Source organism: Dufourea novaeangliae, unplaced genomic scaffold (genome assembly GCF_001272555.1).
Source record: "Dufourea novaeangliae isolate 0120121106 unplaced genomic scaffold, ASM127255v1 scaffold24, whole genome shotgun sequence".
Taxonomy (NCBI): domain Eukaryota; kingdom Metazoa; phylum Arthropoda; class Insecta; order Hymenoptera; family Halictidae; genus Dufourea; species Dufourea novaeangliae.
Window position 1 is genome coordinate 1,055,579 of NW_015373905.1, and position 288,358 is coordinate 1,343,936.

At 34.6% G+C, this 288,358-nt stretch overlaps 12 protein-coding genes across 14 annotated transcripts in view; 7 read left to right on the forward strand and 5 right to left on the reverse strand.

Annotated features, from left to right (window-relative positions):
* Nucleotides 1–20,705: 20,705 nt before the first annotated feature.
* Nucleotides 20,706–24,181, reverse strand: LOC107193791 (polyubiquitin-C). The gene is made up of 2 exons (XM_015583295.1): nucleotides 24,084–24,181; nucleotides 20,706–22,693 (listed from the first exon to the last, which is right to left on the reverse strand). Exon 2 carries the CDS (start codon nucleotides 22,685–22,687, stop codon nucleotides 20,855–20,857), a length of 1,833 nt encoding a protein of 610 aa, XP_015438781.1. The 5' UTR covers nucleotides 22,688–22,693; nucleotides 24,084–24,181; the 3' UTR covers nucleotides 20,706–20,854.
* A 1,999-nt stretch (nucleotides 24,182–26,180) lies between these two features.
* LOC107193793 (zinc finger RNA-binding protein) lies at nucleotides 26,181–34,412 on the reverse strand. Of its 2 annotated transcripts, none has more exons than XM_015583300.1 (11): nucleotides 34,191–34,412; nucleotides 33,749–33,912; nucleotides 33,255–33,596; nucleotides 32,298–32,753; nucleotides 31,474–32,187; nucleotides 31,087–31,390; nucleotides 30,827–31,014; nucleotides 29,683–29,831; nucleotides 28,377–28,472; nucleotides 28,071–28,191; nucleotides 26,181–27,778 (listed from the first exon to the last, which is right to left on the reverse strand). In XM_015583300.1, the coding sequence occupies exons 1-11, from the start codon at nucleotides 34,238–34,240 to the stop codon at nucleotides 27,495–27,497; spliced, it is 2,868 nt and encodes a 955-aa protein (XP_015438786.1). In that variant the 5' UTR covers nucleotides 34,241–34,412; the 3' UTR covers nucleotides 26,181–27,494. The 2 variants fall into 2 exon arrangements, with proteins under 2 accessions (XP_015438786.1, XP_015438785.1); XM_015583299.1 differs by having other exon boundaries at nucleotides 32,298–32,864.
* LOC107193794 (geranylgeranyl transferase type-1 subunit beta) lies at nucleotides 31,448–36,082 on the forward strand. The gene is made up of 4 exons (XM_015583301.1): nucleotides 31,448–31,459; nucleotides 34,864–35,397; nucleotides 35,504–35,864; nucleotides 35,944–36,082. The coding sequence occupies exons 2-4, from the start codon at nucleotides 34,864–34,866 to the stop codon at nucleotides 36,054–36,056; spliced, it is 1,008 nt and encodes a 335-aa protein (XP_015438787.1). The 5' UTR covers nucleotides 31,448–31,459; the 3' UTR covers nucleotides 36,057–36,082.
* Nucleotides 36,083–46,944: 10,862 nt separating this feature from the next.
* LOC107193767 (tumor necrosis factor alpha-induced protein 8-like protein) lies at nucleotides 46,945–52,617 on the forward strand. Its single transcript, XM_015583272.1, has 3 exons — nucleotides 46,945–47,015; nucleotides 49,924–50,195; nucleotides 51,404–52,617. Exons 1-3 carry the CDS (start codon nucleotides 47,006–47,008, stop codon nucleotides 51,755–51,757), a joined length of 636 nt encoding a protein of 211 aa, XP_015438758.1. The 5' UTR covers nucleotides 46,945–47,005; the 3' UTR covers nucleotides 51,758–52,617.
* A 4,263-nt stretch (nucleotides 52,618–56,880) lies between these two features.
* On the reverse strand, nucleotides 56,881–58,755 carry LOC107193772 (DDB1- and CUL4-associated factor 12). The gene is made up of 6 exons (XM_015583277.1): nucleotides 58,673–58,755; nucleotides 58,121–58,576; nucleotides 57,810–58,040; nucleotides 57,448–57,732; nucleotides 57,203–57,368; nucleotides 56,881–57,119 (listed from the first exon to the last, which is right to left on the reverse strand). Exons 1-6 carry the CDS (start codon nucleotides 58,753–58,755, stop codon nucleotides 56,964–56,966), a joined length of 1,377 nt encoding a protein of 458 aa, XP_015438763.1. The 3' UTR covers nucleotides 56,881–56,963.
* A 1,071-nt stretch (nucleotides 58,756–59,826) lies between these two features.
* Nucleotides 59,827–62,047, forward strand: LOC107193786 (U3 small nucleolar RNA-associated protein 15 homolog). The gene is made up of 5 exons (XM_015583291.1): nucleotides 59,827–59,916; nucleotides 60,092–60,674; nucleotides 60,759–60,979; nucleotides 61,051–61,486; nucleotides 61,811–62,047. The coding sequence occupies exons 1-5, from the start codon at nucleotides 59,827–59,829 to the stop codon at nucleotides 62,044–62,046; spliced, it is 1,566 nt and encodes a 521-aa protein (XP_015438777.1). The 3' UTR covers nucleotide 62,047.
* A 173-nt stretch (nucleotides 62,048–62,220) lies between these two features.
* Nucleotides 62,221–63,649, reverse strand: LOC107193783 (programmed cell death protein 7-like). The gene is made up of 3 exons (XM_015583288.1): nucleotides 62,806–63,649; nucleotides 62,525–62,732; nucleotides 62,221–62,444 (listed from the first exon to the last, which is right to left on the reverse strand). Exons 1-3 carry the CDS (start codon nucleotides 63,647–63,649, stop codon nucleotides 62,321–62,323), a joined length of 1,176 nt encoding a protein of 391 aa, XP_015438774.1. The 3' UTR covers nucleotides 62,221–62,320.
* Nucleotides 63,650–63,825: 176 nt separating this feature from the next.
* LOC107193761 (tubulin-specific chaperone A) lies at nucleotides 63,826–64,619 on the reverse strand. The gene is made up of 2 exons (XM_015583265.1): nucleotides 64,309–64,619; nucleotides 63,826–64,052 (listed from the first exon to the last, which is right to left on the reverse strand). The coding sequence occupies exons 1-2, from the start codon at nucleotides 64,436–64,438 to the stop codon at nucleotides 63,826–63,828; spliced, it is 357 nt and encodes a 118-aa protein (XP_015438751.1). The 5' UTR covers nucleotides 64,439–64,619.
* On the forward strand, nucleotides 64,436–67,484 carry LOC107193760 (protein prenyltransferase alpha subunit repeat-containing protein 1). The gene is made up of 3 exons (XM_015583263.1): nucleotides 64,436–64,513; nucleotides 65,042–65,372; nucleotides 66,219–67,484. The coding sequence occupies exons 2-3, from the start codon at nucleotides 65,296–65,298 to the stop codon at nucleotides 67,420–67,422; spliced, it is 1,281 nt and encodes a 426-aa protein (XP_015438749.1). The 5' UTR covers nucleotides 64,436–64,513; nucleotides 65,042–65,295; the 3' UTR covers nucleotides 67,423–67,484.
* A 1,526-nt stretch (nucleotides 67,485–69,010) lies between these two features.
* On the forward strand, nucleotides 69,011–223,638 carry LOC107193792 (GRAM domain-containing protein 3-like). Of its 2 annotated transcripts, none has more exons than XM_015583296.1 (8): nucleotides 69,011–69,256; nucleotides 79,627–79,882; nucleotides 88,601–88,786; nucleotides 190,318–190,494; nucleotides 210,938–211,094; nucleotides 217,786–218,303; nucleotides 219,735–220,005; nucleotides 222,838–223,638. In XM_015583296.1, exons 1-8 carry the CDS (start codon nucleotides 69,175–69,177, stop codon nucleotides 222,949–222,951), a joined length of 1,761 nt encoding a protein of 586 aa, XP_015438782.1. In that variant the 5' UTR covers nucleotides 69,011–69,174; the 3' UTR covers nucleotides 222,952–223,638. The 2 variants fall into 2 exon arrangements, with proteins under 2 accessions (XP_015438782.1, XP_015438783.1); XM_015583297.1 differs by lacking the exon at nucleotides 69,011–69,256 and adding an exon at nucleotides 75,973–76,004.
* An 18,250-nt stretch (nucleotides 223,639–241,888) lies between these two features.
* Nucleotides 241,889–253,701, forward strand: LOC107193784 (hemocyte protein-glutamine gamma-glutamyltransferase-like). Its single transcript, XM_015583289.1, has 7 exons — nucleotides 241,889–242,363; nucleotides 244,573–244,799; nucleotides 246,640–247,241; nucleotides 248,640–248,737; nucleotides 249,738–250,028; nucleotides 251,012–251,172; nucleotides 253,343–253,701. The coding sequence occupies exons 1-7, from the start codon at nucleotides 241,889–241,891 to the stop codon at nucleotides 253,628–253,630; spliced, it is 2,142 nt and encodes a 713-aa protein (XP_015438775.1). The 3' UTR covers nucleotides 253,631–253,701.
* Nucleotides 253,702–286,834: 33,133 nt separating this feature from the next.
* Nucleotides 286,835–288,358, forward strand: part of LOC107193773 (transmembrane protein 53) — a 7,522-nt gene continuing 5,998 nt past the window's right edge. The window contains exon 1 of the mRNA XM_015583278.1: nucleotides 286,835–287,136. Coding sequence (XP_015438764.1) covers nucleotides 286,922–287,136 — 215 coding nt within the window. The 5' untranslated portion in view covers nucleotides 286,835–286,921. The remainder of the gene's footprint in view (nucleotides 287,137–288,358) is intronic.

Consider the following 288,358-nt stretch of genomic DNA (forward strand, 5'->3'; position numbering starts at 1 on the left):
TAACTATAAACTACCTAATATCTTCATAATGCACTGTTATAATATTGTAAAATGTATATGAATTTACTAACCAGTCCTTTCGAATACTTTAGTAGTTCTACTAGTAATCATATCATAAGTTTATATACAAGACTCTACTACTAATAAATGTCCCGAGATTTATGTAAATATCTCTAGTGGGCGGGCAAAAGAGTATAAATCAGAATTATTAGTTTTGCAGAGAAGCGCGTATAATATGATATTTAATATTTAACATAATATTTAATATTACAAGTGCTTCTCTGCAAAACTAGTAATTCTAATTTATATACTTTTGCCCGCCCATCAGGGACATATGTATAATTTACTGTCTTATTTGGTACAATTTCCCCAGATAGCACATGACCCCTTGAAGATGCTCATTTTAAAGCTATTTTAGATCGAAGGCGCCTTTAATCCGTCTCCAAGGCGTCATAATGCGTCATGTGTTATCTGGGTTACAGTTATAATACACTAAAAACCAAATAATAATAAGACCATAACTGCGAAATGACGAATTTCGGTCTTGTTTGCGCATATTCCTCTCGGTTACCTTAGTTACCATCGTCTTAAACAATTGAGCATAATTATGCCTCGTGTAGCATCATACATCGAGTGACTGTGAAGTACAAACGTGCCAATTCATAGGTATTCATGTCTTGAAAAATACTTCATTATGTCACCCGGCATGTGACAAATTCTATCGTCCCTATTACAGAAAGCAAGAAAGTGGGGGAACCAGGGGTTCGAGAGACCTCTCCTGCTCATTCGAGATGCGCGAAACAGTTACGCTCTTATTTGGCATTTAGTATACAGTTATTCACAAAAATATCCGCTCACCCCATGCGTATAACACACTTTACATATTTCACTAATGTTAACGTCAGAATTAACAATTACCATTTACATTAGTATAAACATTGATCAAGATTCGATTCTATAAAACCCACCCAAGGGGGTGTCTACTATATTTAAAAACGTGTGTCTAACTTTCTACGCTTTTTACACAACGCTAAACATCATTTCAAAACCTAACCTAAAAGTTCCATCGGGTTACATTTTGTGGGCTGCAAAAATTTTTATCAACTCTCATTCTCTTGAACCGAATATTCAGATAACTCGGGTCAGGCGCTCAAAATAAAACCTCAGAGTCACGTTCCACGGATGATTGCTCTCGCAAACGGTCCAATCTGCCGCGCGGAAATTCGCGGAACAATGTGAAACACGAGCACGATACAAAACACAGCAGGGCCGAGCTGTCCTAACGAGCTCCCCGAAGGTCCAAGCGGCTAGTGGTGGGTTAGCGAACAGACTGCTTCAATCATATGTATTTGGTCTGAACGTCTGACGAACAGTTCAACCAGTTCAAACCGAGCCTGATCATGGTGAGGCGTCCGAACTAGGAATGTTCGAATCGAATCATGAGAAAAGACTTGAGGTGTTACGGCTCAAGGTTCAAACCATGAGGGTTAATTTTAACAAGACTAGTTTAAATTCCTCACAAAAACGTTTGAACAGATCTGAACAGTTTGATTGCCCACCACCAGTGATAAGTATGTGAACCAAGTTATTTACGTAAATTACATAAATAACGTAATTATAACATAACCAACGTCATAAAATAAATTCATTTTATCATAATCTAAATAAAGTATTGTAACATAAACAAAATTTTGTACAGAATTATTTAAAGTGAAATTATTTGTGGTTTATAAACATTAAAAATGTTGTAGCTTTATTATGCTTAGAAAATCAAAGATATATTTCTATGAAATCTTCAGATTTCTCTGAGTAGAACTGCACAGACTTTAAGTGATCTGGTGAATGAATATATTATTTCAAAAGAGAGGTATACTTGTCCTTGAACGAAGGATTTTTTTGTTCGTTCCATACTTTTTTTTAATTGACCAAAAACGAGTGATTTTTAGATGAAAATCGCACTTTTTCAGGAAAAAGTCCGCCATTTTGTTCGTAATCAATATTTCGAAAAACTCCACGTTCAAGGACAAGATTGGTTCTTCCATTACATAAATCTTACTGAATTTTTAATTTCAAATGAACCGTTACGAAGTTACTAGTGATCACGGCTGACCACTTTTTGTGAACAGACATCCGGGAGATCGCTCACCCTTCATGTACTAATACATATTTTTAAATAAAAAAATTACCTTATAATCTAGAAACTACAATCTTTGAAACCCAAGCACATTTTTTAAAAAAAGTTTTATAGTTTTTGAGAAAAAAATTCCCAAAGAACACTCTTTTTTCGGCCTCCTGACTGAGCATGACCCCTTAAGGCGTAATTTATATAAAAAATACAAATGCTCATCAATTAAATAAAAGTGAAGTAGTTTTTGTAAGTTAGTCTATCTATCTTATCATTGGCTTAAATAAAATTTAGCTACGTGATCAATTATATTTTGAAAAAGATCTTATCTTAGATAAATTGCAGTAATTTTAAATTTTTCTTGTGGACAACACACAGATCACTGATATTCACATGGCACTTCGAGCAACGATTAGTGACGTGCGGTGAGAACTATTGTAGAACAACATTACGATATAGCACCATTAATAACCACATGGCAGCCAGGAATCATTTTACCACGAGGGATCGTTTCGGACACCTTTCCCCTACCGTGTACGAAATGTTTGGTCGTCCCCCCCTCCACTGAACTCACGGCGTTACGACTTCATTCAAGAAATTGGGAAAAGGAAAAGAGAGTTTGGCCGTTAAATACAATTCGATTATCAGGTTAGAAGCTCAACTCGCGCAGGTTCACGTGCGCAGGAATGGGTTATACGAAAGTGCGACGTGTAGGCAGGCGGGGACCGAGTTTGTAATGAAGTTGGCAAGTACAGATATTGCCCCGACATTCAATACTCGGGGAGTAAAAGACATTCCCAGGCGCGGGGATCGAGACAGGGGTGCCCGCCTTTTCTACGTTTCACCCAACGACCCCTGAATGGGGGAGAAAAATCCATTTAGGTATTTCAAGAACACAGTCGCCAAACTTTATACAAACGCGGCCGAACGGCCGCGAAACGATTGACGCCGTTCAACGAGCGAACCGTGACACAAATCGTCCTACCGGTATACAGAGTGGCCTTTTATTCACCGGTCACGTTAACCCTTTGACGACCACGTCGCCACAGTGGTCTTTTTTCAGGAGAAGATGGCTGCAATTCAATTTTTATGAGGCCGAAACTCGTAACTTCATTGGATTTTTATAAAAATCGTTATTTTCATGTTTTGAGGTTACTAAATTCGAATATTTTGTAAAAATGCAAAATTCACAGTGAAAGACGTAATACCACTGGGATAAATGTTGTTTTTAAATTATATATAATATATTATGCGATGTTCGCTTAAAATAATATAAATAAAATGCCGGATTTAATACGGTAACCTCAATTTCAAAACATTTTTGAAATTAATTATTGTGAAAATATTATTTTCTTCGATTTTCATGAATAATACAGCATTTTTTCGTTTAGCAGATCATGTATGTAGTTTAAATATGTTATTGAAAATGATAATAAACAAAGTAAGAATTATAAATTTTGTTTAAAATAAAAATTTAACATCGAGTTTATTTGAGCTTCTATTATTAATAATTGATTACAAAATATTGTACCCACAAACCAAAAAAATGCGGACCTAAAAGGGTTCGTTTAAAGTGCTTGTAGATAGGTTGGCCTAATTGGCACTTTAAATGTGGATATCTTGAAAAGGTGCAAATATGAGCCAGATTTCTCGATTGGATATCATACCTGACATGTAACTAGTCACTGTGTGCAATTCGGTGTATAACATAACTATTTTCCTTCCGTTACACTAAAATATAACTAAGATTTATGACATGTTCAGAAGGAAAATACAAGAATAAATTCAATGATATTTTGCATTGTTTATACACAAACTTTATGTTTATAACATGCATTTTAATGGTAAAATGGTTTATTATTATTACTAACGTTTTCAAGCCATTAATAAGCACGAAATTTTGTCAACTTTGATGGCCTATATCTCACTAACCGACCCCTATATTTTACAATTTCCAGCGACATTTGTTACACGGATATGTATACATTAAATATATCATACTAACAACAAGCTGCTACTTACTTCAAAAATTGAATTTTGGCCAGCTCTTCGGGAAAAGAACCACTGTGGCGCCGCACAGATTGGTATTTTCCCAATACTGCTAAATTTAATTTTACAAAAAACATTAATACTTTTACACATTTTTTTGTTTATATCAACTCTTAAGGTGTCCAGATTTATAAAAATTAACTGTTATACAGACATAAGAGTACAATAGTACGCCTGTGAAGAATTATAAAATAAATCGCAAATTTTGAGCGCACGTTAATTTTAATTTTCTTTGAACACATACAACATTTATAGATTCGATATATATTCAAAGACACCCGGTAGATGGTTCCGCCGTGAAAATTGACCGACAGCATGTTCCACCGAATTTCGCAAAATTGAGCAATAATCTACCGTTTTACCCGTTGCCGGGGAATTTCGCGATAGTAGAACACAGTAATCATCAACGAAATCGCTCTCTACATGCCACTCTCTTTCATTTCCGGAATGCATCCGCGTGATGCACTTTTAGAAGAAGTTAGAGCGGTCGAAATGATGCGACGAATATGGAGGAAAATCAAGCAGTTGCATACTAAAACGCAATTAGTTGCATAAAAAATCGCTTATTACATTTATAAAATGCAATTGCATGTTCTTATACATACATAGAATCCTTGGTTTCCATCACTTCGCATGTACTATTGATTGTTTAAAATATGTTATGTTGGTATAAAACACGTGATTTTAAAATTTGATATTTCGGCATATAAATTTCTTGGTTTTTACATTTCGTATGTATTATTGATTGTTTAAAATATGTTTTGTTTATATAAGAGACCTGATTTTTAAATGTTATGTTTTTACATATACATAGATTTCTTGGTTCTCACACTCATAAAATGCAGTAAGATCTCGGTTAATTTCACCCTCTTGAGCGTTGTGTTGCTGTAATGCGCGTTATACTCAAATTCCACAAACTTGCAAATATTTAAAAACAGTTCGTAAACTTTTGGATTTATTAAAAAATTTGTCCTCTCTTATTTATTTGCTTGTTTATTTATAGCATCCGCGGAACATTCTGTATTCAACCCTATCAACGTGCTACTCTATTTTAAATACGACAGTGTTTGTAATAACTTTTGTCATATCCAGATTTATTCTTTTGATCAAATACTTCTAGTCAAGGGTTGTACTTAGCAGAATCTTTGCCATAAAAATACAGGACGGTAAATGGATGCAAAAGTGATTACATCGTATGTATTTTTTATCCCTAGTTATCTTCGTTTGTAATTAATGTCTACAGGTTAAAATTAGATCTTCGAATTTAAATACAAAACCGAAAATATAAAGGTAATTGCATCTCCAACTTTATATTCTGCACAATACATTTTCAAGAAAGGAAATAAAATTATTCGTTAATTATTAGGTTTAAAGCTAATAAAGGTCGATACTTTTTCAGACAGAATTCACCACTCTTCGATAATTTGGCATAACAGTTGCTTAATATAAATTTGGCGGGCAACTGGACGTGTACCACGACGGTCGAGCCTGGAATTTACAACTCCAGGCGGATTCGAAAAAGAATCAACGCGGACGGACGCGACAAACTTGAAACGGTATTTCTTGTGAAATGACAGAAACTTGGCACCGTGTTGCTGATTATCTTAATAAAATTAATGAAGAGAAGATATTTTAACTGATACAAGCCTCAAGGAGCCACGTCGATTATTAAATTTATCTCATTCATGTTTATTACTTATTAAGTTTTTGTTTCTGTTGCCTTTTATTGTGTTCATTATAAATATAAAATGAACTAAAATAGTCGGGTTGTAAAGTTGGTTAAAAAGACTCTTGCACACTTCAACGATTCAAAGAAATATTTGTTTCTTTAGATGTTCACATCGTGTGAAATTAAATTTGCAAGAATATCTTCGCTCCGATTGGAAGCGAATACTGATTTGAAGGTGAGTTCATGGAAGTAGCCAGGTAATCAGTCAGGATGAGAGGGGTAAAAATATTAACACATCGACTGCCACAGTGAAAAAGGCAGTACGTAGCCAGACACACTTTAGTCTGTTTTTAAAGTCATAAATCGTTGAAAATGTGTGCGTTTTGTTAATAGAGGCTGTTGGTCGTGTTTCAAATTACACTGCAATATTAAATATTACACAAAAATTTTATAACTCTGGGATGGGAGTGGGGGTGGGGGGTAAAAACCACTTTTTTACGTCCAGGAAAGTGCCCCCCCCCCTGGCGACGCCCATGGGTGAATTATAAATATGAAATAAAATTATAATGACGAGTGAAACATTTTTGTTTTTCAAACACACATTCTATTTCATTATACAGGGTGTCTCAGCTAACTTGTTCACCTCGAATAAAGACTTAACCGTACGCTATGAAAATTTTGAGGCATGAAACTTAAATAGCATCGAGGGGCACATCTTATAAGGTACGTGCTTTTTTCGTGGATAGAAGTATTTCAGAGATTTCAAAGTCACCTTGATTTTTTTTTAATGGAATGATCTATTTTTTTAACCATAGATCGATAGAGTTTTGAGTAAAAATGTGTTGATCATCATACGTCTAACCCTAATAGTTAACAAGATATTAACGAAATAATTTTTAATATGTTCTTATTATCTGGACGCTATAGGTGCTCGAACCGATGCCCCTACACTCCAATACAATGATTTTAATGAAGTGATTATTCTGTAATATCTTGTTAAGGGCATATGAAGGTCAGCATATTTTTACTCCGAATTTGATACTCTATCGATCTATGGTACAAAAAATAGGTCATTCCGTTAAAAAAATAAAGGTGACCTTGAAATTTCTGAAATGCCTCCACCCACAAAAAAGCACGTACTTTATAGGATGTGCCCCTCGATGGTAATTAAGCTCCAGGCCTCAAAAATTTTCATAAAATATACCGTTAAGTCAATATTCGGGGTATCAAGTTAGCTGAGACACCCTGTATTTGAAGAATTATGTGACGAAGTTTGATACTTCGAAAACTAACTGTAAATAATGTATAACTAACGATTCGGTATAAGTCACAATTGAACTACTATTGTCTCACGTACTTAAAATAAAAACAAGAAGGAACATGTTATATATTTAAACTATATCACCAGTTTATTAAAAATACACTCGTTTAATTACTGATACGCTTAGTAAATACGTTATTTTTCAGTGTCCGCGGTTCGTTTCGGAAGTTTCTAAACTATGATTAAAACAGTAATATTTTTGTACCCTATTAACGCTTTTTATTATCGATTACTCAAAAAACTTTTCCTTTTGAATCGATACATAGTTTACATTTAATTATAAAAGAAATTCAAACTACTTTTTAAGAGGACGAACAGAACGGCGATCGGAGCCCCTTGAAGGTCGAAAATTATATCGGGCTGTTTTCCTTTCATTTTCGGTACTAATTTCGGAAAAACGATCATACGGTTACCTAATCGGGTGATTAGAGTGGATAAACGAGCTGTAAGGCGCTTTGTGTAACCAAAGAGTAACCTGGACTGATAAATCATGGAATCAAAAATTTCGACCGTCGCTCTTTCCGCTATTTTGAAGAAAAATGATCAAAGTTATTTCCAGAATACATATACTCGCTTTTCATACTGTGTTTCCTAAAAACAATAATATTTTAAGTAATTCATAATAAAAATATGGTTTATCTTGGCAATAATTACTTTCGTGTCAGTTTGGAAACTTGTCGGAAAAACCATGAATTTTGTTCGATTTGCAAGCACCGAGACTGTCAAAAAGCACCATAGATACCAGTTTTTTTTATTAATATATATGCAATTTGACACGAAGGCATTTGGTACATAATTTAATTTTTGATTTTAAACATTATTGTGGCTTTTTGTATTAACGGTAGGGGAGATCGGATGATACAATATTAGTGCAGTAATATCTCGATGAGTGCGACGTACTCGGGTTCGCTTCGGAGTAGGTATTCATGGCAAGGCGGAAAGGTTTTCAGCCCCTCAGAAATTCGTTTTTTTCCCCGAAGCCGAGCCTCTGCTTAGCTTCCGCTTACTCTGTTTTGATTGATTCCAGAGAGGGAACCCCCAGTGTTAGGAATAACGCCGTTTCTCGTCTCGTATCCATCAAGGAATCAGTGTATTTTTTTTAAATAACAAATACGTACTTTTTCTGTTACTATAAAGAAAATGTTTAAATATTTAATAATTAGAAAGAAAAAAAATTGCCAATTAAAAAATGTGACAACCATCCCCGTTCTTTCCTACGAGTGATTTTTCAATGAGAGTTATTGTATGACCATACCTATGGAACCGAACTTTTTCACGTATTTGATCATGTTGTACACCCGCGAGCAAACTCGGCTTCCATTAGGGGAAAAAGCAAGGTAGGGGTTAGGGCCTCCTACTACTTGGTAAATTTATTTCAAATACTGAAATAAATGTTAAACCGAATGTTAATTTCGCATAAGTTTCAATAACTCCGAGACCAAGTGGTAGGAGGTCTTTCCCTTACATCACTTTTTCCCCTAACGGTAGCCGAGTTTGCTCGTGAGGGTACCTACATATCGTAAGTGGAATCATCTACATTTCAACGAAAATCCACGAACATATTCACATTCTTATTCTCCTACTATTCTATTTTACCGTCGAACTCAACCATTCAAAATCATAATTTCTCACTTCTTCACGCTGATGATTATATTCACGTAACAGAGTGGCGTTTTTAAGAGAAACCAGACCGATAATACCGACAAAAATCCGCTGTTCTCGGTAGTTTCGCGAACAACGGAGACGAAACAAGGGGGGGTGGAAAAGAAAGAGGTATCAGTATCGCGCCGCGTGGTCTTCTTCCCCTCTTCGAAGTAATAAAGCTCGGAGCGTTGTTGACAGAAAAATAAAAGCTGCCAGCTGCGCCAGAGAAATATCACGTATTCTTTCTCAATTATGTATTTATGCAAAAATACGAGGGACGCAAATAGGGGATTCTTGAAATTGCTAGACATGACGTATCCTTTGTTGCCGTGAAATATTCCTCGCCACGAAATTCGAGTACTTTAAAACGAATCTCCTGTATGTGATACTCTTCGATGGTTCTAAATAATGGATCGAGCAATTATCGATACTTATCGACGAGAGGCGCGTAGAATAAACATTTTAGCGGGATTGGTAGCAAGTAAATTCGCGGATGATGGAATCATCGTAAACCTAGCGAGTGAAATTGGATCGATACTGGCTGGATAATACTTTAATCCACGAAAAAAAGAGTTGACTGTTGCAAAAGTGTTTCACTGCCTTAATTAGTTAATAGACTCTAAATCCAATTATAATATACTTCAACTAATATTTATTAAATTATTATCCTTCATCTAGTATGCTATTTTCTTTAGTAATATTCTGAATGTTAGTCTTTTATTTATTTATTTATTGCTTTAAACGAGATGTGGTTTATATCGCAGGTTAGTTTTTTTAGTTAGTTCAGTAGTAACTTTTTAGTAAAAATATTTTTCTTAACGCCATATGCAGGATGTTCACGCAATTACTAGCCAACATTTGCCTCATAAATGGTAAAGTGTATAGAAAAAATGGAAACCAATCATATAGTTTTGTAAAGTTCACAATATTCTTTTAAGTAACAGAAGGGATCATTCATTTTTTTAAAGAAAAGTTATATTTTTTTAGGTAAAATGTACAAAAAAAATTACATTCTCCTACGCGACATTACGTCCTTCTCCTACGCCCCTTTTTCCCCTAATTTAACATTTATTTCAGTATCTGTAGTAAATTTACCAAGTAGTTGGAGGCCCTAACCTCTACATTGCTTTTCCCCTAGTGGAAGCCGAGTTTGCTCGCGGGTGTACCTCCGCAAAATCTTATGAAACTCAACACCCAGTCGTTCCAGAAGAAATGTCGTTTCTTACATTAAGTTCGATTAAAAACGATAATAGGAACTATACCACCTGTTTTTAACCTATTCAGGGACGAATTTGTTAATACCCGAAAGAATATTCTTTTTTTTCTTGGGCTGTATTTAATTGAAATATGTTTATAAATATTAACGACAATCAATTGGTAGAATATTCTTTTTTGTTGAGGAATTTCCTAGTGAAAATTTAATTACAGTTTCGGAATAATGCTTGAATAAAAAAAAACTAAATGTACAAATAGTATAATAAAAATTAAATGTACAAAACAATTCCTTTTTGTGATTGTGTTCCATTTCTCGATCGTTTCTCGGATTTTTCTTTAAGAAGAAAAAACGACCGCACCATTACTTATTCAAAGTAAAAGAAAGAAATATATTATTTATGGTGTAACGTGATATTCGAAGAAATTTCAGGCATAGTGAACCATTATAAAATTTACGAAAGCATTTTATGATCATTTGACTGCGAATATAGATTATGCAAATATAGAATTTTATGTATGAATTAATTTCTTCGTACTGGATCTAAAGAAAAACTTATTTCCCTCCTAAATGTACGTTCTGGTGTAAACGCTGTAAAAACCAGCTATTTTAGGATTTTTCTAAAGATAAATTTTAAACTATAACACTAATAGAATAAACAATCAATCTGGAGTTTAATAATATATGTACATTTTAAGTTATGAAAGAAACTTTTTATGTTATTTTGTTTAATATGTACATGTACATAAAATGAACAATACAAACAATGTAGGTATGTACATAAAATCGCAAGATCTACACCAAAATGTACTCTTCAGGGTTCTAGCACGTTCGAAATAAAACGAAAATCTGAATAAACATTCCGAAACTTTTTACCAATATTGATTAAATTTTAGACGATCGGATAGGTATTCTAAAAATGCATAAAGTTTGCGGTCTAATGATCACCCACTATCCTTTTAATGGAACGATCAGGTGAAAATAGATTATATTTCCATACTTGTGCCAGTGAAGCCAGTGAAGTGAATAAATAGAAGCACAAGAAAAAATATTTGGTCGTCTGGAAAGTCCCTGCGGTTTTCCTTGTACGAGGAAGAACGTGTTTATTGCACGATTCTCGCACACCATAATTAAACATAATCAAAATTCTGTGAAGTTATATCTTATAGTTTATAATTATATCTTACCGGTATATGGATTATTTCAAATACAATCGTAATAGTTTACAAACATTATAAATATACAATCAGTTAAAAATATTAGAAGGTAATTAAATTTGATAGTATTGGTGCAAGTGGTAAAATGAAAGGCCAAGAATGCTTTGGTTCGCGAAGGGTTAAAGTTTCAACTATAAATAAAGTCATACGCTTCCTATTTCAACGCATTTTACACCGCTGTAAATATCACTTAAGTTTCGGTAGCTATAAATACAGTCAACATTTTTGTATGAACTTTTAACCGAAGACATTACGATATATAATAACAACATTTTATACAGCGTATAATGTGTAATTTTACGCGACCAGTATGAAATATGGATGTTTTATAAAAATGATACTTTCGATTACATTCAGTAGTGAACGAAATAATAATAATAGCTGTAGAACACTAATGAATACACTGTTGAAAATTTGAAGTATTACCGATTTCTCCCTAATAGCCATAGTTATCTGAAATGTTTAAAGAACTTCATTCATGAAATAAAAGTTATTCCGATTGAATGGTACCAAATTAATTGACTCGAATATTAGAATCAGATATTTTATTAAAATTGAAAATCAACAATTTATAAGAGCACAGAAAACACGTGTTTAGTTGATTTTTTGTTGAAATAATGCCACGTTCTAAATATAATTGCATGAATTACTCTGAGTTAATTTAGAAGAAATGCAGTTTAACGTAATGAATCGTGTTATTACTAAAACTGTTAATCATATGAAAATTCTAATGAAAACTGACAAACAAAAATTTACCAAATCTAGATTAACTTGCTTAGAAAAAAATCCTGTCATTGATTAAATAATATACTTTCAAGCAGAATACATTATATATCCTAACTAATCACTAGCCACACGTATGTTATCAGATTTATTATTTATCCAGCTATTTTCACTGTTACATGTTACGACACAAAACGAATTAAATACGATGGGTATAAATCGAAGCATAAATTCACGCTGTTTTCATTTACGAATGTGCGTGAACTCGGTTGAAAAACAACAATGTGTTTATTGTCGAGCACAATATTAGTACACGAAATAAACGGAAAGCAAATGCCAAATGTAAAGTGTAAATGTAAACATAAGAAGCGGTTTCGTTTATTTTACAGGTATTAAATTTTACCATGTATAAAATTGCCGTTTCTATAGTTCAAAACGAAAACGCTGTAGTTTTGAAAAAGCAATTATTACTCAATCGAAATATGCAGGACAATTATTTATAAATATAACACCTTTCTCCAAACGAGATCTTAATTGACATATTCCACGTTGATAAAAACCAATGTTTATAGATTATTAAAATTCTTTAATTATCTATTCTTCGTTTGTGAATGTTTTGTTTCGTAAAAGTAGCTCATAAAAAGTCTCTCGAAAGAAATATTTCATGAATGTTGTAAATCACATAAATTTAGAAAAAGTATTCGAAACTGTTCCTTCGATACCATCTCATTCGTAAAACAATCAACAAAAATAGAGAAGCACAGTATTGTTATAACTAGACTGTGGATGTCTTAACATGCATAGAATTCTATACATTAATTTCTTGCGACTGGATATAAAGAAAATCTTGATTTACCCGATTAATGATTCCTGAATAAACTATTTTAATATTCTTTTGATTCAGTTGTAACTTCCGATTGACACGACGATGCCAAATGTATATCATATTTAATTGACAGTCAACGATTCAAGTAGGTATCAGAAATTTCACATGGTACAAACTAATAATCAAATTTCGCAAAAACTGTATACAATATCATACACGTAAACGTCGAGAAACGACTGTTTAAAAGGTCATGCTAAACATTCGTGCGGTTCAAGTTATTAAAAAGTTTCGATTGCAATGTACCAGAAAGCGCAACCTGATACAAGAACGATAACACAGCCGTCGATTAATAGGATTCGATACACGATCCACCAGCTCCGAGCAACAGCGCCGCACATTGCGTCGCATTTATCCACTCGAATCTAAAAGGGTCGAACCCTCGCCTCGACCAGCAAACCATCCTCCGTCGTCCTCTCGAAAATAACACCACCCACAGGGCACCAAACATTCACGATCCTCCAACGCAAACACATCGATATTACCGTCGAATCGAAAAACGAAGCTGCGCGGGAAAGCTCCTCGAAATATGAGAATGATCTTACCCGCCACGAGAGGAAGGAGCAGCATCAATCCGATCAACCGAACACCCATCCTGTTCGTTCCTCGAAAACGCTCGACTTCCTCTTCTTCGATACTTAAATCGATCGTGGTACAGCCTCCCCGTCTCTTCCTCGATCGATCACGAATAATCGTACCGTGAACTATCTTCGCGATATATCTGGTCCCGGCTGTATCGTAGCACCAAAGTGAAAAGTCAACGAAATCCCAAAAACACCCTCGTATTATACACCTCGTTGAATACGAACGGAATCGTCCTTGACGCGAACAATCGGGACGAATCGAAGTTCAAGGAAGAAATATCGTCGAACAGAACGGAACAGAGAACACGTGGAGAGAACCGCGGGACTGACGAACGTGAATCCACGAAGAGGAGGTGAAGGCGAGAGACGGTGTCGAGCACCACGCGGTCTTGTTAACTAAGCTGACTGGCTGGCTGACTGGCTGGCCCTCTCTTTGCGGGGCTGTGTGACACACTGCATGGAGAGCGCGGTACGAGGCCAGTTCGAAGACTGAGTACGAGTCCATATCCCGGAGGCTGACTTCTCTCGGCCCTATCAGGGTACGCCGTACGGTAATGCCCGTCCATTGCCCGCCTCTGGATAACGTTTCCTTCCACCATTAGGCCGACACACACGCGATACACAACGGGGCCGCTAGTGATGGGCACCATCGACTAAAAACTATCGACTAAGTCGATAGTAACCAACGACTACTTTCAGTCGACTAATTTTTTCAATCGTCGACTACTTTAGTTGCTTGAAGCGACTAACTTCAGGCGACTAATACTAGTCGATTTTATTCGATTAAATTTGGTCGTTTCAAGCGACATGATCGAACTATCGAGCTATTGATCGCTATTGACTGGATCTTAATTATTTTCTTCGCGATGCAAACGAATTGCAATCTTTCCATATATTTTTTTTATGCATTACCAAGAACTGTACAAATTATTGCTTATAACCTAATTGATTTTTATAAAATATTTATAGCAGTTAATTTTTTAAGTGCCAATATTAAATAGCTTACAAAAAATCGAATAGTAATTGTTTAAAAAAACTTGTTTATCACTTATATTTTTGAAATTCTATCTATGAACTAATACATTTCCAAAAGGTAAATACACCAATGGTGCTGAAAAGTTGATGACATAACCTATACATAACCTATAAAGCAAAATTTCAGTCGACTAAAAACTATCGACTAAATAGTCGGTAGTATGTTGCGACTAAATAATCATTAGTCGATAGTTTAATTTAGTCGATGGTACCCATCACTAGGGGCCGCTCCGTGAGACACGCCGTGTGGCGGTCCCCGTGGTCTGCTGCTTCGCGGGTGAACCGTTGCAGGATCCTTTATCAAGGATCTTTTTCGAGGACCCTCCTTCCGAGCCGACCTGGGAATAAAACGATAAGATTAGACGGTGGTAGTGGCGCCCCTAGCTGTTGCTGCTACTGCTATGGTTTTTTTTTTTTTTTCGGAAATCGGACGATCCACGGTTGGTGTCCGATTTGTTGAATTATTTCCCAGTTGAGGCGTCGTTTATCTTTTATTCAGTGGCCGATCGATAGACTGCGGATGTTTATGCAGATATCAGTTTTCGTGGAATAATTTATAAAGATTAGAATGCAATAGAAATTTTATAGCGCTATTAAGGCATATATAAACATTATGGTAAACTTTGTAGAAACTTTAATCGTACTGAATTTTCGAACAATCGTGTATACGATAAATGCATAAAATCCGAGGTCTGTGTAGTAATCAAATTATTATTAACGCTTCAAAGTACCACTCATTTGAATTTTCATCAAAAACGAAATTGAAAATACACTTATAGTAGTATGTACGTATCTGTTTTATTATAAGAACATACCTATTGTTGTGTTTTTACTAACATATGACAAGGATTATAATTTTTCTTCTAATTCTTCTCAGCGTACTTTCAATAGTTTTTTCACACAATATAATTTAATGGTGTTAGAATAAATAATAATTCAGGAAACCAACAGTCAACAAAAGAAACACATGTACTTGACAGTAACAATCATACGTAGCTTCTTATTGTATAAATATTCGTCTTACTGTACACTGATTCCTGTCCAGATAGCACATGACGCCTAATGACGCTTTGAAGACGGCTAAAATAGCCGAAAAATGAGCGCCATGTGCTATCTGGATGTACATACAAAAATATAATTAAATTGTGTATCTATCCCAGATAGCACCGTACATCCTAAGGACGTCCGTTTCATCTCCAGTTTACATCCGAATTTCCTACGTCCATTTTGGACATCCCTAGAACGTTTGTAAGTTCGCATGTTCTAGAAACGTCCGTCCCAAAAGTCCTACGGATGTTCTCAAGATTTAAATTTCGGATGTTCTAGAAACGTCCGTCCAAAAAATCCTACGGATGTTCTCAAGACTTAAGTTTTGGATGGTTTCGTTTAGTACTTTTGCCAATGTCATTCCGTGCAAGGTGATGGAACCCCATGAACAAGGTGTCAGTCTTTAAAGAATCAATAAAAAAGTGTAATGACACTAGTGGTTTTGTGCGAAAACCTCAAGAAAGTTGAAAAAAACATGTTTTTTCTTAAACTGTCTCTAACCAACACAGAATCAGAGTTTTGCTGTGAAAATAGAAATAAACACAATGTATTTGGAGATCATAATCCCCAGACCTATATTTTCATTATAATTCCTTATAGGAAATTTAACCTTTTATTTATTAACAGGAACTAACTAGATCTAAATTCTACTAAGTATGGAAATCGCGGGAAAGTTAATCTTTTATTTGTTAAACACAAACCATCCTAACCTAACTCCTGTCACCTTGCATATATAGAGTGAAACCTAACCGCAATTTTAAACATTTGCGAAACGTTTCGTATACGTCTTTTAAGACATTACCATAGCGTTTTTAAAATCTCTTTAAACGTTCCCAAAACGTACAGAGAATGTTACTTTTACACATTCGAGAAACGTTCTGAGAATGTTGTTACAGGACGTCCTTAGGACGTTCCTATTTGTATATAGGACCTTCCTAGGACATTTAAAGATCTTAACGAGGACCTAACGGGGACATATAGACCTTTTCAGGACATCCTCCGAATGTACCGAACATCCGGAGCGTACGTTCTCCAGACGTACATAGGACGTTTATGTGCTATTTGAGCGATAAGTTGCAAAATAATTATTTCTAATACCTTGGATAAGCTGTTAATTTTTAAAAATTATACCTACTTACATTGTCCTGCGTACACAGAAGTGTACACAGAATGTAGTGTCCGAATAAAAGCAGCTTAAAAAAGCTTTAAATTATCTTAACTTTAAATTAGTTCAGAATAAGTTATTTGATTATAAAATAAAATAAAGATAGTCATTCTATTCTTATAACGTCCCTTAATTTGCAAAATGCAATAAAATAAGAATTCTAATAATGTTCAACACTATTTATGTATTATGTATTATTGAAATATAGTATTCTAAGTTTTAGATGTTAATATCTGAAATTGTGAATTTGCATAAACTTTCACAATCTACCCATAAACAATAAAACGCAACTTCCAGTACAATAATACCTAATTAACAACCTCTATTAATAATTCTTTCGGTGACCGTGTTTTTGAAATTCGAGTTACATTTACGTTAATTACAGAGATGATACGATTTAATCAAAAGGTTTAATCTGACCCGCAGAAACGTTAATTGCGTGGGCTTATCATCAACTGAATCACAGAGAAAACCGGCAGTGTTGTTTCTTCTACGCTTATGCCGGCATCAGGGTACAGAATAGCATTATGAGAATATTTTCGAGACACCCATGGAAGAAAGAGATAGGATAAATCAAGCTCTGGTTCAAAGAAGAAGGAAAAACGACGTAGAGTAAACCAACCAATGAATAACCGAATTATTGAATTTATAAACGTTTGAGATTAATACTTGGAAACAGCTTTGAAATTGTAGTTACGTTTATTTTTTTTTGAAATTTTTATAAAAATAATTACTTATTCTCATCGTAATTTTTAAAAAATTATTGATAATGTGCAAAACGTGTAAAAGCCCAGTAAATTACTGCTACATTTCTGAAATATTTTTATATAATAAAAATTGTACTTATTAATGTTTGCTTATGTACACTAAACTAAAAATATGGGATATTAAACGTACAACTATATTCTATTTAGAAACATTTAATAATTTTAAATTTATAATTTACATTTGTTTGCTTAATCGTCATTCGCTAGTATGCAGTCAATTACTGGTTGGTTTACCCTACCAGGTAGAAACTTCAGCTTCAGTTTGTTGTACGCCATTTCTGTGCGATGCGCAAAACAAATCGTGCATAGAATAGGATTAGTTTCTTTATAATTAAAATTTTAGTTACTCAAGCAAACTCACAGAATTGTTCTCCGTTCTAGAACTCGAAACGAGCTTGATTTAATTAGGACACAACAATGATACGAATAGTACAGCACAATCGAATAAAACGATATTTTAATGTGTCATATAATATACATGTATGAAGTTTACGTGACAGGAACGCGTAATTTATTTGATTTCCTATTTATCCAGAATTTCATTACTGTTGAATTATAAGTAATAATTAGACTGCGAATTTTATGCAATTGTCGCAATTGTGAATAAACAAAACGCAATGCAGTAACAATTTTCGTCAAGATCAATTTCACTTTACTTTGAACTCAATAAAACCGATAATAAAAGAAACAAATCTCAAACACATCTTGAGTTCAATAAATAAATTCATAACAATTTGTATTTGCATAATATTCCGCAGTCTACTAATAATTCAGCTGTTATTCCTTTCCAAAGTGGTATAAGTCCACTAATACTTTTTATTTTGGGATATTTAAGATTTTACATTTTATCCTATTTAAAAATATTATTTGGCAATAGTAAGCTTATTTTATACTTTCAAGACTCCAGACATGTTTAATTTTATTATGTGACTATTGTTATAAGTATTATCTGCAAGTAAAATAGAATTTTTGTTAATCGTAAATGGACATATACATCACTTTCAAAAATGATAAATTGTCAAAAATGTGACTAATACCAAACTTAAATTTATATTTCAATTGAAGCAGCCTTTTCTGCATTAGCGTAACTAGTAGGGGCCAGGGTGGGCCTGCGCCCCACCCCCTACCCCCAATGTGGGAGTTCGTTGTATTCGTCTCAACAAACACTATCATAATATGAATAAAAAAATGCAGGGTTACGTTTAAAAAAATTAACTTGACTTTGATATCTCCCCCACTACTACACTTATAGAAAAATTATTTATACCACGTAATGTCCCCCTTTGTACCAAACAACTTTTGTACGAACATTTTTTTGATAACTTTAATTCTTCGTAAGATATCCGCCGTTTCCAATTAAACGAAACACCCTGTATAATACAATATGATACAATATAAAGATTCCTATGATACAAACATTACCGAAAGCATAAATTTCTGTTGTTTAATACCATTACTGTCGAAGAAAGAAGTAGAATTATATGATTCATAATATTCCCTTAAAATAATAAAAGTACAGAGATTTAAGAACATACCTTCCAATATCGCAAAATAAACGGAACTTTACATAACTCCTTAAGCTACTAATAACAGTTGCTGAGTAGGTTGCATGAAAGCCCGCGCATTCCCATGAAATGAACATTGCAAATACGGCAAAATTTAACGGTAATTTTAGTCATTTCAACGGTGATATTAAACTGCCGAACGACGGTGAAACGCTCGGAAATTCGTTCACGTCTCGTCAGCGCGTGAAAATTTTAATCGAATTGTCGCGTGCATGCATCGGACCAGCTAAAGTATAAATAATTGTAGACTGACCGTACGTCGCCAGTGCCACTGGCGATTACACACCACCCCGCATAATTTCATTCAATTTGTATAAAATACAACAGGTAATCTAAGTGGCATGCTCTATTCACATTTAAATTACCATAATTTTTCAATCGAACGTACCACTTAAGAAACGTTGTTGAAACTGCTGACGCTACAAAATAAATTGTATTTATACTTACTTTTATTCACTGCTATGTTAAGCTTTACCAGTGAATCAGTTTTCTTTTTAACAGGGTCCATAAAACGAGAAACATTCGTAACCATTCACGGAACATTCGCGAAGTAAAATTTAAAATGACAAAGTAAATCTTACTTCAGTGAGAAGGCAAATACTTACGAGTTACGAGCACTACAGTGCACATTTACTATCAATTTCTGTATAACCATCAGTATGTAATTTCCTTTGGAAAACTTGTAAAACTATGTAGAATATTTGTAATATGTTAAATTCGTGTAAAATTACTGACTACAAATTATATGTTTATAATTGGGAATTTGGCATTCATAAAAGTATTTTTAAAACAAAGCAAATACATGTTGTGAACTCCTGTCTTCTGTAAAACGATACCTCATGAATAATTGTATTAATACATTGGTAGAATACATTGCTATATGTACGTAAAAATATTTAAACAAAGTCGTATGTTACTAAATTTCTATTATATCTCCATTTAATATATGTATATTAATAGTAATAATCAATATTTTAGAAGTTATTATAGATATTAATTATTATTATTGGTTTAGTTTACTAATGCATTCTTGCTTACCAAATCGTTCAAGTATATCTAATAACACATTTAGTCACAATAATATACTTCCTCAGAAATACGAGAAAAATAATAAAGTACAAAAATGTTTCAAATATTGCACGAGCCAAAGATAATGTCCCTCATAAATACCTCATAATTATGTTCAATGATAAAACTGAAACCTTACAATAGAAAAATTTATATCAACGAAGATTCCGTGATTTCAAAATAGTATTTCACAAATATTAAATGTTTCGTTTTACAAATCGAGAATTAATGTAAAAATTTCTTCATAACCCATTACCTTTAAGCCAGGACTACACACGGGCGTTTTATACGCAGTCTCGCACGCCAAATTTTCTCCGCCGAAATAGAAACCGTATGTTTTAATGCAACTGACTATACGTATGATCAAGCAACAATATTTTACCAAACACTAGACATTTAAAATTGTACCCAAAATATAATTTGCAACAATTAACACGACTTTCCGAATCGTTCACTAGCTAAAAATTGTAACAACAAACTACATAATTAAACTAATATCTCATAATCAATTATATTAATCACAATTAAATTAATACTACTAATCTATACAAAGATTCCAATTACATAATGAACATAAATTAAATAACATGCAAATTATAGAGCAGACATGTAAGTGAATTGTATAGTTTACTTTATTAATGCATCCTTTATTCATCAATGTATATCATTAACATGAATATCACATTATCAGTCACTATTCTGAATAAAAGTAAAAAAATTATTTATTTCTACATATGCTATATAATTTTATGCATTAAAACGAGATCAAAATGCAGGAATTATAAACGTCCACCTCTAAGTCGAAGAACTAAATGAAGAGTTGATTCTTTCTGAATGTTATAATCAGAAAGTGTGCGCCCATCTTCAAGTTGCTTTCCAGCAAAGATCAATCTCTGCTGATCTGGCGGAATTCCTTCTTTGTCCTGAATTTTTGCTTTTACATTCTCAATAGTGTCCGATGCTTCAACTTCCAAAGTAATGGTTTTTCCTGTAAGAGTCTTGACGAAGATTTGCATACCACCTCTCAGTCGAAGTACAAGGTGAAGTGTTGATTCCTTCTGAATGTTGTAATCTGAAAGTGTGCGCCCATCCTCAAGTTGTTTACCAGCGAAGATCAATCTCTGCTGATCTGGGGGGATTCCTTCCTTATCTTGAATTTTGGCTTTGACATTTTCAATAGTGTCAGAGGCTTCGACTTCCAAAGTGATGGTTTTTCCTGTAAGAGTCTTGACGAAGATTTGCATACCACCTCTCAGTCGAAGTACAAGGTGAAGTGTAGATTCCTTTTGAATGTTGTAATCAGAAAGTATACGCCCGTCCTCGAGTTGTTTACCAGCGAAAATCAATCTCTGCTGATCTGGTGGGATTCCTTCCTTATCTTGAATTTTAGCTTTGACATTTTCAATAGTATCTGAAGCTTCAACTTCCAAAGTGATAGTTTTTCCTGTAAGAGTCTTAACGAAAATTTGCATACCACCCCTCAATCGGAGTACAAGGTGAAGAGTAGATTCCTTCTGGATGTTGTAATCAGAAAGTGTACGTCCGTCCTCGAGTTGTTTACCAGCGAAAATCAATCTCTGCTGATCGGGTGGGATTCCTTCCTTATCTTGAATTTTAGCTTTGACATTTTCAATAGTATCTGAAGCTTCAACTTCCAAAGTGATGGTTTTTCCTGTAAGAGTCTTGACGAAAATTTGCATACCACCCCTCAATCGGAGTACAAGGTGAAGAGTAGATTCCTTCTGGATGTTGTAATCAGAAAGTGTACGTCCGTCCTCGAGTTGTTTACCAGCGAAAATCAATCTCTGCTGATCGGGTGGGATTCCTTCCTTATCTTGAATTTTAGCTTTGACATTTTCAATAGTATCTGAAGCTTCAACTTCCAAAGTGATGGTTTTTCCTGTAAGAGTCTTAACGAAGATTTGCATACCACCTCTCAGTCGAAGTACAAGGTGGAGAGTAGATTCCTTCTGAATATTATAATCTGAAAGTGTGCGTCCATCCTCAAGTTGTTTACCAGCGAAGATCAATCTTTGCTGGTCTGGTGGGATTCCTTCCTTATCTTGAATTTTTGCCTTTACATTCTCAATAGTGTCAGAGGCTTCAACTTCCAAAGTGATGGTTTTTCCTGTGAGAGTCTTAACAAAGATTTGCATACCACCTCTCAGTCGGAGTACAAGATGAAGTGTTGATTCCTTCTGAATATTATAATCTGAAAGTGTGCGCCCATCCTCAAGTTGTTTACCAGCGAAGATCAATCTCTGCTGATCTGGTGGGATTCCTTCCTTATCTTGAATTTTTGCCTTTACATTCTCAATAGTGTCGGATGCTTCAACTTCCAAGGTGATCGTTTTTCCTGTGAGAGTCTTAACAAAGATTTGCATACCACCTCTCAGTCGGAGTACAAGGTGAAGTGTTGATTCCTTCTGAATGTTGTAATCTGAAAGTGTGCGCCCATCTTCAAGTTGTTTACCAGCGAAGATTAATCTTTGCTGGTCTGGTGGGATTCCTTCCTTATCTTGAATTTTTGCTTTGACATTTTCAATGGTATCTGATGCCTCAACCTCAAGGGTTATTGTTTTACCAGTCAATGTCTTAACAAAGATCTGCATGTTTGCCTGCAAAAATATTAATTGATGTTAGAAACACATTAAATTTATTGTTAGTGAATCTGAAGATATTAATATATTTGACAATTATTAAAGTTTTGCATTGAATTGAAATCGTAAAAATTTCATAATGGATGCTTCAGAATAATTTGTTAACAAGTTCAGGACAGCAGCAAAATTACAGAAACGTTCGATACTGGCAGCATCTATTTAATGGGGTGGTTAGATATTACCAAAGCATTTACTAACATTTATGCTTATTTTATTAGTTTTCGAAAAGTTTTACCTATTAAATATACGTTTTTTCTTCAGAAAAAATGATAACATAATCTGATGACCCGCTGATGGGTCACGCCGCCTTCTCAAGCTATTTTATTGCAACCTATTTTATAATTTTCTATGAGAAAAGGAAAAACGTTTCTACCTGTCCTTCCAGATTTGATTTGCTACTTCTATTAACATTAGAAACTTCAGTTTTACATTCGTTATTCCGACAAACCACGATTATATTTAGTGTATATAATAATTCTACAAATATGTCAAATTCTACTTGCATGACAAATTTTGTTTAAATTCATGTTGTTTCCGTAAATATGTTAAGTTTCTCTATCCTTATAATGCTAAATTTATTAAAATTTTAGACGAAGAAAAAATACAAAGCATCCTCATGTTGTAAAACAATAGAATATATATTTATACAAAAGTATTAATGTTACAAAAACGTGACCTATATTGCGTTAGTTTATACTGTTATAGTTAAGCATTTTTCTTGTTGCGACCCACCCATACGTCATGTCATTAGATAAGATAGTTTCACGGTGGACGTATCGATGGGTCATATTAGCAAATAAAACATCATCCGTTTTATCCACTAGTGGATCACGCTGTCCTGAACGTGTTAAATCAAAAACTTCTAGTTCAGAACAATCTGAATGTCATTCTGTAATGGCGTCAATTTTGATGAATCAATAACCGCCATTTTATCGTCCATTACTACGCAGCAAAATTTTGCGGAATTATAGGCACAATTGCTTGAAGAATAACTTATTTCCCTTGAAGTAGTGAAACCCTAGTATTATAGTTCTATACACTTTAATTATAATTGGTGACTTTCGAAACCGTTACAAAAATAGATTTCAGAAATAATGACCATGATGGTTGACGCCTTGAAGGCCTAACTAAGTTGTGAAGACAATAAATACCACCTTTTAACCTCTGTTTTTCTACTTTTTAGAGCAAAAGAAAATTAATGCTCTTAAATGCTCTATTTTCAAACAGTATTAGATATCAATCAAGTACAATTCAATTTGAATCCAGTAAAAATCGAATGTTGTAGATCAACATTAACAAATCAGATAATATGCATAGTAACAACATAATTATATATAAAATTTCTTACCTCTTGTAGAAGTGCCTTGTAATGCAACAAATATTTCTATTAAAATTTAACAAAACTCTCGGTCTTCCTCAGAAATCGTTGAAACAGTTCGTACGACTGGACAGAGCCCCCACGAACGTTCTCTTTATGTTGCTAACAGGAAGTTGTACTGATCATGCGCAACGCATCATGAGACATCCGTAAAGATGCTTATTGGATTATATCTTTCTGTCGTCATTGGCTATGTGACGTTGTTGTATCCGATTGGTTTCTGACACAAAGAGTATTCTATTATATTTGTCCTATCCCTCGTTCAACGAACTTCGTTTATATTAATATCGTTTATAAAAATTACTTCTAGTATACTGTGGTTTTAAAAATAATGTCTCTTAGTTGACTAAAAATTTTTTTTCCTTTCTTTTTGGCTTGAACTGTCACATTTTGATGCAGGTAGATGGCGCACAAAAGTCTGAATTATTAAACAAAGGAAAACGATGAATCATTGTTTTTCATAATGATATTCTTTCTAGAAAATTAACCCTGTCTTCTATTTCTATCAAATACAAAAACTTAAAATAGAATGAGTTTTACACAGAAATAACATAAATAGGTTATGTTGAAGGTAATAACATAAGCCTGTACAAAAATGCAAAATGGAGAGAAAATTGATTCCATATACGTAACTATTATAGTAAATCTACTTGTGAAAGTCGGAATACGTAAGACAAAATAGAAGGTTTCAATGATTAATTGTCATGCTACGTTGCATCGTAATACGTATTAGGTTGATGCAACTATTTAGAAACTGATGAAACTCTTTAATGTAAAAAATAAGAAGAAATCGTTATTAAATTATAACCCAAGTAAATCTCTAAATTTAAATAGTCTGAGCCAGTATTAGAATAGTTTAGTTATATACCACCAACACATATTTTAAATATTTTGTGAATAATTTGTTTATTTATAGAATTGTGTTTTTTAAAAATTCAACGCGATATTACTTACCAATTAAAAATAGATATGAGTAATATTCGTTCGTTCTACGTAAATGTATTTTATTCGTTTTCATGTTTCTAAAAAATATCCAAATAACTAGATAAATTACACGACTGTTGGCAGATTAATTTTGTTTATGTGATTATTTCATACGAAATACATGATTATTTGAAAAACATGCTTTTATATATAATAGGCTATTTACATTTTTAGTTTCACTTTTCATCGGTGATATCGAAATAATCGATTTTAGTCAACTGCACAATTGTATAATTTGTTAAAAAAAAAAACAAATGAAAAAATGAAATGAAAACTCGCAGACTTTATGAATGTTTCCTCAAATTCACATTTGAATTTTAATAGAATTTAGATGAAATTCAAATTTTCAGTGTAACGTGAAGCAATTTTGTCACGTGCAAAAACTGGATATTAAACTTGCAAACAAGGTAGAATGGCACGAAAATGTTACATGCAGTCTTCTTTGTATATACATATGAAGAAACATTATGACGAAATCATCACCTTATTTTCAATATATACTGTTCAGTTCTTAATACTGAGCAAATAATATGTAGCATTTGTATTGAAAATTCCTCAAGGCTCTACACACATTTATTTTTTGCAGGTTACAAGGACTAAGTGAAGAAAGTTTGCGAATTTTCTTTGCAAAATACCTGCAAACATACAACGCACTGGGTTACATTAACATTTGGTTGAAATAACAATAAATTAAGAGTACATATGTATGTCATGTAGCTTGAGTATGTACAAATACATTTTCATTAATACTGTAAAACAGGAAACTAAAGGTGGCTAATGCTTTATTTTATGTTGATTTTTAAGCATGTGCCAGTTTAGTTAGCAAGAGAATTAAAATAGTCATACTACGACTACAAAATACAAGATTATGAGAAAATGATGGGATTAAATCAGTATGATCACTTGTATTAAACAGACTAGTTGCACCAAACAGAATCAATACGTCATATAAAATTACGTTCATAACTCAAACATAAATTAAGTCTTGAGTAATTCTGCCATTATCTTCTAATCTGTTTATTAGAAAATTAATATAGTATATCAGTCTCAGTTCTGCTCGGTGCCATCCAAAAATAAAGTAACTTCCTTTGTATGTAAGTGTTCGTTCTTGTAAAAAAATTACTTAGTAACCATAATCATACAGTCTGAGTGCTATTGTGTGTGTGGCCTTTATACTATAGAGGATTTCTCATTAGTCCAATTTGTTGTTTAAAAAAAAAACCTTTAATACAATACTACATACGAAAAGGAATATGGAAGTGAAGAAAATACTTATACTTATCGCATGCATGTTCGATTTATTCAAAGAGGATTTGCATGTGTACAACAGAAGATCCATACACTGTGTCAGAAAGAAATTTATTTCAATACGAACACGTTTTGAAGTGTTCAACTTCCTGCTAGGTTCGTTGTAAACAAAACTGCAGCAAAACATTAGGAATTCTTGACACGTGCACTTAACCCTCATTGGACAGCAAAGCGTCTATTTCAATAATCGACTTGCAACTCTGCTTTTTCTTGGAATCTCTTCTGCGTGAATTAATATACGCGGCGTGAACATACGAGTTAATTTGGTGCAGGAAACATACTGCACTTTATTACGACTACACACACAACATACACACGAATTCTCAATACAAACTAACCTACGCTTAACTTCAAAACTTATAAATGATCATTTTTACCACCCTTTCTAGTAAACTTCATCGTATATTGTGACTTTGAAATATAGCTAAATAAGTAATTCAAACTAATTAACGCATTCATTATTTCCTTTGACAGAATCATCTTAGTGCTGGAACTAGTCGTACCAATTGCCTGTTTGGGAAAGGTCTTAAGTCTTCACAAAGAGTCTTACAGACTAAACATAATTGCAAGTGTTCTTCTTACAAATTCTAAAAACAACAGCATTTACAGCTTGTAGTTAACATTGCAATATTTCGTGACATAAACCTAAAACGAGTGACGTCCGGAAAAATGACGTCTTTATAAGTCGGATGTTCGAAACGTATTTTAAATTTAAAATACTTGCAGAAATGCAATTAATATATCATTTTTCGCCTTTAAATGTTGGACTTAGTACTAGTAGGAAGGTGAAAAATCGATAACGTTACCACACGTATAAGATAAGGTCAAAGTATATAATGATATAATCCGATTTAATTATTCCTTTTCGCCATTAAAATTATAACTGCGAACTAAAACGATGCCACTAGTTGTCCAAAGAAATACCTACACTTGAAATAATCGTCGAAATAGAAATAGTTCAGTAGTTCTGATCGAAACTTTGACCCAATATAGACAGGTTTCATTGAACAAGCAATTGACACGAGGAAAATTTGTTTCTTACACTATATAAGTTATGAGTAAATCGATAAAGCGGATATTTTGGTAGATCTATTTGGAGTCTGTCTCCATTTTGATCTCCTCTGCTTTTTTATCTTTTTTTGAAGCCTCACTGTCCGTTCCTTCTCCGTTACTATTATCGCGTCTTCGTTTCCTAGCAAAACGGCCTTTATACTTGGGTGGAGGGAGCTGTTCCATGCCCAGAACTTTATGAATCTGTCGGAACGCAACTAATCGCAAAGCATGTTGAGCTGACGCAGTTATATCTTCTCTTTGCTGAGCCGTCATATTGCCAATTGCATCGACAGGTTCCTTCTCGCATGGATCAGACAATCCTGTAAGAAAACGTATCACGTATAAGTACCACGATTTATCATAATCCATACATTATTTTTAATACAAAGACTAAGAAATCAGACTGCCAAATCATCTACGCTATATCACGAAGTATTCACAGTGACGCAAAAATCGAAATACTCGATTTTAGAATCAACAATGAAATTCACGATACGCTCAGTCTCGTCATCTGTATCATCATTTTTCTCTTAAAGATTCACTGTGAAAAAGTTGAATCTCGTTTTCTTCATTAATGCAATCCCGTGCTTATAAATAAAGAAAGAAAAGTACCTGGACTTCCTGGAAGTAATATTCCTCCAGCAACACATTCTAAAAGCCTCCTTAAAGCTTCACCTGGACTGAGAGGGCCACCTGCAGTGCTGATCACTTTCTCAGTAAGCAGTTCCAATGCCTAAGAGTAATATCAAATACTTTAATTAAAACTTTATAATACAATTACAAATTTCGAAATAAAAAAGAACAAAATTAATTTAGCGTGAAATAATAATAACATAAGTATTTATACTATATTCAAAACGCAAATGACAATTTGAAATAACAAAAGTAAATATATAAAACAATTTGTTCTGTACTAACCCATGGGTTCAGTGGTCCCCAAGTAGGTACACGGTTACAAAGATCGCGCATTATGCGAATGACCATAACGCAGCTCTGCAGCGAAGTAGCTCTAGCCTGTTAAATATGATGAATACGTTAATATACACAATGTTATATGCACATTGAAATCTCTGAGTCTTCTGGAGATGCGACACCCTAACCTACTTTTAATTTGCTTTGTGTGGGCTTTAGCTATCCTCCCAGCCTCGTGCCTATAACCCCTAAAATATTAGCCCATATCAAAACTATCGGGTGTTTATTATTTCCTGAACAATTAATGCCTAACATAATATTTAAAAAAAAACGTACAACGTATGGAAAAAAATGTACACTCGGTAAAGTGCCAAATAGGATTCTTCAACTTATAATTGGAAAAACACCCGATATACTTATGACACCACTGTGTGTTTGTGCTTGTCTGTCTTGTAACATTCAACAGTGCTTACAAGGCACATTGTGTAGAAAGCATCGAACAAGATACACATTTATAAAGTACAAGAATGCTAATGTTAAGAACTTCTAAGACAGACCTAGAACAGACTCAGTCTAGGCTACAATGCATTAAGATTAAATCCAGAATAATGAATAAGGCTTGTTCATAAGCATCATAAAGCAGTTCAGTGCATTATAAACAAAATAAACAAAACTACATTCTTTGAAAAGAAGTTATGTACTCTGAAATGATTATCCGCAAACAGTTTCCTATTATTCTGGATGTTGATGATTGGAAGTAAAGCAAATGTAAGTTTTCAGTGTGCATCAACGTTTAAATTGCTACAGTTCACGCTTACATAATGCTTAAACTTCTTGTCTGAGACAATCTGAATACACGTTAAATGCTTCTGTTTCTCAATCACATCAAATATATGTACGCATTTTCTGGTTTTAATAAAATTGCCAATAACCAAACATTGCCACTGTTACCCACATAGGGCAATCATGATATATAACAACAATTCGACAAAACTTGCGGTATATCTTCCGTAAAAAAAAAAAGAGAACATCAGTGGACAAATTGTATTGGCAGATGTATAGAGTGTGAACATCAAACGTGATCAAATAAATGTTTCAGACAAAATCATATCAACAAGAAGATGATAATAAAAATAAAATTGTCACAAGGCTGGAAGTTCTAAGACTGCTCTTTTTGGCGGACAGAGAGAGAGAGGACAACTTGCACGCGTTTCGCGTTTTTAGGAGAAAGTAACAGAAAACAATCGTTTAGTGCCAATAAAAATGGCACCGACAATTCGAGATCTTGAACTGAGAGTTGATTGATTCAAACCTGAAACCACTTGGCATGCCTGAGTGCAGCTAAAGCCTCCAAACACTTAGCCTTGGGAAGTACATCTGGCGGATCTGGTTTCGTCACAGTGGGCGCCGCGGGCGTTGCTTGCGGTTGAGCAGCTCCCTGTTGCTGCTGTCCAGCATTATCTGAGATTCCAACAAAGAAAGCACAACACGCTTAGACAACACTTAGAGTGTTTGATCATGCCCAATTTGGGTTTCCCTCTATAATTATATTTCAACTCAAGCAGATTACAACTTGAGGGCCATAGCCTAAAACGTTCTCAATGAAACAAAAATAAACCTAATCGAATGTAGTACACGACAATGGTGAGTTACCCCCATTCATGTACGTCCTTTGTCAGTTAGAGATATATTTGATAAGAACGACCGATGTTTCTTCATCAAGTTGATAACATTACTCAAGATTAAATATGAAAGTAACGTTATCAAGAGAATCGTCGGTTAGAATAAGGAGTCTACTGCGCATTGTAGAACAGTCGTACAACATTCGATGACAGAGGGTTTTTAATAATTTTTAAATTATCAATGCATGATCAAAAAGTCCATAGTTTTAAGATTGCCTCAGCGTTGTTTCCTCATACCAAAAGCGTGTCCACGTTCATTGTTAGCATACTCTTCCTTACTGGAGACTCCAGCTCAGCTTATTCACGATAAAACTTATAAAATGTATCACTACGAGATAACTTAAACTGAAGAAAAACGTCTTAATCGTATCAAGTTTACGCTCTCTCTTTTCCGTTAAAAATTCAATACTTATAATACTTTTATGTACGCTCTTACATTATAGTTTTTCTTTCTTTAGTGTTTCTCGAAATTATTGGTCATAGTCAATCGTGGACACACTAAATTGCAGCTGTGTTGAAAAAGAAAGGAATATTGTATGTTAGAGCGTATATACACTGGCAACCGTTGAAGTCCTTGGCTGCCTCTGCATCTTCCTGGTGTATAAAAAATGTACAAAAAAGCTTTCGGGCCATGAAAAGAACAAACGAAATTCAGAAACCACACGATCGAGAAAACAGTATGAAAATAAAAGTTTTTTTTTTGTAAAATCGTGAAAATAATCATACAGTTATCCTTTTCTTGGCCACTACGAAAATAGAAAACGATCAAATCACCTGCAGCAGCTGCTGGTTTAGGCGTTTCGCGCATTAAAGGACTGGTGAGCGTAACGCTGACAGTCACGCTACCGCCTGAAACTGTTAAAGCAGCTGATTCCGGATGCTTTCCAACGTTATAAGTATCTTCTGGAGCTACGATCTTCAACTGGGCCGGAAGAATTTCAGCAACTTTATTCAGTAACGTCCTATAAGGAAAGAAATTTAGTAATCATACAAGCAAGTGAGTAATGTTGTAATAGTTAATATAACTAACTAACCGTGTTGGTTTCTCTGCGCAGAGAACCACAAGACAAACATGATTATCACCAGACAGCAGGAGTCCTTTCGCCAAATTACCAACACGCATAACACCCCTAAGTATCCTTGAATCCTCTTTTTCCTTTTGGAATGAAAATAGATTGCCATCACTGCCATCTTCTTTCTGGGGAGTTGTACTCTTCTTTTTGTCAGGGTCTTCTTTTACTTTTACCGCATCTGCATTTGGTTGTTGTTGTTGTACAGGTGTGGCGGGTGTTGCTGGTGTAGCATTTGTTGTAGGTGCTGGAGTTGCAGTTTTTTTACCTATAATTAAACAAATATTTTCATTGATTATCTAATAAGAAATCAAAGATAAAAAAACTTGTAAGAAAAATTTAAGTATTTACCAGCTTCTGCTAAAGTGTCAGACACGAATTTCAATGCTTTTTCAGTGTCTGAAACTATTTTCTGAACTGCCAGCAGTTCCTGCTCCTTCGGATAAATATTTGTATGATGAGATAACACATGTTTGTCATCAGAAGAATCTGGCCTCCTCTGAGGGCCAGGGAACATCATCATCGGAGGTGGTCCTGGGAAAGGACGCGGCATTGGCGGAGCCCCTGGACCACGTCCGTAACGTCGATACCATTCATAATATTCGCATTCCTCTTCATATCGTCGACGTTCTTCCCAATACATCATTTCCTCGTCCATCATCGGACCCATTGGTCCCAATTGATTAATTTCTTCCCTACGACGTAAGTATTCGTCTCGCATTTGTTGTCTGCGTAGTTTCTCTTCTAACAACTTTCTCTGTTTCAAGCTTGGTTTCATATCAACAACCAAATCCGGATTAACCTTTTTCTTGTAAGCAAATCTGTGCCGTCTTCCTTTCATATGCATGTCCTTGGCATTAGGATCATTAAATCTACATTCACAAAGTTTGCAGTTAAAACTTATAATTTTTCCATCTTCAGATTTATTCTCTTCTATATATTCTTGGCCAACTGGCTGAATATCTTTCTCATCAACAGCTGTCTCTTCTACAGTTTCTTCTGTTGTAGTTTCTTCTGATTTAATTTCTGCAGTTTGATTTTGATTTACAGTTCCTAAATTTCCAGCTGTAAAAAAGATACACCATTGTGTCATTGTACATATGTTAATATGTTTAAACAATTTATATCACATATTTACACGTGAAGTCATAGATGAACAAAAAAAAAATACTTACAAGCAACGAAATTAATTTTAGGAGTAGCTGTTACTGTTGGCTTTTTAGCACTTCCAGTTTTAACAGCAGCTGCAGGCTTTGGATTCAGAACAGTTGGGTCTGCACTTGGTATTGGTTTTCCAAGTTTAGTGTGTAGCTTGACAACCTTTTGATGTTTGGCTCCTCTGATGTGTGCAGCGTATGCATCATTTCCAGTACATGTGACATCGCAAAGCTCACATCGTAGACTGTTCCCTGCTCCACGTGCTGGTGGTTGCTGTGGTACCTTCAGAGAAGCTTCCTTCTTCTTGTGCTTCTGACCCTCCAGATGCTCACGATATGTCTGAGGTCCAGCACAGCTGATTTTACAGACATCGCAATAGTGAAGTTGTTGAGGTTTGGGGGGCTGCTTGGGTCGCATTGCTTTCATCCCTCCCCCTACAGCACCAAATCCTTTCCGCGCGTAGCCCTGCCAACCTCCAGTCTTCTGGTTAGTCGAATTGCTGTTTGCACTCTGTTGGGCTACATACATAGTCGCAGCGCTATATAGCGCTGCGTCGTAGCCGGAATACGTCGTACTCGCCGTTTCTAAAGGAAATGAAATTGAAACCTCAAACTTTGGAGGAGTCAATTCTTTGTATTCATGGAACCATTCTACTAACTTGTACTTATCGATACAAGTACGTTATACTTTCATTGAAATATTTGTAAGATATAGTATATAATATTCAGAAATTACTATATAATATTGTAGTTATATTAATTTTTTAATTTGTAAACAGTTTCAATTCTGCAGAACTTTCAAACTATATTGTGGTTTAAAACATTAGCAGAATTTTATTTATTATTTATACGTATAAATTTCAGTAGCCAGAGGATCAATTTCATGTTATTAGTGTCTACGTCACGGTTAATAGGACATTTACGCAGGATTTTGAATTTTGGCGAAAAACATTTATAAATACTTCGAACACTTACTATTTGTTGATGTTGATGGTGTAGCAGCAGGAGTAGCTGGTGCTGTATATCCAGAAGAATATGTTGCGCTTTGTGTAGGATTGGATTGCTGATAAGCAGTACTCGATGCTTGGTATGTTTTAGCTTGTCCAGTAGTGGTAGCTTGTCTCGCCGTGCCTGTGTAAGCACTAGTTGTACTATACGCAGGTTTCGCAGCTTGGTAATGTGTCTCTGTAGTGGTATAAGTTGCAGCTGCTGCTGCAGGTTGTTGATAATATGTCTTAGTAGCGTCGTATGTCGCTGCTGGTGCAGCACGTCCGTAACCGTAATCGTATGTCTGAGCCACTGTACCAGGATTAGCAGCTACAACAGAAAAATACACAACAAAAATGTACAAAATCAAACGAGCTTCGCGAACTTTCTCGAGAGTGGTAGGGTTAACATTTCAACTTTGATACTATAGACGAAACCGTCGAAAAATGGAAAATGAAATATATGAAAGAAAAACATTCTACCAGCGTATGTAGTCCCTGTAGCGGCTGCAGCAGCGGCCGCTTGGTAAGTTTCGTAACCTGTAGCCGCGGCGGCAGCGGGTCGTTGCGTGTACGTGGCGGCGGTTGCCGCTGGAGTTACTGCGTATCCCGCTTGACCAGTCTGATAAGCGGCTGCACTGGTCGCTCTAATCGAAAGAATAAATAGATTTTATTACGAACAAGATACAAAAAGAAAAATGGAAACGGGCAAAACGAAAAAGACCTCTATCGGATCCGTGCCCGGGAGAGACGCTCGATGGACGCTCTAACTCTCAGCAAGAAATGGCGGCTAAGCCGGCTGGGCTCTCGCGTGCACCGATTTTAACGAACAGTTATTACTCCCGCCAACGTAGTTACCGACACGATTTTTTCATAAACTTAACACTAGCTACTTAATAATTATGGTATGCAATCGATTTCGTACCCATATTGCGTTCCGCCGTGAGTAAACCCAAAATAATTGTTCTGAGCCATCCTTCCTCGCAGAGAATCCCGGAAAGAAGGACAATGGAGGAAGTTGTAGGGCGTGCCACGAACTCGTTAGAATGGCGGCGCTGCCGCGGCTCCTATTGGTTATTCTGTTGGAGCCGGGCGCAACAATTGCAAGAATGCCGCGCCCTCAGTGGCCGCTTCCACGAGAACCCTGCGTCGTCCTCCGACAAACTACTTCCGCGCAAATCAACGCGCTACCATACTAGCCAGAGAAACTACCGCGAGAAAGTATTCACGAAGCGGACAAGTGTAATACGGTTGATTGGAACTTAACTTACTGCGTGTTTCTCGTTATCTCCGCTTTCCGGGGCAGTATGTAGTTTGCGAAATTTTCGCGGCTGGTGCGTGTTGCGACGAACGTCCGGCGTGCGCAAGGAAGGGCTAGTTTGCCGGCGACGCGTGCGTTTAATGAATTTTTTCGACGCCCCCTAGCAGCAACTACTCCTATCGTTGAAATTGAAGCGCACTCTAGTAGATTTACTACAAATCGTAGTGGAATCCTTTTCAACTTGGACAACAAATTTCAACGTGACAACCTTCTTTAATACGTCGACACATAGTTGAAGTAATATCTTTTTTTTTTTTGTACAACAACATAATACAACATGCCGCCACAATTAGCAATGAAAAAACATGCTAAATATTTTCAAAGCATACTACAAATGATACCCAGTGATTGGGAAAGCTATGATGATTCCAGAATTGCTATAGCGTTTTTTGCTATATCAGGACTAGATGTATTAAATTGCTTAAATTACCTTAGCAAAGAAACAAAATTAGAGGCAATAGACTGGATCTATAGGCAACAACTTGTTGGAATTGGACCACGTTCAGGTTTTCGACCATCTATAATGGTACCAAAGAACATTCCAAATTATCAGTGTGGTCATTTAGCAATGACGTACTTAGCATTAGGTAGCCTTTTAATTCTTGAAGATGATTTAAGCAAAGTGGATAAAAAATCCATTTTAGAAGGCATGCGAGCTTGCCAAAAGCCAGATGGAACTTTTTCAGCTGTTCTAATGGGAGGTGAAAGTGATATGCGATTTCTTTATTGTGCCTGTTGTATATCTGCAATCTTAAATGATTGGTCAGGCATGGACAAAGCAAGAGCTATTGACTATATTTTAAATAGCATTGTAAGTCTTCATTTTTATTTATTTTTATTTTGCTTATAAAGACCATTAACAAAAACTGCTTTGTTTACTTAATTTTATCATAGCGTAATCTCAACAATAATTATAGTCATATGATGGAGCAATTGGACAAGGACCTGGTCTTGAATCACACGGAGGATCTACATTTTGTGCTGTAGCTAGTCTATGTCTCATGAATGAGCTTCATAATGTCTTGACAAATGATCAGTTAAATAGATTGAGAAGATGGTGTCTCATGAGGCAAGATAGTGGTTTTCATGGACGACCTGGAAAGCCGTCTGACACATGTTATAGTTTTTGGGTTGGTGCTACCCTACAATTGCTCGATTTTAACAAATTTCCTGATCCAGAAAAAAATAGAGCGTTTGTTCTTACTACGCAAAATGGAATTATAGGCGGGTTTGCAAAATTTGCTAAATGTCAACCTGATCCGCATCATACATACTTGGGTATATAAGAATTAAAACTGATATAGGAAACATTTTCTAAAATAATAGCAGTATATAATATATATTTTTCATTCCTTAGGTTTATGTGGTTTAAGTCTTGCAGGAGAGACAGGTTTAAGTATAGTAAATGCTGCTCTAAATATCACCGATAGAGCATATAAACATTTATTGAAACTCCATGATGTATGGTAATGTTATTAACATTTACACTAAATACTTTGAACAACTAAATACCATATCAAGCGCACTTAAGGACTGTGGAGTTAATACATGAAGAAAATAAGTAACAGTTTCGCATTTTGTCAATGAATACTGTTTGTATAGTTCTTAAAAGTTCTCTGTGCTGAGAACCATTATTCTAAAAGCGTCAATTAAGAAGAATGATATGATTTCGTGATATATTATCACTGGTTTGTCTCAACCGAGATAGTTATTAAAGATATATAATTTCTGGTACATCCAGAAGTGAAAAGAATAACGTAATTCAGACACAGTTAAGTGTCAATAATGATTCATTATATAGAAATTTTAAAAGTTACAATAAAACTTCAAAAAACATAGTAATGAGTGTTTGTTATTGTTATCCTTTTATTTAATAATGTACATTCAATAAATACCTATAATTTTTATTTAAATTTTTAAGTAGGAAAAAATTCAAAAACCTGATATCTGCTATAAGAAACATAAATTTGCTAACATGGAGTTGTACGATTATGTCAAGTTTTTTCATGTTTGGAGCTATAACGACCTCCATGATGATGAACGATCGCGGACTGTGAGGAAAGAAACTCCTTGACACTATGCGAACTGCGAAGTTGCCTAAGCGCAGCAGCTGGCTCAGACGCCCCACCTCGCGGAACGATGATTCCATGGTAACCGGGGTGGGTTCGCAGCCACAACACACTGAACACTGAACAGACGACGTTCGTTCGTTCGTTCGAAAGGACTACGAGACACTCTGGACTGTGACTATTATAGCCGGTGCAATTGTCATCTTTTTTTTTGCATTCTTGTGAATAGTGTTACTTCCATTCAGTTTGACAGAACATTTGGTTAAAGCTCCGTCATATTTGTGAAATTTGTTACGTATGCAGTGTGAAATATAAACAAAACAATAGAACAATATCTATCTTCCAACCGTCGGAAGAGAGAAACTTCATTGTTAAGTGTTGGGTTCGCGTTCGCGACCCAGAATATCAACAAAGGTTAGTATGCGCCCATAATTTATGTTATTACGATAACGGCAAACTACATTTTACGTTACTAAAAAATAAATTACTTTATGAAAATCAAATGTAAATTAAGATAAGTTTATTGTCACGTAAATACGTAACTGTAGAAAATTCATTTGATACAATATTTATTTTGAAGGATAACTTTTACTGAAAAGTATTAATTAGACTATAGACATAAATAATGTAGATATTTATTATATTTGATTTAGCTTTACGCAACTATTCAGTATAGATTTTCTTCTGGATCTTTTGTAAATATTTCAAATGTAAGTAGTTTCGGTTGTGTGATATGATAACATCGTACTAAAAATACTTTTAATACATGCGGTGAAGAACTAAGCTTAATTATATACACGAAAAGGTATTCAATCAGAAGAAAAGTTAACGACAATTTTATGACGACTGCATTATATCTAGTATCATTTACACATTACTCTTGAGTCTCACAGAGCGGAAAGTGCGTAACCCAGGGAAACTCGAGTTTCGCAAAACCGTATCTGCTTAATTGCGTCATTTACAATTAGTCATGGCCGAACGGATGTGTGTATAACTTAATTTATTACATGTGTCTCTCTGTCACTGTGAAAATGATGGATACCAACAAAGACTGACAGAATAATGTTATAGCGAGCGTATATATTTAGAAATAACGGGTAAAGCCTTTTCCAAGGTATCGCAAATTAATCGATTATCGGTACAGCGTAAAAATTTCTACGGTGCATGATTTTCATCCCCGCGGTCGGCCGAACACGTGAAGAGAAGAAAGAAAGAAAGGAGGAACAGTAATACCAGGGTAAACAGCTTTTTCGTCTCTACGAAGCGTAGTCTACAAATAGAGAACGTTAAGGAGTAACCATGCAATGAATGATGCTCTTGTATAGCCCGCGCTCATCGTCTGTTTCTAATTACTGGCAAATTCACCGCACTCCAGTTTTTCATGAGTCTCTCTTTTCCCGTCTCTGTGAGTTTGTAACTTTATTCACAGTATTTAACGAACCGATCCAAGTTACAACAGCCAATTTACTTTCTTAAATTTACATTAAATTTTAATTGAATAACATTTCCAAGTAATGAAAATTACAGTAAACATGTAATGATATTTGGAGTAATTAGGTTATTCTGATTCAAATAAATTGTTCGCGAGACTCATATGACATCTTGTTGCTGTAACGTGTAAAATACGATTTCCTCATCATGCCTAGCTGATTTGGCCTTGAGTTAACTGTCCTGTTTTAAATCAGTAACAGCAACAAAAAGATACCCCTCCTAGAATACCGCATAGCAATATTCAAAATCTGCATGTATCGATATTATATGTATATATTCATACAATAGTCGCTACAAATGAACTTTTTTAAACCGTTTTAATAAATTATGTATATTATTCAACTATGACATGTGTTCTAAAACTAATAAATATTATTCTGAGCCTTTTCACATAATTTTGAATTATATATCGTATATTTTTAAATTAAAAACATTTTTAAATTGAAAGGTTAGGATTGCGGACACGATTCACAGTGTATGTATATTTTACGGCAGAATGTTGCGAGCGCAGATCAGTATCTAAAAAGGAGGACCATGACAACCATAAACGCGGTTCTCTCAAAAGTCGTATTTAACAGATCAACGTGTGACCCTTGTAGGTAGAAAAAACGTACATGTACTTAATCCGTCTAAATGGTAACTTTGCTCGTGTGACCACGTGCGCGTTGCGGACTGTAATGGTATGTGTGTGTGACCGTATACGTACCTTGAGCTCAACACGTTGATCGGGGGGCAGGTGGTGGGTATATTCTCAGACAAGATGCTCAGTTTAACAAGGAGGTTCGTGCCAGTTGCACAGCTGTCGGTGTGACAGCTGCATCTTTCGAAATAAAAAGAAAAACGTTACGGAAATATAAGGACAGTGGAACAACAAAGAGTCATTATTTGAATCGTCTAAAAAAATTAGGCATAGGTATATTATATTAACACATTGTCTACCGCTTCAATATACAAAGTGATATCTAATTTTTTTACTTCGCACATCATAACCTATTGTATAAACACGTGTCAAGGCATGTATTATACATTATACATATAGAAACTCTATCGCTCACACTGTAATGTGTAATGTATAAAGTTAAACAATATATGCAATATTGAAAAATAAGCTGTATAATTATATTCATGTCACGACAAGAAATTAATAACGAATAATACATCCTTTTCGTCAACGAGTTAATAAATAACGGTAAAACGTTTTTCTCGTATTTGTTGTATAATACGTTGGCTTTATCGTAAAACACAAAATGGGAATTATGTATATAGAAAAATGAATGAACAATTACTTAATTCTACACAGACGAAAGTAGGAAAATTATCACCAAAACTGAAGAGTAGTGAGGGAATCAGTATATTTTAACTTTAACGATAGTAATGGAGCTAAAAACTACAGTATACAGGGGTATTAATTTATCGAAAAGTGTTATTTGTTTGTGTTTACCGTTTCACGCTTAATCGCTTGAGAATAATGCGTTTTTAAATTTGTTCCACCGATGTTATTTACGTAATGTTGATATTTGATTTTAGTTCAATCGATTGGAACAGCAAGTGCATACACGGTGCATATATATTTTTTAAAATATAGGTTTTGCGTATACATATTAAGAAGCGTAGGCGCATGCATATTCCTCGACATGTCGCGATAATATGAAGCAGATGATTAATTATAGAAATGACCAATCCTTTTGTCTGAAGGTGTATACCTACCCGTTTCTGTATTGTACCTTGAATTTTCTAGCTTTTGGAAATAAAGCTATTTCACAAGTTAATCGACAAATTTATTCCGTGTATCAGTCAAAACAACCTGTCAGCTAGAATGATGTCACTAGCGAGGTCAAGAACCGTGAAACGCAATTCAGCTTCAACCAATCGCACGTGTGTGCTCCAGATTGAAATTGTTTAAATATTTAACACACCGTTACTGGAAAGCTATAAATAAAATATTTTTTGTCATTTAAATTCTTTAAAACAAAATTAATTACAGTTCTATTTCAGAGTTTAGTTGCAATCTAACATATTATCTTATCGGTTAAGTGGTCGTTGATCTTGAATTTGCTTTAATTGATAGAGTTCACGTATTATTTAGAAAATTTCATGTTATTTTATCTTATCTTCTCTTGTTAATTTTACAGTTCGAAAAGTATACAATCTTTAGTGAGTATGTGCAGGTCTAAATGATTCACTGGTGATTCATGACATAAGATAAAGAGAACAGTGTTTATTGTTTTTCTACAGAATAATGACTTCTGATATTCAATGTTGAAGCATAAAAAAAAGAACACAAAGACCAATTTATTTCACATAGATAAATCTCAGAATGGAAACTTTTGACCAGTTTTTAAGCTGTTTTAACACAAGACTAAACGCTTATGTTAGATAGAATTCCGATAGCAACGGAAGTATGTATTAAAGTTTAACACCGTTAAATATGTATACATATGTATGTGCACGCGAGTGAATAGTATCGTGTATTCCAGAGTGCGTTGCTCGGTAACGTTATTTAAAATAGAAGAAAGTAGAAGGCTTTAGAAAACATTCCTCATGAGATTCTAAATAATAATTAGAGAGTCATTCGGGTAATTGTAAAAAAAAAAGACAAAGAGTTCGTAGAATGCCTAAGGAAAATGAAACGTTACTCAAGCGTCGAAGTTACTGTGAACAACAATGCTTAATACGGGTACTCGAATGGAAGAGCGACCGTTTAATTGGCGCGTGTAACGACTCGATCGATTGTAGTTAGGAAACAGCTAAGGAAAGAGAGGGAAAGTCCTGCAATCGATCCCCCTCCGTTTTCTCGCAAAACTGTCCGAGGTAGCTTGATACGGTGATACATCAATTAAGACCCGTTTTAAATGGAATTTCATTTCGTTCTTACCAAGAATGGTGCATTAGGAATGCAGTTCTCGTGCTTGCATAAGTGTAACGTATATGAATTAGCTGTATGTAGGTGACCTCTAATTACAACGGTATCGACTGATAAAAGAGAGTATACACGTAACTACTAAGTGAGTCATATTTGACGTATTGGAAGTCACAAGACAAATAATGCGCATCCCACATTGTGGACGCGATAAGAAAAAAATAGATAAAGATAAAAAAAACCGACTGCATGTTTCGGTGACATTACAGTAGATAAGATTTTTATCACGATGAGTTTAAAGAATATCTTACGCTGTCTATGTTATTTCCTCCAATGCTGACTCAGTAACTTTGAACAGTCCGCTTTCGAATCGACTATAGTAGGAAAACGTCTTTCTAATAATGTAACATTTATTTACTTATGTAACATCAACAATTTTTAGTTTCATGTAAATTAACAAAAAATAACATAAAATGAAGGAAAGGATTTTACTATTCAATTTCGATTTATTAACTTATGTATGTTTTTTATATTACAATGAAACTGTGAATGTTTATTTAAATACAGATTTGTATAGACCAGTTTTCAGAAGCTGAAGTCAAAACGGGAATTTCTTGACTCCGTTAATTCTATCAGATACCAGTCTAATTATGGTAATGAAAGGTATTCGTTAAATTTATTTCGTTAATATCACAATTTTTTACTACTATCCGTTTTCTGAATTATTCTGTTACGAACACGACATACTGACTTATTACGGTAATCGGCAACTTTAGTTTAAATGAAAATTAACGGCCTGGTTTTGATGGCGTGCAATTAATTTAAACACGTAGAACGAGTAATTCATTAGTGGGAATAAAAATGTTCTATTTGTCATTTTATTTTCATTAGAGAACATTCATGGAGTTTTTCTTGTTCAAATAAATTTAATCGTGTCCAGTATTTTTTATAATTGCATTACCAGTCCCCAACACAAATAGCACAAAAACGTCATTCGACAATACATCCGGAAAACGTAGGTTCCGGACGTTCGGTACATTCGGAGGATGTCTCGAAAAGCTCCACATGTCCCGACTACGTCCTCGTTAAGATACTAGGAAGGTCTTATTAACAAAGTGGAAAGTTCTGAGAATGTTCACACAGGATCCGAATGTGTAAAAGTAACATTCTCTGTACTTTTTGGGAACATTTAAAGAGTTTTTAAAAACGCTATGATAATATCTTAAAAGGCACATAAGAAACGTTTCCTAAACGTTTAAAATTACGGTTAGATTTCATTCTGTGCAAGGTGATAGAAGTTAGGTTAGGTTGGTTGTGTTTAATAAATAAAACATGAACTTTCCTGCGATTTCCGCACTTAGTAGAAATTAGATCACGTTAGTTTCTGTTAATAAATAAAGGGTTACATTTCCTATAAGGAATTATAATGAAAATATAGGTCTAGGGGTTATGATCTGTAGTGTGTACATTGTGTTTATTTTTATTTTCAAAGCAAAATATTGATTGTGTGTTGAGAGACGGTTAAAGAAAAAAAATCACTGATTCAAAGCAAAATACTGATTCTATGTTGGTTAGAAACAGTTTTAAAAGGCCATTTACCTGCTCAAAGGAAAGAACTGATTTTGTGTTGGTTAGACAGTGTAAGAAAAAAAATATTTTTTCAAATTTACTGAGGCTTCTGCACAAAACCGCTAGTGACGTTACACTTCTCTATTGGTTCTCTAAAGAACATCTTGCTCATGCGAAATTCAAGTCCTACGAACATCCTAGGGATGTCCAAAATGGACATAGGACATTCGGACATAAACTGGACATGAAAGGGACGTCCTTCGGACGTACGGTACCCCGAAGATACGGTATCCCGACAGATGTCGGGTCCCGAATAATATTTTCGAGAACTTTTCCGTCTAACGGCAAAAAATTATACTATACAATACAATGCCATACTGAATCTTCAGGTTCATGATATGAACTATAATGTATAATAATACTAAATAATTTAACGATTCCAAATGGAATCCCACGGTTGGACAGGGTTAATAATACAACCTTCAATACACATTTCTTCGTACGTTATGTTTTTATTAAGTAAAATAAATAAAGTGGCAGTATTAGGGACATTTAATCTATCATACAACATACAGGCATATGTAATATTATTTTAAATTATAATTTAAAAAACATAATTATTGCCAGATAATGTCGAGGAATTATGTTTTAATACATTATAATTTAAAATAATATTATATATGCCTGTATGTTGTATGATAGATTACATGTACCTAATACTGCCACTGAATTTATAACGTCTTCAAATGGACACGGCATAACGAAATAAATAAAATTTTTATTTCATTTGTTATCTCCCGATGTATAGTAGCATTTACTATTTAATATCCATTTCTATAAAACAATATAAAAAGATACAAATCAAATTCCTCTAGTTCAAATTTATACAATTGAACTTAACGGTCACGAACGCATTGACTATTTGATCAGCTCCAAAAATGCTATAACATATTCTAATTCAAAATAACAAGAATGCAATACTAAATTTAATACGTACCGGATAATGGTAATGAAAAAGGAAGGTGCTGCTCATGTTTATGAAATTCGGCCTAAACGAGATCAGTTTTTCTTGATTTAATTAATTAATTGCCAATCAATTTGATTCAGATGTATACCTAAATCTATCTATATTGAGCGACCCTTTAACGGTTTCAAGTGATTTTAAATATCAAACCGTTCAGTCGATTCGGAATACATTACGCGCGCCGTCTCGATAACTCGAATACGCTCGAGTACGTTGGATGCGGTTCGAATAGCACCAAGAGACCGGCATAGATGCTCGAAGTACTCGAAGATTTGCAGTTGTGCCAAACTGTCGGATATTTTGAGACATTTGAGCACGACCGATAGCACTAGTCTTTTAACTGTGTTTTTTAAACCATTTGCTTTATTTATAACATCGAGTCAGACTCGTGGTGACGATTTCAATATAAGATTCAATAAACATGAATATTACTAATCAGTCCTTGACTTCCCAAGTGAATTAAATTTGCTAAATTTAAGTAGTAAAATATTTCATTGGGGAGGTAGCATGCATATTGAACAAGGATGTCAACCATAACATAGATGGTAGATGGAGATGCTGCGGGAAACAATGCAGGAAAACTTGTTCTATATTTGAAAATACCATTTTTGGAAGCTCACACCTACATAACCATATATACCTATATTATTTTAATATTGAAAATATTTAAATACACATTGCTTAATTATTAATAGAAACAACATTGTTTTGTGTTGAAAGTAATTACAATATCAAATGTTCATGGGTCGATACTCACTCCATTCGATACGAGTACTTCTTTTCGATACCTACTAGCTATCACAACCGTACGTATCGATACCAAAAGTACTCGGTATCGAAACAAAAGTATCATCCCTAACTATGATTAGCAGACATTTAGATGTTTTAATTTCCGTAAAACCGCAAGAAATAACGACAGCAGAAATACGGTTCTTACGTACAAAGAAAAAATCATTAGGTTAAAGTGACGCTTGTTTTGAAGTGTCAACGTATGGGGGTAAAGATACACAAAGTATTAGATTTTTAAAAAAATGTAATCACTTTATATATGTTGTCAAATTATTATTAAGTTATTACTCTACTCTCTTATAACAATGCCTATTGAAACTTTTGCACTCGTCTAATACGAGAAGCACAAAAAATTCGCCAAAGTGAAAAAAACAATGTTTTCTGGAACCCAATGTAATCCACGTTCTCGAAATACACACTTAACATATATATGTAGCTACACATGGAGACTAAACAATGTCCCGTCGTGTTTCCATTTGCCCCCTATTATTTCGACAAACGAGAATGAGAGTATCTGGCTCGTCTTGGCGCTCCTTACAATCGATCCAACAGCCGTACGGTTATGCCTCGTCGGTACATACACGATTATACCTAGCGACAACAAACCGCAACGCACATTACGTTCCCATTTCCACTGTATCGGGTTCGACCTCGGCTACTGACACAAATTACACGACCGAGGGAGCATATATGCTTTAACCTATTTAATCCTTTGTCCGACATGAATTTGCGATATTAATTTTATCCGTATCACGATGCTTCGTCTATCTGATTTTGTGCCGAAGAATTAGAGCTTAACGGTGAAACGTTTACGCTGAAGAATGTGTAATTGAGGAGTAGCTTGTCGATTTTTGATAGCGAGTAAGCAGTTACACGTTTAAAATTAAATTCAATTCACATTAACCCTGTGACGCCCAGTTCTTTAAATCGTTATTTCAAAATTAATTAAGTGAAGTTATTTTGAAGGCGAAAATTAAACACACTTACGATATTAAACAAACCTATTTTTTTTTTTTTTTTCATTTTTGTCTTCATTGTTTATTTTTGGAGGAAATACTTGAATTGTTCTCAATTGTAAACTTTAAGATCTACTTCACATCAGTGAAACTGTGAATCTTTTCTGACAAAAGTTAGATATTAACCGGCGACAGAATTTGATGCACTTTTCAAATGAGTGTTGCACCGGTGCAACACTGGGGGGTTAAACGGTTAATTCATCTTCTGCAATTTACAGTCGATCGGTGTATTGCGCGCGTTAACCCCGTATTTTTAGATGTCAGGGTAAACACACCAATGAATAAACATTTAATAAACGATTTTGTAACTATTAAAATAAAATTTTAAATGATAATATTAATAAATATTTGCCACATGAAAATTAGATTTTTTAATATACATACTTTTTATAACGTATAGGTTTTAATTTGAGAAATTGGAAAAATTTAATTGATTAAATTAGAAATAAAAAAAATACAGATTTCACCAGTGGATGAACAATACTAAGCAAATGAATATTTCTAACCAATAATGGCGCGAAAATTGTTTGAATATGAAACAAAGAATTGAAAGTAATCAATATTTAATCATTTGCTTATTTTAATTCACTCGTTTTTGTTCTTTTACTAGTGCTTCCATCCTAGATGAATAAAAGTGTCCGACAAAGGCTAAACATCTCGATTATTATTTACATTTAAATCTGTACAATGCATTTGAATAATTAATTACATTTCCATGCAAGCGAGTACTGTATCGAAATATACCGTTAAAATCAACTGCAAAGCATAGCATTAGAAAAAAAAGAACATAATTAGTCATAACAGGAATAACGTTAAAACTATCTAATAACTATTAAATGTAATACTTCAATAACGTGAATAATATTATTCATAAATTAATTTACAATTCAGATATAATAAAATATCTTTTGAATGTATCAATAGATAATTATCTTTGTTTTCCAAAATTCTAGACTTCGATTATTAGACTTACGTTCATGTAACTTCATATTTTCATTGACTGTTGCCCAAAAATCACACAGATACAGAAATTTGTTTCTTGAAAATTTTATTAATCTTCGTTAAAATTTATTATTCACAAAACTATGATGTCCGAAGTCTGCATATTAGCTGCTAGAAACTAAAATAAAAATTGTTTCGAAAAATATCATATTCACAAAAATTTAATTAAAAAACAAATTAATCTCTATCGTCGACAACGTTTTGGTATAGAGTTGAAAAATATTAAAGAATTCTGTTTTGTTCAGGTGGCGTGGGGCACAGCAGTGATGGAATTGCAGAGCTGGCTGCTCTATCATCTAGTAGCCGTAACCGACTGCAACCAAGGTAAGTTACCTGAATGTTGCTCGCATAACATGTATAGGTAGACATACTTCGATTTATTTCTGTGAACAGCCGCAACACTGAATATATCATTCTAAGTTGTTCACTTAATTTCGACATATTGGTTTATATTTTACACATTACATTAATTCATCATGTTATGCCCTTGGTTATTTTAGTTACTTTTGCCTGAGTTTCAACCGTACGCACAGAACGCTACCGCTTCTTTATTTCATTTAAACTTCCGTTATCGCCTAGAGGGAAACGGCAGTTTACCAATGTTTGATGGTAAGTTTCAATATCACTTGGATTTTATCAGTGAGATAAGTATTGGCATTAATAATCCGAGATAAGCGTTGATCGACAATGAATTAATAACTTTTTTCGTTAGACTTCGTTTTAAGTGAAGATCTATTTGCAAGGGTAAAGTGAAATGGGATGCCTTCGGGAAATTAATTTAAACGAAGACAATATAAGACAACTAAAAACAAGTTGCTATTATTTGGAAACTAGATGCATACCTATATTAGAAATCCAAACCTAGTCGATTTGAATTTGATTATTGTATCGGTAGTATGATCATATAATATTTATATTATGCTTGTCACGTAGTGTTTATTATTAGATATAATTGTAATGTATTATTTGTACATTTATATTGCTGTTATAATTACTACTTCTGTAACTAATTTAAATTCTACTATCTAATCAATTATAGTACCATAATATACATATAATAATGTATTATGTATGGTAATACAATGTAATGTACCAGTGGTGGCCAAACCTTGTCAGGATAGGAGCCATATATCGCCTATCAGAAATACTCGAGAGCCGCATCCTCTATTATTCTATTGGAACAGTATTAAATTGTTAGTTATCTGTGTGTACATCACACTGCATAATAAAGTCAACAAACTTACAAAAATATCATATTACATACGTCCCAGATAGCACCGTACATCCTAAGGACGTCCGTTTCATGTCCAGTTTATATCCGAATGTCCTATGTCCATTTTGGACATCCCTAGGACGTTCGTAAGACTTAAATTTCAGATGTTCTAGAAATGTCCGTTCCAAAAGCCCTACGGATGTTCTCAAGACTTAAATTTTGCATGGTTTAGTATTTTTGCCAGTGTCATTCCGTGCAAGGTGATGGAACCCCATGAACAAGGTGTCAGTCTTTAAAGAATCAATAGAGAAATGTAACGACACTAGTGGTTTTGTGCGAAAACCTCAAGAAAGTTGAAAAAGCATGTTTTTTCTTAAACTGTCTCTAAGCAACACCGAATCATTTACTGTGAAAATAGAAATAAACACAATGTACTTGAAAATCATAATCCCCAGACCTATATTTTCATTATAATTCCTTATAGGAAATTTAACTTTTTATTTATTAATATGAACTAACCAGATCTAGTTTCTACTAAGTACAGAAATCGCAGGAAAGTTAATCTTTCGTTAGTTAAACACAAACCAACCTAACCTAATTCCTGTCACCTTGCACAGAATAAAACCTAACCGCAATTTTAAATATTTGGGAAATGTTTCTTATACGTCTTTAATGTTACTTTTACACATTCGGGAAAAGTTCTGAGAATGTTGACACAGAACGTCCTCAGGACGTTCCACTTTGTAAATAGGATCTTCCTAGGACATTTAAAGATCTTAACCAGGACCTAACGGGGACATATGGACCTTTTCGGGACATCCTCCGAATGTACAGAACGTCCGGAACGTACGTCTATCGAACGTACATAGGACGTTTTTGTGCTATTTGGGGTGTATGTAGTATGTGTCAAGTTTATAAAAAAAATATTCTATAATATAATATATGGGACCTGCAATAAGGGTCTAAAAGAGCCGTGTCTGACACGCGAGCCGCAGTTTGATCACCGTGATAATATACTATTAATGTATTACACTATCTATTACTATTATTATTTTAATTGGTTTAATTCCTGTGATAATTCAATAGAACCGTTATATATATCATAGCACGATTACAGATACAGGCACAACATTTCACTAAACTCTTATGTCCATGTCTGAACCCCAGAGCCAGGGTATATTCGGTCGCACTTACCAAACTATAGAGGAGAACAAATCAATGGTGTAAGAAAGATGTAACTTTGGAACCCTTTGGTAAGAATTCAACGAGAAACCATCACTACCTTCGAACTATTGAATGGACATAAGACAAGTCTGGATAAGTAGAAATGGTGAATATTGCATTAAGATGGCTCACGCAAATTTTTAATTGTTATAAATTTAGTTAAAAACTTAACAGAACATTCTTAATGCGTCAACTTTCGATTGCTACCAAAAGATCGCAAGGTCAACGATAAAATTATTGAAAAAAAAAGCGTCTTTTTAACACGAGCCTTATGGAACTGTAGTTGATACTGAGAAGTTAATCACTTCTTATTTAGTTACAAAAAATGACATTTTCATACAAAATTAGGTGATTATAGATTTTTGTGCGAAGATTATGATCGCACGGAAAAAAAAAAAGTTAACGGTCAAATAAAACTAAAAAGTTAAATCAAAGTATCCAAACTTGTTTCAATGCGTTTGGTAGTATCATACATATCTTCTACGCATCCCTGCTATGAGCGGCAACGTCGTTTATTTTCCTGTGGTTTGTTCAACAAACTTTCAAAATTTTTCTTAAAAAATGGAAAAAAGCAAAATTTTTTTGCAATAAGAAAAAAAAATGTTTTTTTCCCAGTTCTTTTTATGTACATCTTTTTTTTCAGTTTTGTACTTTGAATTAATTTAAAATATTAATCATTCAGATTAAATTGGTAAAATTGATAAAAAGTATAAAGCGCCATATGGACACCAAACGCGTGTGCTACCTTAAGTCTCCTATGTAATGGACTTCACATTGTTTGGCTCGGAACAAAATACGGATTTAATATCGGTTTTACACTATTGTATTAAAAACTAAACAACTTGGAACGAAATAATTTTTACCATCGGAAGAAGTGAAAAGTTGGATACTGGAAACATGTAAAATGGCATTTTTTGTTTTTAAATAGTGGACTTAATACAATCTGGCTCTGGGGTCCAGATACATACATATGTGTCTTTCATTTTCGTCTCTGTCTTTTGACCTAACACAGGAGCCATTATTCGAAACATATGTTATCTTCACCAAACAGCTGCGTACAATCTGACCGACTCTTTTTAGTGATGCAGTCGGCGACTACACTGAACGGCGGATCTTATCCCGCCGGCGGCACCGGAAGTCGTGCCCGTGATTTAGGTCTACGTGCTCAAAAGAAACTTCTGGGCAGAGTTGTATCTACAGGAGCAGGAAGATCGCTTCTGATAGACGATGCGACCACATCGCTGTTAGACAATCTCTACAAGCTCATGGAGAGAGCTGCAAAGACTAATTCTACCTTGGACAAAAAGCAGCCGGAAAAAGTTTTGAAAAACATTGTTAAATTGTCTATTAAGGTATCTATCATGTTGTGTCTCATTGTCAGTACAGATATATCAGAAATGGACTGTTCTTTGGATTGTTATAGGCCGAGTAAAATTAACTGACCAATGCCCAAGTCACAGTTAATTAGAGCAAATATGATTACCTACTATTTTTAACTTTACCCTCTCGCCTAACTCTGACATACAAATATTTCTGGATTGTTTAACAGGGAGTGCAGTAAAAATATTTAATAACGGGGAATAAAGAAATTTTCATTCGATTTCGGTTTCTGTAAACTAGTCCCTAAAATTTATATTTGCATAAACATTCACGGTCTATTAATAACTTCATAATGAAAAATGGTGTTGCATATGTATGAGCGTCATGCTTGGGAATGTTCTAAAAGATACAAGATATAAGAGTCGGATAAGCGAACGATATGAGATTACTCCGTTAGTCTCGAGCAATCCCTTGACTTAAATTTACCTACAGGCTAGAGAAAGAAGGAATTCATTGGCGGTCTGTATAACTGAAATTGGTTAAAGTAATGCTATCCACGGAACCTCTTACACGGCTTCCACTTCCTCTATGCATGGTCTTGTATCTATATTGGTCACGTAATATGTATACACGGCATCCTATCGGAATGTACTGTATCATCGGGATAGCAAAATTTGATATGTGAAAGAAAAGGTACAAGGCAAGATTGAATAATTTTAGATGTTCTCAGTTCTATTTAGTTACTATTATGCATGTAGGTGTATACCTGTTATACCAAAATACAGTTGCAATTTGTTACCTTTGCTTTAGGTACTTAAAAAATTATTAAGACATTTTCAAAGAAATATTTAATTCTGGAAATACTTTAATTTTAAATCTGTAAATTATTATTCGGAATATACACATTTGTATATATTTTTATTGCATTACAATTAAGCTTTGCAACAAGTGTTCATATCCATCAACAAAAATGTATTTATGTATAACTTCATGTATGGATAGAAATGAATAAGTAATTTAAATCATCTAAGATCATTGAATCTGCCGTATCTTACTCTTCCTTTATGTTTTACATCGTTTCAATTATAGAATTTTGTTTAGTTTTCGAATAAATCCTGAGTAGACATTCTATAACATAAGCTCCGCAGCTTATGTCAAACAGCATTGGACTAACCTTCAATCTGATTTATCAAAAACTTGTTTCCCAACTTCACCATTGTCATAAATGTCCTTTTTACAGGTTGGATTGCTACAACGTAATCAGCAGTTACACGCCGCCGACGACGCAAAACTCGCCGAAATAAGAATCGCCCTCCGAGCTGTGGCGATGTCTGTGGTTTCGTTTTACGAGTTAGAATTCAGTTTCGATAAATCTTATTTAATCAAGTCTCTGGAACGCAGCAGAACCGCGATACAAGTGCTCATAAAGCCACATCTAACGGACAAATCTCAAGACCGGTGTGACCAGGTGTTCGACTTTTTAACGCATTCCGACTTTTTGGATTCTGTATTCAGACAGGACTCCGAACACAGACCTATTTTAGGAATGCTAGTTAGTGATATCAATAAGGCCTTAGATGCTGGGCATCTTTGATTTTTTTTTTGTTAACATAACCTTGTTTTGATGATCATGCTGAAACGGAACGGATGAAAAGCCGTAGACTTGCTGCTGTATTATTATGATTGTCGGGAGATAGAAAGAGTATTATTATTCTTTGTTGAATACGATTTAAGGGATGAAATCATGGTTACGGTTACTTATGATTGCCGGTGAAGAAAATAACGATATATTTTCTAAATATACGGGGAAACGGTTCAGACATAACGTTCCTCGTGAAACCGTATCGATTTCCATAGTAGTGCTCACTAATTTATGCAATAATTGTGAAATACTCTATTTATTTTCGGAATGTATTATACGATTAATGTATATTTATTTACGGTACTCGCGTGTTAGGATATAAACTGTCAATCTATACCAAAAAGAAAAATGAGCTTATTTACGCCCTACTGTGGGTTTTGTAGTGATGGCGGTAGAACCGCATCGTTAATCCCCACAGAATGACCGCGTGAAAGAAGCAATTTATCGCTGAGATCACGCCAATAGAAAGACGCGCTCCGAGGAAAATCCTTTATTGAAGGCATTAATCTTCTACTCGTCAAGAGCTATACTCTAACAACATATCGACGAGTGCATTATAGAGCAAGATGGTCACTGTTTTTACCTATATTGCGCCTTGATATACATATATTTTCAACACCCAACATATCTCTAATGTAATTACGGCTATGTCTCAATAACCGAAAACATTTGCAACACATGTACTACAAGTATATCGCGATTTACGCGTGTTTTGTATACATTATACACACTTTACACGTTATATGTGACGATTCTCAATGAAATAAAAAAAGAAAAAGGTTGTATCAATATACCAATAATAAATTATTTGTAAGCAGAATGAGCCTCTTTTCTTACTTTTTCCGTATTTCGTTTTAGCTAAAATTATTAATAAATATATAGACTTCAATAAATGATTTGGTATATTTATTTACATAGATTACTTAGCGACATCACACGCGCGCACACACGCAGAATTACAATGTTATATCAACATAGCTTTGTTCACCGTCCAAATAGCATTGTACGTACGAGATATACATATAATATCTGAAATATCAAATAAAAATACAGAAATCCATTCAGTATTTTCTTTTCACAATTAGTTTAAATCAAATGTTGTATATATTTGTTTAAAATCAATTATAATACCCCGACGGAACGTAACAAGCTATCATTCAATTACTGAGAATTCTACAGTGTGTTCCGTAATGAAACCGACAATTTCAATGTCAAAATCATCAACAAAATATAGAGTAATAAACCATGGGTGGATTCAGCTCTGTTACCGAGATAGAGACCGAAATGCTTATTCGTTCTACATAGTGCGTCGTTAACATAGAAGTCATTAATATTGCCCTCAAAATAATCCGAGTGAGTTCGTATTTGTACTGATTTTTACGAAGAACATCTCACCACCTCATTGTAATCCTTATTATACAGTGACTCATACATTTGTTCATGGAAAACTGTCATATTTGTTTAATTAAATTACATATCAAACCGTAAATTTTTATTTAAAATTCAGAAAAATGTATCATAAAAGAGTGGTAGAGTTGGAGGTAACACGAATAAGTAAATACATAAATAAATAAATAAATAAATAAATAAATAAATAAATAAATAAATAAATAAGGAGCATATAAGAACTTTTTACATTTACTTGTTCTTTTGAAAGTGTAAACGAATCTATGAGTCATTGTAAGTTGCTGTGAATTATTGTAAGTTACTGTTAGCAACATGCTTACTTGCATGTGTTATGTATATAGATAGGTACGAGGTATGGTTATTTGGAACAGTACGTGTAAAAGCAATGTCAGCCTAATATAAAACATACCATTAAGCAAATGTTAAATGTAAATCAGATAACTTAAATATGCATGATCATTTGTGACTTGTATCAATAAATTTTCCATATTTTGAAGACAGAGATAAATCGATCGATGGTTACATAATTTTTTTGTTGCTTATAATAACCTTTCGAACATGTTTGCCAAGTTTATCGGTTTCATGACGGAACACTCTGTATACAACTTTTATACATATGCTAATTGCACTGAATACTTTGTTAACAATCAAAACGGATTGTAAACTTTCAAACTAAAAATCTAAAAAAATATATAAAAAAAAGAAGAAACGTTTTTACATATTTTCCACCAATCTTTAACATGAAAAATATTTTTTGAAATAACATTTGACTACTGATAAAATAAGAACACAAATAGAAAGATTGATACAAACAGACTTAATTATACTTCTGTGATACAAAATACACATAACAAGATACATTTCACAAGAAAAAGGAGAAAATATTAGGAAATATGAGCACAAATAATTTGAAATAGTTCTAAAATCAAATTAATGGTCATAGACTTTCTAATATAAATTAACATATGAAAGAACTTTTCCTGACAGAGTTATGCAGCGATTATAATTGTACAAAATTGTTATATAACTTATATGTACATTTAAGTATAAAAATTATTTATTTATACTTTTCATATTTTATTAGTCGAGATGAAATATATGATGCTTAGATTTTCTTATTTAAATGGTACTAGTATGAAAATTAGGACGTTTTAATATGGATGTTATAATATTGTGTGTATAAAAGACAATTTTACAACAATGAATGAAACCTAATAGTTCATTGTTAAAGTGTATGTATTTTCAAAAAATACCAAAAATGCATCAAATTATTGTGAAACAGAGCTATTGATGTCTTGTAGTACTTTTCCCTTCTGTAGTATTTATATTAAAAGTACATGCGATAGTCTATGTTAAAATGCGTTCAATGTACTCATTCATTATGCAAGGTCACATACAATATTTATACAATCTATCCAGGATTTCGTAGATACAACACACATTTTTTCTTATTATGTAATGTAATGACTTTATGAGCATACGATAACAATTTATAATCCGTTAATGTGTAAGTGGACAGAATATACTTTGTTATCATATATGGATCATATTGTTTACTTATACATATGTATAAGCTATTACATACATATTGTTTCCATGCCAACAATTTGAACCCATTAAAATGTCCTATCCTAAATATTAAAAATGCAATAGCATCATTACTGCATCAACAAAGGAGAATGGTAGAAAGTGGTCAAATTCATGGTTGTTCCGGTACCTAAAATATTGACGAGGCAATATTCCGTATGTTCCAAGTAATTAGAAATGCATAATTATTTACCGAATAATGTCTCATTAATCTTTTGAGTATCGGAACAACCGTATATTTGATCACTTTTTATCATCCTCCTTTAGTGTATTAAGACACTGACAAACAGTACACCAAAAACTCAAGCACAATTAATTTCCTAAACCAAATATAATTTCAGTAATTGCACCTAAAAATAATCGCACACATTCTATGTCATTACTTATCCGTAAAATAATATCTCACTAGTTAAAGATAAATTTGTTAAAATGAATTTTCTTAATTACATCCAACAAATAGATTTATACAATCACAGGTCCTGTATATCATTATTTTTTATCGTAAATGCACACAACTTACATTCACTAATACTTCATCGTCATAAAACTGTATAACATATGGATATTGAGTCCAATCAAATTTGAGCAGCTACAATTTAAAATACCTGCACGTACATACCTTACGTATTTCAAGTACTAATAGTTACAATTAATATACTTAATACGTGAAGTTTGAAGAAAAACATCTTGTTAAGAAAATTAATGTCTGAAAGATAATAAACTGTATATTTTCTCACGTTTTGATTTAACAAAATATTAACAATCGCCACAGAAATTCAAAATACAATGCTTCACAGTTCGAACATTGATGAAAATTCCACGAGTCTGATGTAAGTTTGTGTAACAAATATTCATTGTAAATATATTGTCCTTCTAAGGTTAGTTTTAAAATTTCAACTTTATAGATTGTATCTGATAAAACTTAATGTTCATTGCAGTATTATTCGTTGATCAATTTTCTAAATTTTCAGACAGATGGAGATATACAATACAAAATATCAAGGTGGTTTCAAATATCACACTACATGTAGGTGATATGAAGATTCAAATTATTAATAATTTATGAAATAACTTCCTACAACATCATTCTCATTATAATCCAAAGGAGATCCTCATTCATTAATTTGTTAATTTTTTTACCTATAATAATTAGTACGAGTGCAAAATTTTATGTTACATAATGACAAACATTTTCTTGCCGTTCTTATAATAAATTGGTGATGTTAAATCATGACATTATTTACCCGATACATATCTTAAATACGCGACTAAACTTTTGTTTTCATTCACACTGATACGTAAACATGCTATTGATTGCTTAGTAAAATGAATCTTCGAAATGAAATTTGTGTTTGTAGCTAAATATGTGATTTAAATGATAAAAGTATGACAATTATTTTAACTTCTTTCACGCTACCCATGAGGCAATCGAGGTATATATACCTTGAGGATGAATTTTTCTCTTGTTATTATTTCTTCTACTTCCTTATCTAATCATGAATATAAAAAGGTTTGAATACCATATTAAATTCTCAAAATTGCATTATTACACTCTTAAGATTTTACTATCTGTGTAGCTGTAATATTTCTTCCCCAGATCTGTTTGGAGTATCTCGCTACTGATGGTACAACCCGAGAAATGCTAATTCTATAGAAAAAAAAAAACAAATCGAATCAGTTTTGTTAAGGTTTTTCGTTAAAGGTTTCGTTTTTGAAGGCATTCAACTTGTATATCGGCTGGTTACACGTACCTATAGTCAAACATAATCTTATACACTCAAAGGATTTTATAAGATAGCCAATATTCAATCAATATTTAAACTCAATTCTATTGGAAGCAAAATCACCACTACTACCAAAAGAAAAATAGTGTTCACATTTTCAATTTCTTTTTTATGTCAATAATGTTTTAATTATATAACATCGCATAAAGTAATCTTTTAAACTTTGATTATACCATCAGTTACGGAACAATAATGTACATGAGATAATAAGAAGAGACAATCTCATGCAAATGTATCAAAATGCAGAATGAAGAAAGGATTTTAAGACAATGTTAATAGGCATATATACCTCCCCAGATGAAATCTAGATAATTTAAATATACAACTTACAATCAATTACGTAAAAATCGATGCTGTTCAATATTCAATTAAGATTAACTTTATTGCCACAATCCTGCATAGTTACCATAAAGATTCATGGGAAGAGGACCGCCAGCTGCAAATAGTCGTGTACCTGATCCGTCATAGCAATGAGTATATATAGCAGGTGTGTACCTCACGTTTTGGAATCCATCAATATATTCTTCATCCGGAAACTAATACCATTATGTACGTGAGTATTATGTTTTTACTAAATTAATAACGTTGAATTTAAACTGGTGAAGAAATTAAAACATACTACGTATCCTTTAGATGCTTTGAGTATAACGGTCCTAATAGAATTAATTGAAGACTCCAGATATTTCTGAGCTCTAACATCGTAAAACATCAGCATTCCTAAGCCTGTTCCAATTGTTAAAACAGAGCCTTGGAAACTGGCTGATCGTATTCCACAACCGCTATACCTAAAGGAAATATATAACAATTTAGTAATTTTATGGAACTACTAAAGCAAAATATTTGAGGAAAATATGTATTGCATACCGTGATGGTACTTTTTTAATAATTTGTAGTGTCCTTGGATCTAACAATAAAGTGTGAGACCGACATCCTACTGCATAAACACCATTATCTTGTACTGCAAGGCAAACATTTTCTTGACAAACTGGTAATTTTCTAGATATCTTTTGTCTGAATGTCTCAGCAGACCAGATGTGTATAAAGCTATTCAAAGTAAGTGCAGCAATTTCTTTGTATGTTCTATGAAAAGCAAGAGCTCGCACTCTTTGAGCTGATCTGCATTCCTTGACACACACAGGTTGAATTAACCTAACAGAAGAAGAAACAGATTGATTAATATAATATTTTAGAGTGTAAACTGTTATCTATACATTGGATTGTACAACCTGTGTGTAGGCACATCTGCTTTGTCAGGGGCTTCTGCAAGATCACTGTCGATTCGCCATAAAGCCATTTTAGTATCTCTAGAACCAGAAACTAAAAATTCATCGTCTAGCCAACACATATCAAAAACCCAATCTCTGTGGGCACCTTCTCCCACACAAACTGGGTCTAACGTCGGTAGCCTGTATATCGCAATTTCATTACTATTTCTTGCTCCAGTTGATAAAAGAGTTCTGCAATATATAAAAAGAAAATTATAGGCAGAAAACACTACACAAGGTCAAAATAATATGATTTTTTCTTATCTGAATACCTTGATGGATTAATTTGAACACAATGTATACCGCACTGCTGCTCAGGAACAGCAGCACCTCCTGAATTAATTTGTCGGCCATGCAAGGAGGGTATTTGATCTAATTTCTGTGTTGCTACGTCATAAACCATCAATTTGTTGCATTTTGTACCAAATACTACTTGCCTATCACTTAACCACTGAGAGCAAAAGACCTTATTCATATTATTTAAACTAACTGAATATTCTTTAAATAATTCATGAGTCAATATGTGACGAAATCCATATTCTTGATTTATTTTCCGCACTTCTCTCGTATTTGTTTCCCTAGCACGTACATAGTCCACAAAGTTAAAAGATGTCCTTAAAAACTGTTTTCCTTCATTTATAGATTCTGCTTCATCATCACTTGATTCATAGCAGACAAAGTCTTCTTGTTTATCCAGTTTTCGATTTCTTTCCAAACTTAAAGCTAATCTATAAGAGGAAGTTAAAATAATTGTTTAATACCTTGGAATAAAATTGAAATACATATATATTATATATAGCTATTTTTATTTTTTATTACTTTACCTAGCACGGCGTTCTTCTAAACGATTGCCATTAGCACAGGGAGGATGTCTACCATAGACAGTCATTCTCTGTGTCTCAGCCATTTTTTTAAATTTTATTATTTATAAACTAAAGTTTGTTGTGTACAAAACTTTCGTGGCAATTATTAAAATTAGCCCTTGCCTATGTAATAATTGAAACTATTTTTAAACTATAGTCTCAAAAATATTAAGTTAAATATTCCTGATTATTATGTTCAATTGAATTACTTTCTATAAATGAAACATAAATAAGTGTTTCTGTCATTATAATTAAAATTATCCTTACTCGTTTGACTTCCAAAAGGAATTCAATAATTCAAACATCTTGTTTATGTTCATACAACAATACGATCATTGTAATGACCGACAAATACTTCTTAGAGCATTGAAAAATTATAGTGTACGAATAACACCGTCAATGGAAATCCCAATCTCGTCTGGCGAAATATTTATAAATGTGGTTGGTATGCAGTGAAATAACAAGAAACTCTTCTTGGCAGCAATTCTTCTCTAACTGAAACAAAATCAAGCTGTGAGCTTTTGTAGGAATTAAGAAATAATGAAAATAAAACTTATTCGTCGACAATAATTTCAGGATATATGCGTAATAATTTTTATCTTTGTGATTATTTATAAAATATGACAAACCTTACTAAATAGAGGAACGGCAATTGCCAAATCTATCAAGCTACCTATGTAAGCAAAACTACTTTCGGACGAAATTCCTTGTTCATCAGATACAGAACTTCATAATTACGTAACTCGTATGCACTTACAGAGAATCATATGAATATCAGGGCTTTACATCAAAATTATACAAAGAAATAGAAAAGAAAACCACGAAATTCATAATAAGTAAGGAGACCTTCGACACACCAAGCAACTAACCATCGCCATATTGAAACGAGCAGCAAAACCATATAAAATCTAACAAAGCCCACTGAAACATCCTAAACATGTCGTCTAGTGTCCTTGTGAAATATTTTCTTAGGGTTTCTTTATTTAGTGATAACAAGAAATAAATTGATTCCTGAACAATTACAGAAATCAAAGGGAGCAGCTTCCATCAATTGTCAACGAGAGAAGTTTACCCCCTCTACTAAACTTTAGATTACAGCTGACATTTTTAAAGAAATGGCGTCCTTTAAGAAAATAAATACCAAAGTATTTGCAAGATCAGGAACTGAATTAACCCCGGATAACATATATTGGAAAAAATATACTGTAAGTATGTTTTAACAAACAGAAGAACACAAATTTTTCAACAATCATAGTACATTAATTAGTTTATGATACCCACGTGTATATGACTTAACCTAACGTATAATGTTAAGATAAAAATAAACATATATTTACATATATACATTGTATCATAACATGTATCACATTTACTCAACAGGCTCCTGTCTTAGTTAAGGAATTTGGACCTATTGATTATATAGACTTTTCACCTGTGGAACCACATTATTTTGCTGTCACTTGTTCAGTAAGAGTACAAGTATATAATCCAATTACAAAACTAGTCACAAAAAATCTTAGTAGATTTAAAGAAGCTGCTTATGGTGGCTCTTTCCGCAATGATGGAAAGTTGCTTTGTGCTGGTGGAGAAGAAGCAGTTATTAGACTCTTTGATGTTAATACAAAAAGCCTTCTTCGACTTTTCTCTGGGCACAAAGCTGCTGTACACAGAACATTTTTCACCAATGACAATCTTCATATTGCTTCATTTTCTGATGATAAGACTGCCATTGTTTGGGATATACCCAGTGAAAAGCAAATTATATCCTTTAATGAGCATTCAGACTATATCAGAGCTGGTGCAGTAAGTCCTATTTCCAAAGATATATTATTGTCCGGTGGTTATGACAAACACATATATATGTATGATACACGAACAAACAAACAAATTCTTAATGTAAACCATGAAGCTCCTGTTGAAAGTTTATTATTTTTGCCATCTGGTGGAATATTTTTATCCGCAGGTAAATATACCTTAATTATATCCTATTCATATTACATTAATATATTTCAAATCAGTAAGAAATGTGTTGTACATTTACAAAAAGGTGGAACAGAAATCAAAGTATGGGATGCACTTGCTGGAGGAAGACTACTTGCAAAGATTATGCAACACCATAAAACTGTGACTTGTCTAAAACTGGCTTCGAATGGCCATAGGATTTTGTCTGGCTCGTTAGACAGACACGTAAAAATTTATGATTCTGGAACATATAAAACTGTTCATTCTTTGGACTATCCAAATTCAGTTCTCAGTATAGGAATTAGTGTAAGAAATTATTTATATTTTATATTATTTTAAATAGAACTTCTAAACATAATGAAATTTTGTAATTCCAGTCTAATGATGAAACCATAGTAGCTGGCATGGTTGATGGTTTAATATCTGTTCGGAGAAGAGAAGAAGATGTGAAAAATGAAAAACCACAACGTAAAAAAGTATCATATAGACATTCTGGTAAAAATTTGCATACACCACATGTAGACATGATCGTAAATGAGGATATGAAAGAAATTATGTCAAAGCATGATACTTATTTAAGAAAGTTTCAATATTCTAAAGCTTTGGACTGTGTGATGATGAGTTATGTTGTAAACAAAGCACCGCACGTTACGGTTGCGCTTATGCAAGAATTGATCAGAAGGCAGGGTTTAAAACAATCTTTTGCTGGTAGAAACGGCAAATCACTTGTAAATATTATTAAATTCTTAAATAAACATATAGGAAGTGTTCGATTTGGAAGAGTATTATTACATGCTGCTAATGTTCTGATGGGTATGTATTACATTTTTTAATTTTTTTTTTCAAATATTAATACGTTCGATACCATTGTATTGTTTCGAAAATGTTCATCAGAGACCACATTGGGTTTCCATCATTCTACTCAGTGGATTGTTCCTACAATCTTAATTGAGTATTAAATAGACATGAAATAAAGATAATGAATGCATAAAATATAGGCGAATATTACAAAATACATTCTGCTTTTATTTAATAAAGTATGCTGATTTGGAAATCGAAGCGTCACACATGTGACGCTAGTACCGATCATGTTTAATTTGTGCATATAACCTAATGATAAGCGTTATAATTTAACAGATGTTTATGAAGATCGTTTGGACGAACTCGGAGCAGAACCACGAAAAATGTTTACTCTTTTAGCGGCCAAATTGGAAGAGGAAGAAAATTTAATATTAGCTTTATCAGAATTGCAAGGAAAGTTGCACATGATATTGTCTGCTGCAGAAACCGCAGTTCCTGCACCAGTAAAAGACACTCAAATATTGGAACCTTCAAGTGCTGCTCAAAAGAATCTAATTTTGAGTATAGCATGAATGTAAGGCATTATATTATCGCATCGTGTATCATAAAAAAATTTTGTACATACTGTTCATATATATTGTAATAAAACTAAAATATCATACGTCATGTTTTCACTTATCAGACATTCTAAATCATAAAATACTTAACATAATGTACAATAGACCAGAGATTTTTTTTTAATTTTCTTAAATTACATTACATATCATTTACGTTTATACAATATAAACTATTAAGGCGTGTATCAAAGTTTACTTATTCCTCTAAATTATAGTTTATTGGCTTATTTCATGAAATTTCCTTTTTGAGATACTTTTGCCAGGCAGCAGAAGATGGTTTATCAGGCATTACCCACCCAACTGGAATTGCAGATGCATCACGATCTGTACTTATGTGTTTGTCCCAAGCAGTTCTAAAAATATAATAATTTTGCTATTGAGAAATTACATTCTTATACTACTTAATACCATTTATTTATGACAACATACTTACCTCGTAGTAATAAAATTAGTTAAATCTGTGTCATATTGATCACACATTAATATCTTTTTTCCGAATAGTACATTCTCCCACTCATCAAACAGATTCTTCTTTTGTTTTTCAATTCTTTCCTCATTATCAGTCTTTAACATTAATTTTAAACCCTGTTCTTCTATGGAATATTCTCTATCAAGTGTTGACCATTGTTCTGTTAACTTTGCTAGAAATAGGAAACATTTTCAATATTAATTGAATTTCTAAAATATTTATTAGAAATATAATTACAATAGTACCTATGATATTATTAAATGCTTCATCTGCTGCTGATGATAAATGTTCTCCTCTTGCCCTGGCAATATTAGCCTTAACACTCCTCAAATTTTTTAAGTCTTGTAACAGTCCAAGGTATTTCCTTACATCACTTCGTTTCATTCTGACATCAGATAAAATCATGTCTGCATCTTTACGTAAATTTTCCTCTTGTTTTTCTTTCTCTATTACAGCTTGTTCTTTTCTAATCCACGAATCAATCTGTGCATGCAATCTTGCTCTCCTTTCCATTTTCACTGTCTTTTCATGTTTCCATTTTGCCTTTTTAATTTTTTCTCTTAATCTCTTTTTTTTACGTCTCTCTAAGTCCTTCTTCAACTGACTTACAAAATTTTGATCTCTAATGGGTTCTAACAATTTCATAATTTCACTTTTTGCTGTTTCACAAATGTTCACTTTTTCTTGCCATTCGTCTTCAGATAAATTTTGTTCATCTTTTAGCTCTGCACAAATTATTTTTAATTTTTCGTTTAATTTGTTTGCCGATGTTATGGCATCTTTGGTAGTTGCAATTTTTGACTTTCGTTTAATTTTTCTCTGGTCATTTATATTTTTGGACTGATCTATGTCTTCAAGAAAATGATTGATGTCTTGTTCATCAGCCTGTCTTTTTTCTTTTGTAATTATGGTGATAGTATTTTTGCTATCATCATCAGAAGTTGCACTGATCGGATACATATAATTCGGATGTAAATTCATATTGTAATTGGCATTATAAATAGACTGATTTATTGGATGATACATATTGTAACTTTGATTCCTATAGTTTTGCTTGGAACCCTCTACAAAACTTTGATTATTAGACATAATCGTTTGAAATTGACACTTAATTTAGTAATATATAAAATGTCTTAATACTATCACTTCCTTTACACGTTAAATGATTACTTTAAGTTGTTATATATTTAGGTGTATGTTAGATGAAAATATAGTTCTTTCATAACTTTTGGCGGTTTCTGAATAGAATTAGTAGGCATCACTTTCTAACACATTTCCATGATCCCTCCATCTTTAGGAAGTTGAGTTTCAGCCTCTTGCAATACTTTTTCCGCTTCAATGTAATCTTCGATCTCTTTCAAATCTTGTTCTGTTTCTAAAATTTTTTTCAATTCTTCGAACGCTTTTACAAGTCGTCGTTGACAATCTGGTACCATCATTAGGGACTCTTGAAGAACCTCTTCTTGCTTCTTTATGTCATAACCATCCTTGTCTGTAAAATAATCATAAATCATATAAATATTGCATTCCCTGAAATTTCAAGAATTCTGAAATAATTGTAGCATTGCATGCGTTATAAGCGTGTCTACAAACGTTACAACAAGTTATGTATCAAATCAAACAAAGAATTTGATGGTTTAAGACGAAAAATGTACGAAAGCGTAGTAACAGATAACACAGCTATTGAAAGGATCAAATTTTGAACAAATAAAACATGCTTCCGGCAGCATATTTTGAAATATTCTCACCCTGTTCTTTTAATTTTTGTATCCTTTCACGTTGCTGTGCTGCTTCCTTCTCATATGTGACTTTTTCTTTCGCGAGTCGTTTCACTACTCCAGTTTTAATTTTTAGAGTTCTTATGCGGGGATCAGACATTGTTTTAATGTAAATAGTTTACCTCGTCCGTCGAAAATGAAGTGTTCACCGATTAAAGAAGGTTTTCCTTATAAGGTAAGATGAGTAATGAATTTGAGGGGAACTCAGTGACGTATAGGTTATACCGACTTATAGCCAGACTTGACTCTATATATTAAGTAATGCCCTTATGGCACGACACTTATCCAAGCTATCAATCGTTTCGATCGATCATTTGCTTATTTGTAATGCTTTCCCAAATTTAAAATGAAATAATAATTTTACATTAAAACAGCAATAAAATATACATTAGATAAGGCGTACAAACAATTTTAATTTTTGTTATAATAAATACTATTCGATAGTATATATGTATAATACAAAGCTTAAAAATTTATGTAGTATGAAAGAAATTTTTAATTTATAATTTTAATGAGTGTAACTGTAGAATTTCAAATTAAAATGTTTCTGATTCCAACAAATTTATTCCCAATATTAGTAGCATGAATCATTGTTATATATTAGTAAATAGACAAATACATGAAAGGTATTAATGATTATGACTACGAAGAAATTATGTCTAGACTGTTTCCGTTCGTATTAATAGTTCACTTTTATTTACAGATCCGTTAAATACGAATCCTGCTTTTTATCAACATCTTCACCGTCAATAATTTCGCGCCATCTGATTTCGAACGTTCGAGACTTGCAGGAAACTTCAAACGGTATCGCAGTATATCCCCCCACACTTCCGCAGAAAAACGCTACATCGTGTCTGCATTGAAAGGTGCAGCAAGAGAGAAACAGAAGGGTTAATCGTGTATTGGTTTATACTTGATTTCCCGAGACATGTAACGAACAATAGTGGCAAGATTACAATGCAAGACGATATTTTCCCGGCAGCAGAGAAAATCCTTTCCGACATCGAAAATGTGGTGAAGAAGAATCCGTCACTGTGAGTGTTTTCTTAGATACATTACGAGGGCGGAGTCTTTAAAAATATCTGTGAAATGTGCCACTAAGTTCTTCGATTAGGTGCATCGGCAGTACCTATTACATTCACGATTAAACATAACCGTTACTGTGTTCACGATTTCCATTCCAACATATTCATAACACTGTCACTTATACGTTTTAATCGGATACGCGTACCTACGACGCTTGGCAAAAGGTTTGGATAGTAAATACAGTATCAGTAATGTTGGTATCTGATATCTGCAATAGGAAACTGGCGCCATCACGATTATTAAATGTTATAATCACAATGGGTGTATGTGTTTTTTTGTATGTGCATATTCACGTGAAGTATAATTTATAGCCAGTACACTGTACTGTTAATTATGTACAATGTACAATAACACATTAAATTATAATTACATGCATTAAAAATATGCAAACAATAGCGATGTTTTTCACATCACGGAATTATTGTTATTTTCATATCTTTCTAAATATATAAGGTCCTTATGTTGTTATATAATAATTCATGTATACAGATATATATTTCACACATTTTTAATATACTCTGTATTATTTATTTTATTTTTTAAAGATTGTTACTTTTGATGAAACAAGGGGGTATTATAATTTATATACACTACATTATATTATCTGAACGACATACATATATATTTTATAATTCGTCGTTCCAAGCATATCAATGTTTATAATATCTCTCAAATATCAACTTACAATTGTGAATATGTTATTTTAAAAAAAAACTATTATTTATTATTGGTTCGATTTTTTGTATTAATTTAGGAGAAAAATGGAAAGAAACATTCTTCGTGTATAATTTCAGGAAAGCCTTCGAAATAGTCCCCGCGGAAGATAATGAAAATAAATCACCAGTATTTCATCAGGAGGACTGTCTTGGATTGGCGTCATGGTGCGTGCAACCGCTTTGTTCCTACGCTTATCGTCGACTTTTTGAACTTCGACAGAATAAACACAGGCGAGAGGAGCCTAGCACAATAGCAAAATGGTTACTAGGTGCTCTGCTGTTAAATCCGGATGTCACCACTTTTTGGAATATGCGACGCGAGTTAGTGAGAAATCACAAATTAGAGGTGTCAGAGGAATTCGCGTTTTCACAGTTGGTGCTTTACCATAAGCCGAAATGTTTCGAGGCGTTCGCCTACCGACGGTGGTTGCTGTCGTACGTGCTCAACGCGAAGGACAGCCGGTACGATTTCAATTCGGCGGAATCGCCGCTCTGCACGGAATTAAACCTGGTGACCACATGTGCGGACAGGTACGCCAACAACTACGACGCGTGGAGTCACCGGCGACACGTGATGACGCTACGCGAGTCGCGTGGATTCGTTTATCCAACGTTCGAGAACGAGTGGAAGAACACGCTTGCTTGGTGTCAACGACACATATCGGATTACAGCGGGCTGTCCTATCGACAATTCTTATTGCAGAAGTACATGTTTGAGTTCAAAGAACTGCCGAGGGAGTCGTTGATAAAGTGTTTGCCGGCGGTCGCGGAGCAATGCAGGGAGGAACTGTTCGGTTACATTAAATCGAACGTCAGTGATACGCATAAATTACAGAGGCTGTTTAATGCCGCCGGGACGGAATACAAGGTGACTTCCTCGAGTGCGGAACAACAAACGTACTTCCGTACAATGTCCTACTGGACGGAAGAATGTCGCGCGAACGAGAGCGCCATTTGCATGTATAACGATTACGAGGCTCTCTGGTGTCATCGTAGGTTCCTGGCCTGTATTCTAGTGCGTTTCATCGCGACGTATATAAAACATTCCTGCCGTAGGGACGAGCACGCCGAGAAATCGGTTGAGGCGACAACAAATGTTCAAAACAAATTAGCCGCGAACGAAGACGACGTGACGTTGTGCCATGATTTCCTTGTGGAGGCGTTTCGCTCGCGTACCGAGAAGCTCGCGGAGCTCGCGACGAAACGTGACCAACACGAAAAGATGCTTGTCGAGAGATTCTTCAAATTTCTTCGAAGTATCGGATTCGAGATCAGGTGTTGATCCCGCGTTAGCTGTTGAAATTGTACTTTTAAAAAAGATGCGCGCGCATTCAGCTGTTAATCCGACTTGTATCGGCAGAATAACTCTTACTCTGTATTCCACGCAGATGTTATTCCTAGATACGTATACTACACACATGAATTGTATCTCAATAGTGCTCTCTCGTCCAAACCGTTCGGCGCGGCGTAACCTTCTCTGCGTATTAAACACTACACAATAGCGCGGGTTTTATTAAATAAGATCTAACTATACGTACGACGATTGTAGAATGAAATGGAAACGAGTATTGATACTTATTTTTGAAATGTTTATCGTGTATTGTTTGAAGAGTGTTTGAACGCGATGTCGCGTAAATGACCGTTGGGATACATACGTTGATTGGTTACGCGTTTGATTTACAAAACGCGGATCCGATCTTTACGAGAACCTAGTACAATTGCGTGATACAAAGGAAAAAGTGTCTTTTGAGGCTATAGGGAAGTATTACTACGAGGACAAACGTGTATAGCCGGACATTGATAAAATATGAAAGAAGAAGAAAAAAGAAATGTTAGTTTTGTAATCATGCGTTTTTAGTCACCTTAGCACTTGCGGAGTCTGTTCGAAGCGGACTGTATTACATTGGCCAAGCCAATCCGTTTTGACGCAATCACGTACACACGACATTGGCCACGTTGTTCCCACTTTGGCGTGACAATCTGACCAAAAATAAACCTTTAGACTTTTGACTGGACTGTCCTCAGTCTACCGGGAACGGTCGTTAAAGCGCGTGCGATCGCACGATTTCTCATACACGGACTCCTACTAACTTCCGGTTTCATTGTTACATGTTAATAAAGTTCAGTGAATCCTGTCATCAAATTTTTTTGTTTGCATAACATTTCTGATGCTGCATGTGTGTTTATGTTATACATCGGAACAGGACACTAATCCGGAGATACATAGTACATACGTCTGTGTGGTTGTGATGTGTCTTGACCTTAATCGTTCTCAGTACCTTTAAAATCCCGGATTCAACATCGACGACGACATATATTTTCCAAATAGTACGATGACGAACGTAGCACTTTCACTCGGACGTTCGACGCCAGCCGAAGAAAACATCTCGGTATCATCTTCTAGAACTTGAATTCCCGATATTACCTATCAAACCGTATCGTGACCATTGACCGAGAAATCTTGAAAACATATATGTATGACGGCGTATGCACCGCGATAGGTTACTAATTTAACAGCAAACACTGTTCTCGATTCAGTCCAGATGTTCCCCGGTGAAAGTAACGTCATCCCGTGCCGCCGGTAGGTCCGTTGTTGATTCGCGTGCAATGATTCGAATCGGTCGACAACTGAATCTTATTCACCTACTGATATAGTTTTTTTTTTGGGAGGAGGACAACCGTGTAAATACATACATTGTATGTATAGTATGTTGTTTCACGCGAAGCAGTGAGTAGCTCGAGAGACTTGCGGAGGGGGGGTGCAAGGGCATCGATGCAAACACAATATTGCTAACGGATTACACTTAATATATTGTTAAAACCTCGCACGTGACTATTCCCTATTATTTTCATTGGCCGATTGGTTCGATTGTGCCACGAGGAAAGACGAGGCGGTCGATAGGCATCCTCAGAAATTCCACCGGTACGACACGACCGACGAGGTTGGCATTGACGAAGTGTGCAGTGGCGGGTCGGACGAGGCTGTCTTTGTTGGTTCCGTAGCCGGAAACTGAAAGTGTCGGAAGTTGGGTTAATGGCGTCCGAAATTGAATCCACCGTTGAAGATAACGAAGATTCGTCGACACCTGGTGTGATGCAGCTGTTTCGAAAAAAGGGTAAGAATAATGTTTTCAGCCTGTGTAACCGTTGCATTGTGTATTTGTATCATTGCGTACCTATCAGTTTCTTCGTGAATTTGAAGAAATTATGCGTGTGGAACTGAAAGTTAACATTGCGTTATTTTTAAAAACTGGAATGTGCATAGTTTAAACGATAGAAAGTAAATAGTCTGATAACTATCGAAAGATAAATAGTTATTATTTGATGCATGTAGATCGTGTAATTACTTATAACTAATGATGCAAGTATACTTTATTCGGAAACTTAAATGCACAACGAATATTTAAATTTGTTTGATTAAGCGAATGTAATTATTTTTTATATTTTGATGTATTATGAATTTTGTATTTTTAAGCATTATTGATAGATACACTGTTAACTATTCGAAGTATCTTGGAATGGTAAACATGTATATTGTCAGGAAGCCACTGTGGTGACTTCATACAGCAGGGTTTCGTGAGCAACATGCTTGTTATATGTATAGCATAGAAACAGCGCGAGAAAGGCGATTTTAGTTTTAACTACAGTTACAGCAGTTTCTCTGTTGCTTTGTATAATATTTGATTTTAGTAGTTTTAATTGCGAACGTAGTGTTTGTCTTTACATTGCCTCGCAAAGCAGGGCAGTATTACTGTTTAAAATTTTTCTTACAATATTCACATGTTCAAGTAAATGAAGACATAAAAATAGAAATTACTTGGAAAATAAATTAGTGTTTATCGAAATGTTAAATACTTTGATCTTGACCTATTTTTTAGAATTTGTTAATTTTTCGATTAAGGGTGTGCAATAATGTCAACAGAATATGAAAATAATTAGTTACAAAATTTGTTAACGGCTGTAATTTGGCGTATTAAAGTAAATATGGTGGAAAGTCTCGATGACCTTGACCAATTTTAACGCAGCCATTTCATGAGCCAGCGTAAGGAATTCAATAGATTAGTAGATTAGAATTGATTAAATTTAAATTTGGATTCTTCAAAAGTTACATGATACTTTCGATGAAATTATTCTGAAAATAAATTATTATTCGAAACGCGATATGTTAGAGAATTAACAGAATCTATTAAATAATTGCTACTTGGATCAATTTTCGAAAGTCTTCAAAATTTTGTTGAAACTATTATAAGAAACGTATAAGGCAACTTTTTGCATAAAATACGTTCAAGTAACAAATAAATCATTAGGACCTTGACCTAGCTCCCAAGCAGCAATTTAATTTTCAAGTGTTTTACAATAAACACCCTAATTTTAGTGAAATAGAAACTTAAGGGAAGGTATTATTAGACGAGCAACAAATTCGCCTTAGAACTGAACGTGCTCAAACAAAGACAGATTAATGGGGTCTTGACCCAGTTTTCCAAGTAGGCAGTTTAAATTTTAATCATCCCCGAGAAACATTGTGACTTTAGTGAATTGGGGTAAAAAGGGAAGACACTGAAAAATAACGGGAATCTGAAACATTAAAGCAAAAATCAGATACGAGGGTAGAAAATTCTTGAACCCTGACCTATTGCCCAATTAGTTACGTATAGATTCACTCTCCCCTCTTATCCTTTATTCATACTCTTGCTGGGTAGCCGTGCATATATGCGTGAGTGTGTGTCTGAGAGAGAAAGAGCGAGTTCAAAGTGACATGCGCTATTTAGCATCTCCGGATATATGTGAATTTTGTATACATAATAATCCAACGTGTAGAAGCACGTCGCGTTTCGTGAAACTGGTGAAAATCCGTTAAGATGATTGACTCATCGTTGGTGATACCTAACCCGGGGACTTATTTACGTAGCGTACGCAACGAAATGTCTGTTTACATTTGCGTAGGTACATAAAACGGTAAAAGTTATTCAAAGGTGTTTTGTGAAATTTCTTTCGAGGCTATAAACAGAAACCTAGGATTTTCAGCGATGAAGACGTATGTCGTATGTGTATATGTGTCATGATTAAACGTCAATATGGACGGACATAATGTATTATGAACATTTTTAAAATAATTTTTTAGAAATAAAGATTTTTCGAATTCCTATAATTCTCTCGAAATAACAGTGTTCAAATTGTATCATTTTACCTGTATTTCTCGTAATGTGCAACATATTTTTTTAAGTAACGGTTACAACGTACATATGCGTCAGCGACAAAAAATTCGTGCTACTGCGGGCATTTTTTGTCTTTTAAGTCTTACGAACATCCTAGGGATGTCCAAAGTGAACGTAGGATATTCGGATATAAACTGGACATGAAACGGACGTCCGTTGGATGTACGTTGGATGTTAATATGTTTATCATTAATGGGCAGCGGATGTTTATGCATTTATAGCGTCGGTTGACTTGTAAAACGTAGCAAAATAAAGATTCCAGTAAAATTAAATATTATTAAAACTTATAATATAGGAAAGAAATTTCTGTGGAATTTTGTTTCTCCTACATATATATATATATATTACTGTCAACAATTGTAAAGTTGCATAAACATCCACCGTCTTGTCACTTATTGAAAATACTCAATTAAAATCTGATCGTCGGCTTATTAATTCAGTTATTGCAGATCCTTGAAACTATATGCTATTACGGTAAACATCCAACATAATCGTCGTATTATACGGACATACTTACCAGAAGATTCCGGTTTATCCAGTTCAGAAGACTACAGCCTCACAGAGCAAAATAATTTATGTCGATGTGGTTGTTGGAAACAGATGTAACTATGGTATCGTTCCTTATAATGAGTAACGAGTACACAGTTATATTTACCAATCATTGTATTCGTCGCATTATCGCGTTACCCTTTCAAGAATTGCTCAGACGCATTATTGCTCGACGATCACAATTGTTTGTATGTATACTTATGTCGCGTCGTGCGTGTCCGCACTATCCGCACATACTTATCACGAGCAGAGAATACTATGCAGTTACTGCTGATCTTGGATGGATTTTAACATCACGGTGATTGATAACTCTGAGACTTGTACCGTATAAAGAGAAACTACTTTTTCTTGGCTCATGCACTTAGGCTCGTTTGTAGTAAAATATAAATTTATGCGTGAAGCGGCGCGAAAACAGGATTAGATAGATTTTATTTGAAAAAGAACAGGGAAAAAGGAGGATAAGTAATTACCGAAGTAAAGGTAAAAAATACATTTGAAATTTAATCAATTATTCTTAAAAAATAGACACAAACAAGAAATTTGATAATTTAATTATTTAATTTAATTAATATAATAAATTCATTTTAATTAATACATTTGACATTTCAAAATAAATGTTCAAACAAATTTCCATTCGATAGGTAAATATACGTGGTGCCTCGTAAATAGTTTTCAATACTTAAGGGGTGGTAGTGAAGCTCAAAAATGGAATCAAAATAGCCTGTAATATTATGTTAGGTAATATGGCATTGAAGTTTTAAAATATTTTTATCTCTTATTAATGAGTAGGGACAGAACAGAAACGTCCGAATATACAGGATGTCTACTCTCAGGTAACTTGATCATCTTGAATAATGGCTTAATGATACACTTTATGAAAATTTTGACGCATGGAACTTAAATGGCATCAGGGGGCACATCTTATAAGGTGTTTTTTTTGTGGGTGGAGGCATTTCAGAGATTTCAAGGTAACCTTGATTTTTTTTAAATAGAATGACCTATCTTTTGTACCATAGATCTAAACCTAATAGTTAACGAGATATTTACAAAATAATCACTGTAATGAAATCGCTGTATTGAAGTTGGGGGACATCAGTTCGAGCACCAACTTCCAGATAGTAAGTACGTATTAACAATAATTATTTATGTAGAGGTCAAGAAAATTGACAGTTTGTTTAAATATTCATGGATCCCACATCTTTTGACTGCTAAATTACATAAAATTTTCAACATGAGTAACTGCGTAGATTACGATCGAACAGAAGCAAGTATACACTATATGTAAGCACTGCATAGGGGAAAGTAGGGTAAAACAGGGAACCGATATATTTTTTCGGTTAACAAAGAATCAGAGGTGCAAAGAAATAATTGTCAATAACACTGCAAGTTTTAAGTTGACCTTAGACTATCGGAAAATGAGACCCTTCGTTTAAAACAAGTATTTGACTAATAAGGGAAATAAGGTACCCAAAAATGAGGTTCCCATTTCGAAGGATGTAAAATTTAATATAATTACGAAGTCTTTATTTCTTACAATTAAATACTAATTAGTACACTTATTTTAACTTATTCTAACAACAAAAATTATATATAGGTATATCAATAAATATATGTAGACACTCGAAGGGGTCATAAATTAGACCAGTGGTGGGCAACTCGGCGCCCGCCAAATTCACTGGCGGGCAACGGCGTGGAGTGTGTGGGCATATGGCAGTGCTGGGTGAAATGTGTGAGTTATCTATCATTTACTTCACACACAAATGTGTCGTGAATCACGACTCGTGATGTGTCCTCTGCCTCGTAACCCTCCACAGGAGTCCGACATCTATCGTCGTATGTCCCAAAGAATGAAAATTTCGACGACAAACGTATGAAACTATTATATATGAAGCTTTAAACATCGTACGGAAGATCTACAAGTTACAGAAGACGGAATTATTTCTATTGTTATAAGTCTGAATAACATTTAAGCCATGTTTTACTGAATTTATGCACATATTGTTATAAATATATTGTAAACTCGTATATATAAGTAGTATTTAAGGCAATTGTTGTGAAATTTATTCAAATACTATTATAAATTGTGTATCTTTTTCAGATCTCTTCAATAAAAAACAGTTAAGTGGTACATATGTGTTGTTTAGTAAACCTATCACTACGACTATCTCATATTTTCCATAAATAAATAAATAGTAATTGGTAAACTTAGTTAAAATTGCATTAAAATAAATTTGATGTTCAATTTAATGCGAAATTTGAATTTGAAAAAGCACGGGAAAACTGCAAAATCGGATGGTGGCGGAAATTAGAACTAAATCCAAAACTTCTTGGTATAGTTCCCGAAGTCGCCACCAGACGGCGCCACATGACAGTTTGGGCCTTTTTCCCCACGCTTTTTGTAAAAGTTTTAGAATTAGTTCCAATTTCCACCACCAGGTGGTTACCGTAATTTTGGCAAAATCTCAATTTTTCAAGTCTCCCGCGCTTTTTTAAAAATTTTGAGAATGAATTATTTTGCTATTATTTATTGTTTCTGATCATTTTTTTGGTAAATTGAAATTAGGAATAGGAGTGGAGATAGTGCTGGGGTTAATGAATAATGCATATGTATGATTTGACTGTTTTCTATTGAAAGATCGTAAAAAAACATACAATTCACAATGGTATTTGTATAAAGTTAATAATAATTATCTTAAATACCACTTACATATAATACTACTTGATATAAAGGCACCGTTTTTGCGTGGCTGACACACGATCAGGTTGTTCCTATCTTTTTTGAATAAAAAGAAACGTAAATGATTATTAATCTATACGACTGATACTCTAGTTTAGATTAAAATGTACGGGAAGTGTCAAGAAATCATATATCGTCAAGAACGACAAATACATATATCGTGACGTTTGCTGCCTCGCATTGCGTCCACAGGAGCCCGCGGCTGCCCACCACTTGCCCGTACGGGCAGGTATGCCCGATAGATATACGTATAGGTATACATATAGACGAGCATAAGCTACCACTTTGGGCGAGGGGACCGTAGGATTGAAGGGGAAAATACAGCGGTCGTTAGATATACGTCGGTTAGCTTCGGATGCATTCGGCTCGATTCGGCTCGTTATTAATGGCTGGGGGGGTGTGTGCCGTACTATTATTTAACGCTTTATACTATTTATTAATTTTGTTAAATACATATATCTATACAAACTACAAGACATACGAAATTTTTAACGTATAATAAGTATATTCTTTTCATCTCTCATAGCATACATGTATGTAACGTGATTGTATACCCGAATAGCACCGAAAAGGAACGAAGTTACCCGATTTATAACTAACCACAAACAAAATTACCTTTTAATGTAGAAACTGCAATCTTTGAAACACAAACACATTTTTTGAAAAGGGTCTTATAGTTTTTGAGAAAAAAATTCCCAAAGAACACTCTTTTTTCGGCCTCCTGACTGAGCATGACCCCTTAATCCCAATCGTATCCTCCTTTGGATGCAACGGATTGCCGCACCAGGACCCGGCACGGGAGTAAATATTGCAGCTTTCGGTTGCGCCAATCGTCGCGAGAAACACTGGCTCACGACTTGTTCGCCGAGAAGTTCATTCTGTTTATTGCTTCATCGTGGAACTCCTCGAAAGGTGTTGCCGTTGCCGGAAATAATTCGGAATCAGATGGGATCGGCGAGAGAAGACGACGATGTGTACGTGTCTGAAATATTCAGGGAAATGCGGTACTACCGACAAGGATGCGCGACCCCTTGCCAAAAACGTGGCTGCCCTTGTACTTGGGAGACGGTCAACTTTTAGTCGTTAGGCAGATGTCCATGAGGTCGTTTCTCACACATTAACGGTTTTTATTTATCGCACTTGGAACGGCGAACCAAGAATCGGCGCGTCTGGTCACTTTTTCTGCCCCTCTAATAGATGCGCCGTCCAATGTGTGTTGCGCAAACGGCATCACGCGTTGCTAGTCTGTTTCGTCGAAATCACTTTCAGACTTCCGCTTACGTTTTGGTACTGTATTACTGTATATTGATTCTACGCATCTTTTTCCTGGTATTATGGCATTGCGAATTTATCAAATCCAAGGTAAGCTATTCCGACATACATTAACTCCGCTAGTCTAGCTAGTGGTTTTCAACAAATTAATGATCGTTTGATGCTTTTATTTTTTTAAATAATGAATCGCTTCGGATATGTCATTATTGTGTTTTTAGAGTAATTTGTGAAAAGTAAAGGTGGAATAAGTTCTTTTTCAAGTAAATTTTTATTAGGGGCGGATTGGAACTTAATTTTTAAACTTTCGAAACTCTCGAAACTTGAAGTGCTGATTTTGTTTTGCAAGAGGAATAGACTTTCGTTTTAAGAACAGAAGTCTCAACAAAATTTTTACATATATCTTTATTGACTTTATTTCTTTTCCGAGGGGTTTCGATGTTTTGAGAAACCCGTCTGTAATTTTTATTTTACTCAGTGTTTCTTTAGTTCTATTAGCACATAAGGAACCATTTCGAAGTATCAATCGCAAATTTTAATGAAATTTGGTAAAGAAGTAGCGAGCTAGAAAATATCATTTTCTTTATTGACAGACATTTACATTAAAGGGGTGAACACAGCTCTCTGTTTGGGGAGGAAAGCACATTTGTCAGATACATCTCGAAAACTATTAATGATGGACAAAAACTTTAAATTATAGAATTGCGTAGCTTTGTAACCGTATGGAAATCAAGCATATTTAAACAAAATTTCTGTTTTCGTAATATCTAATACAACTGGTGTTTTACTTGCACCTTTGGAGGCTGTTTTCAACGCTTGTGTATTAAATATCAACCGACAAAAAAATACATCTCCAATATTTTTTCATATACTCATAGAATTTGGATACAATTCTACTGCAATATTAAATATTACGCCAAAATTTTGTAACTCTGGGAAAGGAGGGGGGGGGGGTTAAAGCCATTTTTTCCGTCCAGTGGGTGGGGGCAAGTGCCCCCCCCCCTGGCTATGCTAATTCACTGCATTATTAAAATTACAACCTGAAGGTTCTTTTTCTAATCACACGAAAATTCAAGATCAAAAAGACAATTCACTGTCTCCTTTGAAGGTATTGAATTGGATGGTAGATCGACAATTAATTGATGTTTTCCCGAATGTATATATTGCACACAGATTACTTCTAACTAGTCCTATCTCAAATTGTGAGGCTGAAAGATCATTTTCTGTATCGATGAGAATAAAGAATATATTTAGAGCGACTATGTTAAATGATTGGTTATCATGCTTAACACGTTTAGCAATTGAAGCTGAATTATTAAGATCTATCGACTTTGTACTCATATTTTGAAGATTTTCATGGCAGAAGTTGCATTTAAATCACAGCACGGGCCGTCGTTGATCTGATTACAGTAACATGTCTTTAATGCTCTCACGTAACTGACGAGAAACCGAAGACATACTACACTAAGGCTAAGGTTAACGTGATGCAAGAATGTTTTAAACGAATTAAAACACGGCCACCCAGGAATAGGTTAGAGTCGCGTCTGTCCCAGCATTACCACACCTGTTTCTTAAACGTCAGTTACTGTTCGCTCAACAGAACCAACGTTCGCGCTACATTTCCTCGGTATGACCATCACCTCGAGCAATTTCTTACGTTCTTTGTGTAGTAGCATCGCGGAAGAAAACAATCACGGTTGCTTTCATGTGGGGACGAGGACATCACTCAGGTGATACTAGAATTATTATTATTAATAAGTTTATGTGCAACATTATCATTTACGAAAAGTGATTATTTTAAACGAGCTTTCAAATGGCCGATGCAGTGCTGCCATTTTAAAATTTACACAAAGTATGTACATACATCGTGTTTTTCTTTGTACGAAAATTAAGCAATTTTCGTGTATTTCTTCCATGATTATTTGGTCTATACTTATTCGAAGGAATATTAGGTAAATATTTACAATAAAGCACGTCCGATTTCGATGATATTTTAATATGTTGTAAATGTCATAACCCTGAGCATGGGCGTAGCCAGATTTTCAGTCAGGAGGGGGGGCAAAAATATTAACACATCGACAGCCACAGTAAAAAAAGGCTGTACGTAGCCAGACACACTTTATTTTGTTTTTACAGTCATAAATCGTTGAAAATGTATGCGTTTTGTTAATAGAGGCTGTTGTTCATGTTTCAAATTATACTGCAATATTAAATATTACGCAAACATTTTGTAACTCTGGGAAGGGGGGACAAAATCCAATTTTTTTCTTGTAGGGTGGAGCAAAAGCCACTTTTTTCCGTCCAGGGGGGGGGGGGGAAACGTTTTTGGTAAACGTTGAACTCCATTTCCATGCCAATTGATGTCAACTTACAATAAAAATACTTTGTTCTATCACTAGTAGTCTGTTACCAGACTTGGGCAAATTTCATTTGAAATAAAAACAAGACACAACCAATTGAAATAATTTTTTTTGGAAATTTATTTTCAATACTGTTATTTGAAAATAAAAATATTATCGATTCATTTGAAAGAATAGCAATTTCAAATAATGAATTATTTTGTTTGCAAAATAATATGCAACAAAAAGATTTTATTTTAAAAAATCTTCACAGCAATTTGCTTTAAGCAGAACTCGCTCTTCAAAAAGCTCATCCGTGAGAGATTTTCCGTGGCCTTTTATCTGAAACACGTTTATTTTCAATTTTATATCGAAGTAGACAAAGGGAATTATGTAGTACTTCTCGCAGCCGATTTTGAAAATATCAATATTTTACAAAATGGCGGCTGTTTCAACATAAATTTGTAGTTTTCGACATAAAGTATCAACTTCTTTTGTTACTAAAAAAAGAAAAATTGCACGAATCAAAAATTCACTTCCTCAAGTATAATAGACTTTAGTTTTAAGAATATTACCACAAAGTTTCTTTCAAATTGGTTCAGTAGTCTTTTAAATATTTCTGGTACCAATTTTGAAAAGTGCATTTCGAGTAAAACGCTGTTAAATGTCAGCCATTTTCTTGTGTTGATAGATACATAACTCAATCTTTCAGAAATTATTAAGGAAATAACATATAATAAGATGTATACATCAAATTGTTAATAAACAATAATTCTGCATATGTAAAAACTGTACGTATTTCAAAGGATTTTGGAAAATTTAACAATTTTTTTATTTTACAGCTGTTTGAAATATAATGTCAACGTTTGCTTCACAAAATCACAACTGTCGAACTAACAAACTGATCAAAATGAGCTTTGTAGGTGCTTACAGTGTAGATAAATTATTTCAGTAAAAAAATATATTTTTAACTGAAATCATTTTTATTAGATACTCTTCTGTCTCCACTGTAAGCACCCACAAAGCTCATTTGGATCAATTTGTTAGTTCGACAGTTGTGATTTTGTGAAAAGAACGTTCACATTATGTTTCAAACAGCTATAAAATAAAAAAATTGTTAAATTTTTCAAGACTACAGCATATCAAAGTGTCAATAAAATCCGAAAAGTTACTAAAAAAAGTGTCCGATTTCGTGTGGAATAACCCATATATGTACAATACAAAATAATTTTTAATTCTCCCTCTTATTCAACAGCTCAAAGGTATGTTACCCCTTTAAACTTTAAGAAAATACATTTAAAAAGAATCGATTTCTTTTTATGTTTCACAGTGTAGTGTTTCTCTTTAAAGAAAATTCGATCAATGGTTGGTTTCAGACAGCGAACTGGGCGCGGGTGTACGACGCAGTGGCTCCCTAAGGATACCAAAGTCATCGAACGTGGATCGTAATCGACTGCACGTGTCCTCGTACGATGGAAAATTATCGAGCATCGTGTCGTGGAATCAGGACCGATCCGACGGGACGCCAGTCCGGCCCGCCAGGCACTCCGCACCTGCGATTGACGCACCTGCGCCGGAATACCTTGCCAGGCACCTCCTGCAGCTTGGCTGCCCGGCCGTGTCCATGCCCACGTAAGTCCTTCCGTTACGACGGTCGTCTGTCCGTCGTTTTGTTCCGTCGATCCCAACCCGGATTTATCCGCGGTGACGGGATAAACCAGCTTCCCCATCGAAGTAAAACGCCGTCCGATGGTTTTTCGCTGAAATCCAGGGAATACTGCGCACAACTGTGTATTGGTGGCGAGGCTCTGGCGTTGCGGTTTTCCATGACAGGGAGGTGTGTGTCTGTGTGTTGACTGTTGGTTATATACGAGAGGAATTCGTTGGTCATTCGGTGAATTTGGGGAAACAGTGGTTTTCGTTACCGTGAATAACCCGTTGGATAGTGGATTTTGTTACGATTTTACGTTCTGGACAGCTCTTCTTTTTTTTTTTGCCGTTCCAGCGAACCTTGTTTCCGTGTAGCGGAGTGACATTTGGGCCGAGTTATGCGAAAAGCTATCATTTCTGAATGATCAGAAATGAAGTGAATTTAGTTTGAAGATTTTTATTTTTAACAAAAGTAGCTTTATTTCTATTGGGTATGCTGATAGCTATATTTTATTTCTTGTTCTTGTTTTATAACGATTTTCAATGGCTTACTTAATAGTGAGTAGTAAAATTAATATTATTTTTAATTTTCTATGTAGTTAATTTTAATTTTATTTTTCATTTTCTATGGCTTGGTAGCGTTTCAGTAATTAGGTAATGTAACAGTTGTTCTATGGATTGGTGATTTTTTGCAGAATAAAGATCACAAAATTGTGGGATTCGTACTGTGTTTAACGAATTTTTTTGTCATTTTGAGGATTGGTAGGTTTCTGCATAATCTGGCCCCATTTGAAGGAATGTTTCGGAATGTACTGTTGTTACCAAAGCTGGGGGAAATTTCGAGAGAAATTATTCTGACGTCTGTTTCGAATAGTCGATAGTGTACGGATCAAATGAGATAATATTTTAAATTGGGAAACGAAATTCTGAAGAATAGAATATTTTATTAACCTAAAGTGTGAAATAAGATATTTTAAGTTTGTACTTTTAAAATGTGTATCCAGTTCAACTTCAAAACATAAAATGACATGTAACAAGAGATAAGAAAAACATGTTTATCCATAAATGTATTATAGTAAGATTAATTTGGGCGTTACGAATGGAACGTGACATAAATTAAAACAAATACTTCAAAATAAAGCCGCATTATTTTCAGTGTTGCTCAAATAGAATGCTACTTTAAAAACTAATACAATCAATAAACTATTTTATTTTCATGCTTATACGCAGGATTTAAAATAAAGCAGACGATTTATTATTTAAAATATGTACTTTGCCCAGCTGTGGTTATTACAGAATTACTTCCGAATAGTTTCAACATAGGGCCAGATTAAAATGGAGAAATTACTTCACAGTGTGTTTCGTAAATATACCAAGCCCGTCAAAATTAAAGTATAAGAATCTTTCGTAAAAAATTCTAACACTACCTCTGGCAGAAAGTATTCAATCGAATGTATCCATGTTATCATTGCAGGAAGTATTTACACACATTTTCTAATAAATTAAAACTATTGTATGTTTATTAAAGAAATAGAATAGAGGAGTTGACGTTATTCAGAGGAAATATTAGCGGAATAATAAATTTTCTTGTGTATTTACCAAATATGAAATACTGTAATGTTCATTGAAAAGTGAAGATTGCAAGAGACTGTGTAAGCAGTGCTACAAAATATTAAAACATTTTCAATTTACTAAACCAAAAGGATAACAATAGAATTTATTGAAATCTTTCTTCAATTCCTGAAGATGATTTAACCCTTTCTTTAATCATGTCTTAATCTTATTACTCTGTATTTTGCGAATAAATAAAGATGTTTATTTTTGTATTATTATTTCACCTAAATAACTATCGATAGTTATTTATCATGTTATCATTTACCATAGATGACTATTTTAATCCATGTCTTGTCCTATTACTGGAGACACTTTTTACTTCAGTACGTGAATAATATTTACATCATTTAACCCACTCGATCAAATACTCTTTGCCAGGGTTAGTGGTTTTATTTTATACATAAAATACTATAAAAATAACTTTGTGAAAAGGGTCTGATAAGGTTTTACGTATAGAAATTTTTCTTATAGAATACTGATTTTCAAATGTTTCATAAACAAGCCCTTGGAAGCATTACTTTGAGACATTTAGAGGTTTAGAAAGCATCTTGTAAAACCCCCATTGCATTGATATACATACATATGTACTGGTTATACTGACTATAATTCCATTATATAAGATGGATAATTCCATTTATATAGATCAATATCAACTCATATTGAGATCATATATTCAACACCTCCTGTTGAATTATTAATAAAGCTAAGCATCCAGTATATATCCAGAAGATAAAATTTACGAAATTGTGGTTTATGAAGAATCCTCGATTAGTTTTTCTTCACACAAATTGGACACCATTAACCACGTTATTATGCTTGTCTGAATGGGAATTTTGTATTTACAGTAATCTCGCGCAATACGATACGATTTGGATCGATACAAGGTCCAAAGCGGACCTGACGTTCATGCGTGCAGCAGTATAAATTCAAATAAATAAAATACTTCAAAATATTGTGAAAGATAATTCAATTCAGAATAGTATATGATGTTCAATTTGGATCGCAGCTTTCTCGAATCTAGATTCTATTAAATATTAATAGGACGTATTTTTTCTAATAATTACCAATTTTAAACCATGAATGGACTGCAAACAGAAATTATCCAAGTGTGAAAAAACATTCACGAAAACACCATAAACAACCTGATTGGTACTCCGGACAAACTTTGTTCGATCATCTGGAATAACAGCAATACTATAAATTGTTAGCTACAAATTAATAAACGTAGTGATCACAATAAAATAAGTTTTCTCTGGGATTGGTATATTTATGAAACTCTTTTACACATTAAATTTACTGCCCACGTTTAATTATCATAATAGCATATAAACGGTTACTTTTTTACCATTAACACTTTACTGATGTGTAGCCTATTAATGGACTTTTAAATTTCAGTGCTTATACATAGATGAATTGTAGATCAATACGTAGATTAATCCTTTTATTTTTTTCATACATATTAATAATTAATTAGGCAAGTCGTGTGACTCGACGTTTGCATTTGGCAAATGTTAATTGGTCGCGTGGGCGATTCACGTTTTCAGAAAATTAAATTCTTTATTTTTTATCAGAGGATCATTCCACACAAAGTCGGACACTTTTTAGAATAACATTTCGGATTTTGTTCAAACTTGGATGTCTTGCGGTCTTTAATGATATACAGTATCAGACAAAAGTATTCGTACACCGTTTAAAATGGAACAACTTTTTTAAAATTGGTCCAAATGACTTGAGTTCTTTTGTGAAGTTAGGAACATTAGTTTACTACACGATGTGTCCAAAAAAAAATAAAAAAGTTGCAATTGGTCGGAATCGCGAAGAAACTAGTAAAGGTCGTTTTTTACACCTTTTTAATCTGAGGCTATAATGAAAATTTAATAAATACATATCGTAGAATTATGTTATTTGTATACATGTTGATAATTTCATCAAAACTGGTTAACGTTGCTACGAGATACAAATGATTAAAAATGTTGAAAATCACAGTTTTTCCGGACTTTCGACCTAAAATTAGTAAATCTAACAATTCCTAGATCTTTTAATGCCTGTTGTCTGTCGCTCGTTTCTGAATCAACCGATTTCAATGGAAGTTTCAGTATGCATATAACTAACATAAATCTTCGATATGTACTTATTAAATTTTCATTATAGCCTCAGATTAAAAAGTTGTAAAAAATGATCTTTACTATTTTGTTCACGATTTCGACCAATTGCAATTTTTTCAATTTTTTGTTTAAACATCATATAATAAACTAATGTCTCTAACTTTACAAAAGAACTGTAATCATTTGGACCAATTTTAAAAGAGTTGTTCCGTTTTAAAGGGTGTACGAATACTTTTGTCCGACACTGTATGTATAAACGAATCTCGAAGAACTTATCCAAATTTTTTAAATCGTCGATTTTACAGCTGTTTAAAATATAGTGTCAACCTTTTTTCAATAAACGATAACTACTGAAGTAACAAACTAATTAAAATGAGCTTTGTGAAATGATTAATTTGCTATGTCGAAGCACACTGCCTCGACAGGCCGAGCCATGCGGTACAAATAGTGTTAACGTTAATTACTTTTCATAAGACCATGTTGAAGTGAACGTGTTTTTTTTTTAATTTATCCATTCTTTAAAATAATTTTAAAATAAATGGTTAAAAACTTTTTTTTCAACTAAAACAATTTTTCAAAATTAATAATTTCACCGCTCCAGACGCGATCTCATGAAAAACTGTTCGCAAATATCAATAGGAGATATGAAAGCAGTTGTTGATCTCGATTGGCTCGCATGCAGCTCGTGAAAAGTTCGTGAACAGCTTGCATATGTACATCCGGCGAAGGATCTGTATAGGCGGAACGATATGTAAAACACTGTTCGCAAGGGCTTCGGTGGAGAGGAAATTGTAATTATTATACTTATTACTAAGCTATTAAAACTGGTAGCAGAAATTCTACGGATGAAGGGATTGAAATTTATCTTCTAGTATTTATTAAATATTTCAACTTTTTAGTATGTTCTTGAATCACGTTTTAAGTTGGCTAAACAAATTTTTATGTCCAATTTGAGAAATACAGTTTCATGAAAAATAACCTTAAAGTATTCACTATAAGTTAAGAATTTTAAGATACATATCTTAGAATAATCGACAATGTCTAATCATATTTCGGTTCTTTTGTTTTTTTCAATCAACTCTTTTTGGGGTGCTCCTTCTCGTTAAGTAATTCTGGCTTCAATATAATTATGTTTCGTCTAACTATACCTATAGCATTATTATTAAATTATTTGTTTGTAGGCCCGTTTTGAAGTAGTCCATAACATTTTATTTATAAAAGCTATGTCATGTCTGTCATTGCTACCAAGTAAGCTGCTACTTACTGTTACATCGCAGCAACACGTTTTGTCGCGTAGTAGCATACTAATAATGACACATAGGTATTTCCATTGTTTTCATCCTAGTATTTATCTAATTCTAATTGACCCGGTGACATTAGCTTTCAATGTACATTTCACCACGTTCTGAACTTCGTCATTATCGAATGGATTACAATTGAATTTACAAAGTTTATCTTCCATCTTACTTTGCTCTTCGCTGCTTGCAGCAACTTGAAGCTCTTGGTAAACAATAATTGGGTTGGGAATTCTGATCGATAATTTATGGTCAAACATAGCCCAAATTCTTGATATCATATCTTTCGTAGAATCAATGTATGTTTTGTCGTCTAATTCGTAGTACCTGTCTCAACTACAAATCAATTTTAGCGTCTACATACGTATAGTCTATGAGTCAATATGTATTATATTTTTATTTTCCTACAAAACAAATTCTTTATTTTGAAGCCTTACATTGACAATATTAAATGTATAGGGGCAAACCTTACGGATAATAATAAATACGTGATGTACTGTGAAAAATAGATTGCCATATTGCCGGCTGCACGGCACACTAACCGTGTTTATGAAATTATTTTGTTACAATCCTTTAACTCTGACATTTCTTTGTCTTCTGCAGAGGCTTCAAATATTTATAAAAGGAATTATTTCGCCATTAAAAACCTGAGTTAATGTTTCAGGTAATAAGTATCATTATCATATACATATCAACATTTTTTTATAATTTCAGTAGAAGCATTCGTTTCTGACCTATTAGGTTACCATTGAAGAATCTAAATATTCTAAGGGAGAGTGTACACGAATTTATCAACGTCAGCTGGTTAATAATATTCTTACCGGTTATGTTATTTCCTACGTACCCAAAGCAGCTTATCCAAGTGTACGAATTCACCATACTTCATCCACTCGTGTTTAACGGTACCGAGATGTTAGACATTTAAAAATTCTAAACGAATTCGCTCCGCCAAACGTAACCACGTCCCACGATTTCTTAAAGAAACCAGTTCGTGAGCCCCCTTGGGCGCTTTGTTCGACTAGTTACGCCACTGTCGTCGGTGTACATATATGTATACCGGCAGTCCCCTTAATGAGGAAGTTATTTTTATTTCGTCAGCGGCCCATGGGGCAATTATACGTCCATCGTGTAAACATATAGCGGCGCGAGACTGCGCACGTGTATCGCTCCGTTTCACCCGTCTCTCGTGCGCGGGAAAGAGACGGCCGGATTGGGCTAGTCCGGGGAACACACGCAACATTCGCGGGGCGATCAGCTGACCGGCTGCGCTCCGCGGATCCCTCTATCGGTCGAGTTTCGTACGTGTACCGGGTGCAACGATGCGGCGATGATCCCCTGTGGAACATTTGTATATATGCGTGTTTGTACACGCATCCGTGCACGTATCTCTTCTCCACAGAAGCTCCTATAGCTATAGTGCATACATAGCCAGCGTGTGGTATTCGGTCAATAGCTGCCTGGACTGGCGCAGACGCGACGGAACAGCTGAGTATGCGTTCGCGTACATCCAACGACGGTGGTGCTGAACCATTGGTGTACATCCGCGGAAGTGTCGTCCGTGTCGTCGTCGACTAGCAAGGAGTTTGCACGAGCGCGGACTGCACCATACATTCTACCACGCACCGCATTGCCGTATTTTCGATGCGACCGTGTCATCCGCGGGACATACCGTTGTTGCCCGTCAGCCACGTCCGTGTCCGAGGGACAACCCGAAATCTTGGCCACCAGGCGATATATTTGAATCGCGTTCGGATGAGAGGAATCGGTGCTCCGTGGTAGAAGACGCACGCGAACAAGTCTCTGATAGTGTAATATATCGATCGTTATCCGTTCGACTCGACCGGTGCCGCGAGGTGAAAGAGGATCTTTCGAGATAAGAAACGTACGAGTGCTGACGAACGGGAATTTCATTGATCTTTCGAGCAGCTTCCGGGGAAGAATGATGCTGCGGTTATATTGTACCGAATAAGCTTCCGGGTTGTTGTCTTCGAGAGAAAGTCCCGTAGACTTCTCTGTACTGTGTGTAGAATGAGGAACGGGACGGGGATATAGGAAGTCTAGTTAATAATTGACATTTCCGTTCCGTTGAGAGAAGATCCAATTTTGCGAGTTAGTTTTTGCATGCGACTGTGGTAGCAGTAACGTGGGACAGTGGCGCCCCTCTACTGGACTGCTAGCTACGACAATACTCATCGCAGGTGTGACTTTTTCAAACTCGTTTTTAAGCTGGTCGCGCTTGTTGCATTTTCAACTGTTTAACGATCGTCGGCGGATGTGGAATTCTGAGGTCTTGCAAAGGTTATGCTTCCGTTATATTTTATGTGTTTCTCAGTTATTCAGTGAAACCATCATTCATCTCGCGCATAAGAAAAGAATAGTGCATTTTTATTACACATAATATGTCTTGTAACTGAGGATACAACCTGGACGAGTCTATGTGAAAAAGTAGATCGAGAACGGTGAATAACATTGTTAAATGTTTGGCTTCGATTAAAAAAAAACAAAAATCAAGTTTGATCATTTATTTGTTACGCGTACTTATTTATGGTTGATAAATACAGGAGTATTGTGGCTGGCTATTACTCACTACTCCCACTTATAAAAAACACTGGTCATAATGACGGTTTTGTCTATTGTAAAAAAATAATACCATACCAGTCAAATGCTCAGTTACACACGTTTGCGATTAATTTTCAACACTGATGTAATCGAGTACAAAGTCCCACATATAAAAACGTTATTGCATATTTTTTATTCACTTCTACAAATAGAATAGTACAGCTTCTCAGTTGTCATAAGTTACAGGACACGATGTATGTCGAATCACACCTTCCCGTTATTCTTCAATTGCAGGAAGTAGCGCGTTCTAGAAGCGTGTGATTCTATGTATGCATATGTATAGGTTAGAATATACGTCATCGTCACGATGCGTGTATTCTTTTTGTTTTCTTCAAAGTACACATCAATTCCATGTACGTTTTCGTTTAATTTCTACACATCTCGGTGTACTCGAAAGAACTGTAACATCAATCATTTACAACAGTAGAAAACATAATAGGAAATAGGACCGTACGAAATTAACCGATTACCAGTGTTACGTCATCTGTTGGATATTTTTGGAGATTCCATTGTCGCGTAATACGTAACAGATTCATTATAATTTTTCAAATACATTACGAGAATACGTTTTATATGATATTAAATCGATAACGAGTCTCATAGAAAATTTGTCGTGCTTCGCATTAGCACGTGGATTACGGGCGTTATCGACTTAGCGGATTCATTTTACATTGTATAACGGTCAATGAAATGCAGAAAATCACGTAGAATCATTCGGTGAACACATAACGTCTTCGGTTAACACATCGAACAGAAATCTAATGGTGAATTACCTATTAACCTTCGGAGTACGAACGTTTTTAATGTTCGTAGAGACAGTGGTGCCTGGGTCCGTTTGAAACCCCATGTTTCCCATCTTTTTAAACATACTTTCGAGCGAGATCATTTTTTTTTATGCTACTAAATATAAACAACTTCTAACTTAAATTATATTTACAAATCGATAAGTTAGATATGGCTTTTAAACACTTGGGTTTAAGCGGACCCGGTCACCATACTCCAAGGGTTAAAGATGATTAAGATGTTCAGCGAGTTGGTTTAATATCTCAGATATTTTGGTTTTTCAGACCTCGTGGCGGAGTAGGGCCTGAGCCACCGCACAGTAGCGACAGCGATGAATACTCGTCGACTCAAGGCCATCATCAGCAAGCGAGTCATGGTCATGTTCAAGGCCAAGTGGATGTCTACAACGTGCCCAAAGTCCACGTGTCGGGACCACCTAGCAATGATGAATCCTCTTCCGTCATCAATGGGTAAGTTTTGTGTTTGCCTTTCCATTCCCGGCGATAATCGTTCAGGCACTTTCATTCATAATCGCCGCTATATCGAAGGGACACCATCGTCATAGTGTTCTTGTACAATATGTAATCTGGTATACAGGCACCTCGGAAAGTCGGTTAACGCACTTTTTATAGTGCTTCACTTTCGGAGCAATGAAGAACGTCGTATTGCTATGACACGAGTTTTTCTTGTGCTTCTCTGCACATTTGCTAGATATTCATTAACTCGTTCAGCATTTATTTTAGATTGTATATTTTAGTGATTATTTAGTACCATTAAAGGATATTGAAACGATGTACAATACTGTTAGAAGTTTGAAACATTCAGAAAATGTTTTTTTGTAATTAATTATTGTTATGCAGGTGTATAAGTAAATACAGTGCAGAATATTGATTTATTACTATAATATTTTAAATAATTCTCATAAATTTGTTTTAAATTTTATTACTTTAACATTACCGTCTTTTGAGTTTGAAAAAGATTTAATTGGTTCTTAACAATCATGGTAGTTGAGATGTAAATCTACCGGTTACAATCCCATTTGTTTATTAATATTTTCATATTTCAGTATTGTTATTTTCATGATAATGAGTGATAATCAATTATTCAACGTATCTGAATAACAACTTCAAGTATAAGATCAAATAAGTTGCATATATGTATAACAACACTGAAATTATAAATGTATATAAAGCAAGTAAAGGTTTTACAAATCTTAATGCGAGTAATAATCGCGGAAGCTAATTCCAGCATTCTCGGTTTTCACGCACTGAGAATTACTCTTTATATACCCAAAATTCGAGTCTAAAAGTAGGGGGACACACACCTGTTTTTTAACGGAAATCAGTTTTCCAAGAAAATCTGGTCATGTCATAACACCCCCTGGGCAACTACGTAATCTAGCCGGATGCATTCCAATTCTCGATAGCGTTAAGAGGTCACGAGAGTGTCTTCGTACGTAACACTCGAATCCTATCACAAATTCTCCAACGGTCAATGAGCGACAGGCCATCCGCCTTCGACTCCACTTAAAACACGTTGACGCTAATATGTATGCATATATTTGTCGAACACTGCTACTGAAGAGCGAGTATTCGCTTTCACGTAAAAACCTCCCAATGGAGGGGTGAAAATGACCATCCAAGTTATTTTAGTCTCTTCCATTCCTCCAAACACTATTAATAGCACAAGAAAACGTTTTGGGAAATTTAAAAAGTGAAGAGATTGAGAATATTCTAAAAAATCACATGAAATATTAACAGGCTGTTAAGTATGGTCTATGACACATTGTTTCGAAATCAAATGACGGTGACGAACGTGTCAGTAATAACGAAGAATATGAAAAAAATGTCCAGTGTGAACTGTACAACTAACTAACGTGGTGTATACGTTTAAAAAGAAGGAATGGAAGTTACTCGTAGTGTCCCTCAATGACTTTACCTATTAAATTATGTCGCCATTTTATAGAATCTTTTGGGAAATTAAAGAAAGCAAGAAAATTTACGAAGTTTTGAAAGACGAAACATTCAAAGTAGATTGTACAATAACTGAATAGAAACTTTTTAGAAGTCTTAGAAACTTGCAAAACTTAAAAAGTGGAAAGGTACAAGTTCTTAAGAATGGTCTTACTTCTTCATCGACAATGTTTTTAGATAAAATACGCAATTTATTAGCGTGCATATGAAAATGAAACATTGTGATCGTAACAGTAAGTGTGTTCATTTCGATTTCGGGTCTTAGTTTTCGTCATGTTACAAATATAAAACGTTTCAGCGGACTTGATGTCGAATACTTTGCGGATGTTCGTTGTCAGTGGTCCATTTCGGTGCACGTTCTAGTGCACTTTGCAAATCAGTTCCGTCTACTCTCTGTAATACTGTTCACACTCAATTGATCTTCCATATGCACAGTGGTCATCCATTACTCATAATAGCACACGCACTGGTTGGCTCGAGGAAGTGAAGTCATTACATACATGTTAGGCAGCTAACGTTTATATGTATAGGGTGTCCCGTTTAAATCGATCCCCTCGAATATCTTTAAAACTGTCAATAATACCGAAGAATATTTTAAATAAAGATTCAATAATAGTTTCGAGGTATAATCGTTTAACCCTTATCCGTCCTCGGTGTCAATTTGACACATTTTTCTCCTAAGAAATGATATTATTCTGTCATGTATAGGTGAATTTAGCTGAGGCTCCGTGACTTTTAGACTGCGATTGTAGTGTGGCGGCGAGAGGCGATGATAGCGGTGAGGTGAGCATCGCGGCAAAATCAAACCAACAGAATCCAATGCGAGCGATTATAGTGGAGCGGAGATGAGAGCAGCGAGGATCTGTTGGTTTGTTTTTGCTGCGATGCTGACGTTGCACAGTGGGTCAGATCGAAGAATTAGTTGTTCACAACTGTTTTAATGTTATTTTAATACTTAAGGACAATAATATATAGGTCATTGAATTAGTCTTGACGTCAGCTATAATATTATTAAATAAAAAATATATAGTGACCATAAAAAAATTAAGGTGACCTTATTTTTTATTAAAAAATTTTTTTTTTATTTTTTCATATTGGAATTTGCAGAACAGGAAGAGCTGACTAATCTGTGTTGGAAACATTTTTTTGTCAGTGCATTGTTATGATATGTGAATAATGAATTATAATTGAAAAGTAGCTGTTCAGGCTTTTCAACCAAATAGAGTAATCCATAATGCCTGCAACTCTGTCATTTTTAAGTGGATTATCTTGAAACTTGCACCGAATATTCTCGAGATGTTGTACTTCAAGAAAATGTAGAAAGTGATGAATCGATTTTTGTAAAATTTCTGACTGAGCATGACCCCTTAACCCAGACGCAACACCCCAGTGTTCAAAAATCTTTGAAGGGCAAATTTTAAAAGATTTCTGCATTTCGAGTGGTACGTGCCGGCTCGTACTTAATTTATTACGGTGGCCCTGGGTGGGCCAAGTATGCACGGTGTGAAAACGCCCGGCCAACATTCGGGGAAAATTTCTGGGTTTTCTCAATCACTCTAATAGTTTAATAATTTTTTCCCCGGGAACAGGAGTTGGTCGTAGCAATTCATTACGAACGTAACATAGTACAAAGGATTCAGATACGTAGGTACGCAACAATTCGGGTAAGAATTTCAGAAATTTCTGAGATAATAAAATAAAACCTTTAGAAAGTAAACATTTTGTTGCATTGAATGTTTTTCTTGCTTCGCACTGATAAGATAGTAGATACTGCAAAACGAGCAACGTACACCAATATCCATCAAGTAATTATTTAAGAGTTAAGTGCACGCATACTTGGTATATGTGCAAAATCGATTTTCTCGAGTACGATGCCTTATTTAAATAAATTCTATTCTCCATTTTTGATATATTTGTTCATTGTTTTCCAAATAGGACCATTATCTTTGAATAGTAAAAATTTATACAGCGATACACAATAGCAAAGAAACAATGTTAGATAGTACATGTCCTAAAGCTCATATTTTTTGAAATATTTAACTTTTAACTGTGTCGAGTTTTATTTTGTAAATTAAATTATAGGTAACAATATGGTGTACATGTTGTAAAGCGATTTAGTTTATAAGTTACTGCAGTTGCTTATACAAACTGAAGTTTTCAAAAGAACATTTTTCAAGTAGATGTTAAACAAGAACTTCTTGCTGTTATTAAAAATGTTACCAAATTAAACATAAAAGTTTGATTCAACTTCATAAACATTCAAATTTTATTCCATTTTGAACTCTCCTGTATGTTATAAGAATATAAAATTCAGAATCTGTGTATTCGGTACAATAAGTTTTAGTTAACGTGAAAATGTGTTACAAAATGCAAAAGAATAGAGACATGGAAGCAACAAATTTTCCAATCCCTTGTTCCGTTACTGTTTTCCCATTCCAATAAATTCATTTTTTATTTGGTGAGCAATATTTAAAAACTACTGTTACGAAATTCAAAGCTTAATTCACACCCTTCGATCTTGATATTGACTTTCTTGAACTTTCTCTTCAAGTTATAAATATATTTATCTGTGTCGGATTTTGTTGAGCTTACAGATTAAATAAGTGTAATCAGTTTATCGTGTGTTTTGAATTCATAATCTCCAAATTTAATGAATTTTAAAAGTAAATACATAATAATAATAATATTAATCAATAATGATAATAATAATACAAATCAGCATAATAGATTAAGATACTCGAAGACCAGTTGAAAGTATTTGAAGGATAGTCTCGTGACATAACAATAGCTGTAGAATAGGGGAATAGAAATGAGAACAAAACACAATATCTTATTAACACACCACCATAAAAATAAAAACAAAAACAATAGTCTATAAATTTGTACGTACACGTTGTACGTGTTCCGGACATAATATTTCTCGTTCAATAGCCATAACATGCAATACGATGTTTGAAAATTACGTGGTATCGCAATCGTATTATCAAACTGGTATCGCAAAGAATCGGTGTTATTCCGTTCGAGAATAATAATAGTAATTATTATTATAGCTATAATAGCTATCATTAAATATTATTAATAATAATATTACTATTGTGGTCTTTATTATGCAAACTTTGAAGACTGACAAGAAACAAGAAAATTGAATCGAAAATAAATGATTTAAGTATTTCATTTTTAACTTTATCTGTTTACAAATGTTAGCTTCCAGACAGAGTCTTATTTTTATGATCAGGAAACTGTCGGCAATAATCGTTTACAATTTGAAGAACGTACTCTTTTTGCTCCTCATTGCTCTTTTTAACCACTGCTGTTTTTAAACCACTTAATAGTTCTGTATGTAGAAATTTGTCATCGAACTCTAATCTTTTAAAAAATGCTTTAGTTTTACTGGAACCACAAGTTAGTTTGGCTACAGGCTCGATTGTTAAAAGATTACTGAAAAGAATAAAAGTAATGAAAGTACAAAGTTAAATCTACGAATGTTTAACTGTATTATAAAATCGTGCTTTCGTTTTCTTAACACTTTAAGAAGAACATCTGTTGATGTACCTATTGTACGCTGTTCTTCCTTGTTTAAACCAGCTTAATCTACAAATCATTTCTGAAAAATAATCAAATCTATGAAGTTTACGAAAAATTGTTTATATTTAACAAAAATAGTCCTTTTTGCACCCGCGCGGCCAATAACCCACGGACGGCCCTGACCACATACACTACCGATCAGAATTATGGGTCTGATAACATTGTTCAACAAATTTAAACGTTTTTTCGTTTTTGTAACCTCTAATAAGCGTATCCGATAGACCTATAAGAGCTGAATATGAATCTGCAAACTGTTTATTTCCAGCACGTTCAGTTTTTGAAAAAATAAATTCTACAAAAATTTCAAAGTTTCAACTTTGGAACTGTGTTGTGCTTTTACAGTAATAGTTATACAATTTCTTTTGACATAAAATAATTCTCTGGACTCTTCCGAACAAAATGATATAAATTATTATTATATTACAGACATACAATTAAAGGTCTAGAAGAAAATCTAAGCATAGCACGCGATAGAGCAGACCTTTTTCCGCAGGAAAATGTCTAGGAAAGTTATAAAATCTGTTTTGTTTTAAATAGGGAAACGAAATAGTTCAGCAAAACACGCGGCGTCGACAGTGGTGGCCGTGCGCGTTTAACGCTTCCGTTACGCTGAGCGGCAGGCAAAGCCACCGCCGTCATTGAGTACCACTGTCACCGCCGTGTGTTTTGCTGAACTATTTCGTTTCCCTATTTACAACAAAACAGATTTTGTAACTTTCCTTGACACTTTCCTGAGTAGAAAGGTCTGCTCTATCGTGTGCTATGGTTACATTTTCTCCTACGTCTTTGGTTTTTGAAATAAATTAAAGAATATCAGCAAAAAGTGGTGCGTCTTCGGTAGCCTTTTCATTTTAAACATTATTTAAACATATTTAGATGTCTACAATATAGTAATAATTTATTTTATTTTATTCGGAAGAGTCCAGAGAATTATTTCGTAACAAAAGAAACTGAATAACTATTCCTGTAGAAGCACAACACAGTTCCAAAGTTGAAAATTTGCAATTTCTTTTCAAAATGATTTTTTCAAAAATTGGACGTGCTGGAAAGAAACGGTTTGCAGATTCATATTCAGCTCATAAAGGTCTATCAGAAACGCTTACTGAAAAGTGCAAAAATTTTTAGGTGTCGAACAGTGTAATTGTAGAAGAAGAAAGATATTATTCTACGAAGATTTGATAAAAGTATTGTGGTAAAAGTAATCGAAAATCATTTGTATATGTACGCATTCTGTAACCTTTATTATATCCTAATAGAATAATGAGTTACTGTTCCAGCAATCATGCAGCAGTATGAAGTCTAGTTGATAAATATAGCGTAACACATAGAACAAATTATTTTTACTACAATATAAAATGGTTATCTACTGTATCTTCGAAGGCGTCGGGTCAGTCATAGCTACCGAATACTTCATTTATTGTTAGTGGGACTTCCATTGACGTGTGTACGTCGAACCACAGATAAATTTCGCGTACGTGTTAATCGATCTCTCGTGTATACGAACGCGATAAGAATCACGGTAAAATTTCTTGCGGATGATAAGTGTTTTCACCCGCGAGACGCTTTTTCGTGACAACAGTTACGAATTCGCTTATTGTGCATCCGCACGACGCGCAAGATTTTGTTCACGATCCGCCGTATGTTTAATGTTACGGATATAAATAATTTGTACGATAAGGAAATTGCGAGGTCACGGGCTTCTTTACGTTATGTAATTGTGCAACAAAACACGAGTAGCATACTGTCGGAGTTATCGCGATCCGGACGGGAACCATTTATTTGGAGGTTTCTCCGAGTCAACGGATGATCGTGACAGTGTGGACAATGGGATTACTTTCGTCGTGAAAATTGAAAAGTTATTTATACATTATGGAAATTCTTAGAAAGGTAAGACATTGAGAATAATAATAACACTGAGTGGAAGCTGAAGTATTCTGTCGTTTTTTTATTTTGTCAACTGTCAAAACTTCTTGCCAAAACAATATGGCAGACAGGTATTGAAATAAACCTTACATCAGTTTTGAGCCTAACTATTCTATTGTTTTCTGTAATAGAAATTAGTCCAGTGAATGAATTATTTTCTATATTAACCAGTTTCACAATGTACGATTCAAAAGAGCATTGTTGGCACTGCATATTGTATGAGTATCAGAAAGGAAATAATGTTGTGGAAGCAGCAAAAAATTGTGGTGTATTTGGTGAAACCACAGTAACCTCAACAACCTGACAAAAATGATTCGAAAAATTTCGAAGTGGTGATTTTTCATTAAAAGAAAAACCCAGGTCGGGGAGACCAACACGTATTGATAATGATGTTTCACGCATAATGAAAGAGAACAAACGAACATCAACGTCTATTGATATTGCAAAGAGGCTTGGGACTCACCAAACAACAACATTCGACCACATTAAGCAGCTTGGATTCGTTTCAAAACATCAGAACTTTCCCTTACACCCAATAATGATAATACTAAAAAAAAAAATTGAAAAAGTTGCAATTGGTCGAAATCGCGAAGAAACTAGTAAAGGTCGTTTTTTATAACTTTTTAATCTGAGGCTATAATAAAAATTTAATAAATACATATCGAAGATTTATGGTAGTTATATACATGTTGAAAATTTCATCAAAATCGGTTAACGTTGCTACGAGATACAAATACTTAAAAATGTTGAAAATCACAGTTTTTCCCAACTTTCGACCTACAACCTACAACTACAGTAAATCTAACAATTCTTGCATCTTTTGATGCCTGCCGCTCGTTTCTGGAATAACCGATTTTAATGAAATTTTCAATATGTATATAACTAACATAAATCTTCGATATGTGTTTACTAAATTTTCATTCTAGCCTCAGATTAAAAAGTTGTAAAAAACGACCTTTACTAGTTTCTTCGCGATTCCGACCGATTGCAACTTTTTCAATTTTTTTTACACAACTTTTAGTAAAGTAATGTCCCCAACTTTACAAAAGAACTCAAGTCATTTCGACCAATTTTAAAAAAGTTTCTCGATTTTCTCAAAAAACAAGTCTCAAATGAAAAAATTGTATTCTACATTTTGGACTTGTTTTTTCATGTAGAATTATCCCTTACCCAATTGTACCACCAGTTCCATGACACTTTGTATAAAATTAATGTAGGTGTGGTAAAATTAATTAAAATGGTGTATTAGATTAAAAGGTACGTACAGTGCGAGAATCACTTCAGTCAATCCCTTCGAATAACATATCTTCGAAACCGTTAATGATACCGAAACATGTTTCAGACAAAAGTTGAATGGTTTTCATGGGGAAATAATTTGATGCGAATTGTTTTTTGTAGTTGGACGCGTAGAAGACATATGAAGGTCAAATTTGTTTTTTGTTTTTAACAGAATCATACATGTTTTAATGCAATAGTCATGCTGCTTGTCATTCTCTATGTAAAAATATTCAGCTATTTGTGCTGAACGCGTCTATCAACAAAAGAACTTCCATCCCAAAACCATTCAACTTTGATTTGAAACATTTTTCCGTATTATCAACGGTTTCGTAGATATTCAGGGGTATCGATTTAAATGATTCACCCTATATGTATGCAGATTTGTTTAACGCATTTTGCGTTCCATTGCTTCTTCCAAATTTATCCCAGAAATATATTTCTTCATTTAGCATATACATATGTATATTAAATAACTATTTAAAGGATTAAATAAATTTGTTAGTAACAAAACATTAAACTTGTATGCTTCTTTTTGCATACAAACACCACAGAATAAGAAATTTAAACAGTGATTGAAAGAAATGTGTCATCCTTTACAGAAATCGAGTTTTTTTACATACAAGAGGTCAAAAATGTTTCATTGTGATACTAATACTTAGAATACATTTGTATTAGAATCAATTAAGAAAGAATAGGAATCGATATTAAATTAAATTAAGTTTATACTCGAATATTCTCAGTGAAACTTAGAGATAATAAAGACTATTTTTAACAAAGAAATCATTTGGAGGAGATTCTACAATTAAAACGGTCTTCCAAATAAAAGTTTTAAAAATTCAAAGTGAAACATTTGTCGTTACTTAATTATAATGTAAATATAAACACAAATATTTTGTATTACGAAATACACAATAAAGAAATGAAACATTGATCTCAGGGTATACTTAATCATTTCAAAGTTAATGAAAGCCTTCGATCACTCTTATCATATCTCCTTTATGCAAATTTAAAAATTCCAACTTTTAATACTAATATTATGAACATGAGTTTCCTTGAAAAACAGAAATATTTAGATTGTAACAGAAAAAATTTATATCAAGCTCAATAGAATTGTCGGATGACCAACCTTCTTACTCAATAAGAACTCATAGATAAAGCGACCGAGCAAAATAACCTAGCTGCATCATCCAAACCAATTAGTCATCACAAAGTCCAAAATGCCAAAATCGTTTCAGTCACCCTGTAACCAAGGGCCACGTCCATCCCTTCTCTACCCAGAAAACGATAATTGTATAAGATCTAAGATCTCAAAGAGTATTCTAGGCATTCATATTCTTGTTGTCAGACACGCTACTTGCCAGACGTTCATTGTATTCAGTCACTTGGACACAACCGTTTTGATAAAAACCTCTTGTTAAGTTTATATAAAGTGTTGCTAACATTCCTTCACCTGGAATCCAACAAAATATCACGTGCTAATAAATAACTGACATTTCGTACGTAACAATTTAACAGATTAAAAAAAATGTACGGTTGTCTCTGATAATAATTTGGATCAATACAAATTACATTAATTTCAATAACAAATATTAACTGACATGTCCCTAATATCGAGAACAAGCGTACTTCTGTACATTTTGAGATACTTTGATATTTTAAGATAGCTGGATAGTATTTTCAGAAATTATTATCGATTTCATATATTTTAATAATAGTAGACTGCAATCTGTAGGGGGCGCGGTGTTAATTTTTCACTTCCGTAAAACGGTGCACTTATGATAATGTGTTCGTGCATGCCAGTACTAGTGAATATAGTTAGCTGGTGATGAATTGTGAATTAATTCTATCTAGATACATACGGTAAGTCATGACACGCAGACCACCTAAATATCTCGGTTGGGATTGAAAACAGAGGAAAATATCAAAGAGCAAAGTTAAACGGTTCAAGAGGGCCAAATATGGGAATATAAACAGACCTTTGTTTAACGTTATCTTGAAGGTTCTTTAAAGATCATTGGTGTTTTTTTAAATAGACTTATATATTTTTAACTTCATAGCGTACTGCATGGTGTTGAGACAAATTCTATTACGTAGGATACTATGACCTTGAAATGACCTTGGACTCAGAAATTGAGAGTCAAGTAATGACAACTTTAGAGCGTGCAATTGTTTTGTGTGAATTAAACTAAATGTTCGAAATTGTGACTTTCAGCAGTGATAGATGCACGTAAATGTTCTATTCTATAAGATTTAAAAAAGTTTCCTTTCAATTTATTTTCGATGAAATGGATGCACACAGTCTAATTATTCTTTCGTTACGTTCTCTGGAGTGATTGGTTGCTGGCGGTAAATGAAATTTCGCACTTTAATAATTCCATTAATGTTTCAATTAATAATTCCAGTAATGTTTCCATTAATATTTCCATTAATATTCCGTTAATATTTCCATTGATCGGTCTGAATTTCTGAGTCCAATATAATTCTAACTAGTGTTGTATAAAGCTCGAGTCTTTGAATCTACAAAGCTTAGCCTTAAAGACTGAGTCTTTAAGGCTACAATCATATGAAGCTCGAGGCTCAAGGCTCGAGCTCCAAGGCTCGAGTCGTCGAGGCTCGAGGCTCGAGTTTCAAGGCTTTGAGTAGTCGAGACTCGAGCCTCGAAGCTCGAGGCTTTTATGTTTAACACGTTCACTGCTTAGCGTGTTTCTGCTGGTTTTGTCTTCAGCGCCAAAGAGTGATTGCCCATTAGAATCATATAATAAGATATTACACAATATGATTATATGTATTGTGCAAACTTATCATGCGTAATACATTAATCTTGCTGCCGGTCATCTATGACTCCCACGGCGTAAGAGTATGTTTCCAGTCGATCAGATAATACTATATTTTGAACATTACAGACAAATTTTTAGCAATGTTTCATTTCGTCTACTATTCAATGGTTATTTTGTTTCATTTTTCATTTCCCTTTCTTGGTATCAATCTCTCATGTGTTTGCAGTCATCGCTGTATTTTTTAAAAACTGTATAAAGTATAATATTATAGATTTAGTGTAAATTCCATTATTTAACACTTAAGGGTTCTAGAGGGTTGAACCTTAAAGCTTCAGACTTAATGTGGAATAACACAGTGACGATTGGCAAAAATTAAGTTTTTTATATATATACTTTCAAAGTATAATTTTTCGAAAATATTCTACCAGAATATTAAGTCGAATATCACGTGAATAACGAAAAAAATGTCCCAACTTTGATCAATGAACCGTGAACAAATTGAGAAATTATTTTGTTCGACGCGTAACATCCTATGACTCGTATATCTTGCTCAAGTATACATAGGTATTTTGTAATAAAAGAAAATTTAACGTATTGTCCAAAATATATATTTGATCACCCTATTAATAATAGTTTAATGAGGTTTGGGTGTTGTAGACCTAATTTATAAAAACCACGCTTTTCTGGACGTTTTTAGATTATTCCCCCTTGAATCTTTAAAAGCTTGAGATTCGTGTAATATTAGAGTTAAAAACTGAAAACTTTTAGGTTAAGTTTTAAGGCTTCGAAAACTCAAGGTCTGTACATTACTTCACTACATACAATTTATACGACTCGAGCCTTCAAGCTTAAAGGCTCGAGCGTTAAAGACTCGAGCTTTCACGACTCAAGCTTCGAACCTTGAGGGTTCGAGCCTTTAGGGTTTGAACCGCGACTCGAGCTGTTAAAGCTCAAGACTCGAGGCTCATTTTAACAACACTAATTCTAACGTTATACTACCCTATGTCGGTAATTCTTATCCGCAGACCACTCGTCTCAGGGACGAATCTGAAGTTTTATTTCACTATCGCAATCTTGTGAAGAATTTTAAAGGATTTCCGACAATAAGTGACGTACTGTTTTCAAAATATTAACGAAAAATAACATTCCGTTGATTATTAAAAGTAGTCGTTGTCAGATTATTCATCTCTGAGACAAGTCGTTTGTAGTTAAGGATTAAACTGGTCTGAACATTAGCTAGTACGTTATGCGGTTAGAAATTATATAGGGTGTCTCGCAAATTGTAGTACTATCGAGCAAGGTGTGATACTTAAAAAAAAAAATACATCGATAATGAAGAGCAAAATTTGTTTAATTAAGCCTTCGTTTTCAAGAAAATCGATTTTGAATATATACCAAGTATGCGTGTATTTAACGCTTAAGTAATGATTTGATGGATCTTTGTGTACATTACTCGCTCTGTGGAATCTATGTATACTCCGTTCCACGAGAGAAGATACTTGTTCTGCGCAGCTTCTCCCCATGACCTTCCTTAAAGTGGCGGGATTTTCACGGGCTCTGCTGGGAGTACGTTATAGGGGATGTATACAGTGGTGACAGAACCAATGAATAGATGACAGTAGGCGTCCACTACGCAGAAACTACGAAAAGTGATCGGTAATCAAGTACCTTCTCTCATGGAACGAAGTATACTATTTTATCAATGCGAGGTAAGAAAAACATTCAATAAGAGAAAATGTTTATTTTCTAAAGGTTTTATTTCGCTATCTTAGAAATTGTTGAAATTGTTGTCCATATTGTTGCATACGTATCTGGACCATTTGTACAATTTTTACATTCCAAATTCATCTTTCTGCAAATCAAATTTACCCTTTTGCAAATCAAATTCAACCTTTATCAATTCTCGAAATAAAATGTAGCTTACCAAAATTATGCGCCCTAACAATTAACGATCTACTTAGTTGCCATTGTGATAATATCAATAGGTGATTTATTTTTATTCGTGTAAGAAAATATCGGTTGCGGTTCGGAAAATGAACGGACGAGGCACTGTTTTTGTTAGACAAGGAAAACAGACAATATACATATACTTGTGTGTTGATAAACGAGAACTCGTATCTAAGCATTTCTTTCACGAATAAAAATAAATCACCTAAGTACTTAAATAATCACAGAGGCAAGTACCTAGATCGTTGATTGTGGGCGGATAATTTTGAGAAACTGTGGTTCGAAATTTTAATCTTGAGTGCATATTTTTAAACGGTTTCTTTATTACTTTTTATTTCGGAAATTTCAAAAGGGTAAATTTCATCTGCAGAAGGATGAATTTCATTTGCGAAAGGGTGAGTTTCATTTCCGAAAGGGTGAGTTTGATTTGCAAAAACTTAGAATTCAAAAATTGTACTACACTAGTACGAATCCTTTCTAATGTGTTTGCGGCTCTTACGATTTCCTATGCAAGAGCGATCCTCTTCTTTAAGTATTCAATACTCGTTATGCTTTCAGAATAGACTATTGATTTGATATGACCCCATGAATAAAAGCCGAGAGGCTTCCAGTCAGGTGAAGACTGACTAACGTATGGTTCTATTGCAGCCTATTATAGAGGGTGGTCGGCAGAATCTGTAGCGTTGATAAACATTGTCTTAATATTTGCTGATATTGAATCTCCAATTTGATATAACGGACAGTACTTTTTCAGCAAACGGGTTGAAATTATTCGTAATATTAGGCTTAGAGCTAATTAAGGCCAATCTTTTTTACTCAGAATACAACACTCTGATATTTTGACATAAAAAATATAGCATTCCATTTAAAATAACGAAGTGGACCTCAAAATCTCCGAAACGCCTCCACCTACAAGAAAATTATACAGGGTGTAACAAAAATGTTGCCCGACCCAGAAATGGGGCACTCGGGGGGTGAATTGGAACAAGTTTTTCCTTAGCAACAATGTAATCTGAGGCTTCGTTACCGAGGTATTAACGAAAACACTCGACCAATCAGAGCGCGAGTTTGCCAGCCGAGTTCAGCCAGTACTAATCGCAGCGCGTAGCCACCGCTAGCGCGGGAACTCGATAGATTTTGATAATAAGTATTTGGAATTGGGTTAACTTGGATGCTTGACATTACACGACAGCCAAATGAAAACTGACACAACTGCAATAGAAAGACAATAATGGCAAATCAAAACGGGAACACTTCGTCCATGACACTCTGTAAAATAATTGCAATTTTATTTCTCCTAGACCAATTGTCCGGAAAACCACAGACGAGAATGAATTTGTCTCACACTAATTTGGATAATCGAGGTTCAAAGGAAATTTTGAAAACTCCTCACCACTGATTCAAGATAATCTTCGTAAAGTAATTTAAGTTCCCAAGGGTTTAATCTTTTTTTCGAATTCGGCGAAAAAATCAAATTTGGTCGCTTTAGTTTCGCAGAAATGAAGGAATTCTACCGTATTGCTTCTTTTTCAACGGCACTCAGGCGTACAGCGTTACACGGCGCCGAAACGATTTCCCATTAGTAAATAAGCATTCGAGATTGATCTCATATTTTTAGATCAACTTTTATACATTCAAGGTTGTAGCATCTGGTGATCTAAAAATATGCTGTTCGGAAATTCCTTTTTATCCGACGTATTGATTCTTCCTACAAGCTTTCGATTCATCCCCTGATAAATGTACAGTACCTACCACTCAGAATTATTCGAACGGTACAAGTACTTCCATTTTTCAAGGCAGATAATCCTTTGCTATTATTAGTACAGATTATCCTTTCTTTAAATAATACATTTACGGTATAGAGGGTGTCTCCAAAATCGTGGTGCAACTGGCCGGTTGGTGATTGCACATGCAAAAATAAGTCGAAAAAAAAAAGAATAACATTTCTCCGGTAAATATTTACAATAACGGAGCCACCTTTAATTTTGATGATTTTTTAGTATGTTGTCATGAGTATTGTCGTGATGATATCGCGTCTGTTCAATGCATTTAGTTTCTACTTAGAATCATGGCGAATATACGTATATACGCGTTTCAGGTTAATTTTCAAATTCGATTTTCTCGAAAACGAAACTTCAAATGGAACATATACAGGGTGTCCCAAAAATGTCCTCCGACCCGGAAATGGGGCACTCGGGGGGTGAATTGGAACAACTTTATCCTTAGCAACAATGTAATCTGAGGCTTCGTTACCGAGATATTAACGAAAAACCGCGACCAATCAGAGCGCGAGTTTGCCAGCCGAGTTCCCCCCGCGCTAGTGTTGGCTACGCGCTACGCTTGTACTACGAAGCTCCGAACAAATAGGTCAGCATGCATCGCACGACACTGCGTATAATAGCAAATAAACAAGACGTACCATATGAAACCAAACTTTTTATCATCTGTCGTTTGTTATTTAAAGAGATTAATGAATGAAACGTAAATGTAGTCAAATTATGTGTAACGTAAAAAGATGAATGCACATTTACTTTTTTGTAAATTCCTTTTACGAATTTGTAAATTTCCTTTTCAAATAATGTGGGAACGAAAAGATAATGTAACAGAGAATGAACGAGAAGTGATCGTAGTACGGTATTGGTATAAATATTCGTAGTTTAATAACGGGCAACAATGTTACTGATAATGAAAAAGTTTCTTCAAAAAGCCCGAAGAAAAATTTAGGTACAGAAACTTGCAGAATTATCGCCGGAAATAAGTCATAGCTTGCGTTAAATTAAAAAAATAATAATCAGCAATAAATTGATTAGAACTCACCTTTCGGAAATTCACTTCCAGTTTGCAAACCTGTGTCACTAGGTCACTGAACCGATCCTGGTCATCGACTGCCGAAACGGTTTATAGCAGGGTATCGCCCAGTTCGGGTACAGTAAGGGTTGTAACGTCAAGTGCGTTCGGGTTATTCCACCGAATACGTACTCACTTGACTGCACGACCATTAACACTGATCACCCGACACAATCACTTATTGTATTTTTAATCCAACGTGTTGTTCCTACGTTAGGAAAATTCGTGGCCCCGGAAAGGGCCGATTGTTTTCAATTTATCAGATGTTTTACGTAGCCAAACACTTGCACAGCAGCAGCCGCATATTCGTTATTCTGTACGTACCACCAGAACATTGCGTAATACTCCCGTGAACTAAACATCTCTGTCGTCCGATTGCTAACCGACTGACAGAATTTTTCCGAAAGGGCTTCCTCTACCCCAAGTAGTTTCTCATCGTTACATTGTGAGTTCACTCCCACCACGACAAGATTTAGGTAAAAAGAAACCAACGGTTCTAAGATAACACGTGCTTTGGAGAAGTGCAAGGAAAGAATCGTCGCGCACTTCCACCAAGGCGCGTAGACCGTCAATTTATTGTCAGGATACCTACTGCTTCGAGATAGAAAACAGACATCACGTGATCGGCTTGAAAATGTCCGAAATAAAGAGGACCACCAATGTACCCGTTGCTTCGAGTTGGATAGTAGAATGTACATTGTTTTCCTCGAGGAGCAGGGAAAAAATTTCACCGACACGTGTGAGTTGACGCTACTTGGCCCTGGCCGACCACCCTTGTAGAGGCCGGTGCGGAATTTTCGGTTATTTATGCCTTAAAATCTTCGGCCTCGTAGCAACCATGAACTCACAACGGAATTGACAATCGACAATTTTATTACAACTCTGTGAAATTGTAGTTCTCTTGAAAATATTTCATACGTATTCCGTCAAATATCTCGGAAATGATTAGAAATATAAAAACCGTATTCGTCAAACTCTTTTCCGTAAAATAAACCTATCGGTAGGGTGATGCGGTTCATATTAACGTACCAGTAACCTATTGAAGACAGCGGTGCGCCCCGGTTCTAGTAAAAGAACCGGGCGCTCCACTATTACGGTCGACTGACCGTATCGCTAACGTTCCAGACTATTTCAATGAGATTAAAAGCTATATCAAAGTGTCAATGATTTACGGAAAAGAGTTCAACGAATACGGTAGAATTGTTTTTGGATTTACATGCACATGCACTGTCAGGAGTCGGCGAAAGATTGTTTAAAGAAAGGGTTTATTCTGGAATTCAATGATATAGCTACATTCAATATCAAAAGAAACACAATATTGCAAATTATATGGTTTTTATGTTTCTAATCATTTCCGACATATTTGACGGAATACTAAAAAAAAATACGTATGAAATATTTTCATGAGAACTACAATTTCGCAGAGTTGTAATAAAACTGTCGATTGTCAATTCTGTTGTGAGTTCACGGTTGCTACGAGGCCGAAGAAATTGAGCCATAAATAACCGAAAATTCCGCTCCGGCCTCTAGAAGGGTGGTCGGCCAGGGCCAAGCAGCGTCAACTCACACGTGTCGGTGAAATTTTTTCCCTGCTCCTCGAGGAAAACAATGTACATTGTACTATCCAACTTGAAGCAACGGGTACGTTGGTGGTTCTCTTTATTTCGGACATTTTCAAGCCGATCACGTGATGTCTGTTTTCTATCTCGAAGCAGTAGGTATCCTGGCAATAAATTGACGGTCTACGCGCCTTGGTGAAAGTGCGCGACGATTCTTTCCTTGCACTTCTCCAAAGCACGTGTTATCTTAGAACCGCTGGTTTCTTTTTACCTAAATCTTGTCGTGGTGGGAGTGAACTCACAATGTAACGATGAGAAACTACTTGGGGTAGAGGAAGCCCTTTCGGAAAAATTCTGTCAGTCGGTTAGCAATCGGACGACAGAGATGTTTAGTTCACGGGAGTATTACGCAATGTTCTGGTGGTACGTACAGAATAACGGATATGCGGCTGCTACTGTGCAAGTGTTTGGCTACGTAAAACATCTGATAAATTGAAAACAATCGGCCCTTTCCGGGGCCACGAATTTTCCTAACGTAGGAACAACACATTGGATTAAAAATACATTAAGTGATTGTGTCGGGTGATCAGTATTAGTGGTCGTGCAGTGAAGTGAGTACGTATTCGGTGGAATAACCCGAACGCACTTGACGTTACAACCCTCAACTTCAGTTGGTGAAGTATATCTGCGATCACTTGCGAACTGGGCGATACCCTGCCATAAACCGTTTCGGCAGTCGATGACCAGGTTCGGTTCAGTGACCTAGTGACACAGGTTTGCAAACTGGAAGTGAATTTCCGAAAGGTGAGTTCTAATCAATTTATTGCTGATTATTATTTTTTTAATTTAACGCAAGCTGTGACTTATTTCCGGCGATAATTCTGCAAGTTTCTGTACCTAAATTTTTCTTCGGGATTTTTGAAGAAACATATTCATTATCAGTAACATTGTTGCCCGTTATTAAACTACGAATTTTTATACCAATTCCAAACTACGATCACTTCTCGTTCATTCTCCGTTACATTACCTTTTCGTTCACACGTTATTTGAAAAGGAAATTTACAAATTCGTAAAACGGAATTTACAAAAAAGTAAATGTGCATTCGTCTTTTTATGTTACACATAATTTGCCTACATTTACGTTTCATTCATTAATCTCTTTAAATAACAAACGACAAATGATAAAAAGTTTGATTTTATTTGGTACGTCTTGTTTATTTGCTATTATACGCAGTGTCCTGCGATGCATGCTGACCTACTTGTTCGGAGCTTCGTAGTACAAGCGTAGCGCGTAGCCACCGCTAGCACGGGAACTCGGCTGGTAAACTCGCGCTCTGATTGGTCGCGGTTTTTCGTTAATATCTCGGTAACGAAGCCTCAGATTACATTGTTGCTAAGGAAAAACTTGTTCCAATTCACCCCCCAATGCCCGATTTCCGGGTCGGACAAGATTTTTGTATACAAACGAGGAAGGCTTCAGGTAGTTGCGAGAAAGGTGTCAACTCGCTAGACCTCTAGTGGCGAATGTAGGAAGTAGTGCCGCCAGACTATAAATGAAAATGTTTTACTTCTTATAATACTACTACGATAATTAACCTCTGGTGCTCTGTTCAATAATTATTATTATTGATATTATGATTGATTATTATTGATTTAATTATTGAACAGTATACGACGGGTTAATTATCGTTGTAGTATTGTAAGAACTAAAACATGTCCAATCATAGTGTACATCCTCTAATACAAGGTATTTCATCGTAGAAATTAAAATACTGCAATAAACATTATTCATGTGTTAACAGTAAAAAGTATTTAATTAAAAATGAAAGAAATATTTAGAATCTAGCATTATTCAAATTGTAAAGTAAATCTTTCGAAGTCCTGTCGATTTTGGAATCGCCGATTTTATAAATGGTTGTCCGTTACCAAGAAAATATGATAGTCCGATATCGCAGTTTCTGGGGAATATGGGGGATGGATCAATTGGCCCCTGATGCCTAATTTGAATTCATAAAATAAACAAGTCCGAATAATTAACTTGGAGAATGAGGTCATTTTTTTGAAACTTTAACTGATTATTTTCCGTAACTGTTATATACTGGTAAATTCTCTGTTAAATAAGCTCTTGTTTAAGCAAACATAACTGTGCTTTCAGTCATTTGAATGTGCGCATGTATGTACAGTTTGACAATGACAAAATCTAGAAACAGCAATAACTTTCTTGGTTACCTGATATTTCCCTATTGCCACATTATAATATCCATATACTATTCGTATCGAATTAATTTACAAAATTCTATAACAAACAATATAATTAAGAATCAAATATTCACTTCGGGTTACATTGACCCGAACAATGCAAGTGGTTTAATCGTAAAGTTTGGATCCTATGTTCATCCCTAAGTAATCAGCATTGCATACCGGATGGAATAACAAATTAGGTATAATAACGGAGAATTTTCCCGTAGATAGCGTGCGACAGGCGAATTAAGTTCTATGTATATCCATTATTGTAATATCGTAGCGTGGTCGTCGATAAGAAAAGCTGAAAAGAGAGGCTTGCCGCTTGTCCAACACGCCTGCATCCTGCCTCGTCGTTTCGGTGTTTACACGCGATTATCTGCGCGTTTTCCAGTGATTTTGAACGCATATATGTTTTTTCCGTTCAAACATTCTACGCTCAATTTCCAGTAAAACCTGTCAGCTCGCAAATGAGAATAGCTTTCGGATATCGGAGAAGAATTTGCGCGATCCCACTTTTTGAAAGTTGGGTGAAATTAGTCCAGTTGAAATTGGAACCTTTTAACTGATAAAATATATTGTTAATTTTAGAAAGACGACAAGGTATCGTTACTTTAGTTCTTTTCCTGGTAAATATTTACAATAAGGAAACCACCTCCGATTTCAATGATTTTTCAATATGTTGTCAAGATCATCATCCTGCGTAGCGTTGTGAAGGTTTTAGTCAAGGGTTGTCGTTTGTAAAAAAAGATACTATCAAAAAAAAGTTGAAGTAGATAATTGTTTAAAAGTTTGGCCTTCTCGCCGATTTCTATGCGCTGAGGTCAAGAACACAATATTTTTGTTCAAAATTACTACCAAAAACAAAATATCATCCCTCAAAACAATAGGCTTCTCAGTCTACTTCACCAAATAGAAACTCGTCTATTGTTTCTTGTCCATTTTGGGAGAGTTACTATAAAAAAAGTTACTTTTTTTCTTGAACAGTCTCTAACCAACGCCGAGCAGTATAATACTTCAGAGTTGGTTAGAGACAGTTCAAGAAAACAGTATTATTGTCCTCTTTATAATTTTTTAATAGATACCTTGATAACCATTTGATAACCTTGAAAACATCCCAAATAGCACAAAAACGTCATATACATATACGTCCGAAGAACGTACGTTCCGGACGTTCCATACATTTGGAGGGTGTCCTGAAAAGGTCCACATGCCTCCCTTACGTCCTCGTTAAGATCTTTAAATATCCTAGGAAGGTCTTATTTACAAAGTGAAACGTCCTGAGGACGTCCTGTGTCTGTAGACAGTGAATGTATAAAAGTCTACATTCTTTCAATTTTTTGGGAACGTTTAAAGTCTTTTTAAAAACATTTCGAAAATGTCTTAAAAGGTGTATAAGAAACGTTTCCCAAATGATTAAAATTGCGGTTAGATTTCATTCTGTTCAAGGTACCAGGAATTAGGTTAGTTTGGTTTGTGTTTAATAAATAAAAGATAAACTTTCCTGCGACTTCCGCAATTAGTAGAAATTAGAACAAGCTAATTCCTGTTAATACATAAAAGGTGAAATTTCCTATAAGGAATTATGAAAATATATGTCTGGGGGTTACCCAAATAGCACAAAAACGTCCTATGTACCTCATATGTCCCCGTTAGTTCTGTGTCAACATTCTTAGAACGTTTCCCGAATGTGTAAAATTAACATTCCCTGTACGTTTCGGGAACGTTTAAAGAGATTTTAAAAACGCTATGGTAATGTTTTAAAAGACGTATAAGGAACATTTCCCAAATGTTTAAAATTGCGGTTAGGTTTCATTCCGTGCAAGATGACAGGAGTTAGGTTAGGTTGGTTTGTGTTTAACAAATAAAAAATTAACTTTCCTGCAATTTCCGCACTTAGTAGAAATTAGATCTAGTTAATTCCTGTTACTAAATAAAAGGTTAAATTTCCTGTAAGGAATTATAATGAAAATATAGGCCTGGGGATTATCATCTCCAAGTACATTGTGTTTATTTCTATTTTCACAACAAAACTCTGATTCTGTGTTGGTCAGAGACAGTTTAAGAAAAAAACATGTTTTTTCAACTTTCTTGAGGTATTCGCACAAAACCACTAGTGTCGTTACACTTCTCTATTGATTCTTTAAAGACTGACACCTTGTTCATGGGGTTCCATTACCTTGCGCGGAATGACATTGGCAAAAATACTAAACGAAACCATCCAAAATTTAAGTCTTGAGAACATCCGTAGGACTTTTGGGACTGACGTTTCTAGAACATCCGAAATTGAAGTCCTACGAACGTCCTAGGGATGTCCAGAATGGGCGTAGGACATTCGGATATAAGTTGGACATGAAACGGACGTCCTTACGATGTACGGTGCTATCTGGGATCTTTCTTACGGATAGAAAATGAAAATAAATTACAAAATTAAAAAAAACTGATATACATTAATTAAGCAAGTTACGACAACGATTTGGGGACAACGGAAATGAAGCCTTGAGCAAAATTTCGTCATTCATAATTTTCTTCTTAGGGTACGTTTATGTTGGAGAGGCAATAACAGCGAAGAAAAAGAAATATTTGTTTCTGGTCGCTTTTATCGTTCATCGTACATACATATAATAAGCGTTGCTCTGCTCACTGCTCCAATATAAACGCTTCCATTATAAAACAATAGATTGTATTTCGACGCTTTGCTCTTATCACTGCTCTGATCGTTTATCACGGCTCCAACATAAACGTACCCTTACAAAATTGATATGTAGAATTCATCCTGCAACTTTCGAGCGACATAATTGGCTATGTTGAATTGCTCTTATAGAGTTCAGGAATCTTGAAAATGTCGCGGGTGCTGAAGTTATGCACCGCGGTGTATGTATGCACGACGTTCGATCGCTGCAAAGAAGCACGCACCGTACTGGAATTACGTTCTCTATTAAAGGTATCGCACTCGACTCCCTTCATGGAGCGCACGTGTCTTCACGAACACACGCGCATGTATAAAAGAGCAAATGGGACGTGACTTGTTGTACTTTCTAGAAATACTTCCGGTCTCATAGTTACTTTAACCGTGATCGATCATTCGGAATACAGCGGCAGCGCACAGTAGGCCAAATCCAAGACTTAACTGTTCATTTGCCAAAAACTCAAATTCCTCATATCGATGTTTAACGAGTGTATATTGCTTTCTAAATATGTATCACATTCGAAACGATGAAAGTAATGAGATATATTAAAAATTGTAGTTAAAACAAGCATTTAAAGATTAAACTTTTATAAATACCATTTTTCACCGAAAAAATTACTTTCTTTCGTATTGATGCCTCGGAAAACCTTTTAACCATTATGTGTCCATGTTTTTTTTATGAATAGTATATGTCTATGTATATTGAGAAGGCACCTGAATTAAAAATTTATTGTTCATAATTTGTTTAAAAAAATAATACTCGGTGAAGTAAACAGAATCGTCGAAGTTTTTCGCCTTTGACAAGGGGTATCTTTGAAGCTTTAAAGAGTTATGCGTTCTATCAAAGTGGAATATTTTCAGGCGTTATTTCTCTATAAAATCATGCAAGATTCACTTCCCCCCTCGTCCCACTCCATAAGTTATTATTGTTTGAAGCGTCGCGTGACACGCACTTCAGCGGCGCGTCGCGTTGCACGAGACCCGTTGCAGACAGCTATTTATACAGATTAATGTTAAAACAAGACCTCCAAGATGATGTTGATTCATTATAGATAATCAATTTTAGACAAATAAATTAATGACCTGTAAAGCTCTAATAAAAAGTTTATTATCTTTATTAATAAAAATAATTGCATAGATTTCTGTTTATTAATAGACAAATAGTAAATAAAAGTTTATTAATCAAGAATAATAAAGAAGACAATGCTTTTTTTCTTTATGAGCCGAAAATCCGTATGATTGATTTATTATATTCACTAATTTGCTAAAATATAACACTTATTCTTTGAATATACAACTTATTAAAAGTTATTACCTTAGTAATTTCTGAAAAATTGAGCTAGTTATCTATCAACAGAAGCAAATGGCTGCCATTTAGTAGCGTTTTACTCGAAATGCAGTTTTCAAAATCGGTACCGGAAATATTTGAAAGACTATTGAACCAATTTGGATGAAATAATACTTGACGAAGCGAATGTTTTATTCATGCATTTTTTCTTTTTTTTTAGTAACAAAAGAAGTTAAAACAGCCGCCATTTTGTTAAATATTGATATTTTCAAAATCGGCTTCAATGAGTACTGCATAGTTGCTTTAAGTCTTACTTGTCTACTTTAAGTTATACGTAAAAGAAAAGAGAATTAATACGATTGAAACCGTTTCCTGTGTTAAAATGTTTGATCAATAAACAAAGACACAAAGAAAGTGATAAAACCTCATTTTTCTCGGGGGATACAAATATTAGAATAATTGAGTTAAAGAAAACAGTATAGGTCAGTAACGTGTGCTTTTGTTTTTAACTTGTATCAATCTAATAAATTTTACAATCAGTATTTATCTGCCACATCTGCTCCATTATTATTCAATTTAATAATTATTACTGCCTTAGTAGTTTTTATTATTATCGTTGTTTAATTATATATTTAGTATTTAATGAATTTGTACTTGTTGCGCCAGAAATTATTTGTGTCTCACTTCTATTTCCCAAGTGTCTCAATGTATGCTATTTCATATGAAATGACACTTTATTTACAGTATTTGGACGTTGGTTTAGTAATAGAAACTTAGTGTACATTTCCCGGTATTTAATCAACAAATTATTATAAGTTCGTACGCTTTTAGTCAAAGCTTGAGCTTAATACCGTTGCATAGATCAGACATCTAGTGTATTAAAGAACAATAAAAATATTCCAAAACTCGGGTTCCTTTACCGCAAAAACGAAAACATTGCTGTAACTAGAAAACAGCGTGAAAATAATGCTCACGCACGTAAAATAATATATACCTGATTATTACTTGTGATGAAGGCAGATGCTTTTTATGGGAAGAACAAGAAGCAACGAAACATTTGTTTTATATTTCCTTGTTACAGTTTGTAATTTGTGTGCAAATTAATTCCTAGTTGTTAAAATCCCATAAACAAGCGTAGATTATGCAAAATGGAGCAAGCATCTTGACTGCTCAATCGTTCGATGTCTTCTACCACACGTAGAATGTCATTCTAGGGTTTCTTAATGTAAGCTTTTGATATGATGATGTAGGTTAATCCTTCTGATCCAGTTTTAGTCAGTCTGTCAGTAAGCTGCCTCAGATGACGTATCTTACTAGTAATATCGCTCTCGTTCTCAAGATATTACGCGGCGGAAACACTTATAGAATAACGACGAATTGTCTATCACTGTCGTTAAAAAACACATAAGTGTAAATTACTTGGAATCGGGCTTTGGCATAGTGGCATAAAATATATAAAAAATTATTATTCAAGTATAATATTATGTTATTTCATTACGAAAATTTTTTTTGATATTTGTATCTTATTTTAATGAAACAAGCAAATGATGTTCATTTAAAGTATGTTCAGTACATCATCGATAAATGTTCGAAAGCTCCTCGGCATTGATAAGAAGAGGTCCCTAGGTGTAACGCTGATTTTGTAATGATGTTTAGCGGAGTGATAATGCTTGGAATTCTGATACCAATAATCTTTGATTCAGCCACCCGTGGTCATTAATGTATGAAATATTTAATGTTCAGTGCCGCGGGGCCTTCGAACGCTCATCGATGATTTAAAAAATACAATCTGCCGATGTTTACTATTTATGATTATTTTCATGAAACTACGATGTATTTAAAAATTTATATCTTGGAAAATATTTATCGTATCGAGTTCGTTCTTCGATTACTTTAATGTAGCAGGATTGTCCCTTTATAATGATTGTTTTGTTGTATGAAAAATTGATTTTTTAATACTGAAAATTGTACGCAAGTGATGTTTAAAATTAAAAAAAATATTCTCGACAAAAGAATTTGTTTACAATTTTTAGTATTGAAAAATCAATTTTTCATACAACAAAATAATTCTTATAGAAGAACAATCCTGCTACATTAAAATAATCGAAGAACGAACTCGATACGATAAATATTTTCCAAGATATAAATTTTTAAATACATCGTGGTTTCATAAAAATAGTCAAAAGGCATATAACTGTACGAAGGCCTAGCAAAGTCCAAAACTTTTCGTTCCACAGGACAAAATTTAGTGAACATGCAGTATAACACTGTTTCGAGCAAATAATTTTACTGTCCCAGATAAACGATCGTTGTAAAACCACCTAATTGCAATGTACCCCGCAATTCGTGGCAAGCTGAAAACTTTTGCAAACACCGTACTTACGCAATTTCTCTACCGCTTTTAACTCGATCTGTCGTCGGAGAAAAAAAAACAAAGCTCTGTCTTGACTTGTATACATATACTTACACGGGATGATAAGGTCCGTGATACCGTTGCACCGCAAACAGCGCGTTTTTTCTCTGATATCGGTGTCTCATCTACTGCTTTAGAACTATTCTCAGGCAAGGATAGACACATGGTACTTGTAAATCGTTTACGTACACCACATGTTTAAACCATTCAGACTTTTTGCGCAGGTTCGCGAAGAATTTCAAGCGGTTCTATGGTACAGCCATTTGAAATGCAAAGTACTGTAAAAAGCGACAGTTAAAATAATGAATCGCATTGACTATAAAAATAACATTTGAACTGACTGGTTGTAGTAACTACCAAAATAATATTTGAAATAACGAAGCGATCACCATTATTTTTTTCTATTTCCATCATAAAATTTATCAGAGAAAGTCATTGTATTTTATTCGAACTCGAAGAAATCATTTCTAAATAATTTTTTATGTTAGTTAATTAAGTCAAGTAAACTATTTAGCAGATAATTTTGAATTCGAATACTGTGGTGTGTAAGCTATTAGTTTTCTTATTAGTATTAACAGTGTGTCACAGAATATAATTTCATTTCACTTCAATATTAGATAAATCGTTTCCAAATAATTTTGTAATTTAGTTAATCAATTCAAATGAACTAGTAAATCATTTAAAAATTTAAAGGTTATACCTTGTGCATCGTTTTATTATTTCAATCTTAGGATTAACTCCAACAGGTAATTTTATTTTATGTTATGGTCACTTATATTAGAAGAATTGTTTTTTCACATTCTGATAACTAGATAACATTTATAGTGTATACAATTGTTTAAACTCAGTATACTAAAACAAGTCGTGCGGTGTAACAAAATTTTCATATGACTTGCAACTTACTAGACCGTCAACAGAATAAATCGTTTTCTGTTTGATTTCGATTTTTGAAAATTACGAAATAAAAATCTATATCTACAGAAATTCAGCAGGGTTGTTATTTTAGATATGTTAAGCTATCATTGTATCAAATGAAAAGGGTCGATCTATAGCAAACGATACTAGTACTGTATCATATTTCAGTTAATGTTAAACTGATTCCGAAAATCGTTCAACTATCTTTAATTTTTAATTTTAAGTTACGTAGTAATAAAGTCCAAAGATTCCGGTTTAAGTCTTATTTACAGAAAAAGAACTGAAAATACTTTTGTATATTATTTTCAAATATAATTTTTCTGTAGTTCGACATATTTACAAAGATAATAAATAATGCTAATATTGTGCAAATAATGGAAATGATTCATTTAATATTTCTGTGAAGAAATCAGAAATCATTGGGGCCTTATTAGGCTTGATGAGCAATATTTTGCAAGTGCTTATCATACTTTAGTTTCTGCTACAAATACTGAATGTTTGCTGAACTGTTCCATTAAAAGGCTGCGCAGTCTTTGATAACGTTATATTATTTCGTCGTCTGGTTCTGATCCATAAATAGAAATCGCAGGCTGAACTATTTCAATTGATATTTACACAAAGATAGTGTTAGAGAAAAAATAATTTTATTTTAAATTATATAACGGTACAATTTCGAAAAAATCATGTACTTGTTCAGATACAGTGCCGTACAAGTATTTGAAAATAATTTCCAGTCAAATAGGGTGATATGTTATCTGCAATAATATCATTCCTAAAATATTTTATTTAAATAGCATTACAATCGCAATTTCATGAAATACAAAAATTTGTGTATTTGTTGTTGATTATTCACGTTTTTAAAAAATTATAAATCTATTCTATGATTTACAAATTCTATGATTATTGCCGACCCTTTTATTGCAGCATGCGAACGCCCTTCGCTCACACGTATTTCTCACACACGTGCGCGCACCTCACTCTGTCGTCCAGCACGCCCAGGACGGAATACATACGGTGTCACGTTTCACTCGTATATTTCATTACAGAAAGCGAAGTGTATATGATATTGTTTTAATAAAATTTTTCAATGTTTTTAGATGTTTTCAGTTATAATCAACTACATTTCGTATTATGCTTAATTCATATTGAATATAAGTAGTTATGTAGGCAGATAAACCTACATGAGTTTGCATACTTTGATCTTAATTTTTAGTTTTATTTGATCGTTAACATATCTTTTTTTCTGTGCCATCATAATCTCCGTAAAAAGATCTAAAACCACCAAATTTCTTGTGAAAATATCACTTTTTGTAACTAAATAAAAAGTGATTAACTTCTCAGTATCAACTATCTACAGTTCCAAAAGGCTCGTGTTGAAAAGAAATTTTTATAACGTTTCTTGTTCAATAAATTTATCGTTGACCTTGTAATTTTTTGATAGCAATCGAAAGTTGATGCTTTTAAGAATGTTCTGTTAAATGTTCAACTAAATTTATGATTATTAAAAATTTGCGGAAGCCATCTTAAGATGCTACATAATTCATCGAAACGTTTTCTGATACAACCAATAGGTAACGAGTTATTTTAGATAGTAGTTCTTATTTACTCAGCCTGTATAGTCCACCTTGAACTTCATCTTTTTCTCCTACGTGTTTTTCTAACTTTGACGAAAAAAAAGGTATGACGCGTTAGAGTTGCGTGAATCAGACTGTATAGTTATATCGTTTATCGATTATTATCCTTTGTTTGTAAGATAAACTAACGAAAAATTTCAACTTTTAATCTCATATTTACATACACTTTTCTTTTTATACATGTGCATATTTTGCTGTTTATCTGAATTCTGAATTGGAATGACAAAAAAGTAACTATGTATATACTGTTTCTCACGCTGCGATCCACAGCACGAAACATTCGTGACATAGACGGGGGAATGTTGGATTTTTCGTAGGGTATTCTGGGATGCAGAAATGAGCAGCCATTTTGTTCGTCGATGTCCCGACCGTAATGCTCCTCGGAGCTGATCGAACGAGTCAGCGCCGCTGCGCATTACGTTAATCCCGCCGAAGAATTAAAGACAAGAAGACGTGGAATAACCGTCGGGAAAGCTTGCAATTTATCCGACAGACACCGAGAACCTACGGAAGCCTGGTACGAGAACCGACATGGATTTACGTCACATAGAATTGGCTTCCTATCATATTTCTATCGATCGAATTCAAGAAAAGACGCCGTCGCTGGGGTGAACTTTGCAGTAGAAACTAGAAACGTTAAATCGAAACGCACGAAGTGTTTTCTTCGTTACTTTCTTTTAATTAATGTGGTTTGTTTAAGATTCAACGAGATTCATCATTTCAATGGGTTTATTGTGCAGAATTGCAAATAACTACAATTAAATGTACAGCTTTTAGGCGATAGAGAAAAGTTACATCAGATTCTTAGTGTCAAGTAGGACATAATCTCATGTCAGTAGTTATTTTGTAGGTGGTGGTGTAGAGGAAATATGGAAGTCAATTTTAGTTTTTTTTCTAAATAGAATGAGAGATACGTTTCTTTACTTACTTTTTAATAGAGCGTTTTAAAACTCATACAACGACCTATGGTTAAAAATCATTCGAAGTTGATGAAGATTAAGTAGATACTTCACTTTCCGAATGCAATATAAAAAGCAATTTAAAAAAAAAATTGGTAAAAATAAAAAAAACTTTGCGAACGGAATCGAACCAGTGATTCCCTTGTTGTGCAGCTTCGACGCTACCTGCATAGCTATTTTTTTTTCTGTAAAAGATTTCGGAATTCCGCGATACTCTATCGTTTGTAATAACAAAAACTTCGATTGTTTAGCTAATCTATTGACACTGGAACAACGTCGTATAAGAATTGCTTGTTCGTGTAATCCTAACCTTTCATTTGAAACAAAAACCAATTTGGTCGATCGACCTTGACTTTTTTTATGTTTAAAATTGCTTCTTATCAAAATGGCTGGCCATAAACGTCTATGATCTGTTTTTCGAAAGAAGTGCCGTGGGAGCTGGCCAGATTTTTCGCGGTGTTGTCGCGATCGCGACACGTCTTCGGCGCTTGTGTCTCTCTCACTCTTCGCGTCTTGGCCAATGACATTCGGCTGTTGACGTGCGTCCTCGTTTACGGTCCTCTGTCTCCATCGCACGTATTACAAACCTCTCGAGAACGACCTATACCTACAATCTCAAGAGTGGGGACTGCGTTCGGCACACGCCTGTCAATCATCCATTGTCTGGAAATGGCGGAGAATGTTCACAAGAGGCTGAACGTTTTCACACGTCAAGAGTTAAATACATGAATAAGAAAAAGTTTATTTCTTTTGAAAGAATGTATTGTACCCAAATATCGAGCAACATATTAAAAGGGGATTAAATTAATACGTAGGTTATTAAATGCTACACGTGGAAATCGCAGGGTAAAGAAGGAAGTTGGTTTACCGAGCGTCTGAGCGAGAGGCTCTCGTGCCGAAGTGCTGGAGGATGGAAAGAGATACACAGTGGCCGTTATTAATGGTTGGTGGGCTGTGTACCGTACTATTATTTAATGCTTTATACTCTTTATTAATTTTGTTAAATACATATATCTATGCAAACTACATGGCGTACGGAATTTTTAACGTATAATAAGTATATTCTTTTCATCTCTCATAGTATACATGTATGTAACCTGATTGTATACCCGAATAGCACCGAAAAGGTACGAAGTTACCCGATTTATAACTAACCACCCCCTTACCGCGAATCTTACTCCCGCGTTCAGTTCATGCTCCGTCTATACATGTCTATGGCAGGGATTCCGAACCGTCCCGTCCGTTCCCCTTCGTCTTCTGCGTCTGTTATCTGCGTTCATGAGAACGGTTGATTTATGATGTTCCATAACGCGCGAACATAAAGCATTGCTTCCTCCCTCGTCCGTAGATAGCGGCCGGTGTCGAGAGTGTTGGCAGAATTTTTACGTGGACACCACGTACATACATATATCCTACTAGTTATTGTATCTATCCGTGGGTCAGTCTTTGTCCTAAAAGATAACGAGGCACGACGATGCTGGAGACGCTTACCCTGGGTAACACGACTATCTTGTCATTTCTGTCCGCGACGAATATCCACGTGGTGCTCGGTACAGTTCGAGGTCCCATGAAAAGATTTCGGAACGTGAAACATGCCCGATGGAGGAAACGTTCGATGGACTTGCGCCGTTTCTACAGAAACAGGTAGACACCACGCTGCACATTTATGTACTACCAGAGATTTTTCGACGACGTTACGGAACTGGAAATTTCCGGCGTTGATATCAATGTAGGGGGGATCACTAGGTTTCCGACTGGGTCGTGTGTCGGTAGAGGAACTGGATAAGGCCTCTTTCCACGCGACGATACATACGTGTGTCGCAATACGCGCCTGATAATAAAGCTACGTCTACACTATACATACAGCAAAACAGTGTTACATAACAGAGTGTTATATAACCTTGCTGCACAACATGCCTTTATAACTTGTTACAGGAGTAACATGTTAGTATAACATTTTGCATCTTATTATTAATAATGGCGTCAAACGTTAGGAATGTAATATGTACCAGTGTTTTTTTTAGTTTTCACTGAAACTGTCCAATGAACACTTGTATCTTCTTCTCTACTTTAGTCGAATTCAATCTACGTACTATACTGATTGTTTCTACCTTTGTAGTAAATAGACGTGCTGTCGAACAAAACAGGCTTCTCCGGAAACAATTCAATTAACACTAAAACTACCCCACCCGGCAAAATGACGGATTTCAGATTTTTTATTTCACAATTACCGAAATGCTAAAGATACTTTCATCGGAATTTATGTTGACCGTTCATTCCTTGTACCTTTAAAATATTATACAATACTAATTGTAAGGTACATATATTGTGCTCATCAAAATTAAGGGGCCACTAAAATTTGCCGAATGGTCATTTTGAAATAACTATATCTCCGCGAAAAGTAGTCATGAAAAATATTGTACACCACCATTTTAGCCTGAAGTCTCTCGCTTTTGAATTAGGAACGCAAAAATTATATTCGTGTAGTTTGGTGCTTTTTTTTGAAGATGAAAACATTCTTTTGCTTTCAGAGAGCATTCGTGGTAAGCTTTGGGTAATGCTAATGCTGGCGAGACATAAAAATTATACAACACAAATAGAAAAACGAAACTAAAGAGAAAACTTTGCTCTCTGAAAGCATTCCATTTGGTTTACCGGAAAAAATGTTGTTTGGCCCAAGCATCCTCTTAAAGTTGACGAACATTTTTTAACATTCGTTTGCTGGACTTCTTCTTCTTCAAAAAAGCACCAAACTACACGAATCTAATTTTTACGTTCCTGATTGAAAAGCTAGAAACTTCAGGCTACACAATGGTGGTTTACAATATTTTTTATGACTATTTTTTGCGGAGATATAGTCATTTGAAAACGACCAAAATTTTCGGCAAATTTTAGTGGCCCCTTAATCTTGATGAATAGTGTATATTACACATATTAATAAATTACATAATTTAACTCAGCATACATTTAATGCTTGGCAACATTCACATATAGGATTAATTTTTATACTTATTCTAGCAACAGAAACTGCCAGATTGTAGTGGTCGGCTCTATGTATATATATATATATTAAAAGTTACTATAAATTCGCGAGATAAATTATATTTGTCGAACCATGGTGCGGTAGAGTGATTGCAATACAGTTCGAAATATTTTTTCCCTTTAGAATAGGCTATGTTCGGTGAGCACGCGGTTATTTTCGGCTTTAGAGATTATTTTATACTAGTAGAACAAATCTATAAACGGTATATAACGTGATTCTGGCTCTGATCCCTTGGTCGGACTTTTGGCTAGGTTGTCTGCAGCTTTATTACTGATTACTTCAATGTGAGAAGGAATCTAAATAAACTTTATAAGCGACGTGGGATTATTTGCCAGAATTAATGCTACCATTTGCTTCTATGATTCATCAGTCGTCTGGACGTAAAACTGTCGCTGGCGGCTGACCAATCGAGGATACTGAAAATCCCTATTGCGACACTATCTCACGAGAATCGCCATCTGAACGCTTCTATTGGCAACACATGTACCATCTGTATCCATCATACGCTTATCGCAATACACGTGGCGTCGTGTGAACGAGGTGACGAATCTTCGTGACGACGAACTATAGTAGATCCTCCCCTATTCGAACTAGTGATCGGCACCATCGACTAAAAACTATCGACTAAGTCGATAGTAACCAACGACTACTTTCAGTCGACTACTTTAATCGCTTGAAGCGACTACTTTCAGGCGACTAATATTAGTCGGTTGAAGCGACTACTTTAGTCGATTAAATTTAGTCGCTTCAAGCGACTCGCTCGAACTATCGAGCTATTGATCGCTATTGACTGGATCTTGATTATTTTCTTCGCGATGCAAACGAATTGTAATTTTTCCATATATTTTTGTATGCATTACCAAGAACTGTGCAAATTATTGCTTATAACCTAATTAATTTTCATAAAACATTTAGAGCAGTTAATTTTTTAAGTGCCAATATTAAATAGCTTACAAAAAATCGAATATTAGTAGTTGTTTAAAAAAACTTGTTTACCACTTATATTTTCAAATTCTATCTATGAGCTAATACATTTCGAAAAGGTAAATACACCAATGGTACTGAAAAGTTGATGACATAATCTATACATAACCTATAAAGCAAAATTTCAGTCAACTAAAAACTATCGACTATTTAGTCGATAGTATGTTGCGACTAAATAGTCATTAGTCGATAGTTTAATTTAGTTGATGGTGCCCATCACTAATTCGAACTAATACGGAGACATGAGTGTTCGGCTTTGGGAATTTTCGGATGATAGAACAAACAATTTTCTGATACTCAAATTCATTTATTTCAATACAGGTCATGAAAATTGTCAGTTTGGTAATACATTTATGGATCACACAACCGCTTATCCCAGACTCTTGACGTCACGTTCCCTTCGTTATGTTTCTTTGTGTAAATAATTGCGATAAAGAGAAAAGGAATAGTAATTTAAAACAGAATTTTGTTGATTATGTAATGCAATAACTTCGATAAGACCATGAAGATACGGCTGAACTTCAGTTAACCAGAACACTGTGCTCCCTTCTTCTTATAATCATGCTTTGTGGACTTCCTTATAATGGTGCCACTATTCTCGATATATCAGGAGGATAACTGGCAATTTGTGAGGCTTGCTTCGGTCTTGTTGACAATGAGAAAGCAAGCGATAGCGATGAACAAGGGGGCCAAAGAAACAACGACTATGGTTAGCATACTTATGGTATTTATTCATGTGTGAGCATTGAGCAACTCTCGTGAGTAATCCTTTCAAGTGGACACGTAACATTAGGGGAAAGGTGTCTAAAACGCTCCCTTTAAGGCGTAATTTATATAAAAATTACAAATGCTCATTATTTAAATAAAAGTAAAGTAGTTTTTGTAAGTAAGTCTATCTATCTTATCATTGGCTTAAATAAAATTTAACTACGTGATCAATTATATTTTTTATTCACATTTCTTTGAGGGCATACTTTAAAAAGCCTTTCCTTTATTACATTTTTTTAAAACAAAAACAGCTTTAACGCGTTGTTTTTCTTTCATACTGACGGGGCATTGTTGTAACTAAAACAAAAAACAATAATATAGCATATAGGTAAAATGATTCCTCGGATCATTTTATCCTACTAGGGAGGGATCATATGACCCCAAACACCCAACTCACATTCAGTGGTTGAATATAACATCAACTTAATACATGCGGTAACGAAACATTAATTACCTTATTATTAAATTGTGGTTAAATCCGCGCAAGAAGCAGCTGTCACATTATACCGTTTATGACAAAAGTTACACAACATTGAAAAAGACCTTATCTTAGATAAATTGCAGTAATTTTAAATTTATCTTGTGGACAACACACAGAGCACTGATTTTCACATGGCACTTCGAGCAACGACTAGTGACCTGCGGGGAGAACTATTGTAGAACGACATTGCGATACAGCACCACTAATAACCACAGGGCAGCCAGGAATCATTTTACCTCGAGGAATCGTTTTAGACACCTTTCCCCTACTATCTTAAAATTCTATCTTCTCACTGAGTCATCATCAGATTGCAGATGTTTATGCAAGTTCCTATGTCTGTGGTTCATTTTGTAAGAACCAGAATCATAGAAAAACTACATAATGTAATTTAATAAGGGGTTCATTAACACGTACACCGTCCCATGTGTCATTGAGATGTTCATTCCTGAAGAAGTTCCTAAAGTCTCAGACCCTTGTATTTAAATACGCTGTATACGTTTGTACAGACTTTTTAATGACGTTTAACACATTGATATAGCTTGGAATTCTGAAGTCAATGGTATTTGTGTCAACCGCATATGGCCATTAGTTTACGAAATATTTTATGTTCAATGCCGACGAACCTTCGAACAATCATCGAAGATTTACTGTACTACAATTCGGTTCGTAAGTCACCATACATTTACTATACTGAGTTTTGAATAAAAACAGGTTCATGTTACAAAGTTACTTACATTTTAATATAAATTATTAGATATTATTATGGCTTCTACATGCTTATTCTTAGACTTGCAACTTGAAGAATGATATTTTAAAAAGAATTTTTGTGGTTACTTCTTCGAAAACGATCTGGCTCTTACATATGGCTTATCTTTAGGATGGTTGTTTTTTGAATGTTTGTAGGCAGCTCTAAATACTGAAGGTGTCATAAATTTCTCATATGTTATGTCGGTTACTTATTTATTATTATTAGTATTGTTATTAACGTCTTATTTCCACACAAATAATACAACGAAAATGATCTATTTGAATACAACTATGACAAACTTACATCAGACTATGCGAGAACTTTTATTTTCGTTTCTTTAATATTTTGGGACGATTGAGTATCTATGGAAAGAAATTACATAATCACTTTAGAAAATCGTACCTTAAGCACAGTTCACACTTTCTGAACAGGAATTATATTATTTGCCTTAAAAAGAATCTAGAAAAAACAATTCGTAATCATTCATATTAAATAAATCTAATCTTAGTAATCATTTAATTATGTGTTTGTGAATTAAATTTTTCGATACTAACAGAGTTATATACTGATTCGTAAGAAACATGTATACTGTATTTTTTGAAAGCGTAATTATAATTTGAGTAATTGTGTTTCATAGTTTCAATGTAACTGTGAGAAAAATCTATCAGAAATATTGAAATTAATGAAAAAAATTGTATTTTTATACAACAGAGAATAAGAGAGACAGTAATGAATACGAAAGTCTACCAGGAATTATGAAAGATCGCTGCCCATGGTCTCCAAGGCTAAGAAAACCATGAATATGTCATTAAAGTTTAATTCGTTGAGTACCAGTTAAATAATAACTATACTAATACATGTAGTAGTAGTATTCTACTCCCATATACGTGTATTTAATGCAATATTTAGCATATTATAAAGAAGTTAAAGTTATGGCTAGTTTACACCTAACAAGTGACTCGGCCGAGCAAAATAACGCACAAAAGTTAAATGGTTTCGAGGGGGACATAATTTGATGTCAATAGTTTGTTTGTAGCTGAAAGTGTAGAGGACACACGAAGGTCAACTTTATTTTTGTAATAGGATCGTGTACTTTTTAATCCATTAATCGATATAGCTCGTCATTCCCTATAAAAAAGTATTATTATGTTATATAATCTCTATCCATATACATACATACATATAAGGGAGAAGCAATGAAATTACAGTTACCTTCTTATCTAAACCATTTTATTCTATTCTACTGTAGTCCTTATTCATACTGTGAACCGATGCAATTACCCGACTGATAATGTAAGCATAATTATAACTACATTACCTAACCCATTAAGAAAAACTAAAAAGAAAATTGACACTGAATGTTTTCACAAATGAAGCACTCTCAAAGGGAATTGAAATTGTTCTGGTAATTTTCAAAAATTTCACATATGTATTCAATTATTCGCAATAATTTTCCACATAAACTTAGATAGTATACGTTCTACATATCAATTTGTATCGTCTGTGTATTCCGTTCGTAAATTCGACAAATCCTTTAATCCTCTTAGGCACGATTAGCAAATGAAACGCGTGAAATCGGGTAGAGAAGAGAAGTCATGGCAGTTGTTCATTGTAATCGTGGGATAAACTAACAGTGTCAACGACAATAATAAAGGTATAATTTCAACAGTTTCTTTCGGATTGCGAACCAACGACGGAGGGGACAGAAGTAAAATTTACACGTTTTATCAGTGACGCGCAAGCGAGCGAACGAGCTGCGTTTACGCTTCACGGTATCGCGCGAGATAATTCATTCCTACGACGCGACGTCCCACATAGAAATGACCAATTGTGCGCTAGGATTATGTTTGCACTGCAATACGTGCCGGGGCCAGTCGTTTTCTTGTACTTTCTTGAATGAACCGTAAACAACGATAACCAGGGGAATTATCGAGTTTGTAAATTTTAAACCGTTCCGCGGTATCTTGTTACCACCGATGAACCGTAACAGATGTTTTACTAACTCGTAAGCTCGATAGCGTTGTGTTACTTCCAATAACATCATAAACGTGCTTCTTTTTGTCTGATATAATAGAGCAACGTACACCCGCGAGCCAACTCGGCTTCCACTAGGGGAAAAAGCAATGTAGGGGTTAGGGCCTCCTACTACTTGGTAAATTTATTTCAAATACTGAAATAAATGTTAAACCGAATGTTAATTTCGCATAAGTTTCAATAACTCCGAGACCAAGTGGTAGGAGGTCTTTCCTGTATATTACTTTTTCCCCTAGCGGTAGCCGAGTTTGCTCGTGAGGATACATAAATGCTACTTAATCGATTACATATTACATATATACAGGGTGAACCACGAATCGTGATCAATAGAGATTATTCTGTTATTAGCAGTCCGATCGAAAATGTTTTTATCAGGTGTAGCATGGTTTCAAGAGAGCATCAATGTAATTATAGCAAATGTTTGGTCAACTGTTTTTTTTTTCATGATTTTTCAAGGTCACCTTAAATTTTTTGCGAATACACCTATAATTTTTTTACGCCTAACGCATGTTATGTTATGATACTTACCGAATTCGTCTTGAAATCCTCTAATAGATATGCGTAAAAAAATTATATCTAGGTTCGAATTACGTCGCCGTCTTCCCAAGTGCTTGAAAAACTTTCTCTGTTTCGGGAACGTCTCGGGAAAAAGAGACATATATTTTCTCGAGTAACTGTAGGAAGATGGTGGAAACGGGCAGAACATCCTCAACCGTCGAACCGTTAACAGCGTCCGATACGTCATAGTTTTATTACTATTTGATTGTTTATTTTTATCAGCTTTTAGTTTTGTTATTATTTTTATTTGAATAAATTTTATTCTTGTTAGTTGCGATGCACAGTTACTTCGAAGACACCCGTGGCTATCCTAAAATACCGGAAAATGGTTCGAACGAAAATTAAATGGTTTCGGGTGTTGCAGAATTAGACGTCAGTAGTTTTTTCTTAGGTGGAGGCGTAGAGAACATATGAAGGTCAACTTTATTTTTTTTCTTTTAATGGAACCATATACTTTTTAATACATCGATCGATGCAGCTCATAATTCCCTGTCACAAATTATTAACCTATTTATGTCGAAAAACTATTACTTCAGGAGATATTTCAATTCTAAGTTACGCGCGACGTCTATGGACGTACACTTATGAACATCAACTTTAATCTAATCAGTAACTTACTTAGCATTTATAACTTATATAATGAGCCTGAAGACTCAATATAGCATCGTATCGTAAGTTTAATATTTTTCTGTTTGATGGGTACATTCTCGAAAATAATATTGAGGATTTTGTTTAATGAATCATACGTTTTTGTTTGTAAACATTGCATTACCAATACGACTTGTCCATTTTCAAATTATAATACTTTCTAAAGTATTGGCTTTCCGGTACAAATAGCATAATAGTTTTTTATAGGGAATGACGAGCTACATCGACTAATGCATTAAAAAATACATGATCCCGTTAAACAAATAAAGTTGACCTTCATGTGTGCTCTACACCTCCACCTGGAAACAAAAAATTGACATCAAATTATGCCGCCTCCAAACCATTTAAATTTTGTTCGAAACATTTTGCGGTATCATGAATAATTTCAGAGATATTCGAAGGGATCGACTGAAATGGAACATCTTGTATAATCAATTGTTCTTTCAACGAAGTGACAATGAAAATTACAAATTAAGATTATCGTTTTATCCTTTTTATTCCTATTAAACTATACTTCTTTACAATGCAATCCTTTACCTTTTTTTCAACAGGCTTCGCCTGCAAAGCTCAAATCAAACGCGGAAACAGATGGCTATGGTTTTATGAGACAAATTTTGTCATTATTTGCTGGCAATTTGCTCGAAGCTTGCATACAACTGGTTATCAGGGTAATTTAGGCATCTCAGCCCAATGTGTAAGTCAAATTGTACTCCAATCAGTTAAAAGTGAGAATAAATCTGAAACATACCTTGCTAACAGCCTGATACTGTTGACAACACTTGTTTAAATTAAAATAAAAAATATCAGGCGGCAGCAAGAAATTCTTATACACGTTACAATACACCTTTGTTCGAGACTTACGTATATTGGAGGTTAAAACGAATACCAAGCAATATTTTATTATAATAACGGACATAATAAATGAACTTGTAGATACTATTTTACCATCTACCGAATCAATTCTAAATTATGGTTGTTTGGAATTTTCCCCCAAATTACCTGAGCATTATTAGATAATAGTTAGTACCTACCTAAAACTTTAGTTATAAAGTTCGTGCAACTAAAATATCAGTACAGATAAAAACAGATCAAAAATCAGTTCGAGGAGTTAAAGTTTAAAGCAGACACACTCTATTGATATTCTCTACACGACCCTCGAAAAAAAAAAATTCTGTCCAGGATCTAACACGCGCAAAAGGACGTACTTTTTGTTTTTTGTGTCTGTTTGACGTTATCGAAGTTTAATAATTGGCATAGAAAGGCCGAGAAGAGTCAAGTGTCATAGAGCAAGTTTATCTATATAGTTTCATTTCGTTATCGCGAAACGCTTAACGTCGATAAAACTCCCTTATTTGTGCAATAACGATTAATCCTACGACCATAATACCTAACCTGAAGAAAGAATTTCTTTTCGTTCTTTTCAGGAATTTTCAGTGGTAATTGTTCAATAGATTTGAGCACGTTGAATCCGAATCTAATAGCGAATTTGCTATAATTCATGAGGCTTTCGAGACACGTGGGTGTAAAATTAACGAAAAGTGATTTTAGGGGCAAAATCATAGATATTGGATGTATCAAGAAACAATTCATTTTCGTTTGTTAAATTCAATACTTATTTTCATGACAATCAAAACCGTTTTACTGATAATTATTTATGTTCGTTAATTTTTAAAAAAGAAGAGAACGGAAGATTTAAAAAATTTTTAAATTATCGCTTAATTAAACCGAAATAGTGCACTAGTTATTGGTAAACTTAATAGTGGGTAAATTATAATTAATAATTTGGTATAAATTATTTACATATTAAAGAATTGACAATTCCACCAATTAATACTAATAGTTGTTATTTCTTTTTATAATCCATTAATGAAGTTGTTAAGTCTCACGCGAGGGGTATTAAATAATAGGTACACGCAATGGTTAATCACTATTTAGGTTAACATTTATTTGGGACCAGAAAGGTTTACAATCGGTGTGTTAATACAAAACAAACATGAATGAAAACAAAAAATCCCCAACAAAAGTTTCACAGTGTAGTGACTAATAGAAATTTTGCCCACATATTCTTGATTTCTGTAGGTTTTTTTCCCGGGAAAATGGTTTAGGTATTTCATAAATCCAATTTTTTTTTTACAAAAACTTTGCACAATAGGAAAAGTCTTATTGCAAAACTAAATTCAGCACACTAAAATTTCGAAAGTGCACCTATCTTTTCCCGAAGAATGATTTTGATGCAGACCAGTGTAGTGAGTTACGTTTAACGGTAACTAAGTGTAATAAATTTAATGTTCAGGCCACCGTTTAGTATTTTCTAACTGTAAGAGGACAGCTCGTTGTTTCATAACGATTAAACAGAAGACACAAGGAGATACGCTCGATCAAACAGTCTGAAGCAGAGAAAAACAGAAAAAAGTAGCTCGATTATTATCTAAACTGCAAACTGTTTCGCAAGATGAGAACGTAACTTCAGAGACAAATCAGACATGTGAAGATAATAAAAAGGTTGATATAAAAAATATGTCAAGTTGAAAGACTAATAAAGTAATCGTAATAAATAGTAATGATTATCATAATAATGTAAAATGTAAACCGATGATAGCAAGCGAGTAAATTCGATTATGCGAACATATTTTGAAACGATAATTGCTGAAGTATAAAAACTGCACTATTATAGCATAAGGAACAAATGTTAGGTGAATTGAACGAGTTTATTAAATATTCAATCAAAGAAACTTAATAAGAAGAACATAACAATCTCCTTCATCGTCCACTTCAATCTTGCAGACCGTCCTACAGCGCTAATTCTGGCCCCAGTTATTTCAGGAAAATTGCGTCCCACACATTCCAGTTTATCCGGAGTAATTTTTTTATAACCTTTTAATATTTTTGTCAATGTTATCGTCAGTCACATTGACAGTAGAAACATTTTCTTACATTAGCAGACACACATTTTAAAATAAAAGGAATAAAGAAATACGTCATTAATTTTCCGTAACAAATGCAAAAAGGGAGAATCAACTTATAATAAATGATATAATTATTCGAACATCCGAATCCCATGAATACCTACATGCATTGTTATAATAATATAAGTTTGGCTTACGGGGTCTGCTAGTCAGTCAACACTTTTCTTCCGTGTAACATAACATTTGCACAATCTATATTCATACACTTATCGACAACAGTAAAGAAACAAAGTAATTAATCAGGGACTGTGGTATACATTTTCTGTTATCACTTGCGTATGTAAATGTTTCAATGAAGCAGACGAAACATACGCTATCAACTCTGCGAAAACATGGAAAAATCTATGACATCGACATTGATTAACATGGCGAGTGCTGTGTAGGTATTAGACATTGTATGATGATATGCAAAAATAGTATTTATACATAAAATATACAGGGTGAGTCGATAAGAACTACTATATAAAATAACATGTTACCTGTTGGTTGTATCAAAAAACGTTTTTATGAATTATATAGCATTTTAAAGGACGCATCGAATGGGTACAATTTGACTTTTTATTTCTTATTTTTTTGAGGTATCAAAGTCACCTTGAGTTCCTTCAATGTCAATTGCATCTTTTTTCAATACCATCATGCTATAGGTCGTTGAATTCGACCTTCCATCGACAAGAACGTGGTGTTAAACAAAAGATACATTGACCTTGAAAAAACTCAAGGTCACTTAGACATGTAAAAAAAATAAGATGTAAAAATCAAATTGTATCCATCTGATGTATCCCTTAAAATTCTACACAATTCATTAAAACATTTTCAGATACAATCAATAGGTAACGAGTTATTTTTGATAGTAGTTCTCATTGACTCACCCTGTCTCAGATAGCATCGTACATCAAAAGGACGTCCGTGTCATGTCCAGGTTATGTCCGAATGTCCTACGTCCATTTTGGACATCCTTAGGATGTTCAATGATTTAAATTTCGCATGTTCTACGACTGTTCGTTTCTTAAGTCTTATGAATGTTCGTACGATTTAAATTTCGGATGGTTTCGTGTAGTAATTTTCCCAAATAGCACAAAAACGTCCTATGTACGTCCGATGGACGTACGTTCCGGGCGTTCTGTACATTCGGAGGATGTCCCGAAAAGGTCCATATGTCCCCATTAGGTCCTGGTTAAGATCTGTAAATGTCCTAGGAAGGTCCTATTTACAAAGTGGAACGTCCTGAGGACGTCCTGTGTCAACATTCTCAGAACGTTTCTCGAATGTGTAAAATTAACATTTCCTGTACGTTTTGGGAACGTTTAAAGATTTTAAAAACGCTATGGTAATGTCTTAAAAGACGTATAAGAAACATTTCTCAAATATTTCAAATTGCGGTTAGGTTTTATTCTGTGCAAGGTGACAGGAATTAGGTTAAGTTGGTTTGTGTTTAACAAATAGAAGATTAATTTTCCTGCGATTTACGCACTTAGTAGAAATTAGATCTAGTTAATTCCTGTTAATAAAGAAAAGGTTAAATTTCCTGTAAGGAATTATAATGAAAATATAGGCCTGGGGATTATCGTCTCCAAGTACATTGTGTTTACTTCTATTTTCACAACAAAACTCTGATTCTGTGTTGGTCAGAGACAGTTTAAGAAAAAAACATGTTTTTTCAACTTTCTTGAGGTATTCGCACAAAACCACTAGTGTCGTTACACTTCTCTATTGATTCTTTAAAGACTGACACCTTGTTCATGGGGTTCCATTACCTTGCGCGGAATGACATTGGCAAAAATACTAAACGAAACCATCCAAAATTTAAGTCTTGAGAACATCCGTAGGACTTTTGGGACGGACGTTTCTAGAACATCCGAAATTTAAGTCTTACGAACGTCCTAGGGATGTCCAAAATGGACATAGGACATTCGGTTATAAACTGGACATGAAACGGACATCCTTAGGATGTAGGGTGCTATCTAGGTTGGCTCAATGTCATTCCGTGCAAGGTGATGGAACCCAATGAGCAAGATGTCATTCTTTAGAGTTTAGAGAATCAATCGAGAAGTATAACGATACTAGTGGTTTTGTGCAGACACCTCAGGAAATTTGAAAAAATATTTTTTTCTTAAACTGTTTAACAAACACAGAATCAGTACTTTGCTTTAAGTAAGTGGTTTTTTAAACTGTCCCTAACCAACACACAATCAGTACATGTGAACCTTTTTGGGACATCCTTCGAATGTACCGAACGTCCGGAATGTACGTTCTCCGGGCGTACATATGACGTGTTTCTGCCATTTTGGTGTATAATCTAAATTGCAGTTCCTCGTCTTGAAGCTTTTCGTCGCTACTGTATTTATGTATATCGCAATTGTCATACCCCGATACAGTTCGTAGTAGGAGTACAAGAATATTCTTAATTTTAAGCATTTCATCATTGTGATTTTTAATATGTATACCTGTCTTCAGTGATAATTTATTTTAAAAGAACTATTTTCAGAGTCTTACAGAAGAAATTTTTCCTATAACATTGGTAAATCCTTGTCGCCAATATTAATTCTACAAATAAATATGTTATTACAGTTACCAGACTCTGCATCGTAAAGTTCCATTAAACGTAGGTATTTAATAAAAAAAATTGTTCGATAATAAGCAAACGGTTCGGTCGATGCGAAATGTCGGTCTGTTTTAGATCATTCGACGTCAGAGATTAGGAATTCGATCGTGGTGTGTACACATTTATATAACAACAACGACTGTTCTATAATAAATTGATAATTATTTACGACTCGTGGCAGAAAAATGATACTGAAAGTATTATTATTATTCATTGACCATTGATCGATACGGAATGTTTACAATAGTAAATCAGTCATTCATGGGCGTAGCCAGATTATCAATCGAGGGGCGAGGGGGGGGGGGAATATTAAACATCGACTGCCACAGTGAAAAAGGTTGTACGTAGCCAGACACACTTCATTTTGTTTTGAAAGTCATAAATCGTTGAAAATGTATGCGTTTTATTAACAGAGGCAGTTGGTCGTGTTTCAAATTATACTGCAATATTAAATATTACGCAAAAATTTTATAACTCCGGTAAGGGCGGAAGGGGGGGGGCAGAATCCAATTTTTTTCTTGTAGGATGGGGTAAAAGCCACTTTTTCCGTCCAGGGGGACCGACAAGTGCAAGTTCTTTTTCGATTTTTTTGTCAGAATTTCCTGTCTACAACTACTGTCGTTCTCACGCCCTTTTTGCCATTTCATATTATTTAAAAACACTCTTAATAATTCATTAAAATTTCATTTCTAATATTTCAGTCAGTGTTATTTATTTATTTATTTATTTTTTGTGGGAATTGGTGAATGTGAGACAGGAAATGTAAAAAAAGTGAAAAAATTTCCCAATGATTAAGTAATCGTGTATGATACACAACCCATATTGAAAGAAGACTAAAACGGAGGCATCCTACTGACTTAAACATTTAAAAACTAGAAAAACGAAGCAATCATCCTCGGATAGCATTTCATTGGAAATTGTCACCCGCGTGCTATATAATCCATACAAAAATTATAAATTTCAACTCCAAAAAAATATTTCTCAGTCGAAAAGGTCACATGTTGTTTTGTATAAAAATCCGTAGACCACTTAAAAAACCGAAAAATTCCAAATCTCAGCGTTCCTGAATCAACAAGAATACGCACGGAACAATCGTAAGACAGCGGGGAATAGAGACGATTACGCGTCTGTTTACTCGCCGTTCCGTCCCCCGGGAATTCCGTTTTCTGTCGTCGTGTCCCTGGTGGTGGAGGAATCTGCCCCCAGCCCTTCGCGAATGCACGGAAGCGAGCAAAGACGACGCGACGGCGGCGCATGGATCGACGCGGGGTGGACCGGGAGGAGGCGAGGGTTGGGGAGGGGGGGGGGAGTTAGGACGAAGATAGTATAGCCGAGAAGGCAGGACATATCGAACGAGAGCGAGCGAGTGAGCAGACGAACCACGAGCGAACAAACAGGCGCTGTGCCGGCATAGAAAGAGGAACGCGGCGGAGTTGGCCGTGTCAGTGTCGGACAGAGACACGTTTCGATCGCGTCGTCGTCTTCTTTCGTGTGTCGCGCGGGCGACGGTTGTCGTCCCTCGATTCGGGACAGTTCCTCCGGATAAAGGTTAGGATTGCGTGTTTGCGGATTGCACGATGCAGAGCCATGCTGTATCCGTCTGTTTCCTACCGCCATCTTGATCGCCGTAGTCAGTGCGTCGTCCCGGTACATAACACTCGGAAGACGATCGTTCCGATCGATCGACCTCACGATCACGATACATGCTGTTATTGCCGGTGAAACGGTCGCCGCTCGTACCCTTCCGGTCGACGTCCCCACTCCCCCCAACCTCCCGCCTCTCTTCCGCGGGAAAGTCTTTCGATCGTCGTGCAGGCTCCGCGCTGCTGCTGTTTTCAGTCGAAAGAAACGAGATGTGACGCGTGTGTGAATGTGTGTGCGCGATTGTTACGGGCCAAACGGGTACCTGAGTGTTTCACGGTGTGTGTGCGTGTGTATGAGATAAGTTCGCAAGAGAAAAAGTCGATCCCTGGAGAGCTCGATAGAATCTTTCTTTTGTTTCCAGAAGAATGAAGTGAAACGCGTGTGGAAAAGAACCACGCGGGTGTCGTTCATCTCCAAGTACAGTGGCCGCCGGGAAAAAACGGTCACTGGTTGACGAGTAGTCTGTGGTTTGGTCCTTGATACGTTATCGTGTATTCGATCGAAATACATACATTCGTGATTTCGCAGAAAGGTGGGGATACTTATCTTCCACGTCCAGGTGCAAATTATTTTATTAGATCGATTTTTCCGGGGAGGCAGACCAGTCTATCGATTTCGTGTCACTGCTCTCTGTGCTGTTGGCACATTACGAAGAGACATACACTTCGTAGTAGTTCAAAGAGGAAGAGATATATGATAATTGTAATTGTTGTATACTTGATTGAGAAATAAAGAGGGAACACGAGAAATCAATAAATCGCCGGGCGTTGTGTTCTCCTTGGTGTTTATAAGGAAGCGTCAGTTGTGTTTCCTTTATATCGCGTTTGTTGGCCTGGCAACAGCGGTACCCTTAAGGGCTGTATTGCAACCCTTGACAACGATGTCCGACGAGGTCGGGAGTAGCCGGTTTTTCACGCGACATCGAAGCAGTCGTTCGAACACGTGAAAAGCCAGTAAAACGTTGGTTTTCGATCAATACGGATCGGCGATAATCGTGATAAGCCTCTCATCATCAGGGGATCTTTGATCGGAACCAATAGCACACGATTCGAAAATGAAATCGCTTTAAGTACGCGACTATCCGGAACACGCACAACGAATACTTAATTAAGTGCCTTCGACGAAGTGCCATGGATACTAATGTTTAAATTTAGTGAATATTAAAAGTTTTTTCTTTCTTGGGGCCTTATTGTCGGGATACTCCGACGGAGAAGAGGAACGTGTTTCGCGTTGTAAATATCACGTATACCAAAAGTGCATGGGGGAAGTTACAGCTCCCCTGAAGAAACCTATAATGCTTTGCTTCGTACAAGGATTTTATTCGCGGGAGGATTCGAAATTGCGTCGCTCCAAGAGGTAACGAAACAATGATTTTTAAAAAATTTTTCTTTGTAGATACCTGGTATGGCCGATTTATGCTCTTGTAACTAATTTGTTTTTTTTAATTGTTACCGATTACAGTCGAGACTACTGAACGCTTAGTCTATTCATTTATTAAGTGTACTACACAAGTAATCCATTATGCTTGTACACAATAAGGTTGTGGTTAAATTTCAGTTCGGCTTATTTTTTAATGTGTGCATAGCAAATTATAGGGTGCGTTTCATAAATGTATCAACCTCAGATAAAACTTATTTTATTTTGATCATTATGTAGTGATGTGTTGTTAACCGGTATGTATTTAGTAACTTGTAACGTTGCTATTATGTACTTGCAATTTTTATAAAACTATCGCGTGACATTTCTAGATTGATCGAAAAACTCGGTATCGCGTGGTATTTATTTAAAACTAACACCCTTATGAAGCCTCGCAACATAAAATTTCCATACATACTGGGTGTTTCGTTTTAATTGATCCGCTGTCCCTGACACGTCCGCATCGGTTCATAATTTCCTGTTGTGCATCAGATGGCCCGGCCCAATATTTAATTTTTAACAATCAACATATGAAATTATTCATTTTTTAATTCAATGCAATTGTAATTTCTGATTAACAATAATAGACCAATACTCACAAATGCGCAAATATTTAACATATGTATGAGTCGTTCGCAGGTCAAAATAACTGTTTTTTTTCAAATTTTAGTGCCAAAGCAGTTTATTAGTGCTTAACTTTTTATATTTAAAATAAATCTAAATTATTTTACAAAAATAACACACATGCACATAAGCAATATTCGACAAAATAACACATTTTGAAGATATGTGGTTAGAAAAAAGAACTTTTTTCAAAGGTTATTACTTCCATCTTATTAACAAAGGATTATTTGTTTAACTAAAAAATATGACTGTTTCCAAACTTTTGAACGGTAGGTAGCGTAAATCGCAACATCACAATCAGAAATCGTGAAAAAGTTTAACGTGTAAATAATTTTTATTGTTAAAGCAATCCGTGTTAAAAAAATAATTTGTTCATTCAGTCTAATATTATTAAGGTATCGAATAAAGAATTTGTTTTAGGGATTGTTGATTTAAAGTCATTAATGAAATGTGAAATTTTTTTATTCTGAGTGAAATTACAAAATTTTAAGGGGGATATTTAGTAGTGGAAGACGGGTTTTGAAAGGAATACATATTGGGTAGGTTAAGATACAGAAGGTCGCAACCACTTTCTATCATTTAGTAAAGATATGTATCTTCGAGTCCTAAGTCTGTAGAAAATGAATTTGACGTTTTATGTAACATATTTATGTAACATTTTCAGCGTAATAGAAAGTCTATGAATTTCCATTCCAGTCATTTTCCAGATGTTTTTATTAAGCATTATCGTCTTTTAAATCAATGGTCCTCGTAAAGAATGAAACTGATACGAATGAAGAACAGAACCTTCAATTTCATCACTCTTCCGTTTATTATGTGTTTATGTCCGCTGTGTTTCCTGATATCAGGAGGTAAAAAGGTTAAATATTATCAAGGGGGACAATATTTAACCAATCGAAATTGTTGTTTAAAGTCATGACAATTTTATTATCAGACATCCACTGATAAATTAACCTCATATACAGTGATATTATTGTCTTTTGTCATTTGTTTTTAAGTAGAAAGAAATTTTCTGTAGTCCTATTATACTCGTAATTTTTTAAAAAATTGCCCAAATCGAAGGATAATGAGCTATGTATACTTTGTACATACAATTTAATAATTTAGAAAGTTGTATACTACATACAGCTATATTATATACAGAAGAACTATACAATGAAAAATATTTTTGAACATTATATAAATTATACAATTATTTGTTTATATTTGTACAATGATTACTTCTTCCTACGACTGACAATTGACAATGAGTATAACATTTATACAAGGTATTTCAGTAAACTTGACTACAAAGTATTTAAGAAAGCCCAAGTGTTCTCGTTAATATGCAATGTTACGAGCTAGGGCCGTAGCAACGCGAGAGGCCGGCGAGTGTAGGTTTTCCAAGGAATATGGTATCAGTGTGTTAGTAAGGTGCGCGACGAATCTGACGCGAAGCCCGAGATCCGGTAGAATGTTTGAACGCGAGTAACAACCTGATGCGAAATCAGGGAGCCTCTAGGAATGGAGTCACTTGCGGACGAACCTGATTCGAAATCAATCAAGGGACCGCAGGAACGTGAAACTCGTGAACGTACCCGATGCGAAATCAGGGAGTCACTAGGATGTAATTTTGCAGACGAACTCAGCGCGTAGCTGAGGAGCTGCAAGGAGGGTGGAAAATTTGTACAGACGGACCTGATGCGAAATCGGGGAGCCGTTAGGAAATGTTAGTTCGTTCCTCGTAACTTTTGAGTTTATAATTAATACAACTCGAGCGGTAAAGTTGTGTTGTTGTGGAAACGGTCGACCTGATATTATTCTTAACTAGAGGAAACTAGTATATCGATAATACTAATGATTTCTGGATCGTCTTATGAGTTCAAAATTAACTACACAGATTTATAAAATAACCGTATATTAACTAATAAGTCTTTGGTTACAAATGTGTTGTGTAGTGTTGTCGCGTAGTAGTAAATAATAAAAAAATAATAACTGTTACCGAATAAATGTGTGCTCGGTGTTAACGTAATGGTGATGCGGGGGTTGCGAGTGGATTTTACGGAATAATGCCAAGTCATAATTCTAGCCGGAATACAGACAGTCTTCGCGGTTTACTATAAGGTTAATTCGAATCGAAAGGGAACTTTAGCCCGATCTCAGTAACGTAAGGACCAACTCACAAGAACGTGATGCGATGTGACTCTAAAGGCAACAGTACAGTTTTGATTCCCCGAGAATTGAAATCAACGGGTTTATACAGGGTGTAACAAAAATGTTGTCCAACCCGGAAATGGGGCACTCGAGGGGTGAATTGGAACAAGTTTTTCCTTAGCAACAATGTAATCTGAGGCTTCGTTACCGAGATATTAACGAAAAACCCCGACCAATCAGAGCGCGAGTTTGCCAACCGAGTTCCCGCGGTAGCGTTGGCCACAAATCGCAGCGCGGGAACTCGGCTTGCAAACTCGCGCTCTGATTGGTCGGGGTTTTTCGTTAATATCTCGACAACGAAGCCTCAGATTACATTGTTGCTAAGGAAAAACTTGTTCCGATTAATCCCCCGAGTGCCCCATTTCCGGGTCGGACAACATTTTTGTTACACCCTGTATAGGTCTAGAAATTGGTGGGGATGCTATGAAATTTCCATATAAAAAAATCTTTGACGGTTGAGGTTGCGTCACGCGTCCTAGTTTTTTGGTTACCACGCCGTGGTAACGGGGTCCTACTCCCCCACTTACTCGAGAGATAACGAAACATAAGGGCGTTTTCTTTTGCCGGGTGCGAGCTCGGAAACTACTAGAACGAGAGGTATAAGAGAAAATTCTTCATACGTAACAGTTTTTTAGCCCATATGAAAATATATAACGTTAGTAAAGTTACTACATATTTTCTGTTTATGTACAATATATGTACATATTAATATTAATCCCGTTCCATATATTTTTGTGGTATTCACACCATATCTAATCTAACAGTAGATTACTAATTAATAGGAGTATAATAATTGGAATCATTGATTAATAAATAATTAATAAGAAAACACTAGGACGGTATGATTAGATTTAAGAACAAAAGTAAAAGTGGTAAGCGATTCCTTTACACCTAAAGCAAACTGTGTGGAATCCGGAAATAACAGGTACATACGTATCTCTGCTAGACTGCACAAACCGTGTTGCTTCGACTTGCAATTTCGACTTCGTAAAATAAGCGATGTCATGAATTTCTTGAATTCCTTTCTACATATTTTGTCTACGCCTTAGAACAATATGTATGTGTAGCTACCATTTGCTTTTTTAATCGTTATGTTTTTACATCGTTTAATATCGTACTTACTACACATCACTTGCTCACAAAAGTATCCGCCCATCTTATAGGTATAATATACTTCACAAATTTAATCAATGTTAAACTACTTACACTAGTATAAATCATGATTATGTATTATGGTCGTGATTAAGTAGTGTATAATTTCTCAATTGCATACATCCGTGTGTAAAGTACATTTAACTTTGGCGCGCTGGTTCAAGAAGTTGTTACTTTACAACCCTTTGAATTATATGGAAACACCTATCTACCTTCAAGGGATGTTTAGACCCTGAAGAGCTGAACCGAAGTTACCGAACTTCCCTTGTTAGTTACAGAGGTAGTTGCGACAAATTGAAAATACTGTTCAAAGTATTATACTCATTTTAGTAGATTAGAGGGTAATTAAAAACAAGTTTAAAACAAAAAAGTACTGTTCAAAACGTTATGCAGATTTGAGTATTAAATATCACTCATATAGATTAAATGTGATTTTTAAGTTCGGTCATTGCTGAGGACCATGTTATCAATAACTACCAATGATTCTTTTTACATTTCAATAATTTGTTTTCCTCCTAATAGTTATTAAAAAATTCATATTTTACCTAATGATTTTGGCCAATGCTGTATGTTAAGTATTGATGTCAAATTAATTCTCAAATTATTGCAACAAGCGCAATTAAAAATCCATCTTCAGTTACGGGTCAAAGTGACCTTGAATAGTGCATACGTGGATTAACGAAGGCTTATACCAATTGGTAAAATATTATCAGACGTATGGAGTAGGCGGCTACGTCTGGTAGCAACTGTTGGATATCGAATCGCAGTTCGAGCGGAATGGGAATGTAAATAGAGGTGCGTCCGAGTCTTTTGCTTCTCTTTTTTGCCTACTGAATAAGCGTAGCGCCGATAAAGGCTTAGGCTGAGATTGTAAGGTCGAAAATCGTGGCTAATCACATCGTTGAATAAAGTTCGACAAGCGGTTTTTTTTGCCCTTTTTTGGGCCCTTGTTCCGTCCAACACCTGGTGTTTGTCTTTATTTAAGTCACTGAAATCATACCCATAACCGACTACTTGCGGTTTTATACAGGGTGATTAATAAATGCAAGTCAATACTTCAGTGGGTAAATCTATTCACTATACTACTATATAAACTTATATCTTATGGGTATATGTTAGTTGTCGAGTTATGGATGATTATGGAAAGTATTCGAAGTTCCCGTCTTGTATTTCAACACACGCTGCTGCACGCCGTAGTATTGAGTTCTACACTAAGTTCGAAAATACGACGTATTCATCGAATAGTTTCAAATCCATTTGACATTTTTCCTTGCAGATCGGGTACGTTATTCACTTAAGTTGACAATACGATACTGTGATTCCTCGATGAATGCAACACGAATAACGGCGTCATTCCAAACACTTGCGGAGTCCCCCTCTGAAACTAATCAAAACAGAGTAAACAGAAGCTAAGCAGAGGCTCAGCTTCGTGCAAAAAATAAATCGACGAAGAGCTGAAAACCGTTAGAAAATTTCCGCCTTGCTACGAATGCTCCTAAGCAGATCCGAGTTCGTCGCATTAATCGAAACATTACTGTAGATTTGACATGGCCCCGAAAGTAACAGTCAAGCGGGTTGAGATCCTGGACTTGGAACATTTTCTTTAATCATCCATAACTACTCGAAAAATAAAGTACATGTACAGAGTGTCCCAAAATAACTTCGATTCCTGGAAATGAAGGGTTTCTGGGATGATTTGAAACAACCTTTTCCTTAGCAAAAATATTATCCGAGGCTTTGAAGAATCTTGATTTAATATGAAACTCCACGATGTTATATACATGACGTTTTTATTGTTATTTAATTCAAGCCAAATAAATTTGGACACTTTTCATAGGTTTCTTAACTGGTACCAAATAGAAGAATATCACTAGAGTTTACTCTGTAATTCAGTATGTAATAGGTTTCTGTGGTTATCGATTTATGGTAATTCTCAGTTTCTTTTGACTATTGATTGCACAATGGACCGTTGTATTTGGGCCTTTCAGCTAAGTATATCGTTATTGTAGCGTGTGATTACATCAGTTACTTGCAGAAGTAGTTGCACCTTGATATAGAAACTCCATTATCCACGAGGGCAGTTAAGGTAGAATGTTGCCAGATCACTAATTAAATGGATTTCAAAGATGATAGTTCCACGGAATACCGTGTCCCCTTTAGGAATTGCTTGCTTAGCGTCTATTGTATACACGGAGGCAGCTCTAGGCATCATGATTTAGTTCGATTGGTTACAATTACGCAATTAGTAATTGACCTATGACCACATCAATTCGTGCATTTTAACTAGTAACGATATTGGAGATTCGATCTTGTTCGATTGTTATTTAATTTTTCAGATCAATTTATAGCTCACGGTACCACGGCACGTTATTCTGGTTTAATCTATTCTGGGGAAGATGAGGTCATTTGCCATTTACATTTGATTATATGTAAGAGAATGACCGAATAAGAATTATCTGACCGACAACGATAATCTGACCCAGGTCACTCTGAAACTTTCAGACTGAAAGTCACCGTCGGGTGACGATCGAAAAACGAATAGACAGGCACACTTTGTCGTTGGTCGTCGGATGTGACGGTCATAAACCAGCTCTCAATTCTTAGGCAGGATTATCGATATATATATATATGAGTGTATTATTTTTCTAACAATAAAGAGACGGTAAAATCTCAGCCTTTCACGTATAACGTTCTTTTTCTAACATATATCTTTTCAGAATTTACCATTTTATTTGCTTACCTAAAGATTTCCACATTTTATTTTTGTACAATATTTACTGTAGGCCAAATTACATCGTGCACTCGTTTAGTCCAGGCCACGTAGCTTCAGATCGTTTGTATTCATTTTTTATTCGACTTTCAATTTGATTAGCAGGTACAATAAACCTTACAATTTCGTAGATTTCAATAATGTGATTCAAAATTCAGGAATTGTATATGTACACAGTGTTTCTGTTGTTGTTTCAAGTGGAAGTGGAAATGTATAGAGTGTTTCATTCTGTTCGACTTCTTACAGAGTATTTCAAGAAGCAAGTTTAATCAACAGAGTATTTTGTTTTTCTTGGCTATTATGGAAATGTATAAGGAAGTTATTCATGTTTTTCATGCACATTCTATCATTTTTTGTCCAATTGCAGTACGTCTATTAATATTAATATTTCTCCACATCCTTTGCCAACGTTAAAGACAAGTCAAATGCCCTGTATTAACAGAGACCGAGAAGAATAATGTAGAAAATATAGAAGAAATACATTTTTTATAACGTTTATACGAAATCTGGAAAAAATTTCAATATAGGTAGTTAGAGAAATCTTTCTCAAAAAATGGAATTGGAAATGTGTTCAGACTTCTTACAATTATTGTGAAGAGTATATGTCTCCAGAAAAAATGATTTTGAATAATTAGTAGTAAGAAACACTAATATCTCACGAAAAAATGTTATTTTAATTAAAATTTAGAAACACTTTGGATAAAATGAGATTTCCATCCTAATTCGCTAAAGTATTTATAGACTTTGTTCTCTAGTCGTGAAATGTTCAATTATTTACATCCTTTCGTTTGTGTGTAATTTCCTATTAACCGATTTAATCATTCAAAGATTTTTTAGGTTCTTTAAAAAATCGGTTTTATATACTGGGATTACTATGTAAAAAGTAATTAATTATTTAATAGCAATTCTCAACAATTTTGACTTGAAATCGTCTCGGGCACAAGCGTATTGTAGTGGAACTTTACTGTAAAACTAATCTTCATGAGTCAGGAGAATGTTTGACATGATTCGAAAACACAGATAGCTGAGTTTTTAGCCTATTTGAGACAATAAAAGAACAAAAAATTTAGATTTATCATTTGATGCCCTGAAAACGATAAAATCAAGTTCAGTTGACAATAAGAGAGTATTTATACCTACTACAAAATAATAACAAAGTTAAATACTCATCAAGTGGACAATTTTTGTTTTTTGAAATCATATTTTCTGAAGAAAAATACTAAATGAAATAAATATTTATAATTTATATCTTGTATGGATTTTAGTTACTTCAGTATTTTTCTTAGTGGTTCCATAAATATTAAAAAAACTGAACAATTTTAAAATGGGTATAAATACTTCTTTACTGTTTCAATTACATCTTTTTTTGTAAAAATTCGAAAGTCGCTTTTTTTTTTGGAATATTCGAATTCGAAAACCGGTTTTTTTCAACAGTCTGTTTTTGTATAAACTCCAATGATTATAGGGTGCTCAACGGGTACATTTCAGAATCGTGCTGCTTGCAAACGATTGTCCCGACGCGACGCGGAGAGGAGCATTCGTTTTTTTTTCTATTCGTTACGCATACGGGTGTACGTTGTAATTAATTGAACTTCACGACGCGAAATAAAAAAAAACAGTCCGTGTAGACTGTTGTAATGACGGTCGCGAGCAGTCAACTGCTTTGAATCGGCCAGTGTTAGCGCGTCGACGGACGTCGTTGATTCAATCGTTTTTCACTCCGTTAGTTGCTCGCTGCTCGTGCTCCTTTGGAATTTCACTCGACGATTCAATCAAGGTAATCGAAAGGTTGTTGATACTGTATTATGAATACTTCCTCTTTTTCTTTCGTTGCTTTCGTCCCGCCTCAGGGGGACACGTGACCGGCTTTGTTGTTCGATTGTAATTCATGTCGATGGTTCTTACATTTGGGATAACGAACTTGTAGACTCACGAGCAAACTCGGTTTCCACTAGGGGAAAAAATAACGTAGGGAAAAGGTCTCCTACCACTCGGTAACTTTATTCCAGGTACTAAAATAAATGTTAAATCGAATGTTAATTTGGCATAAATTTAAATAATTCCCGATACCAAATTGTAGGAGGCCCTTCCCCTACGCCACCCCTAATGGAAGCTGAGTTTGCTCGTCGGTGTACACACGACTCATTGGATTCGCGTTTTCCTGGCGCCCTTACGCGAATACAAAAACGAGGTCCTAGGTTGAACGTTACTTTCTGTGGGTGAATTAACACTAGACTACCAAGCAAGTCAAAATGACTTGTCAATACACTCTTACAACGACGATTAAAATGTTATGACAATACATTTTCTCAGATATTTTGTACCTTTTGTTATGATATCAAAATGAAGAAATTAGACAATTTCTAAATTTCTAAATTTTCAAAAGTTTTTCACGTTTATCCATCGATCAAAGCAAATATGCATTTATCGTCGGTAGTTCTAGTGTTAACGAGATATTAACGAAAAATCCCGACCAATCAGAGCGCGAGTCTGCCGGCTGAGCATGCGTGATAGCGTTGGCTACACGCTGCGATTGGTAGCCAACGCTACCGCGCATGCTCGGCCGTCAGACTCGCGCTCTGATTGGTCGGGCTTTTTCGTTAATATCTCATTAACCAAGCCTTGGATCAAATTTTCGCTAAGGAAAAACTTGTTTCAAATCATCCAAGGACTCTCTCACTTCCGAGAATAGAAGCTATTTTGGGACTCAAATGTTATGACAATTCATTTTCGCAGATCTTTTGCACCTTTTATTACGATACGAAAGTGAAGAAATCAGTCAGTTTCTAAAGTTTTTCACGTTTATCCATCGTTCGAAGCAAATATGCGTTTATCGTCGATAGTTCTAGTGTTAACGTACAGTAAGTTATTAACAATAATTGATGCACCGCTGTCTTTTGCTTTCTATCGATAATACTGTTCTTATTAGTTCGATACGTACAAGTTAGGCCTTTTTTTCTTAGTGATATTGGATATTTTATTGAAGTGTTATATCATTGCGGAAGTTCGTGCCGCAATGACTGGATGTATTTGCCGTATAAGTTACTCGTTGCTTGTTTTGTCCTCTGTGAAAAATACCGACGAACCGTATGAATAAGTCCACTTACATTACGTTATATCCAACTTATACAAAAAATTACACTTTGAAATTTTTTTAGCATGTATCCAATTAAATGAACTTGCATTAAGAAGAAAACACGTGGAGAACTAAATCCACCGAGAAGCAAAAAAAAAAATGAAAAGAAATTGTCAAAAAGTAGTAAATAAGAATGATGTAAATTGGAAAATGTTGATCTAGAACCCATTAGTTTCTTACGTTTGTTAGTCTCATCTAGAAATCTATGCATTTATAACATACACGATTGTGTAGTATTAAAGTTAATTAAGAGTTTGATAAAGTTTAAGGTTTTTCTTTTGTTTGGAACCTGGTAGAATAGTAAATAAAGTAAACAAACTCTTATTTCGTTCCAGCTCCTGTGAATTAAACAATAAGAATCTATATGTGCATAAATATCTGCAGTCTAGTTATAAAAAATGGTATCCAAGAATATTTTAATGACAAAAGGATAAACCTAATCAGTGAAACCTCAATCACTCTATTAACAATAAAGACACAAGAACACGTTGCAGAATAATAATATGCATTTTATTTCTTTTTAAAACTTAAAAAGCTTCTTAAATACCGATGCAAATATCACTTTAATAATCGAAACGAATTTATAGGATAACTTAATATAAACGAATTTTATTACGCGATTAAATTTCAAACAACTTTTTTCAGTTTTACGAAAAGTTTATATTTTAACAATAGATTCATTCGATAAAGATGTTATATTAGGCAAAACGTACTTCGAAAAATTAATTGTAAACTCAAACATTTTTCCTAAAGAAGTACCTATTTTATAATAATAGTGCAAAATCATGGTAAGTGTGTAAAAAGAATCGTAACTGTGATTATTTAACCACAGGGAATAGTCTTAAATTGACAAAAAAAATTTGTTCAAATGAAATACACTAATAAAGACAATAAATAGGTAATCAGCCTCTTTATACGCAAGAACCTCATACGTCGAGTTAGAATTTTCTAATAAATGACTTAAAATTAATTGAAATCTGTCATGGATTAAAACGAATGTTTACAAGAATAAAGGAATGTAGCATTATGATAAAGGTTAATCTGTTTAAGATACAAATGATTCATTTCAGACCATAATTGCAGATAAGATTTGTTTTATTCTCCTTTCTTTCTTATCAGTCGTACATATGGGATACAATTTCAAATCAGATTTGAAATTTGACGAAAATGTCGAGCCCATTTATTAGCACTCAGGGGGAATAGAACGTAGTATTCTGTTGTTACCTGTCACTGGAAACCAAGTTGTAAGTCATTAGGTACAGATGGTTAGGAGTATTTAGCAAGTTATCGTTTAGCGGTTGTCTCAATAACTAGAGAAATGTCATTGACATTCTTATTCATTCAGTGCACATATCAATGTTTTCTGTTAATGCACTAATACAATACCCGAAATGTTTACAGATAACGATATGTCACTACCTCGAAAGATACTGGAAATTTCTTTGAATATATTGCTGTTATAATATCAGATATAAAATAGGTATTTATCGAAAATATCAATCCTTCATTATCGTATTGTCAAATAGCTCTTGAAAGTGAATATAAGATATGGAAGTTGTGTATATTAACAATTTTTTTGTCAAGAATTTTGATTAACATCGAACAAATGCTACATCTGTTCCCCAGAATAATTCTTCATTTTCTGTAATTTCTTGCCATTTTCCAGTCAAAAGTTGAATTCTCCGTCGATAAAATGAAATAGGACCGCAATAACAATTCAAATGCGATGACCATTATTTTTGCACACTCATTAGAGTTATATTAATAAGAATCACAAAATGAATTTTCATAAGTACAATATTTCTTCTTTGTCTACACACAAGTCGCCTTCACGCTTAGAAAGTGACATCCTCGAAAAATTTGTATTTCCTTTTATTTATTAATTTTGATACTCTTGGTTGTATCCTTACGGAAGTATTTGTAATCTATTGATGAGTTTTTCCTGACGAAGATGAGACCAAACACGAGGCCTTGTTTGTACAATTTTTAATGATACATACTTCATTCGTATTACTGTAATTCCGTTGTATATTCTGTGTACATTAAAAATAAATTGAATATGACGCTGGGACAGTCGAGAAAAATAACATGGTGGAAATGTGATAAATGAGTTATCGCTAGACTGCGAACGTAATACGTATACAAATATAGATTTTTATTGACTCATATATAGAAACTATGTATAAGAGCATTAACCCTTAATCGGTCACGTGTCATCTGTGAGACTGCTTCCTTTATCATTTTTCGGTAAATATTTATAATATGAGAGCCACCTCCGATTTCGATGAATTTTTAATCAGTTGTCGAGGTCATCACCCTGAGTAGTAATGTGTGGGGTTCGACGTTTGTAAATAAGTTGTTACCAAACAAAGTTTAGGTAGATAATTATTTAGAAGTTTGGCCTTCTCACCAATCCAAAACACAATATTTTTTTTTTTCAAAATTACTATCAAAAGTATCAACCTTCAAAACAATGGGCGAGCTTCTCAGTTTATTTCAACAAATAGCAAATCGTCCATTGTTTTGGAGAAGTTATTATCAAAAAAGTTACTTTTTTTCGTGAACTGTCTAACCAACTCTTAATCACTATAATGCTTCAAAGTTGGTTAGACACAGTTCAAGAAAAAGATATCATTGTTCTCTTAATAAGTTTTCAATAAACGACATTTGACAACTGAAACTTTCTGAAGGTCACACAGGAAGGTGACCTTGACAGTACATATGTATATGTCAAGGTCAAGGTCGTCGGTTATTTTACTTATCAATGTTACTAATGTACGATACTAAATTTTGTTTATAATAACTTTTTTATAAACGGCGAACCCCAACTAAAATCTTTACAGTGCTATTCAGGGTGATGACTTCCACAACATATTAACAAAATCATCGAAATAGGAAATGGTTCCTTTATTTTAGACATTTACCAAATTTTCTTTTCAATCCTGCGTCTTCGGTTAATCCTCGCACTATTTTTTCAAAACTTGCATCAGTGTATTAATACAGAAGAATAGATGTTTATGAGAAATATACCTGACCTTGTGAACATGTAAAATGTGCAGCTTTTGTGTCTGGAATTTTTTGAATGTTTTCAAAATTCTGAAAACTCTATACTTTCTTTAAATTAATTGTAGACAACTACATTGTGGTCTACACTGTGTTTCTTTTAACTGGAGACGCAGGAATATCGCTGGTACCATTGAAAATCTGTAAAATATGTTGAGACAACAGTCGTTTGGTATGGAAGGGAACATAGATATACAGGGAGAGTAGTAGAGTTTCAATCAAAATATATCTTTATTTGTAATACGATAGCGTCTGTTAACACGAATTCAACGATGCGCAACATAAGGTGATTGAATTGTGGTACAAAGTCATAAATTAGCGAGATCTCAAGAAGTCAAGTCACCGTGAATTGTTGATCGGTCGGCTAGTTGAACCTTACGTGACCGTCCTACGGACTCGAACCAAATCATTCAGATTTTTGGCTCGTCACAGTAGGGAGACCCTTTAATTGTTTGAAGATCAGGATAATGCTCTTAGATACTGCTGTTTTTTGACTGTGTATGACTCAAATAAAATCGTTAAGCAGTCAGAAAACGTTCAGGGTGCAGTTCAAGATATTCACAGTCGATTACTATTCGCGGTTTCACCGCGAGATTTCGACGCGTGAGAAGCGTCGAACGAGAAAAGCCGAACTGTCGTATAGTGGGCCAGATCGAAGCATTAGCTGTTCACAACTGTTTTAATGTTATTTCAAGACTTACGGACAATAATATATAGGTCATTGATTTCGTCTTGACGTCAGCTATAATATTATTATGTACAAAATATATAGTGACAATAAAAAAAATCAAGGTGACTTTATATTTGATTAAAAAAATTTTATTAAATGTTATTTTTCTAGTTTTTTTTTTTATATTGGAATTTGTAGAACAGGAAGTGCTGATTAATCTTTGTTGGAAACATTTTTTTGTCAGAGCATCGAAAATGCCTGAAAAATCGTGGACATCTAAATAATGAATTATAATTGAAAACTATCTGTTCAGGCTTTTCAAACAAATAGAATAATCCATAATTCTTGAATCACTGATTTTTATTACATTTAATCAGACAAGAATATGTGATTACTTTTTCTTGAAAAAATTTGTAGGATGTCGAGCGGGGAGGGAAAGAATCTGACACTTTTAATAGTAAGGTTATTTACTATAATGTTCCACTTCGACAGATCGAGACTGACTGACCCTCGTCATCGCATTCGTTCTTTATATAAATGGCTTTCTCTCACACACACACTCAGACACACATGACCTCTACGGTCGGCGGATCGTCATCGGTGATCGCCGCCGATTACACAGGGGCGGTTTCCGCCGTTAATGTCGCGGACTGTGTCGCAGCGACGACTCGCCGCCCAACCGGCGATATCTAAGAAACGGTCGTTCGTCGACACGGCAAAGCCACGTGTCGATTCCTACCCCACGGTCCCTGTTTACAAAATTAAAATATTCAAACAAGAATAAGTGTTATATTTTAGCAAATTAGTGAATATAATAGGTTAATTATACGGATTTTCGGCTTATAAAGAAAAAAAGCATATTTTTATTATTCTTTATTAATAAACATTTATTTACTATTTGTACATTAATAAACTAGAATCTATGCAATTATTCTTATTAACAAAGATAATAAACTGTTTACTAGAGCTTTATAATGTATTGTTACAATCTTAGGTGGTTGAACTGGACGATTCGACACGTGAATATAATAATATGCATTTAATGAACTATTACTATCTATTCGCTCTCAATTACTATCTATCGCCAACTGCCGAATCATTTCCTTCTGCACATATCCGCGACCTGTAGCGCTCATGTCGGCATTTACATGAGTAGGCGCGCGGCAAGTTTGGTTATTGTTATAAAACTGTTACAGTATTAATTTATTTATCTAAAATTTATTATCTATAATGAATCATCGTTGTCTTGGAGGTCTTCTTTTAACATTAATCTTTGTAAGTGTGGTCTGCAACGCGTCTCGTGCAACGCGACTCGCCGCTGAAGTGCGTGTCACGCGACGCTTTAAACAATAATAACTTATGGGGTGGGACAAGGGGGAAGTGAATCTTGCATGATTTTATAGCGAAATAACGCCTGAAAATATTCCACTTCGATAGAACGCATAACTCTTTAAAACTTTAACGATACCTCTTGTCAAAGGTGAAAAACTTCGACGATTCTCTTTACTTCACTGAGTATTCATTTTTTTAAACAAACTATGAACAATAACTTTTTAATCCAGGTGCGTTCTCAATATAGGCATATACTATTCATAAAAAAAAGCATGGACACATAATGGTTAAAAGGTTTTCCGGGGCATCAATACGAAAGAAAGTAATTTTTTCGATGAAAAATGGTATTTATAAAAGTTTGATCTTTAAATGCTTGTTTTAACTACAATTTTTAATATATCTCATTACTATCATCGTTTCGAATGTGATACATATTTAGAAAGCAATATACATTCGTTAAACATCGATATGAGGAATTTGAGTTTTTGGCAAATGAACAGTTAACTCTTCGATCTGGCCCACTGTGTGTCGGTTGGATCGCGAGAAGGCACGTGCTTTTAAACAGAGCGTTGGTTCGTGAGTAAAGTACCGCTAAACTCGTCGTTATAGAATGGCTCGTAGAACGACGACCTCACGAACGAAGCCCGTGATCGTGGCTGTCGGCAGCTGCCACTGCCGGTTAGTTTTCATAGCGTGCACGCACGCACGCTGTTATGTAGCACAGCCTATACTGTGATCGACGTAACTCTTTCGGCATCTTTACCATAGACATATATGTATAGACGGAGCATGAACTGAGCGGGGGAGTAAGATTCGCGGTAAGAGGGTGGTTAGTTATAAATCGGGTAACTTCGTTCCTTTTCGGTGCTATTCGGGTATACAATCACGTTCCATACATGTATGCTATGAGAGATGAAAAGAATATACTTATTATACGTTAAAAATTCCGTATGTCTTGTAGTTTGTATAGATATATGTATTTAACAAAATTAATAAATAGTGTAAAGCATTAAATAATAGTACGGCACACAGCCCACCAGCCATTAATAACGAGCCGAATCGAGCCGAATGCATCCGAAGCTAACCGACGTATATCTAACGCCCACTGTCTTTTCCCCTCCAATCCTACGGTCCCCTCGCCCAAAGTGGTAGCTTATGCTCCGTCTATATGTATATGTCTATGATCTTTACTCTTTCGTTTCCGCTAGAACAGTAGTAGATGGGTATAGTGCCTCTCCGAGCTATAATCACTTTAGGTGTGACCCTCTCAAAGGGTGTGCTATGTGATCTCCTTGAGTGTACAAGCCGCTAAATGTATCATTTGCTATTTCTTCGAAAAAGTTGGCCGTTCCTGGACGCTAGACTTCCCACCGAGACCCATAAAGGTGCAAAAAATCCAAATCCCTGTTGTTTTTACGAAGTCACTATAGCTCGGAGAGGCACTATACGAAAGTGCTTTTTACAGGGATTAACTACATTTTTTTTTAATTTTTTTGCGTTGTACACTGCCGAGAAAACTCGGCTTCCACTAGGGGAAAAAGTAATGTTGGTAAAGGACCTCCTACCATTTGGTATTGGGAATTACTGACATGTATGCCAAATTAATATTCAATTTAACATTTATTTTACTACCTGGAATAAATTTGCCAAGTGGTATGGCTCTTTATGACTTCGTAAGTTTATTTCAAGTACTGAAATAAACGTTAAACCGAATGTTAATTTGGTACAAATTTCAGTAATTCCCGATACCAAGTGATAGGAAGTTCTCCCACGCTACATTTTCCCCTAGTGGAAGCCGAGTTTGCTCGTGAGGGTACACTGCCGAGCAAATTCGGCTACCGCTAGGGGAAAAAGTGGTGTAGAGGAAGGGCCTTTTAGCACTTAGTATCGATCGGGAATTACTGAAATTTATGCCAAATTAATATTCGATTTAACATATATTTCAGTACTGGAAATAAATTTACCAAGTAGCAGGAGGCCCTTCACTTACGCCATTTTTTCCTCTAGCGGAAGGCGAGTTTGTAATTGTTAGTATAACCGGGTAGGGGATGATTCTACGTGAAAAAGTAACTCGAGAATGTAGAGTAAATGTTTTTTATTTGAGACTTCGTTTTCGAGACAATCGACTTTGAAAATTAACACAAAAACTGTGTGTATCCATTCTTCGCAGTAGCAAGTAGAAACGGAATGCAATGAACAGACGCCAGTCAAGTTCTGTTCAATTGCACTCGTATCCAGCAGATTTTCAAAGTCGACTTTCTCAAAGATGAAGTCTCAAATGACAAAATTTTATTCTATATATTTTCGATTGATTTTTTCACGTAGAATTACCCTCTATCCGGTTATTACCACCAGTTACATCACATTCTGTAATGTATAACGCGTTCACTGCGGTATAAGATATGTAGATAGGGATAAACCGATACCGTCAAGGTATCGATACTTTTACTCAAAACTTGTATCGAAAAAAAGTATCGATATATAATGAATGCAAAGTTCTTTTTTATTAATATAATACATTTTGACCAGAATTGAGTAGAATTTTCTTCGAACAACACTGTAGTGAGAAGCTGCAATATCGAAGGGCGTTCTCCTGAGCTTTAAACAGTTATTGAGATTAAATAATTGTTTGCCAAATGGTGACTCATTCCGGAGTATTATTTTGTTATAAAAAATAAAATTTTCACGTTGTAACGATTAAAAATGACGAAGTACCTTTTTACTTTTTATTCGTTATTCGAAATTCGTTATCTAGATAATGAATTTCTTCATCTCTGATTTTAACGAACATATATTTTACTAGTTAACGTACCCGCTTCTGCGCGGGAAGCTTAGTTTGTACATTTTAATTCCAAGTGATTCCCATCAATTAATAAATTGTTTACACGTACGTACAGTAGAGTAGTTCAACTAAAGCAGAATGTTTATTTGGAATAACTAAGTACGGCTCATTCGGCAAAGCATAGTATGGTTTTCCGTTTCGTGATATCAACCAATTTTTAAAAAAAATTGCGATAGTTCCATAGAAAGTTCATTTATCCCTGATCACCATTCACTGCCAATAATAACCAATCAACTTTCAAAAGTACAAAAAATTCTACACTATATAAGGTCAATGTCTCTATTTCTAATCATGTAAGAGTTCTGCTATCGCAGAAATTGATTCTTATTATTTATTTATGGCACAATCGATAAAAAATCTTATTAGATATAAAATTTAAACCTCCCTTTATAATTAAGTATAAATAATAGTAAAAACATTTTAATGTAATACATATGAATTAACATAGTTAATTTAATATGAAGAATAAGAAATACCATAGTTAATTTAATATAAAGTATAAAATGTCCTTATTTCTGGTCAAAAACTTTATTCTGTTCAAATGTCCTTATTCTGAAAGTGCTCGCATTTCTATTCACGAGCGTGTCCCGGTTTCTGCTCAGCGAAAATGGATGTGCCAAAATGAAAATTTGGCGAATAATACTAGAAATGTCGTAAATTTTTTTTTAGTAAAAACGCAGCATCCACGTGTAATTCACAATCTGAACGACACCGCTCAAATCACGTTTCTTTACGACGGATACAGTTATTAAATTTATTTCTATTAAAATGCTGCCATCTATTGAATAGCGGGCTGTAGCATTTTATACGGAAATACTTAACTAATTTACATAATTTCTTAGGTAACTAATTTATTATTTAACTTTTTACATTAAATAAAAAATATACATACTGAGCAGAAATCGGGACGTGATTAGAAATAAGGACATTGACCTTAATATTGTTGTAACTTTTATCTGAAACATTTTTTTTTAATCGTGATAAATGGCGGTAGAGTCGGCGTAAATTGTGTAGTTGATTATTCGATTTTTTCAACGGGAACTTGCGTGCAATTTTAAAATTGCCCCCGCTCTACCCCCAGGGGCGGTGAGGCGGGCTAATTTTAGCACAGGTGAATGGCCCATTTGAAAATATTGAGGGTTTATTTGAAACATTTTTTTTTCGTATGATGCGTATTTCTGGGGATATTTCGATTTGTCAAGTTAAATGAAACACCCTGTATACATGTATCAATATTTCATCACGCTACTCTTCACATCTACATATAATTGCTTGAATCCTTCTCGGCATACTTTCGATATTTTTTTGACACAATATAATTGAATAGTTTTAGAACAAATAATAATTACGAAAACCAACAATCAACAGAAGAAACACGGAAATCGGCAGTAACAAGTCATACTTACCAATTATCAACGGTAACACAGTTTGTTATTGTACAAATATTCGTCTTACTGTACACTGATTACTAGACTGCGGATTTTTATGCAAAATGATATTTTCTGCAGCAATTTATACAGAGAAAAGCAAATCTAAGAATTACATTATTTTCCTATGTATCATATTGGGCTCGGAATAAACTAGAGAACTCATTGGATCTGATAAAAGTTTTGTGTTTTACTGTATTTTACAGACCCCTATAGGCTATAAATGCATAAAATCTGCAGTCTACTGATTATTGAACATACCAAAATATAGTTAAATTGTGTAATTAAAATATGCAATTTCGCTACCTGTTCATAATAATTTGATCATTTACTGTAGACTAAGCATCGCTTCAGGTGTCTTGTTTTCCGTCCGAACATGCCGTTGTGAACCGTTAGGTGTGAGAGTCGGTGAATTTAAGTGAAATCGCGCAAGGTGCGATGTGACACTGTTGCAAGTAAGACTGTCATCGATTAAATATTTCCGTCGCATATTCGAAACCAGTTGGACCGATTTAGAACCAATCAATGCCAGCCAACTTGAATATCTGGTGTGCGTGAGACTGTTACCGAAATTGCTAAAATTGTAAAAGACGATTGATTAACGACGCTTTCAGTCCGATCCCGTTCGACGAAAACGTTTTGCATGAACCTATCGAGCGTTCGAGACTGAATCATTTTTCATCCACTCTAAAGTTTTGATCGAACACGTACATGAGGATAAATTCTCTGTCAGATTTGTAATTTATACATATTTATTTTCAAAGAGATTAATGAATAGACTATATGTGTTATACAAATAATAGTCTTTTGTGGATTAATTATAGGCAACTGGAATTAGAAAAAATTTACTTATAAATGAATCTATCAAAGCAGAAATGAAATAAAAATCTAATTGAAGTCTACTAAACGATTCATGAATAATAATAAAACAATCATTAATGTGTTCCAGAGTTAATACTGAAATTGTACTTGTCTTAAAATTTGGAATTACATAAAAGAGTTTATTTGTTGTTTAATTTTCTGAATAATTCTAGATAAAAGGGATTCGATTCTTCTTTCGAGCACATAAACTATGGTTAACCGAAGTTCAATTACACCCCATTTAACTTCTGTAATAAGTTACCTTTTCGACTTTTTTAAAATATCGATTCACAGTTTCTGCTCTTTCATATTCGATTTAAGTAAATCCGTTAAGAAATATATCGAATTAATCCGTCAGTATCGACTGATAATGTCACAAAACGTAAATAAATTACGGCATCATTTATCTCGATCTACCTGAAGAATTACCCTTAGTCGATAATTTCTAAACTTGAACGCTTTGTTATCTGAACTTGTTATTTTCGAATTCGTTAACAGACTCGTATTGATCAAGAAGTTCTATCTGACGTTAATTGCCTGTTAAAGTTTTTATAAGACATCACGTTCAATTAAACATGGGAAGTTCGGGAGTCACGCGACGACGAACTTTAAGCAGAGATATCCTATCCTCGGTGGAAATGATACAGGGTGTTATTAAACAAAGGATCAGGATTTAGGGAATAGATTGTATGTACTCGCTAAACTAAACAAAAAATATTTCATAAATACGGATGGAAATACCAACCCTGTCAGAATTCACAGCGATTTTTCGATGTTAGTAGTACAGTGCAATTCGTTCTATATTTTAGTAATGACTAACTATATAGTTAGTTCTCAAATTTTTTTGAAGGAATTTTATTACAAGAATACAAAGGTACAGCTGGTACGGTAACTGTCTTCGAAAAATAAATATTTTTGAACGTACAACCACCTGCAGCCTCTCCCAGTCATCTGAAATTAAAAATCAAATCATTGTTACAATTTTTATAACGTTTCTTTTTCAATAATATTATTGTTGACCTTCCGATTTTTTGTTGCAGTCGAAAGTTGAAGCGTTTGAGAATTGTTCTATTAGATTTTCAACTAAATTTATAATTATTAAAAATTTTACGCAGAAACCTTAAACGCGTGGTGTGGCTGGATACTTCTTGCGAGTATCCTTGTGAGTAACAGTACATCCTTCCACCAAGAGTATAACCAAACCGAATGGTTCCCACGGGATCACTTCTTATGGAATTAATTTTCCACACGTTGACGTTCGTACCGTTACCAATTATCGCTCACTCTTCGATTAAATTGCCTATAAATGCCGTGTTACATTGTAACGAGGCCGCTAACTGTAACCTTCGGGGTTGGTTTGTAACTTCACGAGTGTTGAACGCGCAGTTTACACTGAAAAGTGAAAGGGTCCGCCGTTCAGTTGGGAAGTACGTTTCCTGAATGTGTGCGTTTCATCCGCAACCTCTCTACACGGAATGGAAGGGTGCTTGTAGAAAACGCTGTAAGTGCCAAAATTGAATAATTTTTTTTTTTACCGAAAAGGGTCATTCCATGCGAAGTCCGACACTTTTAGGAGTAACATTTCGGATTTTGTTGACACTTGGGTAAGTTGTAGTCTTTAGTGATGTATGTATAAACGTATCTCGAAGGATTTTTGAAAATTTTAAAAATTGTTGATTTTACAGCTGTTTGAAATACATGTAGCGTCATCGATTTTTCAATAATTACAACTGTTCAACTAACAAACTCATCAAAATGAGCTTTTTGAGGGTTCTTATAGTGGAGACATAAAAGTATCCAATAAAAATGATTTTAGTTTGAAAATAAATATTCTCTAACTATTTATTTCGCAACTTTTTTAAATAAATATAATCCTGTAATAGTATGGCCCATTTAAAAATTTGAAAAATCTGGATATAGTCCCATGTGTCCTCTTTATGGAGACATTTTTAAAAATAAGGTCATTTGAAAATTGGCCATATGAAAGTTGATTTTGACCAACTTTAAAATGTCTGCATTTTTGAAAATTTGTCTAGAAAGAGGACAAATAGGACTATACCCTCAATTTTTTTTTTCAAATTTTTCAACAGTGCCCCGTTATTGTAACATTACATTTCTTTAAAACAATTGCAAAATAAATGAGTAACAGATTTTTGTTTTCACTGTAAGAACCTATAAAGCTCACTTTGATCAGTTTCTTAGTTCAACAGTTATGATTCATTGAAAAAACGTTGACACTATTTCGAACAGCTGTAAAATCAATTAACAAAATTTCAAATATCTTTCGAGGTACGTTTATACATATACATATGTCTTTCACTAAAAACTACAACATGTCCAAGTTTGAACAAAAACCGAAATGTAACCCCAAAAAGTGTCTGATTTCGTGGTGGCATGATCCAAAAATGTTTTTGAGCCAATGGGAATATTTTAGCATAGAATTCTTTTTTCGGTACTTACAGTGTTTTCTACAAGAATACTTCAATTGTACTCCAGACGACACACATCGATTTCTTTCGCGGATGTTGATTACGTAACGTTCCAACAGCTCGCCCCCTAGGCGAACTTCTTGTGGCCCAATTTGGATCGTTCCAGCTAACCAGGAGCGGTTCTAGGCTCGCTTTTGTAATAGGACATCATGACCTAAAATTTTTTTACCTAACCCAGATCTAGCCGGAAAGCGAGGCTTATGCAGAAGGCCGGGGCAGGATTGAATTGCACCTCGTAGTACCGGGTGTCCCTCAGTTAAAGGAGGCCACCTAAATATGTCCATTCTTTTTAATGATATGAGAAATGCTTAAAACACAATTTGAGAAATTGTTTTCAAAAGAGGAATACTATGAAAAAAAAGAAACTCTTTGAAGGTAATTTTTTTCGTTTTTCATCGGTATTTTTTTTTTTTCGTAGTAGAGTATACATGTTTTGTCTGTTGTATTTTGTAGCAGATGAAAGAATGCATTTGAGCATGCCTGAGTTGTTACCTTCACAGTGTTCACCACCGTGACATTAGAGTGTATAATAAATAAAATGTGTAAGGTTTTTAATTAATATATGTTGAAGGTTTTGTTGCCGTAATTGAAAATTGAGAACCAAAAAACTGAGGTAACATGAAAATAATAAATATGTATATCTTTATTAAGTATACTAAACACCACGAAGCGCCGTAGCACGTAGAACGACCCATTCACCTTGCAGCAGAAATCGTGACATGACGTGTTGTGATACTGAAATAATTGGTTTGAAAACTGTTCCAAACAAATTATTGTGTGTGTGATCCACCTACACAGTGTAATACAAAAAAAGTTTTATGTGTTGTTATCATAATATTAAGCCATTATTGTTACCATTATTTTAGCGTTATCTCAGTTCATTTTCAGTTGCGTCGAAAAACCTTTTACATGTGCTCATTTAGGAGTCCAGTAAATCCTCGATGAGTGTTCCAAGGCTTCTCAACACTGAACAATAAATATTTCATAAACTAATGGGCATAACATATGCGGCTGCAATAAATATCATTGGCTTTAGAATTATAAGTTAGCAGCGTTACATCAGAAGACTTCACCTTGTCAGTACCGACAAGCCTTCGAACACTCATCGAGGATTTACTGTATAGGGTCATTTCCACGGGAAGTTGGACACTTTGTGGAGTAACATATCGGATTTCGTTGACACTTGGATATATGCTGTCATCGTTAATGACATATGTATGGACGTATTTCGAAGTATTTTTGGAAATTTAAAAAATTGTTGATTTTACAGTTGTTTGAAGTAGTGCCAACCATTTTTCAATACATTATAAGAGTATTTAATAAAAATTATTTCAGTTAAAAAAATATTTTTGCAATTATTTTAAAGGAATATAATTTTGTAATACTAGGACCGAATTTAAAAATGTGAAAAAATGAGGATATAATTCTGTTTGTCTTTATGGACAAATTTTTAAAAATACGTGAGCCGTGCGGTACTATGGTCTGTTTTTCTACAGAAGAGTCCTCGGCGCGTGGACTGGTGGGGATCCAACGCGAGCTGCGTATTTCGTTACAAATTTAACTTGAAAAAATTCAAATTGAAATTATTCTTCTTCGAAAGAAACACGTTTTTTCCATGTATATGTATAGGTATTTACGTCCTGAGTGTAAACAAAAATAAAAACAAATCGTTTCTAGCTGATTATTATTTTCATCTCGATAGAACGTATCTGTAGTGTTAAGATATACATATTATCCACGGTATACACTCTTACCTGCCTACTGACCTCCTTATTTAATCAGCCGCAAGGGTTTCGGCGGTTTCACACAGGCTTTCGTTACATGCATTTCTCTCGATCGCGCTATCGGCGTGTTTATTTCCCTCCGTTCTGCCAGGTTGCATTCGCGCGTTGTGGTCTCGTGGTTTTACGACCGCTGTATTTTTTTCCACTCCATTCTGGTCCGGACCTCGGCTTCGAAATATAATCGATCGACGATTAATGCGAGCACCTGTCCCACCAATTGACACAGAACACGGACATGTGCGAGAATTCATGCTCTGGTAGACTGATTCGCAAGATCATACCGAAAGAATTCATAAAAAATTGGAATTAAATACAGTGCCAGACAAAGTTATGACAGTTGGTAATAATCCTTCGGAGATCCGTTTCTTTGGCACTCTCTGTATTAAAAGAGAAGAATTATTACGGTCAAGTTGTTAAACTATTTCAATTAATTGCTTAATTAAACAGTTCTATGGTCGTAACATGTTATTCTTTCATGGATCTCTTCATCATCGAGAATATATAATATCGATAATGCTTATCGACATATATATATATATTTTCGTTAAATGTCGATAATTGAAAAATATTGTTGAAAAAGTATCGATATTCATAATCAATTTACTAACTATCAATTTACCAATTAAGCAATAAGCTGCATATGTATATCCAAGAGAATAATTTTGGATCAAAGAATTTTCTAAAATAAAAGTTTTTGCATAGTATCAAGAAATTAATTTTTTTTAAATTTAAGATTCAATGTATTGTAACGTAAGCAAGTAATTGAATTTTCAAATAATAGTTATTTATTAGTACATTAGAAGATATAAATAAAAAAAGCAAATTTCAATCTTCTAAAGACAAACAGGTTAAAAATAATAATTGTTGAAAGTGTTGTACATATAGATAAACGTTTCTCTTTTCGGTTAAAATCAATGCAGCTAGAGAAAACAGCCACTCAGATGGGACTGACGTCGCAATTACTCGTTGTGTTTATTCTTTTCTCAAGCAGCTTTTCTTTCGTAAAAATTATCGATATTTTGACCAAAATTACCGACCCCTGTAAATATTATGTAGTTCCTACAATATCGGTAAAGAATATTGATAGGCAAATATCGATATACATCGCCCATTGCTACGACGAACACGGTGACTCAGGTATCACTATACAGTGTTTCTTGACAAAAATTTACGAACAAGTAGTGAAGTGTAGTGAATCGACCATAGAGGACATAAAGGCAAAATCGCTAAACGAGCTGAAGGTTATATCAAAAAGTGCGTTTCAGAAGTGTTCCGAAGATTGAAAAAAAAGGTGGCATAAATGTGTCATATAGAATAAATAATTAAATTTTTTTTCACATAAATAGAAATTTTGGGAATTTTTCGATGAATTCCCGTATTTTTTGTTCGGGAAGGTGTGTAGGCTTACGAGTACGTTTTTACATCGTGCTCGGCGGTAAAACAATCCGCTGTTTCGAGGGTTAACTGACCGGAAGTACACGATCAGCCACTTCAACGATATCTGACACCCGTGCGTACACGTAAATTCCGCGCGAAAGATTAATTAATTAGCACGGAACCGCGTTCCCAATGAACGAGTGACGGGTTCGTTGTTATTCATGAAGTCCATGACTGTCCGTCTGGTTTTACGTCACACCAATTAACGTGAAGTCGTATATCTCGACCACAAAGCCAGAATGCATTAAGTCACATTGTTCAAATTTTAGAGGAGAACAAATCAAAGGTAAGACAACCTTGTAACTTTAGAATCGTTCGGTAAGAACTAAGCGAGAAACAATCGGTACCTCCGACCTAATGAATGGATTAAAGGCAAGTCTCTATTATATGTAGAAATGGTGAACTTTTAATTAATTTCCCCATGTGATGAACTTTACACTGTTTTAAACCACCGACTACTGGAGCAGGAACACTGTACCGGAGTCAGTTCTGACTCCACACCGATATTCCACTAACACAATGAAGGCGCCCGGGCTCTAGGCCCTCACTGATATACACAGAGCCCTCGTTGTGTTGATAACTGAAGTTATCATTGTCAATTTCTTCGGTGAATGGTATTAAAATAAATTTCAATAATTCCGTGTATTGATCGGAATTCATTTTAGGAGAAATACGACAAATGGGTGTTTTTTTATCGAATGTAAATGCAGCCCACACCATTAACGTACCACCACCAAAATTACGAGTCATTGCAATATTTTTTTGTTTTGATAAATCATGCCAGTAGAATTTATAACCATCCGGTCCATCCAAATTAAACTTCTTTTCATCCGAAAAGATAACATTTTGCCATTCATTACTCCATGACATGTGTACTTTTCCAAATTCAAGACGAGCCTCTTTGTGATGTAACTTTAGACTTGGTTTTTGCAGCATTTTCGACCATCGGAACCGCTTCAAAGTTTTTAATACTCATTGGACACGTCTCGTGGATACTGGCAACTCAATATCACTGCAAAATTGTGATACACTTTTCGATTCTTTGGCTGCACATCTTATAAGTAACGAACGTTGCCTCTTCGTCAGATTCTGGTTTCCTCCTTTAGGGTGGTTCTTACCATAATTTTCACCTAGATTTATGTAATTGCCTATGACAGTATGTGAACGATTTAGTTTTTTTGCTATTGCACGATTAGAACAACCCATTTCCTTGTAAGCATCAATCGATGCCTTTTCTTCGCTTGTTAATAAGTTTCCTCGCGGCATTTTGATAAAACTGAATTTAAAGACTGAGTGGAAAATTGTGGGGTTTCGTTCGATAAGTAGATGGGAAGGTGATGTTTAATCCCATTGTATTATATTTGTTACCGCTGCGAATGTTTCGCGCTGCTTTGGAGGTTCCTTTATTTGTTGACGCGAAGCATTTTTTCCACTGCGAAACTATTTACACAACGTTAATTTGCCGTTGTCTGGTCTTGAAACACGAAAGTCAAGTAAGCCAACGATTTCACGACAGAACAGAGGAGATAATGGTTTGTTTAGATCATCTTAGCTGGGATCAGCCGCAAGTATTGCAAGCCGTTAAATCTTTTAATCTAGCAGGATGCATGCTAACTGATTCAAACACGACCGGCAGACGAGTCGGTGGCGTTGAACGGCTGGGGATCATTGACCAACCGGGGAACGTTTCGTGCCGTTGTCCCTGACGAATATCGATAATTTATTGCCGCGGCATCCGCGAGAGTGCGCTCAGAAATTTTCAAAAAATCGATTTCTCACTTTCTACATTTTCTTTAAGTACAACATCTCGAGAATATTCTGTGCAAGTTTCAAAGTAATCCAAGTAAAAATGACAGAGTTACAGGCGTTAAAAAATGAACATTTTATATAAGTGTAAGCTTGACTTGAAACTTTAAACGCGTTTTTCTCGAAACTACATTTTTCAAACCGGTGATCAATATTTCTCGAAAACTACTGTGTTGATTTACATGAAGCCTTTTGCGCCTTATTTCAAATCAGAAAAACTTGTCCTTATACGAAGGATTCTTTTGTTCGTTCCATACTTTTTTTTTAATTGACCAAAAACGAGTAATTTTTTAGGTGAAAATCGCACTTTTTCAGGACAACGTCCGCTATTTTGTTCCCAATCAATATTTCGAAAAACCCCTCGTTCACGGACAAGGTTGGTTCTTCCATTACATAAATCTTACTGAATTTTTAATTTCAAATGAACCGTTACGAAGTTACAGTGATTACGGCAGACCACTTTTTGTGAAGAGACATCCGGGAGATCGCTCACCATTTATTTACTAATAAATATTTTTAAATAAAAAAATTACCTTATAATCTAGAAACTGCAATCTTTGAAACACAAATACATTTTTTGAAAAAGATCTTATAGTTTTCGAGAAAAAAATTCCCAAAGAACACTCTTTTTTCGGCCTCCTGATTGAGCATGACCCCTTAAAACAGAATAGATATGATACTGATTATAAGTTTTTAACAAAATTTTACTCGAAAATTGCTATTATCAATCGAAAACACATACATTATAGTAATAAATTGATAGACGGCGTTTAAAACAAATATTATCCGCGGAACGCATCTTTAACATTGTGATAAATTGATTTATGAACGAATACATGGTAAATAATTGTATTTTATTCCTATTCTTTCGTCAGATACATTAACTATTAAATTACTCGACGAAGAAATTATGGAATTTAAACATTAAGAGGCATTTTCATGTAATTAGAAATCTTTTCATTTAAATGAAATTGGGTTACGATTGTATTCTTAATTAGGCAATCAACTCAATCCGAATCCAATTAAGAAATTAAAGTTTGGAATAATTAATATACGGAGAATATTTCATGATATGTTGTTCTACTAATTTCGGGAAGTTTATATAAATTGAATATTATATTGAACAATGAATATATATATTGTGTGCATTACATGATTAATCGAGAATTTAGTAAAATGCATTGCAGGGTAATTAATCATACACTGCTAACGGAAGAGTTATGTGCATTACCGATGAAATGTTCCAATATTCTTACGTCCGTAATTTATCATTCAGATAATTTATAACATCGGGAGTTATATGCAAAAAAAACGAGAAAACACTTGAAAAGCAAATGAAAGTCTTCAAGCATCGTTTGCTTCCAATTCTCAATATAATTTCCAGTATAATTCTAAGATTTAAAGATCATTTATATCGATAAATTTTAGAAGAATTTAACTTTCACAAATATACAGGGTGGTTACTGGAAAGTGTTTCAAACAAGAGTTGAATTGAAGGGCATATGATGGCCAACTTAATTTTTTTAAATGGAACCATATATTTTGTAATGCATTGATCGATGCAGCGTGTTATTTCCTGTTAAAAATTATTAATCTATTTACACCGAGAAATCATTGGTTTAGGAGATATTTTAATTAAAAAATTGGCACAGTGGTATTAGTGATACGATGTTTACCGTCATAAAGTTGATGTTCTAAGTACGTCCATGGACGTTGCATATATGTAAGTTTGAAATTAAAATATCTCCTAAATTAACGGTTTTTCGATGTAAATAGGTTAATAAAGTTGACCTTGATATGCCCTTCACGCCTCCACCTACAAAAAAAGTATCGACATCAAATTATGCCGCCCTCGATATCACTCAACTTTTGTTTGAAACACTTTACGGTGTCAGTAATAATTTCAGAGATATTCGAGGGGATCGATTTAAATGGGACACCCTGTATAGACACATGGAATAATTTTTAATTTAACACTGCATTATTATTGCCAATTTTGTGTTCAGCCATTTTATGTTAATTTATTATTCTGTTTTATTTGTACACTGCTGATTCGCTAAAAAGAAAATAATTCAATTTGGTAGTTAAATTGATGCGGGCAATGAACCTAACGGTATCTTCCATAATGAATAATGGAGCGAATGTATGAGAAAATAACAATGATACAGGTTTTACCTTGCAAGGAATGCTCGTGCAGTGTCATTCCCCAATTTTGATAAAATTTTCTCCAAGTACACAGTGGTCAAACGTAATAAAGTTACCGTATAAAAATGTTTTCTTTAATTGGTCGGGGTTTATTTTAGATTTTAAGGGAGAAACCACACTGTTTATCGCTGTCGTTTTTCTTATTCCCATTTATGTACTTTTCAAAAGAGAAGAAGTAAGACAGTTTTACTGTCTTAAAAGATCTATAAGTTAAAAATCTCCACAATAAGAGGGGGGGATGAAAATCGTCGTAGAAAATAATTTTTTTACAAACTATTTTCTTTTATCTATTCACCATTAGGTCCTTTTAAGGGCAGTAAAACTTTCAGCTGAACCATTTCTTTTTATATGTAGGTATATCTGTCCATATATATGTATAGTTAAGAAGTTGCATACGTATGAATGAAAATAGTGTTGTCTATCAAAGGGGTTGTTTGTCCCTTATAGTCTAAAACTTAAAAATTCTTATCTATGACGACTGAATATTTGTAAAAAAATTCATCAAAATTAAGAAATAGTCACAAAGTAAATGTTTGATTTCTTGTTCGACCATCGGAACTTTGATGAATAGTTACTATTGGATTATGAGGCTATTAAATAAACTGGTGAACACTATATTCGTTTCAATTACACAATTTATTCAAAGCACTCGGAAGGCGCGTCTTTATTCTCGAGGAAACTTCCAGAAGTGGCGAGCAACGCGACGCGATCAGAAAACAACGACATCACGTTTTTCAGGGACGATCGGTCCCGCTCGTAACGAAACAATGTATCGTTAGGAATGAAGTTGAATCTTTTCAAGCATTGAACAAAATATAATAGATCTTTTTGTATATATATGTATATATATATATTCATTAATATTATAAAACCAACAGTTACTATACACGACGTGTTAAAAGAGCCAAGACTCTAAGCACTAGAGAGTCTCATCATAACAGAGATAATTATATCATATTAAAACAATATGCGCTTACGTAACTAATTATCAGTAAAAGAAACGGAGTATAAGATATCAAACGCAGTTACCGCATTGGCTATCGCAATTTAACTTGCAAATCATTCGTAATTACATGTGTACAGTCTTAACTAATCGTTAAGAACATGAGAAAGGAAATATTGAGTACTACCAACAGTAGTATAGAATATTTAAAAAAAATGAATAAATATTCCAAATTTCCTTGGGCTTTTTAATCTGAAATGTAGAACTAAACCGACACACATATCGAACCCAGTTTTTTTTACAAAAAATGCAAATGACCATCCATAATCATTGCAAACAGTAAGAATGATATAACTACTTCCTCCCAGCTAATTTATGAAGCTTTCCCGTCTAGAATTTCGATAAAATATCGAAATGAAAAGAAAACTTTGATGCGTTTTTCTCGGAACGCGTTTTTTTTTCCACGGGCTCCACGGTAAAAAGTTTAATTGCAGGCCGATTTTAAAAATTCTTGCGACATTTTGTTCACAATTCACGTCGCTATCGCGTTACCTAGGAAGATTAATTTTGAATCATTCATTTTTTTTTATAGACAAATTTATGCATGATAAAGTCCATTTTTTGGTAACATTCTGTTTGAACACATGCCATAGATCGCCGGATTGTTTTTTTCTTCAAAAACTATTCAAGAATATTCTTGTTTTTTTTTTTACTTAAGGCGATCCTATCATGAGTTCTCATGGCGCCCGTGAAGACCACCAATTTGTGTAGCAGTACAATAAGTCCTACATATTTTATGGAATCATTGTTAAAATTTAATCAATGAAATTGTTTTTGTATTCTTCAAATACGTAGCAACAAGGATCAAACCGGTTTGTTACCATATGTTGTTCCATTGTCTTTTTATAACTTCATGAATATCACGAACTTTTCGAACGTTTTGACCGGAGGGTACCCTTAAACCATTTCCTATATTCAAATGGCCTACAATGAAAAATAAGGATGACACAAAGAAAATGATAAAATCTCATTTTTCTCAGATGTCTGAATATGTCAATTAGGACAATTAATCTAAGGAGAGTAGTATGTACACACGGTTGTGTAGAAATAAAAGCATTATTGCACGGTTTACATATTATTATGTAGTAACGCCTAAACGGTGCGGCGATTTCGTGTCGACTTGATAACTTATTGGTATCCGTCGATAGTGTCATTAATTCAACCGACTCGCCGAATGATTCATCGACATGAAGTTTGTCTTCCTGGTATACATATATGTAGTGTGTATGAATTTCCGGGACTTGTTTTAATTTTTTATCAGTGCATAATCTTATCAGTTGAAAGGCACCTGTCACTTGGTGAGAATTGCGTAATTGTTCTATACAGAGTGAGGCACTTAAAACCGACCACCTGAATAATTTGGCTGCCATTGGTGATAGGAAAAAATGCATCAGGCCAAAATTATTTGGTATCGAGGGGCTGATCATTTTTTTACTTACATTCTGATAGAGTATTTCAAGACGAATACAATGACCTATTGGAAAGGTCATTTATGGTCTGGGTTAAGCCAATTGTGATGGACAATAATTTACTTTGATAAGATTTTATTAGACTGAAAATAGAATAAAAGTGTTATTGTTTTTTGTATTTTATTATACTATTTTGGGTCTGCCATGAATACAAATCTGTGTACACGTGAAAAGCAAAACTTTAATACTCCGAGTGCTTCGCAGCGATGAAAGACCGCAGTCTCAAGTTTGACTTGAACCTCGATTTTGAAGACATCTTCACTTTAAACCCCGTTTTTATTACTCCAATTAATTTTTTCATTGATCTCAACTATTCTGCCTGAAAGTACAAATATTATAATACTTCAAACACTATTTCTATAACTTTTTTCGAAAAGACCATAGTTTAGGAGATACATGTTTCGAGTTTTAGATCATTTGGAATCACTTGTCCTCCGTCTGCACTTCTAAGAACTTTTAGGATGTGTGCACTCGACGTTTTAATAGATATAAATGAAGTTAGTAATTTTAAGGTAATAATGTTGTGAAAGAAGCTATGATTGAAACATTAGTATAAGTATCCGTTACCCACTTATAATACAGAATGTTATTCTATCAATTCCCGTATAGATAACATTATCTAAATTAATTTTATTCTGTATGTTCCTACGACGTACGTAATCAGCCTTAATTTATTCATGAAATGACTGAATTAGTATTCCTATGATTTACAAATTAGTCTTATACACATATATGATATCAATGGTATATAATTTCTTCCCAAAATTACCCCTGAATCTCTAACAGACATGGTTGAACAAGGGAAATTAGGTAGTCCGAAAATTAAAATAATTTGGTAAAACACAAAGCCTTAAAAGAAACTGGGAATTTTCATATTACAGTAACTGTCTACGAAATTATGTACATACCACGGAACAAACGTTAAACATAAAGTTTATTAATATTCATGTATCCAAACGGTCTAAATAAAAATGAAAATTTTACGACCATACGAGTCGTAAAATCTCGAAAACATTAAAATATCATGAATGTTGAAGCACTTTAAAAGAAAAAAACCTCCAGAGTTACAAATTTTCATATATTCATTCGCAAACACAGCTCGGTACACTTTATCTCGAGACCGAGAAATATATTTCGAAAATTTCCATGACACAAGAATTTACTTAAGTGTCAGACTGAACACAGGGGAAGAATGTAGAATTTCGTAATACAGGTCAGATCAAGATACACCGTCTCCAGTCTCGATTCGTCGATCGTTATCGACGTATTAAACCGAAAGAAGCAACGAAAAAAAGAACAAGAAAGTTGGACGCTCGGTGGTCGAATAAATCTGATTATTCGTACAACGGAGTAACGCGTCGAAGACAACGCGTGCATAATCGAGTTGTTTAGGAAGCTCTCTCCCTCGAATCGATCAGTCGATCGATGTGTCGAATAAATTTCGCTCCCGGACGGCGGCGTCCACGATTTATTTCAGGACCTCCGAATGCAAATTAACCGGTCCACGAGTATACATAATCTTATACTACTTCTATTTCCTTGTGCTGCGTTGAAACTCGATGTTTTTTATATCTTTCGATAGGGAATTTTGTTATACAGGGAGGGTGTTCCAGTATTGATGGTAGAACCGGGGAGGGGGCGATTCTACATGAGAAAATAAGTCGAAAACGTAGAATAAAATTTTGGCATCCGAGACTTAGTTTTCGAGAAAGTCAAATTTGAAGATTCATCTGTTACGCGTATATTCGTCATGATAATAAGTAGAAACGGAATGTAGTGAACAGACGCGTTAGTCAGGTCATATTCAATTGCATGCGTATCCAGTAGATTTTTATGGTCGATTTTTTCGAGAATGGAGTCGGAAATGAAACAATTTTATTCCATATTTTCGACTTATTTTCTCATGTAGAATCATCCCCTCCCCGGTTGTACCTTCAATAATGGGACACCCTGTAATCGTGCTATAAGTGCCTTTTTTTCTTCACGCCACCCAACTGTCTTTTCGTATAATATTCATCGATAAAAATAATTTATATACGATCAATATTGATTGTATTATAAAGATTTGTTTGTACTATCCATTCAAACATGGATCGGCTAGGAAGGTTTCTTTCAGGAAAATATATACAGGGTGTCCCAAAAAGAGGGGACAATCCGCAACATACATATTCTTCGTGCAAATACAAATAGAAAAGTCCTTTACCGTTTTGTGATCTGAAGCTTCATTTCCGAGATATTAGTAGTTCAACGAACTCCAATCAGCTGAGCGGTGGGCCACATGTACGAGCAGAGCAGTCAAGAAGCAGTGGCCGACCGCACAGCTGATTGGAGTTTGTTTAACTGCCAATATCTCGGAAATGGAGCTTCAGATTATAAAATGGTAAAGGAGCTTTCAATTTGTATTTGCACGAGGAATATGCATGTTGCGGATTGTTCCATCTTTTTGGGACATCCTGTATATAAATTCTTTCACACGTTGGCACCCGTTGGCGTAGATCTGCGTCACGGGAGGGAACTTAAGGGGTTATGCCTACTTGCGGGCTCGCAAAAAGACGTACTTTCGGAGTTTACTTTTAAAAAACTTGAAGACTTTTTTTAAACATACGTCATTGTATTCGAAAGTGTACATTTTAAAGTGTTTATAATAATTTCTTTAATGCAAAACATGCATTTATTTTTATGGTAGTTTTTGTATTCAATAAAGGACTTGGTCATTTTTAATCGCTTAAACGTCGATATTCCAATTTTTATAATAAAATAATACGACTTCTTGAATGAGTCACATAACAAACAATTATTTAATTTCATTAAGTGTTTAACACTAGAATTACCGAACCCGTCATAACGACGGATTTCAGATTTTTTATTTTGCAGTTATTGAAATCCTAGAGATACTTTCAACGAAATTTATGTTCACCTTTAATTTCTTGTACCCTTTACATTACACTGTTGTAAGCTGTATTGTATTATATATTAGACGTATTAATATATTGCACAATTTAATTTAGCATACTGTCAACGCTGGTAGTTCTACTGTTAAAGCTCAGGATGACGCCTAAAATACCTACTGCAGCTTTTCACTATATATTATTCGAATAAAATTGTGCCGAACTCTGGCTGAAAGTAAATGAAAACAGTAGGATTGAGCGAAATAAAGTGACATCAACGGACTCGCTCTCACAGCGAGACAGTCGGTAAATTGATCAGACTGATAATATAATCTTAAGTGTCCAATGAGTCATTCATTTCCGCAAATAGATGTTGTCATTATTTTTCATTTAACCTTCGTGGAATTGTCACTAATAATAGATTTCTGAGATTCTTTTGATTGAGACGAGTCGAAAGAGTGAACGACACTATAAACTTCAAAGTTGTTTCAGACTATTAACCACAAAAGAATTTCTTATTTTTCATAACAGCACTGAAGAATTATCAACAGTTTCATAATACTCTCTTAACAAAAATGGGTCCAAACACGACCCCATACAAATTACTTCTACTTAACATTTTTAATTTGTAGAATTCACAGTAATTCCGAATTACGTAAAGTAGTCTAATCGAGGTCGTGTTTGGGCTCATTTTGATCAGGAAAGTCTCTGAAATCTATTAATGATAGTTTCATGAAGATTAAATAAAAAAAAATCAAATTAAATTTTTGTTTGTAAACGACACATTGGATTGCCTAAAAAATAGATTACTTGCGCAAATTATATTGATTGAATGTCATCCACATGGTTTAACAAGCACCGTAGATTTACTAGAGTCCTACAAGTTTTTAAATCATCGATATTTTTAGAAGTAACAAAAAAGTTACACATCTGTATCGATCGAGTATTATTTACTCGGCTGAACAAGCATCAGAGATTTACTGAAACAGTACAAATTTCTGAACCATTGATGTTTTTTCAACAGTCTCTACCTCTTCTTTACATACATGAAAGATCCATGATCATGCATGTGTCTGAAAGTTAATTACGCTTGATGAATGAACGCGACTCCCCAGTGGGTGGGTATACACCGTGAAAAAATTTGACGAGCTCTTGAAAAGAGAGATGAATGAAAACGATTCACTTACTCTTCGCGCCTTCGCTGTGTGCGCAGACGAACTTGTTACCTTGCAGGGAAATAATTAATTACCGAGAGGTATTTCTGCTTGAAATCGTTTTTTTTTTCTACCTGTGCGAATCGAACGCGCTTAGTTCGTTCGAAATTTCCTGTACCGAATAGTGTTTCCCTTAAAAAATTGTGCATATTCAAATAGCTGAATCTATTAAGATTTTAATGATTCTTCTTTTCTTGTTTCGTATACAGAGTTGTGTATGGATCGAGTTTTCTAACATATTCCATTTGGGATCTCGTCTGTGTACAATAATATAGGGACGATTGCAATCTTTTAAATACCTTTTCTTGCTTCTTATATTGCCCGATTCACATTGGCGGTCAACAGTACGGTCAGATCACGTTAATGTGTTGACCTTCATATGTCCTAAACCTAATAGTTAACGAGATATTTACAAAATAATCACTGTTTTGAAATCGCTGTATTGAAGCTTAGGGTCATCGGTTCGAGCACCTATAGCTTCCAGATTGTAAGTACCTACGTATTAAAAATTATTTTCTAAATATCTCGTTAATTATTAGGTTTAGGACGTATGAAGGTCAACATATTTTTACTCAGAATTTGATACTCTATCGACCTGTGGCCTAATAAATAGGCAATTCTGTTTAAAAACATCCGGGTGACCTTGAAATCTCTGAAATGTCTCCACCCACAAAAAAGCACGTACCTTATAAGATGTGTCCCTTGATGCTATTTAAGTTCCACACCTAAAAATTTTCTTACAGTGTACCGTTAAGTCATTATTCGAGGTGATCAAGTTAACTGAGACACCCTATATGTTGAATTGTTAATAAACAATAATTCTGCATATACAACCAAATTTTTGAATTTTTCCTTTTATTTAACAACTCAAAGGTATGTAACTCCTTAATGCATATTCGATTTGGCCATTTACATAATTCACGTGTTGATCATCGTTATGCACCTCGTCGATGATTCATGTGGTTCAAATTTCATTCTCGGTAATTCGATGCTTCTTTCATTCAATTTTGATCGGCGGCTCGATCGATTTGGTTTGATCCGAGCGGTGAAGTTTGAGTTTTGAATACGTAAATGTAAATGTGAAAGACTGCGACAAATTTTGGTGGGAAATATGTAATCTAACTAATGAACATAATCATAATCTATTGTGTTTCAGTATACCCTTTCGAAGGTAAAACCGAATTTTTTTATTCGTATTCGAGTCGGGGCACTGAGATTTGTCGGATTACTGTGAGTTATCACCTTTTTTTTTTTCATCATTATGTGTTAATGTTATTGACGATTATTAAGAATTCCTGATCGATTATTCATGATCATGAAACATTAACTTGTTTCTGTAAGTACTACTTGTGGTGTAAAATATCTACTCCTGTATTTATTAGATGGAATCTTGTATTGAATTATGTTAGACTCAATTATTGACTCAATTATTACTATCAACTGTATTGTTGAAAGTATAATATTTATGATAATATGTATTCGATTTAATAAGAAATTATACGATTGGAATACACATAGAAATATATAAATTTGCATTTTCTTTATGTAATACATATAAGAAAATAGAAAGTGAAGTGGAGTTTGCTTTCATATATTTTTATACAAAATACATTCGTCAAATTATTATAATATTCGTTATCATGTTGCCCTTACAAACTTATTTTCACGATAATATAACATTGTTTACACAATTTTCATTTCTTCATTTGGAAGTCATTTCGTACAAATATATGAAAATTATTTTAGTCTTGTTACGAGCCCGGGCCGTAGCAACACGAAAGGCCGGCGAGTTTAGGTTTTCCAAGGAATATGGTATCAATTTATTAGTAAGGTGCGCGGACGAATCTGACGCGAAGCCAGAGAGCCGCAGGAAGGTGAAATTCGTGAACGAACCCGATGCGAAATGGGGGAGTCACTAGGATGTGATTTTGCAGACGAACTCAGGGCTTAACTGAGGAGCTGCGAGGAAGGTGGAAAGTCTGTACAGACGAACCTGATGCAAAAGCAGGGAGCTGTTAGGATGCGGACGAATCGGATGCAAAATCAGGGAGCCGTTAGGAAATGTTAGTTAGTGCCTCGTAACCTTTGAATTTATAATTAATACAACTCGAGCGGTAAAGTTGTATTAATGTGGGAACGGTCGACCTGATATTATTCTAAACTAGAGGAACACTAGTACATCGATAATACTACAGATTTGTGGATCGTGTTATGGAATCAAAATGAACTACACAGATTTATAAAATAACAGTATTATTAATCAGTCTTTTGTTACAAATGTGTTGTGTAGTGTTGTCGCGTAGTAGTTAGTAATAATGAAATAATAACTATTACCGAAATAGATAGGTGCTCGGTGTTAACGCACTGGCGATGCGGGGGTTGCGAGTGGATTTTACGGAATAATGCCAAAGTAATAATTCTAGCCGGAAGACAAATAAAGTGTTCACGGTTTACTACGAGGTTAACTGGATTCGAAAGGGAACTTTAGCCCGATCTCACTCACGTAACGACCAACTCACAAGAACGTGACGCGACGTGACTATAAAGGCGACGGTACAGTTCTGATCCCCCGAGGGTTGAAATCAACGGGTTTATATAGGCCTAGAAATTGGTGGGGATGCTATGAAATTTCTATACAGGGTATTTCACGTAACTTGATCACCTTAAATATATCGCTTATTTTGTATGATAGAAAAAATATCAGGGGAGAAAAATATTCTGTTCGAAGGCGCCAATACGGTGATGGGCCGAATTTTTTTCTCAAGGTCATTCTTTTCGAGATTTCAAGGTCATCGAATTTTTTTTTAATGGGACTACATATTTTCACTACAATACTCTTATAGCATATAATATGTTGATCTTCACATGACCTTTAGCGAAAAAATCATGAAATGTTTGTCAGTAAGCTCAGTACGCGTTCGGGGACGGTAAATGAAGGAATTTCAATTTCATTGGAACTGTCTTTAGTTAAATCTTTATTTTAGAAGGTGTTCAAAATGTGCACCATGAACCTGGATACATTTTTGGAGGCGGTAAATAAATTCTTGCTGTACATTTTTAAGTTGCTCTGCAGTAATTGATCTACATTCATGTAGAACCGTTTGTCGCATGTTTTCTGCCGATGAAAGGAGAATACGAATGTGTGTTTACAAACACCAGGGACAATTACACGGTACACTGTTCCAATGAAATTGAAATTCCTTCATTTACCGTCCCCGAACGCGTACTGAGCTTACTGACAAACATTTCATGATTTTTTCGCTAAAGGTCACGTGAAGGTTAACATATTGCACCTCGTTGGATTTGTTTTTTTATATGCTATAAGAGTATTGTAGTGAAAATATGTAGTCCCATTAAAAAAAAATTCGATGACCTTGAAATCTCGAAAAGAATGACCTTGAGAAAAAAATTCGGCCCATCGCCGTATTGGCGCTTTCGAACAGAATATTTTTCTCCCCTGATATTTTTTCTATCATACAAAATAAGCGATATATTTAAGGTGGTCAAGTTTCGTGAAAAACCCTGTATAAGGAAATTTTTGACGGTTGAAGTTGCGTCACGCTTTCTAGTTTTTTGGTTACCACGCCGTGGGAACGGGTTTTACTCCCTCGCTTACTCAAGAGATAACGAAACCGTAAGGGCATTTTCCTTTGCCGGGTGCGAGCTCAGACTATTAGAGCGAGAGGTATGATAGAAAATTCTTCATACGTAACAGTCTCATTACACCTGAACGGGTTAATAAGAACAGAAACTTCGTTTTAGCAGTTTATAATTAAATGGTGATCGCATAAGAAAGATATTTGGACAAACTTACGCTTTATTAAGGAATTGTAAGCTTTAACAAATTTCACCTTTTCAATATTAATTATTTGTATTTTGTCAATCTTATGATTGATTATTGTAATTATTATCATTCATAAGATTACATTATACTAACGAAATTTAATACATGTAGGCGGATCAAAAAGATGGCATTTCGTCTCGGGAATCGTCTACCAAGAATCGTTAGTGGGGTAGACGACCCCTACCCGAGACGCTTGGGTTGCTCCTCGGCGCAGCCCCTAACTAGCCAAAGGCTCTAATTACCGCTTGCGAGAAAACTCCTCACCTAGCGGCCGCTACCAAGAACCCAAGCGACTGGGAGAAACGTCTCCACAGACCGCCTGTCCCATCAGATTATCAGATCTCCTACATACAAATGATCACTTAATCACGTATAAATGATACATTATATGAATGATTACATACAGAGTTAATCATATACAAATGATACTATACAAATAGTTAATTAAGTACCTTTAAGACATTTTCAAAGACAGAATCCCACAAAAAAATGTTGGTGCACATTTAATTATTTTATTTATCGGAAATAATCAGTCGTCTATTTCTGATCTGGTTACAAAACTGAGAAAAGCGATTTCTATGGCGAATGCCTTAACGGTTACATCCCTTTTTATTAGACATTACATATGTAGGTACATGAAAACATTTTTTCACTGAAACTTTTCAAGAAACGTTCGCATGCAGACGATTAAGGAAGCTAATTTTTTAAAATTCATATTTAAAAAATATGTTTCTACAATTTTACGTCGTCACAAGGACAAAATTATACAAAATTTTTTAATCGATCTTTTTATAAAAAGGGCGTTTTTATTTGATTTTTATGATACCAAAGGTGCAAATTGAATGATTCACTTTCAAATATAATTTTAAAAATTCATTTCAACGCGAATATACTTTGAAAAGTGAATTTTCCACTCGTCTCGCTACTATTACATTTTCCAATATACATATACGTACGTACTTACACGCCCATGTCGAAGTTTCGAATTGTTCACCAGATAATTGTATGTTTCGCCATTCTGTCGCGACCTTCGGGAAGTATTGCACACCTGCTGCATTTCAATAATGCACGAAATACGTCACGGTGCGCCGAAGATTAGTTTATTGGCATTGTAGGGGCACAGTGGAAGTTCTGCAGGTTGTGCGCATGACCTACACGTAGCGCAAGATAACTAACGAATAGGTGCCAATTGCATATAGAACTTTTTACATTGCATTCCTCGAGCACCCACATTCAGCAATTAAGCCGTTGCAAAAACGAATGGGACATTTATCGCTCAATCAGGATCATAGATTTTCGGGAAAAGTAAATATGTACCTACATAGTTATTTGGCTCGATTAGGATCATAGGTTTTCTGGAAAAATCACTTAATGTATAGACATCAGTGCAACAAATGTCGTTGGAAATTGTAAAATATAATGTTCGGTTAGTAAGATATAGGCCATTAAAGTTGACAAAATTTCGTGTTTCTTAATGGCTTGAATGTATCAGCCATTAAGCAAGTTTGTTTTATAACCGTTTTACCATTAAAGTGCATGTTGTAAACGTAAACTTTACATATAAACAATGCAAAAGACTCTGAATTTACTCTTATGCTTCCCTTCTGAATATGTCATAACTAGACTCCGGATGTTTATGTAAATGTATATTTTTATAGAAAACGGATAGAGCAATAGGATCTGAGCAGAAATATGTTTTATGATTAGAGAATTCTGAAAATATATTTTTTATTTTGCACTTCTTCCATAATGCATATGTTTTTGTTTTATATTTAAAAACATATGTAATAACTTATTGCATATGTAATTTGCCCTGTATATATCTTTCGTGTTCTTAAAAAAAAGTTTCTTGACAAATCAATTTAGTCTATCAGGAAACTATCGCACTATAACTGTAGAATACTATTAAATGTCGATAACATAAATATATACATCGTGGTAATTATAGACAAACATCAAAACATACTTGTATAGGCTTCAGTTGTTCGTTGAGCATTAGATATGGCATGACTTGTATCTGTTAGACTGTTTTTAATAACGCCGAAAACTCGGAGTAGTAGAATATCACTAATGAAACATTGGATCGAAGACGATTGTAATTTTGTCATCGATAATGAAAAAAGTGTATACATATAGTAAAACTTATAATAAAACTACAAAATGCGAAAGAAAATCGCAGTTATTGCAACATAAATACTGCTACACACAAAAGGTACGTTGAAGAAGCAGCTAATACGTGTAAAAGGGATACCTACTTCTGAGCAGCTACAAACGAGTTTAAAAAAAATGAATTTTACGTGAATTTAACGCGAGGAATGGTTACTGTTAATATGCGTGTATTAATTAGTGTGTCTTAAATAACGATGTATGGAGGAATTTCCTAACAAAATATACAGACCGCATTGTTCAGGAAGAATCGACACTACGAACAAATTACTTGGACGATTGCTATGATTCAAGTATTCAAAATTCAATATTAGGGAAGACATTGCGGATCATTTTATGTGGATTTCTGTGGATGAAACCACTAATGCAATAGGCCGGTGCATTGCAAATTTAGTGGTAGGAAACCTCTGGGATATCTCGGTTTGTGAGTTCAGCCCTGCAAATATTACTACCGAATGGTAGTGAGGAAATACTTCTTTTACTGGTCACAGATACAGCAACGTATATGATCAAGGAAGGAAAAGAATTAAAATTATTTTACGAAAATATGGTACATATTACATGTATAGTGCATGGTTTACATAGAATTGCGAAAGAAGTACGTCTTCACTTTCCACCAGTGAATAAATTAATATCATGAATAAGCAAGGCCTTTGTTAAAGCACCGCTTTGTAATGAAACGTACCGAAGAATATTAAAAGATATGTACTCCTCTACCACCGGAACCTATTTTAACTGGATGGGGTACGTGGATTGAGACGGCATTATTTGATGCTGAATATTTAGAAAAAAAATGCTTGTCATTTACTGTAACTCAAATTACAATATGTCATAATAAATCACAAAATGTATTGTTCATGTTGAATATTTTCCTTGCAAATTTGTATATTTTCCTGCATATTTGCATATTTTTCTTACATATTTAGTGTGCATAAATATCCGGAGTCTAGTCATAACTCTTAGTCATATTTTAGTAGAACGGAAGGAAAATATAATAGTTATGTTATACACTGAGTTTTATGCATCGTTTCATGACTCCAAGCTACATGTCAGGTATGATATCCAATTGAGAAATCTTGATCATATGTACTTGCTACTTTTTATGATAGCCGCATTTAAAGTGTCAATTAGTACTTATGTACCTATCTACGCTTCCTCTAAACGAACCCTTTAAGTCTGCATTTTTTTGGTACGTGGGAATAATTTTTTCTAATCAATTATTAATAATAGAAGCGTAAATCCACTCCATGTTAAATTTTATAATCCTAAATCATAGGGTTTAGCCATAATAAATAGATCATCTGGTTTAGTCATAATGAATACTGCATATACGCAACATCGATACTCTACTAAAAGTGAAATAACACTTCTCTTTTATTTCAATCAACATTTATACTTCTTGAGTTGTTTATTATTATTTTTTTCAACGACATATTTGACTTAACTACATACATACGTGACCTGCGAAACGTAGAAATGTTGAATTTTTCATGAAAATCGAAAAGAATAAAATTTTCACAATAGTTAATTTCAATAATGTTTTGAAATTATGGTTACCATATTAAATTCGATAATTTAATTATATAGTTTTAAGCGAACATCGGAAAATTATCAATTTCCATACAAATTAATTTAAAGCCAACATTTATGCCAGTGGTATTAAGTCTTTCATTGTGATTTGCATTTTTGATAAGATAGTCGAATTTATCAACCTCCAAAAACACGAGAATACCGATTTTTATAAAATTCACTGAAGCTTTGAGTTTCTACCACTTTTTCGGGAAAAACGACTATGTACATATGTACACCAACGAGCACACTCGGCTTCCGTTAGGGGAAAAGTGACGTAATAAATTTTGTAAGGGGTCAAATAACCCCTCGTGGTACATAAGGTATGCAAAGAATTTTTCTCGGTAAAAAATAAGCTAAGAGAGAAACGGAAAGCGAAAAATTGTATAATCAGATAATATAAGAATTTACAGAAAGTCAGATGAGCGACAGAAATAACAATGAATGTACGATTTTAAAGTAAATTTTGAAAGGGGTCATTTGACCTCGCTTGGTACGTTTAGTGTTAATTTCAAATGAACCGTTACGAAGTTACAGTGATCACGGCAAACCACTTTTTGTGAAGAGACATTCGGGAGATCGCTCATCATTTATTTACTAATAAATATTTTTAAATAAAAAAATTACCTTATAATCTAGAAACTGCAATCTTTGAAACACAAATACATTTTTTGAAAAAGGTCTTATAGTTTTTGAGAAAAAAATTCCCAAAGAACACCCTTTTTTCGGCCTCCTGATGGCATGACCCCTTAAATGCAGCTCCACCGCTGATTGAGCCGCGCACAGCATCGGGGAACGGTCGACCTTTTGGACCCGTGCCAGGCCAGACGATTCGAACTTTCAATATATGCTCGTATTTTCCGCCAGATCGCCAACCAATTTGTAATTGGAAAACGTGTACCTGCTACTCCTATGGCGAAATGAAGTTCTGGTACCAATTTGGCGTCGCGAATCGCCCTTCGTGGGGAAAATGTCTCTTTTTTTTTTTAGTTAGTCGTATCTCTCTTTTGCGGTTAGACTATTTGAAACCGAGGATTTCGCAAATGGAAATTGTTTCTTCATTAGTTTAACCAAATAAGCTTTTTGGAAATTTTATTTTAAAGGTGTAAGAATAATTCTTTTGTGATTGTCAGGAAAAACGCTGCATGTCACATAATTCGACTTTCGAATTCTATTCTACACGATTATTGTCGAGACGTTATCCCCACCACTCGGGGGGGTAGGGGGTGGAACCTGTCAAGCACATACTTTGTTGCCCAGGCTCGGGCTTCGGGCAAAAAACGAATTAACGAGGGTCTGAAGCATTTCTCCCTACAAGATTACTGTCCCGGCGCCGACCTTAGGTCGGGACGATAATCGAGAGGAGTCTGTATTGTCGTCCAACGTTCTGAACACCAATTCTTCTTATTAGCAATGTTTGCTTGTTTTTTTTTTTGCAATATAAGTGTATACATATCTTCTTGTCTTTGTATATAATTTTTCCATGTTTTTGCGTTTTTTGTAAAATACAAGTTACGTATGTGCGTATCATTCGTATGTAATAGTGTGATATATCTGGTAAAACAAAAATGCGGAATATAATTTTTTTTCGTTTTATTTTATACAAAATAAGTTATAGTATCACCAGATTAATAAAAATAGAATATAAATAGCGATTACAAAATAAAGATACGAATAATCGTCGTGTTCTCCAAATTTTGTGGACTTACGCCTTTTGTGCTTAATGCGTATGAATAGAATATTGGACTTTGGTTACGTTGCATTATTTTATATATAAAATAATATATATTATAATAAATAAATCTACAGCTCAATTAATGCATAGACTCAGATTTTTTGAAAATGTGATATGCGGTGTTTATCGTACTTACTGTTTTTTATTTTCACGTCCCGTGATGTGTTAAAAATTACATTTAGGCGTAAAATATTTGTTCAAAAACTAGGATTTCAACTTAGATTTATATAATTATGTACTTGGTATCGTAATAATCGCGACCACACTTTTATAGAAAATTAAGAATATTTTCATGAGATTCTGTTTTCATACTTTCATAGGGACTATGTACTGTAGGCCGTTGGATAAAGGTTTAAAAAATAAACGACACGTATACGCAACGAGAAAAAAAAAAGGATCCGTTTATTAGGAAACGCCAGCGAGCCGGACCACGCGTCGCTTCGGTCACTCCATGAATCTCTCCCTCGACGCGCTTCGCCCGTTGACATCGTCGTCAAGCGAAAAAATTCAGTCTCGTCTTTGTTCGTCGCCAGCCCCGTCGCTATTCGGGTGCGATACACGGGGATCTCATAACAGGAGCGTACCTTAGAAGAATAAAATCTTACAGTACATATATTATTTTTCACTTTCACATTAAAGTTTCAATCCGTTCTGTCTAAAACTGAAAGAAATAATGAAAGAATACAAAATTTGAAGCGAAGCGTCGAAATAATACAATTTAGTTGAAATGGAGATATGTGAAATTGTAGGGATTGTTAGAGTGCGTTAAAAATAAATCTTACAATTCGAATTACGTGCAAACTGAAGATCAGATTCATTGTAACGTTAAAAACTATTTTAAGATTCTGATGTAAAGTGTTGCTAAGAATGAAATGTTTAGATTATTAATTTGAAGTACATATTTATCTAACTGCAGAACATACTTCGTATTAATCTGAAACGTATCAGAAAAGAATAATACGAATTATTTGGTCATCCAAAAATCCAGAATTGTGATCTACATTTTTCAATTTGTATCGTATTTTATACAAACACGGATAGTTTCTACTACTTTTTATAACTTCCTTCCATGTTTTGGGTGATTTTATTATATTAATTATACAAACCATTCATCCTTCTGGTTACAAAACTGTTCAACGTGTTTTTGAACAATTTCTCTGTTTTCGAAATACAATCTTTCTTCTTGGAGTATTTCAAGGTACAGAATGAATGATCGTCTGACAGCGTAATGCCTCGTAAATAGTGTGAATGCTGTAAACATTTATTTGAAATGCACTTCGTCTCCTCGCACTTTTTCACTCGTGTTTCTTAGAAGAAACAAAAAATCGACCTCTAACACGCGTAGAGCATAAATTTTATGTGTGTCAAAAACAACGAATGTTTACTTTTTATTCAACCGTTAAAAAAAATAGGTAACAAAGACACTGCACTCGAAATGTTACGATCTCTGCGGATTATCTAATTTAAAATTCTACTCGACGAATACAAATTGTTAAAGGAATTTTTATTCAAACTTTAATTCTTACCCATTAGTGGAATGTTCATTATTCTTGCACAAATATTAAATGTTTCGAAACGTTACAAACATCCTCCAACTGCCACTCTATATTCTCAAGATTAAAAAAAAATCTCTAAACTGTTTAAACATTCTGTTTGCCGCGATACATGCACGTAATAACAACGTCAAGTATAATCACACGGTTTTATAGTTCCTAGTTCGCATTAAGAACCTTCGACCATAACTTCCGGTTCGATCCTTCGCTTACTACGTGTAATGTTTTTAGTTTCTATACACTGCGAGCTACTACGTCAAATGCAAACTCGTTAGTAGTAATAAAAGAATTTTGGAAAGCTGAGAGATTTCTCTTTAAAGGCCTTCAGTGGCCAATTTCTTGATATTTTTCTTCGTCGTATACAGTCCATTTCAAAATAACGTAAAATATTGCATAATTACCATATACCGTTGGCTTGTAACGTTAGTACTGCGCACCGTCTCGCTGGCAGATGCCAGGGTACTCATCTCATTACACGACGAGGAGATACAATAGGAAGGAAGAAGTTCAGTAAAAAAAAAAAAGCAAATTAAGTTCAGTAAAAAAAAAGAGTGCATCTATCACAATAACTAAGGATGGGTAGGATGTACACAGCATCTGCACTCTCTCATCACTTCGCATTGTGCACTTTTTGTCATTGCGAAAAGATTGGCTAGAAATGTGTTCGCTAAATTTCTGAAATCTCTCCTTTCTTCTAAAATAAAGTGAAACTAAAAAAGAAAAACAGATCATAACAGTTCAAACGCTGCGAAATCGTTTTAAAGAGAAAACGTACCGCAAAAGAGTCATTCACCAATTTTTCAGACCATATCGCAAGTTTCACTATCGAGGGCATAGGGTAAAAAAAATCTGATCGGTTCGGCCTTTGGCACAGGGGTTACGTGTACTTTTAACTTGAAAAAAAAACGTGGGCACATGGAAGATTCCATGATTTTTGTTGAAATGGCATCGTGTTTTGTGAAAAATGGTAATTATGCAATATTTTATGTTATTTTGAAATGGACTGTATACGACGAAGAAAAATTTCAACAAATTGGCAACTGAAGGCCTTTAAAGAGAAATTTCTCAGCTTTCCAAAATTCCTTTGGAATTTTCTATACGATCATGCGTTCGCAAGTTACAGGCGCTCAAAGTGGAAAATGCCTTTTCTCATATGATGACGAATAACTCAACCAATAAAAATTGTACAACAAAATTAAAAAAACGAAATAAAGAGAAAAGTTTGCTCTCTAAAAGAATTCCATTAAGATTACCAGAAAAACTTTTATTTGGCCCACGTATCCTCTCAAAGTTGACCAACATTTTGTAACATTCGCTTGCTGCTCTTCATCTTGAATAAAAAAGAAACAACCTACATGAAAATAATGTTTGAATTCCCGATTCAAAAACTAGAAACTTCAGGCTACAAAATGATCGTATACAATATTTTTTATAACTATTTTCCGCGGAGATATAGTGATTTGAAAATGACCCATATTTTCGGCAAATTTTATTGGTCCCTTAATTTTGACGCCCAGTGTAGTTTCATATAAAATATTCGAGAACGATCGTAACTACGGATTGTTAATCAGACTGTACGTCTTCCAATAATAACTGGATATCGTCGTTCTGTGCGAGTCGCTACCTTCGACCATCACAGACACACAGCGTCTACCCCGGAAATCAATCAAACGCGAAGCGTGTCCCCGCCGCGACATTCAGTCATAGAGGGGTATAGATAAATACAGAAAGTCGTAATGCGTTTATTCACTATTCAGAAGGTCAAAAGGGCAACGGGGTCTAGACCGTGGTGTCTCCGACAGCTTTATCGTCAGTCTGATTTCCCGGCTGGTCCGTGGAGGACTCGCGTAGCCGTCCGAACTCGTGTTGCACTTCAAGATTCTTCTTCGATCTCAGCCACTCGCCGAACCATATCACGTCCACGTCGATCCATCGGACAAAATCATCGTCGTCATATGAACGACAACACGGTCTTCAAAACACAAATCAAAGTGTTTCAATTCCATCAAAAATGAGTATCTTCTTTTTGGCTCGACTGGCTATGATCTCGTTTGGAGCGAGGTTACGATCCACCGCCCGAGTGGCATTCAAAAAGCATCGTTACCAACGAGGTTTCTACTGATCCAGACCTGGCTTGGCCAGAAATCAGAAAGAAGAAAACGTTCGACAATCCATCCAAACTATTCGCTATCGTCGCTGGACGACGATACCCCATATCAGCTGATCTCGAAGGATTTTTTTTACTATTTTTTTTTTTTGTTCTTACCAGTTTATTTCGTGTTCTTACAAATTTATTTGGATGTTCACCTGGTCCTTCACTACACCTTTCACGGTAGCCACGTTGTTTAGTCGATTTCTCTTGGAACACAAGATCGTCGAGCGAGACCGATCTTGACGAAGTCGATCTTGTTACCTCTCACGGTGTTCAATTCAACACCGACTGTCCAGTCTGGAGCACACTTGTCGCTCGGACCATCGGTGAATATTCTCCTTTCCGATCGGGACACACCTTTCGTTTCGTCGATAAATCGTCTAGTTATCACGTGGTTTCTTCAGTTTTCTGCGAAGGGCAACGAGCTTCTAGTTTCACGCGTTTGATTAGTTTTTCGATTTCAGAATAGACTTGCACTGAATTTTGCCGTGATCTTTGACTTTGAAATAGAATACGGATAGGTACCTATTTGTCGTGATTTTTTGTTTTTCCTTATTGTTATGGAACGGTATCACGTGCTGTGATCGAAAATCTATGTTTGTTCAGTGAATGTGGCTGAGTCTTCCAGTTTATTTCGATTTTTGGACGACGCGAAAATCGACATTAATACTGGATTCTTGCGAGACTTAAAAGAGTCGATTGTTAAAAGGTGTACGTGGGTGCACCTACGAATAAATTGGTAGAAACGAGGAATAGAACGATGGAGTTCGAAACGCGAGGCCTGATCGACTTTTGCTTCTCCTCGGGCCAGATCCCCAGGACTAGGTATGATCATAGAGATTTGTGTTTTCTTTCATATTATAAAACGAAGTTATTTTACATAAAATATTAGTAGAATTATTCTACATACATAAAATATTTCATCTGACATTGAAGCATATTTTATTGTTTCATTTCATATTCACACTTACATAATATGCTTTGCATTATTTGTTACATGTTCCAATTTCGCTTATTGTTTATTCACACTGCTTTATTGTGTAGGTACGCAATGATTACTTAAAATGTTAGTTCCCCTTTGACAGAAGCACGAGTGCTGTATTTAATTGCAGATGGCTCGTGTTTATGCAAAGTCATATTTTTGGAGGCTAATATGTGAAAAAAGGAGTTAAATTAAATCTTAAAAATAAAAAAAAAACAATTTACTGGATAAAGAAGAAAATGAACACTGCGGTATATATATTTACAGTTCTTTCGTTAATTTTTATACGCTAAAAATCGTTTTTAATTAATCGGTTGCTGCTTTGTTACGATTGATTGATTGGAAAATTTCAATTTTATCGTTTGCAGTTACAGCTGCTGTCTCCAACTTTTCAATATATTTTTATTATTTCTAAATGTGGTGGACAAATATGTAAGTTTGCGTATACATTTTTAAAACAATTTACGAACCACTGCTTTTTTGCTTGCTTTTGAAAATTAAATGACTTAATATAATGTCAGATATTTAATATAATTTCGACCGAATAGTTTAGTGACGAATTTATTACTAACTGTATCTATTTACATAGTGTAACACATTGACAACAATACAGCATTATTTATTTTCTATTGACCTTTTGCATCAAGTTATTGTGAAATCTTTCGAGAAGTCACCTTTTTCGAAAATACAAACTCATATACTTATAAGAAAATTTACATCTCCATTTTCGACTTATTTTATAATGATGAATCATTTTTTTGTAGACTGTACCATGACTTGTAAGACACCCTGTATAACATTTATAACTTTGCATTCTGTATTCAATGTTTTTTTTTATTACAAAAATGAACAATTCACTTTAAACTCTTTTCCAATTGGTTCAATCGAATATCAACAGTAAAACAGTTTCACAATATCGTATATTACTTTATACTATATTCATACAAGCAAGAAGTCTTTTCGTTTAGTACCGTCATTACAAATATTAGATTATTTATGATAATCCTTTATTACAGGGCTATAACTGTGTTTATGGGAAATCCTGAAATGCAGAACCGTGAGCTTTTATTTAGAGATTTGACTGTACCTATACACAACCTCCTTTGAAATTTATCCATTTAATTATATTTATTAATGTTATCGTAAACGGTGTTAACATTCTTTCTTACAATTTTCCCTATTAAGTATTAATATTAACGTCTTCATGCTCACCATATCGTTTTCGATGTACACTACCTTGACATTGTGCCAGTGCAAAAATTTGCAAGTAGTATTATTTTCCCTGTCAGCTAGACCACACTCGAGTTAAAAATATCTTCGTCGACTTGAAAAAAAAAAAGAGAAAAAAGCGCATCGATGACCTAGATAACTCTGATGAGAAAAATGAGCACGAAAGACAATCCTCTTTGCATAATACTCTTTCCTTGTGCCCATTCAACTTGCATCCTGAACATCTTCCGCTATTGTTGAAGTGCAAAAAATCTTTCAGTGTTCCATTTCCACTCTGTGTTCCAGATTGGTTAATAAAAGAAATACCTTATCATTATTAGAGTACCACTTTATTTTCCCAATTCTATGTTTTCGGTCTCATGAACTCTCAAATAAAGTACTGAAAAATTTATCACAAGTGTGTTTAAATAAAAATAAACATTCAGTTTTCTTAGAGAATAGATCAGTTATATGTTTCCGAAATATGAACTAAATATACAATATGCATTTACTACATATAACCAGATACTTATACATATATGTAGCTATTCTCACGTTAATTGATAATTTAGTTGTTAGTCGGTGGTAAAATTGTCAGTACACGAAAAGTATAGTTTATTCCTTTTCTTTCGTTTAATTTAGTAATATTGTTCGAATAAATTTTATGTTTATCAAGTACATAATTTGTATATATAATTTGCGATCATCTAACTCAGAGAGCGCGTTAGTGAAATAAATGCTTAGAAAATAATCAAGTTTTTGTACAATTATCTGCAGAATTATCGTTTTTTTTTAAAAGGAATCATTGAAGCATTATTGGTGTTTAAGACACAACGCAATGTATGAAATACCAGATATGTGTTTCTAGAATGGAACCACCCACGGTCTCCTTACTTTTACGTAGTAATAAGAGTACCTACCTGTAAGTTGGTACGACATATTAACCCTCAAAGACACGGATTGTGAATATGTGATTCCTTTTTTGTTTCTTTCTAATATTAGAAGGCACCAGCAGACTTTTTGTTTATCCGTTAATTTAATAATCTTCTATTTTTAACGGTAGATAATTAAGATGAAAAAAAGAAAGAAACATTTTTCGAGTAAAAGCAATTTAGAGACGATTTTTAACCGTACACAATGGCTACGGAATACGTCGCCAGTGTCCTTCAGGGTTAATCGGATTTTATAGAATTTTGGGTAATTGTGCAGTTTAGCGGCTTTTCTCGAGTTTACCTACTTCACTGCGGTTTTCTAAAACAGCTTCATTTTGTCATTAAAACGAAAAATCAAGCGTGCGAGGTCAAAAAAGTAATATAGTTCCCGAGATATTTACAAAAAAAAAATGCTACTACTACTACATTCACTTTTGTTTATATGCGCACGCTATTTCACTACGGTTTTTTTTAAATATCTTCATTTTATATCATTGAAATGAAAAATCAAGCGGAGGCGGTCGTAAGAGTAATGTACATTTGTTAATTTTATTTAAAAAAGCGTGCGAAATTATTCGGAATTATACACTCAACACCGATTTCAATGACCTTTGAATATGTTATAGAACTCAACATTTCGGACAACTTTTTCCTGTACATGTTAGCACCGATTGGGCTTAGTTTCCGTCATATTTATAGCAAAAATTGCGAAAAGCCGCTAAACTGCACAATTACCAAAATTCGTATCATTTCGTTGTTCCTTAAGGTAGCTCATGCGTTTGGTGTCGTATCTCGCTGGGACTCCATACGACGCTTTATACTATTTATCAATTTTACCAATTTAATTTGAACGATTAAGATTTTAAACTACTTCAAAATACTGAGACGGAAAAAAAGTTTAAAAGTAACTGTGAAAGAAAAAAAAAATGTTTCCGTACTGTAAAAAATAATTAAAATCTTATTTTTTTAAATTGGAAAGTTCGTTGAGCAAATCAAAGGAAAACAAGTGACGTTGACGCTCATAGCAGACATGCGTAGAATATACTACCAAACGCGTTGAAACCTAAGTTTGCATACTTCGATTAAGTTTGATCGTTAACATATTTTTTTTCCGTGCCATCATAATCTCTGTAAAAAAATCTATAGCCACCTAATTTTTTTACGAAAATATCATTTTTTCTAATTGAATAATGAGCGATTAACTTCTCAGTGTCAATTACAGTTCCGTAAGGCTCGTGTTAAAAAGAAATTTTGAAACGTTCCTATTTCAATAATTCCATCGTTGTCCTTGCGAGTTTTTGGTAGCAATCGAAAGCTGAAGCTTTAATGTAATAAATTTTCAATTAAATTTCTAATTATTAGAAATTTGTGTGAGCCACCTTAAATGAAAAGTGACCTCTCGGATGCACCACACGATCGTTGTTTGCGCACAAGATCTCACGTGTCCGGTGAAGGGTTGCATTCAGTTTCTAAGAAACCATACATATTCGTTTAGCATTTCCTACCAGTGTATCCACGAAATAGTGTATCGTCTATCAGCGAGGTGTTCACCACGTGAATTCTCGTTGTTGCAGGTCTGCGGGGTCCATAGGAGCACGATCGGCACCCAGCACGCCCCTTCAAGTAGCCCCTGGCGGGCAGCAGGCTGGTGGCCAGCAGTCGATCAGCGGGTCTCAGCTTACCGTGGCCACTGGGAACATTTCTCAGCCTCCAAGGAGTCCGAGCCACGCGACTTTGAGATGCAACGACAGGTGAGTCCTCTCGACCTTCTTCGAGGTTTCATGTGTCTCGGTTGATTCGTGGGTTCGTTTTGACTTACCTAAACACGTTTCACTGAGTTACTAACACGAGCGTGTCAGTACTGTGCCCTTAAATTATTTTTACGTACAGTGAATTACGGCGAAAGCAGTAGTATTAACGACCACTTAAAGGTAAACTTCAACTAAAAGTATTAAAAAAAAATAAACAATGCTATAAAATGTATATAATACATTAAAGTACTTCAGATTGCATTTTATTTATCACTAATGTTTTTTTGTCAGTATAATAGTTCGGGATGGATAAATAATTAGCGTTAAAAGTAAAGTGTCCGTATTGCTTTAATAGTCGACCATCTTTTTTTGAACATGAAATTCAAACTAAAGTTTGTTTATTTTTAAATATAATTTGTAACAACTGTACATAATAATAAAAAGAATAACAGTGTATTTAAAATTTCTCAAATTACATTTTAAAATTGAATAATTTCTTTTAAAAACTTTTAAAAACTGTGATAAGAAATAAAAACTATTTTTTTTTTCAAATGTAAATTAAGTTAAAATAAATGTGTGTTTTTATGGTGAGACACAATAACAAATTATAAATTTTTAAAATATTTTTATTCAACCTACGCCGAAAGTTTTACTGCCTGAACGAATACTCATACTCGATACACGAATACACTTAAGAGGTTTTCTTACACACTCCTCGTTATATTGTTTACAAATTCTTTTCTTGATTTCAAAACACTTATTTTTGCTCTTCCGTTCATGGTTTTTGGCACCACTGTTCATTTCATCACTCATTTTACACAAACCGATCCAGTTTTTGAGGTTAGTAAAATGATTATTACATACTATATAATAGTAGATGGTATACATTGTTATATAATATTATGTAATAATATATATTATATACTATTATATGTAGAATTGAACACACTATCGACTTTTAGCGTTCACTGTGACTGTAGTTAGCTCCAGAAGTCAACCTCTGGAGTCGGCTGTTGAAAATTGAAGGGAACGATGGTCTAGTCTCCGACCTCTCATAAAAAAATTAATTATCGCATTTTTGTGAATTTTGTAAGTACTTATAAAAATGTTAATGTTTTCTAAATAACATAGTATAATTTTCCAGTGAAAAATGTAAGCAACTAAATTACATTAGCCGTTTCTATTCAAAGACTATTTAGGCTTCTCGCGTTCGAAAACAGCAATTGCACATGTACATACAATAAAATGAAAACTGGTTTACAAATAACTTCAAAAACATGTATTTTCTTTACTTATGAAAAGTGCTCATTGTTTTATTTTAAAGTCGGAAATTAAAAATATAATATAAAATTATCATTTAATAAATACTTCACATCTAAATATTTAGTTTTTTAAGCCAAACAATAAAAGTGGTCGACTGCTAGAGGGTGGTCGACATTTAATGCTGTACCCCACGTAATCATTAAAATAAATGAAGGTACGTAGTTCCTGTATCCGGGACGAATAGGGTGTGAGAGCGTTGTATCAACGCGGTTGTGACGTGCTTCCGCATCTTTACCCGCGCTCTCCATCACGCCATGCGGTCGTTCGCACGTGTATTCTTTGTCTTATTGTACGATTTCATTCAATATTACTTTTTATCTTATTTATTTATTTATTTATTCATTTATTGATATAGGGGTATATAACCCTTTAGTATACAATCCAGTTATAATCAGTCAATTATAGGTAACAATGTGTTGTATAATCTATGCCTAAAAGAGACTTCAGAACTAAAGAAGTCCAGCGATACACAGAATTTATTATTAAAATATACATATTATATATGTTAAGAAAGCAGTTTATAATTATTTCATTGCTCATTACAATAAATGTACTCAAATTTTTAAATAAAATTTAATCAACAATTAGTACAACTGAATTGAAAGTGTAAATTATTAACACTTATAAAATAGTAATAATAATTATTGAAATTATGTGGTGACGATTTGGTGAGATTTTGCCATAAATCTTATTTAAACGCTTAAGGGGAAAAAATAATATGTACACCGCAAAACCAAAAATTATGCTATGGTTCATAAAACTCGTTTAGTTAACGGAAAAATTTAATATACAATCAACTTGAAGAACGTATTTTCTTAATTTAAAATAATTGAGTAACTGAAACAAAATTTTGGTTCGTTTCTATTTTCGTTGTTCTCCATTGCATGCGTCGATTACTGAACCCTCTAACGATAAGCTAAAACTCAAGTCCTAACCTTACTTTTATACTAACAATAAGATGTGTACGCATTCGTTTGTCTTGTTCTATTACTATGTTTATTTATTATTGGAAAATATATGGAAAATTCTAATTACCACGGATCCTACCAAAACAGTAGACAGATTGTATATTCTTTATAGATATAAAGAAAAAATGTTTATATGGTGAACTTATTAAATAAGTATTTATTACAAATATGAAGTTTATAATAGATTTATTTATTCGTTTACTATTTTAAAAATTTTCATTGATTTCAACTTTTATTTATAATTGTTTTTATAAGACACTATCATTAACTCTTTTCTAACAATATCAAAATGCAATTTTTTTTTAAATTTTAAATTTTTCGATTGCATTACAGTACTTGAAAATCTATAATAATACTCATCAGATAAGGTTCAGAATTTTAAATAGACAACAGTATCTAAAGCACAGTAAGTGGAACAACACACAGTGAGTGATACACAGTAACCAATACGCGTATTGATGCACAGTAATTGAATTTTTATATGTATAAGGGCACACTAACACGGACTCAAAAAATTATTTTCTTTTATTGTCGTTAGTATCACAGATAAATTCACTTATAAAAATGGACAGAACTGTAGAATCTGTATTGGGAACTTTACTACAGCTAATAATGATACGTACGTAAATAGTATTAAACTTTGTGAAACCTTTATGTTAAGGTGTTTCGCAAGTTAGGGGATGTTATTAAATATATAAACATTCGCAGTGTAGTGATAACTGGCAATTAAACATTTTTCGATAGGTTAAAATTGATCCCTCTATTCGCGACTTGGAACGCTTGAGCTTGATCGCCACCCCGTTGAACAGCCTTGGCGGCCATAAGCCCTTCAACAGGCTTAGATATCTGTGCGCTCTAGTGACCCCGAAACACAGATGCTGCCGCGAATCCGACACCAATCGGTTCACTAAAGGTCTCTCAAGACTAGCTGATGACTAGCACATATTATTTCACCAAATTGTTGTATGTACTAAACTGTAAGATTTATTTGAAAATTCAGAGAAATTCATTACAAAGGGACGTTAAAGTAACGATAATAAGGATATAATATATATATGTATATATGTATATAAAAGTGAAAAGTCGTAGTAAAACTTTATATTAGAATTTAATGAGAAATTAATAACTCAGTACCTTCGATGTCATTCTTATATTTTTCAATCTTACAATTAGCGAAGAAACATTTCTCATGAAAATTGTAGAGATTGTGTGTACAGTTTGTTCCAAAAGTGTCCGAACAGAACAATCGTTTATACGATTTTTATGAATTTTGATTATGAATTATAGAAAATAGTTTACTATGTATATACATTTTTTAGAAATAAATAGCAGAGAGAACAATGGCCGGAATCTGTGGCTTCGCAAGTCATCAGTGTGCGCAACCTCTTGGCCTCAAATGTGGCTATACAGCTTTATTACGTGCCGTATCCGCTTAATATGCCTCCTTGTGAATATTTTCTCTTTCTCAAGTTCGAGAGAAAGGTGGGGAAAAAAGACAGTCTAATATAATGTTACACATTTCGAAGACATTGAATACTGCTCTCTCCTTCGTTTCGAAGGAATATCAGAGTTGTTTTCAGTTTCTATGTTTATTACAAGCAACTTTTTTTATCGTTTCGAAATAATTTTGAATGTAAACAAAATAATTACATACAAATAAAATGAATCCAATTTATCATTTAACGTCTTAATTTCAATTTCTTCTGTATATTTGCATCCGATGAAATGTTTCACCAATTTTTTTAAAAATAAATAATGCGATAAAAAATCTCAAAACGATCATTTTCAAAATTTATATTAGAAATGAATACGTAGGCCCTATTTTTGTAGCCAATATTTTAGTATCACGTACTAAATACTTTTCTTCCAAGCGTTAGTTGCTTCTATTTGACGAGTTCAATTATGAACCTGAAAAACAGCAAGTGAAAATAACACTTATGCCGTTAGTAAGTCTAGTTTATCGATCATTCTTAATTAATAAGGAAAATTAATAAAGTAATAGAAAAAAACAGTAATGCTTTTAAATCCAATATTTAAAAATTGTGCACGGTTTATTTCGAGACGTACTTATGTAAATATTCACGAGACCTGTTCAACCTTTTGTAAAACAGCCTTCAGGAACGTTGCACCAAACTTCAGAATGACAAATAACTTCAAAAAAGTATAACTAAATATATCTAATACAATTAGTTATACGTATATGTATAAAGGGTGAACCACGAATCGTGATCAGTAGAGATATGTTTTTATCAGGTGTAACATGGTTTCAAGAGAGCTTTAACGTGATTATAACAAATTGTTTGTCAACTCTTGTTTTTCATGATTTTTCAAGGTCACCTTTAAATTTTTTTTTGCAAATGCAACTATAACTTTTTTACGCCTAACACATGTTATGTTATGATACTTACCGAATTCCTCTTGAAATCCTCTAACAGATAAACGTAAAAAAAATTGTAGGCGTATTTGCAAAAAATTGAAGGTGACCTTGAAAAATCATGGAAAAAAAAAAGAGTTGACAAAAAATTTGCTATCACGTTAAAGCTCTCTTGAAACCATGCTATGCCTGATAAAAACATTTTCGATTGGACTGCTAATAACAGAGTAATCTTTACTGATCACGATTCGTGGTTCACTCTGTATATGTATATTTATGTTTAACATCTTGGTTCGAATTCAGTCCGGTAATTTAATCGATCAATCGAATTTTTTTCACGATACTTTACGTCCTATGTGAAATGAGTTAACCAAACGACCTCGATGAATGGGGTTATGCCAATCATCCCGTTCTCCCGTTTGTAGTTTGTGGGTCACCATTTGTAATGTACGGTTGCGTAACGCGATAACCGATGGAGAATAGCTGGGATTATCTCGAGAAAAAGTTACCATTCAAAGTTAACCCTTTCCTCCTTGTTCCTGCCTGGGCAAACGTATCCATGGCGGACGCACGTTCCATGAGGCTTATTTTAAGCCGCAACGCAATTACATTACTCACGTATGGTTTTAAATAACTCCATTATCCCCACCTTTGACTAATCAATGCTTTTACGATTCTTGCATCACGCTCATTGTTACTCTAGCCATTTTCCTAAACGATCAGCCTATCGTTCGACCCACGTGGACGCCGTATTTAACACGCTATCATGTAGAAGTGCATATTTGGATATTTACACCTTTTTGAGAAAGTAGAAACTCTATTAGATACGAAGTGGGTTTGGTTATTGCATGTGAAATGTCGCTTTTTTATAGTATTGCTACAATTGCTTGCACTTCGATGAATGAAAATTATTAATTGAAATTTATAAGGTGAAGCTTGGTCTGTATCTTTTATGAAACACTACTTGTTTTAGCAGTAAAACTACTTAGGAAAAATTAATAATAAATGGAAACTAGACGGAATTCTCTTTGGGTATTTACACTTGAAAGTTTTCAGTCAGACTCGAAGATAAATGTCTGAAACTGTATTAATTTTAACGATTTTGGTGCGAGTTATTTTCTCGTAAAAAGGCTACAATTATGTAATAAAGTTTTCTAACAGGTAGTTAATAATTTAAAAGATTACTTTCGAGGCCTTTATTGTGGAACGTGAGTAATCATAGTTGAAAGAATATAATTCGTGCAAGTTAAATAAATGTAAGGCTAAAAAAAACCGACTGTTAATAAGCAACAAACCAATATAACAAGCAATTTTTATATTTTGCATATTCGTACATCTTTCTGACAAAATATATATAAATAATATACATCTTTGTGCACTTATCATACGAACAAATTAGGTACTTAATAAAGCTTGATACCGTGTTTTTGTCTTTGTAATGCAATGTCATTTTTATCAAGGAAACTAAATTTCTATTCTTTAATTTCCTTGTTGTAAAGATAAAGCAAAGGGTATCCTATTAAACAATCGATTATATGGAGAAGGTGTATTCACTACTTGGATGTGGAAAACGTTCTAGTAATGGCACATGAAATCAAATGAAAGAATTATCTGATTTGCAATAAAAGATTCATATATATGGAGAAATGTTTATTTGTCTTGCAAAATATGGAATGATCAAGTGAAAGAGTTATCAGAGGAAGCAATTAATCATCTTAAAGTGGCGAAGAAAGTCTAGATATAATACTTTATAAATATTATAATAACTTGTGCTTACACAGTTTTCTGTAATTTCCACGTATTAGTAAAAGTTCAAATTTTTATTTATATTCTGTATACTATACATATAAATACCAGCATCCTTATACATATGTATACATATACACATATAAAAATCTGTTAAGTTTTAACAAATTTTGTTTATACTATCAATAAGAGTAATAATAAACAGATAACACTTCATTTATGTTGCAGATTTAGTTCATTGAAAAAAAAAATTCCCAATAAAAGACAATTTTTCAGGGATTCATACTGTCAAGACCCGTTAAGGGGTCATGCTCAGTCAGGAGGCCGAAGAAAGAGTAGTTCTTTGGGAATTTCTTTTTCGAAAACTATAAGACCTTTTTCAAAAAATGTGTTTGTGTTTCAAAGATTGCAGTTTCTAGATTATGAGGTAATTCGTTTATTTAAAAATATTTATTAGTAAATAAACGGTGAGCGATCTCCCGAATGTCTCTTCACAAAAAGTAGTCTGCCGTGATCACTGTAAGGGTTCATGTGAAATTAAAGATTCAGTAAGATTTATGTAATGGAAGAACCAATCTTGTCCTTGAACGTGTGGTTTTTCGAAATATTGATTAGGAACAAAATAGCGGACGTTTTCCTGAGAAAGTGCGATTTTCACCTAAAAAATCACTCGTTTTTGGTCAATTAAAAAAAAAGTATGGAACGAAGAAAAGAATCCTTCGTTCAAGGACAAGTTTTTCTGATTTGAAATAAGGCGCAAAAGGCTTCATGTAAATCGACACAGTAGTTTCCGAGAAATATTGATCACCGATTTGAAAAATGTAGTTTCGAGAAAAACGCGTTTAAAGTTTCAAGTCAAGCTTACACTTATATAAAATGTTCATTTTTTAAGGCCTGTAACTCTGTCATTTTTAATTGGATTATCTTGAAACTTGCACAGACTATTCTCGAGATGTTGTACTTAAAGAAAATGTAGAAAGTGGAAAATCGATTGTTTTTTTTTAATTTCTGACTGAGCATGACCTTTTTAACACATTGAACGCCATAGTGAAAAGGGTCGTACGTAGCCAGACACAGTTTATTTCGTTTTTTAAGTCACAAATCGTCGAAAATATGTGCGTTTAGTTAATAGAGGCTGTTGGTCTTGTTTCAAATTATACTGCGATATTAATTTTACACAATAATGTTGTAACGGTATTTAAATAATTCAGCCGCTTTACAATGTTTGAATAACGAGTTATCTCGTTGTTGGCAGTTAACGTGTTAATCTCTTTTCGACTGCATTTGAACGACAATTGTACACTACGCATTTAGCGTTAAAACTTCAGCGTGAATCTATCTAATTCCGCTTTATTGTAGGTATATCGAAAATTGCAGAAACCACACAATGCCGCTATTAAACCGTTAAATATTCCATAGAAATTTGTTTGAAAACGATCAATTGTGCGATATCGTATCGCGAGATATCGTAACACCTGTTCATACAAGAGCAAAAATCATTCCTCGCGCGTATTATTTATTCGTCGCCTGTGGCGATAAAAGTGTCGAACAAATCGGCTTTGTATAATGTTCCACTGCATTCCTTCCCTTTTCCCCTAGTGAAGCGTCGCGATAAACTTCAATGGATTTCCGGTATTAACTGCAGACGCGACTGATAATCTGATTGCATATTTACCCGCATAACAGTGCGGATTCTTGTAATTTTTCGGCTACAGGCTCTATTTGAATTCCTATCGCGACAATTTTATCTTCGAAAGGAGAACCGTAGATTGGATTTTCGTAGATTCATCACGCTTCTTATCGTGGACATGTTTAATGTACAACCATTGTACTTTTAGAAATTACATATTTGGTAACTCGATGTTATCGATTCATGTACGAATTCTTTGATTTTTATTGGCCAACGTTATCAAATTCTGAGAATGAAAGGTCTTAAATAGGGAAAACAACACATGAGAAATGCTAATACAAAAACTCCGGATTTTGTATTTATTGCAGATGCAAATATGCAAAGGTTAATGAAACAACAATTCTAACAAAGACTACACTCTTTATTTGATTTTAGCTTACCAAAATCTGTAGCTTAGAATCACACTGCGGATATTTATGCAAATACAGATTGCTATTGTGTGATTTGCAAAAATTGAAATCAAACAGAAATTGATTTATTCCATTGAGGGTTCTATTAAGTTACTTTCTATTATACATATATTACATGTTGAGCGTATCTCGCTTGTGCACCAATGAAACATTGTCGAAATTTCGTGTTTCCTAAGTTCCATGTTAATATTCATCAAACGTTGTCTAAAAGAGAAGCAAATTACAGGTTGAATCTTCCACTTTTTGATCTTCTTGTTCGATTTTGTTTAAGTCTGTGCCCAAGGGGTAGAATCCACCCTCATAGAGAGGGTCGTCACCTTGTAAAAATTGGTCCACATTTGAGAACGGATAAAAGTGTTCGCAACTTTGGCGTATAGTGTCAGAAATTAAGCTTCTCTACTTTCAAAACAAACCAAACTGCATCAGCAATAGATGTTTTTTAACGAAGTTGTAGTCATTTGCAGAAACCCCCTGCCTCCTTATGATTTCATCTCTTGTGCATGGTACCGTTGAAATTGTTTTTCGAGCAATGAGTTGCAAAACAATAAAGTAGAAAAATGTATGGTATTTATTTAACATGAATAAAAGTAATATAATATTATAGTTACGTCATAAAAAATAAGGAATAAACAAAATAAACAATAAATAATGGTATTAATATTAATACAAGTTCAATTGGTTCTGAAACAATATAGCGGAAAATAAGATACAAATGAAAAACCATTGTCCAGAATTGAAAGTTAGTTGTTTAGGGATTACATACCTTTGAGCTGTTTAATAAAATGGAAAATTCCACACTTTTGTGTACATGCAGAATTATTGTTTATTAAAAATTCAACATATACATCTTATTATATGTTATTTCCTTAATAATTTCTGAAAAATTGAGTTGTACATCTATCAACAGAAGGAAATGGCTGCCAGTTAATTATAACTCGTTTCATCAAAACATTATCTGCGATACCAGATATGTATCTCTGTGGGCTTTTAGTTGAAACAAGTTTTTCTAATTTTATATTAAAGTAGACAAAAGGACTTAGTACTTATCGAAGCCGACTTTAAAAATAACATTTTACAAAATGACGACTATTTGAGCTTGAACTTGTAGTTTCCGACATATTTTCAACTTCTTTCGTTACTAAAACAATAAAAAATGCACGAATCCAACATTTACTTGGTCTAGTACTACACTTTCGTCTTAAGAATATTACCACAAAGTTTGGTCCAAATTGTTTCAGTAGTCTTTTAAATACTTCTGGTTTTTGAAAACTGCATTTCAAGTAAAACGCCTTTAAATGACAGCCACATTTTCTTCTGTTGATAGATATATAGCTCAATCTTTCAGAAATTACTAAGGAAATAAGATATAATAAGATGTACATATTGAATTTTTAACAAATAATTATTCTGCATATACAAAATTTTTTTTTAATTTTCCCTCTTATTTAAGGGGTTATGTTCAGTCAGGAGGTCGGAAAAAGAATGTTCTTTAGGAATTTTTTTCTCGAAAACTATAAAAAAAAGATTGTAGTTTCTAGATTATAAGGTAATTTTTTTATTTAAAAATATATATTAGTAAATAAATGGTGAGCGATCTCCCGGATGTATCTTCACAAAAAGTGGTCTACCGTGATCACTGTAACTTCGTAACGGTTCATTTGAAATTAAAAATTCAGTAAGATTTATGTAATGGAAAAACCAATCTTGTCCTTGAACGTGGGGTTTTTCGAAATATTGATTAGGAACAAAACGGCGGACGTTTTCCTGAAAAAGTGCGATTTTCACCTAAAAAATTACTCGTTTTTGGTCAATTAAAAAAAAAGTATGGAACGAACAAAAGAATCCTTCGTTCAAGGACAAGTTTTTTTGGTTTGAAATAAGGCGCAACAGGCTTCATCTAAATCGACACTGTAGTTTTCGAGAAATATTGATCACCGATTTGAAAAATGTAGTTTCGAGAAAAACGCGTTTAAAGTTTCAAGTCAAGCTTACACTTATATAAAATGTTCATTTTTTAACGCCTGTAACTCTGTCATTTTTAATTGGATTCCCTTGAAACTGGCACAGAATATTCTCCAGATGTTGTACTTAAAGAAAATGTAGAAAGTGAAAAATCGTTTTTTTGAAAATTTCTGATTGAGCATGACCCCTTAATAGACAAAAAAAAAACTGAATTAAAATCATGCAAATTGCAGATTTTTTTGGACAATCATGGGCGAATAGGTGATATCAAATTCAGTAGATTCTAAAACGATATGACGGAAAGTAAAATGATAAAGCACTGTGTATCGTTGCGAAACGCATCGACGCTCACCACCGGCTCTACGGCTAATTTTTCACGACTTGTTTGCCAGTCTCGTAACAGTTTTATTCAGTTTTCTAAATCATCACATACATACACACCTGTTAGAAGAAATTCAAGATACTAAACCAGGTGTATTATCAGTGAGTGTTCGTCGATATCGTCGCGATAGGTCCCTTGACTGTCAGTCAGTCTCAGCAAGATGTGCGACACGTTTATGTAGGAGACGATCGATATTCCAACTGCGAATCTGATTGGAATCGTTGCGCGGCATTTCCTGGTGTTCATAACTTCATAAACTACGATAGTTCCATAAAAATCGATGTGTAATTCTGGCACGTTTGATAAGCATCAAACGCCGTTCCAGAATTTTTCTGCGGTGTTAAATATCTGCAATAGTCAGGCGTAAAGCAGTTAATCGGTGCTGACTGTTTTGTGATGACAGAAGCAACTTCAAGAGAAAATCGGTCTAAAGGAAAACTTAACTCTGCAAAACTTGTGTACTACGTTAATTTGAAGAGACTCGTTGCGATCTCTAAGTGTAACAGAAATTGTTCTCCGTGAATTGTAATTACAGAAGGAATCGTTCTTTGAATAAGAACTTTTTTTGTAAGATGAACAGCCACAACTGGTGAAGTGCCAGTATATTAGTGATCTAAATGCAAGCATATTAGCGATTCTCCTTCTTTGTTGCACCAGAAACAGTTGATCCTGTTCGAAATTTTGATTAGAAGGAAAGTGATTCTTCTAGCAGGACACCATCATACTTAGAGTACCTGTGATTGCTGACTGTGTTTGATCTACTGGTACTAGAATGCGATCTCGATAGAAACAGTTGAACTATGGACGGAAGAAATATTTGTCCCACAAATTGGGGGCAACTGGAGCAGTAATTGTTTCTAGCCATCACACTGCCACGGGAATATAGTCGTCCAATATTTTCATCAGAAGAAGAACAGCCTCAATAGGAAATTCAACCACTCTGGAGAGCTGTTTGATTTACTTGGTGTAACTGATCCAGTCGTAAAGGATCTAACTTCTTTTGATCCTATCCTATCAAGAAGAACTCTTACACTCGAGTAGAAACATTTCACAAAATAGGAATAGCTCTTTCAATAGAGAAAAGGTAGCAGACTACGTCGGAGAACTACCACTGCAGAGGCGCTGATTTCCCTAGCGCCAGTGATCTATTCGCAAAGGAAGTATCGCTCAACGTTTATTTTTTGTTATTATCCGATCAAGAAGGACTCTTGCACTCAAAATTGAAATTTCGAGAAAGGACCATTTTACAAGATAGAAACAGTAATTCTTTCAAGTCCTCACACTGTCACGAGAATACAATTATTTAACACGTGCCATCGCAACAGGAACAGTTCTTTCAGTAGAAAAAAGGTAGCAGACTACGGTGAAGAGCTACTACTTCAGAGACACTGATTTATCTAGCGCCAATGATCCAGTCGCAAATGAAGTATCGTTAACATTTATTTGCTGGTATTATCCAATAAAAAAGAAGTCTTCCATTCGAAGTTGAAATTTCGAGAAACAATTTCCCAGCACGTGACACCAACATAGTCGAACTCCAGCTCAATGAGAAGACATTGACGCGCGGGGTATATTCCAGCGGATCCAATTATTCGTGCCGCATCCTCGTCCGTCTTCGATCGACCTTAATTTCTATTAAGTCGGCCCACAGTTGTATGCGACCCGCAATTAGCGATCGAAACAATTTCCCGGTTGCCCGTCGACGTATTGTCAGTCCATTAAAGTCGCTATTTCGTCTTGGCCAATCCTACCGAGCGTTTCGACGATAACTCAAGGAGTGCTCGATTATACCGATTTACGGAATCTTAATTTTCTAAGATATATCTCCAGTGCGTTAGATCGGTTTTTACCTCGAGCCTGTTGCAAAATGGTCGTGCAATACACGGAATACGATATCTGGAGCAACGACATATGGAGCCCGAAGATCCGAAAAAGAAGCAGCAGGTGCGAGAAGTATTTATTCGATAGTTCGTGATCGTTGGTCCTGTTGGTCACTTTTAAAAAACCATAACATGATCTGCTCCTTTGCTTCAGTTTTTATTCAAAAATTACTCACAAGGGATGTTCGCGATGTGATACACTCTGATTTTTCTGTAACTTTGCTCAATTGTTTATGAAACCAATTTAAGAATTTTGTTGTACTTGATTGGTCTCATATACAAGGTGTAACAAAAATGTTGTTCGACCCGGAAATGGGGCACTCGGGGTGTGAAATGGAACAAGTTTTTCCTTAGCAACAATGTAATCTGAGGCTTCGTTACCGAGATATTAACGAAAAACCCCGACCAATCAGAGCGCGAGTTTGCCAGTCGAGTTCCCGCGCCAGCGGTGGCTACGTGCTGCGACTGGTAGGCAGCGTTGCCGCGGGAAATCGGCTGGCAAACTCGCGCTCTGATTGGTTGGGGTTTTTCGTTAATATCTCGGAAACGAAGCCTCAGATTACATTGTTGTTAAGGAAAAACTTGTTCCAATTCACGCCCCGAGTACCCCATTTCCGGGTCGGACAACATTTTTGTTACACCCTGTATATCACACGTAGGCATAATGTGTGCCAACTGCTGAATACGCATACGAACAGCGATTGTGGTGATTTTCACTCTAACAATTAGAATGAAGGAATCAAATGGTGTTGTAGATTTCCAAAATAAAATTCTACTGTTAAAGGGTTAAAGCAGCCGGTTACAACCATATTCTCACGTCACCGGTAAATATGAGAAAACGTATTATAACTGCATGTGATAATATTAGCCAGGAAACTACAAGGCAAACCCGAGAATCGTTCGTTTGTCGTCTGCAAAAATGTATCGAAGTTGATTTATAATACTGATAATACTGATATACCTGCATTATTGTTTACAATACTTTTTTCTTCAAAAGATTATTCTATTTAATATCCTTTACAATATCCTCTAAGGAATCATCTGTATTTTTAATGTCTTTCTTTTTAAAAAAGTGTTTTTTTTTTTAAATCTCGTTATCATTCAGTCTATTGGGCAAACACCAAAATAGAAACTCTAGGACTATGTATATTATTTCGTTTGAATTAAAATACAAAAATTAAGACCTTTAAATTAAAGCCGTGAAGTAAGAATATATAAACTTTATATTATATCATTTTTGGTTGTTGTCGCATAAACACAGCATTAGAATATACCAACGTTCTAAAATTTTTCAAACTACGTACACGAATTCAGCAAAACATGCTTTATTTATTCTACACAGTTTCGTGGAGGAATAATAGAAACAACAGAATACAAAACGAAATAACCTGGACCTAGTACAATAGCAATAATTACGATCAATTGAAAAATTGGTTTACGTAACAAAATTAATTTTTCATGGGGGAACAAATTTTTTTATATCTTTATAATGCTTTAGGAGCACAGTTATGACGTATACAAAGCAAGATATTGTGTTTAATCGAATTAATAGAAAATTAAAGCTTAATGTTGCATTTATCCAATAAGAGTTGTTACATAATGAGTTAAAAAGGCAGTGACATTCTACCATCTAACTGTGCAACTTGAGAAACAGTAAAATACAGGCATCTGTTACATAGCTATCCCTATAGTAAGCCCGGGGTATATTTGGGTTAAATGAAATGACAATAGGAAAATTGAAAAGGCATAGATTTCTATTTAACCCTCATTCGTCCCTCATTTTCCCAACTTAATTTGTCTCTCGGGGTCAAATTGACACAGTGGTAAAAAATTAATATAACGCAGAAGAATAATTAAATTTGCAAATTCTTTAACATACAAAAAAGTTACTTAATAATAGAAAACCCAACTATAACAAACAGTACACATGTGCTAGAATTTACAAATAATAGGATGAATTAAAAAGCGAGAAACAAGTTTTGTATTTATAAACATTGTCGTAAAGAAAATCTTTTTCGACATTCACGTAAAAACAATTATAAATAGTAAGCTATATTTAATGTAACTACATAGTTGCATGCACATAGTTGTATCTATACTTTAATATTAGTACCACAAATAGTTGTTTTTTTTTTATTCATACTAAGCCGGAGTCGGAGGCCATCCAACGGATGGGTCTAAAACTTTAAGGCCTGCGGCTCCGGCTTAGTATAAACAAAGTAACAACTATTTGTGTAAAACATACATACAATTACATATGTGCATGCAAGTAGTTCTATTAAATATAGCTTACTATGTATAATTGTTTTTACGTGATTGTCTAAAAAGTTTTTCTTTATTATAATGTTTATAAATACAAAACTTGTTTCTCGCTTTTTAGTTCAACCAACTATCTATAAATTCTCGTACATATATGTACATGTACTTTATGTCGTAGTCGGGTTTTCTTTGTTAATTAACTTTCTTATTTCCAACTGTTTAGTTTTCAGGGTTTTGTTTTTATTACGTATTTATTATTTTTCATTTATTCTTTTTATTATTTTCGGAATCCTGTTGTCAAGAGCTTGATGTTCGCCATATGAAGATTGTTATTATATTTATATACGGAAGTACTATACTGTTATATATTATGATTATATATATTTTTCGAACCCTTTTGCCACGACCTTTCATTCGATACCCATATTGCTGGGGTTTGAAGAAAATTCTTTTGTGTCCGCCATATTGATCATTTCGTGACATCATTTATCCTATGTCACCCGCAGTGTCAAAACGAATCCAGCGATACCTCATTTCTCAAAATCGCTCCAGCCGTTTGGGCTCTAGAGTCGAACTAATGAACATCAGTAGGTACACTTCGGAGCAAACTCGGCTTCCACTAGGGGAAAAAGTGTCGTTGGAAAGGACCTCCTCCCATTTGGTTTCGGGAATTATTAAAATGTATATCAAATTAACATTCAAATCAATATTTATTTCAGTACTTGGAATAAATTTACCAAGTGGTAAGCCCTTTCCCTAGAATTTGCACGTCAGTGTACATACAGACACGCGAAATCGTCGGGTAAAAAGTCGTGGTGCATCGTTAAATTTACTTACACATGACAGAATAACATTGTTTCTCAGGAGAAAACTGTGTCAAATTGACCCAAGGAATGGTTTAGGGCTAATAAAATACTCAATGTTACCTTCGTAAACATTGAAAAGAAGAACGCTTATTGCATTTCCGCTTTGGTTTAATAACCGTGTAACACGGTTAGCGTGTACTTATTTCTTTCTCATTGACTCAGCAGAGAATCTAGTAGGAAGTCGTATTTTTGATGGAACAATCATCCAACTATTTATGTGGTTTTTATTAAAACGTTTAGCTTCACTATTGAAACGCAGTGAGCGATGCCAAACTTCGGAGCGATAATGTGTGTAATCATTCGAAATAACGCAACGGTAATCGTGACGCGATCTACAATGAGTAGGTAATATAAAGATCGGTGAAGCGATCGTGAGAACAGGAACATCGGAGTGTTTGGGTGGGTGCATTACTGGCTTAGTTTCCGTAGTCGAAGTGTCGTGTATGACGAACGTAATCCAGATTTCCTCTTGTGTATAGTGATGGGCACGATATAGTGAACTCGTAAAATTTTTTGTTTGGTGACTTCAAGAACGTTTCTCACACGTTAGAGCGGATCGTCTTCACGGAGATTTGTGTAACTTGAATTTTTTATTTTGTTATTCTAACAAAAATGTTACTATGTACCTACTTGTAATTTATCCATACTCAAAATATTAAATTGTTGCGTGGGCGCGGCATGATTTCCAATAATAAGAAAGCAGGATTTATAAAGTGAATAATTATTTATTCTAGAGGAGGTGTACTTACCTTTGACACGTCATTCTCTTTCAAAGGTCGAACTAGTGATGGGCACCATCGACTAAATTAAACTATCGACTAATGACTATTCAGTCGCAACATACTGTCGACTATTTAGTCGATAGTTTTTAGTTGACTGAAATTTTGCTTTATAGGTTATGTATAGATTATGTCGTCAACTTTTCAGCACCATTGGTGTATTTACCTTTTAGAAATGTATTAGATCATAGATAGAATTACAAAAATATAAGCGGTAAACAAGTTTTTTTAAACAATTACTAATATTCGATTTTTTGTAAGCTATTTAATATTGGCAGTTAAAAAATTAACTGCTCTAAATTTTTTATGTAAATCAATTAGGTTGTAAGCAATAATTTGCACAGTTCTTGGTAATGCATAAAAAAATATATGAAAAAATTGCAATTGGTTTGCATCGCGAAGAAAATAATCAAGATCCAGTCAATAGCGATCAATAGCTCGATAGTTCGAGCGAGTCGCTTGGAGCGACTAAATTTAATCGACTAAAGTAGTCGCTTCAAGCGACTAATATTAGTCGCCTGAAAGTAGTCGCTTTAAGCGACTAATATTAGTCGACTGAAAGTAGTCGCTTTAAGCGACTAATATTATTCGCCTGAAGGTAGTCGCTTCAAGCGACTAAAGTAGTCTACGATTGAAAAAATTAGTCGACTCAAAGGAGTCGTTGGTTACTATCGACTTAGTCGATAGTTTTTAGTCGATGGTGCCCAACACTAGGTCGAATTACGACTCTACATTGTTTATGTTGGGCGCCATTACCAGAACGACGCCGCACAGTGGTCGGAATTGAAAAATCCAGTGACATTTTGATATAACTTTTGAACTGTAGGGGATATTGATATGAGGTTTGGACTGTGTAATTTAATAATGTTAACTTACAAGTAGGTGAAAAGAGAAAAAATTACAATAACAATTATATATTTTAACAGTAGAAACAATAACAAATAAAAGTTAAATTGAACTATATTTCTTTTACAACTAGTCAATAATTAATTCTGCAGCTTCCGCATCTAATTTTTTAGACCAGACTTCTATTTGTGGGGAAAATTAAAGCAGCAAGTGTACAATGAAATACCAACAACCAAAGAAGATACGAAAGAGCGTATAAGAAGAGCTTATGCCGCGATAAACACAACTGAAATTCAACATGCCGTATTATCCGTCAAGCAACGCTTCAGCCATTTGAACACTTGTATTAGTCGTGTATTACTGTTAGATAAATAAATCAACGGTGCCTGATCATTTCCTCAAAGTAAATTATTTTCTATCACAATTAGCTTAACGCAAGCCATGAATGACCCTTCGAATAGGTCATTGTATTTGTCTTGAAATACTCTATCAGAATGTAAGTAAAAAAACATACCGTTCCATTTAAAAAAATAGAGATGACCTTCATATCTCCTTGACGCCTTCACCTATCAAAAAACTAGTAACATCGGATGATCAGCCCCTCGATATCAAATAAGTTTGGTCTGATGCATTTTTTCCTATCACCAATAGCAGCCAAGTTATTCAGGTGGCCGGTTTTAAGTGCCTCACCCTGTATAGAGGGTGTTCGCGATAATTTGTACCATCGCTTTTTCGTAAACGGTAAACATTAGAAAAAAACCGAAGAGGAGGAAGTTGTAATATATTTTACTAGCAATATGATAGCCTTTCTAAAGTTTTTGTATTTTTAATATTTTTTGAGAAACAAAGGTGACCTCAATTTTTTTAAATGGAATGCTATATATTTCTTTTTTTTTTAAATTACATCATATTGTAAGTTTGTCAGAGTCCGGCAAAATATAATCTATGTAATTAGAAAATCTAAATTACAATTACAATGTAATTGCAATGTAATTACAATTACAATTACATTGTAATTTTATAAATACAGTAGACTCGTATAAAACTAGCGGTAGGAACGCTCCAGCTCACACGCATTACTGTCACACATGCACGTATCCCACTATCGGTCGACATCTGTAATCAAAGTTCTGATCCAATTGGTGAATTCGTCGAACTGCCACGAGATCCTGCGTGCCCATTGGCTCACGTTGAAGTAGCGTTTCCAAGAGAAACCCACCTCGAGAGCCCCGCACCGCTACTTTAACGAGAGTCTACTGTACACTCTAATTTTAGAATTACATTGTAATTTTACAACTACATTGTCACTGTAATTTAGATTTTGTAATTAGATCCTATGTTGCCCAACTTTGTTGTATGTCACTATTCATTCACCAAAAGATTAAAATAAGTAAAAACTTCGGAGATTGTCATTCGATGTATATCCTTAGTTGCATGAAAAATATTTCGAAATTAATACTATACTGGTGATTGTGATGCGAGCACAATAAAATAAGAGTAATGTTTCATTAATGATTTAATAATGTTTTCAAATTCATAAATTTTCGTACGATTCCCACTTTTGTACATCACTACACAAAAGTGTAAATTTCGAAAAATAACTTCCGTCTGGTCATTCCATTTTATATGCATAAAAATAATATGTTATTATTAGGAGGTGGAACTTAAGTAAAAAGAGAATGGTCATTTTGGGCCCAAATGTTCTTCAGCGTTCACGAACGGCTGCGGTGGCGTTTGATAGGTCGTCACTTATTAAACAAAATAGTACATTGCGACAAACCGGTAAAACTTGGGGGTTTCGAGATATTGACATTTGTATTTTCCCACACCTGAATTTTTATAACTTCTTAATAGTTCAACTTGTTGATCTCAAACTTTTTTTTTTAATATTATTGCTTCGACATGGCCTTTTTTGGGCGACAATGATATTTAGCTCTCCACGCATTGTAGTGAGAGTACATTTTTAAGAACATTCGGAAAGCAATATTTTGCACATTTGTGGTACAACTATCGAGTTGGAGGTTAGCTAGCTATTTCATAATGTTTTAGTACAGAGGTATGGTAAAAATCATTTTTGGAACATTTTATTAAGATATATACTAATAATAATTATTATTATTATTATATTATATATCATATCAAATAATACATAATACAATACATAAGAATTACTTTATTGTATATTATTTTATGTATTGTATTCTTCTATTCAGTTAATATTTCATTACGACTTGACATTGAAAACAGCAGGAAACGATATTATGTACATAACTTTTCTAAAAACTTACAGAACAAACTATTTTATTTAAAAAATAACCTAATCGTTAAAATGTTACAGAAAATTCCAACTGAATATGCTGCTCTAATAACATGTTGTATAAATGATTTTTAGTATACCCCTGTACTAAAACATTATAAAATAGCTGGCTAGCGAGCTCTAACTCGATGTATTTTCGGTCAAACATGCAAAAAATTGTTGTCTTATTACTTCTTAAAAATGTACCCCCACTACAAGGCGTGGAGAGCTAAAAATCATTGTCACCCCCCCCCCCAAACCCCCAAAAAAAGGCCATGTCAAAGCAGTAATATTAGAAAAAGTTTGAGATCAATAAGTTAAAGCATTAAAAAGTTATAAAAATTCACATTTAGAAGAATAGAAATGTTAATATCTCGGAACTCTGATATTTTACAGATTTGTCGCAAAGTATTATTTTGTTCAGTAAGTGACGATTTGACACTTTGGGCCGAAGCATCCATATTAACTGAGCATTCTGATTTGCGAAAATTACTTCAGAAAAACGATAGATTGTATCTAAAATTGATGTGATTTTTTGAAAATTATAAACTCAGCTAGTTCGTCGCTTCAGCTGAATTACTCATCGATGAATGTGACGATGCAATATGTTTAACATGTGTACGACGTGGTTTTTTCACAGTTGAATTTCTTTTGTGTTTCAGTCATCTTTCTAAACCGCTCAGTAGAAGCACACCATCCATGGCAGCCGGTGGTGTCGTACAAGTCGCACCGGGAAAGGTTAGCAGATCCTCGTCCACATCCTCGCCGACGACTACCAGCAGCGCCAGACAAAAGAAATTTCACAGGCATTTCTCTCAGGTAATTGAAAGAAAGTCTTTGCTTCTGCGTTTCACGTGTGTCACTTCCACATCACCACATTTAATTAGATCGTAATGTGTACGATATTCACCGATTATTTGACCAGACTTGATCGTTGCATTCCATTAAGGGGTCATGCTCAGTCAGGAGGCCGAAAAAAGAGTGTTCTTTAAGAATTTTTTTCTCGAAAACTATAAGACTTTTTTCAAAAAATGTGTTTGTGTTTCAAAGATTGCCGTTTATAGATTATAAGGTAATTTTTTTATTTAAAATATATTTATTAGTAAATAAATGGTGAGCGATCTCCCGGATGTCTCTTCACAAACAGTAGTCATGAAATCAAAAATTCAGTAAGATTTATGTAATGGAAGAACCAATCTTGTCTTTGAACGTGGGGTTTTTCGAAATATTGATTAGGAACAAAATAGCGGACATTTTCCTGAGAAAGTGCGATTTTCACCTAAAAATCATTCGTTTTTGGTCAATTAAAAAAAAAAAGTATAGAACGAACAAAAAAAAAAATCCTTCGTTCAAGGACAAGTTTTTCTGATTTGAAATAAGGCGCAAAACGTTTCATGTAAATCGACACAATAGTTTTCGAGAAATATTGATCACCGTTTTGAAAAATCTAGTTTCAAGAAAAACGCGTTTAAAGTTTCAAGTCAAGCTTACATTTATATAAAATGTTCATCTTTAACGCCTGTAACTCTGTCATTTTTAATTGGAATACCTTGAAACTTGCACAGAATATTCTCGAGATGTTGTACTTAAAGAAAATGTAGAAAGTGAAAAATCGATTCTTTGAAAATTTCTTTCTTAAGCCTTTGCAAATGAAGTGGGCGATTCTACTGATAGGTATATTTGACGTTAATTTTATGACTAACAATTGTTATCACAGCTGCTGTCTTTATTAAAAAATTGCACAGTGTACCTACTCTATTAGTTTCAAGCTATGTACAGTCCCTGGCTAAAAAATTAGGGCCACCCATAATTCTCCGCGATAAGCGTAGAATTAAAATGCCAGGACGTAATTTAATAATAATTTTCATTAACTACTAAAGTATGTACATATTGTATATTACATACTTACATACATATTAATAATTTATATATCATTGTATGTAATGTCTTATTATTTTTTACTTTTGCGAGTTTATTGTCCAAACAACTCTCCCGACATGAATCCCATTGAAAATGTCTGGCGCTTACTTAAAATCCTTGTACACGCATTACATGTCGCCACAATAGATGATTTAAAAAAAATTCTGAATGTTTGACAAAATCGTCTGAAAATAATGAGATACAAATTATTAATATGTATGTAATAGATTTGTACGTACTTTAGTAGCTAATACAACTTATTGGCCGTTTAATTCTACGATTACCGCGGGAAATTAGGCAAATTATGGATGGCCCTAATTTCTTGACCAGGAACTGCACCATCTGACATAAGAATAAAACCAATCGTGTTAAACACTAATGATAATTAAAATCGAGAATCAACCTCAGTTAAATTGGGGCCATTTCTACCACATGCATTGACCACACTTTAACTGCTACATCACCCAACTAGGAGTGACATGTACGTTGCAAAGGGACTGGATCGTTTAAATATCGGTAGAAAATTTTGCGTAAAAATTTGTGATAGTATAATTTAATATTATTACAGTAGGTATAGTTTAAAACACGATCAACAACCTCTATTAACTAAACGCATATATTTTCGACGATTTCCGACTTAAAGAACGAAAGGAAGCGTGTCTGGTTACGTACGGCCTTTTTCACTGGTCAGTCAACGTGTTAAAAGATGGGCATTAAAGCTAAATTCATAATTCAACTTTATAAAGATACATATAAGTTTCTACTAAACAAAATACTATTTAGCGATGGCAGTATTCGACGGAAAGGTGGCAGTCGAAAGTGTCTTTGAAGAGACCTTTTCAAATTCAGTATATAACAATTATGTAATGAATGTAATATAAATGTCACTTTTGTATTTCAATGAAATACGTGTATAGCGTCTATTTAATCTTACATCGTCTAATAAAATTGGTATAATGTTGAATATATCAAGTGCTGGTAATAAAACGATCATTTCGTGTGCAACAATCTAATAGGTACTACAACCCCTGATAGAATATACATATTTAAAGCCCAGAAAAATTGTCATATTTTGGATTTTTTTTTTCAATGAATGAAATGTTCAACATAAATGAAGTGTTGTCTATTTATTGAGAGTATAAAAAGATAGTTTTGGAACTTTAAAAATGAAGGTGGTCTGGCCACCTTAAAACCCAGACCTTAATTAACCCCACTGAGCTGTTGTGGGACAAATTGGACAGAAGCATTAGAAAACAGTGCCTCGCTTCTAAAATCCAGCTCTGGACGCTGTTAAAAGAGGCATGGAGAAATATACCGGATGAAAAAATAAGAAAATTAATATGACGAATGCCTTTATTGACCAAAACTGTAATAAATTCCAAAGGAGGATTTTTTGGTGAAAAGAAAATTTAATTTTAAATGTTCTTAATTCTTGTTTGTTTGAATATTATTTAACTATTGATGCATAGTTCGTTAACTTTATCTTTATCAAACGTAATACTAAACAAAATAACATTTTTTGCGTTAAACAATATCTGTCTTTATTTTTTCTTTTAATTCTCAAGTGTCCATACTTCCATGAGCGGCAGTGTATGTACAAACTAATATATTCATTAAAGTGTTTATTATATGAATCGTCTTTTTTTTTAAAGTAGTAGTAGTCCATTTGTAACAATAACGCAATTTATTTAACACGTTTGAACCAAATATGTACTCCTCGATCCCCCGATCTAACACCATTAGATTTTTTCTTATGGAGATATGTAAAGGACAAAGTTATGTTTGAACCGCTGACGACAAAAGAGAATATAAAACAAAGAATACGTGACGCTTGCGCTTCAGTGACTTCCGAAATGTTAACAAATGTCAGAACAACTTTGATGTTTGGAGTAAATAAATGTTTACAAACCCGTGGTGGACATTTTGAACATTTAATTTAAAGAACATTTTATTTCTTCACGAATAAGCAAAGGACTCAAGCGCGTATAATTCAATAACGTAATATCCAAGCGCTTCAAGCAAGTACCTACAAGTCGAAACTTCAAACTGTTATATCTCATCATGGAAACATCTGACAAAAAAATGTTTCAGACAAAATTTACTGGTTTTTTCCTGTAGAATCTAAATATGTAACGTTTTATAGGGGGTTCTATTTAAAATTATAAAGGTACCCCCCCTCCTAAAAAGGCGAAGGAAGGGGGGGGGGCACTTCACGTTTATGTAGTTAGAAAGGCCCTTCAGATTCATGCAATTTAAGACCAAGAACTTTAAAATCGATGGCATAATTTTCGAGATATTGAGCTGTTAAGAGTTATGTGGGCCACCCTGTGTACGCTCTGTTCAGCAAGAATATTTCAAGAAACTTTTTACAAAGCACAATGAATGAAATATGATTAAAAGTTATTGATATTGTCTATCTTTACGATTGTACTTTCATTTTTCTAATACATAGGTATTGTTCTTATATTAAACTTATTATAATAAAATTCTCGAAAATGTATATCAATATACCTTCATATTTAATAACATACCTTTATTGTTTTGATTATAATCATTATTATTTATATTTTAGTATTACATTTCAAAACAGTCGTCAACTTCAATGAAAATATAAATTTAAAACTTGTATTGATCAGGTTTTGAAAATGTATTATTTTTGAAAATGTTATCAGTCTATTCGCAACCGACAGAAACATTCGTTTACTTAGAAAGTATTTATAAGAATGGTCGCATAATAAATTAATCATATCTAGAATCTTAAAAGCTTAAAATAATATTTTTAAATAATGCAAAATATTAAATACGTATCTGGTAATAAAGAAAAGTAAACTTATACCACTTAAAAAAAGCGACTCATATAAATTCAAGATACTACTTATAGAAATACAGTAGATATTCGTTTAATATCGCCTGATATCGCTCGATGAACATAATTATTATACATCAATTTAATGAAGGAATATAACTTTAGTAGTAGCCAAGGAGTGATGGACCATAGCCCAAAACTTAATTTTCTTATTCTGCAGCTATTTATAAACATATTGTTATATACTAATTACATGTGATATAAAAGATCATCCACTACATAAATCGTCGAGTACAATATTTATTATTTCTAAAACATTCGATTTTCGGATATTTTGAAACGCGTGGTCCATCTCTCCCAGGCTTACTTACCTACGTTGGATCATGTGAACGGACGATCAACAGGAAGAGCGCGCGTGTGATCGATCCTCGTTTATTGCATCGTTTCAAGAAATTCGACACTCTACAGCCCTGAAAGATGCAATAAACGAATGCCTACTGTACTTCAGAAAATATTTTTCTATCACTGCGATTAGTAGAACACGCTGGTAAAGGTTTGCTCGATCGGTGTGTAGAACCCCCTACTTTACAACCTGATAAAATCGCAAGTATGTACTATCTAAATATGGAATGTACGACGTTTTCGCGTCAGTTTTTCACACTCGTGAAATGATAACGGTAACCTTCGTTCTTCACCGTTTCGCATCTTATCTGCCATGTTATTGAGACTTTTCACGCAAACCGTTGAACTGGTTTTATCGTATAACAGAAGCTAAGAGCGTTATCCGGTATATCAGCTGCGGTATAGTAACAGAACTTGCCATGTTATCATAACAAAGTTTTCGACTCGAATGAAATCGTTTCACGAATCTATTAACATTTCTCGAGCTACTTTATTATTCCGTTAAAGTGTTGGATGGTTTAGTTTTCTCTGTTTTACAAATACGTGCGTTGAAGTGAACTGTTGATATTCGTTAGGCGTAACTAAACTGTAAGTAAACAAGAGGGAGTTACTGAATTTACATGAGATCTATAAATCATGTTCGTGTGGCATATTTTTACTCGTGGATCAGATCACTCTACGTTGTATAAAAATTTTTTTGTTTACTGTTCCTGTAAATGTAATTACCTGGAACGATAATTTGTTCTTTTTTTTTTTTTTAACATTCGCTAAACTTATTCGATCGAGCCAAATTAATTATGATAATATTTTATTTCATGAGTTATTTTTTTGTAATTATGTTGTAAACACTTGTGTGTGTGCTTGAAGTGGTTGTTAACTCCTGTGTTAAACAGTTTTATTGAAAAATATTTTATCATACGCGACATTCTGCGTCAGAAAATCGTACAAAAAGTTGACTAACCTTTAGCGCACGGTCAGGTTTTTTTTACGACTTTTTATATTTTCCAGTTAGAACTTTCATATATTTGTTATTATTATAACTTATAATATTTATATTAGTGCAACATTTTATACTAGAAAAAATAGGCGACCACTCTAGAGCCTACAAATAGGCTTCCCCGACCTCTAGAGGTTAAGCAGAAGTTCGAAACTGTTAAATTCCATTTTTTACATCTACTTTTATATTACTTTCACTTGCACTTAACTAACAAATAAAAAAAACATTACTAGTAACGGAGAATATGAAACGGACTAATTTTAGTCATAGATTATCTTACAGAAGCATATTTTGGAATAAGAACATGAAGAAACTTGAGTCGACTACTTAATATCGTGCAAGACAAAATACAAATTCCTATTTTGTACAACTAAATGGCTACCTAATCGATTAGGTTGAATCATAAATATCTTCCATTCTTGTTTGAAACTTTTTCCTTTGTACATAATTCACAATTTACATTAATCTAATGGACTTATCGCACTTACAACAAAAAAAAAAAAAAAAAAAAAAAAAAAACATTCTTCTAATAACCATTTAACAGATACAATTCTTTTGAAGAATTTATGAGGATATTGTACATCATTGACTGTGTTATTATAAATATGACAAGAATACATCCATGTCCAACTAAAACTGACCTTATCCGGTTACATACCTTTGAGCTGTTAAATAAAAGGAAATATAAAATTTTTTTTGTATATATAAAATTATTGTGTATTAAAAATTCAACATATACATCTTATTATATGCTTTTTTCTTAGTAATTTCCGAAAAATTTAGCTATATATCTATCAACAATAGAAAATGGCTGTCATTTAAAAGCGTTTTACTCGAAATGCAGTTTTGAAAATCGGTACGTGAATTTTTCATTCGTGCATTTCTTAATTTTTTTTAGTAAATAAAGAAGTTGAAAAATTATGTCAGAAACTACATGTTTATGTTCAAACAGCTGCCATTTTGTTCCTAATCAATATTTCGAAAAACCCCATATTCAACGACAAGATTGGTTCTTCCATTACATAAATCTTACTGAATTTTTAATTTCGGATAAACCGTTAGGAAGTTACAGTGATCATGGGAGACCCCTTTTTTGTGAAGAGACATCCGGGAGATCTCTCACCATTTATTTACTAATAAATATCTTTAAATAAAAAAATTACCTTAGAATCTATAAACTGCAAACTTTGAAACACAAACACACTTTTTGAAAAAGGTCTTATAGTTTTCGAGAAAAAAATTCCCAAAGAACATTCTTTTTTCGGCCTCCTGACTGAGCATGACCCCTTAACTCATTTTTTCAAAATTGGGCTTATAGCACTTTCAAAAAGAAAAAAAAAACGGCCCATATCATTATCTAATCCTTAAAATCTTTTGTTTGCCAGGTTTCTGCAGACGAGCGTGTATTGAACTATTACAGCTGCGCACTGGTAGGCGACATCTTGCTGCAGGGCCATCTCTATATCACGCCGAACTATTTCGCGTTCTACAGCAATGTGTTCGGTTACGTGACGAAGCTGCTGATACCGACCGTGACAGTGCTGAAGATCAGCAAGGAGAAGACCGCCCGTATCATTCCGAATGCGGTTGCGATTGCCACCGAGGAGGAGAGGCACGTTTTCGGTTCCCTTCTGTCGAGGGACTCGACCTTCAAGCTGATGAAACAGGTTTGGGACGCTGCCATGGAGCCCCAGCCGCAGATTCTACCGCTCACCACCAACGAGCAAAAGCTCCTCGCCCCGGACACGCCGGTGGTCGACGACTCCGAGGTGAACCCGGAGGAGGACGACTCGAGCATGTCCGAGAGCGGGACGGACCTGAATTCGAGACCGTCGACCGTCTGTACCGACATAGACGGTATTTCGCCGCCCATCATCAGGCCCAGTCTGCCACCGGTCATAAAGTAAATAAATTGTACTTTTTTTTTTCTCTTTGAACAGCTCTGTCTCCCTCTCTCTCCGTAAGTCATTGGGTTAGGTCAGGGGTCGGAAACTGCGGCTCCCGAGCCAAATGTGGCTCTTTGAGTACCTACTTACATGTGACTCTGAAGATACAATTAAAAATGAAAATACAATCAATGAGAACAATTTTTCTAAGATTTTTTCTTCATTTAATAAAGATATAATTCATATTAGTACTTGTTATAATGTTACTTTAAATTTTCCTTATTTATAAAAATATTTTTATAACTCTGAAATAATTTTTAAATTGTTGCGAGGGACAGGTTTGGCTTTTCCGTCTCAAAAGTTTGCCGATCCCTGGGTTAGCCAATATTATACAGCCAATCGTTATAGGGTACATGTCCCAATTACTGCCAGTGTTCCTAATACTGCCAGTTTATTTATTTTACTTAATAAAAAAAAAAAAACGTCACCTATAAAGAATTGTGTACAAAGAATTTTATTATTATATTGGGACTATGAATTACATAAAAACAAAGAGATATATGTACTTGTGTGCACCTGGTATTTAAAATTTAATGTTGAAAAATGATAGTGCAATTTCAACGTCAAAAGCGCGACTATGTAACTGGGTGAAGATGGTTAAATCATACTAAAGAAAAAGCCGTAATTTTACTATTCATTCTGTATCTATTGTACAAAATGAAGTGTTAAAGTATATAGGACGTGCATTAATTTTTTAGTTTAGTTATAGGGACATTGGAATTGCTCAAAGATTTTAATTAATTATTAATTATTTCTTCATATTTAATTTATGGGAAGTACTTTTTTTAATGAGAAAGATGTTAAATAATATTGTGATCCAAATTGAAACGACTTTTATTCTTCTCAAGAGAAGCAGTCACTGTATACATCCCTGTTTTTATACATTTGTTACACCCACCAACACGGTGACTTCTTTTTTCTGTCTTCAGCACATAATGTATAAAAATGGACCACTGCTAACTCAAGAGGTGAATTCATTGTACTCACAGGAGGAATTGATACTCTACTTTTTGTGACAAGTCGCATCTCCGTTTTTGTACTGATACGCACGCAATGATGATACGCAACGGTGATACGTAACAAATGGATACCCATCTTCACAGTCTCATCCAGACCTTTAAACAGTTAACGAGATTAAATAATTGTTTACCAACTGTCCATTCATTCCGGACATATTATTTTAATATAAAAATTGTAATTTTTACGTTTAATTAATTAATAATGGCGAAATATATATATACTTCTTTTATCGTCTATTCGTTACTCGAAATTTTTTATATAATGAATATGCCCATTTCTGCACTATGTAAATAGTACGAAATTAATGATTTAATGAAGTTCCATTAGAAAAATTAATTTTTGTTTTTTTTTTTTTTTTGTGTTCTCAGGTTGGAACCACCGCCGGTACCAATGCTCCCAACTACACCCAACAGACCTAAAGTTCTTTTGTCCTCGTTTGTGGGCGGACTGAAAACTAGCACAGTGATAACGATTCTAATAGCTCTATTAGCAGCTCTCTATGTGTCGGCGGCTCTGATGATGATTCGCATCGACAGGCTACACACAGCCTATCTAAACCATCCCTTCGTCTCGCCGGAACGTTTCACGCAGGATCGGCTGTTGCACTACCTGAACACAAATCTCGATCAAATAATAAAGGTGCATATTAAGACTTCGTTAAATTGAAAATTGCCAAATTCTGTACGCCTTTGAACGAAATAGATTCCGGAAAAATCCACTTATTTCAAATATACATTACATATTAATGTATTTTTGCTCATTTCTCTTGCAAAATGTTGATTTATTTTTGCAGACTTTTATATATCTGAAGCCCTTTGTAAGTACACTAACATTGAGGACCATTTTCGAACTGCTTTCTATAACGCAAACGTTAATCGTATTAATTATTTTTCTCGTTGTTTCTCTGCAATAACTTGAGTATGGCTATTTTATAAACGATTATCTAATCCTGATTTACTGGGTCTATTTGGGCCCATTGTAGCAATATCATTTCATCCCATCTTCTACATATGTACATTCTGTTTTCAGGAGTATTATTGAAGTAAAGTAAAGCGAAGTAAACGAAGGTATTGCAGCATACGTTAAATATATTAAAATTATGAAATGTAATTAAACAAAATTTATTATTCTTAATTATGAGTAGTGGGTCTCATGCACTCCATAATGGTCAAAAAAATGTCCAATGCATATATTTGTATATTATATATTACGTTGTATGGTCCATAGTATACACAGATGGTGTATACATATGTTACAGTAAAAGCATGAAGTTCGGTAAATGTATACACTTGCTAGACAATGTATGCATTTACGTACGATTTTAGCAGAAGTATGAACCGAATTAAGGATGTAAACTATTTCTGCTAAATGTATACATTTACTAGATAATGCATACATTTCCTACAACACGTTGGTAAAAGTATAATGTCGAAAGTATAGTTTTTGAAGATATAGATATATTTAAAACAAAAATTAAAACTGAAAACTTCACACTTTATTTGATAATTTAGGGATTCTTCTTAAGAAAATTAGTTGTTTTTAGTTAATAAATACAGGTTAGGTTACGTCTGGGTTAGAAAAAAGTGTTTATTAAAATTAATGCATTTTTGCTTGTACATGCTTTTACTAAATCAGAAATGTAATTACTAGTAAAAGTATAAATTTTGTTACCTTGCAACTACATTCACTAACCATTGACTAGGAAATGTATACAGTTACTGTATTACCGCTTTTATTGTAACATATATATTACAATACAAATGGACCCAGTATTCGCCAGGCAAAGGTAAATTTTCATAAACAAGGAGCATAATACATTATTATTAGATATGTCCACGTAACTTTGCATGGTAATAGAATATTCAGTTGTTTCCATACAATGCATATGATAATTTACATTTACATAATTTTCTTTGTCTTTAGCGATAATCATGAGAACATAAATTCATGTAATTCCATTGTGCGAACATTGTACGAGGTGTGACAGTAACGGTTCGGGAAACCGTCTTCAAAGTAATCCTCTTGCGACCGTACACATGCATTCTAGCGCTGGATCCATTGATCACAACACTTTTGGTGTTTACTTTCTGTTATCTGTTTTAATACCCACGTTACGTTACAAGCTTGTCTGAATAAAGTTTCGAGAACAATTTTATTTCCTTCAAAGCGAACTAACTATTTACAATTGTTGCTGTTTTGACGGAAACAGAATTATTCTCGAAACTTTGTAGTCACTCTTCGTAATTGAATCTGGGATATTAACCCTCAGTTGTCGCACTGGGTCGAAATGACCCAAAATTTGACTTTGGAATAAAATATCTTTGAGGCATCATTGAAAATGGTAATACGGGCGTCGTAACCTTTGTATACCCGCGCAATAAGTCGCGGCATAACACGTATCGAGATAATTTGTTCGGAGTTGTTAACAAATAAAGTTGGGGAATGCATTTAACTAAAATAGTAAGAAGAAACTATTATAGAATACAGTTTTATTGCAATAATCACCTTTTAAATCTTCTATAACAAAATTCGACAAAAACAAGTAAGGACATACATTTCGTCGGGCTTTCAAACTGACGGACGTGTACAGAAAGGTTAAAAACACGATGATACTTTAAATATTAATTAATTTTTTTATATAGTTATGTCAGAATTTTTGCAACTTAATTCAATAGATGGTTTTTAAACAGCGGCTGATTGAAAATTGGTTTAGGTCGAATCGACCCAGTGTGACGACTACGTTCAAAAAAGCAGGTGTGAGAACCGAGAGTTAACAGAGATACCGGAAATATACTTGAAGATAGTTGAAACTTTATCGTCACACCCCGTAGTTAATGCCAATTGTGTCAGTTGACAACCGACGCGGCGTGAACGAACTAGTTTAGTGTTGGTTACCACTGACCGACGTGGCGTCGAATGTGATAACACTATAACTACCAAAACGGTCAAAATGACTGTTTCCAAAACTCTCATAAAAATGCTAAAAATGTCATAACAAAGTATTTTTTTGAGATTCTTCGCAACTTTCAGTATAATACAGTAAATCCTCGATGAGTGTTCGAAGACTCCTCGGCACTGACAAGGAAAGGTCCCCACGTGTAACGCTAATTTTTTAACGAGGATCAGCATAGTGGTAGAGCTTGGAATTACGAAGCCAAATATATTTATTTCAGCCGCATGTGGCCATTAGTTTATGAAATATTTAATACTCAATGCCAAGGAGCCTTTGAATACTCATCGAGCATTTACTGTATACATATAAGTGAAGAAATTCGTTAATTTATCGATTTGCATATTCCCGACAAGCTGTCCCTTCTTATCAGCACGATAGAAACAAAAACACGTTTATCTTCGGTAGTTTTAGTGTTAACAATCGTACAGGTAATAAATCATACTTCAAAAGTTTTCAGACCGATTAAACTGAAGAAAATAAGAACAGGTGAAAAATTCTATTAACGTATGCTGTTCCAGGTGAGACAAAGTTTGCAGACGTTGTCACAGCAGTTCGTGTCAATGAGCCACAGCAGCGAAACGGACCCGTCCTTATCCGGCGGCGCGATGGAACCGGAAAACGCTCCGAGTTAGCCCCCAACAAGGCTGAATAATTTAACGCAACCAAATAATACGAGTCCCCGTCGCCTCGCTAGCGTATGAAGCGTCTTTCGTATTAATACGTCGTTGTATTCGTCGTCGGCGTCGATTATTCCCACACCCTATACAACCGACTGATTGACGGAGTCGCTTCGACGGCCCTTGACAAAAAACAAAAATCAGATAGGCATTACCATTCGTTAGCGTTATCTAGACTTTCGCGCGGCGCTGAGGATAGAATGGAAGTTGTGCTGTAAAACGTCGAAACGATGCAACAAAGAAGAAAAGAAAACAGACGAACAAGTATAAATAATTCGAGAAAGACGAGCAAGGAACGTTTGTAAAAAGAACTTCCTAGATCGCGCATGCGTCACTCAATTCGACTTTTAGTCACGCTTGCTGGTGATAATGAAGAAAACAAAAAGAAAAGAAAATAAGCAAAAAAAAAAAAGAGAATAGATGCTTTGAAAGCGGCGAAAGATCAAAATGATACAATATGTAAACGGAATTATTTCTATGTGAACGTCGATCGCGTCGTGAAACAATTGTTACCGCGTTTGACGTGAAATTCGGTCAGTGCAAAATTAATTCGAGCGCGTATGGCTAGCGAAGGGATTTTCGTTTTTTTTTTTCTTTTGTTTGACTAGTCACGTATACAAATATATATCTATATATATATGCCCCCACATACGACAAGGGTATATTGAACAAAGTGAATCGATGCAGATGTTGCGCAGCATAGAACGAATACCGGTTACTTTCGCGAACCGAAACTCTATATTTTAACCATGAGGAGGATAATTACGCGGGAACGTAGCTTGACAGAACTTACGTTTGTGCGCGCACGGTGTTACGGTCGTTTCACGTACTAAAAATATCGTCTGTCGCATATCGAATACAGCGTCGTTTCACCGACGCGAAATTTCACCGTCGTTGTGAGAACAGCAAAACAACGGGATTCTGTTTTTGTTTTCTTTTTTCCCTTTTTTTTCCGAGACTCGAGACGACGAGGAAGCGCGAATGTAGGTCGCGACAGGGTGTTTGCGTAGGTTTGGGCCAGGTATATAAAGCGTGATAAGGTCGAGCGGATGAAAGAAGTTCACACGAAATTGTGTCTGAGAAGACTCTATCAAAAAGTTGCAACTGTATTGTGTAAGTTATTCGGTTTTGTAAAGGCTCATGATATTTTGTATAATTTTATATGTTTCACATTTTTCGATAGTTCTTTTTTGCATTTGTATCAGCACATTCCATAAACATATTGTACACAGACTGCAAAGCAAAGGAACTGTAAATATGAAACATACAAAACTGTAACAAATGATCAAAATGGTTCTGTAAATTGTTTCTATTTATGCAATTAATTGAAATGTATGTTTTCGTATTTTTCAGTAAATTGAAATGTTTTTCCTTTGACAAATCTCATTTTATAGATATTACTCCTTGTAAAGTTATTATAAAGTCGGTACATCAAATCAGGAATGTTAGTCAAAACAGAACAAAATGAAGCATTGTGCAAAACCTATTAATTTTATTGACCTGGTTCCAGGTTAATATTTGACACTATAATGTATAGTACCGCACAAATGTTTTCGGACAGAACCCGTTTCCTGTAGTATTTGAACTAAGGATACTACTGACGTTATATTCAATAATCAACGTCTGTCTTGTGTAATTTTTGTTTTCTTAGGTCGCCCATACTCGATGTATTTTCTAAATATCCTCCTCGAACAAATTGTTTATTTTGGTGAATATACCGTCTATTTGGGGACGTCTACACATCGCGAAACTGTAGATGATTGCGCTCCATTTGAAACGAAAAATGTCTTTGTCTGAATTAATTTGTCCGGTACTGCATGTCCATTTTCCTTATGACTAGACTGAGGATTTTTATGCAAAATGGGATATTATAAAGTACTTTATGAAAATAAGAACAAACGTAGGAATTTCTTTCTTTCCTTAAGTATCTTATTATTAGGTTAAGAATAAAATGGAAAACTTGTTACATCTGGTGAAATTTTGTCTTTTTTTGTATTTTACAGAACTCTATAGACTATAAATGCATAAAATCCGCAGTCTAGTTGTGACAAAAATGAACTTGTGTATTACAGAAATGTCAAAAATAATAGTAGTAACATATAATATGATTTCATTTCTGATGTTCTAGAGAGACATAACATCGAGAAGAGTATTATTAATAAATTTTTGTCCTAATTTGCTGAATAATTGTCTGATAATTCGTTGACAGACGTGTCTCTTCGTGTGTACTTTTATCAGACACTCGACCTCTCGTTTTATATTACATGATCTTGGTGTCACACTTGCTGAGCTCCCTGTGTATCTCTTTCACTTGAACATATTTCGATACGGTTGTACGTATGTTCTTATATGTGCAAAACAAGACGCGTTCGGGCGATGTGTTAATTATATTTGCGGTTAGAACGTGGAATTACAAAGAACGGGAGACTTGACTGTGATAGTAGGATCGAGGACGCATTTTGTTAAAACACGGTCGCGTTTATCAGGCTGTCGTTGTGTACCTTGATGAAAAATTGACGGAGTTGGTTGCTTCAATCCGGACCAAGTGACGCTCATTGCATAAACGCGACCGTATTTTCGGGATCACGTGGGATCTAAGAGAAGTGCTGTTACATTATTTAGCTATATTTATAACGAAAGGTGTGTATGTGTACGTCAAGCGAAATTCACTTAAATGTTTGTTCCCGATACAATATTGTTTATTACGATTAAACATATGATTATATTGCGAAGATAATTAATTTATGATAATTTCAACGGTCCTTACTGTCATATTTTTTATCGTCAACGGTTGCGGAATGTATTCTATTTTGTACACCCAGCATCATGGATTCGTGCTATATGAGAGATATATGGTAAATGAGGCAGAAAGATTTATGGACAAAATAGTAATTGAATAGAAAAAACAAACATAGGTGTGTAAGCCCACTCTAGGACTTGCTTCTAACATTTAATATGCAATGGTAACTTATTTTAATATTTCAGTCATATATTCCTTATTAGAAATTTTAAATAACCAGTTAATTGTTTTCTCCAACTAGTTTCTTTGTATGTAGTAGACTTTCTTTATATTCTTTGAGAAAGTAATGGATAAACTTTATGCAGGATGTTAAATATGAACTGGTTATTTCTCCAAAGAAGGTTATTACGTCTAATAGTTTGTACTGTTGCATATTCTTTAAAATAAATGTTTGTAATACAATTAGGTCTATCACATTCAAGAAGAATAAATTTTCAAATACTATTTTGTACAAGCAAAAATTATTTGAAAGCTCATTTATGTAATATGTACAGTCTATGTACATATAAGATGTGCCCATCTAACTGAAAATGAAGGCCATATTTCCTTGTGTGTGACAGATCCATTGTGTAGAGTGTATATTATAGAAAATATAAAACTGGGATTATGTTATGGGCTGGCGATTTGGTGGAATATTTAATTTATTTTGTAGTTTCTATGAATTTGGAGTATACAAATATTTGCACAGTTTAATGTGTTTTATGTATGTTATGTGCGTTGCTTGATTTTATAAATTTTTAATTAGTACGCTTTTTAATGCGTGGGTGAATTCGGGGTCGAAGGGGAGTTTGTGCCTGGCATGTGTGCCATAGAAAAGGAAAATTGATTGTATTCTAAACAGGAAAAGCGATGAGAAAATACTTATGATGAACTAAATACTGGAATTTGTTCGCTGGACATATTTGTTAAATCTAATTTTATATCTTCTTGCAAAAATCAGAACTGTTTCAATATTTACATTAAGATGAGAAAAACGCTTAAATAAAATAACTGGATAACAATCGTCATTAAAGGAAACGAATTCAGGAAAAATAAGTATAATCGCCAATGTTTGTGCCAAATTTTGGGATCATTGGACTTCCTGTTTACATGATCAGAAAATTCCAGTTCTGCATATTTGCAGTGAGTAAATTGATAGACTGCTCAAATTTATGTTTAAATTTCGGAAGGAAATCTAATTTGTTTGTTAGTGGCAATGATTATCCAGTTAATTCAGCTTGAGGTTGTTCTCCAAAAACGATTTAAACGGATGTGAATTTATGACGTACAGAGGGCGATGATTTTTTCTTTACGTTTATGTGTAATACTGTTTGCCTTACTGTAACAATTCTAGACAACTTAGATGGACGCTCAACTTATGATCCATTTACCTTAGAACGTAACCGTATATAGCTGTTCTTGATTTGTACTTCTTGAGCGTAATTGTCGTGGGAATCATGACTGAATTTTCAGCTGTACTTTTTGGAATCTGATGTCAACGTTCGCTTATCTGAATTAATTCACATGCATTGAATTAGTATCATAATGGATTAAATTGAGTTCACTTCCCTCTATAAATCAATTGTATTATAAGGAATTCCTTCACACTTGTTTTAGATAATTATTAGGTCGTTGTATATGAAATGTCGCTTTTATTGATTGGTGTATTGGATCACACTTTTACGAATGAACTATTTGTCTGTACTTTTTACGAGGCATTATTTGTTCTACAGACAATGGATTAAGATGACAATTTTTAATCAAACTTAGACATAGACTCTATAGAACTTTATTTATGGTTGTGATAAGAGATTATTTTTTAACAAAAAAATCTATAGAGCAAAAAGACTACAATACATATGGTTTGCTTAAGAGTAAGTTTAACTTGATACATTTATTTCCTAGTTTTTAATCATAGTTTCTGCATAAACGTATAGTGTAATGAATTGGGGGAGGTAAATAAGTGTTTTTAACTAATAAAATTATTCGAAGTTGAATAAAATACAAAGTGCCACTGAAAAAACGACATTTCATATACAACGACCTTATACAAGCAGTTGATTTGATATTATTAAAGTGACGTTAATATTTCAAATTGAACATTGTTCATTAGAATCCATAACATTACTAAAACGTTAACCCGTTAAACCACAAGTGAAATAGCATATTACCCGAAGTTCTTTAACAAAACCAGTCATTTCAAGATAGAACTTCTTCGCCAAGGTTTAAGCCTTTTGTTCCGTGCGAGTGAACAGTGAAGTGTGTGACAACAACGGTTACTAGAAATCAAAATTGGAGTGCGATCCAAGAAAGCGGTGTGGCCCAGAGAGTTAAGAGAACAGTGAAGCAAATATACTTGTTACGAGGCGATGTTTGAACCTTTATAATGCGTTGTAAATTTTCTGAGAAACGTTTTACATGTTTGTACTTTCCGGTAACGTTTACTATTAAGCATTTAAAACGCATAAAAACCATAGGTGACTAAGATCATGATTGTATTAGGAGACTTTAAGTTAAGCTGCAAGCATTGTATATTTGTTTCCACAAAAGGGAAAATTGCTTTCTTCTAATTCACTATTAATATATGGCATTACATAGCTACAAGCAGTAAAAATTAATTGATCTATCCTGTACTGTTATTATTTTGTAAATTGTTTAATTTTGTTTTGTATAAGCAACTTTTCATTGTTATGTTAATGTTAAAATGTGTTTGAGGGAAAGTTGACATTTGAGTTACAGAGAGATAATATATTCATTGGTGCTGAGTGCTTGCCATGTTACAATTATTAGATTTATTGGAATGTTCTGTCACTTTTATATTCATGTTTTAACGATAAAGTGAAGGTTTTCTATCCTGGAGATATTGAGAAATTGTCAGGAAGATGATATATCTTTATACAAATTAGTAATCATTGCGTTCCAGATCAATATTAAATTAAATACATCTCAGTATGAACTTTTTAGGTTGAGTCATGAATAACTTGCACCGTAGATGCTAAAATATTACTACATAATAATTACATAGAAACAATAATAAGGATACTTCAACAGTTATGGTTGAAGTATCTATCTTATAATCTAATGAATAAGATACACACGTGACAGAACTTTCTGATAAATCTAATACAATAAAGAGTTCGTTCATCGAGTATGCATAATTTATTATAAATAATTTTCGTTTGATTTGAATTTTGTTACGTCGACCAGGTTTGAAAATGTACAGCTTTGTTGACGACTGTGTCATTATCAGATGAATTTGTTACACCGAAAACGACGTCTTTAGAGTGCATTTAAACACGTGCCGAATTCTGGATGATTTCGCACGTGAATAAACCTAGGGCAGCAGGAACGAAGGTTGTGGGAAGAACACGAAACTTGAGAATCACAGGCAGACCAATAATTTACAACATAATTTATGTAGTCCGATAAAACGGAGGGCAAATAAATTTATGGAAACTTGAGGTTGTTGTTCTTTCTATTATATATCACATTGTCTTATTTACATCATTATACATATAGACTGTAAATAAAGTTTGAATAAGAAGTAATTCATTAAAAAATATAGTTTTCAAATTCCAATAATACTCTGTAAACTACAAAAAGTAGTTTAAAAAAACTTTAACTTCTAAGGGAAGTAGTTGAATGGCATAATGAAGTTTGTTTCATAAATGTAAAAATGTATTCATTATATACTTACAGTCATGCTTTTTTATTTACTGAAACTTATGTACTTTAAAGTAGACTTAAAAAGTTATTACACAGGTACCTATAGTATAGTAGCGAGTCCACTCGCCTGCACTGTCGATAATTGCCTGCCACCTTTGCACATTTTTCACGAGTTTTTTTTTTGCATATTCGAAGCGTAGGGAGTGCCACAGGTTTCGGATCCTGGCGGATAGTTGCTTGACCATGTAGGTGGGCTTTCCTCTGAGCTAAAACTGTATGAAGGACCCAACATTCTCGATAGGAGTCATATCTGGAAACGATGTCGGCCAATCCAACCGTAGTGATGTCATTTTGTACTTTCGAGTCAGTGCAAAGACAGCTGTGACGTTTTGGGTCGGTGTCTTCCTGAAGTTCCAAGTTGCATCTATCTTAGCTAAACTATTTCTCAGCAGAATATAACAAACACTTCTAATAGTTTTGGCACGTCTTTTTAATATTCAGATTGCCGATAAAGAGGAAAAGGATGTCAAACTACGCTTGCAGAAACACGCTGATGTACACTGAATGATCCAGCCACTTGGAAATGATCAAGCCCTTCTCAAGGCTGCCCATGCTCAGGAAGAAGCTTCGTCCGAGAAGATTGCGTTGCTGAAATCCTTGGTCAAATTTTCTTGAGCCCACGCCAGTCGCTTTGGGACATGATTTCCGGATAGAAGGCGTTTTTCGATTGTGACGCGTAATTAATTTTCAATTCATGCCAACGGCGTCTGGTGGTGTCTATTCCGATGTCTACGCCCTTCCTGCGATGCTGAACTTGAGCTGGGCGTAATGTTAAACTAAGGGTTCGTTGAAAAATGCGAACGATCACTACATTCTCGTTCAATAACATCGCGTGTGTTAATCCTCTCTTCGGCAAGTAATCCACGTTTCCAACTTCTTTAAAGGGCTGTACCTACCTACTTCTGGACGAATGTTTTAAATTTCCTAAGTGTATTTGCAGCTTGTCTGAACGGTAATTTGGGTCCATTTGCATAATAAACGAGAAACATTGCTTCATAACGCTTGAGATATTTAGTACTCATTAAATATATAAAACGTCTACTTGCACGAAACTAACGATTAGCGTAATGACAAAGGAGACCAAGGAGACATTAAACATAAGAGTATAATTCAAGCTTTCAAACGCCGCAGGATAGATGGCACCGCGATTAGCTGTTTGAAAGTTCTGCCGTACACATTCTTGTGGAACAAACTTTAGTTGAGTAAGTCTGTCTTATTCATGTTCTTCTTTGTCCATTTTCCGTTTTTTCAGTTTCGGAACTTCTTTACAATTGTCAACAGATTGATTTTACAGATACAAAAAAAGAGTTGGTTTCTTCTGCCGATAGTCGGTTGGTCGTTAATGGACAACAGTTGGATGCTCGGTACATGGTCGGTACTGTACCCTCACGAGCAAACTCCGCTAGGGGAAAAAGTGATTTTTTCATTCATTCAGTTTTCATTCAACATTCGGTTTAACATTTATTTCAGTATTTGAAATAAATTTACCAAGTAGTAGGAGGCCCTAACTCCTACCACCGACGAGGTATAGGATAGACCTATCATCTTATGGGACTTCGTGTCTCATGTTCTGAAATGCCGATAGTGTAAAAAGTCAGGGATTTTCTGCTGCCCTCTAGACGTATTAGAAAGGAGTCGTGGGTTCCAGTCCCGACGGACCTATTGGTTTTTTTTCGCGTACAAAAAAGTTATTGCGCTTAATATTGTTTTTATGAATATGTATATGTATTATTATGTACATTTGAGTAAATTATTTTATTATTCCATTGTTATTACAATAGTTTAATAGTGACAACGAACGTATGTATATTTTCAAATATCGGACTAACTCTTAACGACATTAAACAATTAATTTTTAGGATACAATTACTAATTTTCGATAGCAAAATATATAGTTATACAAAATAGATGCAATAATAAATTTGAAAGTTACTCCGATTAATAAAGGGTACAGCCGTTCGAGGGGGGTGAAAAGTCCCCTTAGACCGATTTGAACAGGCGTTATATTATTCGATAGCTTGTCAAGAAAAAACTGTTCGTAGTAGGTTTGAACCCACTATCCAGGAGGGTAGTATGTAATAGGGAAAATCCGCATTGTCGGTTCTTCCTCTGTTTTTTTTATTTAGTAGCGTGCAAAAATGCTGCAAAATGTGTACCGTTCTTCTAAAAGCATTGTTGGTGTAGGACATTATAGATAGGATATAGTCGGGATATACGATATAGGGGCTAAACGTCAAACTACGCAACGGACATGAAATTTTTGGACGTGGGTTCGAGCCGCGCACAAAGTAGCAAGTTTTTTTATTACATTCGCTATATATTTTTTTAATTTGTAACTAAACACAATGAATAGTATTTACTTAAGAATATTTCAACCTAAAATATACATAAAAGTCTCATAAATCTCGTACTCATAATATTCTTAACATGACTAATCTATCCTACCTAAATCCTTAACAATCATACTATTCACTGGCATTTACTTAGAAATTAAAAGATATATTATGTAATAAAAAAAAAGTATGTACAAGGCATCAAACGTATGACCAAAAACTTCTCTACGGTTCCGTTATAGGACGCTTAACCGATTGCACTAACGTTGTTCGTGGGAGTAACGTCAATATTTTAACATAGAAAGTTGTAGCACAGTTTTAAGTAAGTTTCTTTAACTTTTTTAATTAAAATACTAGTATACATTTTTTCCGTGAAAATCGTCGAAAAAATCGGTTTTTAATTTTTAAAACTATGGCATACCCTACCAAAAAATCTCCAGAAAATTGAGGACAATACTTGTGAGCTTGTACCAATATGTTGTTACTGTAATTGTATAAATGCAGTCGCTTTAAATCTTCGATAAAAAATTCGTATTTTTCGTCATTTTTCACGACTAGGATTTTCAACCAAAAAATAGGAAAAAATTCTCTAACATGTGCCCCAGCAATTAACATTTATCAAATTTTTTACAATTTTTTTGTATGCCATTAAATATGGAAAATATAGGAAACAACCGAATAATCCGAATTTTCTCCGTTAGTATCCTCCTGGTCGAGATAGAACGTTCAAAATAATTGGTACACATCTCGGTAAGCTATCAAATAGCCCATCATTAATAAAATTCGTTCTAAGGGTAGTTTTGACGTCTTTATCGGGCTATACCCTTTATTGTTGTTTCTATTTTGTATAACTATGCTTTCAAAAATTAGTAACTGTATCCTAAATACTAATACGAACCGAAATGCAGATTCGTTAATACACGCATCTTCCAATATATGTGAAACAGTACACGTATATTCCAATATATGTGAAATGGTGCACGTATATTTAGATATACGTGAATCAGTACAAGTGTATTGAATATACGTGAAATAGTACACGTGCACCCGTGTACTTAAAATGACACGTACTGACGTACGTGTACGTGAAATACACGTTCAGAATTACAACCTCTATTAATTATACTGTTCTTTATTTCTATCTAGAAGAAGAGGAAGTGAATTGGTACACGAAGATTCGTTTCAATCTGCACATTCCACTCTACCAAGTGATTCGGATGCGAAAAGTTCTGTTGTAGTTCCTTTTTTAAAATAAATTTTATGAGTTTCTAACTTTTGTATCTATATTTTCTTTACACGTTGTTAGAACGTTTATATCTTTCGTTCCTAACTAACGATATCAATCGTGTGGATAACCGCAACATCCACTTATGGTTCTGCAAGTTCACTAAACTAATTAGTAATGCATATCAAGCCGATAAGATAATTTTTCTATTATGTTTCCTTCGCGGCAAGAAGGAAATAGAAGAAGTGCTGTATTACGATTGTTTTTACTTCTGACCTAACCTATATTATAATTATTTGTTTTATACAAAAAGTGCCAGTAATATTTACTATGTTTTCTTTGTATAAATTGTAAATGTTTATGGCAATGATTATGGTCGTGGACATAATTGCGCGTCAACTGTATTTATTCTAATTCGTATTTCCATAAACTAATTTATGAAAGTGGTTTAAATAAAAACTTATTGTCTCAATGCATTGTTTTGCTAGCTGAAAAAGAGAAAGAAGTCAGTGTTATATAAACAAAACAGAGCACAGTAGCATGTGTTATAAATGTATGAAACTATTAACTCAGTGGTCACGAAAGTCAATTAATCATCAATATCCTATTTACATACATTTTTTCAAAGTTACAACGGCGTCAACATTTCTCCTAATTTGTTTATTGTTAATTGGTATTATTCTCTAATTGATTCTATAATTTCAGACCACTGAGTACAATTTACCTCGGAGTTAATAGAAACTGGTTACATGAATCTTTAGTTATCTCATATATTTTACATTATTTGTAACAATTCACGGAACATCTGAATCCAAATTGAATTATCAATCTACAATACACAATGTAGATTCTACATATTTTCACCATTGTCACTTATACAATAAACATTTTTACCCCTTAATTTGAAATGGCAACCAGTATTTTCGTATTAAGGCCTCCTAGAAACGCTGTACTTTCTTTATTTACATTAGAATGTCGCGCCATCAGACCTACAGAAATGATTTAACTAGAATAAACCAAAGTCTAAGGATAACAAATCAAAAGAACAAAGTATCAATGGATGCTTACTGTGAATTGCTATTATTGCTCTTCTTAGTTAACATAAAAATATATTTATTGTTATTTTAATAACAGATTATAATGTTGCAGTGTGTGTCATTAATAAAAAAGAGTCGTAGATTATCAAAAACTCCCAAATACAGATTATTGAAACCCAGAACGAGTGAAAAAATATGGTATTGTTTCCATCTATCATTTTTATAAAAATTTCAAGAAAAATAAATGTAATTGCAATTTCAACAGCTGTTTTGTCGTTATAAATAAATACATTCAATTATTAATATCAGACGTCCATAAATTCAACAATTCGGTCATTCACTGGTTGTTTTACCCTATTTCAAACAAAATTTGTGGAAGAGAAGGTCAAAAGACATGGAAAGGTTTAAGAGTATACGTGTGATAATTGTCGTAGTGGGGACATTACGACCAGCTCGAAGGAAGCTGCGGCTCATATAAAAAGTGGACGAGACCCTGTGAGTGTCAGTACAGCGATGAAAGTGTAAGTTGTCTGCTAATCGGTACCGTTTTACTTCTAATCGATCCATGAGTCAAAGTACTATCTTAAATTTTCAGTGACCTTTTCACCCTCGATAAATGTCGTTCTTGTTTTTTTTGTTTTGCTGCTGTTAACGTGTGCATCGTTAGTGCCAACAACCCTTCAATAATGGACAACATAAAAATTATCCGCGTTATTGCATAAAAGAAACGATTGTTCAGTTGGAAAATTGAATTTTAATATTTTCAATTAAATTTTTAGTAAATACACCAAAGAGAGCGAATGTTGCATAAAACTATCGTAACAACGATACTCAACGGAAAATTTCTAAAATTCGTTATCGGTGCATTACAATTACTATTTGTTCTTTTTTTATGTGGTCTACAGTTTATATCAATGTTATCTAATTACTTTTGTACACAAATACTAAGTCATAAGGGGTTTTATACGTTTTATACAGATTTGAGATCCTACAGGGTGTAGTATCTACAAATATCGTAACAGTATCTACAAATTTTTATTCATTTACGATAACTTTAGAGGGAAAAAGTGATACAGAGAATTAAGTAATTTCTATCCGGGCATAAATTACATTTAACATTTTTACATATTAACATATTAACATTTTTCGAAGAATTTCGTTTCATCAAACATTCAAAGTCACCTTGTGTTTTAAAACGGATTCGTATCGTTTGTTCCTGTTAGTTTTAAATAATATGATATTTATTTATATTTAACACTAAAAATCATTTAAAACTCAGATGGTCTTATATTGAAAAGACTGGGTAGTGGTCGGAAGTCAGGGATAAAAAATTGACAAAAAATAATTTTATTTATATCAGTATATTGTTTAGCCTTACCGGTCATCAGCTGACCAAAGTGACTTTGGTTTTTAACAAACAGTAATTTTTCGAAAACTTTAAATATTCTGATTAATTCTATTTATCACTTCTCCCTCTAAGATTGTTATATAAGTGGTTTAAAGTTTATCAACTTATTGGATATTGTTAAGCCAATTACACACTGCTACTTACAAAATAAATATTTCCATTCTTTGATTCGATATTTAACACTGGTGAACCATCAACGTTAAATACAAACCAAATTATACTGTGTAATATATAATATCATACAATATGCTATGAAAATTTATAAAATGTATAATAAATTAAAGGTCGAAATAAATTCCGACAATAGCACCTTTATGATTTCAGTAATAGTAAAACAAAAATATCTGAAAGTCGTCACTTTAAATTGTTTGTTACTTCTAGTGCTAATAAGACTATATTTTAATTATTTCCTGTTGTTATACAGTATTGTTTATTTTGAAACATGTCCTCGGATGTTCATTCCGTTATTATCTGTCACTTTGCAGATACCTCTTTTAAACTACTGAGGATCGAAGGAAAACTGATAAGAGTGAGTACAGTCTACAATTTTTAAATTAACCCCTCCCTCCTTTTTTATTATTATCAGTTGGACGAATAAAATCGTGTGTGACCCAACGTGTACGAAACGGGAAAAACATGCCGAAGCGATTCCCCATTATGTAAGCCTTACGCAATTAAGAGTTATGCTAATAAGATTTTTAAAGTACCGGTTTTACCTTCATCGGAGAAGATGGTATCCGTTCGAAGTGGATTTATACAGTAGGCAAACTACTGCATAATGTTTTGTTAATCTTAAATTTTCTTCTAAGGTGCGATATACGAACTCTGATGGAAACAGAAACTTTGTTCAATCAATTCTGCTTATATACTGTGTAAAGCCGGGTCCACATTATATAATAAAACATTACAACATAATAAATAATAAACATTACAAACTACAACAATAAATATTTTAACAATTTGCTACTAAATTTAATTTTTTGTATTGTAATAAGTTCGTAAAATCTATTTTTGCATCTCATTATTAACCTATAATTTCTATTATTGAATTCTGTTTTTCATGTTGCAGTTATGAGAAAAAATTTCAAAGATTTGCTTAATATTTTTCTCGTCATTATTTCTTCTTCGACTCAAATCCTATGATGTTTTGAAATCTGAAGAAATTGAAGTATTTATAATATTATACAGAAATTATGACAAGAAAATATAATACTAATTTACTCATAACAGGATTAATATACATATTTCAGTAAGGCAAACCCTGCATCAAAATTCACGGTACAGATTAGATTTGATTCAAGTTAAAGATTACAATTCAATTACACCACATTCGAAAATAAATATTGTTTTTTAGTAGTTCTTTCATAAAGGAAATTCAAGGAAGGTATCTGTCGTAAATATTTCGCAAAACGTTAACAACCCATTCAATATTTTATTTATCTTTACCATTCTCGTCAATTTATTCCATTTCGAAGCTTCTTACCGAAATTTTATTGGCTGGTTTGATTAGTCAAATCCATTTTGTAGAAGTGTCATTTCGTTTTCGTTTGTATTTTACAGCAAATACATATAGATATTCAGTAATGAGTGTAAAAATGAAATTGTATAACAAGTTATAGTAATACATAAAATACATGTAAGATATCAGCGAATGTCACGATTAAAATTGACGAAGTGTTAATATGTAAATGGTTTATTGACTCCACATTCTTCGATTAAAACCTTCGTGTCTTCAGATCAGATTGAATACCGTTATTCAAACATTTGTGGGTTCTAGTAAGCATATTGGGTGGAAATGATCATAATAGAGTTGGTTTCTGCACAGGTTTATATAACATTGATAAAAAATATAATTCAACGAGTTACTGAACTATTAATAAAATAATTAAAGAATAAATATTTATTTCATTTTAGTAATTGGAACCATACAGGTATTAATCACCTAAACTTGTTAGTCATTCAAATTTTCTAAGAACATTTTCGATAAACGAATCAAAATTAAATGCAAAATTATATGCAATAGTAAACAAGTATGTGTTATTACAACAGAAAACAAAATGAGGTACAACGTAAAAGAGAACTTCTCCGACCATAAAAAAATACGTTTATTGCTCTAAATTCTCAAGGAAACAAAACTACGTACAAGTATAATAATAACTGAACACTGTCGTCGTCAGTAACTCTTCGTATTTGATGCGATCTGAATGTCTTAGAGAAAAATATTATTTTTAAATTTTTTGAAAAAGGTCATAGTTGTTGAGAAAAAAATTCCCAAAGAACACTCTTTTTTCGGTCTCCTGACTGAGCATGACCCCTTAAATGAAATTACGCCACAATCTTAAAGTGGCAGTAATGGGGACATTTGACCAATTTTGTGTGCCTGTTTTGATTGAACCTTGCAATGTTACAAACGGAATTTGTCACTTCGATATCCATTAAATTCTTTCTGACACTGTATCGAAGTTTCGATCGGTGACGATACAAACATCCCATCGGGTGAATGACTATTAATAGCATAATGGTATTAGAATTGAGTAACGGTTTTCGGAACGAGGCATTTCGTCGAAGAAATCGGGTGAATCATTTTTGAGAGTCATCGATGTCAGGTCGCTTCCATTCAAGGGTGAAAACACGCCCGTTGCGAGGCAACTCACGTTCTGGGATATATCCCGGATATTTACGCAATGTCTCGATGAATCAATGGTAAATACCGTGCGACCAAGTGTGGTCGGAAACGCGCATGGTATCTGGGTGCAACGATTGCATCCTCGTGAACGTTCTTGGCAAAATGTTTTTAGAAAGTTGAACTGTTGTTCGTCTTCGACGTGCGTTGATAGAGTTATATTGTTTTACTTTTTATTTATTTATTCGCGCGGAAGTTCCAATCGCCCTCGATTCATTCTAAAAGACAAATACATACAGATATTACATATGTATATGTATAGGTCGTTGCGCATGAAACGAGCGATTTTTATGAATGACAATTTGTACTATAACTTGTTTTTTTTTATTAGAAAATTACACTAAAATCGGCTGAACTTTACTTTACCGGACCAAAAAGTATTGACTTTTTTTTATGTCATCTGGTAGTATTCAACAAGTGAAATCTAAAAATGCAAGTTTTAAGTTTAGAAATCCACCGGTTCAAAAGTTTTGCGTATGTAAAACCAAGCCTGTTTAGCATACTTTATAGGTTAGTCAACCGCCTTACTGACTTCTATTCAAAATTCGTTCAATCAGTAGTGAAATTGACATTTTCATACAAAATTAAGGGGTTATAGACATTTCCCGAAGATTATGATGGCATGGAAAAATATACGTTAACGATTAATAAATAAATCTAGAAATCAAGATCAAAGTATGTAAATTTAGGTTTCGATGCGTTTGGTAGTATCTTCTACGCATTTTTGCTATAAGCGTCAACCTCTCCTTTTGTTTGTTCGACGAACATTCCAATTTTTTCTTAAAAATTCCAAAAAAAAATAAATTTACGATAAGGACAAAAATTTTGGTTTTTTCCACTTATTTGTAAATTCTTTCTCCATTTCAATATTTTGAAATAGTTTAAAATATTAATCATTCAAATTAAATTGGTAAGATTGATAAAAAGCGCCATATAGAGCCCCAGCTAGATACGACACCAAACGCGTGATATCGTTAACCCATGTACATATTATAATATTTCTCTGATAGAATTGTTCTGTGTTTCTGAAGCAGCTTCTAAAGATTTGGTTGAAACGTGTTAAATAAATTGTGTTAATGTTATAAATGGACTGATACCACTTAAAAAGGCGGCTCATATAATAATCACGTTTGTGAATATATTAGTTTGTACAGATCTATGGAATCGCGATTTCTATAAGCCGAGACAAAAACTTTTGAATCAAATTATTTTTCAACAAAAATAATTTTTATTCGGTGAAAATATACACCATCAGTGTTACAAGCTTGCTGCCAGTGAGATATTAATTGTTATGATTCCTGCGCATACATACTGGTGTCATTAAATTGTATGAGTCCTCCAAAGTCTACAAATAGCGTTTGTTAATTAACAGCGCCTGATACCGGAAAAGGTATACAGCGTGAGTCCAGTAACTAGTTGAACGGCTAATGGAAATAAATATTATTTTGAATAGAACAATATGATTTTCTGATGCGTATAGTTTCTGTATTGTTATTTTGTTCATAAATGATCTGAAGTAAGATCCTCGAAAACTCAGTATAATACTGAAAGAAATATTCTTCTTGCTTTCTTAGAATTACGAGTACACAAAGAGACTATGAATACATCGAGTGTCTGGACACTTATGAACAGTCATTTACATTACATCAAGTTTAACCATGCTAGATCGCCACTAACAATCACTGATCACTATAAACTATCTATTTGCAAATCGGCAATTTCGTGCGGTGTAATTTATGTAGTGAATGAAAATCTTTCTGAGCACTCTTGCAAGCTTGTATTAATGTTGATTGTAAGTATGAATGAAAATTATTAACAGCCCTTTTCGTTAGTACAAAATTATACAGTGTAGGTGCTGTACCCGTTTCAAGATATTATCTAAGATAACAGTAAAATTAATTGTGTTAAACAGTAAAGTTAATTAAGGTAGAGAATCAATCTCAGTTAAATTCGACCAATTACTCGGCATGTATTATAAGACTGGTGAAAATATTCTATTTTCTGGTGACAACAAAGATGGCAGGCAAAAGTGTCTGAGTAAACACGTTAAAATTGAGTATAATAAATATGTAATGAATGTAACATTTGTATTTCAATGAAGAACGTGTATAAAGCCTATTTAATCTTACTTTGTCTAATAAGATTTGTATAATATTCAATATAATATCAAATGCCGGTAATAAAACGATCTTTTCATGTATGAGTCACTGAGTGTACGTTGAACAAAAAAAAAGAAATAGCAATAGGAGTGAAAAAATTTCTTGGAGTCTACAAACGGATATCGGCATTACTTCCTCCTTTCAGTCCGATCATTAGTGCGTAAGACTTCGAAGAAGCTGTCGTGAGAAATAACTACAATTCATTTACACTTAAATGAACTTGCTGTATCCGCGTTATGAATGAAAGTTGTCCATAAATCATCGATGTATTGTACAAGGTACTGCAACAATTTCAATGCTTGTTTTTTTTTCTATTTTGAGAATTATTCCTAATGAGAAGGATTCAATTATCACAACTGAATTGTTAATGATTGTTTATTAAATTAGTTTCAAAAGACTAAACTGTGGTGATTTCGAGCTCAATTACAAACTGTGGTACGCCTCGACTTTGGAAATGGAAAAACATTACTTACGAACTACTGAACAAAAACTCGACACGATCGTCTGTTAATACAAATATGTTAAGAACTTTTTCCATCAATTTATTATACCTTCCATTGTAATTATCATAAAGGAAGCTTCAAATTGAATTTTCCCGTCATCAAATTTTCTATCGATATACAAATATCTACTATAAACAACTGCGCAGATACGCAGCAGCATGGGCAGCAAGTTTTGCAATATAATCTGTTGTCCCATTAGGGAAAAAAATGGAAGAGAGTTTGTGCAGCTTCAACCATTTAAATTTTATATAGACGCGCATTTATAGACATTTAAATGATTTCTTTAGAAATTCTTTTTATTATTGATTTTAGGGAAATGAATAATTTTCACAATAATTTTATTTTATTATTAATAATTCATTTACCATTTTACAATATTTACAATTTTATATACCTATAACTAGCATTTAAAATCTGTTAACATTTTCCAAAGTACAAGTACGATCGTTTAGGAGTATATAATAAGATCCAATACCATATGAATTCAGTTATATGCAGAATATATTTTTTTTTTAGTAAAATGAATTCTATTCTTATCAATGAAATGGAAAAAGAATTAAATATCACAATAGAAGTAATATTTAGTACATGTTCTTTAGATTACATTTACTTATATTTTCCAAAATATAAAACGAAATTGATGGTTAATTACAAATATTTATTACAATAATATTACAATCGGACAACAGGTTATGTTGCAAGACTTGCTGCCAATCTGCTTTACGATTCTGTCAGCAAGCAATGCCTGCAAAACCCAAGCCAGATGCAGAAACATATGGCTATGGTTTTTTAGAGAAATTTCGTTACTACCTATTTGCTGGCAATCTACTGGCAACCTATAACTCTGGTTATCAGGGAAATGTATACATTTACCGAATCAACACTTTTACTGTAACTGTAACATATACAAAAATATGAATTTTGAACTATCCTCCGATCGGTAGATATTGTAATACTACTGGTCCGCACAATAAATAAATTCTTTCAACGATTAATCTAATAATTGAATTACATTAAAGTATCCGCATCATCTATCAAAATGTCATCGGAAGAACCGCTGGTCGTCGAAGCAGTGTACCTCTACGAGAAAGAGAACGCGAAAGCCCATCGCACGTTCAATTACGAGCTGGTGCATCTGGACCCACCGACACCAGTCCTCAGGAGGGGTCAGGCTTTCAATGTAGCTGTCAGATTCAACCGGGAGTACGTGGACGAGACGGACATCGTCAGGTTGCTGTTCAGTTTCGGACCGAACCCGAATATCCTCCGTGGCACTAGAGGTGTCAACACTGTTACGAACAGGGACAGCTATTTGACGGATCTGGAGGCATGGGGTGTACGTATGATCGGCGTCAGCGGCGAGGACTTGTCCGTGGAAGTGAGGAGCCCAATCGACAGCCCCGTTGGCGTCTGGCAATTGAACGTGGAGACCACCACTCTGGGCAGAAAGAAACCGCCGAATACTTACAATTACGAGAACGATATCTACCTGTTGTTTAATCCGTGGTTGAAAGGTGAGATCAGCGTACAACTTGTAAACGTAATATACAGGGTGAGCCAATAAGAACTATTATCCCAAATACAATAAAACATTTAATAGTACCACCACTAGGAGGATCCATCTTGGAACCAGCCAAGCATACAATGTAAAGGTGCGTACTCACCAGCGAATAGTTCACAAACACTGTTCGCAAACAATGTTCGTGAACACTGCTGGTAACATGTTCGTGCACAGTTCGCAAACGGTTCCCGAACACTTGTAAATATTCTGTTGCACCATTCTGTCAGATTCTTGGCATTGGCGTAATTAGATAGGGGCCAGGGTGGGCCTGCCCCCCCCCCAGAATATGGACGGCCCCCCCGTCCAGAAATGATTGAAATATGTAAGAAAAACATTTGTTGGTTGATAAAATTTATGTTAAAAAAAATGAATACTTGAGTCGACATGCAATACGCAACGCAACTAAGTACAAAAAATACAATACTATCCTCATTACGTTAAAGTATTAAGTAAAATTATATTGGAATTAAGCTGTTTAATTTTTACATTCTACTTAACTAATAATCCTGCAACACCAATTGAGGGATCGGATACAATTAAGGGAACTAGCGCTCGAGAATGTGAAAAATATTTTTGCAGAAAGAAAGTAGCAAATTGCAGCTTATATAAGATACATTTTAATTATAGGTATCTGCATATAATATACTCTTGATTTTAATCAATCTTAAATTTCTTTTATTTGAAAGAATTATGTTTATATTCTTCTAATCTTAGTTTTACTGTTAAATAAACATGTCAATAATTATTGCAAAATGTCTAACTTTATTTTGTGCAACCCACGTACGTGGTATAAAATACGTACAGGTGCCTGATGGGGAGTGTTATGGGTGAAAGTGAGGGGACCCCCCAGAAAAAAATTCTAGTTACGTCAATGTTTCTTGGGAATAATCACTTCGTTGTGTGTATTCATTGTGCACTTGCTATTTATTAAACTCAAAAATTTGTCAAAAGTGTCGATAAGATTAATTTAAATTTGTAACAAATTATGAGTACGCAAATCAGGTGTTAGCTTGTGCTGGTTTTATGGTTATCCATCTGCTAATTTAAAAGTATTTTTCAAGTATTTCTCAATACTTGTCTAAAATTAATTGATACCAATATTCATTCCTCGTGTGTTACCTGTTTCTCTTGTTTGTCTTGGTTCTTTGTTAGTGGTCCTCGTTGTCGAAGTTTGTTACATTAATCATTAAGATGTTATCAATTCATGGAACAGTACGATTCGAACATTCTGAAAGATCACACTTTCTTATAGCCAAGAAGAAAAAATAAATATGGTATTTATTTATTTATGGTGAAGCTAAACGGAATGAATTATATGCAGAAACGTATCGAACGAGAAAACATCCTTCGTCTGATAACATTGCCATGACATTTAAGATGACCGTGGGTTTTTTTATCATCGACAAATGCACGTCCTCAACCCAGATAAACTCCTGTTAGTAATTTTTTCGAACTTTCACTGGAATGTAATTTAGATCTGCATTGCAAGTAGGACACCCTGTATGAAGGTTACGAGCAGGCCTGGGTACTTCTCGGATGATATTTGAAGTATTATTTTAAATAACATGTTGTTTTCTTTCATAATTATTTCCATACCTGTGATCACGTCTGAAACAACAATATTTTAATCATTTGAAATAATTCTTAGAAATAATTGTGAAATTGTTCCTCGAAATTGTATCAGGTCTGATTGTGAGTTTGATTTCTTCACATTTTTCTGAAGAGTAACACCCCGCTTCTATCTTTTACTTGAATGGAACGATTATTTTCTTTCGCGACAATATTAGATGGATCCAAGCAAAAATCTCTTTTCGAAAGGCGGATTCTGCTTAAAGCAAATTGCTGTAAAGATTTCTTAACATAAAATCCTTTTGTTGCATATTATTTAGAATATTATTTCTTGTCAAATTTGGAATACAAAAATAACAAAATAATTAATTATTTGAAATTGCTATCATTTCAAAAGAATCGATAATATTTTTATTTTCAAATAACAGTATTGAAAATAATATTCCGCAATAAATTATTTCAAATAATTATTATCCTATTTTCATTTCAAATCAAATTTGTCCAGGTCTGGTTACGATACATTAACGTTAGATTGAAAAATATTATAGTATATTTATCAAAACAGATTGACTTAACGTTGATACTATCAACAGAGGACCTCGTGTTTATGGAGGATGAGCAGTTGCTGGATGAATACGTGCTGACCGACGTGGGGAAAATTTGGGTTGGTCCATGGGGAAGTTCCCGTGGCAGAGAATGGGTTTTCGGTCAATTCGATGCTTCCGTACTTCCCGCCTGTCAGTTGTTGTTGGAGAGGTCTGGTATTAAGGCTGTTTCTAGAGGTGATCCTGTCAAGATGTGTCGAGCTATATCAAGAATCGTAAGTTCAGTACAAATATGTTAATCGCGTGAACAGTCAAAATCCTCGTAAGGGTTTACGTCCTAACTAATGTCTCCAGTTATCTACATTTTATGCATTATAAACAATTACTTTCTTGCAAACTTGTTTTAAACGAATCCGCTACAACCATAGATCAGAACTATGTATACATATATACAATGCACCAATATATTAAATTAGATTAAAAATTAATTGTTTATGCCCTGGTTCAAATAATATTCCGAATTAAAACATTTTGTATACATAAATCATTGATTTTCCCTTTTATACCACTTTAAAAATATCCGATTATAGAGTACCATAGAAAAATATTTATTTATATTTTATTTAACTGTAACTATTTTTTTTTTACTATGGTATATCATTTTAACTGTCAAATCCAGCACGACTTGTTTCATTTCATTGTATTGCAAAAAAATTGGTATAAAATATAAGGAAAGTTCAATTTTTCCAATTCTTATTTTGTTTAATTAACCATTATGAAAAACATAGAACTTTCCATGAAAGTATACGTATCACCAATCAATTCCTGAGGAAATGCTTTATGAGAAACATACGTTTTAAACATTACTATTTCTTTCTAAAAGTAATAAGTAGACTGCGGAGTTTTATGCAAAATAACATTTTATACAGTAATTTACAGAGGCAGAATTAAAAACAAAATAATTTTTTTCCTTCATAGGAGTTTATTGCGTTAAGAATAAAATGAGAAAAATATTAAACTTGATGGAAGGTTTGTCTTCTATTGCATTTCACATACACCCGTTTCTACTATAAATGCATGAAATCCACAGCCTAGTTTTAAGACAGAGCTGCATAACTTCTGCTCCCGGAGTTGGTGCCCCACTCCGGGGGTACCCCCACTACGCGGCCCAAGCTGTCTCGTCCGCTAGGTAGACCCGTGAGCAAACTCGGCTTCCGCTCGGGGAAAAAGCGACGTAACTGAAGGGCCTCCTACTATGCTCCTTCCCTTGGTATTTGGAATTACTGAAATTTATGGCAAATTAACATTTGATTTAACATTAATTTCAGTATCTGGAATAAATTTACCAAGTGGTAGGAAACTTTTATTCTACGCCGCTTTTTTCCCTAGTGGAAGCCGAGTTTGCTCATGGGTGTATACTCGCGAGCAAACTCGGCTTCCACTAGGGGAAAAAGTAGTGTTGGGAAATGGCCTCCTACCATGCTTGTACCACTTGGTATTTGGAATTACTGAAATTTATGCCAAATTAACATTCGATTTAACATTTATTTTAGTACCTGGAATAAATTTACTAAGTGGTAGAAGACCCTTCTCTTACGTCACTTTTTCCCCTAGCGGAAGCCGAATTTGCTCGTGGGTGTACAGAGCGTCGCATTCTACGACCTACGGCGCTGCGGCTAGTGATGGGTAGTCGAGCCGAGCAGCTCGAGCCGTATCGGAAGCTTTCGATTCACCGGCTCGGCTCGACTGGTCAAGCGGGCCGAAATGACAGTCTTATGAGGTGACAGCGTAGAGATGTTATCTGGCCGCCGGCAACCGACCCTCGGGACCTCGGGTTACAGTGTAACACACGGAATGAATCACCCATGAATAAAAATTTAAACTTTTACTCCTTTCAGTGTATTTCCTTAAAAATGTTATGAATAAATGTAGGAGATTCTCCTGATGAAAATAAGTCCAAACCCGACATAAATCGGACTATTTTTTTTATTGTCAGGGGACCTGGCCTCCCTCAGACAAAAATCCTAGTTACGCCACTGGTCTTCCGTCGACAATGTGTTAAGTGTAACCCGCTCACCATAGGTTAACGCTCCGGAATTCATCGTATTTTTTCAGACAAATTCGAACGACGACAAGGGTGTGATCACGGGACGCTGGGACGGCCAATACGAGGATGGCACAGCGCCCGCTTCGTGGACCGGAAGTGTGCCGATTCTCGAGCAATTCTTAGAGACCGGGGAATCGGTGAACTACGGACAATGCTGGGTATTCGCCGGAACGGTAACCACCATCTGCCGTGCCCTCGGTATACCGTCCAGGGTGGTGTCGAACCTGGTCTCGGCCCACGACGCGAACGCCTCGCTCTCGGTGGACCGTTACTACGACAAGGACAACGAGGAGCTCGAGTACGATCCGAATAATATCGAGGGCGAGGATTCGATCTGGAACTATCACGTCTGGAACGATGTCTGGATGGCTAGGCCGGATTTGCCCAAGGGATACGGGGGTTGGCAGGCGATCGATTCGACCCCGCAGGAACCGTCCGAGGGTGTCTACCAGTGTGGACCAGCCTCCGTTGAGGCTATTCGGCAAGGAGGCGTTGGATATAATTACGATGTAACCTTCATGGTGGCTTCGGTGAACGCCGACCTTATGAGATGGAAAGAGGATCCTGAGAGCGAGCTAGGTTACTCGAAAATCGACTGTAATAAATACCAGTAAGTATTCTACAGGATGGATGGAAAGTTACGACATATACAGAGTGGTCCACCTAAAAGTAGCCACTTAATATCTCCTTCGGTTGTGATTATACAGGGTGTCCCGAAATAGGTGTAAGTCCTTGAAAGGGGTGACTTTTGGGCTGATTTGAAACAACTGTCTCCTTAGCGATAAAGTTCACCGAGGCTTTGTTAACGAGATATTAACAGAGAACCCCGACCAATCAGAGCGTGGGTCTGTCGACTGAGCTCCTGCGATAGCGTGAGTCACAGCCGACTCTAGTACTAGCCGTGCTGAACAACGTGGCAACACCGCTCATAGCGGATTCGGGATTTCTATTTTCAAGAATATAGTTTTGTGCTCAGTGTTATAATTAACGTTATTTCTTACATAAAACCATACTAATACACAGTATTTTTAACTAATTATGCATAAGGAATACATAAATATCATAACTATAGTAAGTAGAAGTAATATAGATGTATATTAATATTTATAAATGTATATATTTTGTGAACACTCTGAATACTTTGGTGTTAACTCTGATTGGCCGGGATTTTTCGTTAAAATCTCGGTAACAAAGCCTTGAAGAACTTTTTTGCTAAGGAAAAAGTTGTTTCAAATCACCCCAGGAATCACCCCGTTCAAGAACTTATAACAATTTTGGGACACCCTATGTAAAAAAGATATGTTGTATGCAATTTGCATGGTGTCGTATGACGAACACGCCGCAACGAATGTTTTCGTGCCAAGGTCATTCTTTTCGGAGTTTTCAAGGTCACTTGACTCACACAGCTGACATTAAAACGTATTCGGAGATGTTAATGACATGACCTTGAAGTGACCTTTCACTTCGAGTTTATGTGTTATTCTTTTAGAGTTTTAGACAATACATATCCATGGAGAGACATCATTTTAAACACTTAACATGACATGATAATTTAAAAAGTAAGTGATAGATACCTTATAAATTTAACAGCGATCAGGTATTCTAGAAAATGTTTCGTTACATTTCCGCAGATTTTAATTATTATAAAATGCATTAACGACGTTACTGCGCGAAGTCATTGCAATCCGCGTAAAAAATGTCAATTGTAAAATAAACACCGCATTCACAGACGTTTTTTATTTTCTTTCTGAGTCATAGATTCATTCTGAATTCATTGTCGCATAGGTAATCGTCACCTTGACGGTATCGTGAGCCACGGCATCACTTAATTTACATAATCTTCACGCGTGTAATAACAAAATATTTATGCAAAAACACCTGGGACATACGCCATTTTGGATTGCATAATTGTAAACTGATCTTGTAAACTGATAACGTCTTGTATTTATCGTTCAAATCAAAATCTTACCAAGCAAAATTCAAAAAGTCTGTTTTTCCTCTCAAATAGCATTGGTCGCATGATTCTAACGAAAGCACCTTGGATCTTCGATCCCAATGGCGACAGAGACAGAGAAGATATAACGTCGCTGTACAAGGCGAAGGAAGGTAAATATTTTCGTTGACCAACTTTATTTAAGCCTACGACTCGAGTCCGATGTTTTAAGAATTGTTAGACAATGGACAAACGTTTCGTGTAGGTCCGCAACACAGAAATCTAAGGTCGACTATATACATATGTATTATTATACTGGGTGGGTCGGAACGGGTACTATAACCGGATAGGAGGTTATTCTACAGGGTGTTTCATTTAACTGGAAACGGTAGAATATCTCACGAAGAATTAAAGTTATCAAAAAAATGTTCGTACAAAAGTTGTTTGGTATAAAGGGGGACATTACGCGGTATAAATAATTTTTCTGTAAGTGTAGTAGTGGAGGAGATATCAAAGTCAAGTTAATTTTGTTAAATGGAACCCTGTATTTTTTTATTTATATTATGATAGTGTTTGTTGAGACGAATACAATGAACTGCCACATGATATCATTCCCTGTAGTAGGAAGTGAAAAATTAGTAAGATTTTAAGATGATTTACGAAACAGGATTATAGTCGCATGCGAAAGAATAACGGACAAGATGTTGAAAAGTGTCGAAAGAGAATTTTCAAACAGAATAGAAACGTGTATTTGTAACGATGGTGGGCATGTTGAAGGATAAATGACGTAAAAAATTATTAATTAATTCTTGATACTACAAGTTAGATAGTGGTAAATGAAATTTAAAATCCATTATTTACGCTTAACTCCTCATATTTGCTACGATATTGGTGTTGTTTCCATACCAGGAATATTTTATTAAAAACGGAACAATCGGTCGGGTACGAGTAGATGGCACAGTCACGTAGAGTTCAGCTGACCGACGACACACGATCCGTGTTGATCTGACTACTTTGTATTTAATTTATGATATTTTACAACTCGGAATGATATCATGTGGCAGTTCGGTATATATATAACAGTAAATATTTATAGTAAATATTTACATTTACCAAATCAACGCCGCAGGCTAATACATATACCGTCTAACACGTTGTTCTGTTCATATCTAGGAACGGAAGCAGAACGTTTGACACTGTACAGAGCGGTACGCAGCACCGAAATGGCGAAAAGGTTTTACTCTTTACCCTCTCCGGGCAAAGAGGACGTCGAATTCGATCTCGAAGATCTTGAGCGCGTGAACATCGGCCAGCCGTTCGCTGTGACGGTACACATGAAGAATAAATCGGACCAGCCACGTACCATTCAGGCAATATTGTCCGCTGGAAGTGTCTACTATACTGGAGTCAAGGCGAACTTGGTGAAGAGAGCTTCTGGCGATTTTGTCCTTCAACCGCACGCCAGTAAGTTTACGAATTTACTTTCGGAGCAAAGTGTGTGTAAACATGCTCTGTCCCAAAAAATAACCGAACGTTTATTAAAAATAACAAAACACACGCAACTTTTGAGAAACATGTTTTATTTCATTGAGAATACAATCCTTCTGCAGCGATACAACAATTTGCACGGTCAAGCAATATATCGTGTAAATCGCATAATGACCGATGTTTGTTTACATGCGAATGACTGGGTTAAGACGCCGCACAAGTATTGACTAATAAATATAATTTGTTTTATAATTCACGAGATTTTTATTATAATTAGTGTAATAAGAACCACGAAAATCCAAATGTAATGCGGAACCAGCCAATCATTACATTGCATACATGGTGACGGTGGCTCGAGTTCGAGCCATACTGGTACTGTGTTAGTATAGTGTCGCTGAGGGCCTCGAGTTTGAGCCTTGCCGTCGCTGTGTACTACTGTGTAGTAGCAGAATATCAGTGTGGGGTCAGAAATGACATAGGGACCGGTGACCATGTTTCCGTGCTCGGAGGGTTAAATAGAAGCACCACCAAGGATTTTTCGTCATTAGAAAGTCATAATGTGCGGACAATATCGAAGAGTCGGATAAGACTGACTTATAGTAATCGGAAACTGAGCATAAATCGTCCACGGCAGAATGTTGATAAAAGTAACTAGGAAAATATCGTTAGAAACCGTGTCTGCCATGATAGGTGCTCAGCGTCGTTTACAAGCTTGTATCGAAGCGAAGGGTGGTGATTTCGAATAAGACCCTTAAGTGTTTTTCGTTATTGCAACATATCAATAAATCCTGATTAGTTAAGGACAGATGACAATATTTTCTACTTTTTCTATACAGTCACCCAATATATTTGTAACGAAATTTATGGCAGGACTAGATATTTCTTCCTTCTTACGTGGTATAGTTTGTAATACGTCTGCGAACAGCGATATTTTAATCACATTTATTTCGTTTGTTTAGCCGAACAGTTAAGACTCGTAGTCACAGTGGACGATTATTTGGATAAGCTCGTAGAGTATTGTATTATGAAGCTGTACTGCATTGCCACCGTCAAGGAAACCAGGCAGACATGGGCCGATGAAGACGACTTCCAGGTCTTGAAGCCTACTATCCTGATCAAGGCAAGCAATCAATTAAAATAAATAGAAATTTAGGAATCTTATTTCGTAATTACAATTTTACAATTGTTTTACAATTACGAATTTACAGTTTCCAATCATTTTCTTCTCGAATTACTAGACTGAAGTTTTTATGCGTTTAAATAATTCGATTTATTTATTATCTAATTATTCCTACACGTGGTAAACGAAATAACTTTCTCTTTCAATTCTATTCTTGTATTTATAATTACAGAGGCATCCCTCCCCCACTTACAACTTTATAAAGACACTTAAATATTAGGTGGTGTAAATAGTTTTTCGTGTTTATAAAATACACTTAAAGTCATATAATTTCAGAGGAACATTTGTTAATCAAATTAGTTTGGAAGTTGTTTAAGAAATAAAAGATTAACTTTCCTGCGATTTCCGCACTTAGTAGAAATTAAATGTAGTTAATTCCTGTTAATAAATAGAAGGTTAAATTTCTATTCTTATAAGAATAGGTCTGAGGATTATGATCTCCAAAAACATTGTGTTTATTTCTATTTTCACAGCAAAACTCTAATTCGGTGTTGGTTAGAGACAGTTTAAGAAAAAACTTGTTTTTTCAACTTTCTTAAGGTTTTCGCACAAAAGCACTAGTGTCGTTACACTTCTCTATTGATTCTTTAAAGACTGACACCTTGTTCATGGGGTTCCATCACCTTGCACGGAATGACATTGGCAAAAATACTAAACGAAACAATCTAAAATTTAAGTCTTGAGAACATCCGTAGGACTTTTGGGACTTTTGTAAATTTAAGTCTTACGAACGTCCTAGGGATGTCCAAAATGGACGTAGGACATTCGGATATAAACTGGACATGAAACGAACGTCATTAGGATATACGGTGCTATCTGGGATATGTCTGATGCGACGGGTTATTCTACTTGTAAGGCGTGCTGTTTAACTGTTTCACGTTTTGGTTTAATTTATTTCATTTGATTTCATTCATTAATTTCACTGGATCACCGATCGAGCCTGTGTGATCAACTGGAAATCGTTTGTGTCGCGTTTAACCCATTACACCAGACATATTTCACGCGTATTTTTCCCATATTTTCAGCAAGTAATGCCTTGAAAACCAAGCCACAAAAGCAATTGCTTCATTCTTGATTTTTGTCTTACAAGGAGAGGTCACAGCTAGGGATAAACCGATACCATCAAGGTATCGATACTTTTACTCATAACTTGTATCGAAAAAAAGTATCGCTGTCTACTTAATATTGCATCAAAAGGATTGATACCTACTTGTATTGAAGGAAAATTAATAGAGAGTTCTTTGTTTATTAATATAATATATTTTAATCAGAATTGAGCAGAATTTTATTCGAATAATACGTAGTGATAAGCTGCAATATCTAAGGGCGTCATCCTAAGCTTTAAACAGTTAAATGTTATTAAACAATTTTTTGCCAAATGTCGACTCATTCAGGAAGACGTATTATTTGTTATAAAAATTAGAATTTCCATGTTTAAACGATTAAAAATGACGAGTCACTTTTTTTATCTTTTATTCGTTCTTCGAAACTCTTTATCTATATGTATAATGAATTTGCCCTTCTCTGATTTTAACGAAGATATATTTAATTTATAAATATTTATTAACGAAGTCATATTTTGTTAATGAACATTTGTTAACAAAGTAATATAACTGGACGACAACCACCTTCACAATTATTTGCTTTCATATCGATTACACGCTCCATTCGATATAAGTACGTTTCCTCGATACTAACCGTATCGATACTAAAAATACTCGGTATCGAATCGGAAGTATCGATTATTTACTTGTATTTACTTGGATCAGTTTATCCCTAGTGTGACTCACAGCTATGGATTCATCGATTATAATCAAGCTTTTTCTGGTAAATCGAGATAAAAAATAAGCCGACTCATACGGAGCATTTTTTCCAAAGATAGTGAACCCCTTAATATTCTGATGTCCAGATGCAGAGTGGATCAGAAATCATAATACAACCGACAATGGGGTGATTCTGATTATACGTGAAAAAAATTTTAAAAAAAGTTTAAACATAAAATTGTTTCGTCCGTGGCTTCGTTTTCAAGAAAATCGAATTGAGCGATGATTGATCACATAATATACACGATAGCCAAATAATACTGAACTGTGCGCGCGTTATTTTTCAGATTGACAACGAACCCATGGTAGGAAAACCGTCCACGATCACCCTCAGTTTCAAGAATCCGTTGAGGAGGATTCTGACAGAGTGTAAATTCAATTACGCCGGGCCGGGGCTCTCGAAGAACAAAACATTGATGTTCAGGGACGTCGGGCCGGAAGAGGACGTCTACGTGGAGCATCAACTGGTCCCGCAGAAGTCTGGACCACAAAAGATCATCGCCACCTTCACGTCGAAACAGTTGTTGGACATTACAGGATCGGCCGCCATTGACGTTCTCGACGAAGACGAGTGAAATTCTTCAGTTTGCGTTTTATTTCTCATTTAATAGAGGAAAGGTAACATAAACGGACCGTTTATTTTGAAAGTGGTGTACGTCCATTTTTCTTTGCTTGGAGATATTGAAGTGTTTGCGGTTTTCAATTGATTGAAAAATCCTGATAAGGTCTAAGTATTAGCGAGTTTGTCCACGTCTCTATATGTGTAAGTAGATGTAAATTCATTGTACAAATACCTTTTTTGAGAATTAACTAAACCAATATCATTTTGCAGGATTACGCATGGACTTACTCACTTACACCATTTTCAAAATTACTGAATTGTACAATTCATTGAATTTTAGTTACGAAAAATGTATGTTTTATGCTTTAATCCACTTTTGTTTATACATTAGATCAAGAAAAACAAAATACTGTTGTTTCAATTCAATATTTATTTATTTACTGTTACAGTATGCAAGATTAATATTAAGTACATTCTATTTTTCATTTCGGATCGTTATATCGAAGTGTTTTGAAATGCTCATGATACACGGGAGGTGTATGCGAGGCAATAACTGCATCGTATCCTTATATGTATTTTAAATAAAAATATAGGGACAGCAAAAATTTTAATTATTTAAAACAAATGAATATTCTAAGATTTAAATTATAAATTGTTTATAAATAAAAAGTTTACATTAAAGTATTGGAGATTTACTCATTTATGTCACGCAATCTGATGGTGAAAAAAAGCAGTCGAATTGGGTCAACTATCCCATGTAACATACGGAGTCAGTACTGTTTTTGGTCATTCGAAGTAGAATTCTTTGTTTTAACACGCTAGATACGCTAAATATTTAATAAAAAAAAAAGTGGAAGATACACCGGGTATTCGGTTTCCACCAAACGAAACCAAAAGCAAGATGTAGGTACTTTGGCGGTTTTTTGGGGCATTTAAAAATTAATATACATATATACATATGTATACATGTAATAGGATTCAAAGAATTTTTTATTGAATTTTTTTAACTATTAAGAGACATATATTTTTTTGTAGTTACGAAGTTTTTAATATAAATTTCTTGTATTCAGTAGATTTATTAAATTCTAGCCCAGAATTTAAATTTCTTGTATTCAATTCATATTGACAATATAAATTTCTTTTATTAATACAGGTACGGTTTTTTGGCGCATTTAAAAATTAATATACATATATATGTATACATGTAATACAAATGTATAGTATTCCATAGACACACATACGCACCCACGAATACCGACGAACTGGTGGTCAAGACTGGTCGTTTAAAAATGTGGAAGAAAATATTCAAAGTTGGAAAAAATGTATCATCTTATATGCATTTGCCTATGTCTACTTTTTGTATTTCAAAAATGACAATTATGTTTTTAGTTTATTTCTCCACGTGAATCGCCTCTTTTTAAAGTAGTGCCACGAACCATGCCTCACTATTTGCCCACATAACCATTTACGTGCAGATTGGCAGCAGATCCTGCAACGCAACCCAAGCTAGGCAACTCAACGTAGGTCAATTTATAACCTAGGCTATGTTGCAGGATATGTCGCCAATCTGCGCATAGATTGTTTCTAGCTGATCCTGTATTAAATCTGTAGCCATTCTGGTTAGAAAGCATTATAACAGGCATAGGGCAAAAGCTGGCTGTGCAAGTTTAGCTGACTGGGTATCTTTCACGGAAAATTTTGAAATACCTAAAAATTGTATTTTCATTTTCGAATATTCTGTATACAGGTAAAGTGATTAGTTTGTAGAATGAAAAGTGATTCGTGCCTTTGTTATTTCGTGTATGTAAAAGTAATGTTCCTTGCATTTACTGTGCTAGCTTACCTTTTCTCTGTATATCTTCTAATTTTCATTTAAATCGAACTTACACTATCCTTCTGTACTGATGGACGCTTCGAACTTGAAAACGCTGATGATGGATCGTCTTTTCGTTCGATGGGATAACTTTATGAATATTCTTTATAATCCGTGCCAATCCAATATTCATACATATAAGAACTTACGTTCCCGGTTATTTCTAGACCGTGCTGATCACTTCCGTTGCATAAGCTCGTTCCTGAGAAATGACCACATACTTTGTCTATAAACGTTCAACACTTATAGCCGTAATATATTCAAGCAGTGTACCATTAAGTAAGATGCATACGGTGTATCTGACAGCGTCCAGACATGAAATATTTAGCGCCTATACTGTATCATATTACGTGTATGCAAAGGTAATGACGGATTCTCAATCGATAATATGTACATAGTACATAGTCATCTGTAGAGGACGGGAATATATTAGGCTCCAGATGGGTCGCTTATTTTGTCTAGTATGTATTATGTATGCAGTGGTAGGAATCATCAGGCAAGCGTTAGAGTAGTGAATATTTTTGTTTGTGCGAAAACAAAATTATGAGACCGCCAGGACACCAACGGAGGTCAAAAAAGTGGGATTCCCGTGCTCTATTGCCGTTCCGCCAACCGTGCTGTTGAGAAATAGTAGCGCTCACTGATACTCAACGGCCAGACAGATTTTTCCAACATTCAACCCACTTTTCTCAAAAATGAATGGCCATATGAGGCTAATGTTCTAGCAATGCTTTCCATACATGTGTACCTACAACCCTGCACAAGCACATTGAAATCGGAGGGGCACAGGTCTGAGCCTCCCCTTGTTAGCATGGGGGGGGGGGGGCTCTGAACTCATTGCCATTTTACTCCCCTACAGCCCCAACCATGGCAATATAATTAGAGTCCACTGTACAGTGTATGTAATTATAAGCATACGAAACAATACGTTTATTCGACATAAGAAATTAAGGTACAAATCTAGTAATATAACAAAACATTTACAAATACGAACGAAAACAAAAAAAAAAGCATGAATGAATAAAAACACGCAAAAACGGCACAAATCATTTAACAATATCACAAGTAATCGTAAATTGTAAACACCAAAACACAATAGAGCATAAAATACCATAAACAAGTGGCAACACGTTCTGTCTAGAAACCACTGAACATCGTTCCTCCATTTTCATATTTTCCACTTTCGAAACTTCCATATGAATTCTTGAACACGTACTTTTCGAGACTCTCTTAACACAACATACCCTCTCCACCTTTCCATCCTCCATTTTCTGAACCAAACATTCCATTAACGATTTCACGTCTTTCAAGACAACACTGTTTGAAGATTTTTTACGAATTTCTAAATCAATTTTCTTAAACGTGTGTCCTCCTTCCTGCCGAATACTTGCAACTGGCGTCGTATCAGATTTCGAAACTTCATATTCAGAATCTTCACTCGACGACGCGAGTTCCGGTCGTGGCAAGATCTCGACAATGTTGCCTTCGCAAGAAAGATCACTGTCTGTTATGCTAACATCAACACTTTTCAACAGACTTTCCAACAGCTCCTTACATACTCCTGGTTTTTTATTTTTTGCCTTTTGCAATTTTCTTCTACTTTCTTGTCTCTTTAATTTACTCTTTAGATGTCGTTTGTAGATGTCGATTGCCTTGTACACGTTTCTCGCTCGAATCGCAGCAATCTGGAGAGCCGCCATTGTTTCACTAGAAATAACTTTCGTGGGAAATTTAGTTCCACCCGCGTCCACCGTTTCGTTAGAATCAGAACTTTTGTTTAATTTAGATGGCTTCAACGAGCTGGATGACATCGATGCATCCGATTCGGCGAAATTTAATTCATACTCACCGCCATTTTGTTCACCGTTTCCCGAAATCTCATCAGAGGACTCCTGCATCTGTTTCAACAGTTGTCCGAAAGTGTGATGTTTATTTTGTGCCGAATTTTCTTCGTACTGATGCAGTATTTTCTGAGGACACGTTCCATTGCGTGTTTCCACAGAATTGATAGAAAGGTCGGGAAAATTTGTCAATTGTATATTTAAATTGAGTAGGTCTGTAGCTACTGATTTCGAAACATAGGAAGCCTGTGCAGTCTCTGTACCATTATCTCTCATTAACAACGAGTCTGTCATCAATGAAGCACTGTTACATGTCAATTTTCGAATTTCTTTCATTATCTGTTCGCAGTATTGACTAGCAGCGTGTTCAACCGAAACCATATCCGTCTGCGTCTTCGTCGCTTGTTGCTGTACAGCAGACGAAGTGTCATCCTCGAAAATGCTCTGCAAGCCTTTATTTTGTTTTCTCTGAAAATCAGTCTGCATAGACGCATCGTTGCTATTTTTCTCTGTACACGTTCCAATATTCTTCACTTCCGATAGAGGTGACTTTAGACCCATTTTACAAGTTTCACTCGACTTTCTTAGAGTGTCTGTTAAATCAACAGAGACCTCTTCACGACGTTCAATGACATTATTCAACGTATTTCCCGGACTAGAAAAATTCTGCAACAAAATTTCTGAATGTTTTCTATTATGGGCACTGGACATCACTACATCTGCTAAGCTGACAGACTTTTTCTTCAAGGTACTGCGAAACTTCCGCCTATTTTTAATAGACTGCTCAGCCATATTCACCAAATGAGCGTCCACTCCTTGATCGTAAAGGAATTCCTTCAGCATGGTCAACAACGTTGTATGTGAACTCACTGTCGATCTTTCCTCTTTAACGGACGATGAACTTTTGCGTCTTCCTTTTCTAGAAATCGCCGAGTCTTGAGACTTCTTTTCGACGAAATCAGCGGAACACTCTTCGGAGTTATTACTTTTCCTGAATTCGTGATTTATCGGTTCTTGATTAGGAGTACTTAACGACAAAACGGAGCTCATGGATGTCTGACAGCACTTCGAAGATTCGATCTTCGTTACACAAACGGAACTCGAGTCGACATCTGCCATGACATTCGTTACAGAAATCAAATTGGAATCATCCTTTGGCCGATCATTTTCGAAGTTGGAGACTAATCTTGAATTCACAATAACGTCGTCTGCATCAGTGACAGAAGATGACGGAAAATCTGTTGAAAGAATCGTAGGTGTTAGAGTATACTGTGTAATTTTTTCTGTTAATGGCGGATTTTCGTGAAGCATTTCAGGAAATTTAGGTCGATCTTTAATTGTTTGACTCGTGCCAACGTCTTTTGTAGGCTCTTCCTGCATAATTTTTATTTCTTCGTCGATTGAAGTTGACCTCGCTCCTTGTCCCGAAGAAGGTGGATTTGTGTCAGCGTGGTGTTCGTAACAATCTCCCAACCTATTGATACTTTTGCTACATTTTCTATCAGTTGGATTGGGTTTAATGATTTTTTCTAGTACTTGCAGAACTCTCGACACCTTCGAAGTTCTCTGGCGACCGATCTTTTCCCACGATGGCGTCTTTTCGCCGTTCTTCGAGCAGGGCGACTCTGAGCGACAAAAAGCTGGATTATGTAGTTTCGGTATGACTCTCAATACTCCTGGCCTTAGTTTGGGTCTGGGACTGGTTTTCAAACTTGTACTGCTTCTTTTGCCTGATGTTTTCAACCAATTGGTCTCCAGTGTGGGCACCATATCTTTCATTACACATGTTTCAGTGGGAATCTTCTTTTTGGATTCGTCTGTCCGTCTCTGTTTTGCTTCCCTGAAAAACGATATCAATTATTGTAGAGTTTATTCGTGCCATATTTTAGACTGCTGTTAATAATTTCATATAAAATGATCTGTAATCCGAAGTTTCATATCTCATAGGTAAATAGAAGAATTGAAAAGTTACATTTTATTTTGTCAAAGAGTAATTCAAATTTTCTTGAAACAATAACAGAAAGTTAAAAATGAAAAATACTATTTCGAGTACCAGATAGTATAGTAGTTGTTTACGATTAATAGGTAAAGATTTTCTATGGAAAAACAGCCTTTGCTATTTTATGTAAACCTAACACTTATATTTTAACTTGTTAATTAAGATAATGGTGGAGATGACGCCTGGACAATAATCGAATATCAACAAAGAGTCAATAACCGCGAGAGCTCTGTACAGTGGACTCCAACTATATTGTCACTAAACATATTGTCACGCGAGGCACTTCCCCCTCACACGTACTTTCGACCACACAAATTCGCTCTCCCACCACGTTGCGTACGCCGACGCACCAGCACGAACCAGTTTTTGCGCAGGCGCCAATACCGAGACTATGACGATCAAACTTAGCATGGAAGGGGCTCTCAACTCGTTGCCATTTTACTCCCCTACAGCCGCGACCATGGCAATATAGTTAATACAGTAAATCCTCGATGAGTGTTCGAAAGCTGCTCGGCACTAACAAGAAATTAGTTCCCAGTTGTAACGCTGACTTTTTAATGAGGTTTAGCACAGTGAGTAGAGTTTGGAATTCCGGAGCCAATGATATTTGTTTCAGCCGTATAAGGCGATTAGTTTATGTAATATTTAATGTTCATTGCCCAGGAGCCTTCGCATATTTATCAAGGATTTACTGTAGTCCACTTCGAATCCAGGCTTCGAAAATCATACGTGAAAGAAATATGTTGCGTATTCTTACGTTGTAATATAGTTACCACCTGTCTTTGCAACACGCTTCCCATTATCGTCCACAGCTTTCTCGAGAGTCGAAAAATTCTTTTTGGTTACGATACGGTCCATTGATTTTCCCTGTCTGTTTGAAAATATTGTCCAATTAATTCAACACATTCATTATGTATAACTTAATAATTGATTGCATAATAAAATAGATTCAGTTCGGTATAAAACTTTATTCATGTTTGTCGAACGAAAATTAGATTCAAATTTCTGTATTTAACACTTAGTGATGGAACACCAAGTCGGATTCAAGTCGATCAAGTCAGATGACGTCACGGGGCACAATACACGGGTTACAATGTAACACTCAGAACGAGTCATGCCTCGTGACGTCATCTGACTTGATCGACTTGAATCCGGCTTGGTGTTCCATCACTAGGTGCCACTCCTCTTGCAGCCAGCCCAGAGGAGGACAGTGTCGAGAAGTGACCCCTCGGCACTGTAAGAGGGAGGAGGCGGGACGGACTACCAGCCATCCCTAGGGGGAGAACACCACCCACCTACTGAAGAGAGCCCCTTCGCCGTTGGGGGAGAGGTATGGGCGGGGCCAGTCGCGGAATTGTGCTCCGGCGCTCCCGTGGCCGGCCCTTACGCCCGAGAGGGTCACCGGGGGTGTTTTAGCGCGGTAAAATCCCGCACGGGCCGTCTCCGCCCCCAACGGAGACGGTATTGCCTTTTCAAGGTTTTTCCCCGTGAAAAAAAAGGATATTATGTAAACGGCGTGACAATGCAGTTTCAAGAATAATTTTATTTCGGTCGTAATAGCAACGTTGTGAACGGCTAAATTTCCACACTGTGTACTTTTATCCTTCTTCTATTTACCTGTTTTGCGAAACGTAAACTTTGTCAATTGTCTTACAATTGGTCGTCGTGCAAGTTGATTCGAGTAAAAATGCGTCTTGTGTTACGTGACAAATGGAATAATGACAATGCTCTCGCACATTCGACTATTCTAGCAAAAGAAATTTTAAATTCAAAATCGAACTCAACGTTAGAGTACGCCCTGTGTTCGCCTAATTTGTCTCCTTCTGACACTTTTTTTTATTTCCTCGAGTAAGAGGTTGCAAGGAATCAAATGCACTTTCAGGCAGTTTCTGAAATTGAACATAATGTAACGCGCACATTAAAACAGGTACCAGATATATACGATCAATGCAAGTGCCCCAAGACAATAGTCCCAAGAAAAGTACATATGAAAGGTTCAGAAGTCAATCAGCGTATACCACTCTGTCAGTAAAAATGATTGATGCCGTATAGATACACTTTCATTGTTTATTCTATACGCAACCAGTTTCATATGTATACAGCGCCGACTTAAGGTGGAGAGAGACTAGGGAGCTATAGCCCTGGGCCCCACTTTCCAGGGGGGCCCCAATCTGAGCCTTCCGTTTATGTCAAAAAAAAGTCAATGAACTTTTATAAAAACAAATCGGATGAAAGTTGTTAGAATATGTTTGAAGATTCGTGTACCCCCCCTCCTCCCCGCTTCTCAACCATGGGGGCCATTGAAGGTTTAATGCCCCCAAGTTACAAAAAATCTTAATCTGACCTGTATGTATGTATCCTATACATATGAATCATTTTTTATTTGTTAATAGCGTATACAGGGACCTCACAATTATTGACTGATTGTTAATCCACGATTATTGTCCAGGTGCCATCCCCACCACTGGTCCCTTACACTGATTGGCCTCTGAGCTCTCCATATGTACTTTGCAAATGACGACCTTACATCTGTTTAATGTCCACGATAATAATTTTAAACAAATTATTCTTGAAACGTTATTGCTACACTTCGTTTCCTATCATACGTAGACGTGTAAAAGCTACTGGCTATTGAAACGAAAATTCTCCATTGAATCACAAGTCAACTCACTTCGTATTTTCTAACGGTTGGCTCACTCGATCGGTAGCATGTGTCCCTGGTGCTCGTAGTCTTTGCGCCAACATGGTGGCGCTGATTGAAGACGGAGGCTTCACCACACCACCCGGTCTCCATACCGGCTGCTTTTGTCGAGGCACCAGTTGCTTGCGGTGTTTTCCTTTCTCTGGAAAACGAACGCTGTCGTTCGTTCTCCTCTCAACGATCTTACTTTGAGTAATTTCCACGACTCTGTCCTTCTCGTGATACCTTGGCGTAGACAAGGCGGTTTTCGATTTCGATTGCTTCGTCGGATTATTCGCGTTCAATGCGATAGACATCTGCGTTTCGATGTTGCTTTCCTTCTTCGTCAAAAGTATTTTCGGTGACTTCTTTAGACTGCACCTTCCGGCTCTTTTATACTTCCGACTGAAATTTCGGCAATTTGTGATTGTGTCAAATATCCAACGCGTGAATATTTGAAAAAGTATAGAGAAAAATATTGAAAGAGTTTGTACGAAGTGTATCGTAATTAGTGATGGGCGATATTGATCGATTACTGTATACATATGTATATCGATATTTGCCTATCGATATACCGCTATTTTTTAACGATATTTTCGAAACTAATAATTACAGGTATCGATACTTTTTATCAGAATATCGATAACTTTTACAAACAAGAAAGCTGCTTGAAAAAGAGTAAATACAACTAGTATTAATTTTAAGAAACCGTTTATCTATACAACAATTGCAACAATTATTTTTAACCTGCTTGTTTTTAGAAGATTGGAATTTATAAATTTTTTATTTATATTTGTTAATAATAAATAAATATTAATTGAGAAGTAAATTACTTGTTTTCATTTGAATACTTTAAAACCTTAATTTAAATAAAATAATTTCTTAACAATATGCAAATACTTTTATTTTAGAATATTCTTTTTCATCCAAATAATATTGTCTTGCATATATTCAGTTTATTTTTAATTGGTAAATCGATACGATTGTCGTATCGATATTGTAAATATATATTATAAATATCGATATGTTTTGGACAATAGTTTTCATGTATCAATATTTAACAAAAACATATATATCGATAAGCATTATCGATATTGGAACCAATATCGCACATCTCTAATCGTAACTGGTGGCACAAACGCAAATGTGGCGTATCTATGTGAAAAAACTCAATCGAAAAGCGAATAACGGAGGTTAAATCTTGACGAAATATGTACTGACGTTTTTGCACTGAAGTGCAGTTTTAGGCGCGCGAGTGGTACAGTGATATAAAGGGATTTCTCTAATACGTTGGATCATGGGGATTATCCGACGAACTACTAATTTATTGTAGTTCGTTTCAAACAAATATTGTCCTTGGGTGGATACTTTCGTACGCATTCTTTTACTACTTCTATTGATGACAATAATAACTTAAATTTGCACGTGTATTATGTGTTGTTTCTCAATTGAATGCATTCTCATGTGAAGTGAACCATATATGTATAGAGTCTGTCACACAAGAGTTTATTCGCGATATCGAAATTTTTCAGAAAAAAATTAGTCTTCTTTAGCTAAAAATGTATGTGTATATACATATATAACATAAATACTGCGCTGGATTTAGCGTCTTGTCAGTATTCCAAAAGGGATGCTCTCGGTTTGTATATTCGATTCCGGTTCGATTCTTCAAAAAATCGATTTTTTCGATTAAAAATGGATTCGTACTGTTCTATTTTTCTGAGAATCGATTCCTTATCCCAAGAATCGAGAATCGATTTTTCATTCCTCAATCTTTTCTCTGATACTAAGGACGGTTTTGGTTAATGGAACTATACTTGACTAAACGTCGAAGAGATGAAGCTGTTTGATTGGTCCTTCTGTTTGATGACTAATTTGCCCCCAACGGAAAGACTAATTACAACAGCTTCACCCCGCAAGCTTTTAGACAATAGTTGAGGTATGGGTTGTTCTTAATAACTACGCAGAACCATGTTCCTATGAACCAATCAAATAATTATTTATAATAAATATAACCTTATCCGTTAATAAGTTTATTCTTTCTTATTGATTTCCAAATTTTCAAGCGTTTAACCTCTGCGCAGTGAATTCGTACCTTTTAGGGAAAGGGACGAAGGTAAATTTTGAATGTGTAAACAAATAACTAATTAATTTATAATTATAAGATGTATTTGTTAAAAGAATCTCTAACTGATTGCAAACCTTCAAATTTATACTAACTTCACCTCAAATTCCCTTCCCCGTTAAATAGGGATTTATGACTGAGTTTTTCCGATTTTTAGATCGATTCTTTGGTTTCGATTTTTTAAGAGAATTTCGAAGAATCTCACGAAGAGAGATTCGAAAATCGATTTTGAGAAGTGAATCCTACATCTCTAACTCCCGGCAGTCTAAAGGTTAATGAAAAAGGGACTCGCGTTTGAGAATAAAGTAATAGTATTTAGGAAGAAAGTTAGTGTTTCTAAAATTTATCCATGTGCATACTTTGTTAAATCTTTAACGTTCTCTTTTTCTTCGTTGTCAACCATAATCATTTCCACCGCATCGGACATATTTTCCAATATGTCATATATTTGATATCTCCAGTGGTCCCAAAACGTAGTAACCTCTTGCATCATTTTTGTCTAAGTGAATCAAAGTTAATAATTACTTTTGACAATACAAAAAATAGTTTAAACATCTTGCAACATTTTTTTTCACCTTTCTATGTGACTTCTGTGTTTGGTAGCATTCCAACTTCAGGGAATAAAACTGTTGTTCTATGGTGGAAAAGTATGAATAAAGATGAAAAGTAATATTAAGTGTATGCAAATGTGATTGCATCGAAAGAAATGAATTGTTCAATATAAAAAAGATTTTCGACGGACAAAAAGAATTACTTCTGCATACACCTAATAGTAACAAGATGAATATTTATATTTTGGTGAAGACTTGTTCAAGATACTAATATTCAAACCTTGCTGTTTTAAAATTAATTTATTCAGGTCCAGAGATTTCGCTAACTGAATTATAAACTTCGACATGGATTTGGTAATCTCCGACTCAGCTTTGTAGATGTCATTTGATGCATGAATATATCCCTTGCACCTATTTAGAAGAATACTATCAATCAGTCGAACATTAATAATAATATCAGATCTTCTGTAAACGAGTTTCGGAAATTTGTTTGTTTGAGTCCTAAATAACTCTCGCCATAGACAGTAAAAATGTTTAAATGATAATAAAGTGACAACAATAATAAAACTATTCAAATTTATGTTTTCTGAAATAAATTATTTTTCACATCATAACTCAGAAATAATGAAAAAATTATGAAGTTATAAAATGACATTTCTGTCCTTTGAATTCTCAAACGCTTATAGAATCTGTAAAATAACTCGATCATTCGAAGAAGAATAAAAACACATAACAAATATTACATTTATACAAAAATGTTTAAGAAAAAAACGCGTTTAAACGATTGATTGCAAAAACGACACTTTACGCAAAAAAACTTTAGTAATTACCGAATATGTTTTTATTTAAAAGTAATTTAGTTGTTTTCGATATTATAAGTAATTTACTTTTTTTTATTCTTATACGTAATTTATTTTTCTTCTTCCATACCTGGCAATAATTTCTGTAAGACGTCGAAATCGCGTCGTCAAATAATGAGGACCAATCGAATCTGAGCCCTGCAGGTTCATCAAAATACTCTCCACTTTTTGTGAACTGATCAATAATTGCTCATGGATTTTTGACAACACTTGGCATAGTCTCACGTTCTCATGATTATGACTCAGCTTCGTTTCTTTCTTAGTCGTTACACCGGAAAGATAATCAGCTACGAATTCCTCCATTGTCTTCCAAGTATTTCGATTTTGGTCATTTTGTCGATCGTAAATTCGGATTATTCGTTTCTTCTCGTCCCTTAATCCAATTTGATTTGCATTTTTCCGTTCATTTTCCTGCCTTTCGGCAACGGTTCTTGCCACTTTTTCTAAATGTACACTATCATTCGCAGAATACAATTTCGTTTCTCTTACATCAATTACGGTGTCATTTACAGTAGACACACTAGTGTCAGAACTATCACTACTGTTTGACGAATCACATATAGAGTTCGAAGTTTTAGTTTCGCTAAAATTCACGGAGTCTCCATCGTGCAAATCACTTTCAGACACGTTTAATACTCCCACAGAGGAAATTCCTTTAACCTTCTGATCTTTTTCTTTAATTCTAACTGAACCGTCCTTTTTCATCGTTTTTTCAAACTTATTACACCTTGTAGACTTTGTTCCATCATTTTTTATACATTTTTCTCGCGAAGTCAACGTCTCAGAGTTATTTACGATCCTAGAACAATCCACCTCCTTCGTGTCGTACTTTAAAAGATCCTCAGACCTTTCAAATTTTTCTATAACTTTCGCCGAACGTTCTTTCTGTACATCTGTTTCATTTTTCTCCTTTAAACACGATTTCTGGCTTACTTCAGAGGTCATAATCAAATTTAATCTTTCACTCGACTGCTTTCCATTACCGTCTCCTTTTAGGTTCATCTGAATCCTCGAGCCATGAGTATTCTGTGTACTCGAAATCGACTGAATTAAAGGACTTTGACTTTGCAAGTTAGACGGTGAAGACTCGTCAACATTTTCCACATCATTTTCGTCACCATACCCACATTTTGTATTACCACTAACAGCTCCTGCGTCTGCTTCATATTCCTTTGATCTTGCCTTTGACAATGGAATAACATGATCCTCGAGAACAATAGATTTCGAGGATTCGTTATCCTCTTTCGGAAAACTTCTCATCGAGCTTCCTTCTCGACTCATATCGGAAGGTCCTCTGTGTAAAGCGACGATATTCTCTTTGTTTGCAGGATAAATTTCCACCAATTCAAAGGGACAGCTGAAGAGAGCGTCCCCGATGGTTCTGTTTTCGGTCTTTCCCGTTCGCTTCCTGGGTGATTGAGTTTTCGTTGTTTTCACAGAACAATCGGCGTATTGTCTTCCTTTCGAAGTCCCACAGAGCTCTGATTTAACGTCAGTTTCACGAATTTCGTCAGAAGCTTCATTTGCCCCATTTTGGCAACATTCAGTGGATGTCCTGGTCGTATCATTTCGAGAGTTCGTGTCGGATGATTCGCCACTGGCTTCTCTCTTTTTTAATGTTCTTTTAGAGTATACTTTTATCACAGTGCTACTTACGGAGATCTCTTTTCCATGTTGTCGGGTAATGCTGCTCGAGGACATCGCGAAACGTATTTCATGTTCCTCGTCTTCTAGCTCTTCTTCTGGCGGCAAATTTGAATTCGACGAATAGCCGGAAGTCCTAGTGGAATTCTTCCGCCGTTCGTTGTTCGTTGAGGAATTCCCCTCGTGACCGTCTGTTCTTGAAAATTTTTGCAGGAACCGTGCCTCCGAGCATAGTGTTTCGTTGTAGGTGAGATTTTCGGAATTGAACTTGACGAACGGAGAAGTCAACCAGACGGAATTCATTGTCAGGATGTTACAGTGACGTCAAGGAGGGATTATGTTGATAGAAAACGGAAGAACATTTTCTGTCGGGAAAATTCGAAAATGTGAAGGTTAAGGCGAATTTTGACGTCACGAGCGATCTCAAATGTTCTTCGTAAGCGGCAAACTTTGGACGACGTGGAAAGTTCGCAAGACAGATGTGACGGTCGCCTCTGTGTTTATACAGAGTGTTCCATTGTTGCGAACATAGAAACAGAAATTCTATATCTATAAAATAGAATAAAACTATAGGCTGAACTTTACTTCCTCGGACCAAAAATTATCGACTTTTTTTTATATCTTCTAGTAGTATTCAACGAGTAGAATCTAAAAATGCAAGTTTTAAGTTTAGGAATCCAACGGTTCAAAAGTTATGCATATGTAAAACCAAGCATTTTTGGCGTACTTTACAGGTTAGTTTAACGCCATATTGACTTCTATACCAAATTCGTCCAATCAGTGGTGTCACTGCTTGTAAGGATATGCACGTGACGGCCGTCATTTTGGCGGGATAATGCAAATATGCTTGTAAAGAGGAATCACTTAACCAAAGCGAAATACTGATTCTGAGTAGGTTTGATCTAGTTCAGGTGGCGGGGAGGGGATTTGAAAATGGAAGTTAATCATTACTCCTCTTTAGAATAATGGTGTCTTCAACGGTAAAACTAGGACCTTTTTCTACGTTTACATAATGCCTTGTATCCATTTCCTTTTTGCCATTTCTTTCAAGCATACCTCTGTAACTCCATTTAAGGTAACTCAAATAAACGATCAATAAATTTAATTGCTACACAGGAGTTTATCACTAGCCTGAAATGATTCAAGTTGAATCATTTCGCTTCTACCATTGCACTCCAAGCCTGTGCTGACGTGTCCAGTAAAAATGGTCCTGCACCGTGGTGGCGTGCTCTGATTATAACTGTTGGATGCATATTTTGCTCCAGAAATTGTTCAACAGTATCTAATGGAGTCATGAAATATAATTAAATTACAATTTATCAACTTATAAATTTAATTCTCCAAACAAAGGGATAATAAAAACATAATTTACAAATATTAACGCATTTTTGTCATTTAATTAAGCCTCCCCCCATGAGTAATCAGTTTCAAACACAGTATGAAAGGTTAATTAACAACTACTCTTTATTTCATCAAAATCATCAGCTATATTCTACCGTAACAATTAAAACGTTGGCTACATCGATGATTTTATGTGATCCCGCTTGTAACTAAACTTTCGTCAACAAAAAAGACATATAGCTGAACGATACTTTTAATACCTGAAACAATACTGAATGTGAAATAGTGATCAAATTATTAAGAAAAATACGAAAACACGAAAAATTACATCTTACGTTGCAAAATGTCAGCATTGTTATGGGAAACAACTTTCCTGCGGTCACGTAGAGTGGTTTCCTAGATCGCATCATAATCAAAATTAAATTTTTCGCATCCTTCGGTTTTAAGTTCAGCCATTCGCAATCGTAGACAGCTTCGTATACCCGTTCAGACTTTGCACGTAATAATCATAAATAATAAACGGATTAATTATCATTATTACGACTAACTTATCTCAATACTTATTTACGGATGCATCGTTGCGCTTATTGAAATCGACTTTATTATAAGAAAATAGATCTAGCAGAATCGAAGATCTTTTAACAGAATCTTACAAGGGAAGTTTGGTAACCCAAAAATTCCGATTTTTTTTAAACTTTACAGGTTTGTAGGGAACCTCAAGAGAAGTATAACGGAATTTTTGTTTTTGGCCCAATTTCAGTTCTTCAGGATGAAAACATCCCTTGAAGGTAGATAGGTGTTTCCATATTTCCCTGTATATCTTTAAAACTATCGTAGATATAAAAAAATGGTTATAATAAAAATTGAATGGTTTTTATGCTCTATAAAACGATGCAATTACATTGATAAGTAATAAAAGTGGGGGGAGGGGGATGTTTTTTATGTAAACAAAGAATTTTTATCAATTTAATTGCATCGTTTTATAGAGCATAAAAAACCCTTCAATTTTTATTATCACTATTTTGGTTTATTATAACCATTCGGCGCTATACTTCTCTTGAGGTCCCCTACAAACCTGCAAAGTTTACAAAAATCTGAATTTTCGGGTTACCGAACTTCCCTTGTTAGATCAGAACAAATATATCATGCGTGGCCCACCCTCTGTATAAATCACATTGGATAAATTAAAAAATTATACCGATCAATCAAAGTTTTCACGAACTCAGTGGCCATAATCACAGCATGAATCATTGAGGAATACTGTAATCCATTGATTCTCTCTGGTTGGACCACAAGTCGCTGAAGTAGTTACTTACGACCGGTGAGAGGCACTGGAATAGTATTGCCCCATAATTGAAATCCCTATTTACCTGAGTAGCCAAAAATTGTCCGGTGATGCAGTATAACGATGTTTGAACACAAGTATTTATATAAGAGCCTAGTTGAAAGTATAGAACCGACGCAGAATAATTGTCCTTACCATTGATTATCTGGAAAATAAACATTCGTATTTTCGTCGTATTCGTTCTTAATTACTACGTATTAATTTACTTACGGTAATTATTTCGAATATACAGAGGCAATTAAATAGACCAAAATAGAGTAGCAACATGAGCAGCAACAACGTGTACGTGTTTTCGATCACGTCGACCGCTCTGTAAGGAAATAATTTTCATGTTCTTCGACAAAGGGGTTGTCGGCACGAAATACAGGACAGGCCTTAGTATTTATTTCTAGATCATCGAGTTAGGAAAATGCAAAACATAATGTCACACCATCGACAAGGTACTTGACCTGATGAGACGTGTGTGACGCATTACGGTGTCCATTAAGACGCGATCAAAGCGGTTGGATGTTTTTATGTTAAGTAAACGCGTTCGAAGATTTTCCAGCTGGGCAGAAATGTGAAGGACCAGCATTCCGAAAAAAATGTCAACTCCGACGTACGCGTATATTTGTGCAAACAAGCTAATTAATTGTAGGATCAATATTATCTGAAAGTAGGGCCTGCGAGAGACGTCGATCACGTAATACGTCGAGAAAATAAACATTTCAGTTTCCTTCGTCGTATGTCGTACCGGCATACCAAGTTTCTGCAGGAAAAGTAGGGTGAATGTTAAAAAAACAATTGCCCCATGACAAAATTTGGCGAATTTTCGGGCTATTCCAGCATATTGTATCATCACGTTCCTTTCTGCGTCCGTTTTAGGTTCGTTCCAATCATTCTCCATCATTTTTAAGACCGGCAAGAAATCTTAAAGCAAGGAAGTTTAGTGGAATTTCTCTGCACCTCGATCAGCCGTGGTCTCTATCTTAAAATTTATTTTTTTATTTATTGGTATTATGTTATTATGTCCATTATTGGAAGTACAATCGACAAGAAGGTGATCTATCATGAAAAAATAAGGCATTCTTTACGAGAAAAATGACTTCGACCATTTCTTGAGTACTCATAGTAGTGAATAGAAGTTAGCTAAAGCTTGTGCTCATTGGTTGCCGGTTCTACTTACTACAGTGCCTAGCAAAAAAATGAGGGCCACCCATAATTTTCCAAATTTTTCGCGATAATCGTAAAATTAAAAGGCCAGAACATATTTTAATAATAATATTTATTAGATACTAGAGTACGTACCCTCGCCAGCAAACTTGACTTCCGCTAAGGGAGAAAATGGTGTAAGAATAAGGGCCTACTCTTACCATTTGGTATCGGGAACAATTGAAATTTATGCCAAATTAACATTCGGTTTAACATTTTTTTCAGTGCTTGAAATAAATTTATCAAGTGGTAAAATGCCCCTCCCCCACGACACTTTTCTCCCTTTCCCTTAACGGTACACTTTATGAAAATTTCGAGGCGTGGAACTTAAATGGTATCAAAGGTCACAACTTGTAAGGTACGTGCGTCTTTTATGGTTGGAGGCATTCCAGAGATTTCAAGGTCACCTTGATTTTTGTTAACTATAGATCGTACTATAGATCGTTATCAAATTCTGAGTAAAAATGTGTAGACCTTCATACGTCCTAAACCTAATAGTTAACGAGATATTTACAAAATTTTTTATACGTCGTTACTATCTAGAAGCTATAGGCTATAGGTGATTTCAAAACAGTGATTATTTTGTAAATATCTCGTTAAGTATTAGGACGTATGAAGGTTAGCACATCTTTACTTATAATTTAATACTCCCTCAATCTACGGTACACAGAATAGGTTATTCCGTTAAAAAAAATCAAGGTGACCTTGAAATCTCGGAAATAGACTCCACAAAAATAGCACGCACCTTATACGATGTGCCCCTTAGTACCACTTAAGTTTCACGCCTCGAAATTTTCATGAAATGTATCGTTAAGTCATTGTTAGAGGTGATCAAGTTAGCTGAGACACTCGGTACATATGTATATATGCATACATATTCATAATTTGCGTTTCCCTCCTTTACTTTTATTACAACATGCACACTTTCCGGCATACACCTTATGCATTCTTTTATCGTATCCATTATTTTAGGATGATTTTGCCAAATATTCAGACTTTTTTATTAAATCATCTATTGCGGTGACAGGTGATGCGTATACAAGGTAACTCCAAACGTTTTCATTGGGATTCATGTTGGGAGGATTGCCTGATAATAAACTCGCAAAAGTAATAAATAATAAGACATTACATATAGTAATATATAAATTATTAATATGTATGCAATATGTATACATATATGTACGTACTTCAGTAGTTGATCAAAATTAATATTAAATTACGTTATAGCCTATTAATTCTACGACTACCGCGGATTAGCGTAACTATGGTCTGTTTTTCGAAAGAAGAGCCCTCGAGGGTCGCCCTGCTTCGGCGCGTGGCCTGGTGGGGATCCAACGCGAGCTACCTATTTCGTGCAACGTTGTCACGGTCACAATGCCACTGTGTGTCTCTTTCCATCCTCCGGCACTTCGGCACGAGAGCGTCTCGCTCAGACGCTCGGTAAACCAACTTCCTTCTTTACCCTGCGATTTCCACGTGTAGCGTTTAATAACTTACATATTAATATAATCCCTTTTTAATATGTTGCTCAATATTTGGGTACAATACATTCTTTCAAAAGAAATAAACTTTTTCCTGTTCATGTATTTTAACTCTTGACGTGTGAAAACGTTCAGCGTCTCGTCAACATTCTCCGCCATTTCCAGACAATGGATGTTTGACGGGCGCATGCCGAACGCAGACCCCACTATTTGAGATTGTAGGTAAGTCCTTCTCGAGAGGTTTGTAATACGTGCGATGGAGACAGACGACCGTAGACGAGGACGCACGTCGACGGTCGAACGTTATTGGCCAAGACGCGAAGAGTGAGAGAGACACAACCGCCGAAGACGTGTCGCGATCGCGACAACACCGCGAAAAGTCGGGCCTACCTCCCAGAGCTCTTCTTTCGAAAAACGGACCATAGGTAGGGGCCAGGACGGGCCTGCCCCCCCCCCCTAGCCAGAATATGGATTGGCCCCCCCGTCCAGAAATTATTGAAATATGTAAAAAAAAAAAACATTCCACAGTTAGTAAAATCTTATGTTATAAAAAATAAATACTTGGACCGATATGCAATACGCAACGCAACTACATAATTATAAGTATAAAATACAATTAAAAAATACAATACTATCCTCGTTACGTTAAAATATTGAATAAAATTGTATTAGAATTAAGCTGTTTAATTTTTACATTCTACTTAACTAATAATCCTGCAACATCAACTGAAGGGTCGGATGCAATTAAGGGAACTAGCGCTCGAAAATGTGAAAAATATTTTTGCAGAAACCAACAGCAAATTCAAGCTTATATATGATACATTTTAATTATAGGTATCTGCACATAATATACTCTTAATTTTAATCAATCTCAAAATTCTTTTATTTTTAAGAATTACATATGTTTATATTCTTCTATTCTTAGTTTTACTGTTAAATAAACATATAATTATTGCAAAATGTGTAATTTTATTTTGTACAACCAACGTACGTGGTACAAAATACGTACAGATGCCTGACAGAGAGTGTTATGGGCGAAACTCAAGGGATCTGCTACCCCCCCCCCAGAAAAAATTCTGCCAATGCTACCGCGAAACAGTTGCTAAATTATGAGTGGCCCTAATTTTGTGCCCAGGGACTGTATAAACACGACTGAATGCGTACGTATTAGACCACTTTTCAAAGACCATTTTCTCAAGAACAGAGTGTTATACAAAACTTTTATTCCGGGCTTTTAGCTTATTTTTTCACGAAGAATGACCCCCTTGTTAAATCGCTCACTATAACGTTAGTAGTTTTCAAAAGTATGAAATATATCTTCATTATAAAACGAATCGGAAGCATACAATTCAAGCCAATGAAATTTAAAATGTGACACTTTGCTTCCTAATAAAATATCGTGATATCTAAATATTTACCTTCCTTATTTTTGTAGACAATTCCGTACTTTATCAGCGCCATCGCAGTTGCTATGATGAACTCGAAATACTCAAGACGTGACGGCAGATCATCGCTTAGAATGAGTAGTGTACAAATCGAAGGAATTACTACGATGATGATCGTCACCAATAGAATCGTTATTGCCCGTATTTTATCCAGTACCTTTTCTTCAGGGTTGAGCTCTTGTGGCCAAAGACCGAGTATGTTCATGATGCGGCGGCTCTGTTTAACTGACCATTCGTAGTCTGCGGTCACAAAGGCAACGGCCGATTAAGAGAACTACATAAGTAACACTAGTTCACAAAATCCAAAAAATTATATGTGATCGAGACTCCACTATGAAAGTCTTATGTAAAATGGTCCCCTAAACTCAAAAATCGACATGAGGCGAAATCCTAAGGATACGTTTTTGAAGTATCGCCCGTTGAATATTTTGGTAATTTCTTAAAAAGACGACCCGACGTTTTTGGTCATATCTCGCGTTAGAGTTGACCGATTCGATCGCGACGACTCTTAAATTAAAGGTAATTAAATTATATACAATTCTTTCTTACATTGTTTTCCACTCGGACCAATTATTCAGGCGAAATTGAGCGAAACTTAAGAAAAACGTAATTTTTTGGGGCCGAAATTGAAATCGAAAATTCACTAGATCACCTGGAAAACATAGAAAGTATTATGTGACGTCAAGTTATTTATTTTGTACGTAGAGTACAAACCTTTACAAAGAAAACAAGCCCACCCTGAGCAAGATCCATAGACAAATAAGGAAGTTATGGGCGATAGAGTGAGAGTGCCTATTTTCAATTTTTTCCTATTTTTGCATTTTCTTCGAATTGTATATAATTTAATTACCTTTAAAAAAGTACCAAAATATTCATCGGGAAATATCTCAAAAACGTATCGTTGAGTAAAAACGTATTTTTGAGTTTAGGGGACCACCTGACATAAGAATTTCATAGTGGAGTTTCGATCACCAAATTACTGTAAACTAGTATAATTAGTAGATATCATTCACAAAAGAAGGAGAATTGTGGACGAATATACGACACCTGCGTGTTCGGATGACGCTATCGATAAGACATTCATGTCAAGATCAATGTTCTCGAACGGCCGTGTCCTAAAAAATAAAGTAAATATTTTTTACTGTTACCTAGACAGTATTGTACGGCCGGAGCAGCACACATTATTTGTACCCGGATTACTTGCACACCTTTAAGGGGGTACATAGATATTAGACAGCTAAAATGAACGGTTCTTTTTTAGTTAGATTGTAGAGCGAGTAATAACTCAAACGATTTGCTCTTTTAACAATTCTTTCATAGGGATGTAACATGTATTTTAAAACAAGAATGTTCACAAAATATGAAAAATTAATTGAAACACAAGACATCAAAGTCAGTGCTTGCGTAGTGCGTGAGTCGCTGCGGTAAACACTAAAAATCTACAAACTGGAACTCGATCGAAAAATTTTAGTAAAAATTCGTGGAGTTATGCAATAAATAACAGCTTTGAAAGCTTTTCCCGAAATAATTCTGTAGGAAATGCTTAATAAAATTGTTTATTGTCGTGCGATCTTAATGAGCGACTTCCACTTTGTGAGAAAAGCTGTATATAGGTTCAGTTAAAATTTCAACAAAAAATTTCGATCCGTTCTCGAGTTACGATGTTCACGGTTTTGAAAAACATAGTTTCGAGAAAAACGGCTTTAATGATTTGGATACATGTGTACCAATGTTTCTGGAGAAACGTTATTTTTCAACACGATTACAGATATGGCATACTTGGTTTTTTTTTATTTTAACCACAACACATAAGAATTGAACATTTTAAGGGTGGTTTTATAGTTATTTTATAGTTCTGTTCATTAAAAAAAGCCATTAAATAGTTCCAAGCACAACCAAAATCAAGTATAATCGATTTGCAATGTAAACAATTTTAAGGAACTTAAATTTATGAGGTCTCTAAATGAACAGAATTAATTGTTTTTGTAATTTAAACATTTCTCTTTGTTACAAAATAAATACAGAACTAATTCACTAAGCATTCCGAAATTCTTGTTCTCGTAAATTCATTTTCAAATTTATAAGGTTTGAAGTTTGATACATTACTATAAGCAGAAGAACGAATTAATATGTGATCCCACTTATCTAAACGTGCACCCCGGCTATTTGAACGAACAGTAATAATTCGACTGCGAACGGTTATGCATTTATAGCCTATGGGGCTTTGTGAAATACAATAAAAGAAAATACTATCATCAGATGCAACATCGTTTCTATTTTATTCTTCATTGGATAAGTTATTTAAGAGAACATAGAAATTCCTACTTTTGCTCTTGTCTTCATGAATCACTTTAGAAAATGTTATTTTACATAAAAATCCGCAGTCTAGTGATCCTGATAAATGTGTCGACACGATTAACAAGCAAACAATACTGATAGTTTCTACTTAACGGATAACAACCGCATTCGGTGATACACTAAACGGTAGAAAATGTGTATGCCCGTAGGTGGCCCCCTCGACTACATAGTTCGTTCTTTCGAGGCATTAAAGATGCACGAGGGTGGACTCGTACACTTCTGCTTCGTATTCGGAAACTTTTGTCGCAATATGCTTACGTGGTAGCTCTATAATTTTTCCATGAAACGAGGTACAGTCGGCAACAATGTTGAGAAAGATATGCATTTCACAGGACATGGCGGGAATGAAATATTAAAACGTTTACCTGACCCCTTGTCACGACAGTACTTAGCGTCAACTTTTTTCTCCGAGCTATATAACGTTTGGCTTCGGACGGTTTACCAGGAAATCCATTTGGGATCAAAAAAAGAAACATAGGAGGCCACTACTCGGAAACACTAGTTCTGACATGAATATCTTAACAATAGCGTCATCCGAACACGCAGGTGTCGTATATTCGTTCTCAATTCACCTTTTTTTTGTTTTTTGCGAACGACATCCGTCTGGTTAGTTCTCCTAATCGACCGTTGACTTCGTCGCCGCAGACTACGAATGGTCAGTTAAACTGAGCCGCCGCATCATGAACATTGCCGGTCTTTGGCCACGAGAGCTCACTGGTAGAGAAAAGATACTTGATAAAATACGGGCAATAGCAATTGTATTGGTGACGATCATCATCGTAGCAATTCCTTTGACTTGTACACTACTCATTCTAAGCGATGATCTGCCGTCACGTCTTGAGAATTTCGAGTTCATCATAGCAATTGTGGTCGCGTTGATAAAGTACGTAGTTCTCTACAAAAATAAGACAGGTAAATGTTTGGATATCACGATATTTTATTAATGGGTCATGTTCAGTGAGGAGGCCGAAAAAAGAGTGTTCTTTGGGAACTTTTTTCTCGAAAACTATAAGACCTTTTTCAAAAAATGTGTTCGTGTTTCAAAGACTGCAGTTTATAGATTATAAGGTAATTTTTTTATTTAAAAATATTGATTACTAAATAAATGGTGAGCGATCTCCCGGATGTCTCTTCACAAAAAGTGGTCTGCTGTGATCATTGTAACTTCGTTACGGTTTATCTGAAATTAAAAATTCAGTAAGATTTATGTAATGGAAGAACCAATTTTGTCCTTGAACGTGGAGTTTTTCGAAATATTTATTAGGAACAAAATAGCGGACGTTTTCCTGAAAAGTGCGATTTTCACCTAAAAAATCAATCGTTTTTGGTCAATTAAAAAAAAAGTATGGAACGAACAAAAGAATCCTTCGTTCAAGGACTAGTTTTTCTGATTTGAAATAAGGCGCAAGAGGCTTCATGTAAATCGACACAGTAGTTTTCGAGAAATATTGATCACCGATTTGAAAAATGTAATTTCGAGAAAAAACGCGTTTAAAGTTTCAAGTCAAGCTTACAGTTATATAAAATGTTCATTTTTTAACGCCTGTAACTCTGTCATTCTTAATTAGATTACCTTGAAACTTGCACAGAATATTCTCGAGATGTACTTAAAGAAAATGTAGAAAGTGAAAAATCAATTTATTGAAAATTTCTGACTGAGCATGACCCTTTAACAAACCAAAGTGACATATTTTAAGTTTCAGTGACTGGAATTGTATGCTTCCAATTCATTTTATAAAGGAGACACATTTCATGCTTTTGAGAACTAGTAACGTTATAGTGAATGATTTGAGAAGGAAGTGAGTCTTCGTGAAAAAAGCAGCCAAAAACCCGAAACAAAAGTGTTTCGTATAAGGCTCCGTTCCCGAGAAAATGGTAGTTGAAAATTGGTCTGATATGTATACCGACAAGCAAACTCGGCTTCCGCTAGTAGAAAAAGTGAAGTTGGCGAAGGGCCTGCTACCATTTAGTTTTGGGAGTTACTGAAATTTATACCAAATTAACATTCGGTTTAACATTTATTTCAGTACTTGAAGTAAATTTACTAAGTGGTAGGAGACTTTTCTTCTACGTCACTTCTTCCCCGAGCGGAAGTCGAGTTTGCTCGTAAGGGTACATATGTATACATATGTATGTACGCATTAAATCGTCTTTATTAGCCGACTTCTTCTATTCAATAATAGGGTCAGGGTCATTCCATGGAAAATCGATGGAGTTTGAGCAAGACTATGAGAAAAGCATTTTGGTAAATTTTTAATGTCCTGCGAGACATTTTGCTTGAATTATAGTAGTTTGAAAATCATAAAAATGGTTCATTTTCGCCTACCAGAGGTATATTCACAAAATCATAATGTTGGTTATAATCAGTTGATTGGTATAATTCTTTTCCATAACTAACGCAAAAAGAATTATCCCAATCTGTCAATTTTAACCAAAATTATGTTTTTTCGAATATACCTCTGCCATGCGAAAGTGAACAATTTGTATGATTTTCAAACTACTATGACTGAGGCAAAATGTCCCGCATGCTTTTCTCATAAGTACCTCAGTTTAAAAAAAAAAATTTTAAATTGGTGATAGTCATGTTCAAAAAGTCCCTATTTTGATAAATTTTCCATGGAATATGGCGCAATACAGTACATCCTCGATAAGTGTTCGATGGCTCCTTGGCACTGACAAGGAGAGGTCTACAAGTGTAACGCTGACTTTTTAATGAGGTTTAGGGTACTGCTAGAGCTTGAAATTCTGAAGCCATTGATGTTTGTTTCAGTCGCATATGGCCATCAGTTTATGAAATATTTAATGTTCAGTGCTGAAGAGTCTTCGAATACTCATCGAAGATTTACTGTACGGTGAACTCAACAAACGAACAAAGGTATTTTTCTCGGAAGCAAAGCCTCATTTTTTCATGAAAGATGACCTTCTTGTCGATTTTACCTCCGATCCCAGATAGCACCGTACATCCTAAGGACGTCCGTTTCATGTCCAGTTTATATCCGAATGTACTATGTCCATTTTGGACATACCTAGGACGTTCGTAAGACTTAAATTTCGGATGTTCTAGAAATGTCCGTCCCAAAAGTCCTACGGATGTTCTCAAGACTTAAATTTTTTATGGTTTCGCTTAGTATTTTTGCCAATGTCATTCCGTGCAAGGTGATGGAACCCCATGGACAAGGTGTCAGTCTTTAAAGAATCAATAGAGAAGTGTAACAAGACTAGTGGTTTTGTGCCAAAACCTCAAGAAAGTTGAAAAAACATGTTCTTTCTTAAACTGTCTCTAACCAACACAAAATCAGAGTTTTGCCATGAAAATAGAAATAAACACAATGTACTTGGAGATCATAATCCCCAGACCTATATTTTCATTATAATTCCTTATAGGAATTTAACCTTTTATTTATTAATATGAACTAACTAGATCTAGTTTCTACTAAATGCGGAAATCGCAGGAAAATTAATCTTGTATTTGTTAAACACAATCCAACCTAACCTAATTCCTGTCACCTTGCACAGATTAAAACCTAACCGCAATTTTAAATATTTGGGAAATGTTTCTTATACGTTTTTTAAGACATTACCATAGCGTTTTTAACACTAGGTTTACGGGCACTTATCGTGTAGGTATCTCCACGGCACGCATCAACGAACCCGCAGATTTTCTTTGAAAAACAACTTATTTTATATAATACACAATTTATGATCTCTGAAATTAATGCATAGCTATAGAGATAGGTATACCACATAGAGAATTTCGAGGTTAGAAAGCATTCGAAATGCGTCAAAATGACGCGTCCCGTAAACCTAGTGTTAAAATCTCTTTAAACATTCCCAAAACGTATAGGGAATGTTACTTTTATACATTCGGGAAACGTTCTGAGAATGTTGACACAGGACGTCCTCAGAACGTTCCACTTTGTAAATAGGACCTTTCTAGGACATTTAAAGATCTTAACGAGGACCTAACGGGGACATATGGACCTTTTCGGGACATCCTTCGAATGTACAGAACGTCCGGAACGTACATCCATCGGACGTACATAGGACGTTTTTGTGCTATTTGGGATAATGGACATTATAACAGAATAACAATAAACAAAAGATTAAATTTGACATAAATTCTAAAATAGATAGCACCGTCGATCGAGGTGCATAGTATTTTCACTAAACTTCCTTTCTTTAAGATTTCTTGCCGGTCTTACAAATGATAAAGGATGATTGGAAGGAGCCTAAAACGGACGCAGAAAGGGACGTGATGATACAACGTGCTCGAATAGCCCGATCATTTATCAAATTTTGTTATGCGGCAGTTTTTCTGATAACATTGACTTTCATATTCCTGCAGACATTGGGTATGCCCCTACGACATACGACGAAGGAAACCGAAACATTTCTTTTTTCGACGTATTACGTGATAGACGTCTCCCGCAGGCCGTACTTTGAAATAATATACATCCTACAAGTAATTAGCGTGTTAGCAATAGTATACTCGTACATCGGTGTTGACATATTTTTCGCAATGTTGGTCCTGCACATTTCTGCGCAGCTAGAAAATCTTCGAATGCGTCTCGCTAATATAAAAACATCCAACTGCTTTGATCGCGTCTTAAAGGACACCGTAATGCGTCACACACGTCTCATCAGGTACCTACCTTGTCGATGGTGTGACATTATGTTTTGCATTTTCCTAACAGGTGTTCTAAAAATAAATCTGAACCCCAGAGCCAGAATGTATTAAGTCACGCTTTACAAACTTTAGAGGAGAGCAAAACAAAGGTACAAAAACCTTGTAACTTTGGAACTGTTCTACGTATAAGAATTCAACGAGAAACAATTGCTACCTTCGTACTATTGAATGGACTTCGAACAAGTTTCGATAATATATATTATATAATATATAGAAATGGTGAACATTGCATTAAGTCCCCTATGTGACTTTACACCGTTTGGCTTGGCACAAGATACGGACTTAATATTACTTTTTACACTATTATACTAAAAACTAAACGACTTATTTTTTCTTAAATCATTAAGATTCAAATCATTTTTTTTTTAAAGTGGACTCTGGCTATCGGGTCCAGAAATGCTAATACCTGTTCTGTATTTTGACCCGACGCACAGTGGGGCAGAAACCTAAGAAATAGGGAAAATAGTCAAAATGTTATTTTTTGCACTAAAAATACCGAATATTATGAAACTACTGTATAATAAAAATGTTATAATTACGTAGTACGAAAAGTTTGTCGAAAAAATATTCCTCACACCAAAAATTCAAATTTTAATGAATCGTTAAAAAATTGATTTTACATGATTCTAATGATACTTTTTTAAAGTTTTTTTTAAACGTTTTGAGGTCTAAATGTTTCATACTCAAGTGTGCTGAGAATAGGTTTAAAAAAATAATTATATTTAGTAACAATTTTTTAACGAAGTTCTTTAAAAGAAAATGAAAGACACAATATCCATAACTTTTATAAAAAAAAACTGGAGTCAAATTCCAATTTTCGACAGAATAACTACGTTTCCAAAAACACGACTAACAGAATTGCCGTCGGTACTTGATGGTGGTCGTTTACCCACAATCAAATCCAATATCGACTTCAAACTTTTTTGAATCCCTTCGTTTCTTTTAAACACAATATCTTTATATCGATTGATCACGATATCTGTAAGACAAATATATGTTGACTATAAAACAATATATACTACTATTATCTTTAATAAACTACTATTATCTTTTTACATTTTTTGATAGCTCAAATTATAAATTTACAAAAAATATGTAACAAATAGATTTGCTCGGAAACTCCCGGAAGGTAACTAAGAAACCAATACATATTACATATAATTTATAAAGTTTTTCAATGGGCTTTTTTGTGGAAAAAGGCTATGTGTAATGAATTATTTGCTATTACTTACTAGAATTAATACTACTTATTTCAAATCTTACCAAAAATTTGTACATACATTGTTACGAGCCAGGGCTAAGTTTTTAGTGTTTGTTACGTGGACGAACCTGTGCCTATTTCATCACAGGGGGCCACTGGGATAGATTGTCGTGGACGAACCCGAGCCTATTTCATCTCAGGGAGCCACTAGGGTGGTTTAGACGTCGTGTACGAGCCTGTTCCTATTTCATCACAGGGAGCCACTAGGATTGTTAGTATGGGCCTCCTAACTTTAAGAAGTCGGTACACTTCGAGCGGTAAAAGTGTGCCTTTGTGGGTTCACTTCCAGCTGGGAATATAGATATTATTTTAGAGTTGAAATGAACAACACTGAATTATAAATAATTATAAACGTATAAAAGTATATTAAATAAATAAAGGTTTTACAAATATTACTGTAAGGTGTAGTCGCGTAAGCTAATTCCAATGTTCTCGGTTTTCACGCACTGAGAAATGCGGGGATTTGTTATGCAGAGTTTAGTTTACTTTTACAAACGCTTGACAGGGACTTTAATACCCGATCTCACTAGCTAGACTTCTGACATGAGTATGATCGGCGGATGAGCTGTACGCGTCCCTTTTTATATCCCGAAAATCGAGTCTAAAAGTAGTGGGGGACACGCCTGTTCCTCAACGGAAACTGTTTTCCAAGAAAATCTGGTCACGCTATAACACCCCGTGGGCAATTACGTAATCTGGCCGGATGCATTCCAACTCCCGATAGGGTTAAGAGGTCACGAGAGTGTTTTCGTACGTAACAACATATAATCAACATTTAAAAGACTCAGCTAAAAATTTCGTGCGAAAAAGCATACAAACATTAACATGTATTTACACATAGATTAGAAGTAAACTACTATTATCTTTTTACATTTTTTGATAGCTCAAATTATAAATTTACAAAAAATATGTAAAAAAAGAATGTAATTCCATAACTTTCAACTTTTGAATGTTTTACCTGTTTCTTGGGTTTCTGCTCCACTATGCGACGCCCTCTTTGTCGAAAAACATAAGAATTATTTCCTTACAGTGCAGTCGATGTGATCGAAAACGCATACACGTTGTTGCTGCTCATATTGCTATTTTATTTCGGTGTATATAATTGCCTGTCTATATTCGAAATACTTACCGTAAGTGAAGTACTCGTAACATGAAGCAACCCTCGGCAACCAATTGCGAATACGGACGCAAATTCGAACATTTGTTTCCCAGATAATCAATGGTAAAGCCGATTTTCCTGCATCGGTACTGTACTTTCAAATAGGTTGTTATATAAGTGTTTTCATTCAAACATCGTTTTACTCCATCGTCGGACAACTTTTGGCTACTCAAGTAAATACAGATTTCAGTTACAGGGTAACACTATTCCAATGATTCTTGCCGGTGGTAGCTCAGCGATTTGTGGCCCAACCAGCAAGAATCAATGGATTACAGTGTTCCTCAATGATTCATGCTGTGACTATAGCCAATGAATTCGTAAAAACTTTGATCGGTATAAATTTTAATTTACCCAATGTGATTTATACACAGGGTGGGCCACGCATCATATATTTATTCTGATCTAACAAGGGAAGGAAGTTCGGTAACCTGAAAATTCAGATTTTTGTAAACTTTGCAGGTTTGTAGGGGACCTCATGAGAAGTATAGCGCCGAATGGTTATAATAAACCAAAATGGTTATAATAAAAATTGAAGGGTTTCTTATGCTCTATAAAACGATGCAATTAAATTGATAAAAATTCTTTGTTTACATAAAAACATCCCCCTCCTCTCCACTTTTATTACTTATCAATTTAATTGCATCGTTTTATAGAGCATAAAAACCATTCAATTTTTATTATAACCATTTTTTTATATCTACGATAGTTTTAAAGATATACAGGGAAAGATGGAAACACCTATCTACCTTCAAGGGACGTTCTCATCCTGAAGAACTGAAATTGGGCCAAAAACACAAATTCCGCTATACTTCTCTTGAGGTCCCCTACAAACCTGTAAAGTTGAAAAAAAATCGGAATTTTCGGGTTACCAAACTTCCCTTGTAAGATTCTGATAAAAGATCTTCGATTCTGCTAGATCTATTTTCTTATAACAAAGTCGATTTCAATAAGCGCAACGGTGTATCCGTAAACACGTATTGAGATCAGTTAGTTGTAATAAGGATAGTTAATCCGTTCATTATTTATTATTATTACGTGCAAAGTCTGAACTAGTGTACGAAGCTGTCTACGATTGCGAATGGCTGAACTTAAAACCGAAGGATGCGAAAAATTTAATTTTGATTATGATGCGATCTAGGAAACCACTCTACGTGACCGCAGGAAAGTTGTTTCCCATAACAATGCTGACATTTTGCAACGTAAGATGCAATTTTTCGTATTTTTCTGAAATCTTTGATCAGTGCTTCACATTCAGTATCCTTTCAGGTATTAAAAATATCCTTCAGCTATATGTCTTTTCTGTTGACGAAAAATTTAGATACAAGCGGACACGCATAAAATCATCGATGTAGCCACTCCTTCAGTTATTACAGTAGATTATAGCTGATGGTTTTGATGAAATAAAGAGTAGTTGTTAATTAACCATTCATACTGTGTTTGCACGTGACTACTCGTGGGGGGACCTAATTGAATAAACGAAAATGCAGTTACTATTTGTAAATTATTTGCTTTACTACTCTTATTTGTGATAAATCAAATTTATAAGTTGATAAATTATAATGTAAAATATATTTCAATACTCTATTAGATTTTGTTGAACCGTTGCTGGAGCTAAATATGCATCCAACAGTTATAATCAGAGCATTATGCCAAGTTCCAGGACCATTCTGAATGGACAAGTCAGCATACCCTTAGAGTGCAATGATAGGAGCAAAATAATTAAAATGATAAATTCTTGTGTATGAACTACATTCATTGGTCGTGGTCTATTAGGATATCACAATGCCTTGGATGCAATTTACACTGTTATACTTGAGAAAAATGACAGAAATAAAAACAAAAGTAGAGATGTATGCGGGTATCAATTTGACATCATAATAATTGACGGAAATATTGGTAATTATTAAATCACCAACATTACTATTGATATTTTTATTCCTCTGCTTTATGATTCGTATAATTTTTAATTGCGTCTCTGCAGAGCTAACTTAACACACAAACAATTCACAGGGTTGTTTCTACATGCCAAACTAAAACACAAATCAAGAATGACGAAATTGTGTTCGAGGCTTCGTTTCTAAGTTATTAATTATTGAAAATACGGACAATATGCATACGCATAAAATACGTCTGGCGCGTCGGATTATGTATATGTATATACTATATACTATGTACTTAGGACAGTCGATTCCCAGCTGATACATGGGATCGATCGATGGCCTAGTTAAATTTATGAATAAAATTAAATTAAATGAATGAAATCAACGCGTGAAACGATTGAAAAGCGCGCCTCTCCAATAGAATACCTAACCGCCTGACAGAAGTATTTCAAGCGTTTTGCTCATATTTTGAACAATTAATAACTCGGAAACGAAGCCACAATCGTAATTTCGTCACTCATGATGTTTGTCTTACAATTAGTTTTGCAATCCATCCTGCGAAAGTGTCCCATATTTTTATTAACACCCTGTATGTAGTAAAAACCCCCAAAAAGAAACAAAAATATACGCGTTAATATGTTGAAACACCAAAGTGTTGCATGGTATTAAAACAACAGACTCATTAAAACTTATTTAAATCCGTTACATCCCTCTAAAATCACTGCACGCCACGATAAAATGATCCCCAACCATTACGTTTCCTTTACACACGATTAATTTCGTGACATTACATCAATATTATTTCATTACAGTTTTCCATTTCACAGATTCCAATATAAAACTTTCTGTCCGATTCGACCAAAAAATGACTGATACGAAAATATAATTACATTTTCAAATTCACGCGTAAAACACCAGGTATAAAATATCACCAGTGCAATTGTCAAGTTACATACAACGATGCAAGTATCGGCATTATCATTCGAGTGCTTCGTACGCGATATGCACCATGATGTCACTACCTGCAGCTTGTTTAAAACACGAAAACGCGTGACCGAGTGTTGCGAGTGCAGGCGCAAAAGCGCGCCTAACCTAACGGTTCCCGAAGCGTCGTGAACGTGGACGCGAGTCCGATAGTCTATTATCAGGTATTGTGGCCGTCCAATCGTCTGAAATCGCTGATTCACGTTGGATCAACAAACACGCTCTGGTTGTCTCGCGTGCCCGATAATGTACGCGAGAAAGGAAAACGGTCTCCTGAAGTACTACTTAAAAACATCCATGATCGTGGACGGCGTTCGTCTTGTCCGTGACACGACCTAACTTTCGTACACGCGCGGTGTATCGGGTTATCGATCAGTAGCAGCCCGGTGTTCCCGACGGACGACGCAAGTCCCGTAAGTCCGACTCGCAAACGAGGAACCGTCGTCGGTAGAGGGGCAACTGTATTATCCTCCCTCTCGCTACCGTTCGGTATATACCCTCGTTCCCGTCGGCCCCGCCGTTCCGCTCTGTCATCTCTCTTTCGTTCTCGCCCTCTTTCTCTCGCATCCTCGCGGGAAGGAGGACGAGAAGCAGGAAAGATGAGCGAACAAGAGGATCTCGACTACTACATCATGTTCCCGTCGTTTCCGCCGTCCGCAAAGTATCCAACGTTGACCACCGGCGGCCAGAATCAGCGGGAGGAGTTCGTGTTCGTCTACAAGGAGGACAAACTGCCGGTGGTCGTCCTGTTAGGATGGGCCGGCTGTCAAGACAGATACCTGGCAAAGTACAGCGCGATCTACGAGGAGAAGAGGTAAGTACTGAGATTTTCTAACTGAACCGTTTCGCGAATTCGCTGAATTGCTGTACTTGACGTTTCCACGTCGAATCTTAAGTGTTCAACGGTAAATCAGGCTTACACCGAAATATACCCGAATGGTTTCTATGAATTTGTGCGGGGAACTCAGGGACCACCTAGTTCAGAGAGTAACGATTATGTGTCGATTGCGATTCCGTGCGTAAGAATTCAGGTGGGATGAAAGATATACATATACACGCAATTAGTTTCCTCGATGGGAACCAGCAAAACGGATATGGTTAATTCTTACGGGGCCGGTGAAAGGGCAAGTGCCCAGTGTACCGGCGATTTGTGTTGTCGATACTGTTTATTTAATCAATAAGTATTCAAACGTTTTAAACTGAATCGCCAGTGGCGCTTCTGAAATCGTTCCAATTTAACCATCGCCTGTGTAAACAGAAAGCTTACTGAAAACAATTCCTCAGATGCATTTAGTCGAAGTTTTTCTTTCTTTTTTTTTGTGGCTTAGTGAAGCGGTAATTGTATGTCATATACGAAATGAGTAGAATATCATTTAATCATAAAAAATCAGTAATTGATCATCAGTTCATGTTTATCAAGAATCAATCGTGTGGATAAAAAGCTTTAAATGACGACAAGAAATATTAAAAAACTTGTGATCTGTTATTTGTCGAATGTAGGGAGAAATTTGAATTATGCAATAAAATGAAGTTTTGTGTTCATTGACAAAAACGTTCGATCAAGTGAACGTCATGAAACACTAGTTTTCTTTATCGTCTGTTACTCAAACAAATAGTCAATCTCTGTTAAATATCTTTATTAAACAATAAACCATACAATAATATATAACTGAAAAATTAGTATATCGGGAATACAATTACGGAAATTCAACTAAAAAAATTATAACAAAATTATATCATTGGATTTAATAAACCAAAATACGTTAACAAAAAATTACATAATTTTCATTAAAAGATTATGATAAAAACAGTAATCGTAGAATACTAGATTATTTTTATAAAAATAACCACGGTTTTGAAGTTAATAATTATTTACGTGATCATTATGCAACTACGAGTTTACATACCCAATTACATTATACATATTTATATCAACTGTAATCTCTTACTTTCTTTTCCCGTTGCATTTAAACTAACTTAACTTTATAACTAACAAAACGACGGAAAAAAACTTAACTTACTCGCACTTACGTTCT

Excerpts from the sequence above, each read along its gene's own strand:
- LOC107193786 (XM_015583291.1), top strand. The coding sequence starts at position 59,827 with ATGGCGTCCTTTAAGAAAATAAATACCAAAGTATTTGCAAGATCAGGA. Across the intron at positions 60,675-60,758 it reads TGGAATATTTTTATCCGCAG|GTGGAACAGAAATCAAAGTA; the intron begins GTAAATATACCT and ends ATTTACAAAAAG. Across the intron at positions 60,980-61,050 it reads TTCTCAGTATAGGAATTAGT|TCTAATGATGAAACCATAGT; the intron begins GTAAGAAATTAT and ends TTGTAATTCCAG.
- LOC107193767 (XM_015583272.1), top strand. Across the intron at positions 50,196-51,403 it reads TTGTTAAATTGTCTATTAAG|GTTGGATTGCTACAACGTAA; the intron begins GTATCTATCATG and ends TCCTTTTTACAG.
- LOC107193761 (XM_015583265.1), bottom strand. The coding sequence starts at position 64,438 with ATGTCTGATCCCCGCATAAGAACTCTAAAAATTAAAACTGGAGTAGTG. Across the intron at positions 64,053-64,308 it reads ACAAAAATTAAAAGAACAGG|ACAAGGATGGTTATGACATA; the intron begins GTGAGAATATTT and ends ATTATTTTACAG.
- LOC107193784 (XM_015583289.1), top strand. The coding sequence starts at position 241,889 with ATGTCATCGGAAGAACCGCTGGTCGTCGAAGCAGTGTACCTCTACGAG. Across the intron at positions 244,800-246,639 it reads GTCGAGCTATATCAAGAATC|ACAAATTCGAACGACGACAA; the intron begins GTAAGTTCAGTA and ends GTATTTTTTCAG. Across the intron at positions 250,029-251,011 it reads TGTCCTTCAACCGCACGCCA|CCGAACAGTTAAGACTCGTA; the intron begins GTAAGTTTACGA and ends TCGTTTGTTTAG.
- LOC107193793 (XM_015583299.1), bottom strand. The coding sequence starts at position 34,240 with ATGGCTCAGAACAATTATTTTGGGTTTACTCACGGCGGAACGCAATAT. Across the intron at positions 33,913-34,190 it reads CACGGCGGAACGCAATATGG|AGCGACCAGTGCAGCCGCTT; the intron begins GTACGAAATCGA and ends TCTTTCGATTAG. Across the intron at positions 28,473-29,682 it reads GGCATGCCAAGTGGTTTCAG|GCTAGAGCTACTTCGCTGCA; the intron begins GTTTGAATCAAT and ends CATATTTAACAG.
- LOC107193792 (XM_015583296.1), top strand. The coding sequence starts at position 69,175 with ATGGCGTCCGAAATTGAATCCACCGTTGAAGATAACGAAGATTCGTCG. Across the intron at positions 88,787-190,317 it reads TCCTCTTCCGTCATCAATGG|GTCTGCGGGGTCCATAGGAG; the intron begins GTAAGTTTTGTG and ends TCGTTGTTGCAG. Across the intron at positions 218,304-219,734 it reads AGTCTGCCACCGGTCATAAA|GTTGGAACCACCGCCGGTAC; the intron begins GTAAATAAATTG and ends TTGTGTTCTCAG.
- LOC107193772 (XM_015583277.1), bottom strand. The coding sequence starts at position 58,755 with ATGGCTGAGACACAGAGAATGACTGTCTATGGTAGACATCCTCCCTGT. Across the intron at positions 57,369-57,447 it reads ATTAAAAAAGTACCATCACG|GTATAGCGGTTGTGGAATAC; the intron begins GTATGCAATACA and ends TATTTCCTTTAG. Across the intron at positions 57,120-57,202 it reads AAGCATCTAAAGGATACGTA|TTTCCGGATGAAGAATATAT; the intron begins GTATGTTTTAAT and ends TAATGGTATTAG.
- LOC107193791 (XM_015583295.1), bottom strand. The coding sequence starts at position 22,687 with ATGCAGATCTTTGTTAAGACATTGACTGGTAAAACAATAACCCTTGAG.
- LOC107193794 (XM_015583301.1), top strand. The coding sequence starts at position 34,864 with ATGCCGCCACAATTAGCAATGAAAAAACATGCTAAATATTTTCAAAGC. Across the intron at positions 35,398-35,503 it reads ACTATATTTTAAATAGCATT|TCATATGATGGAGCAATTGG; the intron begins GTAAGTCTTCAT and ends CAATAATTATAG. Across the intron at positions 35,865-35,943 it reads TCCGCATCATACATACTTGG|GTTTATGTGGTTTAAGTCTT; the intron begins GTATATAAGAAT and ends TTCATTCCTTAG.
- LOC107193783 (XM_015583288.1), bottom strand. The coding sequence starts at position 63,649 with ATGTCTAATAATCAAAGTTTTGTAGAGGGTTCCAAGCAAAACTATAGG. Across the intron at positions 62,733-62,805 it reads AGCATTTAATAATATCATAG|CAAAGTTAACAGAACAATGG; the intron begins GTACTATTGTAA and ends TCCTATTTCTAG. Across the intron at positions 62,445-62,524 it reads ACTAATTTTATTACTACGAG|AACTGCTTGGGACAAACACA; the intron begins GTAAGTATGTTG and ends TTATATTTTTAG.
- LOC107193760 (XM_015583263.1), top strand. The coding sequence starts at position 65,296 with ATGCAAGACGATATTTTCCCGGCAGCAGAGAAAATCCTTTCCGACATC. Across the intron at positions 65,373-66,218 it reads GTGAAGAAGAATCCGTCACT|GAAAGCCTTCGAAATAGTCC; the intron begins GTGAGTGTTTTC and ends GTATAATTTCAG.